Below are 245,603 nucleotides of genomic sequence, written 5' to 3' on the forward strand. Positions count from 1 at the left end.
AAAATGCATTGGATAATCCAGAACATTGGATAAGCGAGTGTTGGATAAGTGAGACTCTACTGTACCGCCTATTGTGAGCAATAACACTGCCCTCTCAAAAGCTCTTTGTGGTATGCCTTTGCTTGCCAAAAGACAGCTTTCCAATCTTAAATGGTTACTTACCTACAAGAGAACACAACACACTCATAGGGAGATGGGTCCAAGACCCTAACACAAATCCTGTAGCCAACTCTGCCCATACAAATCACAGGGCTTAAACACGTCACTCACAATCTTAGAGGTACATCCTGCAATGTGATATATGCCATGCTGTGTCAGCTCTCTACAATGGACAAACAGGCTGTGTCAGAGGATACATATAGACATAAATCAGACATTTGAATGGGAATATACAATAACTAGTTGCAAAACACTTCTATCCTCCTGGGCCTTTTCCTCTCTGACCTCAGAACAGCTGTCCTTGAACAAAAAAAAACTACAAAGGAAGATTGGAAATAGAAACAGGGGAATTGGAATATATCCATAAAATCCTATCCATCAACAGGGGATTGAACAGAGACAAAAGTTTCCTGGCACACTATACTTATTATAAAACTAGTTAACAACCCAGCCTCATGAGGACTTTCTTGGATAGATTATTTTACCTCCTTTCTGGTTCCAGCTAATATCACACTACATTTCAATTCTCCTACCATTCATATGGTTATCCACTCATTTTGGTTTTAGGCAATACCTTTCTGTTTTTCTCTCCCAACAGACATTACTAAAACCAAACTTGTCATCTCATTACCATGACCACATGGTTTGCATTTCTCTGACCATACACATATGTAGTTGCCTATAAAGAATGTTCCTTGGCATTTCTCTATATCTAAAAAAATAGATCTAGGGTGCATCTATGCTGTAAAATTAATGCTGTTGATCCCACTTTCACTGGGATAGCTCAATGCTGTGGAAATCTGGGATTGTAGTTTGATGAGGCACCAGCATGCTTTGGCAGAGAATATCAAAGACCTTGTAAAACTATAACTTCTGTGATTCCATAGCCTTGAGACAGGACCGTTAAAGTGGCGTCAAACTGCATTAATTTTACAGTGTCAATGCACCCCTAACTTATGCTATCACCTTCATTTGCTCAGTTTGCCTCTTAAGGTGCTACAAGAACCCTTTGCATGTTAATATCTATTTCTGAGAAACTGTATTATAATTCCTTGGTATTTACTCACATTTTGATGCAAATTTAGCCACACTATAGCAATAGGCTTAAACTTTGCCAGCACTTCCTTGAATGAAGATTTTTCTTGAAAATCTCCACTTTCTGTCTTGTGCTGAGAACAAATGAGAACAATACTTATTTGTTCTCAGCACAAGAATCTTAAGTTATGCTACCAGCATTGCTCATTGAGAGAAACTCAAGAAAATGTGCTTCATATATAACTGATAGGAGAATGTTTTGTACCCAAGATGAAAAGTCTGCAGATTTGTTATTTGACTCCAGATTCCCTTCTTCAGCCACACTAATACAACTCCAGGGGAGCATCATAAGGATGTTTCAGAGCCAATGTGGTTGCAAAGTAAACTCAAGGAGAAAGTGAAAAAATAAAGGTTATATATAAAGCAATGGCAGAAGTGACATATCACTGAGAATTCATATAGATATGTAACACAAACCTCACAGGTATAATGTAAGGAAAACTAAAGCAAAAAATATGCTGAGATTGGCTAGGCGAGTGAGGAACATTTTTTTTTCAAAAAGCAAGAAACTAATGAAGGAAATGGTAGGACTGCTTCTCATCAAGGATAGTGAAATGCCAAGAAATCACAGTGAAAAAGCAGAACTGCTCAATATCTATTTTGCTTTGGTTTTTCGCCAACAAGAGGACTGTGAGATTCCATGTATCAGCAGAGACCTTGGTACAAGGAATCTGGGTTTCAAGTCAAGATTGATAAGGAGTTCATCAGAAATCACCTAGTTTTAAATCCACAGGGCCAGATTAACTGCATCTCAAAGTATTGACAGAATTTGTTGACATGATCACAGAACCAAAGTTTTTTCTTAAATCTTGGGAAAGAGGTGAGGTGCCAGAAGAATTGAGATTAACCAACACTGTACCTCTCTTCTCAAATGGCAAAAAGAGACAATATAAGAAACTGCAGGCCAGTCAGTCTGATGTCAATACAAGGAAAAGTACTGGATCAGATTTTTCAGGAGTCCATCTGCACGTATCTTGATGACAATGCATTGATTAGTAGGAACCAATATGGGCTTGTCAATAAAAATTATTTCAAATGTACCTTTAATCTTTTTTTTCTAACCAAGTCACTAGTTTAGTAGATAGGGAAATAATGTGGATGTCATTTATCTGGATTTCGGTAAAGCATTTGGCAAGGTTCTCCATGATATTTTGATTAGCAAACTGACTACATGTGGAATAAATGGAAACATCAACAAATGAATTCATATTTGGTTGGGAAACCATGCCCAGAGAGTTGTCATCAGTGGCTGTGCTTCAAATTGGAACATCCTACATGTAATACCACATGGTTGTGTCCTTGGATTGATACTCTCCAATATTTTTTATCAATGATTTAATTGGTGGGTTGGAAGGAATCCTTATCAAATTTTCAAATGCTAAAAATCTGGGAGAGGTAACTCAATACATTGGAAAATAGAAATAGAATTCAATGGGACCTTGATAAACTACATGATGATTGAAAATAATAAAATGAAATTCAACAGAGATAAATGCATAATTCTACATTTAGGCCACAATAAACAATGAACAAGTATAGATTAGGAGATACTTTGTTCAACAGGACTACATGTGAAATGTACCTTGAGACAATTATTGTTTAATTTAAGTTGAACAGGAGCCAGCAGAAGGAATAATAATAATAATAATAATAATAATAATAATAATAATAATAATAATAATAATAATAATTTTATTCTTATACCCCGCCCCATCTCCCCGAAGGGACTCAGGGCGGCTTACATGGGGCCAAGCCCGAACAGAACAATAATAACAAAACAATAAAGCCAATCAATCAGACAATAAAAGCAAGTCATAAAAAAGGAACCCCATACAAGATAAAATGTTAAAATCATGGATTGGATTCAAAGAATCTAGGCCAAAGTGCTAAAAGTGCAAATATATCATATCATCAGGGGAGCAAATGTTGTCTTAGTCTGCAGAACATCTTTGTTCAGTATGGTCTTCCAGGTCAATGGAAGTAATGGTCCAGCATCATCTTGAATGCTACATTCAGTTCTGAATGCTGCATTTCAAAACCGATATAGACAAGTTGGAGCAAGTTCAGAGAAGGGCAATGAGGATGATAAGAGGTATGAAGAACAAGTCACACAAGGAGAGATTGAAGGATCCAAGCATGTTAAGCCTGGTGAAGAGAAGATTTAAGAATGACATGATTGTACTCTTTAACTATCTCAAGGGCTGCCACAAAGACAATGACAAATAGTTGTTCTTTGCTGCCTTGGAAGAAAGAATGAGATCTAATGGTTTTAAGTTAAGACCAGGTTTCGACTAAACATTAGAAGGAACATCTGGACAATGTAAGCGTCTTGGCAATAGAATCAATTGCCTTGGGGACTCTTTCTCTGGATGTCTTCAAAAAGGGGCTGGACAGCTTCCTGGTGGGGACGCTCTAACGCAATGGTTCTCAATCTGTGGGTCCCCAGGTGTTTTGGCCTACAACTCCCAGAAATCCCAGCCAGTTAACCAGCTGTTAGGATTTCTGGGACTTGAAGGGCAAATATCTGGGGTCCCACAGGTTGAGAACCACTGCTCTAATTGGAGATCCTACACTGAGCAAAGATTAGACTTGATAACAAATAGTATCCTTTCCAACTCTGTGATTTTATGATTTTTTCCCCATTTTTAATCTATCACCGTAGAGCATATATTCTTGAACACTATGTATTTGACATGGACAATTTCTTCCTCTTTCATTTATGAAGCCTTACTATGCATTTTCAATAGGTGTAGCTGGATTTAAATTTCAGTTATGTTTAAGAAATCTATCCCTGTTCTTTCTGTGTTATTTCTGTATCTGGTACCAAAATTTCTGTTAAAGAAGTCATGGTCAGGAACACAACTGGAAGAGCAGAAATATGGTAGTTCTAGAATACAGATATTTGGGGCTCAGAATTTTTTAAAAATGTATTACAACTCCCAGTGGCTATTCTGGTTTGGGAGTTGTACTTCAACTGAAGCTCGGTTTTCTCTTAGCTCCACTGATACCCTTTGGTTGCTTGGATTTCCTGTATGGTTTCCTATTATAGGGCGCAGGTAGATATGATCTCTGACATATTGTCTCCAAATACCAGGAGCTACAGGGAACTTGTTGGAGAAGGCTGACTCAGGTTGCAGGCATTTCAGCGAAACTCCACATACCTGTTTGGGAAGCTGATGTCAGGGCACAATGGGGACAGAATCTCCTAGTAAGTCCTGGCTCCCAGGTAAAGACATCACCCAAAAGACTTGAATGCAAGGGTTGCCAAATTAAGTAGCATTCCAGGCCTTGAGGTTTCAGGGATGTGCTAGTTATCTCATTCTGCGTGACACATTAAGCATCAACCACAGTTTCTCAGGATATACCATTGAAATCAAAGAGAGGCAAACCAAGTCTTACAAGGGAATCAAATATGCATGCACACACACCTTTCAAGGTAGTGCTTGTGCTCTCAGGACCAGACAAGACAATGTGGGCCTTAAGATATGGGAACCCCATAATACATTGTTTCTGTCATTAATATGATCACAAAATGTAGTGGAATTTCTCTCTCTACTTTCCTTTCCAATCAAAACACACTATGATTGAAAGTTAGGAAGAAATGCCTGTTATATCATTACAGCATGGTGGGAGAGTATGGCTGTACCTCGTAATATAACATCCTGGTATTTTTCCTACTGCAGAAGTTGGAATGGGATGAGATGGCTGGGTTGCATTCTTTTTTGGAGATGCATGGTCTCTGCCTCTCATTAAACTGTCTCACAAAACTTCAAGACTCAAACTCATTTTGGAATAAATCAGAGAACCTTCACTTTCCATTTGACAGATCTCCCAAACCACTAGAATCTTTCCATTTCAACACAGGCTTCTGGCTTCTTCCAAATCCAGTGCACACCACTAGTACTCATTCCTGCACCACTATAAGAAGAGGATGCTTAGTTTCTCCAGTCATTCCTGTGTTTAGTGATATAGTAGAGCCTCGCTTATCCAACGTTCTGGATTATCCAACACATTTTTGTAGTCAATGTTTTCAATGCATTGTGATATTTTGGTGCTAAATTCGTAAATACAGTAATTACTACATAGCATTAATGTGCAATGAACTAGTTTTTCTGTCAAATTTATTGTATAACATGATGTTTTGGTGCTTAATTTGTAAAATCATAACCTATTTTGATGTTTAATAGGCTTTTTCTTAATCTCTCCTTATTATCCAACATATTCGCTTATCCAATGTTCTGCTGGCCCGTTTATGTTGGATAAGTGAGACTCTACTGTATATAGAAGCCACTGACTACACGGGGAATTCTGTCTTATTTGTCAGAGTCAAGACTGCAATGGTGAAAATTATTTGTTTTTTATCCTTACTGTAAGAATTGCTGAAGTTTTGGGTTCTGTTTGTTTTAGTAACTTGATAACACTTTTCGTTGTTTTTCTGTCCTTTTAAGGAAGACACTGAAAGCAAAGAGAAAATCTTTCCCCAAATATTGCAGCTGTCTGAAGCAACAAACATGAAGGGAGAAAAGGCTACCCATCCACCACACAGGAAAAGTAACAACATTGCTGTTAGTGCAAAATAAATGTCTCCCATTCCCTTAATGGAGGTGGATGGGACCCAGGAACTTTGAGCTCAGATCTTCCAGGCTTTTTGGTTATCAGTGGGATCATCTGCAATACCCTTTAGACTCCCCTGTTTAGTCTGAAGTTACCTCAATTTTCCTAGTACAGTAGTTGGACAGAAATTGATTTTCCAAGCAACAATGTATTGCCATTAATTATTTGTGTTATACCCAAAGCATTTTAATGTGGCTTGGACTTGAGGCCCCTTCCACACAGCTGAATAAAATCCCACATTATCTGCTTTGAACTGGAATATATGGCAGTGTGGACTCAGAAAACCCAGTTCAAAGCAGATACTATAGGATTGTCAGCCCTGATATTCTGGGTTATATGGCTGTGTGGAAGGGTCCTGAATCTGCAATGAAGACCTACTTTTGCTGATTTGATTATTCACTGATGTGATTAAAATGTTTTTTTTTCTAAGAATGTCTAAGTCCTCCACTGGAAGCTGCCCGTAGAGACATGCTAGAAGACCTAGAAATTTCTAGAGAGGATGTGTTGTCGAAGGCTTTCATGACCGGAATCACAGGGTTGTTATGTGTTTTTCGGGCTGTATGGCCATGTTCCAAAAGTATTCTCTCCTGATATTTCACCCATATCTATGGCAGGCATCCTCAGAGGTTGTGAGGTATACATCTCTGAGGATGCCTGCCATAGATGTGGGCGAAATGTCAGGAGAGAATACTTCTGGAACATGGCCATACAGCCCAAAAAACACACAACAACCCTCTAGGGGGGATATTTCTTTAGATATTTTTAGGTCCTCCAGTGAAATTCTCTGGCCAACTTCAAACTGGCAGATCTAGAGAGTTCTATAGTCGGTTCTGTCAGTAAAAAAAAAGGACCACTGCATTTTGCTAATTTTTGTTTTTTCATTTTACAGGGCCTTGTACACCTTGATCCTAGTGAATGTGGAGGGCTGACTGTAGTAGGGTAGTTTTCAAATGTCTTAGCACCTGAGACAAGTATATTGGTAAGGTATCCACTGTATAAAAAGTGGAAGACGTTTGTGCAGGTCTTGATTTGTCCTGCAACATACACAGGAATTTTTTTAAGAATTTTGAAATAGTACCTAGAGAGAAAGAAAATTCCCAAAAGAAAATATACATTTATGTGTGTGTGATTGATCTTGACAGTAGATGGCAGTGCTGGTCAGCATTAATTTTGTTCATTGCTGTTATGCAGCAGTGGGTCCTGAACAGAAACAAATTGCATGCCAGTGGATGTGGTTGGGGACTGGCTATGTAATTTTAAAAACCCTGTAGCTGGGTTCACCCAGGGAAAGCATTTATTCGTTCCAGGAAAAACTCCAAATTTAGATGATAGTTGTGAAACATGTGCAAAAATACTATTGCACTAAAATACCTTTGCCTGAATCCTATTGTTAGTTATAATTAGAATAGATTTGTAGAATCATTGAAATTTGCCTATGTCTTGCCTTCGTCTAGCAAACACTCGGCAATAGTATCGTTATATGGTATTTGAGCATTCAAAACACTCTTTGCCCCTTCTACACTGCCATATGAAATCCAGATTAACTGCTTTGAATTGAGTTGTATGGCAGTGTAGATTCATATAATGCAGTTCAAAGTAGATAATGTGGATTATCGGCTTTGATCATATGGAATATATGGCAGTGTAGAAGGGGCCTTAGTAACTTTTATCATAGCAACCTGAGTCCATAATATGCCAATTTCACTGATTTTTAGGAGAAGGAATGAACTGATATTTGAAGCAGGAACCTTCTGCTTCCACATTCACATGTTTGGGCTTCACAGACTACCATCTCCTTTTAAAGATCATAACCGAAAATCAGGACTCAACATGTTTGACATAGATATGGCGACATTTTTCATTTCAGATAGATTAAAGTGTAGTGTTATTCCATAGAGATACCAAGATGCTTGTTTATAATGTTTATAAAGATATTGTCCTTCCAACTCTGTTGTGTGTCTGCGAAACATGGACCACCTACAAACATCACTCTCAGCTTCTGGAACTATTCCATTAGCTTTGACTTTGTAAAATCCTGCACTTCTTTTGGGAAGACAGGCAGACAAATGTCAGTGTTCTGGAAGAAGCAAAGACCACCAGCATTGAAGTAATGATCTTCTGCCATCAACTTCCCTGGACTGGTCACATTGTCCGAATGCCCGATCACTGTCTCCCAAAACAGTTAAGGAATGTTGGCGGACAGCAACAGAGATTTTAAGATGGGTTTAATGCTAACCTTAAAAAGTGTGGCATACACACAGAAAACTGGGAAGCCCTGGCTCTTGAGAGTTCTAACTGGAGGTCAGCTGTTGCCAACAGTGCTGTGGAATTCGAAGAGGCACGAATGGAGGGCAAAAGGAAGAAACGTGTCAAGTTGAAGGTGCAACAAGCCAACCCTTCTTGGGACCACCTTCCATCTGGAATCAATGTTCTCATTGCGAAAGACTATGCATACCCAGAATAGTCTCTACAGTCACTTGCAGACTCACCACCAAGACTCTACACTTGGAAGACAGTAATACTCGTCAACAAGTGATAGTCTATGATGAAAGTGTTATTGGAGTTTTTGTACTGCAACATGTTATTTTAGGGCCATTTCTGTTAAAGTATGAGGGAGGAAAACTTGGACAGCTCATTTATTGGACTTAAATTCCAATATCTCCTCAGGCCAGTATGGCTATAATACTGAAAGTCCAAGAAATTGTTTTTTCAAAGTTGGGTGGGAAGACAGATCAAACCTGCAGCCCAAAACTTCATAAAACAGTTTCACGAGAAGGCGGTTAAGGCTACCCATATGTGAGTCAGATAATATTTTGCATCTACCCATACATGTTTCTTTCAGTTGTAACCACGTCATGCACCGATTGTGCAATACATTCCATTTATTTTACATACAAGGCTGAATAATAACCATTAGTCGATGGGTGTTATAACACAAAGAAAGCCAAACCATGGCTTTTAAGCCACCTGTAATGGCTGGAAAGTACAAGGATATTACCACACGTAGCTGATGGTGCATGTTTGAGGCTCCCCTGCCACAAACGGAAGTGCTTACCCTCGCATGATGTTATTGTGGAGTCATTCCAAAATAGTCAATAATTCATGTTGAAGAAGTATTTTCAAAAAACAGAGAATTCATGTTTTTATGCAGCTGAAAGTGCTTTGAATCTGTGTTCAAAAGTATTCCCAGGTGTTGCAGTGATCCAAAAGAGCACAGTGAATCTGGGGACTGTATTGTGTTATTGTGGACATGTTGTGTGTGTGTGTGTATGTGGGTTGGGGGGGGGGGGTTAATTTGAACTACTTCACTTCCCCAGGGTCATAGTGGTGATCAGATCGACAGGACTTCTGACTGCAAAGCCATAACTTTCCTATATCACCCCATTTGCTTCCTTTAAAAAACAAAACAAAATTAATTCGTGGAATTGCATAGTTTCACACTGTTAGTTCCAGGCATTTATAGGGATTTCGCTTCTTAACTAGGCCATTTCAAACTGTTTACTAACTATCCTTTGTCATGTTGCAGGTGTTTCAGCCGTTTGTTGGAAGTAAACTGCTGTAAACTGCAGCCTGAGCTGTTTTGGCAATGAGAAGGAGATCCAGAATAGTCCCCACACTCCTTGCAAACTACACAAAGTATAAAAAGTCTAGTAATGCATCTTTACTTTTTATTTATATTTAAAGTGTTTAAAGGGACAGTGTTTGTGAACTTGTGGAAGTAATTAATTGCAAAGACCCAGTCTCACAATGTTGTGAACTCATGAGTTGTGCAATTCATCTGTGATTGGGGGGCATGGATGAAGAGGGGCAATTCATGGATTGGAAGGAAACAAATGATAATGGTTGCAGTAAAAGAAAAGTGCTTGCAAGTTTCTTCAAGCACTTGAAGAACTGATTGGCCCAATAAGAAATGTGGTTATCCCAGCATGCTCTAGCTCAGACCTAAACAGGTTTGCAGTGCCAGACTTCTTAAAAGCCCAAATATAGTGCTGTGTGTGCTTTAGGACCACTTACCTGTCTTCTCTTTCCCCCGGAGAGAATGTAGTGGTTACTACAGCAAAATCTACAATATTATAGATCAGAACAAAAGAATAAATTTGGATAGGGAGTGAGGTAGAGTTTCTTATGCAACAGAGCAGCTGTTTTTTTTTTTGTTATGGTTAGAAATTATAACCTTTTAACAAGAAACCACAAAATAATGAAGGTTTCCTCACCCATTGCATGGTTTATCAAGGGAAACACTGACACCATTGTTGATACTCAGAACCTGTGGGCATATCGGCACTACAAAACAGAAGATAAACAGCAGCTGAGGTACAGCTGAAATGAAACTCCCCTGGTTCAGGGAAGCTTTGCTAATGACGTGGCGCTTTGAAAAAGATGGGGAAAATCCCAGACATGAGCTGTTCGAGTAGCTACCCTGCAAAATATCTTATGAGAGTGTAGTTAAGGAAATCTAATACATGTCAGCACACTGGAAGTTCTAAAATACATAACTGTACTATTTATTACCAGACTGCACTCTTCAGTTAGGAATGGCTGTTTCTATTGTCTGAAGAGCATCTCAAAATATTTGACCTTCCAAATACCAAAATTCTTGAGACCCTTTCGAATCAGAGATGAATTATATCATACACTTATTGTTACTAATGTTGAGGTAGTCATGAGGTTTTAAAATATAACCAAGCTAGAGGAATGTTGACTAGGCAAGCAGAGAGGAAAACAATCAAGTCAGTAAGGTGTACGTGACTATATGGTCTGGGATCAAATCCATTCTTGATTAAAGCTTCCTAGTGATTGAGTCCAGTCATTATGCCTCAGTCTAATCTATTTCACAAGATTTCTGAATAAACATGCTAACAATCTCCCTTTTCAAGTCTACAGTTTAAATCAGGTCCTCCATATGTTGCTAGACTGTAGCTTTCAGAATTCCTCAACATTGGGTGTTGTACCTAGGGCTGCTGGAAGTGGCAGATATTTTATTTGTTTGTTTATTTACTGCATTTTTACCCCACTCTATCTCTACTCCAAAGGGGAATCAGAGCGGCTTCCAGTTTGGCAATAATTCAATGCCACATATCAACATACAGATAGGTCAAAGCTGGGTGGGGATTGTGAGATACACTCAGTGCTGCTATTAGGATAGGTATTTCCCAGTGCTGTAACTTCTAGTGTCATCCTCATGGGTTCTTTTCCATCCAGAGCCCAGAATTCCAGGGATACCTGTCTATCATTGTGAGGACATGGCCAGCAAGCATCCTGATGGACCTGCCTGGCTCTGCATTGCCCAAAGGTGCCAAATCCAGCTAGGAAATTTCAAAAAAGTTTATAGATAGCCATTTAAGTGTCACTCCTGATAGTTTCACCCAGCATGATCTGCACTCCCCTCCAAAGTCTAGTGATGCCACTTGATCCACGAAGTGAGTTTAAGTATGTGAAGATCCACACAGTTCCCACCTAGCTTTGAACTATCTGTATGTAATCTGGAAATCTGGTGTCATCTATTTATCTTATGGGGAATTCTTAAGATTTTGTCTTTCCTGGACAGAATCAAGTATCATTAGCAAGGCAATGACAAGGCTTGAACCTAATGGACTAAAAATCCTCTTTATTCAAGAATTACTTGGATATTTTATATATGTATCTGATTTGTTTGGTATGAAAATTTAGTTAAAATATATTAAACTGCTTTTCTTTTTTGTGATGTAGGAACCTATTCCTATGCCTTCCATGTTTGTATTTTTTTGTTGTTGTTGCTAAAGACAACCCTAACAACCTACACGAACTTGTAATTATATTTGTAACTTTGTTGTAGGAAATTAAGGGTGCATCTATACTATAGAATAAACACAGTTTGATGACCACTTTTACTACCATAGCTCAATGCTATGTAAGCAAATAATTTATTGTTTGGTGAGATGTATCCTCAGACATATATAACTGTTTAATCAACTTTGATTTCTAATTTTCGTTTCTTAAGCTTCTAATGAAAGGATAAAGTCCAAGATACAAATAACATCCATAGTGTTTGAAAAGACAGATGAGACATCAATTTTAATAAGATGGAACAAGGCTTAAAGTTCAGATGAAATCCATACAAGTAGAACTTGTAGTTCAACCATACAGTTTATTATTTGCTCAAGGCAAGTAATAAATCTTTCTGAACAAGTTTCTTACTAGCTCACATGGCAAGCCTGTGAACATATGAGACATTTTCTTGTATTTAATGTGTGCATTCCTCATTGGAAGTAATTTGCAGAAAAATATATTTTAAGCCACACATATGTGTATTGGTAGGTCTGTTAGATATTTTAAGCTAGTCATTAGTTTATACAGTGTGATTTGATCATTTACTTAGAGATAAATTCTCCTGTACTGAGAAATATTTATTTAAAAGTAAATGTGTGCAGATTTGCAGTCTCAGCATAACAGCCTTATTATCCTATGTTAGTACAGTAGAATCTTGCTTATCCAACCTTCGCTCGTCTAACATTCTGTATTATCCAGTGCAGTCTGCCTTTTTGTAGTCAATGTTTTCTTTCTTTTTTTATTGTCTTTATTAGTGCTTTTCTACAATTGTAATACACAAACATAGTGGCAATGAGACAGACAAGACTACATATTATATGGCAACCAAACAGAACTGGTGCTGACCCAAGTGACATAAAAGAGGAGAGGGGAAGGAAAAGGGAAAATAATATTATTATTAAAAAAAAGAAAAAAGAAAAAAGAGATTATCTATCTATCTATCTATCTATCTATCTATCTATCTATCTAGTATATAAGTAAATACATAAAATAAGAACAGATTGCATAAGATATCCTATGAATGGATGCACACACACACACACATATATATATATTCTGGGATTATGTTACTATTATGTTTCTATATATATGTGTGTGTGTGTGTGTGTGTGTGTGTGTATCACATTGTAAACAGTAACACAAACACAACCCCAAATCCCTTATGTGACTTCCATCAAATGCCCCACATCTTTACATATTAAAGCTTCCTTGAGTTATCGTATAGTGATAGCCCAGTTACCTTATTCTCTCCCCCCCCCCCCCACCATTAAAATATTTATATAATTCTCCAGGGATTTAGATCAATATCTTGACATTCTCTTTTTTTTAAGTAACTCTTAATTTGTTCCCAATTTGTTTGCTTTTTTCGTCTGCCATTATTATTTGCTAGTAAGTATGTCAGTGTGTCCATATTCATTATCTCAAGTATTTTTTTTTGTACCAGCTGTTTATCTGCGGGGTTTCGTTGTCTTTCCAAAGCTTGGCGTACACCATCCTTGCAGCCGTGACTAAATAATTGAAAAGAATTTCCTTGTTTCTATCTTCCTTAATATTGAGCAATCCTAATAGATAATATTTGGGTTCCATCTTTATGTTAATTTGTAGCATCTTTTGTATCATATTACGAATCTTGGTCAGGACCAGTCTATGTTTTCAATACATTGCGATATTTTGGTGCTAAATTCGTAAATATAGTAATTACTACATAACGTTATCATGTACTGAACTGCTTTTTCTGTCAATTTGTTGTAAAACTTGATGTTTTGGTGCTTAATTTTAAAATCTTAACATAATTTGATGTTTAATAGGCGTTTCTTTAATCCCTCCTTACTATCCAACATTTTTGCTTATCCAACGTGCTGCTGGCCCGTTTATGTTAGATAAGCGAGACTCTACTGTATATCTAACTCAGGTTGCACATTGTACATTTCTGTATGTTGGGGTTCACATCAATTTCACAATACGACCCTTGTGTTGAATGGCAACTGAACCAGGACACCAAACGTGCAAGCAAAATGTACAGTGCACCTCCACTTGCCAATGGTAATATATACTCATGTGCAATGACACCATATGTGCAACTATGTTTTTGTAACCTTGAACTACATACAAACATTCTCTTAGTAACATAAGCATGTCAAGCAAATTATTCACCATTGCCAATTGATATATTGCATGACTCCTGTATCCACAGGAGATATTTTCCTGGATTCCATTGTGTGGATACACAATAGTGATCTCTATTGAAATGAAGAACTTCTGGCTTGAGAATACCATAGAGTCACAGGAGACCTGAGAAAATGTTTAGAGATGACATATTTTGTGAGATGTGGATAAATGACACTGCGGATATCAGTCCTGTTGAAACAGGGATTGTACTATATTCTTCTGACAGAATAGTGACAAGAAGACAGCAGAGCCAGGAAATGGATAGCTACCATAAACTTCTTCCTGCCTATTAGAGTGAATGGGAGGAGCAACCCATCAGTACAGGATGTTTCCCCTCCGCTGCTGGAAAAACAGAGTTGTGGCTGTGCATTTGCACATTGCACAATGGCACCCGTCATTGAAATGTGTTGTGCAATGTTGCTATTATTTTTGAGGGCTGCATAGTGCTAACACACCATATCTCCACACACAGATATTTAGTCTATGCGGAGGGAGATGTTGGGCTGCAGCCCATATCTGATATAAAAAGAAACTTCTGCTATTTAATACACCAACATGATTCTTGAGAAGGAAACAACAATAGTTTCAACTGCAGAGAACAAAGCCACACTGGTAACCTCTTTTCTAGCAGTAACATATCCATCATAGAGTAGTGCCCATGACACACTGTTACTCAAGAATTCAGCCACTTCACTCATGACAGTGGGGGAAACCTGTTGAGTGGCTGTCTTACCGAACATATAACAAACATACAGCATCCCAGCTGTCTTACTCTACATACAACTACAAGCCAGATATCTCAGCATCTTCCACTGAAGGTAGGCAGCTAAAATCCAATTAATCTTGAGCCCTGGAAATATATTCACACAAGTTAAAATACTGCTAATAAACTGCTTAAGTGAAAGAGAAGGGAGGACAGAAAATATAGCATATTACCAAGAGAAGTGAGGAGGATGCCTGCATATAGAATAATTAGGCTTCTCTGGAATAAGGCTCCAAGGCAGATTACAGGATCAAAATCCATCCATGGAATGAGAAGCAAGCTTCAACCAGTGTTCAAAGTGAAGGAAACATGACAAATAAAAACAGCTCTCAAAAAAGTCATAGAATTCAGGCATGCAAAACAGGTGGGTCAAGTCTGAAATCCACCAGAATGATAGAAGTACTAAAACTAACCTATAAATGCCTTGCAAAGAATGTTGTATCAGATACCAGAGAAGAATGCAAGACGACTACAGCAGCCCCCTGATCATCATGGGACAGTTATCCTAATAACCTAGTCTCCATTGGACTTGGGTCCGTTTTTGTTGTTCTCTTCTGGACACATTTCAGATTGTCATTCTCCACAAACTGGAGGCAATACTCCAGGGTGAGATCTGACCAAAGCAAGAATATAATATATTCTTGAGATATCGACACTGTATTTGATATTAATCACAGAATAGCACTAAACCTTTTAGTAATCACAGCACACTCTGATTCATACGTATGTACAGGTTCTCTAAACCTGCAGGACTGTTGTTGCCAAGGATCATTCGTCTTATATTTTTTCTATCTTAATACAACCCTTTAACTTCTTAACACTGGTTAAGATCTTCATTTTGCATAGATAATCTAGCATCCTTTTCCTGTCACTTAAGGTATAAGCTTGGTCACCCAAATTGCTGTCCCCTGACAATGAGATGAGTTATCAAGATCCCAAAAAGCTGGAGTTGTAACAGAATGTGGGTTTCTAATAATAGCCCAAGCCAAAGACCTGTGGAAGTAAACAAGATCTAGAATGGGCAGAAGGAATCTCTGCCTACTTGTACTAAAAACAGCTGAGACAATGAAAGCAGTAATGAAGTTGCATCATAAATGGGGCAGGTCCCAAAAGGCTTGAAGGTGATTTTATCAAGTTTTCCACTCCAGCAAAATTTTTGACATTGAATTTTGAATTACAGCACCACTTACGTAATTTATCCTAACATTTTGTGGGCAGAAAGGATACATCTTTACAGATACCCAGGTCACATTGCAAAGACACAGGGACCTGTTAAAATATTAAGATTGGCAGTCCTGTAGAGCAAGATCCATGTTTTCTCATGTCCAAAGTATGACATTCTCTGTTTGGTTATCTTAACTTCCAGGGAGAGCCCAGGCATGAATTGCTCTAGAATCCATCAATTTGTTCTTTCAGGACTCCAGGATATAGCTCTAGCACCATCTCTCAAATTAGTTTATTATCTTCCTATCAGCCTTTTTCTGTATGTGGAGTCCCAAAGATATTTCACAGTCGGCAATCTCATTCCTACTCATTTATCATTGTTATCATTATTATGCCCTTCCATGTCTGCTTTGAGTGTCATGAGACAGAGCTGTCAAATCTCAATATGTTATCTTCAACTGCAGGTTATGCCTTATTGTGACACTAGAGCCAAAATGTTAAGCAGTGTGCTTTTGATTCTCCATTGTGCTCAATGGGAATCTTGTCATATGATACCTATTCTGTGTAACTTTATAATGAAATGGATCACAAACAGGCTTTGAGGAAGCTTACAATTCAGACTAAGCCAGTTTCCCAACCTTCCAATCACCACCATTTTTGGCCTTGTGCTTTTGCCGATATACCAATATTATGGTCAAATAGGCAATTTGACCATAATGGGCTACCCTAAATTTTAGTGCTGCATCAAACAGGCCTGTAATGTCTAACAAAAACCAGTTTATGAATTAATTCTTAAATTAAATCCTAGTGTGTCAAAAACGTACAAAATTAACACATATCAGATTTTGAAGTAATTTATTGGAAATAATTCTTGGATTACAAACAAGCGATTCCCATTTACAGAATGTACTGACAGCTCATGGTAAAAACATAGCCTTCCAGTCATTTATCATACAGCCCTGCAAAATTACAGAGTCATATACCTAGCTAACCTTTCACTCAGCCCTTTAAATAGTTTATTTGTGGTCCAATTACCTGTTTATAAGGCATTTCCTGAAAGAGCGCCAAATTTCACCACATTCTTGCTATGCTATTTAACAAGATGTTGTTAGAAGTGGCAAAGACATTTCATTTTTGAGTCTACTACCCTGTGAAAATGTAACCCACTTTCCTTTACACCTTTCTGCTGAAGACTTCTCTGAAATTAACATGCTGTAGAGTAACAAAAATGGCTCGAGTCACAGCAATATAAAAATTTGGATTCAGCAGTATATTTAACCTATTAATGTGTTCAGCACAAGCAGGGCGCTATTCAGGCTGCATGCATGTTAGTGCTCTCTGGATGAGTTACTGTGAACACTGCAATATTATGGAACAAATCACCAAATGATTTTTCTGCACTTTTACCATATTAACTGGAATTGCTCCTATTGCCCATACTGCCCCAAAGGAATTATGGTATAAAATCACTGACACTCAAAGTACAATACAACAACTAAGCATTTTCTGTGAAATTTCTGGCACATTAAGACTGAAGAATTCTGCTCCTTTATATAATCTATAAAGCCATTGGTCTTAAATTACATTGTTTACAATCTCCCAGGAAGCATTGAATGAAATCTTTTATCAGAATCATTTAAGAGTTAAGTTGCCACATGCTATGATAAAACTAAGCTACACATACAGAAGATGTTCTTTTTAGATAAACAAAAGCCACAGCACACATGTTAACTGCCTTGCATGAGTGTGCTTCCAACTAGCCATACAGTCACTATCTGATAAGCTTAACTTCTTAATTTTAAATAAAACCACTTCCATTTATACAGAAGATGAACAAAGATCAGTGTTTACATATGATGTGGTCACTAAGTATCTACACTGCTTACACTTAATATCTCAACAGAAAGCATGAGTTTGATTCACAGAATAAGTAGGTCCACGATTGTAAGTTAACAATAATTCTTTATTGCTTTATACATGTGGTGCTTTCTCAAGGCACTGTGGCATGGACTAGAAAACTTGGAATGATTTGTGAAGGAACCTGGAATGACATATGGTCAACATGGAAAGTTCTTCAGAAGCAAGATGACAGCAAATTTAAATTCCGAGTTATCAAACATCAGGAATGAGAGTTCATAGTTCACAGGAGAAATGAAGCTATCTTGTATAAAGATTTGATCCTTCACATTCCCATCCTGATACTCTGAATAATCTGGAAGATAGCTACAAAGAGAAAAACATTGAGATGTTGGTGAACAACAGAATTTGTCAAAAGTTAGAGAATTGTAGGCATTTTCATTAAGACAAGAGTCAATACAACGTATTTCAAAAAGCCCATGAACAAGTTTCAATTAATATTAGAAAACTGCATTGATATACTATATATGGATGTACTTTCATGTTTTCTTGTTCTATGTAAACATTATCGTAACATTATGAAGTAGTGAATTCTACCATATGGCAAGGCGTTTCATCTTCCTGGTTGAAAGCAACTCATTCTAGCTATCAGTGTGATGCTAGCTACGTCACTTTTGACTCCATCTGATATATATTTACTTAGAAGGGGAACATAAACAAGACTGCTATTCTAAAAAGCTAGCAAGGTTCCCAAAGATGAAGGCTTTATTTCTTTCCTTACCATGGAATATGGACATACTATGTATAGCTCACTTACAATCTATTATTTTAAAAATAATTGTTTCTGATCTTATCACGAATGTCAGCTGCTAAAATAAACTTTATCATAAGATATCAAGTTTTTTTCTTTAACATAATTTTGTTAGGCCTTTTATTTTAAACATGTGTGTAAAACCAAAGAGTGAAATAATAAAACCCAATATTACTACAGTATACTGTTATTAATCCCTATGGATATACAAAGCTGAAGTTGCTATGGTTAAAGAGATCAGCTAAGCACATGACACTCTTAATGACAGTGTTTAGAGCACTTGATTTGCATAAGCCTTTTTCAAAGGCATCTGATTGCAGGAAGACTACCTCGTAGGTGATTTGGCTATTTAAACAGGCAAGCCTCAAATCATAATGAGCACAAATATGAACATATTTATTAGGAAGTGAATTCCACTGAGCTGAGACATCTTCCAATGATAGAAAATTCTACAATCCTTACATGAAAGTCTCCGTCATAAACGTATTCCTGTCGACCTACATAAGGTCAATGATAGGGAAGGTGATTACAAGGAGAACCTGGACAGATGAAGATGTATAAAGGGCAAATTTCTTAAAACAGGGTTGAGTAACAAAGCAGTCATTGCTGTTGCAACTCACACTGAAGCTGTAAGTCCATGTCACTAAATAAGATCCTGGGATACATTTGCTCACCTGCCACTTTCTCCCTAGAATACTCTCTGTCAAGCCTCCTGAATCATAGAGTTGGAAGAGACTCCATGGGCCACCCAGTCCAACCCGCTGCCAAGAAGCAGGAAAATCACATTCGAAGCACCTCTTAAAAATGGCAATCCAGCCTCTGCATAAAAGCCTCCAAAGAAGGAGCCTCCACCTTACTCTGGAGCAGAGTTCTGCAGATGAACAGTTCTTCCTAATGCTCTTTTCCTGTAGTTTGAAGCCATTGCTTCGTGTCCTAGTCTCCAGGGCAGCAGAAAACAAGCTTGCTCCCTCCTCTCACATATTTATACTTGGCCATCCTGTCTCCTCTCAGTTTTCTCTTCTGAGGCAAAACATGCCCAACTCTTTAAGCTGCTCCTCACAGGGCTTGTTCTCCATACCCTTGATTATTTTAGTCACCCTCCTCTGGACACATTCCAGCTTGTCAACATCTCCCCACAATTGTGGTGCCCAGAACTGGACAGAGTGTGATACTAGGTGTGGTCTGACCAAGGCAGAATAGAGGAGTAGCATGACCTCCCTGGATCTAGACACTGGACTCCTATTTATGCAGGCCACAATTCCATTAGCTTTTTTTTGCTGCCACCTCACATTGTTGGTTTATGTTTAACTTGTTGTCCACGAAGACTCCAAGATCTTTTTCACACGTACTGCTATCGAGCCAGGCGTCCTCCATTCTGTATCTTTGCATTTAATTTTTTCTGCCCAAGTGGAGTATCTTGCATTTGTTTTGGCCAATCATCTTTCGAATCCAGTGGTCCTCAACCTGGGGTCCCCAGATGTTTTTGCCCACAACTTCCAGAAATCCCAACAAGTTTACCAGCTGTTAGGATTTCTGGGGCTTGAAGGTCAAAAACATCTGGGGACCCCAAGTTGAGAACTACTGCTCTAATCTGCTGAGATCGTTTTGGATTATGCTCCTGTCTTCTGGAGTATTAGCTATCCCTCCCAATTTGGTGTCGTCTGCAAACTTGATGATCATGCCTTGTAGTCCTTCATCAGTGATAGAGATGGGCTTTGGCTCATCTCTCCAATCTGTTATGATTGTTTAGAATTCTGCTCCTGTCTTCTCCCTTCACACGCAGTTTCTTTTGAACACTTATCAAATACAGTATTAGAATTCCTTGAGGAAAAGGTTCCTCCTATGCAGCCCTTGAACTCTGTTCCAATCTATAACGCAAGCATGGGCAAACTTGGGCCATCTGGGTGTTTTGGATTCCAACTCCCACAATTCCTAGCAGCCTGAGGCCCTTAGCTGAGCTACTTAAGGGGAAAAGGAAAGGGCCTCAGGCTGTTAGGAATTGTGGGAGTTTGAAAGCCTTGTCACACACGTTCACTGGCCTGACCCTGCTGGTGACCCACTTACCGGATCCGCAGACCACGAAGATGAAGAGCGCCAGCAGCCAGGGCCCTACCGAGGCCTTCTCCTCTGGGGCGTTTCTCTGTGGGAAGAAGAGCAAGAGGGATCAGGAGAAAGAAGAAGAGGATTAAAGGAGGTTTGGGCCAACTGGAGGCCTCCAGGTGTTTTGGACTTCAACTCCCATCATTCCTCACAGCCTCAGGCCCTTTCCTTTTCCCCCTCAGCCGCTTAAGGGGGAAAAGGAAGGGGCCTGAGGCTGTGAGGAATGATGGGAGTTGAAGTCCAAAACACCTGGAGGCCTCCAGTTGGCACAGGCCTGCTTGAGGTGGCTTCTCCCCTCCTGCAGGCCTTGCTTAGGACAGTCTCCCTCCTTACCGAGGTCTTAGCCACGTTCCCGCGCTGCGTGATGTTCTTGCTGTGCTTCTCGTTGGCCATCCGGATGCGCTGCTTGGCCACCATCTTCGCGGCTGTTTCCCTGCTGCTCCCTCCGAGCGGGACTCGCCTCCAGCCAAGGCGCCGCGTAAGCAGCAACTGCCCCTCTCACGCAGGCCACGCCCTTCCGGAAGCGCGTCAAAGGAAGGTCTCTTTCCTAACCTTCCCCTTTTCCTATTTCCTCGCCTTTCCCCAACTGCGCTCGGCCCGACCGTTGTCCAATCAGCGTTCGTTGTCCAATCAGCGGTAGCCCCTCCCCTCGGGTTGGTACACGTCACCACGCTCTTGAGTTGGCGGCAGAGGAAAGAGAGAAACGTGTCCAGCCCCTCCTCCCCGCGCGACCCGGAAGAGAACGGCTCGGGTCGGGCTCAAGATGGCGCCTCCCACGCCACTCCTGGCAGGTGGGTCCAAGGCTAACGCATAGGCTTCCTTTTCACTCCTCTTTTTTCCACACAGCTGAATAAAATCCCACAGTATCTGCTTTGAACTGGGTTATATTTCAGTGTGGACTCAGATAACCCAGTTCAAAGCAGATATTGTGGAATGTTCTGCCTTGATGGTTTGGGTCAGGGGTCCCCAAACTAAGGCCCGGGGGCCGGATGCGGCCCATCAAAACCATTTATCCGGCCCCCATGGCACAAGAGCATAAGGGGGTTGGGCTAAATGACCCAAGGGGTCTCTTCTTCTCTTACAACCCTTACTATTATTATTATTAACATTAAGGCTGGGTGGCCATCTGTCAGGGGTGCTTTGCTTGTGCTTTTGGTGCACAGAGGCAGAAGGGAGTTGGACTCAATGGCCCAAGAGGTCTCTTCCAACCCTCTTTATTATTATTATTATTAACATTGAGGCTGGGTGGCCATCTGTCAGTGGTGCTTTGCTTGTGCTTTCGGTGCACAAAGGCAGAAGCGGATTGGACTCAATGGCCCAAGAGGTTTCTTCCAACACTCTTTTTTATTATTATTGCTGTTATTATTATTATTAATTGCTCGGTGGCCAACTATAGTCCGGCCTTCCAACGGTCCGAAGGATTGTGAACTGGCCCCCTGTTTAAAAAGTTTGGGGACCCCTGTTCTGGGTTATATGGCTGTGTGTTTTCTACGTGTATCCCTGTGTATTCTTGATCGTATAATTTTGTCTTCACTCCAGGACTCTTCAGGCAGTTCTTTCTAGCTTCGTGTTAATAAATTGGTAAACCTCATCCAGACAACGTGATACTTCAATGGCCCACATTAGAACCCCACATTATCTGCTTTGAGCTGGAATATATGGCAGTGTGGACTGAGGGCCTTTCCGCACAGCCATGTAACCCAGAAAACCCCACAATACCTGCTTTGAACTGGGTTATCTGAGCCCACACTGCCTCCAGTGGCCTAGAGGATAAAAGCCTTGTGACTCGAAGGTTGGGTTGCTCACCTGAAGGCTGCCAGGTTCGAATTCCACCCAGGGAGAGCGCAGATGAGCTCCCTCTATCAGCTCCAGCCCCATGCAGGGACATGAGAGAAGCCTCCCACAAGGATGGTAAAACATCAAAACATCCGGGCGTCCCCTGGGCAACGTCCTTGCAGACGGCCAATTCTCTCACTCCAGGAGCAACTCTGGTTGCTCCTGACACGAAAAAACCCCCTGCCATTTATTTATTTACTTGCTATATTTATACCCCGCCCTTCTCACCCCAAAGGGGACTCAATTATATGTACATACAGTATATTATATTATTAGCATAGCACAATATTAGTATTAGGTAAAGGTAAAGGTTTCCCCTGACGTTAAGTCCAGTCGTGTTCGACTCTGGGGGTTGGTGCTCATCTCCATTTCTAAGCTGAAGAGCCAGCGTTGTCCGTAGACACCTCCAAGGTCATGTGGCCGGCATGACTGCATGGAGCGCCATTACCTTCCTGCTGGAGCGGTACCTATTGATCTACTCACATTGGCATGTTTTCAAACTGCTAGGTTGGCAGGAACTGGAGCTAACAGCGGGCGCTCATTCCGCTCCCGGGATTTGATCCTGGGACCTTTTGGTCCACTAGTTCAGCAGCTCAGCACTTTAACACACTGTGCCACCAGGGCCCCCCAATATTAGGGTGTATATATTAGTATATTAATATATTGTACTAAACGACTATACTGTAATATTATTAGTAATATTACATGTAATATATAATAATTATTATTACAAGTATTATATAGTATATACATATCATATATTATTGTATATTATATTGTATATAATATATTATATACAATATATATTATATTATATTATTAGCATAGGATGTTACTGGAGGGAAGACCCCCAACTGATGGCACAGGAGACAAAATGGAACTGTCTTCCGGGCTCCCCCTCTTTGCTCTGACCCCAGAGCATCAGTTGATGATTGGGAGGGAGGGAGGGGGGGGGGCTCCAGCTGATGGCACAGGAGACAAGATGGATATATATCTAAGAAAAGCACGACTCTGTTACGTCAGGTCCACTGGCTGCCAATTAGCTACCGAGCACAATTCAGAATTCTGGCTTTAGCCTACAAAGCTCTAAATGGTTCTGGCCCAGCTTACTTGTCCAAACGTTTCTCCCGCTGTGACCCACCACGTAATTTAAGATCCTCAGGGGAAGCCCTGTTTTGGTCCTGCCAGCCTCACAGGTGCGGCTGGCAGGAACGAGAAGCAGGGCCTTTTCAGTGGTGGCCCCCCGCCTATGGAACACCCTCCCAAATGAAATCAGGCAGGTTCCCTCTCTCCTTTCCTTCCATAAAAGAGTTAAAACTTGGCTTTGGGACCAGGCTTTCTGACAATAGAGGCAGCATCAATTACAACATGTTTTAGGATATAAGTGACAGACCTGGCTTGAACTCGAAATGCTCCTAAATTTATATTTATATGTGTATCTATGAATGTTTTAATGTAATCTAATTTTTAAATTGAGTTGAAGTGTTATTGTAATTGTTTATATATGCGTTTTACATTGTAAGCCGCCCTGAGTCCCCTTATTGGGTGAGAAGGGCGGGGTAGAAATACTGCTCTGTCTCTCTCTCTCTCTATATATATATATATACAGTAGAGTCTTACTTTCCAACACTCACTTATCCAACGTTCTGGATTATCCACCGCATTTTTGTAGTCAAATGTTTTCAATACATCATGATATTTTGGTGCTAAATTCGTAAATACAGTAATTACTACGTAGCATTACTGCGTATTGAACTACTTTTTCTGTCAAATTTGTTATATAACATGATGTTTTGGTGCTTAATTTGTAAAATCATAACCTAATTTGATGTTTAATAGGCTTTTCCTCAATGCCTCCTTATTATCCAACATATTCGCTTATCCAACATTCTGCCGGCCCGTTTATGTTGGATAAGTGAGACTCTACTGTGTGTATATATATATATATATATATATCTCAGTTGGGATATATATATATAGTATATCCCAATTCAAAGCAGATAATGTGGGGTTTATTCAGCTGTATGGAAGGGGCCTCAGATAACCCAGTTCAAAGCAGATTATTATTACTTACTGTATTTATACACTGCTTTTTTCAACCTGTGCGGGACTCAAAGCAGTTTGCAACAGAATAATGGCAAAATTCAATGCTGTACATACATGTACGTATGTACCTATGGAAGCAAGAGCTGAACCATAAGGAAGGCGGAGCGAAGAAAAATAGACCCTTTTGAACTGTGGTGTTGGAGGAAAATTCTGAGATTGCCTTGGATTGCAAGAAGATAAAACCAGTCCATACTCCAGGAAATAATGCCCAACTGCTTACTGGAGGGAATCATAGAATCGTAGAGTTGGAAGAGAGCTCACGGGCCATCCAGTCCAACCCCCTGCAAGAAGCAGGAAAATCTAATTCAAAGCACCCCAGACAGATGGCCATCCAGCCTCTGTTTAAAAGCCTCCAATGATGGAGCCTCCTCCACACTCTGAGGCAGAGAGTTCCACTTGTATTAGAGGCAAAAATGAAGTACTTTGGCCACATAATGAAAAGACAGGAAAGCTTGGAGAGGAGAATAATGCTGGGGGAAATGGAAGGAAAAAGGAAGAGGGGCAGACAAGGGCAAGATGGATGGATGGTATCCTTGAAATGACTGGCTTGACCAACAGCTGACAGGGAGCTGTGGCATGGGCTGGTCCATGAGGTCACAAAGAGTCGGAAGCGACTGAATGCATAAACATCACACATACGTGTAAAACCAAATCATATAATCATAAAACTGTAAACATAACTATGCTGGCATAAAAACAATAAGACTATTAAACATGAGATAAAAACAACATTTAGACATTAAGAAAAAATTAAACACCTAATATGAACATTCAAATCATGGGCTGTTCTAATTGTTAATTGCATATATTCCCTACTTATTTCTTGCACTGCACTACTTTACTGGCCAAAAGCTTATTTCCACAGCTATGTCTTTGTCATCTTTTTGAAGGCCAGGAGGGAGGGTGCTTTTCTAATCTCATTGGGAGGGAGTTCCAGAGCCAAGGAGCCACCACTGAGAAGGCCCTGTCTCTCATCCCCACCCACCGCACTTGCAAGGGAGGTGGGACTGAGAGCAGGGCCTCCCCAGAAGATCTTGACTTTCGTGATGGTTCATAGAAGGAGATGTTATGGGATTTTTTCCCTTGATATTCTGGGCTATATGGCTGTGTCGAATGGTCCTTTGTTTCATGCACAACATGATTAAAAATAGTGTGTATAAAAATATCTTCAGTCCATGCTGAAATAGAAACTTTTGTGGTACAAACCTACATACATACATTGATTTGTATACACAATATATAGAAATATAGGTAGAAGTATATAGATAAACTTTATTTGGACAATTGATATTTCAGTGTACATAGCCTATGATTCATGCACAACATGATTAAAAATATTGCATATAAATTCATCTTCATGCCCAAATAGAAGCCTTTGTGGTACAAACCTACATACATACATACATACATACATACATATTTTGATTTTTACATACAGTATATAGAAATATAAATATAGATAGAAGTATATAGATACATTTAATCTTCTATCTATGTAGGAGTTTTTGTGGTACAAACCAACAAACAAATGAACAGACACACTTGGACTTTTATATCTATAGGTAGATCAATGTATCTTCAGCTCATGTGTTTAAAGCATATATGAAACAGCATAATTTTGTGCTTAGACTTGGGTCCCATCTCCAATATCTATCATGATGTATATGCAAATATTCCACAGTCTGAAGAAATCCAAGGCTACTCAGTCTCTATAGGGAGGGCATTCTAAAAGTGTTTGGGGAAGCGCCATGGACTTGCAATTATGGTTAGTACCCTTTGTATCTGTTGGGTTGATTTGTTCACACACAACGGCTTCTGCATTAATAAGATTTTTCTTGTAAGGTGGTACAAGGAATTAGGCAGAGTGGGAGAACTGTCTCTTGAGCAGAAGCAGTGGCATTGTTTTCGTACAGGATGTTCTGTCCTCAGTCTTCCCACGTCAAGTGGGAAGACACTATTGTCTGAAACCTTGGAGAGATGTATTCAATTGTAAAGTACACAACAGTAAGCCAAATAGAATAATAGGTTGTTGGTATAATTACGGCTGTGTCTCAGGAGGAAGCCATACTGTGTTTATAGAGGAGTTAATTCCAACTAAGTTTTCATGAGATGATTACTTTACAGTACAGTTCTATGTTCATGAGCTCTGCAGCCAGTCATTGTGCTCAGTCCGGCTTGTATTCAGTGTGTGTGAGGACGCACCTACACTGTAGAATGAATGCAGTTTGATATCATTTTAATTGCCATGACTCAATGCTATGAAATCATGACAGTTGTAGCACCAATGCCTTTTGGCAAAGAAGGTTAAAGGTTAACACTATAACTCCCAGGACTGAGCGGAGGCAGTTAAAGTGGTGTCAAACTGCATTTGTTTTATAGGGTAGATGCATCCTAAGCGTTTGTTCCATTCAGAACTATATTCCACTGAGTTGTATAGGATATATTGTCCACTTGATAAAGTTGCATTCCTACACTCTTTCACAGAACTGGTTGAACTACACAGGGAAGCCTTTCAAAATTTCAAAGGGGAAAACATTCCTCATAGGTGCCACCACACTAAATGCTCTACTCAGAAGAATTGCTTAGTGGATCCCAGGAGTATATTTTATTAGTAAAATGACACTCTAGATGACCTCAAGGACCATCTATAATAGAGAAGATAGTGATATTTGAGAAACTAACAAGAAATAGGTAACCAGTGCAATTCTCTCAGCAGATGTTTTAATGTACCTCTTGTAGACTGTGATGACTCATGGGCCATGTAGTCCCGTTCCTAGCACTGTTGTGACAGATGAAGAGGAAAACTTAGGTTTCCCACCGTTTCAGCCAGAATTGGAGCTTTTTCAGCCAGAATTGGAGCCCTTGCACCTGCAGGAGATTTGCCTTCCAGAAGTCTGCCAAACAAGCCTTGAGCCGAAATCTCCCCCATTTTCTCGCCGTGATTATTATAAACAACAGAAAGGCGCTCAGGAGGCGTCTCGCAGGAGCGCTAGGATTGCTGCCAGGCATTCAGCTGATTAAGCCTGCTTCCCATGGGAAACTTTAGGGAGTCATGCATCTGGACACAGAGAATGGCTTTCGGTTCTGGTTCCCCAGAGAATTGTTCTTTGGCGGGAAAACGAGACCCTATTTAGGTGTTTTGCCCACGTAGGAATCTTGCGGAGTCAATTCGTCAGCTTCGGGAGTAGGTTGTGTGTGGACTACGCTACTCCCGCGTTCAAGTCCTTTGCTCCCGTTTCCAGCCTTGCCTTGCTTCCCAGGACCTTGCCTTGCTTTCCGGACCTCGCCACGAATTTACCACGGATCCTGTTCTTGCTCCTCGTTTCTTGTTGCCTTGAATTAAGCCTAGTGTTCCAAGAATCAAGTTTACTTCCTAGCCTTGCTTAAGTTTCATGGACTAAAGGACCTTGTCATCTCCCCTCACTTTGCTTGGCAAAGTGAGTGTTTCGGTTACTGGATTACAACTTTGGACCTTAATATTTCATATTGGACATTGTTTCTTTGGACTAATTTTGACCTTTCCTGAAAGGTCTACTTCTGGACTATTTTCTACACTTGTTTTTATTAACTTTATATATTTCCACAATAAAGATATTAGATAGATTCTGGCCTCTGTGTATGGTTATTGGTGCTCTGCAGCCTGGGTCTTGACATAGACGTTCCCACTCAGAAGTCAATCTGAAGCCTCTCCACAAGCTAGTTACTAGATCAGTCTTAAGGCAGTCCATGTAGAGCACATTGTGTTGAGGTTCCACATTATCTTTGTCCAAGAACAGCTGCATCTTCTATACTACAAACTGAAGCTGATAAAAGCAGTTCAAGCCATTGATGTTACTTGGACCGCTAGTGACAAAAATGGATTCAGGAGTACCTCCAAGCTGCAAGCTTGATCCTCAAAGGGAGCACAATCCCATCCAGAACAGATAGATTTCCTGCCTGCTGGGCATGGAAACTGCTCACCCATACAGACTCTGGTTTGCCAAGATTTAGCCTCAATTTAGCGGCCCTCATCTAGGCCTTTACTGCAGCCGTGCTTTGATCCTGAAATTGCACAGCCAAGCCCAATCCAGATATAAAATTCGTATCTGTTATCAGCATGCTGAAGAGACTTTGTTCCACATCTTCTGTGACTGCTTCCACTGGCTTCTTCACTGTGGTTTTTAGGCCTTGTAACTGTAAATGTCAGTTTGAATGAATGGGAAAGCTTTTTGATTACATTGCTTTGATCAGAAACTTTTTGATTAGATTGCTTAAGTGTTAAAGGCTGTATTTTCCACCAAAAGGTTTATTCATAACTTGACTAATGGCATTTTATCATAACCAGGTCTTAATGACTATCAAAATTAAAATAAATTTCATTAGAAATTAAATTAATAAATGCTATTTTTTTCAGTGCGAGGATCTGAAGGACTCTATATGGTCAATGGGCCTCCACAGTTTACAGAGAATACATCATTTCAAAGGTATTGCAGCATTCCAATTGACTTTTAAATTCAGTGAATTACAGGAATAAAAATGGTCTCAACAGGGCTCATATTCTATAGACATGGATGTGTCTTTTTGGCTGTTAGATGAAATACTCCTGTTTTAAACCATATGGAATTGATGGAAATAAAGCTTCAGGTTTAGTTTGTCTTACTATAATATGTCTTGCTTGATAGTTAGCTTCTGTGATCTTTAATGGCATTATAATTTGTTCCACATGTGTTTTTCAATGTAAATGATCAATATATTATATTGATGTTTTTGTTCTTCTTTCTTCAGTATATTTGAATTGCAATCAAAAATCGTCCTCATTTTTTTCAGGGAGTCTGGAAAAAACAGCAAGGTTTTTGCCTTCAGCAAGGATGGATCCCTTTTTGCTTGGTGCAACGGAGAACAGTCAGTATAACACACACACACACACACACACAAAATTTGATAGTTTTGAATATAAGTAAAAAGAAAGGAAAAGTGAAAGAGAATGAAGAAAAAAAGAAGTGTGTGTGCATGCATAGGATATCAATATGTGCTAGGCACATACTCTTACAATCTTACAGTTTATCCAAACAATACATTTCCATGGGGTTGATGTCTATGAAAAACACAAGTTCTGTTTTTCAAAGAACATCTGTTAAATTTGAGGCACATATTATAATATGTATTATACATATAAATCTTTGGTGAACTCTAGATGTTTTTTGCTAGCCAATTATTCATTCAGCCAGTCAAGCAAGAGAATACTTTGTGCTTCCTTTATCAAATTAGTTATTGTTATTTTGCAAACAAAGAAATACATTTTTCCATATGATTTCCAGGGGGATGTACCCATTTTTTTTTGCTTGAAAGACAGATTTGGCATAGTTTTCACACTTGGAATCTTTTCCCAGCATAACACAGCACTCAGCAATACTTTTCTGGCAGAAACAATATCCATTTGACTTCAGTATCAGTGTTCATAGCTGAGAATTTTCTGATACTGCGTAAACATATTTGGTCAGATAATTTCACTCTTTTTAAAATGGGACTTGCATATAGGCAAATAGGAATACAGATACATCTCTTTGAATGCGATTTTCCTGCTTTTTGGCAGGGGGTTGGATTGGATGGCCCATGTTGTCTCTTCCAGTTCTATGATTCTTTCAATCTTACGTGTTCATTGTCAGAGGATATATTTGGATGGTTAGTTTTGCATCTGTTGAGATCCCCATCTTGTACACAGGAGAGTTTAGCTTCATTGAAATAATTGTATATAACTACAGGTAGTACTGCAACTTTTAAGGCTAAATGATGTAATGTTTTTAACTATTTTAACTCTGCTGTGTTTAATTCTATTTCTAGTTTATATGTTTTTAGTTTTAAATTGTACATTTTTAATTTTTAACATTGTTAGTCACTTTGAGTCTTCATTCAAGTGAGAAGAAGTGGAATAAACATATAAATAAATAATGATCAAATACATTTTACCTTGAGATTCCTGTTTTGTCTTAGTGCCTTAAAATGGATGTTATTTTGATTGTTTGCTTTTTGTTTTGAGGGGAGCTATTTGATTGATGCAATCAGTCTTTAACATCTTGGTTTGATCAGTATATCCTAAATGAAACTGTGACTGGTTTATTGTGAAAACTTCTCTCAATCACATATTAATCATTTATAGAAATTCAGAGCAGAATAGGATGCATGGGAGGTAAAGTGGCATATGAAAAAATCTTTAAATTAAAGTTAGCATAGATTTGGTTGAAATGGGACTTCTGTATGCCACCACTGCAAGCAATTGTAGTGAGATACATGAACTTTAGTGTTTGAGGGCTTAGAGCTCAATGACTGGCTCCTGTAACTATGTTTTTGAAATAGTATGTTTGTGAAATACTGAATATCATGGGAAATTCAGTTTTCTTCTTGGTGGTTCAAAATAAAGAAGGTGAACATAGCTATTAATTAACCATTCTAATCAAGTTTTGTTGAAGTGACCTCTTTTGGTTCCAGAGTAAACATTGTGAATGTCACCAACCACAATGTGCTACAATCCTTTGATCTGCCAAAGACTGTTTGCCTTGAATTCTCGCCAAAGAGCAATGTCCTAGTAACGTGGCAGCCCTATACAAGTAAGTATTTCAGATGTCTACTCTACCTTCACTGAAAACATGGATACAGCTCTAAAACAGGACTCAGTATTAGGGACAGGCAACACACAGCTTCTATGCAGCCCTTGAACCCTGTTCCAACCTCTAACGCAGGCATGGGCAAACTTCAGCGCCCCAGGTATTTCCCCTACCTCCTCTGCAATTTGTTAGGACTGTTCATGTAGGAGAACGTACTGTTACCTTTATATGTCAGTGAGCCACCATTTGAACTGCAGCAGCATGGGATGGGAGTATCCTCCAAAGCAGAAGTCCGGCATTGGCCCTAGAAGATTTTTGAAAGCTGCATATCCCTGCTGCAAGACTCCCCCCCCCCCAATAAATTCAGTTTACCTATTGCTAACCTAAAGGACAGCTCCCCAACATGAAAATGAAGAAAGTTTTATTCAGAGGTATGAAAGCAATTTATGTGCATTAGTTTTCCCCCTTTGTTTTTTCATGTGTCTCGCTGATGTGCCCCTTAGTTCTGATTTAAATTCTCAACATGGGGACATGTGCTATGTACAAGGAAGACCACAATACAGATGGAATGATTAAATCAAGGAAGTATTTACCCCAAATCTCTTTGGAAGGCCTTCATTCATAGATCATCATATGTTATAGAGCAGGACTTCTTCAATTTTTCCAACACATGACCCCTTTCCATCTAAGAAATTTGTTTGTGACTCTGGGTATATAAGTATATAAAATAATATAGGTATAAAAATCTAAAATTTATAGTAGTAAATCAGCATATTCAAGGCTTGCTAAACAGGCTTCATTTTTTCAGCATTTTACTTCAAGGTGAGAAACCTGTTAACTCTAGATTTAAAAAAAAATGAAAATAGTTGTTTATATCTGAATATATGGAATAATGGAAGCTAATTGCAATAAGTAGCTTATTTGTGTATTCACTTGTACATTTATTAAGAGGTTGAACAAAATATCTCAATGTAGTTAATAAAGAGTATATAAAAAGTACAGGACAGTAAAAGAGGCAAGACTCTGGAGACAATTGCTGCAATGTCTGTATGTTTGTTGTAGCTGCAAAAGATGGTGCTGCAGGGATACCCAACTTACAGCTTTTTGATGTGAAAACTGGAGAGTGTTTGAAGTCTTTCATCCAGAAAAAGATGCAGAACTGGTAAGTGGCTTTTAAATGAATGTATGTGTTTTTCCTAAAATGTGATTTGAAAATCTGGAACTTTTATATTCAGTTGTATATAAGCATGCACTATTTATCACATGGTAAATTCATTTTTGCTTTAATAATTGTATATTGTTATTGAACCAGAGCAAATGCCCTGTAGTGTATAAAACAGACACTAATAAATGTTTGAAAATACAATCTTCAATATCATTTTAATCACTCCATTTTTAGATCAGGTACCTTAATGTTTTTGAATATGTTTCTTAAGATTATGCTATGGTGTTGTTTTTCTGAGTTTGTAATATTACCGTTCTTTTTCTCTCACCCATCACCTTTTCTCTAAAAATTAGGTGTCCCTGCTGGTCAGATGATGAAAGTATATGTGCCAGGGGTGTTAACAATGAACTGCACTTCTTTGAAAACAACGACTTCAGTATGCAAGTCCCTTTCTCTCCTCTAAATAAGGTTTCCTGTCTGACCCCCTTTTAATAAACTATCTTGCATTTTAAGCTGCTCACATCTGTGGAACTATAGTATTTTACAACACATGCGGAAACTTTGTTCAGTAATACGAAACATGGGTTGGGCTTAGATCCACATGCAGTCATTGATACAATGGGACTTGAGGAAGCAAGTTCTGTGGATTGTTTTCCCACCTGCAGCACTTGGATGCAGGACGCATTTGTATCAAAATGAGAAGTGGACATAAGTCTGCTTCTAGCTGGACAAACAGAAGTTTATTATGATTAAAAACAATGATTCTTACAATAATGACAGAGAGGTAGATAAACAAATTGCTCCAATATCTCAGCTAAATGTATATGGAAGAGGATAATGGATAGGCTGAAAAACATTAAAGAGCACAACCTTATAAACATTTGGACAGGCTTTTACTATGTTTAATAGAACTTTTCCAGTAACTACCATAGTTTGTATAGGATGGTAGAGCTTTTACTTTCACCTGTATGTGTATGAAAAATGTTGCATGAATCTTGTGTTTGCTCCCGGTAATATAGGCAGACTTGGCCCAACGAACTGGGATTGTCACTGTATATCTTTTAAGCAGTCATTAAGAAGTGGCTGGCAAAGGTATACAACTGCTAGCATAGGCATTTGTTAGTCCTTTCGTATTTACTCAAGGCTGTATTGGATCATGCCCAACAATGTACAATATGTTTTGTTGAATTGAAAAAATATCTTGTAGCATTTTTTGAATTGAATACCATTGTGATTTTTCAGGTACAATTGTGAACAAGCTTCATTTACAGAAAGTCACTGATTTTGTGTTGTCACCCGGCAATCAGCCATCCAAGGTGCATCCTTTTAATATTTTTTTCATGTTTCCATATTGTAATCTTTTTAATATAATCACTTTACTTCTGTCTACATAATCCTTTTGAGAACTGTATTCTGAAATGGGCAAAATGTTATTAATACAGGTTGCTGTGTATGTTCCTGGAAGCAAGGGGGCCCCATCATTCGTAAGACTCTACGAATACCCTAAATTTGAAGGCCCACAATCCATGTTGGCCAACAAGAGTTTCTTTAAAGCTGATAAGGCAACAATGCTATGGAATAGTAAAGGTACATCAATTTTCACATTTTCTCTTTATATTTCTAAAACTGTGGATATAAGAATTCTCTGTGATTAGCTGAATTGTTAATGTAAAAACTATGACCCACATCTTTGCGTAAACCCTTTCAGAGTAGTAGGCCACAGGATTTAACACCAAGCTGATAGCAAGAAAAGCAAAAAAGAATGATAAGGTAAAACATAATAATTAAAAATAGTATAACTTTAGAAATGTCCTAACTGTTACAGGCCAACATAAATAGTGAGTTTTGGAAACCTGGTTGAAGGCTTATAATGACGGCGTCTGAGGGACATCGGTTTTCAGTAAAGATTCATGAAAATGGAGAAGGCATTAGAAATAATAGCTTCTTTGTTCACAGCTTAAATATTTTTGTTGTTGTATATATGCAAGTCTTTTTTGACTTATGGCAACCTTAAGGAAGACTGTATCATGGGTTTATTGACAAGATTTGTACAGATGCAGCTTGCTTTTGCCTTTCTCTAAGGCTGAAAGAATGTGACATGCCCAAGGTCACCTAGTGGGTTTCCATAGCCTAGTTGAACCAAAGTTGTCCAGTGCTCAAACCACTACACCACGCTGGGTTTTGAGAGGGATTTTGAATGAGTACAGTGGCGTTTATTTCTGATCTACTGTGCATAGGATTAGATTTCCAGGGAAGGGGAGTGTCAAAAATTTGCATATCTCCCATTTTAGTGGGGCTTGCAGAAAGAAGTTTAGATATATCATGCCTTCTCTTCTTCTCTGTTTCTAGAAACATTGGCCTGATATTTTCAGAATGCACTCCAAAATGTTACAACTAATAAATGAATATAGCTCACCATAGAAGTAATTTCTTTTCTAGGGGTGCAGTCTGTCTGAACATCTTGCCAATATATAATGACACCTTTTATAATCCTGTAATAAACATAGAAAGCACAGGTAGAGTCCATCCAAGATTATTCGCAGGTAGTATCCATGCAGGGTGATTCGTTGCCTCCTTTCTTTGTTGCTTTAAAGTAATCTCAGGCTTTACATTGGAATTCCTAGTGCTCCAAGCAAGTTTGTAGAAGATGCAGCAGCAGAGCAACCACATGCTATTCATCTTTTGGGTGTATACATATCTATGTTGCTCATATAGCCTGGGCTGTGGCGCAGGCTGATAAAGCAGTCAGCTGCAACAAATCACTCTGACCAAGAGGTCATGAGTTCGAGGCCAGCTCGGAGCTGCGTTTGTCTCTGTCTTTGTTCTATGTTAAGGCATTGAATGTTTGCCTTATATGTGTGATGTGATCTGCCCTGAGTCCCCTTTGGGGTGAGAAGGGCGGAATATAAATACTGTAAATAAATAAATAAATAAATAAAATATGTCCAAATTAACAAATCATCATGTGACAGCTGATTTAATAGTATGGCAGATACATTTGCATTGTAACGTAATGCTTTAAACCAAGTTGTTGTGGTCATCATAGATGTTTGTTGTACTGCAATTCCTAACACCTCTTATTTACTGTACTGGCTTGGGCTGATGAGTGTTGCAGTACAACAGCAAATAAAGAACTATTCATTTCCTACTCTTCTTTTGTGGGAGATAAGACTGTGAACCAATTGGTAAAGCCATGAAAGAATAAAGATACTAATTCTTCAGTTTTTAAAATGACTAACGAAGAAGTATATAAAACAGAAAGATCCTGCTGAATCACAGTGGTCCATATAGTCTATCTACTTGGTTCCCATAGCGATTAGTTCTGGGCCTCTGAACCTTGAACAGATTGTAGGCAAGAAGCCTTAGGATGGGGAAATTGTGGCCTTACCAATGTTGTTGGGCTTCAATTTCCATCAGCCTTATTCAGTCTGATTTTTCTGGCTATATGCTGTGCCTGAACCCAAGTGTTTGCATATAGTAATGAATTGCAGTTTCTTTTTGTAGAAGCTTAACTGCAGCTACTATTGGTTTCTTTTTTTAAATGTTTGTGTTTCTTTTGAACATCTGAGTAGCCACTGCAGTGCTTGTGGTAGCTAGTACTGAAGTTGATAAAACAGGAGCATCCTATTATGGAGAACAAACCCTGCACTACATTGCAACAAATGGGGAAAGTGCTGTTGTACAACTGCGTAAGTATTTTTCATAGTTAAACTAGAATTTTGATAAGATGCAGAAAAGAAATCCTTTTTAAGATATGCTAAATATTATTATTATTTGTGAACAAACATCAATCTGTTATGTTCCCAAACTGGATTGATTAAATTTCTGTGGAGTTCTGGCTGACAATTTGATTAATTGAAGTGAACTTGAACCAAATGCTGACATCGTGGAGAAGACATGCAGGAAGGACTATCTAATCCAAATAAGGATCGCCTTCCTCAAATCTTAAAGTGGGAAAAGAAACTGGTTGAAATTAGGGTTGTTTTATCAGTTTTTAAAATGTCTCCCTCCCCCAAATTGTTTAATTCCTTTTTATGGATTTGTTTTACTAAATGTCACTAAATTGTATACATTGCAGAACTTGAATTCATTAGCCATCTCGAATATACAATAGCTTCTATGTGAAATGTAATTGAGAAAAGGCTTGTAAGACAAAATGTCTGGCCAGGCTGTAAGATTTTCAGGTGTCCTGAATGTGTGTGTGTGTTTTTTTTAAGTTGCCTCAGTAAATGTGACCACATTTTTCTTCTAATGACACTTTGTCATGTTAATGAATTAGCTAGATGAAAAAAGACACACATCTCCTTTAGTTATTTTTCAAGGAAATGTTCCAGCCACTTAACAGGCCAGTGTTTTCCTTTTTATGCCTTAATTTGCTGGCAAGCTGGTGTTGCTGAATATCGGCCTGCGAGATGTGATTAATTTCTGTTGTGGCAAAATATTTACATTTATGTAGGCTTGCACCACTTGTGCCCTCGTGCAACCCATCAGGTATACACTGTGATCTCAGATTTTCAACATTCAGTCCACAAATGCATGTTGTTGTTTGGGATGGGAGTGAACTTGATAGCGAAAAATAAGTAGCAACACCAGGAGCTTATTAAATCCTTGCCAAGCAGCCATATGTAGCTAGAGGACAAGATTCATCTGAGTCTATAATTGGTCTAAAATGTTTTGTTAAGAAGTACCTCTTACTATAAATCAGTGTTGCTTGTGATTGTGCTGCAGAATCATATCTCATGTTCATTATCTCCAGAAAAATGTAGATAATAATTTTATTAATGATTTGTTTTCTTTTCTTCTAGCGAAAAATGGTCCTATTTATGATGTAGCCTGGAATCCCAATGCCACAGAGTTCTGTGTTGTTTATGGTTTTATGCCTGCCAAAGCTACTATCTTCAATTTGAAATGTGATTCTGTTTTTGACTTTGGGACTGGCCCACACAATGCTGCTTACTACAGCCCCCAAGGGCATATCTTAGTATTAGCTGGATTTGGGAATCTTAATGGACAACTGGATGTGTGGGATGTTAAAAACTACAAATTGATTGCCAAGCCACAGGCCCCCGATTCAACTTATTTTGCATGGTGCCCTGATGGGGAACACATTGTAACTGCAACATGTGCCCCCAGGCTTCGAGTTGGGAATGGGTACAAGATCTGGCATTACTCTGGTTCTGTACTATATAAATATGAAGTTGAGCAAAACACAGAACTTTGGCAAGTTGCCTGGCAACCCTTTTTGAATGGAGTATTTCCAGCAAAGCCAATAAAATATCATGCTGTTCCGAGCAAAGTATCGAATGATGAACCAAAGCCAGGCCAAGCTTATAGGCCTCCTGCTCTGAGAAACAAGCCAGTAACTAGTTCTAAACTTGTAAGTAACAAGTTATTTCTATTGTAAAATGTGTTGCTACAAAATATGTTCTTTGTTCTGGACATGGTGACATAGTAATTCTAAATTCAACTCTCTGTTGTTCTATATAAGCACAGGATAAGCACTAGCATAGAGCCCCTTAACAATGGGGCTCTATGAGTGCAACCCTATCTCTTAGATGGGATCCCATTCTCCCCTAAACAAATAACAAGTACACTTTTGTGTAAAAAAAAAAAAAAAATTAAATATACACATAATGGCTGGAGTCCTGTTGGTTATTCTCAGTTAGAGTAGATTTATTGAATAAGTTGTTCAGTATTAATTCAGTAGGTAAATAAATTTCATTTATTCAAGATGTCTACTATAACTTGAGTAATAATAGGATTGAGGCCAATACAGACAGTCCCCAAGTTACAAACACCAGACTGACAAGTGACTCACAGTTAAGAACGAGTGTGAGACAATAGGAAGAGAAAGAAATCTACCCTTAAGAAGGGAAATTTACCCCTGAAAGAGCTATCATGGAGAAAAGGTGTCAACTTAAGAACAAACCTACAGAACCTATCTTGTTCGTAACTTGGGGACTGCCTGTATAGGCGATGTATATATCGCATCAGTTTGCAAATATGTTTTCCCCTGTTACAGCAAGGTGTGTGCATATATATAAATGACTACAAAGCAGGAAAGAATGGGAACAGAGACAAATGTTTTTACATGTCCAGATGTGGATATATTGGATCGACCCACTGAAATAAATGACATTTAGTTTTGTATGACCTCCTTTAAGTACTCCTAATAGCTATGGGTCTGTTCTAAATACATCCTTGCCTGAATTCAACCTTAGATTTCTTTCAACCAGATGGAATGATTGCATGTGGTATTAGAAATGAAGCAGATGGAAAATATGTTATTGCACATTTTAGTGGATAAAGATACTCAACTTATACTTCCAGTCCTAATCCTTTAACATAGAATTTGTATTTCAATACAGTCAGTCCTTATTATCCATAGATTATGTATCCAAGAATTCAACCAGCCATAGTTTGAAAAAAAAATCTAAAGTCCAAAGGGCAAACTTGATTTTACCATTTTATGTTAGGGATACAATTTTACAATGCAATTCTATATACCTTATAGGACTTAACAGATTTTGGTATTCACAGGGGTTTTCCTGGAAACAAATCCCTGGATACCAAGGGCCCACTGTAATACATCCAAAGTTGACATGTTAACATGACCTTACTTCTATGGAAATGGCACCTCTAACTTGCAATTTGTACCAGTTTTTTGGATAAGCTAAGCTAGAAACCCTAATACAAAAACCTGCTGACACTGTAGGAGAGTTTGTTAACACATCTCAAATATAAAGTTTTTCTACTTTCTACATAACATTGTGGGTAGACTATTCCATGATTAAGTAAGTTGCTTATTGCACTGTGGAGAATTATATGCTTGCAAGAGATCCCATTTGCACAAGCAGATTCTGGTAATGAACTCTCTTTCCCATGCAGATTAACCATTAATTCCTTGGGGCTTATTTCTAAACAGCTGTGAACCTACTTATACACAGTAACTAAAAGTATTATACAGGATCAGTGCTGTTCACTGTGAAATTGCCAAAGGATGCGTAAAATGTTTAATAAGGCACTGACAGAATCAGCTGCACTTTGAGAGACTTAAAAAAACCCTAGATCTTAAAACTTCTCAAAGGCAAGTTGTTTGGACCATGCCTCTAAATCTGGATATGTACAGAGATCATCGTATTTCCTCCTAAGACTGGTTTTATGGAGTAAAATCCAACTATGTACAAGCTGACTCGTTATCTGCAGTGAGGTCTTCCTTTTCCTCTCGTCTCCATATTTCTTCATATTTTCCTACAAAATGGGTCTTGATGTTCTGTAGCCTCTCTGAATTTTTCTTCCTTACTTCCATAATAAATGCCAATGTTTTCCCGTTTTGGGGTTCATACAAGAGATGAGATATTAGTCCAGGGAGGTAGTCACCCAATTATGGATTGGAGATAACCAGTATTACAGCTGTACTATTACAGGCTATTTGGCCGACCGCATCCCCTTGTACGAACCTGCCTGGGCCCTGAGATCTTCAGGAGAGGCCTTTCTCTCGGCCCCACCTCCATCTCAAGCTCAATTAGTGGGAACGAGAGAGGGGGCCTTCTCAGTGGTTTCCCCTCAACTCTGGAACTCCCTGCTCAGGGAAGCCAGAATGGCCCCTTCCCTATTGTACTTTAGGTTAAAACCTTTTTATTCAGGCAGGCTTTTTACAAAGAAGTTTTTTTTAAGATTGTCAGTGGCTGCTGTGATATTATATGCTTTTAATGATGTTTGATACTGTCTTAATACTTGTATATTTGTATATTTTAAGGTGTATTGCAATACTTTTAGTTGTGAGCCTCCGTATGGAGTCTCCGTATGAGTCTCCGTATGGAGAGAAAAAGCAGGATATAAACAAACATAATAATACTACTGTTGTTTTGTAGAACCATTTATATTTCAATTTCCTTTTGTGTTCCTTTTGCCCCTGCATTAGTACCAGATCTGTGAGGCCAACTTTTCGTGTTTTTGTTTGGCTTTGCTTTAAGAGAATAACATTTGAGACTGCTTCATTTAAAGGAATATTTACTTCTCACATACTGTTAGTAATTTGTTCTCACTAACTGATTAAACACAGTTAATGAGATTCATTAAGAAAGATGACTAATGCAGTTCAGTCTGCCCAGTTGTTTCAGGTATCAGAATTAGTTGTGTGGACAGGAAATGTTAAAAAATTACTTGGTTATTGTGCTAAAGATGAGTGTCTACGAAGCAAGTAGAATACCAAATACTTTATTTCTATAAAATAATTTAAATGTTGTACTGTATGGGAGGGAAGCCTTTTTATGGTTTTTTTTAAAACATACTTCAAAATTTATTACACCAGTGTGGTGTAGTGATTTGAGTGTTGGACTAGGACTTTGAGACAACAGGGTTTGAATCCTCACTCAACCAGGCCAACCGTCTTGGGACACTCTCTTAACCTCAGAGAAAGGTGATAGCAAACTCTATTGAACCAATCTTGCCAATAACATGTCATGATATGGTCACAATAGGTAAGAAATGATTTGAAGGCAAACAGTAATGACGTTAGCATTATGGCTAAGGATTGTATGCTTTAAATTAATTTTAATAGCTGAGATATAAAAGTAATTTTAGAAAAAATACAGTAGTCAATATGGAATAGTCAACTCCTGAGAAATAAAGTGTTTCCCACCCGCCCCAATGCCTTTATTGGTATGGGGTGTTTATATTTATGCCATTTTTATACAGATGGGCTTTTTTGTAGTCAATGCAATTAAACTTGATAGTTGACAGTATCACAGTCAATGGGAATAATACATTAATAATCCCATGTGATAAATATACACATGTGTACTATACCAGTTTCACATAATTTTGATATGGAAGTCTAAGTAGTTTAATTTGTTACATGCTCCTAAGGTGAGGAAAGAAAACAAGCCCTCTTACATTCGTTTCTAGAAGTGAATATGCAGGTTTTTCAGGAAATCTTCAGATATTAATATATTCTTGATATTAAGTATTAATATGCTCTTCAAGTTGTTTTTTTTAACATCTGGTATTTGCTTTTTCTTTCTCCACCCACACTTCCTCTTAGCATGAGGATGAACCACCACAGAACATGAGGTCACAGTCAAAAAGTGATGATAAGCCGTTATCTAAAACAGCACTCAAAAATCAAAGGAAGCACGAGGCAAAGAAAGTTGCTAAACAGGTATGGCTAAAGTTTTAATTCTCTTGCGCATGATGTTTTGTTCACATTTTGTGAACTTGTTTACTATATGCTACTGTGCTTTTCTGCGTGGAACATAATATGTCGTCTTATTAATAATCAGAATTAAGAGGATCTAAAGAAGTATTGTTTTAAAAAGATTGCATTATTAACAAAAATGCTCAACAGATAATCCCAAATCTATTTTTCTACTTGATTATATATTTGTTGTTCAAAGGAGGCCAGGGCCGAAGGGAACCAGGAAAGTGCTCCAGCCCCAGCCATGCAGACTGTATTGCACAATATACCACCCGCTGTAACATCGGGAGATCCTGAAGTGGATAAGAAGATAAAGAATCTGAGGAAGGTGGGGGAAATCCTTGCACTGAAGAAATTTACATAAAAAATTTTCCAGCCACAAAACTGTAATTCTTGCCATCATCTTGTTGATGACAGATGAGGGATTTCAGATTTGTTCTCTTAATTTTACTTTTTTTAATAATACCTTCCCTGTATTGTGAAGCTAATAAGGGAGCATTAGGAAGGTAATACATCTCTAGTCAGTTGAACTCTTCCAGCTTCTTCCCACAAATATGGTGGCTGTGAGTGAATAGTGTCCCAAGAAGCTTTGGCAGCCTTCTGTCTGCCCTTAAGAGTTTGTTGACAAGTATAGTGTCACCATTAAGAGTTCCTAAAGAAGTTTCACATGACCAGAATCTAGGAACACTATTTCCTTTGACTACAACTTAATGAATCGCTGAGAGGCTGAAAGACTACTTTTGACTTTTTTACTAATTTATTTTTTTTAAAATCAGAAAGGAGAAGCAGAGGATGTTTGAACAGAACAGGAATGTATACATGTGATTATCTCATACCTGTTGGTCTTTTCCCAGTCAGAATACACTCAGCTGCTTTTCTTCCCATAGAAAAGAAAGACAGGGTGTGACAACAACTCGAAGGCATTTTTGTTTGGGAAACCAAACTTAGCAGTGAAATAGTCTAATCTCTAGTCCTCTAAGTCAGGCTAAGTTTCATTTGTACAGTTGCCCTTTTCAGATGAAACCTGTTCTCATCTCTCATGTATATATGTGTATCTTGTTAGAAGCTTCTCTAATTGTACAAAATTATCTGTGTCTGTCAGGTACTGACCATGGAGCCATGTATGTAACAGTTATATACCTGCTGTTGCTATCATGGAATGTCTGCTGTCACTCTCCCACTTCAGGAAAGAAGGTAGTCATCAGGGGATCCAATAGTCTAATGCAGAGCTCCAGGTTCCTAGCCCTGCTCGAATGGCATGGCTTGCCTGATTGTAGATCTAAGCTTGAGTTTCAGATTTTTTTTTTTTTAGTATGCTGACTCTACATTTTTTCTAAACGTAAAGTAAGTCATAAGAGTTGTAGTGGTTTGAGTGTTGGGCTAGGTTTCTAGATTATGTTAAAAATACTGCTCAGCCTTGGAAACCCATCTCAGTGAAAGGCGATGTCAAACCTCTTCTAAATAAAGCCCCCCCCCCCCACACACACACACACACACCTACCTGTATTAGGATCTCAATAAGTCAGAATTGACTTGAAGGCACATATTAAGTTCAGGATGAGTGTAGGGGCATCATTGTACTCAAGGAGTCCTTAGAGAGCTGTAAAAATCATTAGATACACTGTTTTTCTCTTTCCTCCTCACCCATATACTGTTTTATAAATTCTGATGTCTTCCCATTTATCTTAAACATGCTTTTTTGTCTGCAGAAGCTAAAAGCAATTGAACAGCTGAAAGATCAAGCTGCTACAGGCAAACAACTAGAGAAAAACCAGGTATTCTTATCGTATTTCTGTATGTTATTAATACATATGACTTCTAAAGCATAGAAACTACTGTTTTGTTACTGAAACAGTTTGCCAGAATATGACACCTTTTCCCTTTTGATTAAAAGTTCAAAAACTATTTCACTATAGAGCTCTTCAAATGATGGTATTCTTCTGAATGCAAGAAAAAGCCTGCTAGAACTGACCAAACTCAATTTTGTCTAGAAGCTGGTAGTCTTTTGCTCCAGTGGGATGTATGTAACAAAGAGTGGCTGGTCAGATACAAAGTTTGTAACAGTTACTATTTTGGACTACGACTTCCAGAATTCCCTGGCTAACATGACCCCTAATCAGGGCTGCATGCTGATAGTGGGTAGGACTTGGGATTCCATGTTCTCAAATAAACACATCATTACCTGTCACTACAACCTCTGCCAATGAATCTCATAAATGTACTTATTGACGGGATGGGGGGGGGGAGTCCTCGCTTTGATCTGCTGTGTCTCTATGACCCATCAATTCCATTGGGTGTCCCCAGTGCCAGTATTACTTGAGAGGAAGCTGAATGTTCTCTAACCACTTTCTCTAAAATATGCCTAATTTTATAAACATCTATTGTTGTCTGTCCTTGCTGTCTGTTAAAGTTGTTCTTTCACTGCTAGTTGTAGCAAAGCTTCTCATGTTAAAGTAAGGGAATTGGTTGGAGGAAAATCAAGATAAAACTGGTAAAATTTTAAGTCTATACAGTTCGGTTAGAGTGTACTGTATTCACATACATGACTTATTTTTCCATTGTGCATCTTACATAAAATCATATGTTCCCCTTTGTTTATGTTCCAGCTGGAGAAGATTCAAAAAGAGGCTGCCCTTTTAAAGGAGCTTGAAAATCTGGAACTGGGACTCTAGAACTACAGAAGAATTGCAGTTTTGTTCTACAGAATCACTGAATAGTAAATGACTTCAGAATGTTCATTTTTAAATGCATACAGCACAGATGCTTTTTATTATTTCCCCTTAATATCTAAATAATTGCAGAATTTAACAAGAAATGTAATTTAGAACCAGGCAAACCATTTACTGTGTTTCAAAACACATTGATGAATTCCTAATAAAGTACAAGGGGTCTTCTTACTTTTTTGGACAAGAACTCTTGTTTCATCTGTAGATAAGAACCTTATGCAACAATAAGATGCAGATTGTAATAAAAGAGAATTTGTCGTTAATTAAAGACTTTGGTTTTCTTTTAAGGTCTTAAGATCTTATACATTTCTAAAACACCACCAAAATAAGCCTGTTAAACATCTGTTTTAGCTAGCTTCCTTTTTAAAAAAATAGGTTTAGGCTAAATTTTCCTAGAAATGAATGGGTTTTTATTATCTTGCTATGAACAAGAATTAAAGAAAATAAGAAAATGAATTACATGTAAAGGAAAAGGAATGAACCTGATTATTCTGCAAGTGTTCTCACCAGTTCCTTTGTAAAGATAGAGGAAATAATTATGCATGTATCATACCTTATATGATCTTGGAAGCTAAACAGGGTCAGCCTTGGTTAGTACTTGGATGAGAGACTACTAAGGAATATCAAGTGCTATAGGCTATATTTCAGAGGGAGGCAATGGCAAGTAACCACTGTATATTCCTTACCTAAGAAAAACCTATGATATTTATGGGACTACAATGAGGAGGAGACTTAAAGTCACATGCACAAATGGTTCAGGCATACAGAACATATGGCTCTCTAGATCAGAGATGTCAAACTCATTTTCATCGAGGACCACGTCAGCCTTACAGTTGCCTTTTAAGGGCCATTGAATCCATGGTCAGAGAATCAGGATACAGAGGAACAACTATATTTTTTTACATAGTGATTGGTGCTCTTTAGCTTTTACCTAGTTTGGGTCCCCAGATGTGATTGAATGACAACTTCCATCACTGCCATGAGGACTGGGGATAATGGGAATTGCAACTCAAAAGCACTTGTTGCTCAGAAGTTGGGGAAAGGTTAACAGAAAATTTCAAGTCAGATGTAATATCCAGAAGCATTGTGTAGAAATCCAAACCCCACTCTCCTGACTAAAAATAGCAAACCACAGCCTTCCAGATGTTACTGTATCACAACTCCCATCAACTCTACTCATGATGTCTAATAATGAATTCAGGAGTTGTAATTCAGCATCTGGAGGGCTACATAAAATTACATGGCAAGCCAGATTCAGACTGTGAGCCTTAAGTTTGACCCTTTCACTCTAAATATTGTCAGCTTGCAATTCTTATTCTACCTGGACTGGCTACAGCTGCTGCAGGCTGCAACCAGACAACTTATAGAGAGCCTTATCTTCCTGCCTTGTGCTGTGGTTTATGGTATACTATGTGATATAATTTACTATTGATATCTCAATAAAATCTTATGGACTGAGTCTTATTGCACTACTTCAGAAAACTTTGTGAGTTGTGACTGCTTTCTTTCATTGCCTAGACCAGTGCTTCCCAACTTTGGTCTCCCAGATGTTTTGGAATTCAGCTCCCAGAATGCCCGACTGTTGGCCAAGATGTCTGAGGTCTCTGGGAACTGAAATCCCAAACACCTGAGGACCAAAGGTTGGAACCACTGGTCTGGACCCATCAAAAGATGATGTATTAACACACTTTTATTCCTGTCTCTCCAGCAGCATCACAGCTACCCTATGTTTTTACCAGGCCTCTTCAGCCTGCACCCGCAAATTGTTGGTTTTTTTTTTTAATGAAACCAAAATTGGGTGCAAAACAGTAGTTCAGGGAAGGCATAACTAATAGAATTAAGGAACAGGGTGTCTTGAAGCACTTGACTCAGACTAAGAATATTTTTGCTTCCAGTACCTTGTAAAAAATCTACCTCAGAGTTTATTCCAAATGAATAATGAGCTAGCTACCTTTAAATAAAGGTAGCTAGCTCATTAAACATTGCTGCTATTTAAATAGTGGGAAATTAGAAGGCCTTAGAGATCTACAAATCTCCCAGAAATCCACCAGTAGATCTTGACATACTTCCCCTCCAATAAACAACTTAGGGCATCTTTTAAAAAATGGAATATATGTGTTTGTTTGATATTTGGCTTAGCGAAAACAATACTTTAAAAATATAAAATACTTTCTCAATAAATTCAACACCTGCCTTCTTTAATCAAAACTGAAGATGGCAAAAAGCATTGTTTAGAAATAATGTTAGGAGCATTCTCATTCTGTGCCTAATAAAAGTGCAGCTGGAAAAAAATTTCAAGGTAGTTGAGATATTTTATTTATTTTATTTTATCCCGCATTTCTCCTGATATAGAGACTCAAGGTTTGAGATATAGACTTGACCTATGATCTATCCACACAGGGCTGAAAACTCAGATGAAAGTGGGATAAAAGAGGGAGTGGCTACAAAATGCACACCCATAATGTGCACTTGATTGTGGTACAGCATAGAAACATGATTTTTAAAAGTTTGAATAAAATCCAATACCAGGCAAAAATGTGCTGCTATGGAGCACTGTATACCCCAGCACTCCCAAAAAAATGAGAATTCCTTGAGGTACGCTGATGTAGACTGCTCCAGCACTTATCCTCATTCTAAGATCCCAAAACAGCTGTTGGAGGGATGTAAAAAGATTGAGTCATGGACACACAGGTGACTAAATGGAAGCACAAGAGGAAAGCAATTCTGATGAAAACTTTCTCCAACTATTCCTTTGTTCTTATTTCCTGTGTATTACTGAAAGGAAACAGAGTTTGAAATTGCACAGTGAACAGCAGCATGTCCCAGGCAAGTGACTCCAAAAGGAAAAAGGGTTCAAGAGGGCAAACCTGGTACCAGGAGTGAGGATGAGGAGATGGTGACGGAAAATCTGCTTGTGTGCACTTTGTTATATCCACATTGGAGAAATGCTTATGAGATGCAACACATGTCAGAGTATCATTAGGGAGGGAAATGAAAGGAAAAGGAATTGTCCCACCGTAGCTTTTGCATTTCTTTTCCATTCACATTAACCAGACCTTTGTAGGTGCTGTGGGATCAGGACTAGTGGGTCCATCAGGTACTGGGATTTTTAAACCCACTTGGCTTCTCTGGATTAAGAGGCTGTCTGGAAGGGCCCCTAGGCTCTTGGATAGATTTATGAATTCATTGACTGCCCTCTACTGGAAGAGCTATGCAATCCATTATTTATTTCAATACAGATATTTCAAATGTTTAAGTAGGAATTGTTCCATGACATTTACAGTTCAGTGCAAGAGGTGATTACAAATTGCTGCTTACGCCCTAGCACATTCTTTAGTAGCATACTGCCTTGGCATTTGCCTCTCTTGAAATTGCTTCACTTTACTGCCCTTTCCCAATCCTCATACACTTTTACAGAAACATAGTTTGGGGGATGGTTCAACCATCCCCATGCCAGCATATTCCATAATGTTAGATGTCTACTCATGTTTCTGGAAAAGCAAATCAGAATAGGGGCCTTGGCTCTTACTAATTTTTCTCAGTAAATCCGGGTTTTGTGGGCAGGGGGTGGGGACAATATTGAACTGTTGTAAGCATATTGGTCCATCAGTTTGTATTAAAAATGTGCTTGGGGTTGGCTTCCACTTTACCTCTTGTCTGCCTTCAGTGACAGGGCTTGAATGCAGCATGTTACCTGTGATATGTACTTTGGGGGCCATAAAGAGGACTACAGATGTATGTTCGCTGTCTCACATGTACGTTTGTTGCAATTTGACTTTTAACTGCCATGGGTCATTGTTATGGAATTAGGGATTTGTATATTTGATGAAGTACTGGCAGTAAAGACCTCATAAAACTACAACTTCCAGGATTCCATAGTATTGAGCCATGGCAGTTAATATGGAGTGAAATTAAATTAATTCTACAGTGTAGGTGCTCCCTTTCTCTTTTTCATACAAATGAGGATAGGAAGTCTCTTTTATTCCTTAGCCCAACCAAGACAACATATAAAATCTTGTTTTATTTTATTATTGTTTTATTAACTAGGGAAACATTTCCCTAGCATGTTGTGTTAGCTTCCTGCATTGTCCAACTTCAAGGATGATCCAATTTTCCACTGCTTTCCCTCTAATCTTGTATGCCTAGTCTCATCTTCCAAGGCAGGCTCTGGATTCTATAATTATATTTTCACCCAAGATTTTAGAATACTTGCATATACATAATATCTTAGAAATTGAACCCATGTCTGAACATGAAATGTATGTAGGTTTCGTATACACCTTATACATACAGCCTGAACGTAATTTTATCCACAATATTTTAAATTATCTTATGGCATGAAACAATGTTTGTGTACATCGAGCCATCAGAAAGCAAAGGTGTTACTATATCATCTACCCAGGTGGACAATTTTAGAGTATTTCAGATTTCAGTATTTTGGAAAAGGGATACTCAAACTGAATTACTCCTATTTTTTTAAATGAATATATACTAGAAAGAGTGACTAGTCCAAAGACACCTAGTGAGTGTCATAGCTGCAAAGGGATAAGAATCCAGATTGCCTCAGGGCCCTTCCACACAGCCATATAACTTAAAATATAAAGGCAGATAATCCACAATATCTTCTTTGGAGTATCTGAGCCCACACTGCCATATAATCCAGTTTAATGTGGATTTTATACAGCTGTATGGAAGAGGCCTCGGTCTCTGTATAAATTTACTCCTGTTGTTCCTGCTGATCTGGAATAAATTTGTTAAACAGCAGAAGTTATCCAACATTGAGAAAGACCTTGCTCCTGTACTTCTGCTGTTTAACAAATTTATTCCAGATCTGATCAAAAGAGGCTTGACTGAAACATACAATATGTGCCACAAGAGGGTGCTGTAATTTATTGCAAATAAATTATTGTGTATTAAATTGGAGGTTGAGACTTGAGTTTTAAAAGAAAAATATATATTTATAATCTTATAACCCAAATAAGAGGGAAAATTAGGTGGAATTGGGAATTAGGGTAGCTGCAGGATGTAAGACAGATACGCAAGGGAAAGTGTTTGGCTTAGACCAATTTAATTACTACATTCCTAGGGAAATTAGGTTAGAGCTCAATGTTGAAAATAAGATTACTATAGATAAATCCAGGCAGCAGGACTGGCTGACAAAGTTGAATTAAATTTAGAAAGAATTTTCCAAAGTTTGAAAGAAGAAATAAATACAGAAAAACTGAGCAAGAATTATTTTTCAAAGATAAGACATGGAGCCAAAGGGGATCTTTTAAAAAGGGTGAGCAATGAGGCTAATTTTCTCCCTAAGAAAAAAAAGGAATTTGGAGCAGTTTTAGTTGCATCAATAGTAAACTGGATCACTTTAGAATTATGCAAAATGCAACAGCAATATTGTCTATATACAGTTATATATAGTCATAAAGGACATGAGGAATAATACTGAAATTCAGATGATGCATCTTATGCCCAGATAACTCCAAAAGGTGCAATCCAGTGTTCATGAAGAATTGGTTAGTTTCAGGAATCTTGCATATGGGAGTTGTGCTCTTGTAAAGGTTAATATGGTGCCTCCCTCCAAGCCATAATTTCAAACCATGTGGGTAAAAGGAATGAATGGACGCCAAATGCCATTCATATTCTTGCAGTATGCCTTGCTTTTCAATAAAGTGCTTAGGACATCATTTGAAGTGACTGTAGATGAAGAATTCAATGTATCCATACAGTTGGGGCGAGATATGTTGGGAGTCAGCATTCTGGCTTGGGTGGGCATGTTGAGATACTGTGGTAAATTAGATTAGCTCTGCATTCTTAGTAGCTATGAATGCAAGGAATTTAGGAGATCTTCCACTTGCACAAATGCCCCAAATATTAAGTGTTGACCATGAAATGTACCAGTTTCTCCACAGTAACTAGAACAGTTTGAATAATAATAATAATAATAATAATAATAATAATAATAATAATAATAATAAAACTTTATTTATACCCCGCCACCATCTCCCCAACGGGGACTCGGGGCGGCTTACATGGGGTCATGCCCAAAACAATTCAATGTAAACAGCATATAAAAGAACAGCACAACACAATACAATAAGCAATACAGTAAATAATATCCATTACAAAATAAAACAAAAAGACAATAAAAACAAGGGCAGACCACATGAACATTAAGTTAAAACTCGGGGTGAGAAAGACATAAAAATAAAAACCACAGCGAACAGGGTCATAAGGGAGTGGGGTATTCAGGAGGATAGATATTAGAGGGAGCAACGGAAAAGAAATATAAAATGGTTACTCTCCAAAAGCACAGCGAAAGAGCCATGTTTTCAAGTCTTTCTTGAAGGCTGCTAGTGTGGGGGCTTGCCTAATCTCAGCGGGCAGAGAATTCCACAATCGGGGGGCCACAGCAGAAAAGGCCCTCTCCCTTGTTCCCACAAGGCGGGTCTGGGATATCGGGAGTGGGGACAGGAAAGCTTCCCCTGATGAACGAAGGGATCGTGTAGGCTTGTGATAGGAGATACGGCCACGAAGGTAGGTGGGTCCCAAACTGTTTAGGGCTTTATATGTGATGGTATACACCTTGAATTGGGACCGGAAAATAAAAGGCAGCCAGTGGAGCTCCTTGAACAGGGGAGTAGATCTCTCCCTGTAACTCGCCCCCGTAATTAACCTGGCAGCCGAGCGCTGGACCAATTGTAGTTTCTGGGCCGTCTTCAAGGGAAGCCCCACGTAGAGCGCATTACAGTAGTCCAGTCTAGAGGTAACTAAGGCATGCACCACCGTGGTCAAGTCAGACTTCACGAGGTATGGTCGCAGTTGGCGCACAAGCTTGAGTTGTGCGAAGGCCCTCCCGGCCACCACCGACACCTGCGCCTCAAGCGTCAGCGCTGAGTCCAGGAGGACCCCCAAACTGCGGACCTGTGATTTCAGGGGGAGTGCAACCCCGTCCAGCACAGGCTGCCACCCAATACCCCGATCCGACACACAACTGACCAGGAGGGCCTCTGTCTTGTCAGGATTGATCCTCAGTTTGTTCCTCCTCATCCAGTCCGCCACAGCGGCCAGGCACTGATTCAGCATCCGAGGGGCTTCCTTGGATTCAGATGGAAACGAGTAGTGGATTTGCGTGTCATCTGCGTAGAGATGGCAACGCCCTCCAAAACTCCGGATGACCTCTCCCAGCGGTTTCATGTAGATGTTGAATAGCATGGGGGATAGAATAGACCCTTGCGAGACCCCACAGGTCAATGGCCAGGGGTCCGAGCAGGTGTCCCCCAGCTTCACCATCTGGGAACGACCCTCCAGGAAGGACTGGAGCCACAGCAGAACAGTGCCACCGAGCCCCATCCCAGAGAGCCTCCCCAGAAGGATACCATGGTCGATGGTATCGAAAGCCGCTGAGATGTCCAAGAGAACCAGCAGGGTCACACTCCCCCTGTCCAGCTCCCTGCGGAGGTCATCCACCAAGGTGACCAAAGCCGTCTCGGTGCCGTACCCAGGCCTGAAACCAGACTGCGAGCGGTCCAGAAAATCAGTGTCATCGAGGAACCCCTGGAGCTGCGTGGCAACCACCCGCTCCAGAACCTTGCCCAAAAAATGGGAGGTTGGAAATTGGTCTGTAGTTGTTACATACAGATGGGTCTAAAGAGGTCTTTTTTAGTAATGGTTTTACTACCGCCTGCTTAAAGCAGGATGGAACTGACCCCTGACCCAAGGAGGCATTTATAATAGCCACAAACCAATCCAACAACCCATCTTTGGCCAGCTTAACCAGCCAAGAAGGACAAGGATCCAGAGCGCAAGCGGTCGCCCTCACAGACCCAAGAATTCCCTCCACATCATCAGGAAGAACAAGCCGGAAAGAATCCCACAAGATCGGACAGACAGGTACCTCGGTTACCTCCGCTGGAACTACAGTTAAGCTGGAGTCCAACTCACGGCGTATCTGAGCAACTTTGCCTGCAAAATGGTGCGCGAAATCGCTGCACCGAGTTGCCAAGTCATCAGGAAGCCCCTGGGTCTCAGGAGGCCGCAGGAGCTCCCCAACAACTTGGAACAACTCCGATGGCCTGTTGGCTGCAGACGCTATGCGGGCAGTCGTGAAAGCTTTCCTGGCTGCTCGCAGAGCCACGGAGTAAGCCTTAATAGCGGCTTTAGCCCATGCTTGGTCAGACACATCCTGAGATTTCCTCCAGATGCACTCTAGTCCCCTCCTCGCACGCTTCATCACAGCCAGCTCCTCAGTGAACCAAGGAGTCGACGTGACTCTACGCAGCGAGAGGGGATGTTCGGGAGCGATCGTGTCAAGTGCCCTTGTCAGCTCACTATTATAGCGATCATTGACAGGATCACCAGTCTCCAGAACAGGAAGATCCCCAAGAGACCTCAGGAGTCCATCCGGATCCATCAGCCTCCTGGGGCGGACCATCTTAGTGGGTCCACCACCCCTGCGGAGGTTAGAAGACACGGCGAAACTTAAACAGATCTGATGATGGTCAGACCATGACAATGGAAGGATGTTTTCCTCTTCCACTCTGACTGTCCCACCGTCCACAATAAAGACAAGGTCCAGCGTGTGTCCTGCCTGATGTGTGGGCCCAGATATAACTTGAGTCAGCCCCATGGTCGTCATGGCAACCATGAAATCCTGAGCTGCACCTGTCAATGTGGTCTCGGCATGGATGTTAAAGTCTCCCAAAACTATGAGTTGTTGGGAGACCAGGGCCGAATTGGAGACCACTTCTGCTAGCTCAGACAGAGAGACTGCTGGGTCGCGGGGTGGACGGTACACCAGCAGAATCCCCAAGCTGTATTGGGCTCCCACCTTCAAGAAGACACACTCAAACCTCGAGGATTGCGGAACAGCGCATCTGATCAGGACGATGGACTGCCGAAAGATCACCGCGACTCCTCCTCCCCGCCCCCCAGCCCTGGCCTGCTGATGCACCCCGAAACCTGGTGGACACAGCTGGGTGAGATTCACTCCACCCAGCTCGTCCAACCACGTCTCGGTGATGCATGCCAGATCCGCCCCCTCATCCAGGATCAAATCCTGAATGACAGCTGTCTTACCGTTGACGGATCTGGCGTTCAAAAGCAGAACCTTAAGACCGAGGGGTCTGTCCTGGAGACTACCACACCTATTCCTCTCCAGGGTCGCAAGAACTCTGTTGCGCTTCTCCCTGGGCAGCAATTGACCGATCTTCCTCCTCCCCCACACCACCTCGATGGTGCCCCACCCATGTGAACCCTCTTCCCCCTGGTGGATTGGCTGATTGAGGTTGCCTTCTGAAGGGATTAGTCAGCTGTCCAAGGATGGAGAGCCTCCAAATGTATTTGTTTGTCTAGGGAAAGAGCCCCTCTCCACTGGTAGGAGAGAGAAGGAGTCATCTGACAGTATCTCTTATTCAAAATGCCTGAAAATTTGTGTTCTAGGTTTTATTTTTAAAATTTCAAAATACAGCAGAGTCTCACTTATCCAACATAAACGAGCCGGCAGAACGTTGGATAAGCGAAAATGTTGGATAATAAGGAGGGATTAAGGAAAAGCCTACTAAACATCAAATTACATTATGATTTTACAAATTAAGCACCAAGACATCATGTTTTACAACAAATGGACAGAAAAGGCAGTTCAATACACAGTAATTACTGTGTAGTAATTACTGTATTTAGGAATTTACCACCAAAACTTCACAATATATTAAAAAATTGACTACAAAACCATTGACTACTAAAAGGCAAACTGTGTTGGATAATACAGAACATTGGATAAGCGAATATTGGATAAGCGAGACTCTACTGTACATCTGCATGTATGTATATAATGAGGTAACTTGGAGATGGGACCCAAATTTAAATGCAAAATTCATTGATGTTTCACACACCTCTTATATACATATCATAATGATAATTTTATACAGCATTTTAAATAATTTTGTTCATGAAGCGAAGTGTTGTACAGTGTTCCCTTACTTATCGCAGGGGTTACGTTCCAGGACCACCCGCAATAAGTAAAAATCTGCAAAGTAGGGGTACTATATTTTAATATGTATACATTATTTTAGTAGTTATACACTATTTTAAGTCTTTATCCACCAATCGTGTGATGATAAATCTCCTCCTCCTTCCGTTGCCGCTTGGACTCCTTTTCTCTCCCTTTGGCTTCTCCTTCCTCCCTTCCTTAGGCTGTAAATTGTAATTTCTTATGATTTATAATGGTCTTTTAGAGTTTATTGAAAAACCGTGAGACAGCGAATCCGCGAAAAGTGAACCGCGAAGTAGTGAGGGAACACTGTACACTGAACTATCAGAGAGCAAAGGTGTCACTACCTTGGCCTTCACATGTGGATATTTTTGGAGTATTCTGGATTTCAGAATTCTGGATAAAGGATGCTCAACCTTTACCATACCACAAAAATTCATGAATAAATCTGCCTTACCTTTTATATCCTTCACATGCACCAGATGTTTGTCTCAATGATTTTTTTCCAGGTTCATCCTTGAATGTTTGGGAAAGTGCATTGTTAGAAGTTTGCATTCCAATTACATGTATTGCATCATGACTGTGTCTTTTCCTCATGTTTTTAAAAACAGGATATGCACTTCAACACAAGAGAAATGTAAACATGAATGCCAGGTCCATACCAAAACTACACTACCTGAGCCTAGGTTCTTGCTTTTACCTTTTTCCACTTGGAAAACTTCTACATGGAGAGGATGCATGGATACTTACAGCATGCTCTTTCGTTAGTTTTATTTCTATGTACAATGACATTACTGTATCTAAAGGATGGAGGGACTCTGGGGTGTGGTTTTTGTTGAAGTGATGCCTCTGAGACTAATTATGGGGTTGCATTATCTGTAATGTCCATATTCTTCTGGGCTCAATTCTACAGGTAAAAATATGGGCTGATTTATTACTACAGTTGAAATCCACACCTTGGGACACTTGTGCACTCTAGACTACTAGACTGCCACTTTGAACCCCATCCTGGGAGGAAAGTGGGATAGAACTAAGTTTTCCGGGCTGTACGGCCATGTACCAGAAGCATTATCTCCTGACGTTTCGCCCACACCTATGGCTGCTTTCTGGCTGAGGGAAGACTTTGTTGGGAGGTGTTAGCCTGGCTTTGAATCTGCAAAGCCATTAGATGCCAATCAAGGTGATCAATTGCAACATTCACACTTGCCTCAAACAGACAAGAGTTCTTTCTCCCACCCTGGACCTTCCACAGATATATAAACCCCACTTGCCTAGTTTCCCACAGATTTCCCTACCTCTGTGGATGCCTGCCATGGATGTGGATGGAACATCAGGAGATAATGCTTCTGCAACATGGCCATACAGGCCAGAAAACTCACAGAAACCCAATTATTCAGGCCATGAAACCCTTCGGCAACACATTAAAATAATAAAAAATAGTAATATCATGACATTGCATCAATAATGAGGGTTGCCCATTTTTATGGCTCTTTCTTTCCTTCCTGTTTCCCTCTTACACCATCTCCTTCTTTTCTCTTTCCTTACTCTCATCCCTCATTCCTTTCCCCCTTTCATTTCTCTTCTGTCCTTCCTTCCTTCCTTTCCTCCTTTTTCTTTCTCACCGCTTCTCTCCCCCCCCTCCCCCCTCTACATATACATGATATCGACATAACTAGCACGTTTGGCCCAGTTTCCTCTAGATCTTATCCATGATTTTATCAGTATGTGTTGTATGTGATTTTTATGACTTGTTTTATTGTTGTTTGACTTGTTTTATTGCTTGTTTTTATATTGTTGATGACCGGTCTTGGCTCCATGTAAGCCGCCCCGAGTCCCTTCGGGGAGATGGGGCGGGGTATAAAAATATTATTATTATTATTATTATTATTATTATTATTATTATTATTATTATTATGTCATCTTTCTTTCCCAGTGACATCACAGAAGGCCACTTCACCTAACAACAGCCTTTGTGGTACTATTGGATTATGGCCTGTTAGAATCATAACCTATTGGGTAGCAGAGTTTCAGAGATGTTCGTTTAGTTTATTGGGTAATGAAAGATCACTAGGCACATCTTTTTTCTATTTGTCGCTCTCAGCAAAGATTCAATTAGACTTCTTTAAAATAACATGTTTGTTTTACTCATAACTTTATGTATTTAAATACATAAAGTTATGTACATAAAGTTACATACATAAAGTTAAGTACATTTCTTGTCAGGTTAAACTTTAAAACGTTTCTGTTTGTATCTTTAACTTATAGTTTTTAACTGTCTCTTCAAAACTATATTGCTGTATACAGTTCTCTTTCATAACAGTCTACTTCCAAGGGACTCAAGCCTCAACTGTCTTCTAACCCTTAACACTGGCTTCTGTACTCAGACTCAAGGATCAACTGTCATTCCTCAACTGTAGTCCTTTTAAAACTGCATTCTATACAGTCACATGGTCTGCAGTCCCTCCCACTGCTTTAAGTACATAGAGCTAAGAAAACTGCAAACCAAATAAACACTAAGCTAAACTATCTAAGTTATAGGTAAGTACATAAAACTATAATGTGACTATAAGGTAAGTACTTTACTATGAGGTATACTATCTAAGCTATAGGTAAGTACAAGGCTATGAGGTAAACTGTAAGGTAAGTACGTGGCTATGATGAACTCTATCTGTAATGGTAAGTATGAGGCTATGAGGTAAATACTATCTATAATGACTGTATGGTAAGTACTATCTATGATGGTAAGTACACAAAGCTATGGTGGTAAGTACAAGGTGAACTATAAGCTTTGCTATCTTTGAGGTAAATACATAAGCTGTAAGGTAAGTACGTGATTTATGTTGCCTGTTTGAATTTGCCAGGTCAAAGAACTCAGACCAATTCTAAGACCTATCTCTAAGGTTTTTCTCTGGAAAGCCAAAGGAGGGGGAAAAGCCTTAGAAGCAAGCTCACAGGCTGAACCATTTCACCCAAACCTACAGGGGAGTCCCAAGCTCCACCCCCAAAACAGGAGCCAATGGAACATTTCTCCCAAGAACAGAAACCAGGAAATAAGCAAGGGATAGGAAAGCCAAGTAGGACAGCACATGTATTATCCAACCAAATCTGCCTTTTAGTAGTCAATGATTTGTAGTCAATGTTTTGGTGCTTAATTCATACATGCAGTAATTAATTACTACATAACGTTACTGTGTACTGAACTGCTTTTTCTGTCAATTTGTTGTAAAACATGATGTTTTGGTGCTTAATTTGTAAAATCATAATGTAATTTGACGTTTAATAGGCTTTTCAAGGCTTTAGCACAGCTTGTAAATCATCAGCAGCAATAAGATCTACAAACCAAAAGGTTGCCAGTTCGAAGCCTGGGTTGGAGTGAGCGCCCGACTGTCAGCTCACTGTTTACCTAAGTACTGTAGTTCAAAAACAGCCTAGATCTGTAAGTAGAGAAATTAGGTACTGCTAAAAAAAAAGGGGGAGGTATTTTATGACAACAAAAAAGAAAAAGATCAGAAAATGCCCGGCGACCAAAAGAAAGGAGGAAGTCCTGATGGCTCTTCGTCATAGAGGATGAGGCGACAACACCCCCCATGGATGAATATGAGCACAACCTCCAAGGCACCGAAGCTGGACTTTGACACAACATACCTCCTTTCTGTCTGTTCTGTCCTGTCTGTCCAAATGGCATTGAATGTTTGCCGTGTATGCGTATTGTGATCCGCCCTGAGTCCCCTCGGGGAGGTAGTGTGGAATATAAATAAAGTATTATTATTCCTTAATCCCTCCTTATTATCCAACATTTTCACTTATCCAACATTCTGCCAGTCCGTTTATGTTGGATAAGCGAGAATCTACCGTAGCAATGAAAACAGTTTTATGGTTGGGGGGTCACATCATGAGGAACTGTATTAAGGGGTCGCAGCATTAGGAAGGTTGAGAGCCACTGGTTTAGACCAATGAAATAATTTATCTTTGTATACCAACAAGAATGTGTTTTTAACTTTCTGTAAAAGTGATAAAAACCCTTGCAACTCAATTTGGGGCTGCGGCGAAACCTTTTCATGCATCACTGTATGCATTTTGTCACCATAGCTGGCCTGTAATAAAACAACTTCTGCAGTTGAGATTCAACTTGTGGTGTTCCTTCCTTCACATCACCCTCTCGAGCTAAAGGGGACTCCTGACTTCGTGCAGAGTGCTGGTGAGCCATTGCCCTGACAGTGGGACTTGCAGTCCAAAACAACTGGAGGGCCCAACTGGAGGGCCTCTCTGAGTACAGAGACATCTTCTTTCCAGTCAGTACTCAGTAAACTCTCTCACATACAGAAACCAGTTCAAACCGGTTCTCCAGCAGCAGGACAGCAACAGTTCGCATGGACCGATTCCCAGGTCCATGCAAACTCAACCAATTGGCTTCAGCCTCCGGTGGCTGAGTGTGTTAAAGCGCTGAGCTGCTGAACTTGCGGACCGAAAGGTCACAGGTTCAAACCTGGGGAGCGGAGTGAGCGCCTGCTGTTAGCTCCAGCTTCTGCCAATCTAGCAGTTCGAAAACATGCAAATGTGAGTAGATCAATGTACCGCTCCGGCGGGAAGGTAATGGCGTTCCATGCAGTCATGCCGGCCACATGACCTTGGAGGTGTCTACGGACAACGCTGGCTCTTCGGCTTAGAAATGGAGATGAGCACCACCCCCCCGAGTTGGATACGACTGGACTTAACGTCAGGGGAAACCTTTACCTTTTTTATTGATTTTTCCAAATAACACATATATAGTGGCCCATGCAAAAGCTGGGTTGCAGTTAAACATCAAGAAAACCAAGATCATGGCAACCACACCTATTGATAACTGGCAAATAGAGGGAGAAAACGGAAGCGACTGAACGAATAAACGACAACAAGTGGCCCATGCCTGCTCAATAATAACTTAATAATAACTTTATTTTTATACCCCGCCCCATCTCCCCGAAGGGACTCGGGGCGGCTTACATGGGGCCAGGCCCGATAAAACAAACAAAACAGTAACAAAGCAATAAAACAATTATCCCAGTAAAAAACATCAACATCAATAAAAACAATCATTAAAATCAACAAGCAGGATACAGTGTTAAAAACAGGAGACTAATTCGTAGATCCCAGGCGAAATGCAGAGTGATACGAAATGGGAAAAGGAAATTTCACAGTTGGACAATAAAGTGCGGTATAAAATGGCAAGACAACAATGGGACTGTTATGGAATGGACAGATAGATCAATCCAGCAACAACTAAACATCGAAGGTCTTTTGAAACAGCCAGGTTTTTAAGCTCTTCCGGAAGGAGAGGAGGGTAGGGGCCTGCCTGATCTCTCTAGGTAGAGTTCCAAAGCCGGGGGGCCACGACGGAGAAGGCCCTCTCTCTCGTCCCCACCAACCGCGACTGTGAGGGTGGTGGGAGCGAGAGAAGGGCCTCCCCCGACGAGCGAAGAGAACGTGTGGGTTCATAGAGGGAGATGCGGTCTCTAAGGTAGGTGGGTCCCAAACCGTTTAGGGCTTTGTAGGGCCTGCACCTTGAATTGGGTGTGCTTAGCCTCAAGGCTGTGCTAAGGCTCTAGCAGCTGCAGCCAAAATGTGGTTGCTATACCAACTTCAATGCTATCTCCTGTGTGTGTGTTAATGGAAGCCCTTTCATCCAAACCCTTTCTAGATCGGCAATTTTGTTTTGTACTGCCACCACAACTCCAATGAGCCATGGCAGGGAAAGCCGTGACCATCCAAGGGCTCTGTAATCCTACAGCAAAGTTGAAAGGAGGCGAACAGCATGAGGAAGCGACACTTCTGCCCTGCCGCGCATGCGCAACTGCCTTCTCTCAACTCGCTCGCTCGCGCGCCCAACGGTCCGCTGACGACGAGAGAGGCGTTTCACTCCCCGCCCCGCCCCGCCCCCCTTCCCCTAGTTTTCACCATAACGACGGTTGGAACCAGCTTCTCTCTCTCTCTCTCTTTCTCCCTTTGACGACTGCGCAGGCGCAGAAGCCGCCCGGCTCGCGTGACCTCCTTGCCTGGTGGTAGGCGGAGGCGGGGCGCGTGAGCGGAAGTTTCCATCTTTGGCTCCGGCGCTGCTTTTGGGGTCCGCAGGAGAAAAGGAGGAGGATGAGGCCGGCGCTGCTCTTCTTGCTGGCGGTGGGCTTGAGCGGGGCCTGGGCCCAACCGGGCGGACTCCCGCCGGGGAAGAAGCTACGCATGGCCTACGCGACGGGCCCGCTGCTCAAGTTCCAGATCTGGTGAGGAGGCCTCAGGGAGCGGGAGGGAAATCCAGGCAGGCCTGGAAGGACGCGGGGGGACACAGAGAAATTGGTAGCATGGTGGGTGGGTGTTTTGAGGGGAAATCCTGAGGTGAGGAAGGAGAAAAGGGCCTACGCTTGATATTGTCAAGAACAGGCCTGAACCTTGGGGAAAAAGGACTAAATCAGATCGGTTAGAAATACTCTTAAGCCAGGCATGGGCAAACTTGGGCCCTCTGAGCGTTTTGGACTTCAACTCCCACAATTCCTCACAGCCTCAGGCCCTTTCCTTTTCGGCTGAGGTGGGAAATTTTATTTATTTACGTATTTAAAACATTTATATTTCACCTTTCTCGCCCCAAAGGGGACTCAGGGCAGAGCACAACATATATAGGGCAAGTACTACATGCCCAGACATAAAATAATTATAAAAATAACTGATTTTAATGTTTGTGTATATCTGCTTTAAAATCAGCAATTTAAACCAACTCAGGACACCATAGGTTTCCTATTATTGCCTCATTGCACTGCCCCAAAGGCTTGGTCCCAGGTCTTTACCATCTTTCCAAAGAACAGGAGGGAGAGGGCTGATCTAATCTCACAAGGGAAGGAGTTTCATAGCCGGGGGGCAATCACTGAGAAGGCCCTGTCTCTCGTCCCTGCCAATCGCGCCTGTAACAGTGGTGGGACCGAAAGCAGGGCCTCCCCGGAAAGATCTTAGTCTTCACGGTGGTTTGTAAAAGGAAATGCATTCAGACAGGTAAAATCCAAAACAGAATTGAAGTCCAAAACACCTGGAGGGCCAAAATTTGCCCATGCGTGTGCAATACTATAGAACATTCATCTTTGCTCATGCCTGCTCTAAACAGTGCTGGAGGGGCTGTCAAGAAACTGGTACATACATATACATGTGGCGGTCCTGTAAATGTTCAAAAATTCTGGGAAAAGGTATTTCAAGAAGTAAGGGGAATCACCAAATCGGTAAGAAATACTCTAAGCCAGGCTTGGGTAAACTTCTGCCCTTCTGGTGTTTTGGACTTCAACTCCCACAATTCCTAACAGCCTCAGGCCCTTTTCTGAGATAACAGGAACACCTGAAAAAGCACTGCTGTCATTTATTGATAATATTAAAATATCAAAAGAGCTAAATGAATTAATTGCCAGCAAGATTGTTAATAGCCAAAAAAATGGAGAGAAGGGGAGGCATGCCAATTGGAAGAATGGCATAGTGAGATTTGGGATATTGCAATAAACGATAAATTGAGATGTAATAGTAAGATTAAAAGAGGGTTATTGAAAAAGGATGATTTTGGGAAGACATGGGGAAAATTGATAGAATTTGTATATATGGAAGGGGAACAAATCCTTGTATACAGCAAACAATGGGATTTCGGAAATAACTACACCTCTGATAACTACAACTCCCCTGATCTCACAGCATGGAGCCCTGGCAGTTAGAGTGGTGTCAGAACCTGCATTAATTCTACGGTGTAGATGTGCTCCTGGCCTTATGGGATACTCAGTACAAATTGAAAAATGAAACGACTGTTCCAGCAATTGATTTACATTTGCATTCCAGCGTGGTATAGTGGTGTAAGCAGTGGATATTCGGTTCCTGCAGTTTGACAACACCTTACATACTATGGCTCAATGCTGTGGAATCATGGGAGTTGTAGTTTGTTGAGACCGCAGCCTTCTTAGTGAGAAGACTGAATGGTATTGTTCCATCATCTGGGCGGAGGCCAAAAGGGGACCAGCCAGAGAAGGCTAGTCCATTTTAGGGGGGGGGGGGGGGGTTGAAGGAGTTAAATCATTTCCCCCTGCTTTCCTGTTATTCCCCCCACCCATATCGCCATTGACAAAACAACCATCATATATGATATGGCAAAAGAGGGGGCAACCTGCCATAAAACCTGCAATACACACATACGCATGTTGCCATCTGCAGATATGGAAATAACCAGCAAAAATGGGGTAAATTGTTTTTCTCCTTCAACACACACCCCTCCCCTCGGCCCATAAAATGGACTATCCTTCTCTGTCTAGGCTCCCTTTTGGAGTCCACTCAGATAATGGAACAGTACCAACAAATTATTATTTTTACTCAACTCTCATCAAACCATGAGGAGAAGCAGGAAAAAAAATATATTTATTATTTGCTATCTTCCTCTCTTTATGATTCAAGATTCAAGCACTGTTAAATGACATAGATAAAACAACATACTGTATGTTAACAACATAGAGGGGGGAAAGATTGAAGCACCAATACTAATACAATGTAAAGTTAAGATTCATTATTTAAAATAAACTGGGCTGCTTGCCAGATGACATTGGTCTTTAATCCTGTTTTAAATTCTCACAGCTCATCTAGCTCTCAGATCTCTTCCAGCACATTATTCCGTAGCCTACTCCCATGAATCCCCAGCATTAAACCATGGTAGTTAAAGTGGTTCCAAACTGCATCAATTCTACCCCTTGAGGATGGGATTATAACCTGGATGGTGCATTTCTCAAGACACAGATTTGTTTGATGAAGATGTTTTCAAAGTATCACAAAAAGTAGTTGAGGTCAGATAATTTGGGGGAGGCAGGAAATAGTTATGAGGGGTAGTGAAAATGCATAGGAAATGATGTTTACTACAGTAGAGTCTCACTTATCCAACATAAACGGGTCGGCAGAACGTTGGATAAGCGAATATGTTGGAAAATAAGGAAGGATTAAGGAAAAGTCTATTAGACATCAAATTAGGTCATGATTTTACAAATTAAGCACCAAAACATCGTGTTTAACAACAAATTTGAGGGGAAAAGTAGTTCAATATGCAGTAATGCTATGTAGTAATTACTGTATTTACTAATTTAGCATCAAAATATCATGATGTATTGAAAATATTGACTACAAAAATGCATTGGATAATCCAGAACATTGGATAAGTGAGACTCTACTGTACTTCATATCCACATACACCCTGTGCGCGCACACATTTATTGGGATTCTGAAATTCTCCTGAATTGTCCACATATTACCAAGAGGATTATTCATTTGGTAGTAACCACACATCCCCATAACATGCAGCCCAAACAGTGTATAGGCAGTCCCCAAATTACAAGCATCTGACTTACAAATGACTCATCGTTAAGAACGGAGGTGAGACAACAGGAAGTGAGAAAAAGTTACTCCTAGGAAGGGACATTGACTCCTGAAAGAGTTATCATGGGGAAAAGGTGGCTTCATTGAAGCTTTCTCACCAATCCTTGTTTCCACAACAAGTCAGATTTTTCAAAATCCAATGATCACAGGGACAGAAAGTGAGGTGAAATCTTTTGCACTGGGCCACAGACAGCAAAACAAGCCCCAATGGGGTGTTAACCCATTTGGATGAAGTTACACTTTAAAAAGTACCTGTTATGACTTACATACAAATTCAACTTAAGAACGAACCTACAGAACCTATCTTGTTTGTAACTTGGGGACTGCTTGTATTTCTTAATAAACATACTTAAGAGTGCATTGTAATTCAGCTATTAATTTGGACTTCTCGAGGTGCATCTATGCTGTAGAGTTTATGCAGTTTGATAGCAGTTTAATTGCAATGGCTCAATGATGTGGAACCATGGGATTTGTAGTTTTACAAAGTCTTTAGCTTTGTCTGCCAAAAAGTTCTGGGGCTTCACCAGACTACAAATTCCAGGATTCTATAGCATTGATCCATGGCAGTTAAAGTGGTGTCAAATGGCATTAATCTTTCAGTGTAGATGCACCCCAAGTCACAGTCTGTAGTTCCTGAAGGGCTTTAGTGTGACATTTCCAAGGTCCCAGGTTACTTGTAAGAATTAAACATTACTGTTTGAATTATCTTGCTTCATTTTGAAGTTATTATTTATAAAGTAATACACTTGTTTTTTAATGATTTTACTCTGATTATGAATCTCAGAGTTTGAATGTAAAATGGGAACATTGAGTTTAAATTTCCAGTGCTTGCTTCTAGAAGTAATTATTTAATGGAGTAGATTTGCATTTCAAAGTTGAAGCATACTTGTTAATAGTTATACATCTAGTTCAAAGTTCAGCTTCTTCCCTACTCTTAATTGCATAAACCTTCCACAGTTTCTTTGTAAAATCACTAGATGTTGCTTGTATCCTTAAAATCAACAGTGTTTCCACCTGTTTGTTACTATTTTTAACAGGCAATGTTTCTCTTCAATACTGGTGTTAACATCAGCATAGCAACATGCCACAGTTGGGACCAAAGGGAAAGAAAAGCAGAGATCATTTCATGTTGGTTTTCAATGCTCACTGTTTTATTAAGATTTGTGAGCTGCAGTAGCTGTTAAGATCTGAGCAATGATTTTGTACAGGAACTCTTCACTTGAACAATTTTTATAAATAAACCTGTGGATTATTTTTTAAAATCTTAGCTTACAGTTCTTTTAAATTATTTCTTAGTGAAATCTTATGGTTAAAGAGTACAGCTGTGAGGCAAAACAAAATGTAGAAATAAAGTTCACATGAGAAATCACACTAGGGCGCAATTACAAGGAATCCAAGCCAGCAGCTCTAATACTGTTTTTATATGTTTTAATTTTTTAGTTTTAAATGTAGATGTTTACCAATTGTATGTTTTAAGGCATGGAATTGTTGCCAATATGTGAGGCACTGAGTCCCCCTTAGGGTTGAGAAGGGTGTGGTACAAATATGATAAAGAAATAAATACTGGAAGTTTTTGTTGACATTATGTGTATCATTTCCCTCATCAGAGTGCTTTGGCACTCTCATGCAAATTTTCTATATTGACATCAAAATAAAATGTATTTTCTTATCCTGGTGTGTCACTTTGTCCTAATGAACGTTGTTACTATATTCCATAGACAAAACTAGCTGCTTCCTTTTGCTTGGGTTTTAGAAGAAAGTTGGCTACTAGAGCAGAGTGTTAGCAGGTTTTACTGGCTGACTGTTGTTGCTACTTGTTATTGCAACATACTTATGTTTCCTAAGATACTTGCATAATAAACCTGCGCAAGAGCAGTCATTTATTGTTTATACATTCATCGGTTTTCATGGATCTGAAATATACTTGGAAGGGGAACATATAAGCAGATGGGTTTGCTCATATTGCAGGTTGGTTACAATTGAGAATGAAAATTAAAGAGATAATCAAATAAAAATGGATATTTATCTATTCCAGTTTAAAATTAGCTTAGATGTTCCTTTATATGTTGCTTTTCCACACCAAAAATTGTACTGGAAGGTGTATCACATTCTTCTGTGAACATGTGTATATTTACATGCACATGAATGCAAACACCGGATTTTGAAAAGAGCTTTGAATGGAGAGTGCGAGAGAGAGCTAAGAGAGATGTAAGGCGAGTTGTGATGACAAATGAAAGTTTTTACATAGATGAGAATGGTAGGCTTAAAGCAGTAGATACAAATTCCCTAAAATTTTATATTTTATTATGAATAATTAAACTCAGTATTTGTGGTAAAACTTTAAATGTGATAAAATATTTCTCTTCAGTGTTTCCTGAGGATACAGGCGGGTGTTTGAGGAGTACATGCGGGTTATTAGCCAGCGGTACCCAGACATCCGCATTGAAGGGGAAAACTACCTTCCTCAACCTATTTATAGGTGAGTTACTTATGTTTTAAAATAGACTAAATATTGGAGTGTGGTGGAGTCTCATTCTGTGGAGGTTTGTAAGCAGAGGCTGGGTGGCCATCTGTCAGGGTGCTTTGCTTGAACATTTCTGCATGGCAAGAATTTGGGCTGGATGGCCCTTGTTCTTTCTTTCTACTCTATGATTATATCTCCAGTAGTTTGAAAGGATCAGATTCTAAAACATGAAGAATAATCTTACTTGGCTCTAGTGACCGCAGTTGAATTTCATTGGTACATCAGTTCATGTGTCTTGGTACATCACTTCCAATCATATTTGCAAGTAATGATATAATAATTTTGCCAATGATAGAATATTTCTAAAAAATAATTTTGCTGTAGAAAGGATGATGATGCAAAATCCCACAAAGTGGCATTTTGTTGATTTGTAACCAATGTAAGAAACAGTGTCCTTGATAATTCTTAAATTCCATCTACCCATCAGTACTTGTAAATTTTAAATGTACTCCAGTTAGTTTTTGTTGATGAGGTGAAAACCAGTGATGTGCAGTGAAGTGTGACATAATTTTTGATTTACTGATAAAGTTTTCTCTCCCCAAAGATGTCATGTTTAGTGATTGATTTGTCTTTTCTTCTACCAGGCATATAGCATCTTTCCTGTCAGTCTTCAAACTAGTGTTAATAGGCTTCATTATTGTTGGCAAGGATCCTTTTGCTTTCTTTGGCATGCAAGCTCCAAGCATCTGGCAGTGGGGCCAAGAAAATAAGGTACGTCTTCCTCTTAAATGTGTATTCATTAAAATATCACAGGGATGGGCAGCTGATACTTGTGGAGGGTACACATCCCACACTTGCACTCAAAGCATTTTCTGACATCTGTTGAAGGTTCTGAGGGCGATTCTATTATGTTTTATCCCTCCAAGCTGTTTTAGACCCAGAAGAGGCCTGTTTATCCAGGAAATTTACCCGAACTCAACCTGAATTTATTTTCTTGTCAGTTAAATGTCTCTTCTGTGCCTGAAACCACCAGGATTTTTTGGTGAGGAATCACAAAAAAATATCAAATAGTGTTTTAGTTGAGAACATTGAAATGATGGTTTTAAAAATGGGCAAGGCCCTGAAGACCACATGCAGTGTATGCCCCACACTTTGCCAACTTCCATTTTTCATGATTTCTGGTTTATCTTGGATCAGCTATTGGTCTGGCTCCTGGCTTCCAATTTCTTCTGCTTGGAGCAGCAACTGAACAAACCCCAATCTATTGTGTGAATTTAGCAGACTTGTTTGATGGAGAGAAAAGTCAAAATTTTGACATCTATATCTATCTATATCTATATCCATAATAAAAGTGAAAACCCTTATGTGTGTATGTGGCACGGGTGTCTGTTCACACAGACAGCCTCCGGCCTCCATAAACAGGCTACATTTCCCAGTACTGAGGAGCCAGCAAGTCACTCTTTTCCATTGTCATTGAGGTTACAGCGAGCTCCATGAACATGTAGCCCAAACCCTGCCAATGTCCTCCCCAAACACTACGGCCCACCACCCAAGGAATGCTTTCATTTGGGGACCATTTCATCCTAGATTTTGCATTGTCCTCCACCACAGGCAGACACCCCAGGGTTCTCCATTGGTGTGAAATTTGCATGACCCCGCCTACTGCCCTTCCTTTTCAAATCTGTCTGCAGAACAAACACAGCACAACTACACTTCCTGGAGGAGCTTGGGGAATTGACTCCACATGGTGGAAGTTGTAGTTCACCCTGCATCAAGTCAGAGCACTGTGACTCCTACTGGGGAATGTAGAGGAGTTGTAGTTCACCTACACCCAGAATGCTATGAACCCAAACAATGATGGCTCTGGGCCAAACTTGCCATGCATACCTGATATGCCCAGATTTGAATACTGGTGGGTTTTGAGGGGAATTGGCCTGGACATTTGGGAGTAGTCGGTACTGGGATTTATAGTTCACCTGCAATGAATGAGTACTCCGAACCCCTCTGATGATGGACCAGGACCAAACTTGGCACACAGAGCCCCCATAACCTAAAGAGCTTATTGGATAAGTTTGGGGGGAAGGGAGTTATAGTTCACCTGCATCCAGAAAAACAGTGACCCCCACCGACAATGGACTGGGACCAAACTTCGCACAGAGAAGCCTCATGACCAACTGAACATACTACAGGGATTTGTGGGAATGGGCCTTGATTTTGGGAGCTGTAGTTCACCTGCATCCAAAGAGCACTGAACCCAGCCAACGACGGATCTGGATCAAACTTGGCGCACAGACTCATAGCCTGCTGTGGATACTGACAGATGTTTCAGGACAATTGCCCCTGGAATCTGGGAGTTGCAGCAGTTCACCCCCATCCAGAGAACACTGCAGCCAGGCGATGACCAGCCAACGGCAGATCTGGACCACACTTGGTACACAGACCCAAAATGGCCAACTTTGAATACCGGTAGGGTTTGGGGAGGATTGACCCATGATTCTGGGAATTGTAGTTCACCCACTCCAAACTGAGAATACCTAACAAACAAAGACAAATAATGCCTTTATCAAATAACCTGGGCATTGCCGGGTTCCCAAGCTAGTATTAAATAAAACTCAGCATTCACTTAACATATTTGGTTCTCTAATGAAAGTGAAAATAGTAATTATTTATTCCAGTGTTTCTCAGACTGTGCTCCTCCAGATGTTTTGGACTTCATCTGGAGGGGCAGAGTTTGATAAACCCTGATTTATTATATTTTGTAAGACCCTGGCTTGTGTTTTTACTGGACTAAATGCATGTTCTTACAGTGAGAAAAAGGAAAATGACTACAGAAGACTTCTCCCTTGCTTTAATTGCAAACATAATCATAAAAACCAAAAGAGCTTAGCTGGGAATGAAAAATAAAATGTTTATTTGTTAAGAAACAGTTGTATATGATCTGCAAATCAGAATTTGGGGCATGAGCACACCTAGTCTTTTAACTGCCACCTCAAAGCATGGCTTCTCCATTTTTGACTGATGGGAGCAGAATGCAGCAGCCTTGCTTTATAGTTGAAGTATGATTGTTTTTAAGAAAGTCTCTCCTCTTTGCTGTAAACATTGTGATAGCATTGTTAGTAAATGAAGAAAAAATTCTGATCGCACGTGTTTCTTATACAAGCTAAATTCTTTTGTTGCTTGCAAGCATTCTTTGAAGTATTTCAAATGAATGTTTCTAATTTAAGAGATATAAGAAAATTTGATTATTTTCTGATTAAACATCCATAAATAGGGAGAATGCCAAATACTGCTGCTGTTTAAGCAATTGTTTATACATGAAAACTAAGAAATGTGTTACATGATTTCAATATAATAACATAGAATAATTATTTTAACTTTTAGGTCTATGCTTGTATGATGGTGTTCTTCCTTAGCAACATGATTGAGAACCAGTGTATGTCAACAGGTGCATTTGAAATAACTTTTAATGGTGAGTTGTAAAAAGCATTTGTATCATCCAAATTTTAAATGGATTTCTACTTGTCATTAGGTTTCTGTGAAATTACTGGTTGCATTTGGAGACAAAGGGTGCATCCACACAGGGCCCAAATGTGGGCCCTCTCGGACCTTTACCTGAGACGTTGAAATGATGCCTCAGGTAAAAGCAAATTAATTTTGAATAAAGCAGGAAAACCATGCTTTGTCCCCAATTAATTAGGTACTGGATTAGCCTTGGGTCTTCCTAAACACCCGGGTCTAATCCAGTATGGACCCTGTTTGGACTGCCCCCTCAGTAGTCCTGGAACTACTGAAGGGGTAGTCTGCACAGCCTTTGTAGATTTTCTGGGCTGAATCAGCCCAGAAAACGCCAAGGGCACCAACCCCCTCCCCAGAACCCCCCTAAAAAACTCCCCAAAAGAGAAAACAACTTACAGGCCACCATTACACTGCTACCGGAGGTCTCCTGGCGCGCAGAAATAATGTGCCAGGAGAAGGGGGGTAAGGTACAAAAATGACACACCAGGAGAGGGCTGGCAGCAGGGAAATGGCGGCTGGGTAACTTATTTTTTCTTTTTGGGCGATTTGGGGAGGGGGTATCTCTCTGTCCTTCTGGAAGGTTCCGAGAGGGCATCTAGATACCCCCCACCAAAAGCACGGGTTTTTCAAGCTGGTTTGGGGACAGACATTCGCCCCAACTCAGATTTTTAAGCCTGGGGCGGAGCAGACTTTTCCCATGTGGAACCAGCTTAAGACCAAAATAGAAAGTCTTTGTGAACTATAGTCCTTCTGTCAGCATTAAAAGATGGAAACAGAATGAGCCCTAAATTTTCTCAAATATTACAGAACATGTGGTGAGCAAAATGATAGCTATATGATGCAAAATGATATGCTTTCATTTTATGTTTTAAAGGGTCATTCTTGTATTATTATCTTGTTTGATAACAAGGCAATAAGATCTTGGAACATGAATTGTTCACAGAAGCCCTGTGCACAGAGTCATCTTTCAAAAATTACGTGAATTTATTAGAAATACTATCTGATAGTTTCTATTTGAGTTAATAGTTGTATATATTATTTTTGCTCTCCCAAAAGAGGACACAAAGTAGTTTAAAAAATAAATAAAAATGTATAGCATTGTGAAGCGCTTTTTACTCACAGAGGGCTTGGTGAGTATATGACCATAACTAGTTGTTCCAAGATTTGTTTTGGGTTTTTTTTCTTTGCAAATATTGCATCAATGTGCCAATTACACATTTTACTTTTTCTTTCAAACCTCTTACTAGATGTTCCTGTGTGGTCAAAACTGGAGTCTGGACACCTTCCTTCCATGCAACAGCTTGTTCAAATCCTTGATAATGAAATGAAACTCAACGTTCATATGGAGCAAATGCCACATCATAGATCATAGCCCCATCTATCAGTACTGAAAACGTCTTGTAAGTTTACATTGAAGATTGCTCAGTTACTCATTTGATTTTTTAAAAAAATATATAGTAAATGCATCATACAGGTGTACAGCATTAAAGAACTAAGCTTCCACCTGGAAATTTTGGAAGCTGTAATTCATTAGATTTAGATGTTAAGTTTCCGAGATATCAACCAACCTGCTTAAGTAGCATTTAAAAGTAAAGTAGCATTTAAAAGTATGCAAATTCATTAATATTGCAGCATATATTTCCAGATCTGTGTGTGACCTTGTCTGTTGGACAACAATTGAAATAGAATAGTTTTGGACAGTTTTCTTTGATCTTATTTTGTGGAGCTACTTGATAAATTTGTCTTCCTGTGTTTTCAGACATTAAGAGACAGTTTTGAAAGGCAACATGAACGAAATAATGAAGGTCTGTACTGAAGACAGCATGCTGTTGGTGCAGACTGGATACTTCTCCTCGCCTTCATGTTGTTGTTCCTGAAAATCTTAATGCAAGACCACTTTTCAGTACTGGTATGTTTCCAAATACTGCACATTCAAGAAGTGCAATAATACTGTATAGATTTTTTTTACAAAAAAATTAATTCAGCCAGTTCAGCACTAGACAATATAGTTATTATCTGATTACAACTCTTTGTTTGAGATTGAATCCCGCTAAGTTAGTTGCCTTCACATCCCACTGAAAATCAGTGAGCCTTACATGCATCTAACTGAGTCTGGCTCTCATCCTTTATATTCGTGTTGAAGAAGATGATTGAATAAGTGAATATACATATTTTTTCCTGGAAAAAAGATGTCTGATCTGCTTTATGTGGAATTCATGTTCTATTTGTGGAGCTCTAGGAGTGCTTTTAAACTAATTTGGATGGTAATTGTTGGCTGTCAAACATTGCTCATTTGGTTATGTAAGTTTTGTATATTTTCAGAGTATATTGCTGAGTGAATGGTGCATTGTATACTAAATTATATAAACAAAATTATATGCAGAGTTAACTACCTTCAACATCCTGACTTCAAAGAAGACCAAGCGCTGTTCAGATTTCCTCTGCAGCTTGAAGTCTTATTTTCTGGGCCAGTCTGAACGATCAAGTATCTTGGCTTTTATGCTGTCCTGAATATGAACTAAGCGGACTAATTTAAATAAAGAAATTTCATTTACTGAGTGTGAAGAAGCCTGACTTTATGAATTTGTCTGCCTGATTTAACTTCTTGAAAAAAAAACTATTTGTAAATGCTGTGCCATTTTTCTGCTTCCAATCCTGCATTCCCATCATTCTTGAACTGTTCTAAACCCTTACAATGTACATTTCATTTGGGAAGTGTCCAATATGCAATCCATTATGCTGCCTAAGACAATGCTTTTAGTCTGGGTCTGCAGGTAACTATAATTTTGCACCTTCATTACACAGAAGGTAAACAAAAGAGTGTGCTTATTGGGATGGAAGGAAGAATAAAGGCCTACATAAAATGAAAAGAACCATAAAATCAGCAGTTTCCACATTTAAGCAGTGTGAAAACTATTGGGCTGAACAGAATGCTGTCCCTTTTGATATAGCAGATATACCCAAACATTAAAGATACAGGAGCCAACGTTGTCCATTTCCTGCAAAGTAATCTTTGTTACCTCCGTCATACATTTACAGATCTCCCAACTCTTTGGAGTGAATTCTTGGGAGCTCCAATAGAGGTGTGTGTTTGGTGCTTTGCTATTAATTACTCTAAAACTGTTGTGAAAGTTACATTTAATGTGCATTAAGTTTTGATTTTTAAAAGTGTTGAAGAGTGGTTCAAATTCTCACCACAGAGAAGAGTTGATGGGAGACAGGTTGTTTTGGTGCTGTCTCAAGCAATAGTAGCTGTGTTCTCAAACATCTCAAATGATTTAAACTCTCTTCCCTAAAACAATTGACTGTCTGATGCACTGGCACAAGATTAGGCAAAATGTGGCCATTAGGCATGTGGTCAAATATTTTATAGGTTTATAGTCCAGTTGTTTGACATGCTAATGCAGGCTGCTGGGGATGCACACACTAGGATGCAAATTGATCTCCTCTTTTGCCCAGCATAATGTTATGTTCCCATAGAGATTACTGTGAGCCAGAGCCAGAGGACCACCAGCAATACCAAAATCTTCCTTCAAATGTGGTAGAGATTTTGGTTTCCTTGCAGAATTCCCAAGAGCCTTTCTCAGTCTGTAAAACACAATACTTATTTTGTGGGAGCCCTGCTTAGCCATGGGCTGTAAATGACACTTCCATAGGTAATATCATTTTAATCACCTTTTAAAACATTTCTTAATGTAACAGGTGTGTTATATTGTAATTTGTGTTTGTGTTCTTGAAATAGGAGGCAAGGCCATTTGTTATGGAAACACGCTTGCCTGTTTTGTACACCTAGTTGCCAGCATTTATTCTTATTATCATAGTGTACATTGGATCCCTCCATTTTTTTCTCTGGCAGAATTAGAAGGAATTGTCACTTTTTGGTGAGCTGTTCACAATTAAAAATTAGAAGCAGGGGAAATGCTCTGGAAAAAGTAAAAGATAAATATTAAGGAAAATGACCTGTTGAGAACTTTTTACACTTTCTTGCTCTTCAGTAAGCTTTTAGGTGTTTTTGGTAAAGGCAGTGAAATATTTACTTTGATGGAGGATATTGTAGAACAGTACAGGATGCCTTGTTATCTGTCTGGAAGAGGTCAGTTTCAAATATTAACAGTATTCTGCCAGCTCTAGAAGGATATTCTGTTACATTGATGTAGTTGCAGATAGAGGGTTACATAGTTATTACTATGAAAACTATCAGCTCTAATTGGGTGTGGACAGACATAATCCAAACCATACTAGATATGTAATAGTTTACATTTTTTTAAAAAATGTAGAAACATCTGGCATTTTCAAATGCCAAATAAAGTTGAGCCTTCATTTTCTCACCTTCATTTCCTAGCTTCCAAATACTTTAGATCAGTGGTTCTCAACCTGAGGTACTCAGGTGGTTTTTGGCCTTCAACTCCCAGAGATCCTAACAGCTGGTAAACTGGCTGGGATTTCTGGGAGCTGTAGGCCAAAAACATCTGGGGACCCCAGGTTGAGAACCACTACTTTAGATAACATTCCCTAATTTCATCTCACTGCTTTTTCTAAAAAAAATAAATAAAAAGGCATCTGGAACCTCTTGAGCAATTACTAACAAAAAGCATTACCAAGTTCTTCAGAATGGCTCTATACATCTTATACTGTAGTATCATTTCTGTGGTCAAAAATAGCTAACCTTTTCAAGGCATAGGCAAAGCCTCCTAAAACATGCCAACTGGTACTGTGGAAATTGCTTAGAAACTGTTGAAAGGTACAAACTCCTTTAAAACACTGTTTGCAGAGCTATTATTGAAACCCTAGTGATGTCTATCTTGGGATGGTCAACATACAATCAGAATCTGCAATAAATGTGAACTTAATGAATAGACTGTTTGGACAGAAGATAAATTGGCATCGTATTACAGCAAGGCTGAGTTAAAGCAGTTCTATGTGGTTAGCTAAATATAGCAGTAAAACACACTTGTGGCTGTGAGCAGTAAATGTCTCCCTTTTAAAGTTATTTTATATGTATTTATCATTCCTCAGAACACTTTGTCCAAAGACGGTGAATGTAGTTTTAACTGATTCTAGTACTAGATACAGACTGGTTTTCTGTTAAGCACCCAGTTTTCTCTATCTGTTTTTCTCTATTTTTCTCTGCTTACAAGAGTCACAAAAATGGAATATTTTTCAGGTGATGTGGATTTCCCCCAAACAAATTCAGCCAAACCTTTACACCTTGCTCTGGCACAACTTCAGAGAATTTAATTGAATCCTGCCACTTTAGATAATTTAACTGTGCATTGAGAAAAATGGATCTCTTTGTGACACTTTGAACTGTTTTCCTACCTTCTTCCTTTAATAGCTATCATGGTAATTATTGAGCGGCACTGAAAAAAACTTCAAGTATTTTTAACTAGTGTATATGCACAGGTATTGTTGGAACCACTGTCCCCCAGCTCTGAGAGGGCTTACAGCAAAATGTCTTCATGACAATACTCTCGCAATGGTGGGCAGGTTCTCAGTGTGGATCCTCCCTCACACCTCCCCCTCGTACACGTCACTTTTCTTTCCCAGCGACATCACAGAGGGCCACTTCACCTAGTAACAGCCTTTGTGGTACAAGCAGGCAGGCAGACAAACGTACTTTGACATTTATATAGATAGATGTACCTGTACATTTGGGGCAGTTTGAATCTTATATCTCCTGCCCAAACCCCAACTATATCAGTCCTCTACATCTTCCCTACTTCTGCTGTAAATGTGATGATGCCAATAACCAGGAATAAGTCTAATCTCAGTAACAGCTGAAATCACCTTTTCCTACCTCAGCTTCCACCATTGTCTCAGGTAAAGAAGATTTATGCAAATTGGTTCATCACCCTATTACACTGTCATGTTTATACAACACATGTCTGGACTCGTTTCCTAACTAGTAATTAAGGAATTAAGACCATCACTATTCAGAATGGTGCTCTGTAGCCTAGTCCACAAAGCCATTGTATACCTGATGGATAAAAACATGGAATCATGATGGATGGCAATGGGTCCTATTTGAAAATGTTTCACTTGTATGAAGTAGCTTTTCATTCATGAACATTGGTGTGACAATGGAGACTGTAAGGAAACCATCAAACTAAGATTTCATGGTTGCAGAGAAAGTAACGTAGGTGCATGATCTGGAGTTGTTCAAAAGTCATTGTTTCAATAGTGAAAAAACACTGGATGAGATAGTAAGCTGGGTAGGAACCAAGTGAACTGCTTTAGTTACTATATTGCTTTCATCTCCACGACTCATGAGACAAAGTACATAAGCCATAAGTTTTAAGCATATGGTTATTTATATACACACACCCACAACATGAATTCTTGTGTATCTAGAAAAATACAATAGAAATACCATATTAGTTTCTCAAATCTGTGTAAATCTGCATTTATTTAAGTTAAGGTAATTGACTGACATAAAAATGGGTTTTTATAGGGGAATAGTAGATGTATCGGTAAAGTCGTACCCTTTTTAAAAGATAAATTACAACTATACTGTAAATCTTTACATGTTTTACACCAGCATTTGATCTGAAAACAAGTATAAATTCAGTTGTTATCCCAACTAGAGCTGACCAACAAAATTAATGGGAATTTGGTAAATCAGTATTCAGCATAAATCCCAATGAAGTAGTGTTTCTAATAAACAAAACGTTTGGATTAACAATTGGATATAGTTCATTTTCTGTTAAACTAATATTGGTCATAATACTGTTCCATTTAATATAGCTGCCCTCTTCAAGAAAAAAACCCTGAAGAACAGATAACAATTGATTTTTAAAAGTGTTCATAGGTATCCTGCTGTATGAGGATTAAAATGGTACATTCACATCATTTTCTCATACCATATAACAAATCTTCAAAGCCAACAAGGATAATAAAGCTTCAACTCTGTTGAGCTTTTTTGTTTACATGCTGAGCCATATGTTTGACATCCATCAGCCACTTAACTGGGGAAAAGCCTATTTTTATTATAACTGAAATATGTTTTCCTCCCAGGATCAAATAATCAGTGGCCTCATTGACATGTTTTATATTTTAATACCCTCCTGACATTGGATCATTTTCCTGCATGCACAAAGCAAATGATCTTACTGCATGCTCATTCGAGATGCCTAATGGAGTGGGGTGGGATAACATTACATCTGCTTTGTTTGCTAGTCCATCCTTATCTTTCTGCGTCAAAGACAGGTTCAGAAATTGATTAAACAAGCTTTTCTTCCTAGCTGTTTCCTCCTTTCATCCTGGCAAATGAAATCATTTTGCTGGAAGCTTTCAGCTGACAGGACGTGGGTCCTCTGTGCATCCTCAAACACATCTCTCTGAGAGGAAGAACCAGTATTGACTTAAGAGAAAACAAGAAGCTGGTAGCTGCAACAGCATTACCAATTCCTCTCTGGACAATTTCCCATCAACTTGAAGAGAATCATCTTGAGAGCAGAGCAAGAATTCTAGCTACTAGGTTTTTATTTTTGCTGTGACTTCAGCAACTTGGTAACAGAAGTACAAATTTGCTTCCAACTTGATGTTGCTTCTTGTGGATTAAATATATATTGCATGTGCAGGAAACACCTTAAACCCAATGTTCTTCTCAGCTTGCTAAAGAAGATGCCCTCTATTGCATATGCAGTGCTACACGTTGCGTTAAGTATCTGCATCCCATCTACCAACCTACTTGTCATCATCGTCATCTGTCAGCTGAAGAAGAAGCGTCCAAGCAGAAACTATGTCTTCATACTTAATTTAGCAGCTGCTGATCTGCTGGTTGGTGTCATGTGCATTGGGGATGCTTTGGATGATGCAACAGATGCACTATTTGACACACGTCTTTCTCTTTGTCTCTTGCGGATCTGCATGAGCATTACTCCTTGCATTGGCTCCATCCTAACCTTGCTGTTGGTTTCTCTGGACAGATACTTAGCTGTGAGGTTGCCCCTCCATTACCATACTCTGATGAACAAGAAACGTATAATCTTCTCTCTTGTTGTCTTATGGACTGTTGCCTTCTTGGTGGGACACCTGCCACTGATTTCCCCACAACTGCAGCAGAGCAATTATACAGGGGGTCAGTGTGGTCTTCTGTCTGCTGCTCAGAATGAATACTTATACATAATCTGTTTTGGTATTTTTGTTCCTGCCTTGCTGACCTTGGTCTGTTTGCATATCGCAGTGGGTAGGATAGCATATTTACAGCACAAGCAGATCCAGCGTGCGTACTTGCGTGCAGATACCTTTATTGCTCATCTTCGCCATTTCAAAGCACTGAGGACTGTCCTTATCATGATCATCTGTTTCATCGTTTTCTGGGGCCCTTATTACCTGACTGCCATCGTGAAAGCTATTTGTACATCTTGCACCGTGGCCCCAGTGTTGAAGAACGTTTTGTTCCTTCTTGGAGAAACAAACTCTCTGATCAATCCTTTTGTTTATTCACTGTACAGTAAGGATATAAGAACTCAGCTCGCCAGGCTGATGAACTGTGAAGGGAAAGGACAGATAAAGCCCTACAGGTCTTTTGGCCAGGTAGTGGCCCATTTCAACATCAAAAACCATAGTGATTCAACCTCTGGGAGATCCATGAGACAAGATTCATCTGAGGATCAAGCCTCTGACTCGGCTCCTGGCAAGAGTTCTGCAGACTGCAGAACAGTGTTCTCGATTTCCTGAACCCAGGCAAAATGAGCAAGACTCAGCCTTGAATAAGTGGATAGTTCCTGTATTTTGATAATCGGTGAATAGATAAAATTGTGACCCAATATTTGGATGTATATTTTATCTCCTGCCTTACTGGCTGGTCAGCCATTGATGCAAAGAACACAAAGATGGATTCAGTAAGATTTAAATAGTAAAGGTATAATGAATAGCTTAAAACTGGAAAAACAGTTATTGTCTTACAACAGCTGTACTTTTTGGAAACTGTCGATAAACAGCCAAAAGCAGAATATTTTCTTACATATGACTTGGACACAGTGTAAAGCGGTAAAGTCTGTCTTCAGTTTCTTCGATAAAGTCCTCTTTTTCTTCAGCAAGCAATTGAATCAGGTATGTCTTTGGTAGGTCCCTTTTCTTAAAACAAGGGTGGAGACCAGGTGCTTTGTTCTACAAGGCCCATCAGCACTGCCCACCATAACCTATGGTAAGAAATTGTGGGAATTGTAGTCTAAAATATCTGAAGATCAACAGTTCCTCATTCCTGTGTTGAGAAAGACAGATTAAAGCTAGCTTTTTCTCAGGTTAAGAGTAAGAGCTTTCTGATGCTCAAAAGCCTGCATATGTTCAGAAAGGTGGTCCTGACACAAACTTGCTTTGTGAGGAAAATCTCAGTTGTAAACTATATGCCTTGGATGGCTCTCCATTAATGAGGAATGATTAATATTAGTGGGTGATTTTATAAACCATTACTTGCTGCCAAAAAACAATTTTCAAAAGTATAGCTGGTTGTAGTGTAGTGCCACTTGCTTACTCTTCCCTGCATCAGATTAGTTTTGTCAAGTAACTTGCCGGCTCCTAGATGTGTACTATCTGCATGTGGTAGTTAGCAGGAACATCAGATACTGCAGGAAACCGGTGAGTGGTCTCACTGAATAAACGTAAGCCAAACTAATAAACTCACCTTCAACCAATCATCAGCTATATGGGGATATTACTTAGATATATGTTCTTATTTTTTAAGTACAGACATCATTTTTAAAGAGGAAAAAACTAGGAGATGTACTGGCTAAAGTAATGCTATAACATTCCTTCAGGTTATTTTTATGCCCTGTCCATCTTAAATGAGTCGTGACTACACACTGAAGCTCTTTCCTCATTCCCGTATTTGGCTCCTTCATTTATTGGCTTTAAGATGTTTTGCTGAAACACTTTGACTTCTGAGGGCATTCCGAGTATGTTCTTGATATTTCAGGAAGATACCAGATAGTTTATCATGTTTTGTGTCCAAGATACACAAAATGCTTACTAAATATTTCAATCTGATCTTCTGTTCATACAGAATCCAACATAGTTATAGATACTCCTTACAACAATGAAGCTAGTATCTTCATATAATTTGATGATGATCACGCTGGTGAATTTATTATTTCTGCAATTAAATTGTCCAGAGCTGTGCTTATTTCACAGTCTTTGCAGAGATTTGTTAATCTTGCAGCCCATTTCAAAATGTATGAAGGGAGTTGGACTTTTGGCCCCCAGTCATTGGTTGGAAAATCTAAGCATCCATGCAGTTTTGCAAAGATACGGAGAATTTTTATTCTGCTGGCAAATAGTAGCAAATCATCTTCAGATACATACTTTGGCCACGGATGATGACCAGGAAGTAGCTTAAAGGAAACAAAAAGAAATGGACAATGTTTTAAGGCTTATGTGCTTCCAACTAATAGATATTCAATAACTTGTTTAAAAATAAAACCAGAATAGCAACACATTTTTAAAAACAATGTTTTTGATGTGGAAACAGCTGATCTTCCAATCATTTCCTGGTGATTTTTAAGTTATCTTAAATTCAAAAACAAGTCAAATTGATCTACAGCCATAACCATCAGTTACTAAAGATACCTTGAACAAATAGCATATAATTAATAACAATCATATTCCTAACAGTTGATGGTCATATCATTTTACATCAGCACCTGTCATTCAGTCTCTTGCTAAATTCCTAAAATTTAGAATCAACAAAACAGATTATCGGTCACTTAGCTATATTGATCATTTAACCAAAAGCATCACCTTCAAATGGAAGGCATAGCAATCAATGAAGACACAAATTTACCCAGAGCAGCTGCAGAAATACTTGTTTTTTAAATATATATATATTTAAATATATGTATGTATGTATGTATGTATGTATGTATGTATGTATGGCTGAGCACCTTTAGGTATTTTCAACCTGAATGTTTTACATTTAATAAATGCTTCACTTCTTTTTCTTCTGTTTCTTGATGACACTTGTTTTTCTATACATTTATATTCTTTAGAAAATCAACTCACGTGAAATGGGATGCAGGAGAAAATAAAATACTATGAACTGCTAAAAATTACAAATGAATTGGTCTTAGAACCAATCAACTCTGAACTCTAGAATTTATGACTAAAATGAAGCTTTTGTACTCTGGACATATGAGTCAATGTCACTCAGTAGAAAAGATAATGATCAGTGAAGTGGAAAGCGGGAGGAGGAAAAAGAGGGAAGCCATGGCTTGGAGTTTGCAAGAACTGAACAGGGTCCTTGATGAGTGGGGCTCTTGGAGGGATCTCATTCATAATAATTACCGTAAGTCAAAGCCAATTTGACTGTTAATAGTAAATATTCTGTAGAATCGAAATGAACAGCTTCTAGTGATGTAGGGTTAATTTTTTGTCCTCTGACAGATGGGACAAGATGCCCCATATGTGTCTTTCTCTTTGAAATATTTTCCATTCTCCCACAAAGTAATCCTTCATTTCTTGCCCAATTATGCATAATTATACACTCTACATTTCCCCCATTGTGTTGTCAAAGGCTTTCAAGGTCGGAATCACAGGGTTCTTGTGTGTTTTCCGGGCTGTATGGCCATGTTCAAGAGTACTTCTGGAACATGGCCATACAGCCCGGAAAACACACAACAACCCTGATTCCCTCCATTCCCTACAAAATAAAGTACCTCTATTTTTGTTCCGATGCTGATTTTTGCTTGCTTCCCCATTGCAAGAAAAGAAATGGCTAATTTATCTTGCATTAGTATTCTCACACCAACATTCAGGTTCAAGGCAAGAAAAATTGGTTTAAACAATGCTCTAGGACTCTTCTTCTGCAAGTTATTTGGCCAGATCCAGGCTTTCACTTTGCTGCCATCTTGGTCTGAATAATGGCCTCCACGAATTGTTATATTAATCCTAAAAGTGGAAAACAATCATTTCAGGAAAGCTTTAGATAGGAAACAGGAACAACTACAGCCACAGATTTACCTATGTCCAAGAATGGAAAAATGTGTAACACATTTGGGAGCTAGAGGTCAGAAACATCCGCCTGTCACTTATATGTGTGTATATGTTTCGATATTCCTTTACATCATCATAAATCGACCTCTATCTACCAGAAATAGAATTGTGCAGTTGTGTAACATCTGTATCCAGCAGAGTGCTGCTGTTGTTACTATGTAGCAGAGTGCCCAATATGCAATGGGTGTTTGCCAGTGCCTCATTATGCACCTTTACAATTCCATAAAGGTGTTCAATTAGCTATATAGCTAGGCACAAAGCTACATAATGATAATATAGGATTTCAGAGGTCCTTTTCTGGGCATTGCTGGAACTGGTATTCCTACTTTTCCAGCTTTCATAGCCCCCTCCTAAAATGTACCTAACGGCTCCAAAGCCACCTTGCATGGCCATTTTATACATTGCAACGAGGATCTGAGAAGCATCTGGCAATTCCCCCCATAAGCAGAAGTGCTGATCCCCCACTGATCTCAATGCTGATATCTTCATCTTGTGTATGGCTATAGCTATGGCTGGCTATGGCCATGGGGGCAGAGGCATGTGTTGGCAGATGCTTCTCCAAGGCAGCTGCAGGGCTTTAAAGTAATTAAGGAGATGGCATTTACACTACTCTGTGGCGATGCTGAATTGATGCCAGGTTTAAGCTATCAGTAACCTATAGAATTTGGATTTCCCCATAATGCTCATTTCCCTCCTGCTTAAGACCACTTGCTTATGCAGTCATCCCATATAAATGTTAAGATCACTGTCTGCTTAGCTGAATAATGTTTAATTGCTTCCATAAGTGTAACTGTGTTAGTCTGCAGCAGCAAAAATAGATATGCAAATCTTCATAAACGTTGTTCTCACAGGTGGGAATGAATTTCTATTCTTCTTCTTTCTGAAAGGATGTGTTCAAAAACTGCACAATTTTCCAAGACTCTTTGCTCCTTGGGACTTATTTAGTGCAAAGCAGCACATGTGGACTTTTTATGTCCAAACCCAGCATTTTCTGCGTAGAAATCATGTTTCCTGTGCAAAAATCCCAAATCTGTTTTTTCTGCAGAATACATTCCAAACTGTAAAGACTGTTTTTTTTTTTTTTTTTTTTTTTGGTCTGGTATTTTCCTCATACTTTCTACAACTCTGCCTGAGAGTAAGTCACTTCAAATTGTATTATTTATAATGAAATTACTTCTGAAGTATCAAAAGTAAAGATACAAATCTCATCAAAATCCAACAAAGGGTATAATGTTCAAGGAGTAAGTAACAAACATAAAGCAAAGCATGTGGATACAACTAAGCCCATATTAGTCCTGGAGCTGCATAAAGTATTGAGTCCAATCCCAATCATAGTAGAGAAATTCAGCTTCCAAAATAACTACTTCTATATTAAAAGGGATTCTTCATTTGACTCACAACACCAAGAATGGGAACACAACAATGTCTCCTGGGTTGTTCCCCTTGTTTCGTTATAACTTCTTCGGGTGTTATGCCTGTCTTTATCTTATTATGCTTGATTACACTAGATAATATGGGCTTGGTTGTATCCACATGCTTCGCTTTATGTCTGTTACTTACTCCTTGAACATGATACCCCTTGTTGGATTTTGATATAAGATTTATACCTTTATTTTTGATACTTTGGAAGTAATTTCATTATAAATAATACAGTTTGAAGTGACTTACTCTCAGAGTTGTAGAACGTATATCCTTGTTACATTTCTTGCAAGTAATGTAAGAGTGTATACGCACATACATTGTTGTTTTATGTTGTTATAGATATCTGTGCATTACTCACTGGTATTCTCCTCCTCAGCACATTAAATGACACAACTTACATAGTTTAGGAGAATACAATACAGCGAACTCCAGGCTGAATTTTCCCCACATTAACTTTAAATCAACTTACCACACATTTCCATTTGGATGATAGCAAGTCCCTCTACCACTTGAATCAAATACTGCTTGAATTTCTGCATTCTCAGACTTGTCTTCTTGAACTATACAAATGGAGGGTGCATTCTCCTTCTTTGGTATAAGCATTATTGCCAGATTTCCAGATGGATAGCTGCTTGCTGATAAGGCTTTTCTGACCCTTTGACTTGCTTAAGAATTCTATCATATTATCAGGGCATGCAGATAGTTTTGATGAATTTGTTATTTATGTTTGCACACTCTTAGTATCTCAAATACGTATCTTAATTATCTCAAAAAACATTTTTTTTGGATTTTGATTTGTTTTCAGATTTTGGAACATCTATATTTGCATATACACAGCAAATGAAGGATTGGGGGGGGGGGGATTTGCACATAATGTCCTGACCTTAATGCACTGAAAGAGATGCCCCGGTTACCACCCTGCTGATAATTTAAATTTGGTTGTAGAATGGAGAAAAGCCTTCCCTGTTGTGGGACTTACTACATGAAGTGATCTCCCATTGAAACTAGAGTGATTCCAAGTATTAGGTATTTCTATCAACTAAAAATATATTTGTTCCTCCAGGGATTTTCCCAATAATTTCCCTATTGGGAGAGTCAGTTCTTTTAATATTATTACTTACTTTATTGAATTAATCATTTTATGATTCCTTTATGGTACAGTAGAACCTCGGTAGTCCGAGTTAAACAGGCGGACCTCAGCTCAGTCAACTCGGATCACTCGGATTACCAGGTTCCTTGCTTTCCCTTTGGCGGCCGCTTGGAGCCAGGGAAGCGACACCCCCCCTCTCTACCTTCCTTCAGGAAGCAACTGAAGACTTGGATGTTTCAGCAGGCCTTCGGAGATAGTCATTAATTAATCAGCCCCAGTGGGTTTTTAATAATTTATCCTGTTTTTATTACAGTCTTACCATTTATGTGTTTTAAATGAAATTTTTATCCTCTATTGTTGTTTATATTGATATATTGTATTATTGTTTTATCTTTTTATATTGTGATTGTATTGTGTTGCTTATATTTTGTTTTTATGTTGTTTGGGCCACTGCCCCATGTAAGCCGCCCCGAGTCCCCGTGGGGAGATGGTGGTGGGATATAAATAAAGTTTTATTATTATTATTATTCCCTGGCTCCAAGTGGCCACCAAAAGGAGGAAGCCTCTTCATTTAGCGGGCGCTTCCCTCCAAGCACCCACCAAATGAAGAGGCTTGCTCTCCCTTTGGTGGCCGCTTGGAGCCAGGGAAGCGGCACACTTCCCACTTCCCTGGGTCCAAGCGCCCACTGAACGGAGAGGAAACCTCTCCGTTCGACGGGCGTTTGGGCCAGCCATTGAGCGAGGGAAGGGGAGGGCCGCTAAAGCCCTCCCCGTTCACCCACCCACCCGCCTGTGCCTCGGCTCCTTCGTCACGCCAGGGGCCGGCAACACCGGTGCCCGGCGTGGTGAAGGAGCCAGCCGTGTGTGTTGCTAGGTAGATAGCAAGCTACCTAGCAACATGCACACGGCGCTCGCCCCGTTCACCCACTCGGATTGCACGGAGGCTCGGACGAGCGGGCTTTTACTATATTTAGTTACTGGTTTCTCTGTATCTATTTTACTACTCTGAGACGTTTTCAGAATAAACAGTACGATAAAATGTTCTTAAATATGCAGAAAAATTGCTTATAAAAATACAGTACAACCCACGTATCTAAGATCCAATGCTATGCTTACCGCACCTTCTATCTCAGAAGTGTTTGTAGGTCCTTTAAAGCCATTATGTGTTTTGCTTTTCACCCAAGTATACTCAAATATAGAGTTCACTATTATCCAATTTTTTGGCATCGGGGTGTGCGCGTCTCTTGGAACATATCTCTTGTGGAATACTATACAGCAAACACCAGGCACAGTGAAGACAAAGATTTAAGAGACTAAAACCTGGACAAAGGAAGATTTCCTTGACATTTTAAAGATTATTTGGTTGCCTTAGTGCCAAGTCTGCTACTGCAGTCCTTTGCACTCAACCTTGTAGATGAGCACAAAAGGATACAAGATTTGAGCTGAGCCATTTGGAAACATTGTAAGAAACTTCACGCCATTTTTGTAGTATTGTTGTAAGAATTGGTTTTTCACTAACTGCACATGAAAGAAAAAAAAGGTTAAAACCAGAGATCAAAACAAATTATAATAAATTAAATAGATCAATAGAAAATAGATCAAGGTGTTAAATTATATTAAGTGAATAGGGTAAAACTAAACAATAATCGATTCCATTTGAAAATTTGATCATTGGTGCTACCTTTTTCAAATCTTCTACCTCTATAAACTCTGTAATCCTGTAGCCTTGTGGCTGGGAAATCTTAAATTTTGGACTACAACTCTCAAAATCCACTGGAAAGCCATTCTGGGAGTCATAAGACAAACCTTTGCCTTGATGAATCCAGCTTCTATACATACTTACATTGTATTACAATTCATCCTCTTTAAATGGTATGAACAGTGTGGTACTACAATTGGTGGTGGTGGGACTGCACACATAGATGCTGTGGCTTTGGATGATCATATCGATTCGGACACAAGATGTTATATCACTTCTATATAATTACACGTAGATTTAATGTGTAAGGGGTCCCTGGTGGCACAGTGTGTTAAAGTGCTGAGCTGCTGAACTTGCGGAACAAAAGGTCCCAGGTTCAAATCCTGGGAGCGGAATGAGTGCCCACTGTTAGCCCCAGCTCCTGCCAACCTAGCAGTTTGAAAACATGCAAATGTGAGTAGATCAATAGGTATTGTTCCGGCGGGAAGGTAACGGCGCTCCATGCAGTCATGCCGGTCACATGACCTTGGAGGTGTCTATGGACAACGCCGGCTCTTCGGCTTAGAAATGGAGATGAGCACCAACCCCCAGAGTTGGTCACGACTGGACTTAACATCAGGGGAAACCTTTACCTTACCTTAATGTGTAATTTTAAAAGTCAGACCAGATCTTGAACTATGGTGTTCAAGAAACCAATCTTTTCTTGGAATAGTAATTCTGCCAGATATTCTTAAGAGATGTAAGAACCTAGGTCTGTAGGAAAGAGCTTCATCCTGGAAGCAGAGAGTCCAGAGAAAGAGAAGTCCCAATATAGGAAATATCCAGGTGCTTACCTTTCCACCAGCCAAGGTAAAATCACAGTAAGAGATACTATAGCTGACATCTTGGCTCTCTCTTTTAGCAGAATATTGGATAGGCCTCCGTGTCCAGGCTGACTCTTGGGACAGGGTGAAGGAAATTGTTTTAAGTAGTTTATTGTCTAAGGAAACAAAAGTGTTAAGCATGTTATTAAAGCAAAGCTGTTCAAGTTAGCAAATAACTGAACTCAGATTTTTAAAGGCATATACTAAACATTCAGATCTGTTAGAGAAACTGAGGAGAGCCACTGAAATCTCAGAATTATAGAATCACACATTTGGAAAGGAACCCAAGGGCCTGTTGTGCCCCAGCCATGGGACACCCATTCACCCAGACACCATGCAGGGACGAGAGAATCCACTAAGTAAAGTTTATTAAGAAAAACATTAAAGATAAGAAAAAGCACAATAAAGAAGTACAATCCAAAAGACAAATCCAGAAACTCCACAGTTGCTGAGTATAGGTGACATTCAGTTCCATGAATCAAATCATAGGAATGCAAAAACTTGGAACTGTACTTGGAGGCGATACAAGGAAACAAGGGAAAATCCATATACTTGATCAAAATGATATCCAGAACTTGAGAACAAAATAAAGCATAATCCAGACCAAAAACCATGAAAACCTGAGCAGGAATTATATTCCAGAAGCTTGAAATTTAATCAAGAAAACATGAACAAAACACACAATTCAAAACTTGAACACTTGGAGCAAGTCTATAGAACTTGGGAGTTGTATCCACTTGAAAGGCAACGTTGTTCTTACAAACAGCTGTATGCTTGAAGTCCACTTAAAAGCCTCAATTCCCTCCCATGACATCACTCCTCATATACCTGTTTTTTTCGCTGCTTATCTCAAAGCCACTGGGAAAAGTGAGTCTGTCTTTGACATTCTCCCAGCGCAGCTATAGCCCCTCCGACCTAGTAACAGACTTACACTCCCCCCCACATTCCTCTCAGGAGCAAACTCTTAACAGATTCTCATGGGAACAGATTTCCTTTTCTCTGACATCCTGAAAACTCCCAGGAGATTCATTAACACATCTCTCCCTGCCACTTCCATCCCCCAAAGCCCCCACCAGAGACCCCTAAAATCCCCTTCCTCATCCTCTGAAGCATTCGATTCTTCACAAACCACAACAGGACCATTCAGTTCAATCCCTTGCCTGTGCAAGAATTTAATCCTAAAGCAATCTTACGTGGTGTCCATCCAAGCTCTGTTCCAAAATCTCAAAATGAGGAGAATCCATCATCTTCTGAAGTATTCTATTCTACTGTTGAACAGCTCTTACAATCAGGATGTTTTTCCTAATGTTTGATCATAATTCTCAGCTCTTGTAATTTGAACCCTCTGGAGAAGTAGAAGACAAGTTGGTTCTTTCTTCTACATGACAGACCTCCAGATAGTTATTAATGATTATTGTATCACATTTTGGCCATCTCTTTCAACTATTTGCAGGGTTTGGTTTCTAGACCATTCACCATCTGGATCAGTGATTCTCAACCTGGGGGTCCCCAGGTGTTTTGGCCTATAACTCCCAGAAATCCAGCCAGTTTACCAGCTGTTAGGATTTCTGAAGAAGAATTGAAGACCAAAACATCTGGGGGGGGGGCACAGTTTGAAAACCACTGATCTGGATGAACACATTCCAGCTTTGTAATCCTCTTCTTAAACTGCAGTACCTAGAACTGGACACAGAACTGCACATGAGGAGGATAACAGTGGTATTATATCTGATTGGGACCTAATTAGCCACTATGTACATATGTCCCATTGATTTTAATGGATTCACTTGAGCTAGGATAAATGCTGGATTTAACTTATCAGGTTGTTTCATTGTAACATTAGAGGGGAGAAATTACAAGAAGTGACATTATTTTACCAAAGGTTGTGCAAGTACTAGTAGAGCAACTAGCAATTTGAGCAAGTATAGGGCAGGGAATCGGCCAAATGCCAAAATGCTAAAAATGTGAGGAAAAATAAGAATGGCTTTAAGGTCATCTGTGCCTTTGAAAAATTGGTCCCCTGCACAGAATCCTAGAATTGGAAGAGACGTCATGGGCCCCCTTGCCAAGAAGCAGGCAAATCGCATTCAAAGCACCCCCGATAGATGGCCATCCAGCCTCTGCTTAAAGGCCTCCAAGGAGCCTCCACCACAATCCGGGGCAGAGAGTTCCACTGCTGCAATGTACTTAGATGATGATTTGCTGTCTCCAGACATTTGCAAAAGCAACTCATTAATTTTTTTTGCCAGAAAAGGGGGGCAACTCAGAAGCAGCTCTTTGTGTGTGCCTCTATGAGTCCCCAGGGTCACATTTTACCCATTCCGTTCATACTATAACAAAGTGGTAATGAGTTGTGAGCAGATTTGAGCAATGGCTTGCACAACAGTTTGTGCAAGCAGAACTAAAATAATGGCTTAATTTATGTATTAATTAAAATGTTTATACCCCAACATATATCACAGGACTCAAGGTAGTGTGCAAACAAAATGGAATCGCTTGGTGCTTGCTGAATGGCGCAGCTTTCATCTATCTGAATTTCTCTGATTCTTTGGTACAACTTTTCAGAGTGAATTCCACTATAAGATGAAACCTTACTGTTACAAAGTTCATAACAAATACATTCATTATAGGAAAACACAGCAATAGCATAATGCCTTAAATCCATGTCCAAAATTATGCCACCTCCTCCAATGGGTTAGCAAGTCTTTTAGAACAATTTATAATACAAAATTTAAAACTACAAAAATGAGGTCAAAACCAAGTGCCCAACTTGTAGCAGAATTCACCAACAATGTTACCAGATAAAAGGCAAGCTCAAAATTCCACTGTAAGTTCAAAGGACTGGATACATTGTCAATTCGGTATCCCAATTAAAAAATTAAAAGGACAGTAATGAAGACGAACACTCATATAGCTGCAACATAATAACTGGATAAAAACCACGGCAAAATTACAATGCAAATCATATGGGTTGGGCACATTCTCAGACCAAATGCCAAATAAATAAATGAAAATGAACCAACAATAATAAAGTTTTAAATGAAGTTAAATCTCAACAATAAATGATTGCAAGCCGTGTACATGGGACTGATGAACTCAGAGCAGATCAAAATATAAAATTGAAAAGCAGGTTAAGAAAATTCAAAATAAATGCCTTAATTATTACAAAATACAGCAGAATTTCATTTCAGAAATTACAATGCAAACTCTGCTGGACAAATTTTTGGTTTAGTATTTTTATACTGCATTATTACAGTTTTTAAAGAATATCCAAATTATCACAGAACACAGCAGCAATATATTGGAATTATTCATTGGGAAAATAGCTGGACACTTAATGTGATGGAACAGTTTTCAAAGCCATTCAGTACACAGAATTAAAAATTACAACTAGGACTGCATTAAAAATTATTCTACATTTTCAATCTGTCACTCAGTTTGACACACCGTAACTGTTTTAAAAATGCTCAGAGGAAAAAAAATCAAATCATTTTTTGCAGTTAATTCAGCAAAGTTCCAAAAATGGAATTAACAAGTTAGAACAGGAAAGGACAGCACATGGTGTTTCCAAAGCTATTAGGTCTTCCTTTTATTGCCCGTCTGGTCCCTAGTCTAATATTAAATCATGATAAATGCCATGTTTCACCAAAAATGCTTAAAATGTGATATATCACCATGCTAATGTATGTCAACAATAAGGAAGCACGGTCAGTCCTTCACATTAATTGGGGCTAGCAGCACAGGACCTCCATCCATTTTTTTTTCATGTCAGGAGCGACTTGAGAAACTGCAAGTCGCTTCTGGTGTGAGAGAATTGGCTGTCTGCAAGGACGATGCCCAGGGAATGCCCTGATTTTTTTTTGGATGTTTTTACCATCCATGTGGGAGGCTTCTCTCATGTCCCCGCATGGAGCTGAAGCTGATAGAGCTCATCCATACTCTTCGCGGGCCCATCAAAACAAAAAACCTCAAATAAGGAAATGGCTATTTTTTAAATCTGAAATAACACCAATAATAATGTGTAGGCCATCCAGCACAACTCTATAGTTAACTTCCCCTGGAAGCTGAACATAGAATCACATTGGAGAACTTAAAGAGATTCCTAGAAAAAAACATTATAATTACATCCGTGAACAATCAAATCTGCAAAAGTCAAAACCACTAACTGGAGGGACTGTAATGCATTTCATCTAATGAAAACGAGGCTGTGATCTCTCATTATGAAACTCTACTATATATTTCTGGGATACTTGTGTATTTTGCAATTCTTTTTGGGTGTGATGGGGGTCACCATTTCTTAGATTTGTGCATTTGTATCTGGCCAGTAGAGGGTGTTTCTGGTTCAGTGTTTACATAGCATCATTCTAAGGTGTCCTTTATAAATCTTGTCCAACATTTCTGGATTCATAACTTGCTGATAAGATTATTCTCTCTCCTTTCAGGATCAGTGTATTTTCATAATTAGGTCAATATTTCCCAGAAGCTTTAATGCAGGAGTGTCAAACTTATTTTCCTGGAGGGCCACATCAGCCTCATGGTTGCCTTCTAAGGGTAGTTGAATTTGTGCAGTAAATGCATTTACCTGATCACTACCTTTTGGTGCAAAATAAGTAGTTCTGAGGAATCTAATAAGGAGTTCGGAGGAATCGAATCTTATCAGATTTCTAAACAATAATTGATTCATTCAATTCCTTACTTAACTCTGGAGACCTTTCTCCAATGTCCCAAACAGACACAGAAGCCGCTTCTGTCATGAGACTCCACCCCCCCCAGACACGCCCCCAAATGTCAAATCATACTGTGGCTGATGGGATGCATACTGATAATCCTGATCACACACAAAAACAGCATTTCAGTGATGGAAAACTCAATCATATTTCAAATACTACGATTAGAATCCCGTCTGGAAATACTCCGATTCTGCAACATTCAGCAGATAGATTTTGACAGATTACTGATGGGATGGGGAAAACATCATGTGATGGGACCTGTTGGAAATTATTCTCAAACAGTCTCAGAAACAGAATATTTCCTAATGTGATTGGGTCCCAGGTTGATTACCTCTTATCCAAAATTCTAGAACCCAGAATCCTCCAAAATCTGAAATTATGAACATTGGTGATTGCAATAGTGACACTTTTGCTGTTTGATAGTTCAATGCATGCTGTTTCATGCAAAACAAAACAAAAATCAGTTGTATTAAGTTTCCTTCAGGCTATGAATGAATTTCATGTCTAGGCCTGGGGCATATCTCCAAAACATCTCACTATGTATGTATGTATATGCAAATGCAGGCATTCCAAAATCTGAAATCCAAAACACTTCTGGTCTTTAGCATTTCAGATACAAAGTCAACCTGTACAGCAACAGCATGAAACAAAGGTTAGGGGCTTTTGGAGGATGGGCTTAAGTGGTTAGACATCTGTCTCTACCAGTGTCAGACTCCCGTTGATATAATGGTGATATTTCTGCCAATGGATTCTTTATTTGTGCATAGTTTTGCTGAGCCAGTGTTAGTGCTCATCAATAGGCATCCATCCAATGTCAGTGCTGACCCAGCAACTTCAGGCAAGTCTGCTTGAAATGTGTTTCCTTACAATCATCAACATGTGCCTTCTAAGGTAATAGCATTTTTTCACGTTATTGAATGCTTTGTCTAAGTTTTTGCTCCAATTCCACTTGTTGCCTTTCTCTTTCAAATCTTTTCAGTGATCTCAGAGAAGCTTTGGGTTGTGGGTGGGTTCAGTCCTTTGATGACTGACATATATTCCTCAGTTTGCACGTTGTCCCTAACAGTGTAGCCATAGTATCCTCTAATTTTTTGCCCATTTGACTAGCAAGAATGTGTAAAGCAATTGTTCATATGGCATTTCATGCCAAGAAGTCCTTGGGCAAAACAGAGCTTCTTTCATTTGTTCTGAGTGCCTGTGTGTTGCAGGTGTGCACAATTTGCACTTTTGCCAGAGTTCTGGGTTGTTTTATATGCAGAGGGGCAATTGTCAGAAGCTAGGGCGTGACAATATCTCTCCCCACAAAAAATCCTACATCCCCTTTTTAAAAATTGCTTCTAAATACCCCCTTACAGGATGTGTTTTTGTGATTATTTTAGGTTCAAGAGAGGTCCTTTTTAACACCAGGAAGCGACTTGTAAATATTACATCCCACAGCATTTTTGCTTCTATACTGTACAAGATCTACTATTTGGTTCTGGTTTTTAGTTGTGCTTGGAAATGATTTGTGTACCCTGGCCATTTTGATGGCACTGTATAATGTATTAAACACTCTTCCATTAATAATGTTTACTGTATCTCTTTGGAGTTTGATCCCACGGGGAAATGTGGCTTTTAGTCTATCATCTGCATCTATGAGGCTGTCTTAATTGCAGTCGTGTTACCCATGCACCAGTGGATTCTGCCAAGTCTTGGCTCCTCCGATAGACACATTTCCTCTTAATGGGAAGTGTTTTTCTTAGGCCTCAATGCATTCTCCTTCAAATATAATGCTTGTTCTTTGCATCTTTTTTCCCCAGGCTGGGTAGATTTACCACTGGAGGTCCATCTTCTGTACATGTCCCTGATGTTTTGTCGTATGCATATTTGAAAATCTGGCTCTGGTCTGCGATTTCTTTCCATCCAATCTAACTTTCTGTAGCATCTCTATTCTCAAAGTCCATGGTTACAATATTTGTAGTACTGGTTTTTACAGACCCCATGATTGAGTACACATTGAGAGCACATAATGTTCCCAGATTGGACAAACCTCTGTCATTGCCTGAGGCAGGAGCAATAAACTTCCCCCAATTGCAACTTTGCAACTAAATACAGCAAAATGAGTGGGGAAGTACAACAGAGATTTCTCCCACCCACCTTCTGAAATTCACAAATTTGTCCATCCAGGAAAAGAGGTATGCGTGTTTACATCTTTAAAGCCTGGGGCTGACTGACTATATTTAATCATGTTAGTGCTGAATTAAAGAAGCAAACTCCTTTTTAATTTGAAAACTTTGCCATAATTCACACCAACATAACAAGCAGGTGCAACATATGGCAAGCAGGTGGCTCTCACTATGCGGAATTGTCTTCCCTTTGATATCAAACGAGCACCGGCAATTCCTCAAATTGAAGACTTGCCTATTTTCATAAGCCTTCCAGGATTAGTTCAGTTTTTAACATCTGTTTTATGGTTAATATAAAAGTGGCAAGCTTACAGGTGAACATTAGGAAAACAAAAACAATGATCACTGATGATTCAGATAAATTTGAAGTGGGTGATAAAAGACATCACAATAGTAGTTAAATGCTTTCAATACCATGCCTCAGTCATAATTCAAAAGGGAAAGTGCATACAAGAGATCGCAAGAAGATGAAGGCTTAGAAAGGCTTTTATGAAGGAACTGGGTAAGATTACAAAGAGTAAAAACATGTAAAGACATATCGAGACATACCAAAGACATGAACATCCTTGCCATAGTATTTCTGATTTCCAGATATGGCTGTGAAAGCTGTACAGAGAAGAAAGCTGACAGGAAGAGAATCAACTTATTTGAAATGTGGTGTTGGAAGAGAGTTCTGGTAGATACTACAGATAGCCATTCAGAAACATGATTTTGACAGCAAAACAAGCCAAAACGTTTAAATTGAAGATACCATACTTTGTATCACAAGATGAAAAAACTCATTAGAAAAGGTGACAATGCTTAGTAAGGTTGAAGGCAGTAGGAAAAAAGGAAGATCACATTACAGGTAAATAGACTTAATCAAGCAAGACACAGGTCTGAGTTTACCAGATCTAAGCCAGACTATTAATAAGTGTCTTGGAAATCTCATTACCAAAATCTCAGTGAGTCAAAGCCAACTTGATGACAACCAAGATCAATGAATCTTTGTTTTATGCATTACATTGGATTGCATGCTTGATTATTGTTGCATACTACAGTACTTTGAAAAGGGCAGATCTAAGTGGCTAATAAAGACTTATTAACAAATACATTATATATAGAGGGTTCTTTATGCTAGCTATATTTATTGCATTTCCCTAGCGCAAATGGAACTTTCCTCCTATCAATTCAAATTTGAACTACCTGTCACACATCTCCAAATTTCCCCCAAACAGAAAGAATGTAAAGGTTTTTTTAAAATAAAAAAATGAACAAGGAGAAAGCAAAATTGACTATTTTTCTCAGAACCATTTCTGAATCCTTAACGCTCTATAGTTGGGAACATCACAGCAGCTTCCCTGTTGCATGAAAAAAAACATTATGTGCAGATAATGAGACCTTGGAAGGAGAACCAACGTGCACATAATAGTGGATTATTTTCCGCTGCACCAAAATACTTACATTCTTCCATAATACCACAGCATAGCAGCGTGACTCCAAATTTAGCTGAAGATATCTGTGATAAGGCATAATTCTAGGACAGAGGTGAACAAGCACAACTTATTTTGGCTTGTATGGCTGGCTTCAGTGTGGAATTTTTGGCAAGCAATCAGGAAAGAATGCTCCCACAAGTAACCATATGTCTGTTTTCAGTTATATTTCTGTGTTCTTTGAGCCAATTCTCAGCCAGAATGAGAGTTTGAAAGGATGGGGATGTTTTGAAGGAAAACACTGCTTCAAGTGGTGTTTGGAAAAACTAAGAGTATCAGGGAGGCTTAAGCTTCTGTAATATGGAAGCTAGAATCCTGTGTATGTCTCATGGCTTTCACTTGCCCTGACCCTGTTCCAGCACAAGAGTGAGTGGGACAGTTTTCTGTTTTTATTATTTAAGAACCATTCCTGTATTAAAAAGTACTGTTTGCTGAAAATACAAATTACATCCAACTCACGTTCAAGGCCATGTACTGGAGCGATGCCTTTATCTTGCTCATTTGCCAAGAGGGCCAACTGTTTTGCCATTTGTCTCTCTTTCAGCCTGCAAAATCAAAACACAGATGGCATATTTGCCTCATGCAGAATCTGAGTTTTAGATAATCTTGGAGGCTCAACATAACTAGCAATTAATCCATTTTTGTAGAAAAGCTTGGTTTGAAACACTCATTGCACCACTAACATATATTTTTCTAACAACAGCATAGCTGTCAGATTATTGTTATCAGTCCATGTGTATCATTTAGACCAGGGGTCCCCAAACTAAGGCCCCGGGGCCGGATGCGGCCCTCCAAGGTCATTTACCTGGCCCCCACCCTCAGTTTTATAATGTAATATTTTTATATCAGTTTTAATTATGTAATATATTGTATATACATATAATATTGATAATAATATTATGTTATACAATATAATACTAATAGTAATACCATATAATAATATTAATTATATGTTATATATTACATATTATATAATAGTATAGTGGTATAGTTCAATATAGTAATATATAATGCTAATATTGTGTTATGCTAATAATATAATATATTGTATGTACATACAGCTGCTCTGAGTCCCCTTCGGGGTGAGAAGGGTGGGATATAAATGTAGTAAATAAATGCAGTAAATAAATAATTAATTTTAGACTTAGGCTCGCCCAAAGTCTGAAATGACTTGAAGGCACACAACAACAACAATCCTAATTAACTTGACTATCTCATTGGCCAGTAGCAAGCCCACACTTTCCATTGAAATCCTGATAGGTTTATGTTGGTTAAAAGTGTTTTCATTTTTATATATTGTACTGTTTTTTCATTGTTGTTGTTGCACTACAAATAAGACATGTGCAGTATGCATAGGAATTTGTTTTGTTTTTTTCAAATGATAATTCGGCCCCTCAACAGTCTGAAGGATTGTAGAGCGGCCCTCTGCTTCAAAAGTTTGGGGACCCCTGATTTAGACATACATTTAACAGGAATTTACAGTTAAATTTTGCAGACCCTTTCCAAAAAGGGGGAAAAAGGAGTTCCCCAGAAGTATCAAGATTTTCCTTTCTTTTTGTTTTGATTCCTATTCATAGTTTGGAATCCAAACCTTTTCTTGAAATATCCAGGTTTTCCCAGCTTTACTCCTCTGCTTCTAATAATGTGTACATCTAGACTCAGAAACTGACTTCTTTTAATTATTATGCAGGGGTTATAGTCAAAATGTAAAAGTGTTTTAGCAATATTATGCAATTTAAGGATCAGGATCACAATCTTTCATTGCTAGCACTCTACTTTCTCTTGTATGAATCTGGGCCCTGAACAAATTTGCTGTATGTATTGGTAGTGACAACCTTAATGATTTCTAGATCACTTGAAAAGTGATTTTGGAAGTTAAGAGAGACTAGCCCTGGTCAATGCATGGAGAGGAGACTGCCAATGAATGCCAGGTCCCATGAGCCATATTTCAGAGGAAGGAACTTTCAAAGCTACCACTTGAGTATTTGTTGTCCAAGAAAACTCATGAAATTCATGGGGTTGCCAAAAGTCAAACAGTGTTTTGAACACACACACAGAAACATATCTATTGTGGGTATATTTCATTTCAGGCCATGTTGAGCCCTCTGGGAATATTTTGGAATAGCAAAAATGTTAAGTGCACCACCAAGATAAAACTGATTTGTGCAGAACAAAACCTGGGACCTTTTTTTCTCATTTGGAGAGGATGTCAGATGAGGCAAAGATATTCAGAGGTTGTGGTATTTGTTGCAGTACTTCTTGACTTTTTAAAAAAAATCCAAACAATATTTCTGTTATTTCAGGCTATTTTCTGGCAATTCCTGACTCCAGTTGCAGTATTTTATTCCTGTCCTCAAGTAAAAGACTTTTTAATCCTGAAATATCTTGGAACAAAACCACCCTACTTCTTTTTTTAAAAAAGAGATCTTATACTGCATTGAGAGGCTTTTTGCATTATAACTCTTAAGAGTTTTTTTTTAAAATGAGAAAATGTGTCCTTCACAGAATCATCTCAGCAAATCTTTGGAAAAGCCCTAGCACAGACTGGAAAAATCACTACAAAAAGCCCCCAAAATAATGGAACAAATAGTGTGGTGATGGAAACAACTGGCAATATCCCAGGAGCTATATCATGAGAACTCTGATTTCTTTAGCTCAATTTGAAAGAGCTCCCAAAAGATGTGAGCTTTTGAATTAAAAGGAATGTGTGGAACCTTAATGGCTTTTATAATTTTACAGAATGAATGTCTACTATCTTCTTTCCTCCTGCACTGCCTTGTGAATGCAATTGTCCTGCTTCCTGGCAAGGGGTTGGACTAGATGGCCCTTGAGGTCTCTTCCAACTCTATGATTCTTTGATTCTATATGTGTTCCACCACAATCTTTAGAGCAGTGATCCCCAACCTTTTGGCCTCCAGGTGTTTTGGACTTCAGCTCCCACAATTCCTAACAGCTGGTAAGATGGCTGGGATTTCCAGGAGTTGAAGTCCAAAACACCTGGAGGCCCAAAGATTGGAAACCACTGCTCTAGAGGTTTATGGGTCCCTCCTAAGCTATGTGTGGTAGGATGTGGAGTGGAAAAGTGAAAGGAACATTCTGTCTTATTTTAAAAACAAGACACTGTTTTAGCCATGGTGTCATCTGCCATGGTCAAGACCTTCCAGAATGGCTATTTAAGGGTCTCAGATCTGGAAACATTTCTTCTATGAACTATATCTTGAATGAACTCATCTTAGGATCCAAGACAATGTAATATGTTGTGTGTTGCATTAAAATTTTTATTTTGCACCTTTCTGCCCAGAAACAGACATATGTTCTCAATAATGATTAAACGAGCATCTATCAACCACTTTACATACCTTTGCAGGGCTCTTTCCCTGGCTAGCCGTCTCTCAGATTCACTGCCACGTTCCTGATTGGGAGATATGTCTATTCGCTGGTATTCAGGCTTTGCGTACTGCTTCTTCATACTGACAATGAACTCATGAAGCTCTCTACACTCCTGGCAACAGAAAAGCTGGAAAGCAAGGTCCTGCTGTTACCTGGTGGTCGTGATCTAGTCTTTGCTTTGTGGAGAGACACCATGGAAAGGAAATATTTTTGGAATACTTTCCTTTTCCTGCTACTTACATATGCACGTTTTGCTATTTCTTCTAAACTTTCAAAGGAAGGATAGTGTTTCAGTGGGTTTCCACAAAACTCACAAGTTGATTGAAAGTCCTTTTCAACCTGCAGAGAGAAAATAGCACAATGTTTTGAAAATCTGAGGGTCATACTAGATATTAAGGGGAATTATGTAGTTCATGCAATTAATCCATTTCCCCTTCCACTGATAAATTTTCTCAGAAATATATGTCTCAGTCATCAGAGTTCCAGTGATAAATCATGAAACGAAACATGCAGGATATACAAATACTGAAAAACATGCTACCAGCACTCAGAAGAGCATCTCTGAAAAGTATGACAAACATAGACAAACATTCAAATTTCAGTGATGATTATCAAGCAAGAAAGATTGGAATTCTAACATGCTTCTGTGTATGGGCATCATTCAAGAAGGAGACAGAGAATCTCTGAGTTAAAATATAAGAAAATGAAGTCAGGCAATTCATTGTGCAGCATTCACTTTTATCCAGAACCTCAAAATAGGTTGATTAGAAAAACAGATGGAAAATCTGGAATCTGCTTTAAGGACTGTGGATTTTTCCTTCTGTTACCCATGGGAAACTAGATTAGCTTCTTCCTTTTCACCAGCAAATCACAGGCATTTACTTGATTAACTAACTATTTAGCAAGATCTTGGATGGGATATCTGTATTGTATAATATTATTATTGTCATGTTTTTAAATCAGGCTACATTTTAGATTAGCTGTTTGAGCATGGTTGTTTTTTAAACTTTTTAGTAGTTGTTTTTTTTAGATGTACCTTCTTTGAATCCATGCTGTGAGCTGCCTTAAATCCCGTGTTTGGAGAAAAGCAGGATACACTGGTATATTAATTAAATGCATAACGTATATGCCATAATGTTGGTATATTATAATAATAATAATTTTATTTGTATCCTGCCTCACCCCCCGAGGAGACTCAGAGTGGCTTACAGCGCAAGAACAGTGCAAACCATAAACAATGTTTAAGATAAACAACAAAATTACTTAAGTCAGCAAAAGCAACACAAAAGAATACAAAAACAAAACAACATATTGACACAACAACATCATTCATAAATGAAAATAACAGCATCATCATTCATAAATGAAAATAAACAGTGGTGATGTTATATCAAACAATTAAACATCCCAGCCAATGGTCGGGTTAAAAGTGAATGCCCAATTTAAACTTAGCCCCACTTAAGTTCTCCGGCCATTAGATATTGCATTTAAACAGCCAGGTTTTCAATTCCTTCTGAAAAGTTGAGAGCATGGAAGCGGAAAGCCTTCTCAGTGCATGTGGCATGAATTAATTTGACCTGACAAAGGCCAGTTTTTTCTGATGGTATTCCCATTATATGAAATTGGTGGGAAACCTACTCACTGGGAAAAATTCAGCAGCAGAAGCAGAGTCAAGGCATTCATGGAGAACCACAGCACGCCATAGGTTGCGTGTTCTTTCTTACTGTTTTCAGAGAGTGGTTTTTAGATAAGGAATATTCAACCATACAATTTCCCCATTTCTTCATGCTTTCAGAAGCAGTAGGATTTCAGAAAAACCATGCCCCATTTTTGCTTCTACTAGCAAACCTACTGGTTGGTTCTCATGGCCATACTAAACATGAAATATAGCTGCAGGATTTTTTTTCCTGGCAGCTCCATCATTCCTCTATGGGAATTATCCATGGGAGTCTTGAACTCTTGAGAAAGTTGCCTGTCAGCAGAAGATCAGTGGCTGGTAAATTCTTTCCCTGTCATTTATAAGTATCCTCAAAGTTGCTTTTCAACCTGTTTTGGCAAAGACATGGGCCACCCACACTGTATCTTTTCAGCAAATAACATGAATGGATCCATTTAGATAGTGGTTCTCAACCTGGGTCCCAAGATGTTTTTAGCCTACCACTCCCAGAAATCCCAGCCAGTTTATCAGCTGTTAGGATTTCTGGGAGTTGAAGGCCAAAAACATCTGGGGACCCCAGGTTGAAAACCACTGATTTAAATATATTGAAGATGCTCTAATTTTCTCCTAAAGATTCTCTTTGCTCAAAGAGAATTAGGACATTTGGTTCAAAGTTTAATAAGGAAAGCCCAATGGCAGGCTGTAACAGATAAGAAGATTCTGCTTTTGCCAATTAAAAGAAGTAAAAGTAAACAACATTTAGGATGCTGAAAGCCTCCAGTGTATTTTTAAAGCAAGGTATTGGTAAAAGATGTGTTATTAAGACTCAACACCATCAGCTATCCTAAAATGGTCAGCTGATGGAAATGCAACCAGCAGGATCAGGAGAATGGGGAAGTTGTATGTTTGCAAGTTTTTTTTTACTACAGTACTTCATCTCCCATCAACATCAGTCAATGTGATCTGTGGTGAGGCAAATTGTAGTGTAACGACACCTGAAAGTAACTGTGTTTACATCTTTGATTTTGATGGAGATGTCTTACCCCAATGATATATCCAAAGTTCCACAAGAAAGAGAGAGCTCATTTACAGTTCTTTGCTAAACCGTAAACCATGAAGGTAAATAAGAAAAGAATGACCAAAAGGGTTGTTGTATGTTTTCCAGGCTGTATGGCCATGTTCTAGAAGTATTCTCTCCTGACGTTTCACCCACATCTATGGCAGGCATCCTCAGAGGTTGTGAGGTATACCTCAAAACCTCTGAGGATGCCTGCCATAGATGTGGGCGAAACATCAGGAGAGAATACTTCTAGAACATGGACATACAGCCCAGAAAACATACAACAACCCTGTGATCCCGGCCATGAAAGCCTTCAATAACACAATGACCAAAAGATTGTTGGAGGCCTATGAAACAGAAGAGAGGTATCCCCATATATTATTCTATGCACACACTTCTCTGAGTATTATACGCACATCACTGCTGTATGGAAAGAGCCATCACCTCTATATAAACATCTTCTCTTGAGGTTTCTGGTCTGTAGGCTAGGATTGTTGGTGGCCCAACACTGGACAGGGTACGCAGTGACTCTTGAAAAAGCTTTAAGAAGTTTTCTTTAAACTACAAACAAAACAAAAAAGAGACAATTCAATTGAAAGCTCAAACCGCTTATATACAATCTCCTGATGAAATTAATCAATAATAAGATTTATAAGAAAAGAAATTTAAGAAAAGTTATGTTGGATTAGGCCAACGGCCTATTATATCTAGTATTGTGTTTACATGCTGGCCAAACAATTGTCCATTGGAAATTCACCAGCAGGACACGAGAGCAATTTCTACTGGTTCTGGAGGAAAATATGACCTGTAGCCAGTGATCACAATGACTGTCTTTAGCTTCAATTACACACTAAAGTTTGAAGTGAAGAGATGGACACAGATCAGATAGGGCATATATTCCAAGCGAAATGTGTAGATAATTACAGGTGAGTGAGTCGTACCTCTGTATCGCACAAAATGTCTAAGCTGCTGAGATCTTGGGACAGGACTGTATAGATATCTAGACATCAACAAAGAGAATTAATTAGGAAACAATTGCTGTGTACTTGCTTTTTAGATCTGAATTTTAGGACACATCTACTTTGTTCTTATTTAGAACCATAGGTTTTGAAACACCCTGTGCATTTAATACCTCGCCTTTCTCCCAACATGGCATTCAAGTCTAGCTGTACCAAAGGGCAGGGTCTTCATTCCAAGATAGGCATGAAATTATTGAAAGTTCAAGTGCCCTTTCATACTTCAGAATCATGGCACTGTATTGCATTTTAATTGCTATGGCAACATCCAATAATTTCTGGGATTTGCAGTTTGTTGCCATAATAGATAAAGTGCAATCATGGTGCTCTAACTGTGTAATGTGGAAGGGACCAATCCAGCATGAACTCTCCTCTTTGTGGACAACTGGCGGACAACTCATTTCTGCAGCATTATCCTTTTTCTATGATCAAGATGCCTCAGGAATTATAGAATATGTTAGATATCTTCCTCTGAGAGGATAAAATCCACACTTAGGAAGAAATCCAGCCATCACATCCCCATGGTTGGTTGGCTCATGTAAAACTAGGGAAGGCAGCATGTCCCCAATTCTGTGCCAGGACAACCTAAACAGCCTACTCCAATGAAGAAGCAGATCTTCCCCAGCCCTTAAAGCTGGCATAGCTTAGTTCTTTCCTGCTTGTTTTCAATGGGAAAGTATTTGTGTGCATTCCTCCCCCTGCCCCTAAATGAGCAGGGAATGAAATGAAACTGCCAATGCTGTTCCTGCCTCACTTTTGCCTTGCCATCATCAGCCTCCTAGGGATTTGTATGGGATGGTTCATCTGTCTTCAGGTCTCACCACACTGTTAGCTCCCCATGATAGAAGGCTAAAATGCCATGTTTCTGATAGGCATAGACTTGCTTTTAAGAACTTTGATCAACAGAAAGCTGCTGATTATCATCATGTTTATTTAAATTTATTTAAATTAAAAGCATTGCACTACAATTTAAAATATACAAATTTTAAAACAGTATTAAACATCCTAAGCATTAAAACAATTTGGATTAAATCCATAAAAAACATATAAAACCACAGCACACACCCCCAACATAATCTTAAAAAGCTTCGTCTTTAAAAGCCTTTCTTAATAAAAAGGTTTTAGGCCGCTGAATGAAGGACACCATGGAGGGGGCCATTCTGGCTTCCCTGGGCTGATTGTTCCAGGGTCGAGAGGCAGGGTCGTTCCAGGGTCGTTCCCACCAACCGAGCTTGAGATGAAGCTGGGACTGAGAGAAGGGCTTCTCCTGAAGATCTCAAGACCCAGGCAGGTTCATACAAGGGTTCAGGTCCAGGCCACATAGCCTGGACCTGAACGATCTAGGCCTTTGAGATAATAACCAGCACTTTGAATTGTGCCTGGAAACAGATTAGCAGCCAGTGGAGCTGCTCCCTGTAGCCAATCCCAGTTGGTAACCTGGCTACAGCTCTTTGGACCAGCTGAAGTTTCCACACACTCTTCAAAGGCAATCCATGTAGAAAGCATTACAGTAATTCAGATGGGATGTAACTAAGGCATGTACTACAGTTGCCAGATCTGGCTTCTCAAAGAATGGGCGCAGTTGGCGCACAAATTTTAATTGTGCAAAGGCCCTCCTGGTCACCGCCAACATGTGGGCCTCCAGGTTCAATGCTGAGTCCAGGAGAACACCCAAAGTGCGAACCTGTGTCTTCAGCGGGAGTGCAACCCCATCCAACACAGGTTAAATCCCTGTTCCCTGTTCCACCTTCCAACTGACCAGGAGTGCCTCTGTCATGTCTGAATTAAGTTTCAATTTGTTTGCCCTCATCTAGCCCATTACTGATGACAGGCACTGGTTTAGGATCAAGACAGCTTCCTTGGCTTTAGGTGGAAAGGAGTAGTAGAGTTGGGTGTTATCTGCATATAGGTGGCACCATTCCAAATGACCACTCCCAGCGGTTTCAGCAACATGCAAAAGAGAAAATCATGTGTCTACTGCCCTCCAGAAGGAAGGGATGGGAACTGCAAAACACTGTTAGGTGCTCTAGGGACCTTAGCCAGCATATGCAGTGCTGAAGGATGCTGGAAGCTGCGGTTTAACACATTTCTCGCTTCTGTGTTATACAGAGGAAATCAGGTTGAGAATAGTTGAAGTGGTTTGTAATAAAGTCATTGGTTTTCCCAGAATACACATGTCTTTTGTTCCCTGTTGTCTCAGATCAATTCTGAAACAATAAAGCCCCTTGTAAAACTCGTTGCCAGAGGCAACTGTGGTACTGAACAGACTATGAGCAATTTCTCTCTTTCAATCTGCCCATTGCTCGTCTAAGAAGAAAGTCTGTCTCTGACTTAAGCACATCATATGTCTCACAGTTCTTGTTTCATAGATCTCTATGGCATCAATGTAAACAGGATTAAGATTTTCATTTTATAGATTAGGAATAAACACAGTGGTAAAGCCATATTCTTAAGACTTCTCTGGGAGTCTATTGCTGAATCCAGTCATTCTATTTGACAGAATTCTTAGCAGCATTCTGTGGGTTCACAAAAGCCCAGAAATAAAAGATGAAGAAGAAATTCATATTTCAGGGATCCATTTACCATTCTCACGAGGAAATTTTCTTTTTTTCTTTGGAGCTGAAAAAGAAGCAAAAGAAGCATTTAACTTGCCTGAAATATGAAGTTCATTTTGCTGAGAAGAATAAACATATGTGGAAGAGAGCATGAAAATAAGCAACAGAAGGTGAGCAGAATGTTCTTAAGAGACTTTGTAAAATAAAAAAGCAGCAGAGCAGAATGCAACTGCAATGTGCAAATGAAGTGTGCACCACCACAATGTACACATATAGTCATTTCATAGTGTCACATTCAGTGTCACAACATCAAGAAGCCTAGGTCTATCTCATACTACAATTACAGCACTTTAATTCCCATGGCTCTGCCCTTGAGAATCTTGGGATGTGTAGTTTGGTAAGGCAGTATCCCTATTGGCATAGAATTCTAAATACCTCTCAAAATCACAAATGTTATTAATCCAGAAAATGGCACTACAATTGTTACCAAGTAGTATTAAAGCGTTATAACTTTATAGTATGAAAGTTGACTTACACAAAGTAGGACAACATCCTTAGGATTTGACAGCACTAATGTAAAAGAATATAGTAGACAGCACTAATACAGAGATAGCCAACCCATAACAAGATGTTTTCTGAAAATGTGTGCTATCTGGGAAATGAACTATTATTGACGTGACAAATGAAGAGAGTTGGAGGCTGCGTTTTTACCTAGAATAAAGGGAAATTTTGTGGGATTGTATACTTCCAAAGTGTGCCTCTTTGCCATTGGAATACAAAATCTAGAGAAGAGACTTTTTTCATCCCAAAGCTCAATCATTTTGTCCCTGAGAACTCTCTTGTACTGTGTCAGTGACTCTACTCATCCAGGTGTTTTCAACTTCTGGAAGCCTCAGCTGATTTGGCCAATGATCAAGGATTCTGGGAGTGGAAGTCCAAAATAGACCAGAGTTTGTTCTATATCAGTGGTTCTCAACCTGTGGGTCCCCAGATGTTTTGACCTTCAGCTCCCAGAAATCCTAACAGTAAATTGACTGGGATTTCTGGGAGTTGTAGGCCAAAACGCATGGGGACCCACAGGTTGAGAACCACTGTTCTATATGATAGAATCTCAAAATAGCTTTAATGAGGCTTTTTCATTGATGATAAGACTAACTGTTGTGCTTTACTTTCAGAAATGAATGTTTCACATAGCCTAGTCCTAACAAAGTCATTCTTCAGAATGTTATATTGGGTATTTATGAGTCATCACAAAATAGGGAACTTCATACAACTGGTCAGGAAAACGATTCCCCTGTTCTAGAACAGAGTTTTTCATCTTATTGAGCTCTGGAAGATGATGCCTTTAGTTCAACATATCTGGAAGGTACTATATTGGGAGTAATTTATTCCATCTTGGAAACACCATGAAGAGCCTGCAAGAAAGTGGCAGCCTGTGGTTCCTCGGTAAGAGAAGGAAAACACTTATCTAGTGTAAAAAAACAACCATTAGATTTCTTTGAAACACTTCAGCTATTCTCATTATTATTTATGTTGTCAGTTACTTTTTACATTAGCTAACATTGCATGGCTTTCACTTTTGAACTGCACACATTTATTTTGGAACTGTATATTTTTTTTTCCTGGAAAGGCACATTGTGTCCTTGTTGCAATTTAAAAACAAACAAAACAGTCCCATTACAACCCAAACAAATTTAGCGTGATTTACTCTGCCAAAGTAGACAATTTTTACTTCAGTTTGGTTACCACTGATTATAACTATCGTGGGGATATTTCCATGACCATCTATTAGAATTCCAACTTACTGGTGATATTTGACAATCTTGAAGAAGCCACAATGGAATTTGATAAAGGAGCCAACTTCTTTAGCACAAACAGAAGAGATTTTGGGTATTCCTTAAGTGAGGCCAGAAGAAATATGGAGCCAAACAAAACATTTACACTATAATTTAAAGCATGTGCCTTTCTGCTTGTCAAGATATATAAATCCGTAAGCTTAATTACAGAATCACAAAACATGCTGTACTATCTAATGGGATGATACTCAAGATTGTAGTAAGGGTTTAAATCTAGCATCTCTAAATAAACACTTAAAATTAATTTTTTTGCTCAAATTTGACATTCACACTTAACATCCTGGACATTTTTATGCAAGTTTCAGTCTGATCAATAAACTAGCTTTGGTAGGGGAGGGATTGTTGGCTTTGAACCATTTTAGACCTTGATGATAAAAGGAACCTTAAGCATTGCTGTCGAGCTTCTGTTTTGTCACCTTGTAAATACATATATTTCATAAAATACACAAGTGTACAGTATTACGTCAAATCTCTTATACCAATCCAAGGACATTTCCTAATGCTTCACAAAGGCAGTCCTATGTACTGCTACAAGAATAAAATACTCACCTGTCTCTGTATGCTGTCAAGTATTCCTTACAGAAGATTTGCTATATTCCTCTAAAAATAACACTTTCTGCCACGTACATTTTTAAAAGTGGTCAGAAGCTGAATTTAGATACTCCTCCAAGTCTTGGCCCTTGCACCTAAATTCTGCTGATGTATTACTAACTGTATTTTTCAGTAGGGAAAACCTTTCAATTAATGTGTCATACAACCATAAAAAAATGGCTGTAAATGAAAAGGCCTTGTGTCAAAAAAGCACAAAATTCCCTGCAGAAACTGTTCTAAAGGTAGGTGCCAAAACCAAAAAGGTTCTTCTCTGATCAGTATTAGTCCGACATCTATCAATAAACTGGACTTTGTTTTAAGATTTTTGTAAACCACTTTCTGAGTCCTTTGCTGGAGAAAAGCAGGTTTGAAAAAAGGTCAAGATCTTTCTCTGCCAGCAGGCTGGGGAGGTTGTGGGTGGGATTTGGGTGTGTGTGTTTTAAAATGCATTTTAATTGTATTTATTATATTTTTACTGTATTTTAACCTAACACACACAGTACTATTTAATTGTTTTTTAGTTTAAGTATTCACTTTAAATTGATCAAAGTGTGTGATTGTTAGATGTCTTGAGTCCCCTCAAGGCGGGGTATAAATAAATGAAATAAATAATACATATTATAAATTAAATATATAGATATTATGTTGGGTAAGTCAGAGATGAGCCTTAACATTTGGACAGTTTCATTAGACAGTTTTATTTAGATGGTTTATTTAAAGTTTGAATCTTATAACTATAGAGTTGGAAAAGGCCACATGGGCCAATCAATCCAACCTATTGCCATGTAGAAATAGCCAATCAAAGCTTTCCCAACAGATGGGCATCCAGTGTCTGTTTTAAAATCCTCCAGAGACGAAGACTCTTGTCACTCTCAAAGGCATCGTATACCACTCTTGAAAAAGTTTTTCCTAATGTTTAGATGGAATCTCTAAACCCAAAATGGAATTCCATTCTACTGGCAGGGAAGCTATCAGCTATCATTATGCCATTACGTTATTACAGTATGCAATAACGGCCCAGGTAGGCAAATAATTTGTGCTGGCACAAGGCAGCTTCATATGTTCTGTAACATGGAAGCGTTCTTTTTGTGATTAAAAAAAATGCTCCGTACAATACAGTTGTTATTCTACTTACTGGTAACACTTTCCCTGAAGGCGTGTTCATACAGCCAGCTTGCCTCTGTCTGCACTGCAACAGACACTTCCAAGTGTTCCTGATGTGTATCAGCAGCAATAGGATACAATGCCCCCCTTTCAATAGATAGAACATACATTGTAATAAACAAGCTATTATTAATTATTAATTATTGCTGTGAGCTAAATAATTACTTTATCTTCCATACCAAACTCTAAAATCTTTTTATCATTTTGATGACTATAAGTGATCTCTCTTTCTCATTGTTGTAAGCAGTGGAAAAGAAAACTACTAGAAGAAATGTATTAATGAGCATGACAGTAAAAATTCCACTGTTATCACTGGGAGCACTAACTCCCTTTGTTTTGGAAACACCCACTCATTTGTTATGTCTACCATAGAAAAGAGAACTGATAAATGTGCATCTTTAAAAAAAATTACAGGGAAGAAGGAAAATCACACAAAAGCTTGAGGATATTATGAAAGTGTTTAAATATGGATTGTTTTGCCCTTCAGTCTCAAAAATTTACCTCCCATCCCTGCAAGTCCCAGTCTTCTTCATTCAGGTATTTTCCAGCTGTTTTGGATTACAAGCACTATCTAAATCGTATTATTTGAGAATTATGGGGTTGGTCATCTCAGGTAAAGGAAGGTTGCTTTACATCCAATGGCAAGATATATAACAGACTATAACATCATTTCTCCCTTGCATAGGGGCTTTTGATATTGTTAGATTTGAACAAACTGGAAAATAATACATGTCAATGACTCACCCACTTAAATAGGAAATGGCAGGGTGCTCTCTTCTAATGCTGCCCAATATTGATGGGTGAGCCTTGGGTCCTGCTGAGCATAAACCAAAGGAAGCCTTCAACAACACATAGAATCACAGAATCATTGAGTTGGAAGAGATCTCATGGGCCATCCACTCCAACCTCCAAACCAAAGTAGTTATACATACAGTTGGACTATTTGCAGTTACAGCAGAAGGGCAAAATTGCCCAGCCTTTTTTTCATTTCCTGAGCAAGGCTATTTTTTTATTATTGTTTACTTGTCTAATTTGGAAAAAAAAACCCAAAACAAATCATATTGAGGCCTCTTTATTCCAACTCTTAATTTAATTTCCTAGTGTAATCAAATCCTAAAATGCTACCTTCAGTTGTTCCCGTTTTGCTCGATTCAACAGACTTCCTTTATGCAGCTAAAGTAAAACATTTCCTCTACAATGCAAAGATCTTCTTGCTTCTCGCAACTTGTTTTTTTTTTTTAACCACCAGCTCCATGTAACAACCTTCTTAATCCATAATAGATTTGCTTAAGACAGTGGTTCTCAACCAGATGTTTTGGCTTTCAACTCCCAGAAATCCTAACAGCTGGTGAACTGGCTGGGATTTCTGGGAGTTGGAGGCCAAAACACCTGGGGACTCACAGGCTCAAGAGTACGTTAAAATGCAGTACCTGTGCTTTTTGATGGGGTCTCAGTGGTTTGACGGGGAAATAATGCCGTCATTCCTGCAGAAGAGATAACATCTGATCCAGTCTCTGGGCTGCTATCCGTTATCTCCTCTTGGCTCTCTTTGTACGACCTTAGCCGACAGAATGAAAATGCATTACTCTTTGAAAACAAGGGCAAGAAATTTCACATCAACGAAGTGCAGTCTGTTATAATTTAATTCTAACATTCCAACAGTAGAAGTTTTGGAACTTTTCTCTCTTTTTCGATACCATCTGAAAATAAGCTGGTTTTCCATCCCTTTGGAACAGGTTTCAGGGCATAGTGGGCTAAAGTAGAAAGAAAGGACTCCCTCTCTCACAGTCTCTATCATCAGCCTAAATTCACTGGGAAGGGCTCGGCTTGATTCTCATATTCCACCACTATTGATCCAGAGTTTGGTCCTGCCCTAGGACACCATCTGTGTATAGACCTACTTATATACAGTACCTATAGAGCCCCTGGTGATGCAGCGGGTTAAACCACTGAGCTGCTGAACTTGTTGACCGAAAGGTCGGCGGATTGAATCTGGGAGAAGGGTGAGCTCCCACTGTTAGCCCCAGCTTCTGTCAACCTAGCAGTTTGAAAAGAACTTCCTCACAGTGAGAGCTGTTCGACAGTGGAACTCTCTCCCCGGGGCCGTGGTGGAGGCTCCTTCCTTGGAGGCTTTTAAGCAGAGGCTGGATGGCCATCTGTCGGGGGTGCTTTGAATGCGATTTCCTGCTTCTTAGCAGGGGGTTGGACTAGACGGCCCATGTGGTCTCTTCCAACTCTACTATTCTATGATTCTATGATTCTATGATTCTAAAACATGCAAATGTGAGTAGATCAATAGGTACAGCTCTGGCAGAAAGGTAACGGCGCTTCATGCAGTCATGTCAGATACATGACCTTGGAGGCATCTACGAACAATGCTGGCTCTTTGGCTTAGAAATGGAGATGAGCACCCCCCCCCCCCCCCCCGGACACGACTGGACTTAATGTCAGGGAAAAACCTTTACCTTTACTATGAAACCTGTAATACTTATATACAACTTTAAACCTTTAAAGGAATGCCAGTATGGTATAATGGTTTGAGCATTTGATAATGACTCTGGAAACCAGAATTCAAATCCTCATTTTGGGATGAAAACCCATTGGGTGATCCTGGGAAAGACACACCCTCAGCCTCAGAAAACCTTTTGGTGGCCTTAAGTTGGAAGTAACCTGAAGGCACACAACAATGACAACAGTAACACCAACCCAAGAATTAGTCAACTTAGTTGCAACTAATCAGAATGTAATACGGCAAATCCCATTATGAATGATCATGGGCAGGGTAAGGATTGTTTGATATTGTTGTTCTTACTTAGCTGAAGATATAGAAGTTATACTTTCAACTGCTTCTGATTCATCTTCCAAACCTGTTTATAGAAACACCATTAACACCCAAAAAGCATGGTATTTGCATGCTTAAATAAACACAAAGCTTGCATCCTGTTCTCTTCCAAGGGAACACAGACTATTTTTAATACAGACATCCATTACATAATTTACACTATAAAAAGAAACAAAGAAAACGACCACTTTTTCTCATGCTGAAAATAGCATAAGGGTGAGACATTTTTTTCTTAAAATAATGAAAGGAATCCAAGAAAAATGTTTCCTATCTTCCATAAAACATACCCAGCTCATTTTACAGTTGTATCTGTTCACTGTATCTTTCAAGACTTGTACTGACAGCGTTTCCTAATCTTATACCTTCTAGAAGTGATGGACTACAATATCTATGAATCCCAGCTGGCATGGTAACTGGGCATGAATACAAGGTTGAAAAAGGTTGCAATAAAGCAGGGATGGGCAAAGTGTGATCTGCAGACCACACAGATCTACAAGCACTGTATTTGGAGTCCACAGAGGTCTAAACCTTTTTGCTCCAGAATACCCCATAGAGGAAGGGGCAAAGCGGACATTTTGACCAAATGTGGAGCCTCTCAGGGAGCCCTCCATATCAAACAAATCTTTTTCAAAAATGTCCAACTTTTTTTTGTTCCAAAATGCCATTTAATGGCATTTCCACCATATGTTGCTCCCCTCCCCCAGCCAATTTAGGCCCAAGAGAAGCATTTTTAAAAACATGATCCAAGAATGCCCAAAAACATGGTGAAAATGCCCTCTATATCTCTTAGAAGGCTTTTGTGGGAATGATTCCCTCCTCAAAGAAGCTGATGTGGTGGTTGTGATGGCCTACAGTTTTCCCAGGCCTTGGAGGTGGGGAGAATGCACCCCTTTACCCCATCCAAAGTTTCCCTGCAATAAAGCAATATATTTCAGCATCGAGGGCATTTTTAAAGAGAGGACCATTTAGGCTTCAATGTCAGGTGGAGAAGACCTTTTTAAAGCTGACTTCAATTGTATCTCAAATGTGCCTCTTGTAGGAAATAATATAGGCAGAGCACTGATGGGCTGTGTAGGCAACAGTCTCTAATGGGTAACCAGCTGTTGCAAGAAATGCCTTGTTCTAAACACTTGGGGTATGATAAGTGCTGAAAAGTTTTTATCTGATCTGTGGACAGATTGCTAGAACAGACATTTACTCCATAAAACAGATGCTGAATTAGAAGTACTGTTGCATTAGTACTGTCTTAAGTACTTATTTCTGCACCTGTGTTATATCTGTTCCACCAGTGAAGCAATTCAAAGAAAGGTAAAACATTCTAGAAACCAAGTGGGACAGAAAAAAAATACCATTATTTTGGGCTGGGTGTGTAGTAATAGCAAGAAACCAAGCAAAATGTTACTGGTCTAAGAATGACTATTATAATATATAACTCTTTTATAAGAGATTAGTCTGAAATCATTGCTTTCCTTCCCTTGAATAATCCAGATATTCACTTTTCTTCCTCCATTCAAATATAGCAGACAGACAGTACCTGTGATCATGGCTAGCTCTGCCAGTACCATTTCATCACTGCTCTCATGCTGCAGATCTGCCATGCTATCTTCGGATGCCCTGTGTTGAAAATAAATTACATTTAGCCAGTGAAGAAAGGATATTGCTTTTAAAGCACTGAGCATAAATTAAGACAGCTGCCTAGCTTCATAAGATATTTAGTATTCTTTTCAGAAGTTTGATGTGAAAGAGAGTAATTATGCACGTGCTTTCTTGTTTTAGCCATATCTTTTCCTCCTGAATTTCAGATTTTCAAGGGTGGTTATCAGCTGCATTGGGAGGGAGAGCTTTTAGAATGGGTTCTAATGGATTTTGTGGATCTAAAGCAGTGGTTCTAAACCTGTGTGTGTGGAGCAATTGGTTAAACCCTTTTGCTGGCAGGACTGCTGACCGACAGATTGGTGGTTTGAATCCGGGGAGAGTGGGTGAGCTCCCTCTGTCAGCTCCAGCTCCCTATGTGGGGACATGAGAGAAGCCTCCACAAGGATGGTAAAACATCAAACATCCAGGCATCCCCTGGGCAACATCCTTGCAAGCGGCCAATTCTCTCACACAAGAAGTGACTTGCAGTTTTTTAAGTCACTCCTGACACAGACACACACACACACAAACCTGTGAGTCCTCAGATGATTTGGCCTTCAATTCGCAGAAATCCTAACAGCTGGTAGACTGGCTGTCAACTAAGACCCTGCTTTGCACTTTGTCCACTCCCTGCCCCTATGATACTCCGATGCACAAGTTTTACCTATCCCTTATAATTGACCATGTCCTATTTACTGGTATTTGAATCCTTGATGGAGTATATTGATTTAGATTTGTAATTTTATGTCTGTTTTTAATATAATTGTTTTGGTTCTGTCTTATGAGGTTGTCTATTATGCTTACTATGTTTAACTTTGTTGGATGGTGTTTTTTGACAATTGAATGTTTGTTATGTTCATGTTGGAAACCGCCCTGAGTCCTCTCGAGGAGATGGAGTGATATAAATAATAATAATAATAATAATAATAATAATAATAATAATAATAAATGTAATAATTATTATTATTTCTGAGAGTTGTAAGTCAAAACACTTGGGAACCCACAAGTTGAGAACCATTGATCTAAAGGGAGTTGACAAACTGGCAGAATTGGTACTTTATTTTTCCCATCCTTTGTTAACTGTAGTGGCATAAAGGCTTGGTTACCAGACAAAGCAAGATACAGGGCTTATGATCCTTAAAGGTTATTTGCATGACCCATCAGGTCACTGTGATAGGAAGAAGGCTACACTCTCCTCTTCCCCCCTAGCAATCAAGAAGTTACTGTAGTGTTACTCATGAAGCTCTGCAACAGAAATGCTAAACAGGAGCAATGGGAGATGATGGGGGCAAAGATACATCCTATTCCCTCCTCCAATCCATAGTGAGACCCAAACAACTTCTCTCCATCCCATCTAATGCTGATACTTAAACAGAAAATGAAGACTAGAAATGGAGGATGTAGAAAACAAGAGTCTGGAGATGTTTACTCGTTTGAACTGAAACTTCCATGCCCCAAAGCCTTCTATGGACTTCTAGTTTAACCAATTTTTACCCCATGTTACACAAAGTAAGGAAATGCAGTGTGTTTTTACCCCATGTTACACAAAGTAAGGAAAAACAGTACTGGCTTCAATCTGAACCAGCCCACTTTCCACTTAGGTTGGCATCGCCATTCTCTTTTATATTTCCCTTTGATAATATATAGTCTCATTCTCTTTTAAAAGCTATTATCATACCATAGACAATAAATATGTTATGTTTTGCGCTGCAAGGAAAGTATAGTCTTGCATATGTACTGAATTTGTTGCTAATTCATTTTATTGGATGTCTAGACATGCTTTAAGAGGGCATTCTCCCTCTCTTTTGCCAATACACTGTAACACTGTGACAAACCACAACTGAAAAATAAAAACCAAGTCATTATAGACTCAATATAACTTACCTGGTTGGATCATTGGTTGCTGGGGGTGATTGTCCTTTTCCAATGTCTTCATTGTCTGTTGGATGCAAACAGATGGAGATAACTTGACTTTCAAAATGTTCCTTTAAAATCTTATGATCTGGAAGCATAACCTTGAAAACTTTGCAGAAAAGTGTCCCTATTCCAGCTCAAGGCAAATGTGTTTAAGACTGCAATTGAATTCACCTGCTTCCAAATTGCCCTGCATAGACTCAGCTGTTCTGTTTTGGAAAGAATCCACCATGATATTCAGTTGGATTTGAGCTAATAAATCCCATTGAATTGCAATCAGAAATAATGAAAATAAGGAAGGGTGGTATATCTACTACAGAACATGCACATTCCTTAGGAAGAACTTCAAAGAGGCCAGCATATGATTCCACATCCGTAAGATAAGCCTTCACATTATCTTTTTCCAAATTCTTTTATGCTTTGATAGCTCTTACATCTGTTGGCCATATTAAGCTTCTATGGATACTACAGTTGCATAAGAAAACTACCTCACATATTATTTTTTTGCTTTTTCTGTTCCAACTTATGGTGACCCTAAGGCAAACCTTTTCGTGGCTAAGATTTCTTCAGAGGGGTTTGCCTTCCTCTGAAGCTGAGAGAGTGTGCCTTGACCAAAGTCACTAAAAGGGTTTCCATGGCCCAGCATGGATTTGAACTCTGGTCTCCAGAGTCATAGGATGCATCTATACTATAGAGTTAATACAGTTTACACAAGTTTAATTGCCATGGTTTAATTGCATGAAATGACTGGATTTGTAGTTTAGTGAAGCATCAGGACTCTTTTGGCAAAGAAGGTGAAAGACCTTGTAAAATTAAAACTCCCACGATTCCATAGCAGTGAAGCATGGCAGTTCAAGTGGTATCAAACTGCATTGATTCTACAGTGTAGATCAGGCATGGGCAAACCGACCCTCCAGGTGCTTTGGATTACAACTCCCACAATTCCTAACAGCCTGCCGGCTGTTAGGAATTGTGGGAGTTGTAGTCCAAAGCACCTGGAGGGCTGAAGTTTGCCCATGCCTTGTGTAGATGCACCAATAGTCCAGCATTAAAACCACTGCATCAGGTTGGTTCACAGTGATATCAGTGACTTTAAGGACTCCGTAGAAACTGTCTTGAATTTAAATTTATGGCTATGAGCCAGGCATGGGCAAACTTGGGCCATCCAAGTGTTTTGGACTTCAACTCCTACAATTCCTAACAGTTGGTAGGCCCAAGTTTTCCCATGCTTCCTATAAGTCATACAAATGCACATTTAACCTCCAAGGGATACTTGTTGGTTGGCTAGCAACAGCCTAACCAAGCTAGCTCTTGCTAAAATGGAACCAGGAGGATACGATTCATTGGCAGAATCCATCGTGCTGACTTCTTTTTCTCCTTCAGTTCTGAAAACACACAATGCAATGTCAATCTCTGTGTTGGGGATTTGACACTCACACTTTTTTATATTATTGGGGCACACAAAGAGAGCCTAAAGTTGCAAAAAGCTCTTTATCTTATGGGGAACTCACCTCTAAATGTTATTAAGTCATAATTTACATTTGAACACTGAACGCTTGTTGTAGACCAAGTAGCTAGTTGTCAGATAGAATTGGGCTGTGGCGCAAGCTGGTGAGCAGCCAGCTGAGACCAATCACTCTGACCAAGAGGTCATGAGTTCGAGGCCAGCTCGGAGCCTGCGTTTGTCTTTGTCTTTGTTCTATGTCAAGACATTGAATGTTTGCCTTATATGTGTAATGTGATCCGCCCTGAGTCCCCTTTGGGGTGAGAACGGCGGAATATAAATACTGTAAATAAATAAATAAATAAAGTTGAAAATGGAGGTGATTGCCCCTTAAAATATATGGCAGAATGGCTGTATTTCATCAATTCCAAGAAACACTTTTCCATCAAATAAACATATCTAAAAATGGGGTATGTCTTAAATTCATGGGTGCACCTAAGGTATATTTTTTGTTCTTGATGGTACTTAAAGTAGTGTGTGTCTTACAATTGATGGCGTCTTAGAATAGAAGAAATATGGTAATATATCATGGATCTTTCCATGATAGGGATGCTTCAGCTAATAATTTCCTATACTGATGGAAATTACATGATCTTTTGGATTATTTTAAAGTCTATTCCATTTTGGGCCCCATACATGAACTTTCTGTTTAGACCTGGATCCCATCTACAAGATCTCTCATTAAGTACATATATACTAGCATATATACACTGTCATATACAATCCAGATTTGCTTTGAACTGAATGATATGGCAGTATAGACTCTTATAATCCAGTTCAAAGCAGACAATCTAGATTTTTTATAAGGCAGTGAGGATCCCCTGGTGGTGCAAATGGTTAAACCCTTGTGCCTGTTGAACTGCTGACCAAAAGTTCTGCAGTTCGAATCCAGGGATCGGGGTGAGCTCCCATCTGTCAGCTCTAGCTTCCCATGCAGGGACATGAGAGAAGCCTCCCTCAGGATGATAAAACATCAGGGTGTCCCCTGGTCAACGTCCTTGCAGACGGGCAATTCTCTCACACCAGAAGGAACTTGCGGTTTCTCAAATCGCTCCTGACACGAAAAAAATATGGTAGTGTAGATGGAGCCTTAGAAATATAAATTGAGCATTCCTTATTCCAAAATATTCCAAAATCTAAAATCATGGTTGGCTGAGATAGTGACACCATTGCTTTTCTCAGAGTTCAATGTAAACAAACTTTGTTTCATGCACAAAAGTATTACAAATATCATCTAAATTTACTTTCAGAACATGTTAATAAGGAGTATACAAAACAGAAACATGAACTTTCTGTTTAGACCTGGGTCCCATCTCCGAGATCCCTCATTATGTATGTAATATACTGGTGTTCCAAAATATTTTTTTTAAAAACTCCAAAATCCAAAACACTTCTGAATCTAAGCATTTTGGATCATAGAAACTGAATTTCCTCTTATTGTGCATACTCCTGCTGTATGCGTAAGAAGAAGAAATTCAGCTTCTATGGTCCCTTCCACACAGCTGTATAAAATCCACATTGAACTGGATTATATGCCAGTGTGGACTCCTCAGATAACCCAGTTCAAAGCAGATATTGTGGATTACCTGCCTTGATATTCTGGGTTATATGGCCTTAGTTTGTTTACCTTTGGAGATAAAGCAGACTGACAGCTCTTACTCCCAGAGGTCCAGATCCCATTCACAAATTATTGTTTAATTGGACAACTTTTGCGGAATGTTTGGTCTCTCTCATCCTTCCTTTCTTCCACTAAAGCTGCATCTACACTGTTGTTTTAATGCAGTTTGACCCCACTTCAACTTCTATGCCTCAATGCTATGGAATCACAGTTGTAGTTTTGCTTGATCTTTATAGCCTTCTCTGCCAACGAGTGCTGGTGCCTTACATAGCAATGAGCCACTGCAGTTAAAGTGGTGCCAAACTGCATTAATTCTACAGTGTAGATGCAGCCTGGTACCCTTTCATCTTTGAAACCCATTCTTCCCACGGTGGTGCATTGACTTTCGACCGACACCTGAATCCTCTTCGCCTCCATCGCCTCTCTTATCGCGGTTCCCGGCAGCGCCTCCTCCTTCCATCCTGCTCAAAAATGCTCCTTGCAAAAAGGGCCGCGGCCCCTTTAAGAGGAACCAAAAGGACCGCTTTCAGAGGACCAGCGTTCGAAGCCCAGTTGTGACGCGCGCGCGCGCGGTGTTTTGCATCCCGTTTCCATGGAGACGCTGCCCGCGAGGGCTTCTACCTGGGTTGCAAAGATGCTGACGCTTTTGCAAAAGCCCCGCCTCCTGCTGGTGGCGCATGCTCGTGCCTCGTGGCTGTTTTTAGGATCTCTCTGCTGATTTTTCCTTGACCTCTACTAGGATAAAAAAAACGTTTTTTCCCCTGCTGTGATTCTTTTCAGGCGAGACGCTTAAAGGGGCATCTACTCTGTAGAATGAATGCAGTTTGGTACCACCTTGACTGCCTTGGCCTCATGCTATGGAATCATGAGTGTTGCAATTTTTGTATGGTTTTGCAAAAAGTCTCTGCCCAAGAGTGACCAAACTATAACTCCCATGATCCCATAGCATTCAGCCACTGCAGTCAAAGTGGTGTCAAACTGCATTAATTCTACAGTGTAGATACATCCCATTTTGGAAACCTATTGGATCACACTCTCAGCATCAGAGGGGAGCTCATCTGAACAAATTATGTCAAGAAAAGCCCACAATAGGTCAATATTAGGGTTGCCATCAGTTGCAAATGACTTGAACACCCATCACAATCTCATCATGGCCGCTATACAAATATTCAACCCAATGCAGCGTTAGCCATCTTTCCAAAATGACACAAGATGTATGTTTAAAAGACACATATTGTAAATAAAGACAGAGAGTGGGTTGTTCTGAGTTTTCCAGGCTGTATGGCCATGTTCTAGAAGCATTCTCTCCTGATATTTCGCCCACATCTATGGCAGGCATCCTCAGAGGTTGTGAGGTCTATTAGAAACGAGGCAAGTGGGGTTTATATATCTGTGGAATGTTCGGGCTGGGGGAAGAACTCTTGTCTGTTTGAGACAGGTGTGAGTGTTTCAATTGCCCACCTAGATTAGCACTGAAAAGCCTCTCAGCTTCATGGTCTGGCTGCCTACTGCTTGGGGGGGGATCCTTTGTTGGGAGGTGTTAGCTAGCCCTGACTGATTCATGTCTGAAATTTCTCTGTTTTCTGAGTGGATCAAGAAGCATGAAAGATATTGCAGACTAACTCAGCCAGAGAAGTCAGCCTTAGCAGAGCAATTGATGGACCAACCTGGACACAGCATATTATTTGAGAACACAGCAATGCTAGACCACTCTAACAACCACCATGTCAGACCACACAGAGAGGCCATAGAAATCCTCTAGCATGTAGACAATTGCAACAGAAAGGAGGAAACCATAACAATGAACAAAATCTGGCTACCAGTATTAAATACTCTACATTTAGGACAGTAAATAAAGAACAACACTCTGAAAACAGAAGAATTACAGACATGAATCAATCAGGAGCTGCTAACACCTCCGAACAAAGAATTGCCCCAGGCAGGAAACAGCAAGGCCTTGAAGCTGAAAGGCTTTTCAATGCCAATCAAGGCAGTCAATTGAAACATTCACATCGGCTTCCAACAGACAAGAGTTCTTTCTTCCATCCTGGACCATCCACAGATATGTAAACCTCGCTGGACTAGTTTCCAACAGATCTCACAACCTCTGAGGATGCCTGCCATAGAAGCAGGTGAAACGTCAGGCCCAGAAACTTCACAGTAACCCAGGGATTCCAGCCATGAAAGCCTCTGACAAAAGAAAAAAAAGCTTTTACAATCATCTCAAATCAGACTGTGGTGTAAAAGTGCATCCTGATAATCGTATGAGGCTCCGAAAGTTTTTTTTTTTTTTTGTGGCCAAGATGCCAAAAGGGTGAATTTCTGGGAGATTCGATTCACCTTTTAGGTAAGGCATGATTCAGCCTTGCATTCTTTAAAAATCAAGACATAACAATTTTTTTCTGAACCAGAAATGTAATCCAGGACACTTCCATTGCTGTTCTTTGAGATAGATACATACATGGGTAAGATATTTTATTTTGACGATGTGTGTGCCTTCCTGCTTTCCCCACTCTTGACATTTACCCACTTCTCTGTTATGTGCAGGATTTACTTCTCAATGGATCTGTATAGGATTGTGCAATATGAATACATTTTCCTTATGATAGTCCATCTTCCATGTGTCGTGAATACTATTCAGCTCAGACACTACTTTTAAATCTTGTCACTTCACACATCCAACCCACCAAGCATAAGAAGTAATGGCAAAGAAGGAGAAAAGGAGTCCTCGTGGGTAAGTTAAACATGAGTCACCAATGGGATTTTGGCCTGCATCAATAGGAGTCTAGATCCAGGGAAGTCACGCTACCCCTCTATTCTGCCTTGGTCAGACCACACCTGGAATCACACTGTGTCCAATTCTGGGCACCACAATTGAAGGGAGATGTTGACGAGTTGGAAAGTGTCCAGAGGAGGACGACTAAAATGATCAAGGGTCTGGAGAACAAGCTTAAAGAGCTGGGCATGTTTAGCCTGCAGAAGAGAAGGTTGAGAGATGACATGATGGCCATGTATAAATATGTGAGGGGAAGTCATAGGGAGGAGGGAGCAAGCTTGTTTTCTGCTGCCCTGGAGACTAAGACGCGGGACAATGGCTTCAAATTACAGGAAAAGAGATTCCACCTGAACATTAGGAAGAACTTCTTAACTGTGAGAGCTGTGTTCAGTAGTGGAACTCTCTGCCCCAGAGTGTAGTGGAGGCTCCTTCTTTGGAGGCTTTTAAGCAGAGGCTGGATGGCCATCTATTGGGAGTGCTTTGAACGCTTTTCCTGCTTCTTGGCAGAAAGGGGTTGGACTGGATGGCCCATGACATCTCTTCCAACTCTAGGATTCTATGATTCAGGAAGGAAGGGGAAAGAATTCAGAAAGTGTGGCATAATGGTTTAAATCTTGGACTGTGGCTTTGAACCCACTGGGTGACTTTATCCAAGTCACACTCTCTCAGCCTCTGAGGAAGACAAAGGCAAATCCCCATTGAATAAATCTTGACCAGAAAACTCTGTGATAGGGTTGCTTTAGGGTCATCCTAAGCCTAAAATGACCTGAAGCTACACAATAACAACAATCTTTGCTATCTCATCAGCCAAAGCAGGCCCACACTTCCCACTGAAATACTGGTAGGTTTATGCTGGTTAAAATTGTTCTTCATTTTAAAAATTGTATTTTATTTTTCATTTTTTTGCACTACAAATAGGATATGTGCAGTTTGCGTAAGAATTTGTTCATGTTTTTTTCCCAAACTATAGTCCGGCTTGCCAACAGTCTGAGAGACTGTGAACCATCCCTCTGCTAAAAACTTTGAGGACCCCTTGTTTTAATTTTTCAATGAGAAAATCAATTTTGTGAACTTAGAATATATGGTTAAGCAATATCTCTGCTTCCTCAATTTTTGTTCTGGTCTGAACACACTGCTGAGGAAATGATGGTATTATTTTCTTGTCTTAGCTATTGCTCAGCTGTTTCCTAGGGTGGAACTCTGCAAGAGATTTATGGTCAAAAAGTGATGTTTATACACCCCTCCATATTTATCTCTTTGGCCCTTCCAACTGAGAAATAAAAACACCATCCTTGGAAGTGACAGCGAAAAGCAGCTGTAGGCATTGCTGTGCTGGCATATTTGGCTTCCAATATCCGAGTGAGCTCACTTTTGGAATGTACAATAGCTATTCTAGGGGCATAGTGTCACAATTTGAAAGGGCCTGAGCCAGCTTTGGAGCTCTAGGAATCCAAATCTTTGCGTGTTCACGGTCCAGTAAATCTATACCAAGGAAATCTGTCTCATGCACACTCAGCCACACGCATATCCTCACAGCACATGCCCTAAAAAGTCTCTTTTTCAACTCCCCAGGTATCAACACTGCCATTTAATCTCTGCTATTTGCATGGTGTGAACAATCCGAAGCAGTTCACAACTGAGAAATGGCTCTTCAATCTGGAAGTCCAGTCTGCTGCTTGTCAAATAATATGGTAACAGCTTTACCAAATGCTCCATGAGAAGCCACACATGCATTTCATTAAAGGGTTTGATCTCATATGAAGAAACCAGAGTTTTAAAATGTTATTTTGGGGGGGGGGGGTCTATATCTCCTTGAATCCCCTTGGCCACGTTGGTAGAAGAAATCAAGGAATTTTAATTCAAACGTATTAACTTCTGTGAGCTCTGGGTGAAACCAACATAATTCCAGCATTGCCTGCTGAACTGTTTAAAGTTGCAGAACAACTGCCAAGCTAGCAGCTATGGGTGCATCTACACTGTTGAATTAATGCAGTTAGACCCCACTTAACCGGCCATGGCTCAGTGCTATGGATTCCTGGGATTTGTAGTTTGGTGAAGCAACAGCACTCTTTGGTGAACCTACAGCCTCCATGCTGCCATAACACTGAGTCATGACATTTGGTGGTGTCAATCTGCATTAATTGTACAATGTAGATCAGTGGTTCTCAATGTGTGGGTCCCCAGATTGGCCTTTTGGCCTTCAACTCCCAGGAATCCTAACAGCTGGTAAACTGGCTGGGATTTCTGGGAGTTGTAGGCCAAAACACCTGGGAACACACAGGTTGAGAACCACTCCTTATTAGACTATGTCTTGTTTTTACAAATGGATTACATCCAGATGAATTGCTCCAAAACTTTCTACCTTGCTAACAATTGGTCAGAATCTCACTCAGCAGACAGGGCTCTCAGCTTTTACAGGTACTGCTTTATTCCAGAAAATACCTCCAAAAATTGTGATTGTTGATAGTCAGTTTCAGAGTTGTTTAGAACTTAAACAAACAAATATAGGAACGAACTGATCAGAGCAGAGATAATGCTCCCTGGATGTCCTGGACTATAACACCTGTTGAGATCCAGTAATTTAGTATGGCCAGTGGTAAAGGATGATGGGATGTGTGCTCCAAAGCATTTGGGAATTGTCATGTTGTTTCCCCCCAGGTCAGATGGTTCAATATTCAATCTGACAATCTGTTATGTAATGGGACATTTTAAATTCCTGGATTATGTTAGGAAGTACATATAACATATGTATAGGTACTTTGTACTTTGCACCTTGTAAATTGTAATACAAATGTTAAGTGTGATTTGTTCTTGTTGTTAATAATACAACTGTATTGTTGTTAATCATACAAGGATAAGAGGCTCTTTCGTTGTATGTCAGAGCATTAGACTAGCATAACCATCTCAAGAGGATATGTTTCAAGTTAATCCATTTAAGGTGTTAATCTAATTTTTACATTAGGTATCAAGTACCTGATTCTATTGTCGTAATGGATTACTAAGGATTGTATTTCCTTGACTTGTATTTCTGTGTTATCAGAAACTGAGGTAGCGCTAAATAAAAACAGAGAATAACCACCCCTTTACTGCTTGGCAAGTTATAGCACAAAGAGTGTGTTACAAATTATATTCAGAGATATACAATGAGCTCAGTAAAATGAACTGAAAACAATAATGTTGCAGCAGTAGTGAAGCTAAACAGTAAACTATCAGATCAGTAATGTAGTTGTGGTCTTACAGGGAATATCTTGTAAGAGTAGTATGTATAATAATTGTATGTATTTAATAGTATTAATCTGAAAAAGTGGAAAACCAAGTTATTGAATGTATCTTGGCTATAAGAGCAGTACAGAGTTTGGGGTTTCAGCAAAAAGTTTTGCAGAAGATAGCTTTTGTAGGAAATTATTTGGCTCCATTAACATTATACAGCTGGCCCTCCACAACCATGGGCTTAACTGTTGTGGATTAGATTATTCATGGATTATTTGATGCCATTCCCACTACTGCCCTATGTCATTTCACTAAGGATTTATGAGTCTAGTCTTGGGCTGTCGTTCTCTCTGCAAACCTTGTGAGAGTACATCTACACTGTGGAATTAATGCAGTTTGTCACCTCTTTAACCACCATGGCTCAATGCTATGGGATCATAGGGCTTGTAGTTTCTTGAGACCCAGAAGGCTGAAGAACATGCAAAATGAGAACTCCCATAGCACTGAGCCATGGCTGTTAAAAGTGCTGTCAAATGGCATTAATTCTACAATGTAGATGTACCCTGAGCAAGATAGCAAACACAAAGATGAAGCTTATATATCCTTAGCAAAATAAGCCTAATTGCAGCAGCAATGGCGAAATGAAGCCTCTTGGCTATCCACTTCTGCTTTGTGAAGGAAAGTGGGTTGACTCCACAAATGGTACTATATTTTTTGTGTTGAATACTGGTTTTTTTTGGTTGGGGGTGGAATTAAGACATTTGTGCCCCCCCCCCTTTTGTGGGGTCCCCTGGTGAATGTGGAAGCCTAACTGTAGTTGATGTAGATGGACAGCTGACAAGACTAAAACTATAGATGCATATATAGAAAATGGTATGTGAGACCTAGGAAAAGTAGGAAGACAAAGAATTAAAAACATGTCACCTGTCACAGGAAACAAGTGAAGGACAGCAGGACAGATTCTTCTTTTCACAAGGCACATTATCTCCAATGTTGAAGTTGCAAAGTTCTGTTTTAGAAGGGATTTTAAGGTGTACTACTAGGAGAAATAAAATAAAATATAAGAAAACAGACTTCTTCGGAACAAGCGCTGCAGCCTGATATGGAGAACTAAGCTTTTAGAGGTTTCTATGCCTAGAAAGATGACAGCTGGAGAAATCTTCCATTTGTGTGCCAGTTGTGTGAGGTCCATTAACAGCAGAAAACAAAGTTTTTCTTCCAATGCAAAAATGCTACATGAGGAAAAACAAACAATTATTCTGCACAATTCTGGCTAGCTGAGAAACAATGGATTGGCTATAGTCACCTCTTGAGTTCACTTCATGCACAAGTTTTCAACCAAACGCCTCCGACTTGTATTTCACTCTTTTGACCACACTGCTATAGCAGCTCTCTGAAGCTATTTAAGGAAACCCAATCACTGTTGCAAGAAGAGAGGGGGGAAAAGATAATGGTTAGTCTCAGATGGGATGCTGAACAATGGGGCATGGCTTAGATCAAGTACTATCGAGAGCAGCTTTAGAACTCTGAGGATAAAGCAGACATTTGACATGAAATCTGGTGCCAGTGTAACTGATGCATCTTTCCCTAATCTGCATATGAGGACTGGGGATATCCACGTTCAAGCCAGCACAGAGTCCTGAAATTCAGACAGCAAGTGGTCCATTAATCTGACAAACTTCACAGATTTGTAATGAGGATTAAACTGTGGAAGGCCAGAAGTCACTGGGGGCTTCCTTTCACTCACTGGAGGAAAGGCATGATATAATTGAATAAATGAATAAATGCATATGAAAAACAAATAAAAGTGGAGCATGTCTGGAATTCTAAAAACTGAAATGCTCCAGAATCATCCACATTGGTGGCTGAGAATGACATCCTTGCTTTCTGATTGTTCAACGCACAAAAACTTCCATCTCATGCACATAATTTTATATTTGGGGTATACTAATCATCTTCAGGCTATGTGAATAAGATATACAGTAGAGTCTCACTTATCCAACATAAATGGGCTGGCAGAACGTTGGATAAGTGAATATGTTGGATAATAAGGAGAGATTAAGGAGAAGCCTATTAAACACCAAATTAGGTTATGATTGTACAAATTAAGCACCAAAACATCACGTTATACAACAAATTTGACAGAAAAAGTAGTTCAATACGCAGTAATGTTATGTTGTAATTACTGTATTTACGAATTTAGCACCAAAATGTCACGATGTATTGAGAACATTGACTACAAAAATGCGTTGGATAATCCAGAACGTTGGATAAGCGAGACTCTACTGTATATGCAACATAAATGAATTTTGTGTTTGGAATTGGGCCCCAATCCCAAGATCTGTCATTATGTATGCCAAAATCTGAATACAGTAGAGTCTCACTTATCCAAGCTTCTGGATTATCCAAGCCATTCTAGACCAGGCATCCTCAAACTGCAACCTTCCAGCTGTTCTGGCCTCCAACTTCCAGTATTTTTTGTTATAGTGTCAGAGCTCCAAGGCTGAATTAGATTCCTCTCAACTCTTCTTCAGCGCACACATCCTATCAGATTCGGGGCACACATAAAACTGTAAGAGTTTGCTTTACACCTAAGCTATATTTGGATTGCGTATATGTCTACGTGTGCTGATGCTCATCTGTGACTGACAACTTCAATTGTTTTTTTCGAGTGAGTTGGAAAGCCAATGCACAGTTATTTTTGCAAAATATTTATTTTAAAAAACTAAAGTAAATATGGCAACAAACATCAACAAACCCCAACTTAAATAGCAGAAGACAAGACAACCACCGTATCTCTTTTCTGTGTGTAATTAAAGTTGGTCTTTACAAGGTTAGTATCAAGTATGGTCAGTATGTCTTCCCAAAGAGGAAGCCACATGTAAACAACCTGGATATATTTATAGAGGGGGCCTGCTTTTAGCTGCTCAAAAGCATCTTTGTTTTTGCCACCCCATAACGAAGCAGCTCTCTCACAATCTGTTGAGCCTCTTCAGCTCTTGCTGAAAGGGATGGATGGCAAAGGGGGTCAGACATCTTTGTAGATCTTTTGCTGTAACAGAATGAACGTAACAGTTAACAAAAAAGGAGAGACAACTTATTAGCAGAAGCACAGAAGCAGGTGCAACCAATTCACAAATGTACCTTCTCACCTAAATACCAAGCTGTGACAGTGTGTAACTGTTAAGTCTCTGAAGTCCTGTGCGTGATGGTACGACTTCAAAGTCTTATTATATAGTAACACAAATCTAACCACAACCCTATCACCATTATTTTCCTCTTCTTTCCTTTTTTGTACACACCATGGAAACATTTTCTTTGGACCACAGTTCCCAGAATACCTGCAGACACAATAGGTGAGGGGATTTGGGGAATTGCAGTCCAAAAAGGCAATTCTTTCAAGCTATGGTTTTGGTACTAGGCCAGTTAAGTAGCTTATTGAGAACCACTTGCACCTCAGAAGTGGTTTAATGTGGCTTCATCTACAAACACAGTAGAACAAGTTCTGAAGTGATAGAAATGGCACACAATGCTAAAGGACAGAGGTAAAACGTCATTTTTTTAAAGCTCCTTTGAATAAAAATAAATAAATAAGCCCACCTCTGGGGAGGTGCTGAGCTAGAACTGCTCTCTCTCATGTTCCATGTGTCCATTTACCATGAATTACTAGGGGGCCGGGCAAAAGGATTGCCTCTTCGACATATGGTCTCTCCTATTGCAGTCTTACAGAGCCAAGTCAACCCAATTGAAACCCAAGACTCAACTGCTTTATTCTTCATGTGTAAATGCCCTCTTTAGCATGAGAGAGCTATCTCACATGTTTACCAGACCCCTTCTCTGCCAATTTCATAGACCTATGGAAACTTTGCCTTTTAAGAAGAGAATAATTTCCCTCTCCAGCAAACATCCAATGATATTTCCTGGAAAATGTAACTCCTTGCTTCCTTTCAAATTAATAGGACAAAAACATCTTAGATTAATTTCCTATTAACAGTGTTTTTGAAACACCAGATAAGGGAATAGGGAATTCCAAGATAGTAGGTTAAGAACGAACCACTTATGAAGACATGATTCTTATTTAGATGCTCCCCCTTATGCAATTAACCATCACACTGGGGTACTGTCTTTCAGGGGTCTTTGTGTATGGGACAGGAGCCCCTCTCCACTGACTTCCAGCCAACGATATGAATGGGGGCCCACAATGGCACATCTACGTGTGCGTGACTTTGGTCTCCTCTCATATGATTGTTAATCGCATTAGTGGGAACAGCCATATAAGGGCTATAGCTGAATTCCATTATAAAAAAAAGTCAGAAAAACAAACAAAAACAAACAAAAAGCAGACAACTGCGGGGTCGCACAAAGGTACACAGAAAGATCATGGACAACACGTAGAAATAGTCACATTGATTCCAAGATTCCCATTGTCTGCAAAAAGGTGTGCTATGGCAGTGTCAAAAACAAGACAGTCACTGTTCAAGATGGCGGATGCTACACCATCATGGATGGAGCGCGGGGTAGCCTCCCAAGTCAGCCTCCTCCGGTTGCCGTTCAGTTCGAGTCTGTACGCAAAGTTCTCCGCCTGTTTGCGGGTGCCAATGAGCAAGACGATGGCAAAGAACTGCTGATGGCCTTCATACTTCTCCTGTTTCTCTAACACCAGCATGAAGTGATGGCCAAAGCAAGACTGCATCATCACCCAGTCGACGGCCCCCGGCAAGTTAATATCTGTGGCAAGAAAGACAATATCTTCTCCTTGGAGGGTGGTAATGCTCTTGTGGGCGTGCATGAGATGTGACATGACGGTTTCCAACGAGCCCTGCCATTTGCATGATGCACCAGGACATGGGCACGAATAAGGGCGGAATTCGCAAATGTCTTCATGTTCCGGCTTCTCTGTATGATGGAGAGTCAAAGAACAGCCTGTGGTTGCATACTGAAAGGAGACAAAAAGACAATAGGATTATAAATAACAATGCTGTTGGCTTGCTTTGTGTCTAGTTCTTCAAAACAGAAACGTCACGAAGCTACCTTACATCAGCTCAGATTATCTTACTGTAAAGGCTAATGCTGTCTAAGCTACCTAGTAACAGATCTCTAGTGCTTCGGGCAAAATATTTTCTGATCACCTAAAACTCAGCCATTTAACTCAAAATGTCAAGGATTGTATATGGGTTATTTTCTATCCAAAACAAGAACGATACCTCTGACTGTCCTCCACAACATTAAACAATGACATCAACGTTCAGAGAGACAAGAGGTTGCCTTTCACTGACGATCTAGTTCGGTATTGTTTGCATTGAGCTGACAACTACTCCCCAGGGTTTCAGAAAGCGGTTTTCCCCAGCCTTACCAAGAGACACTGGGGATTGAACATGGAGCCTTTGCATGCAAAGCACACACTCTTCTGCTTCAAGATATCTCCATGGAGGAAAAAAATAGGGCTCCCTGCTGTTAGGGTGTCTGCTCAAGTCTGATCATCAGCTCTTTCCAGATGCAACACTTCTGGTAGCCAAAGTTAAACTGCATGTATGGCAAAATCCTTTAGATATCACGGCAGTGACATCCAAGTCAGTTTTCGTATTTTCATCTTCTGACATCACTGTAATTTTTGAAAGGGTCCAGTACTACTTGTTAAGGGTGAACTGTGCCAGTCCTATCATACAATGTTTACCTGAGTAGGCTCAACAGTTCAGTAGCACTGCCTGAGGTCTTTCAACATTAGATGGCACACACATACACTCCTCATATGGTTTCTGTAACATCCAAAGAGAGAACTATAGTGACTACAAGTGGGGTTTTGGGTTCTCCTACAGCTGTCCCCATTTTCCCTTTTACAGTATATAAAAAGAATATATGCATGACAGGGAGTTGGACTGAATGATGCTTGTGGCCTCTTCCAATGCTACGATACACATTTTCCCATTATGATATAGTGATGTTCCTGCACTGCCTTCCCCCCTTCTTGTCATAAGAATGTGACACTCCTATTTTCTCTCTTAGCAATTATGACTTTATCGCTTCTATTTCTGGTATTCCACAGAGCTGCCAAACATCTGGCTTTAAGTGGAGTAATCAGAAAAGCACTCTTTTTAGGATAAGAAAGGAAGGAAAGGGATGTAAGTTATTTCGCACATAAGATAAGTTAGCTATCTTACAGAAAAGCTACCACTCGTCTGAAGCAAGGAGTATTAATCTTTTTTTTTTCATGAAACTTGGCATCTGGTATAGCAGTGGAGATTATTAGGGTGAATAGTTTGAAATGCAACTAATTTTATATGATATAGTAGGAGCCTGCAGTGGCCTAGGGGATAAAAGCCTTGTGGCTTGAAGGTTGGGTTGCTGACCTGAAGGCTGCCAGGTTCGAATCCCACCTGGGGAGAGCGCGGATGAGCTTCTGCTATCAGCTCCAGCTCCATGCGGGAACATGAGAGAAGCCTCCCACAAGGATGGTCAAAACATCAAAACATCCGGGCATCCCCTGGGCAACGTCCTTGCAGACGGCCAATTCTTTCACTCCAGAAGCAACTCCGGTTGCTCCTGACACGAAAAATGATATAGTAGCCCCCAAGGGCCTTCTCTTCTGTGGCACCCTTAGAGCAGTGGTTCTCAAACTTCCCAATGCTGTGATCCCTTAATACAGTTCCTCATGTTGTGGTGACCTCCAACCATAAAATTATTTTTGTTGATACTTCATAACTGTAATTTTGCTACTGTTATGGATCGTAAAGTAAATATCTGATATGCAGAATGCATTTTCATTCACTGTACCAAACTTGGCACAAATACCCAATACACCCAAATTTGAATACTGGTGGGGTTGTGGAGGGATTGATTTTTGTCATTTGGGAGTTGTAGTTGCTGGGATATATAGTTAACTTACAATCAAAGAGCACTCAGAACCCAACCCACAATGGATCCGCACCAAACTTGGCACACTACCTACATGGCCAGCATGCTGGTGGAGTTGGGGAGGGGCTGTTTTTGAATCCTGGGAGTTGTAGTTTACCAGCACTCAGAAAGCACTCTGTACAAAATTGGTGATGGAACGAGTAAACTTGCCACACATATCCAACATGCCAAACTTTGAATACTGGCGGGGATTTGAGGGGACTGACCTCAAAGGTTGGGAGTTTTAGTTCACCCACCTCGACAGAGTGGTGTGCACCCAACAGATGAATCTGGACCAAACTTGGCACACATACCCAATATGACCAACTTTGAATACTGGTGGGATTTGGGGGGGACTACCCCAACACGATGGTAATTGTAGTTCTTCCTGCATCCAGAGAATCCTGTGACCCCCACCAATGATGGATCTGAACCAAACTTGGCACACAGATCCAACATGGCCAACTGTGAATACTGGTGGGATTTGTAGTTCACCCACATCCTTATGCATTTTCTAATGGGAGCATTAATAAAAAACAAAAGGAAAATGACTTTTTCCTAATAAATAGTGTTACAAATTACCTACGCTACTTCTGCTCCTCCTCCTCCTCCTGATGCTGCTGGGACACTCTCAGTCCCCCTGTCTTGAAGGGACTCATTGGCGTGAGCTGTCTTCCACCCTCACATGCTCTTCCTTGTATGCGCACCATGCAGCCATGTGCCGAGCATACCTGTTCTCCTCTGTCTGCCTGGAGTCTCAGAAACAGCCCTCCTCTTGACTTAGAGGTCAGCTGAGAGGCTGTCCAATCACAGCTGGATGAGGGCTTTTGGTGGGAGGATTCCAAAAAGGAAGAGGAGGACAGGCAGAGAGATCTTCAGCCTTCTCTGCCAAAGGGGTTCCTAAGACCATCAGAAATATGTGTTTTCTTATAGTCTTTAGTGACCCCTCTGACACCCCACTCGCGACCTCTCCAGGGGTCCCAAACCCTAAGTTAAGAACATTGCCTTCGAGACCCAACTGGTGCTAATGTTGCTGTTATTCCAGTGTCCAACAAATCATGGTTGTTTACTCAAGTCTTTTGAGCCTATTGGTTTTAAACACATAATTTTAAACATTGAAACTGTTTTAACCAGTTTTAATCCGTCCTATTTTTAACTTGCTAACTTGTTTTAGCCTTTTATTGTTTATGTTATTTTAAACTGGTCAGTTAAATTCATTCTTATGCTGCCCTGAATTCTTTAGATAGAGGGTCAGGTATAAATATTTCAGTCAATAAAATAAATAATAAATAAGTACGATCACCTTCCCCTAGTGAAGTGCAAGCCCAAAGCTATGAACTCTTGTTCAGCAAAGCTTTGCAAATGTGGCCATAATCATTATGAGCACATTAAAAGAGGCAATAACTTTTCTGCCCACATATACCAATGGTACTCATTTGTGGTCCCAAATGAAACAAAGTCCATTCACTAGCATCTTGGGAGTCACTTCCTACCATGTGATAATGCTAGTTGTTATCTAACACATTAGTATAATCATTATCATTTTAAGATGGTGAAACTATTTTTCCTTTCCTATTGCTTGTGGAAAGCACGTGGCAGCTAGAATCATAGAACAATAGAGCTGGAAGAGACCACATAGGCCATGTAGTCCAACCCCTAGTCATGCAGGAAAGGTGCAATCCAAGCTAAAGGTTTAAGAGGTCTGACTGGCTATTTCTCATCCAATTACCAAGTAGAACTCACTTTGAGCCTTTAACTAAATTTATCAGAAAAATAGGGCTAAGCTGAGAAAAACAGAAAGTTTGTGGGGAAAACTATTGAGCAAATGCAGTCAAACCACTCTTTTCAACAACAACAACAACAACTATAATAATAATAACAATAAAGCAGACAAAGAATCATTTCAAGAAAACCGCACTACAAACTAGAGCTGACAGCTGGCACGACAAAGCATTGCATGGAAAGTTCCTTGACAAAATTGAAGGAAAAGCTGATAAGGAGAAGACCTGGCTCTGGCTCACAAATGGGACACTGAAGAAGGAGACAGAAGGCCTGATCCTTGCAGCCCAGGAGCAAGCCATCAGAACAAATGCAATTAAGGCCAAGATCGAAAAATCAGCTGATGACCCAAAATGCAGACTGTGCAAGGAAACCAACAAAACCATTGATCATATCCTCAGCTGCTGTAAGAAAATTGCACAGACAGACTACAAACAGAGGCACAACTATGTGGCCCAAATGATCCATTGGAACTTATGCCTCAAGTACCACCTCCCAGCAGTAAAGAACTGGTGGGATCACAAACCTGCAAAAGTATTGGAAAACGAGCACGCAAAGATTCTATGGGACTTCCGAATCCAGACTGACAAAGTTCTGGAACACAACACACCAGACATCACAGTTGTGGAAAAGAAAAAGGTTTGGATCATTGATGTTGCCATCCCAGGTGACAGTCGCATTGATGAAAAACAACAGGAAAAACTCAGCCGCTATCAGGACCTCAAGATTGAACTTCAAAGACTCTGGCAGAAACCAGTACAGGTGGTCCTGGTGGTGATGGGCACACTGGGTGCCGTGCCAAAAGATCTCAGCCGGCATTTGGAAACAACAGACATTGACAAAATTACGATTTGCCAACTGCAAAAGGCCACCCTACTGGGATCTGCGCGCATCATCCGAAAATACATCACACAGTCCTAAACGCTTAGGAAGTGTTTGACTTGTGATTTTCTGATATGAAATCCAGCATGTCTATCTTTTTTGCTGTGTCATAATAAATAATAATATAATAGCTGTATTTTAATATCCTGCCTCCATCTCCCCGCAGGGACTCGGGGTGGCTAACACAGGGCCAAGCCCGAATACAAACAAAGTAAAAAAGATAGAAACAGTATCTTCGACTAAATAAAATACATTAAAATCAGATAATACAATACAATAACAATACAATAACAGTAAGAACCAATCTAAAACATGGAATAATGACATAAAAATGTCACCATTTAGGAGAATGGAGTAAAATGGGAAGGCGAAAGTGCAGTGATATGTTTTGTGATGCCATTTGGGGGGCGAAGAAGACAAAGTGCTCAAACATTCTCAACACTGGAGTGAGATAGGACGTCAAGTTAAATCCAGGAGAGAGTAGAATAAAGTGTGATGTATAATGAATTCGTTTAGGTGGAGTTTTTTTTGATCTTGGGGACTAGATTATTCACAAGCGCACTGGAAGAGCCAAGTTTTTAGTTCCTTTTAAAAAGATGTTAGGATGGGTGCTTGCCTAATCTCCCTAGGAAGGGAGTTAGGCAATAGCAAATTTTGTGAAAGCTTGAAGGCATCATATATATCTGGCCCACAAGCCCTTCCCTTTCTGACACGAAACAGAAAGAGCAGGGATTCTGTTTTAACTCCATTTTCTTTCTGTTCTCATGAAGGGAAGGGAAGGGAATGTAGCTTTCAGCTGTATCCATAGAGAAGGGGGATGAGAAAGAAAAACAGACGATGTCAGATGGAAATCTCACCTGTTGATTTGGCCAGGAACTTAGTGTCATCACTGAGTATGGCCACACCTCTACTACAAGTTCAGGTTGTCACCTCTACTTTTTGTAATTCAGTCCAAAGGACTAATTGGACACTCCATACATCCGTGAAACTATCTATCACCACCATCACTAAAATATTACCCATGTCTTTCCTATACCTCTGTTTGTATAGTTACACCAAAGAAACAAGCCTAAGTGACAGCAAGAAGAAAAAAATGGCACTGATGACAAGGCAAAAAAGAAAAAAGAGTCTGCATAGAAAGCTCTTAGCTCTGACCCATATCTATGGAGCCAAAACCCAATTGGAAGGGTGACTTGAACAATCACCTGTCCTGTGACAGGCAACTACTGAAGCCACAACTGACTCCCAAGAAGCCAGGTATTTGAGAAACAATTCATGGTCAGCCATCCTCTCTACCATCTTCTGTCACAAGCGTAGAGCGAGTAACATCCATGCATACGGATAGTTATGCAAATCATCACTGAGTGTGATGCCTCATGGGCCCTGTAGTCCTGTTCCTAGTATTATTGTGGCAGATGAAGATGAAAACATGGGGTTTTCGCCGGTTCAACAAGAGCCGGAGTCTCTTCACCTGCCGGATGTTGATGTTTGCCCTCAAGAATTCAGTAAAACAGGCCTTGGACAGAACTCCCCTCCGTTTCCCAGGAAAGAATTTTATTCTAAGGACAGAGGAGTCAGAGAAGCCCAACGGAGGAGTTTACGGATCGCTGCCAAACAACAGACTGATTAGGCCTGCTTCCCTTGGGAAAATCTAAGGAGTCTTGCATCTGGACAAAGTTGGGTTTCGTTTCTTGTTCTCTAGGGAAAGAGATTTGTTGGCGGGAAACGAGACCCAATATAGGTGGTTGACACGGGAGATTCTTTGCGGAGTCAATTGATCAGCTTCAGGAGAGAGATCGTGTGTGGACTTCGTAACCCCAGTTCCTTGCTTCCCGGATCAAGCTTCCAAGCCTTGCCTTGCCTTGCTGTGTAACCATGGACCCTGCTCCACGCTTCACGTTTTGCCTTGTTCCTAGTCACGGACCTAGCCAAGAACCAAGTTTATTTCCAGCCTTGCTATCAAGCTTCATTGGACTTCCAAGACTCTGACGTTTCCGTGGATTAAAACTTTGAACTCTAATATCATTTATTGGACAATACATTTTTGGACTATATTTGACCTCTTTTGAAAGGTCTGCTTCTGAACTATATACTTCACTTGTTTTTATTGCTTTTATATATTTCCTTAATAAAGATATTAGATAGAGATTGGCCTCCGCGTAAGGTTATTGGTGCCCAGCAGCCAGGGTTCTGACACTGAGGCACTGAATATTACTATCATGACTGAGTAAAACATGAAAACATTTCCTACATTTAAAAAGTTAGCAAATCTAGGAGCTAAAATTAGGCATGGGATTAAATAAACCACTGCTGCTAAAGCTGGCAGGCACATGTCCTGTTTTTCCTTCTTTCAATTACATCTATGGTAGAATTTTCCACATCTGGAAGTCACAATGTTCTGCTTTTCCTTACCCTGCCCTAAGCTTGTTTCCTAAAGAATGCGTCTAAAAAAGCCCCAAATCAAGAGACCAGAATAAACTTAGGAAAAGAATTTTGTTGATTCCCAATGTTTCCTTTGCAGCCCTAAATCTCATCTAGCATTACATTGAATGGCTAGTCCAAGCAGTGGAGACCTGTCGAATCACTGAAATATGTTAACATTTCTAAAAAAATCCCACTGAATTAATGGGCCCAGATTAGCAGCAACTAAATTGTGCAGGTTGAGTATCCCTTATCCAAGGTCCTTGAGACTTGAAGTGTTTTGGATTTTGGAATACCTGTACTTGCATTAATATACATAATAAGATATTGTGGAGCTGGGCCCCAACTCTAAACATGACACAAAGTTTGCGTACATTGAACAGCCAGAAAGTCAAAGTGTCACTATCTCAGCCACACATGATTAAAGTTTTGAAGTAATTCCGAATTTTGGAATTGCAGCTAAGGGATGCTAAACCTGTATTTAGCCTTTCGAGTACAGTTCAAAAACTAAGGGTGCAATAGAGATAAAGGAACCGGTTTCAATTTGGATAATAATTTTTGGGATAATTTACTCCAGAAAAATAAGAAATTAATAACGATTCTATATAATAAACTAATAGAATGGCATACAGAATCAGAAATAATCAAGGATTCAATGATAAAGTGGTCAAGAAATATAGGCAGATCTATAACTATGGCTGAATGGGAAAATATTTGGAATAAAAAAATAAAATACTGTTACTCAACTGATCTGAAAGAAAACGGGCTAAAAACCATCCACAGATGGTATTTAACCCCCAAAAAACTGGGATTAATGTATGAAAATAGAGACAATAAATGTTGGCGCTGCAAAGAACAAATAGGGTCATATTTCCATATGTGGTGGAATTGTAAAAATATTAAAAGCTACTGGAAATCAATCCATTTAGAATGTAAGAAGATTTTAAAAATCGATTTGGAATATAAACCTGAATACTACCTGTTAGGGTTACTTGAAATGCAAAACCAAGATAAATTAGACCCTTCTAAGGAAAAAGAAAATAAGATAAAGATTTTTACATATGCAGTAACAGCTGCAAGATTAGTCATAGCTAAAAACTGGAAAAACCCCGAGAGCCCCACAGTAACAATGTGGTTGGAAAAATTATTAGACATAAAAAATATGGACAAATTAACTTATTTGATAAAAGAAATACAGGAAAAGCAATGAAACAAACGGACTGGTCGGACTTGGAAGATTACCTGCAGGAAGAACTGAAAGGAAAATGAAATATAAGAATACGAAAGGAAGAAAGAAGAGTGGAAGTCCATCTCCCCCAACCCCCCTCCCATTTTAGATAGGGATCCAACCCGGGAGCTGATTTCCGACTCCCTTCCCCGTTCCTTTCCCTAGGGTTTCCCTGTTTCCCTACCTTTCCAGAACCATACCCCTGTCCCACTCGAAACATCCCTCACATCCCCAAACCCACGATAGGGCTATTCCCTTATTCCCCCATCCCTCCCATTCCCATCTATCCTGATTTTTCCTACCCCATCCTTCCCTTTAGATAGATAAATGTAATATTGGAAGAAATCTCAATAAAGATTATATTTAAAAAAAAACAAACTAAGGGTGCATCCACATGATCTAAGGTCTTCGCTAAACTACACAATCCTAGATTTTGCATTAGAATGCCATGATAGCTATATTGGGATTTAATTGCTCTAGATGTGGTATATTTTAGGGTGAATCAATATTGTAGAATTAATGTAATTTGACATCAATTTAATGGACATGGCTCAATGCTACGGAATAACGGGGTTGTAATTTGGCAAGGCATCAGTACTTTTTGGTGGAGAAGTCTAAAGACCATGTCAAAAAACAATGACAATGATTCCATAGCACTGAGTCAGGGCAATTAAAATTTATTATTTTTGCAGTGTAGATGCATTCTCAGTTAGAACCATCTATTCCAGGGTCCCCAAACTAAGGCCCGGGGGCCGGATGCGGCCCTCCAAGGTCATTTACCTGGCCCCCACCCTCAGTTTTATAATATTATATTTTTATATCATTTTAATAATATAATATATTGTATATACATATAATATTGATAATAATACCATACAATAATATTAATTATATGTTATATATTACATATAATATTACAGTATAGTGGTATAGTTCAATATAGTAATATATAATGCTAATATTGTGCTATCTAATAATATAATATATTGTATGTACATACAGCTAATCTGCGTCCCCTTCAGGGTGAGATATAAATGTAATAAATAAATGTAGTAAATGAATAAATAAATAATTTTAGACTTAGGCTTGCCCAAAGTCTGAAATGATTTGAAGGCACACAACGACGACAACAATCCTAATTCACTTGACTATCTCATTTGCCAGAAGCAGGCCCACACTTCCCATTGAAATCCTGATAGGTTTATGCTGGTTACAATTGTTTTCATTTTTAAATATTGTATTGTTCTTTCATTGTTTTTGTTGTTTTGCACTACAAATAAGACATGTGCAGTGTGCATAGGAATTTGTTCTTTTTTCCCCCCAAATGATAATTTGGCCCCTCCACAGTCTTAAGGATTGCTTTAAAAGTTTGAGGACCCCTGATCTATTCTGACAGCAATTCCCGAAGTGTTCTTCACAGAAACTTTTCAACACAGGAGATGGCCAAGACAAAATGTGGGGACTTTTTGCAGGCAAAAGCAGGGACATCACCACAGAATTATTGCTTATCAAAAGCCTAACTGCTTGTCACAGAGGAGGAGAATGTAATGTAAAACATTTGGTTTGGGCAGCAGGACTCATGTCATCCAAGTCCCGAATTCACATAATCCAATTTTTGGATCTGGTCCAGCTTTACAATTAAACCACGACACCCTACTAATAAGGAAGCAATGCTGATTGATGTACGACTGTATGATACTTGTAATTGTTTTGTCATTCAGTAAGTGGCAGTTTAAAGACTCCCATTTGTTTTATGGCAAGCACTTAAGACAGCAATTCCAGTGGTAGCCTGATTCTGTTTCTCAGGAGAAGGTGACTGCCAAGATTTAGCTGCCTGAGCAATTCCACAACAGCCATGCACTTTGCACAAACACTCCAGAACTTAATTAATTTTTAACAACAATTCAGAAATGGTCACAAGGTCCAATGCACAGCATCCAGTAACCTACATACGTTGCATTCCACCCACATTTGGATTTTAAAATCAATTTTGTTGAAAGCGTTACCATAGCCATTGATTTCAGCTGTGTATTTGTAAAGATTATGACAGGGACTGTGGTGCAGTGGTTTGAGTCTGGATTAGGTGGCTGAGAGACCAGGGTTCAAATCCTACTTGGCCATGGATGCTCATCTTGGACAAGTCACACTCTCCCAGCCTCAGAGAAAGGCAAGGGCAATTTTTCTCTGAACAAATTCTGCCACAAAAGGTTCAAATCACCATAAATCAGAAATGACTTGAAGGCACACAACAACAATTTCTAAAAGGAAAGCACTGAATTGTTTTCGGCATGTTGTTAAAGAAGGAAATCTTGATTTGTATTTCTGTTAGGACAAGCAAAAGAATCATGTAACCTGAAGACTGGAATCAACCAGTTTCCCTTTCCCAAATCCCACACCATAATTTTAAAAAAGAAAATCTCTGCAATATTTTGGCTAGGGAACAAAACAACCAAAGGATTATTGCAAATCCACTGGAAAGCCCCTTTCTTTATGTTTTGAGGTCATCAACAATAAAACAGCAAGAAGTTTCCCATAGAGCTTCTTGAAGGCAATTGGGGATAATACGAAATTAATTTTGGTTGATCAGAATGGTACCTATGGCAGTGAAGCCCGCTGGAGTCCTCAATTAAACAGTGCAGCTTTCTGGACCTCTGGCCATACCCTCTACTGGTTTGAGAAGTTAATAGCACTAACAGGCTTAAATGTAACCATAATTTTTGCATACTTGTGCAAAAACGTAATATGATTTTTGCAAATGCAGCATGTAAATAGCCATCCTGTAAGTATTCAGTGTGCAGACGGCAAATGCCGTAACACATGTAGCCAAAACAATTACACCATTTTCAGATGAAGATATGGCATCCAGCTCCTTTTAGCTAAGCCAGCTTGGAGCTGCCATAGTCAGCCATTAATCTAACAACAATATAAAGGTATTTCCCACGATTTACATCCCCTACTCAGTTACATATACATAACTATTCTGCTTTGGTCAGATGTCACTTGGAATAGATGGCCATATGTTGGGTGTGCTTTGATTGTGTGTTCCTGCATGGCAGGGAGTTGGACCGGATGACCCTTGTGGTCTCTTCCAATTTGTATGACTCTATGAACTACATCAAATTCTTGCCCAAATCTCACAAACTTACTAGACAGTAGCTCCACGAGCAATCAAGGTCGGTTAATATGGCAGTCTGCGTCCAGAAGGAGGTATGCCCCTCCCTGCAAGCCAGGCAGCGATAAGGAATTGCAATAAGGTCTTGCTTATCACTGTTGCAGCCTTGCTTGCTGGCAAAGCTGTGCGTACGTGTCATCTTCCTATGCTCCTATCTCCTGTTGAAAAGACCTCCATCTATTGATAAAGCTGCTACCTGATAAAATAGCTTGTGAGGGCATTTATGTTCATGGCATTAGTGCTATAATTGTGGCTATGCAGTGTTAATATGGAGCCATAACTCTACATTACAAATCCATAACTGCAATACAGAACGACAGCTTCTGATGCTGGTCTAACTTGTAGGTTTCTGCACTATGATCCTGGATGTGAAGTGGTTCATGCACTTGGATGCACACAGAATTGCTGCTGTTATTCCCGTGCCAAATTATTTATGTCCAGTTCCTTTTAGCCTAGAAGAGTTACCTTTCTGCTCTGCACAGAGACACTGCAAAGTAACTGAACAAAGCATTTCCTGCTGTTCTTTGCTAAGCTGCACTGATAATTGTGCAATGCTTAACAATCAACTGTTTTGCTTATACAGGTAAGGACAGATTGCAGAAGTTAACATAACATCTACCCCCAGTGACATCCGGCAGGCTCCTTCCCTTCTAGGGTTCAGAAAAAAACTAAAGACATGGCTATGTGCTCAAGTGTTCAATGAATGAATTTTCTAGCTTGGCATGGTTGGTTTTTAAGATTCTGGATTAACAAGGTCTAGTGAATGAAAGGACATTACCTTGGTGCATGGTAATATTTTATTATTGTATATTGGTTTTTATGATGTTTTAAATGTTTTTAGCTTTTAATGCCTTTTGGATTGTATTGTTGATGTGATGGCACTGTGTTGCCAATTTGTAAGCTGCCCTGAGTCCCCCAGGGGAGAAGGGCGGGGTAGAAATATCGGAAATAAATAAATAATAAATAAATACCTCTACATTAAAAGAAAGGTAAAGAGCATTTTTTTTTCCTGCTTGCTCATTTGCAATATCATCTCAGGAAGAGGTAAAACTCCTGGTTGTTGGTTGTCGCAACATAAAGCTACATTCCAGCTCTGAACAAAGGTGAGCAAATGGGACTTTTCCTATAAACCATGACAAAGCCACAGGAAGGATTGGCAAATTAGTCAATTTGAAAAACAGATCACATAACTCTTGTGCAGCAGTAGCAGCAACTCTGCTAAGCTAAAGCATTGTGTGCTACCTCCAAGAGCCCCAAACTGTGCAGCTCCAAAACTTCACAAAAACCTGACAACAGTAGTGGTGAGATTGTTTGTACATAAAATTGCAGATATAGGAAGAACAGAAGACAGAAAAGATAAAACAGGTGACAGAAGACTTGTGAAAGCTACTCAAATGTAGGCAATCCTTTTACAGTTAAAATTACTATTTAGAGTTAAGATTAGGCTTGTGCATAGATTCGGAGTGGTTGGTTCCCTTTGGCCACTCCGGCTTGTTCGGCTTGGCTGGATGGCCGTAACGGTAAGGGCTCAGCTGTCATGTTTTTTCGTCCGTTACGGGACCATGTGGTAACCAATCATGGCTCCTCCTCCCCTATTTGGCACCACCGGCCGCAGAGAAGCTGCCACGTGCTGCTCGCATGGGGTTTCCCTGTGAGCCCGGCCAATCAGAATAGAAGAACGTCATGACACAAGCTAAGGAAAGGGTCCAAGGAAGGATGTTTCCTTAATCTCGTTCTTCAAACCCAGGCTCTCTTGAAAGGAAAGGATCCCAGGAACGGAAAGGAGAGCCCCATAAGTTCCCCATTCCTGCCAGTGGGCTGGATCTTCCCAAATCTTTTGGGTGTGGACCAGAAATGGCTATTCGGCACCCGCTCGTTTTTGGCAGGCACACGAAAACTGATCTGTGGGTCGCCTGGAATTTGGGAAGCAGAAATTGATTGAGGTTCAGCCAAAATTCACAAGCCTAGTTAGAATTACTAAGTACCACTAGAGACAGGAGCCTTTCTGTTGGGACTTACACATTCAACACTACCAAACCCCCCCCTCCCCAAAAAAAAACCCAAAAAACCCAGATACTATTTTTATACATGGTGACTGCAGTAAGGATTTTTTTATTAGTTTTTATTGATTTTGCAACTAAAATAAATTACAGTGAAAGTGTGAGAACAATGAGTTCTAGGAAAGAAGGAGAAAGAAATGCAATAAAGAAGGGAAGAGAAAAAAAAAAGGTAGAAACATATAATATAACATATAAACAAAAACACAGAACAAGAGCAAGTGTTGTGATAAAATCCAACGGAGTGACTTCCATCTCTTACACAGCTACTTTAAGAAGTTTGTATTTATACCTCTTTTTCCTTTCTTTTTCCTTCCTTCTTTCTGTTTGGTGACCACGTCTTCATATTTCTTTCTGTTAGCATACAAGCCTTTTATATAATTTATTTAAGTAATATAAGTTATATTAACACCTTCATTTGCATTTCTACCAAGTACTTTTTAATCGGCTCCCAATTTGTTTGCTTTTTTGGGATACTATAATTGTTTTTTAGTAAGTATGTTAATTTGTCCATATTCATTATTTCCATGACCTTAATTAACCAACAATCTAGTTCCGGAATTTCTTTCTTTTTCCAATATTTGGCATATATAATTCTGGCCGCTGTAGTGAGATAATTGAAAAGCATTTCTTTATTTTTATTATTTTCAATGTTGAGCATTCCCAGGAGAAAGTATTTTGGATATAAGTCTATTTTAATTTGCAATATCTTTTGTATTGCCTGGTGGATTTCTTTCCAATATTTCTTTGCTTTTTTGCAAGTCCACCAACAATGGAAAAACGTTCCTATTTGATCTTCACATTTCCAACATTTGTTTGAGGGTTTTTTAATAATATTTTGATATTTTTTGGGGGGTCAAATACCAATGGTAAAACATTTTAATCCAATTTTCTTTCAATTCTGTTGCGTATGTTATTTTTAATCTGGAGTTCCAGGCCTTTTCCCACTCTTCTAAATAGATTTTTTAACCTAAATTTTTGGCCCATTTGATCATACTGTCTTTTACTGGTACCGTTTCTGTCTCCCATTTGATTAATTTTGCGTATATTATAGATATTTGTTTTCTTTCTAATTTCATCACTTTGTCCCAGAATCCTTCTGTTTCTTCGAAACCCAATTTGCATTTGACTGCAGTAAGGATTTTTTTATGCTAAATATTGAAAATAAGAAAATATCCTACCCAAAATGTTGGATGTGGCAGAGATGGACAAACTTGATTAGGCTTATACAATAGCTAGATCCTTCCAAATTTGAACAAGAAAGGCAGCCTTTTAAAATCACTATTTAAAAGAAGAAAATAAAATTAAAATATTGGGGTTTTATATTATTAAGCGAAAACTAGTAGTACAGGGATCCAGGAATAACAAGAAAAGAAATACATTAGGAAGATTTATGACCAAAAGCATATATATATATTATTTTGAAGAAGACATCAGAGACAGGGCAGGAAGCATTGGTAAGGGCTTTCTATTTTTCATTTCTCAGCTTTTCTTCTTTGTTTTAAAACACTGGATACCTGCTTTTCTATTTTTCTGTTTTACATTAGAAAAGAAATGTTCTCCTTTGTTTTTTGTCTTTTCTTTTTTAATATCATAGCAACCTTTTCTGTATTAGATACCAATGGAAGAAGACTAAGATATAAGATGTTAAAAATGCTCCTGTTCTTGTACTTTCTCTATTCTTCATATCTTTGCAATAAAAATTATATGGAAAAAAGATTACTACTGTCACAATTGTATTTATGTAGGCTAGACACCTAAGTTTCTAGGCCTCATAACTGCAATAAAAATGACTATTTAGACATTTATGCAATATGTGTGAAACCTGCTAAAAATCCCTCCTGCTGCATCTCTCTGTGCTTCCAGTACCGTTTCTTCTCATCCAGCCTCTGCCTTTCATCTCCTGTCATTATAAGTGGACCGGAGCCCCCAATAGCACAATGGGTTAAACCCTTGTGCTGGCAGGAATGCTGACTGAAAGGTCGGTGGTTCAAATCTGGGGAGCAGGGTGAGCTCCTGTCTGTCAGCTCCAGCTTCCCATGCAGGGACATGAGAGAAGCCTCTCACAGGATGGTAACACATCTGGGCATCCCCTGGGCAACGTCCTTGCAGATGCCAATTCTCTCACACCAGAAGCGAATTGCATATCAGACTGCATGTTGACATGAAAAAATATATATAAGTGGACCAAGACTATATATGGACAGCATGCAGTCCCTGCCCATTTAACAGTACCACCTAGTTACCCTGTCCTCTCTTTACTGCAAATTGGTTTGTTTATCAGGAATCAACTGCAGACTTTTGGAGCCTCCAGCAGCAATTTTGTATACAAAAAGTACAGTCCCCCTCTGCTTTCATTAAAAGTTTCCCCAAGGAGTTTCTATAACAATGCAAATGGACATCTAGTTTTGTGTGTGTGTGTCACTGACCCCTGGACTTTGCCATCCCCACTTTATTTCAACTGGAGGAAAAATGAGAGAATCCAAATAGTGCAATTTACTTTTAAAAAAGAAAATGGACTCATAAATAATGTATTGGAAACACGTTTCACCTTTCCTCAGAATGCATTTCTTTTGGTGCAGGGCAGACCAAGCCTGGATTACAAGCCTTACCAAACACTGTATATCAATGGTTTAAGAGATTCTCTCATAGCCTTGGGAAAGAGCTGTAACATTTGTGTCTTTCGTTCTGAAACTGCTTGCCTGAAAAGGCTGAGACACAGATTGTAGAGAATTTGGCAGGTGCTGCCAAAAATATGTGCAGTTTAGATGGAGGCAGAAGGATGTAGTTGGCAAGGGCTCCCTGTGGTTCTGCAGACAGGAAGCCCCTGTATCCCAACATGACACCGTAAACAACATAATGACTGGAGAGACCTGTTTTGATGTCGTTCTCATCAGCCTGCAAACCACAGTAGTGATTATTACAGTGACTCATCTGCCTAGAAAGAAGGATCTAGAGAGGAAAGTCTAGACAGCTATTCCCTTCGAGCAACAGCTTTGGGAATGAAATATTTGAGGCTAGATACCAAGAACTTTGTCAGCTGATGGTCATTTAGGGTGTAGAAGAGACTGGCATGACCCAGTAAGACTCTCCACATCCCCAAGTGTCTTGGGTGAAAGGGGAAATGCCAGCTATTTCATTTATTTATTCACCAGTTGCATTTTTATCCCATCCTTCCTTCAATAAACTCAAGACCACATGAATGGCCATCTTCCCACAACTTTATCCTCTCAACAATCCTGTGAGGCAGACCACACTACTCTCTGATCCAAGGTCACCCAGTGAGTTTCAAACTGACTGAGACTTGAATCTGGATATCCTTTGTTATAGCCCAAAACTCTGACTTAAACCACCAGCTCTTCTAGAATGATCTTAAATTATGCAAAAATAGTTGGGTCTACAAAGTCTAATAACATAACTTCCTACATAAAAACTAAGAAATGTCTATGGACTACAGTTCACTCATCAGATGCATGAAAAACTATATAGTGTTACGAGTATACAAAGCGTTTGTGTGTGTGAGGCTATAAAGAATAAACTCACACTGGAAAAACAGGCCTAAATTCTGTTGTAAGCCTTGACTACAATAATCTCACTCAATAACTGAATTTAGCTATATGTTGACTCAGCTTTCAAAAATTTGTTAAATAGGTCTACTCTGGCTGGGACTGACCAATAGGATGCCAACCATAAACCAACAGTGACAATTACATGCATGTCATGCTAGTAATTTCTGCATTTCATTTCTCTAAGAAACAACTGTGTACAACAACAGTGCTCTTCCCATCACATATAGTGTACATATAGTTAAGACTCTAGAGAAGGGGTCCCCAAACTGAGGCCCGGGGGCCGGATGCGGCCCTCCAAGGCCATTTACCTGGCCCCTGCCCTCAGTTTTAGACTTAGGCTCGCCCAAAGTCTGAAATGATTTGAAAGCACAACAACAATCCTACTTGATTATCTCACTGGCCAGAAGCAGGCCCACACTTCCCACTGAAATCCTGGTAAGTTTACAGTATGTTGGTTAAAATTATTTTTATTTTTAAATATTGTATTGTTTTTTCCTTTACCAATATTGTAAATGAAATATTGTAAATGAATGATATGGTAATAATATAATATATTGTGTATACATATAATATTGATAATAAATATTATAATGTAATACAATATAATATTTATTTATTTATTACAGTATTTCTACCCCGCCCTTCTTACCCAATAGGGGACTCAGGGCAGCTAATAATAATAATACAATATAATAATATTGTATAATATAATAATATTATATTATATATTATATATCAAATGTAATATTACTAATAATATTACGGTATAATGGTATAGTAAAATATAGTAATATATAATGCTAATATTGTGCTATGCTAATCATATAATATATTGTATGTACATACAACTTGTAAGCCTCTCTGAGTCCCCTTCAGGGTGAGAGAGAGGGTGGGGTATAAATGTAGCAAATAAATATACAAATAAATGATTGTTGTGGGTTGGTTTTTTTTGCACTACAAATAAGACATGTGCAGTGAGCATAGGAATTTGTTCGTGTTTTTTTTTTCAAATGATAATTCGGCCCCTCAACAATCTGAGGGACCATGAATCGGCCCTCCACTTAAAAAGTTTGAGGACCCCTGCTCTAGAGAATAACTTAAGACATGGTTATGTGACCAAGCATTTGAGCAATCATAGCAGTGCAATAATAATTAATAATTTATGTTTTAATGTTTAATTTTAATTGTAATTGTATTTTTGGAATTTGTATGTTAGGCATCAAATTGCTGCCAGTTGAGAGGCCGCCCTGAGTTCCCTTTGGGGTGAGAAGAGCGGGATATAAGAATGGGAAATAAATAAATAAATACATACTCCACATGAAATGAGTGGACATAGGAAAGTTTATCTTCTGTATTTCTTTGGGAAGAATAACTGCTAAAAAAATCACTATAGAACTACCAGAGCAGTGGCAGGCAGACTTCAGGTTTGCAAGCTCTTTGCTTTTTAAAAAAATGGGGATCCAGTGATCCTTAAAAAAAGCCTGATACAAATGAAATACAGTCAGAACGAGATAATTTTTACCCTGGAAAATTATGCCAACTACTACAACTTAAACAAAGCTCAAAGAAAAGAAGAAAGGAAGGAAAGAGAAACCAACCTTTCTCAAGTTCAACTTCAGTTTCAATCAGGGTGTTGCTGACAGCATTTGTCAATAGGCTGCAAATCATCATGAGATCTACCTCCAGTACATCATTGTATTTAAATGTAGCCTGTGAGCATGACAAAGAAGAATGATAAAATCAAGATTTTCCCTTCCAAGGCTTGCCCATTTGTACCAATATTCCCTGGGTACTGTGTGATGTCGAAGGTTTCATGTCTACCTTGGAAGAATGATGGACTCTCCTTATCAAGAGGCATTGAAACAGAAACTAGACAACCATATTGGAGCTTCAATATCGTTGCAGTGGAAAGGGGGTTCCATGAAATGTGGTGTAATACTTACTAGATTTTGACCTGGATCCAGAATATCCAGGTTCAAATCTCCATTGTGCTCAAAATTCACAGGGTGTCCATGGCTTCCTCCCTTTCATCCTGATCCCTCCAGTACCCTCCCAGACACTGTGAGCTATTTTGAGGAACCCCTTTCAATCCAGCAATGGTTTTGACTTGATCCCAAATCTCAACAGAAATGAAACATGTGGAAAACTGTCTGTTTATTATACACAAAAAAAAAATCTAGATTCCTACTTTTAACATTCTTACTATCCAAGCTATACAAGTAGGAATCCCTGAAATCTGAAGGTGGGAAGCTCTAAATCCTATTAACATTTTTGACCTACCCAACCTCTCAGCAATTTGCAATTATTCCAAGCTACTCTATGTGATGCATCACTGGTTCTCCTTCCAACCCCCAAATCGCCATTAATTGCAGCCTCAGCAGCTGTAGGTCAGCACATGCTGTGCTGGGCACACAACTAATTGCTTGCCTATATTATTACATTTGCGTTTGTGAAATATTGTTCCCTTACACTGCAAATAGACATAAGTTCCAAAATGCAGAAGTTGTTTTTTAAACAATTAACTCATTCTTACTAAGACTGAGCATATGCTAAGACTGTGCCATGCAAGCAGAAAATCTAGATTTAGATGCCATAATATTATCCTAATCAAAAAGAAGAATATTATTGGTATTTTGGATGCTGCTATATTCCTCTTCCTCCTCCTTTATTCCTTTCACTATTTCAAGTGTCTCTTCAAAGTTAAGGAATAGAAGCTAGTAAGTACAAACAATAATCCAAATGAGGCTAGAGATTGAAAATGAGCCACGAGTAGAACCAAACACAAACAGATGTGAACATATGGAGCAAGTCTGCAATATATCTAGATGACACATTCCTTAGTGAGGATATGTTTTTCAAAACATCATGTACACAAACCACCTTCTGATTAAAAAGATTACATGCATTTTTCTAGGAGAAAATATTTCAGATAGGGCAACCAAAATAAAAGTACAGTAGAGTCTCACTTATCCAAGCCTCGCTTATCCAAGTTTCTGGATTATCCAAGCCATTTTTGTAGTCAATGTTTTCAATATATCGTGATATTTTGGTGCTAAATTCGTAAATACAGTAATTAGAACATAACATTACTGCGCATTGAACTGCTTTTTCTGTCAAATTTGTTGTAAAACATGATGTTTTAGTGCTTAATTTGTAAAATCATAACCTAACTTGATGTTTAATAGGCTTTTCCTTAATTCATCCTTATTATCCAAGATATTTGCTTATCCAAGCTTCTGCCAGACCGTTTAGCTTGGATAAGTGAGACTCTACTGTACTCTAAACACATTGACCAGGTCAATATACCATTCCTGATACTTTGCACTATACTTGGAGGACTGGGAATACGCTGTAGATGTGGTTGCTTCCTCTTCAAACTTTCTCTTTGCCAGCAAGTTTTCTAGGTACATTCCCCATCACTTGTCAATATGTCCAAATCAAGCATAATGGAGTTAAGGGTGAAGAGTAGTGGCTCAAAGAAGGATATCAACCTGTAGTTCAGAGATAATTCCTAGTAAGCACAAAATAAAACCTGCCCACATCTGAACCTCACAGCAGTTTTTAGAAGAGAACAATGCAAGAAGCGTTTCCCCTGTTCTTCCAAGTCATGTCTGAAGGACCTGACAGCCAAGATAAGCCAAAAGGGCTTCCTGCTAAAAATAATTTTGGAGAGAACACCACATAACTATTTATTTTAGCATGCTTTGATCCATCGAATTTGCTTTAAACGTTTCAACTGCTTTTAAACTGCTGCAGTTAAGTGGGTATTATTTCTAAATGGGTTATTTTTTTCCTTAGGCTTTTAAGTAGTTTCTCCAAGGTTTAAAAAGAGGAACTCTGTTGAGAAACATCAGAGTTCAGTGACAACCTGGCATTTTCTCTGGTTTGTTTTGGATGCAGCAAGAAAAAGGGGACCAAATGAGAGTTTGGATCCTGCTTGGTTTGTTTCTTTTGACTTTACTCTGTATGTATGCATTGGTTTCTTTATTTCATTATAAAGTTTGTGTTTTTCTTAGATTTACTGGCTTATTTTTATCCTATTTGAACTTGTTTATTTTTTGTAAAACATTCTTTAATTTTTTTCAAATATTTTGGTGAGTTGTTATTTTGTTTTGTGGAACGCAACACATAAATAAACCTTCTTTGCTATCTCATATTGATCGTGTTCAGATGTCCAGCTATCCGAAGCAGTATATAAGTTATCAAGCTAAACCAAGCAGTATATAACACTTGGCTAAGGAAGCCCTGGAAGGCAGCATGAGTTTCAAGGACTGCTGCCAAATTGCCTCCTCTCCCAACAAAAGATTTCACACAAATTGGTTACATTTGACAGGGAGGAAATAGTGATCCCTAACAGGAGTGAAGGGGCAAGAGTGGAGATGCAGTGTTCTGCTTCTTCCAAGCCAGAAACACAACAGACCATCATACTTTAATGATTTCCACATGTTAGACCACAGTTTGGTATAAGAGGAAGCCACATATATTCTCTGGTTTATGGAATTCTGTCATTCGTGGCACTGCTACAAAGATGGAGTTCATACAATTTGATTTCCTATTTTATATTAATCATAGTTGACACAGCCAACCAAACCTAATTAACGGGAGCTAATTTTAATTATGGTTTGTGGAAATAAGCCAGCTACATTTGTAAAATCATAACCTAATTTGATGTTTAATAGGCTTTTCCTTAATCCCTCCTTTTTACCCAACATATTCGCTTATCCAACGTTCTGCCAGCCCGTTTACGTTGGATAAGTGAGACTCTACTGTATGTGCATAGGAATTTATTCATGTTTTTTTCCCTTCAAACTATAGTCTGGTCCCTCCATCAGTCTGAGGGATCATGAACTGGTCTTCTGTTTTTAAAAATTAGATCTTCCAAAGGCTTAGTCCAGTGGTTTTCAACCTGGGGTCCCCAGATGTTTTTGGCCTACAATTTCCAGAAATCCAGCCAGTTTACCAGCTGTTAGGATTTCTGGAAGTTGAAGGCCAAAAACATCTGGGGACTCCAGACTGAGATCCACTGGACTAGAAAAAGTTGACCATAGGGTCATATTGGAAGACCTAGAGATTCCCACAGATAACATTTTACATTAAATCTGTGAGCACCCTATTTCTCAAAGTCAAGCCAAAATTATAGACGGATGACTATACAACCTATGTATTATGAAGCTGACTTGCTTCATTCAGGTGACACATTGAACTGTATTTAATGTAAACTGGAAGTTGAAGCACCTGATCTCCCCCTAACCATACTAGAGGGAGGAGCTAATGAAACTGGAACAAAAAGTATCTGTACTCAAAACATTTTATTTCATGCCCTTTCTAGACAGAATTTTCAGTTAAAGCTAACAATAGATTAAAACAATCTGCACCTGGAAAACAAAGCTGAAATCAGACAAGCTGTGCAAGCTGTTTTAAACAGTAAGTAAAGGTAGAACACAGAAAGTTCAGAGAGGAAGGCATAGATAAACATGAGCAGTGTTGCTTCAGGATGAAGGCCAAAGAAAAAGAGTCAGTACAGAACAATCAGGTGTCTAAGGGAGGTTTCAAGTGCAAAAGACATAATGCAAGGATAATGAAACTGAAAGATCAAATAGGACAGCAGCACTGGACCAAGTAAATAGATTGGTTTGGTGATTGCAGGGACTGCAAAAGGCAGGTATTAGGCCTCCCAATGTCTGCATATGACTTTGCTGCAGAAAAATGAGCACTTATTGCCAATTAGGAGTTAGAATCATGGTGTTATTGGTTATAAAGAAATTGAACGGAGACCAGGAGCAAACTCCTCTCCTTCACAGGCCACATCCTCCCTCCATAAGCCCAACCACAATTGGCCCTCTTCTTTGGGAGAGGCTGCAGAGGAAAACAGATGTATCTGGAGTAGGACAGGTTCTGAGTTTCTTTTAAGGGACGGGAAGGGATATTTTAGTTTAGTTTTTTTTTTTTTTTAAAAAAAGGAAAATCACACAAAACTGAGGGGGGGTGCTTTGGAATCTGGTGATTCAGAACCTGTTTCTCCCAGAGCAGTGTTTCCTAAACTTTGGTCCTCCAAGTGTTTTGCACTTCAACTCCCATAAACCCTAGTCAACTTACTAGCTGTTAAGAATTGTGGGAGCTGAAGTCCAAAATATCTGGAGGGCCAAAGCTTGGGAAACACTGTTGTAGATATTGTCTTTTCTCATTTAGAGCAATATATATATCACTGTATGTGTGTGAGGAGGTGGGTGCTCTGCTTACAAGATCATAGTTTAATGAACCTTGTTTAGTTGTTTAGATGTAGCATGGAAGGAGACCTGCATTGTTGTGCCACCTAGGATGCGAAATGGCCTCCTTGTTGAAATTAGGAGGGTTTTCACTGTTGGTTTTTTTCACCATCGACTGAATTCACTGGCCAACATACATTTTGGTGCCTCAGATGTTAGACCTGTTTCTGGGTATACTCAATTTGCGGATTCCAAAAATGGCACCCATTTTCCCCTGTCAGTTCTAGATTTTGAGATACAGAACATATGCCATATACCACTCTTCACTTTGCTTGCCAACAAAAAAATTAGGATATTTAAATGTAATATTTAATATATTTTAAGCATGAAGGAAACATGAAATTTAATTATTTCTTGGATGAAAGCGTCACAACACTAAAGTTTTTTAGATGAAATTGATTATATGGATCCATCCCAATCTAGTTTCAGGCCTGGCCACGGGACAGTGACGACATTGATTGCCTTGGTGGATGATTTATGAAGAGAGCTAGACAGGGGGAGTGTGGCCCTGCTAATTCTCCTGGACCTCTCAGCAGCTTTCTATACTATTGATCATGGTATCCTTCTGGGTTGTCTCTCCAGGATGGGATTGGGAGACACTGTTTTGCAGTGGCTCTGGTCCTTCCTGGAGGGCCGTACTCAGATGTTGAAGCTGGGGGACTCCTGTTCCGACTCCCTGGCCAGTGGCCTGTGGTGTTGAATTCTGTCCCCCATGTTGTTTAACATTTACATGAAACCACTGGGAGAGATCATCTGGAGTTTTGGAGCTCATTGTCAAATTTGCGCCGATGACACCCAACTCTATTTCTCCAGTAATGGACTGGATGAGGGCTAAGAAGGCAAATCCAGACAAAACAGAGGTACTCCAATTAGTTGGAAGGCAGATCAGAGTGTGGGATTACAACCTGTGCTGAATGGGGTTACACTCCCCCTAAAGTCACAGCAGTCTGGGGGTGATCCTGGATTCATCACTGACACTGAACCTCAGGTCTTGGCGATGGCCAGGAGCACCTTTGCACAATTAAAACTTGTGCATCAGCTGTGTCCATACCTTGAGATGCCAGATCTGGCCATGGTAGTCCATGCCTTGGTTACTTCTGATTTGGACTACTGCAACGCTCTCTACATGGGGCTGCTTTTGAAGATAGTTTGAAAGCTGCAACTAGTTCAGAGATCAGCAGTCAGGTTACTAATTGGAGCACTGTACAGAGAGAGATCCACTCACATGTTACAGCAACTCCACTGCCTACCGGTCCGCTTCTGGACTAAATACGAAATGCTGATTATTACCTATAAGGCCCTAAACAGTTCAGTCCCAGACTATTTGAAAAATCACATATCTGCAAAAAAAACCTGAACAGGCACTGAGGTCCATGGAGGAGGTTCTTCTCTCAGTCCCACCCACGTCTCAAGCGTGGCTGGTGGGAACGAGAGAGGGGGCCTTCTCTGTGTTTGCCCCCCGCCTCTGGAACTCCCTCCAGAAAGAACTAAAAACAGCCCCTTTTCCTCTTCTTCTTTAAGAAGCTGTTAAAAACTCATCTATGTATTCTAGCGTATATTCTGACTCAGATAATGGAAATCTATCTCAGCCCTGCTGGCTTACAGCAAACTGCATTATACTCTTATTGTTTTAATTGTTCATTATTATTAGATTTATTAGTTAAACATGTCCCAACTTGTTTTATTTGCATATCTAAATTTCAATTTAGTTATTTTCAGTGTTTTGTAAGTATACTTCGATGTTGTTCATTTTATTATTTATGATTTGATCAGTTTTGTTATGTTTGTTGGCACTGAATATTTGCCTATTTTTTTGTTGTAAACCACCCTGAGCCCCTTCGGGGAGATAGGGTGGTAATAAAAATAAAGTTTTATTATTATTCTTACCAAAAGCACAGATTTAAGATACAAACTTGTATAAATTTTATAAATTCAACCCTATGTAAGAAACTACGGCTGATGCGGTCAATCAGATACAATTTTCTGAATCAGTACCCCAAAAAGCTCCAGGAACAGACCTAAAAACCAAGACACAAATCTTTTTTGATTCGGCTGTGCCTAGCCATTTTCTGCTCATTTTCCTGATAATGTTATCAGTTTCCATGATACGTAATGACCAGTCCTTAATGGATTGCATTGTTGTTACTCCTTTCAAAATTTAAGCTATTGACCTTAGTGTATTTTATGATTTGCATTTTTAAAATGAAAAACAGTACAAAGATGTTAAATAAATTAAATATGACAGTGCACCTAGGACACTGGAGAAACACAAAGGAAGTGCAGGCAAGTCAAGGCAAATGTGCGTCAGGTATAAAAAACAATGCAAGCTGATTATATCTGGTCCTTGAATTTCCACATTTGCAGGGAGACAAAACAACCAGATTGCATCCAATTTATACACCACACACGTCCAGCATTTGTGTAGTAGAGAACCAGCTTCCCCTCCATCACGCTGATACCATCACTTTTGATATGGGCACTCCACCCAGCCAAGTGATTCATATCGTCCTCCCACATGAAAGCCAGATGTATAAAAAACTCAGCTGCAAGAAATACAGTCTCATCAGTGGGTAGGACCAGAAGGAAGATGAGTCTCTAGATACCTGTGGGCCTGAGAGGATTCCTGTCTTCTGCTCCAAGTGTGTTGTGTGTGAGTGAGCTGAAATTCAGTTAGATGAACCACAGCACTAGAGGCTACTGAATAGTAGAAATTGATGAGCAAGGCCTATATCTCCCAAAAAAGAGGTAGGAGAAGAAGAGAGCAGGGTTTATTCTTATATTATTGCACATCTAGAGGCCTCTCTTGCAAACCCTAGAATTCAGTGAAGTTGGTACGAGACTGCAGCCTTGAAGGACCTCCACTCTCCATTTTAATAGCTATTATTCCTTTCCTCACTGACCATCATTCATACCATCAATTCTTGGAACAGAAACATGTTGGTACTGACACCGTGAACAGCCCGAAGCCATTAAAATCGGTGCCTCTGTCATCAATTTCAGTGGTGCCTGTTTGTTTACATTTTGGAGGGAAGGAAAATCTATGCAGCAATTTCCCCATCTAACTGCCAAGCAAATCTGTTGCTTGTTTTGGATTAGCAGCATTTGCCCATAATTGCAAACCACATTATTCCCATATCACTCTAGTGACAGCATAGTGACAAACGCAGTCCTTGCTCTCAAATTCTAACACAAAGCTGCAAGGTTAACATCAGTTCACAGGTATCTGATTGATTATAATATTCCTTCTCCCCAGATTTAAAATTTCCCCACCCAGTTGATGAAATTCTTGGGAGGTTATTTAGCATTAAGGCAACATCAGGTTAAGAAGCAGCATTTTTACATAAATAGTCTGAAATAGAAAGGAGGAAAGATGTCCAGGCTAATTGTGATTGTTCATTATAGGGCTGAACTGGGCAACTCCCTTGACCACCCAAAAACTATTATGGAAAAAAATCCACCCAATGCCTCTAAGGAGACATGGGGTAAATGGGCCACATTTCAACACCTTTTCCAAGCTGTTTGGAGTCCAAGAAGGATATTTATTCAACAATAAGTGATTTGAAAATCAACTTCTGGATAACTTTTGGTCCAAAAATAAGACTTTTCTTAGACATGAACTGAAACAGCACTGTCTTAAGTTCTCCAAGGGCACATCTATACTTTAGAATTAATGCAGTTAAACACCACTTTAACTACTACGGCTCAATACTATGGAATGATGGGGGTTGTGGTTTGATAAACTGTTTTTGCCAAAGAATGTGCCTCACCAAACTCCAGCTCCATGAGTCCATAGCATGGAACCATGGCAGTTAAAGTGGTGTAAACTGCATAAATTCTACAGTGAGATGCAACCCAATCATGTTTCCCCATTCTGACAGATATGCTTGAACTACATGACCCCATGCTCTCTCTCAAGGTGGTCATATTGGTTTGCTGATCTCATGAAATGTTAATTAATTTATATTTAGTAATGCAGATCAGTTTAAAGGCCAGATAGTTAATCAACATAAGACTGGGATGAACTTCTTGTGTCTTGATGTTGTCTGTCAATTTATGGCTATTCTCATGTATTTCTTGGGTTTTATTTGGCAAGGAATACTGAGAGGTGGTTTTGCCAGTTCCTGCCTCTGAAATGTAGCCTAAAGCAACTATTATTCATTGGTAGTCTCCCATCCATGTACTAAACCAAGGCTGTCCCTGCTTAGTTTCTAAGATCTGACAGCATCTGGTGCCTTTCAGACATTTAAGTATATAATCATAATGCTCTATGTGGGGATGTCCTGGAAAAGTGCCGGGAAGCTTCAGTTGGTCCAAAGAGCAGCTAACTGTGGCTGGCTATAGAGAGCATACAACTCCTCTGTTGCAACAGCTCCACTAGCTGCCAGCGTATTTCTGGGCACAATACAAAGTGCTGACTCCAGTCCAGGTTATCTGAAGGACTGTATCTCTTTCTATGAACAGAAGACATTCACGATGGACTGGGGAGGGCCTTCTCTCTGTCCCATTCAAGTGGGAACATGGGAGAGGGCCTTTTCAGTGGCTGCTCCCACACTGTGGAACTTTCTCTCTCTCTCTCTCTCAAGAGAGAGAGAGAGAGAGAGAGAAAGTTCCACAGTAGGGCCCCATTCTTGCTGGACTTCTGCAAGCAGGTCAAGACCTTCTGCCAGCAGGCATTTGGGGAAGGATAAAGGGCATGCTGCTGGAGAAGTCTGGGTGGGATTCTTGGGGAGAGGGGGGTTGTGAGTTTTAAAGGCTGTTTTAAATGTGTTTATTATATTTTAATCTGTTTTTAACCTTAATCTACACTATACTATTTAACTGTTATTCATATTTTGTATTGCGCTTTTTAAACTATGACCAAAGTGTGAGATTGTTAACCACCTTGAGTTCCCACAGGGAGAAAGACGGGGTATAAGTGTCCGATGTGTGATCTAATACAACAGCCAGCAGACTGTCTGCTGTGGACTCATCTTGTTGTGTTTCAAATAATAATGATAATAACCCTAACCCACACTGAAGTTCTGAAACACACACACCAGACATCACAGTTGTGGAAAAGAAAAAGGTTTGGATTATTGATGTCGCCATACCAGGTGACAGTCGAATTGATGAAAAACAACCGGAAAAACTCAGCCCCTATCAGGACCTCAAGGACCTTTGAATTTCAAAGACTCTGGCAGAAACCAGTACAGGTGGTCCCAGTGGTGATCGGCACATTGGGTGCTGTGCCAAAAGATCTCAGCCGGCATTTGGAAACAATAGACATTGACAAAATTACGATCTGTCAACTGCAAAAGGCCACGCTACTGGGATCTGCACGCATCTCCGAAAATACATCACAGAGTCCTAAACGCTTGGGAAGTGTTCGACTTGTGATTTTGTGATACGAAATCCAGCATATCTATCTTGTTTGCTGTGTCATACTATGTCATTATATCAATAATAATAATAATAATAATTGGAAGTATCCTTCCCATGGTCATTCTTGAACATGAAAAAAATAACCCAAGTGATAGCCTCTTCCATGATGACTTCAAGAGATCTGCTTCAAATTTTATAAGTGTATTGTTTTTTTTAAGGCAACAAAACAAACATGTATTCATTAGAGGCCACAACTGCCTGCAGATAAGTTGGCCCTAAATTCTACGATTAGTCCCAACTACAGTTGACTCACTGAATGAATTTGCATCTTCACTATGTAAGTTTTACTGATTCACTGTGTATATCCTATAGTCTCTAGACTAAAAATGGGAGTTGGGATTTTCAGGACACAGTGAGCAATTAAAAAAACTGGGTTGCCTCTACATAGAGTAAGAAATTGGTCCATTGTAAGAAAAAAAGAGATGTATTGGATGGGAATGCTGAATACATCGTAAAACAAGACATCGTCTCACATGAAATCAGGCAACTGCAGAATATATTCTAACCAATATTACCAACAATGGCTCTTGAAGATTTTAAGATGGCTCCTTTCTTGAGCCACACCTGGAGATGTTGGGGATCGAGCCTATGATTTAGGCCCCTTCTACACTGCCATATAATCCAGATTATCAAAACCAATAATCAAGATTATCTGTTTTGAACTGTATTACATGAGTCTATATTGCCATATAATCCAGTTCAAAGCAGATAATCTGGATTTTATATGACAGCTTAAAAGGGACCTTGCTATTGCATACAAAGCATGAAATTTCAAATACAACTGCACCACATTCAGTTGCTGATCTTTGGTCTTTGGAACATCACTGTCACTTCAACTATAATGTGCGACAGCTGTGAAAAAAGCAGAATCAGGCACATTCTTGAGACATGTAGAAGGAAGGAAGAACGTACAGTGTGTGCATACATATATTGTTATTACATGCTGCTTGGCTGCTTTGTGGAGTATTTTGGAATTCCAGTTAAAGGATGCTCAACCTATACTTTCAGAAATTGATCTAAAAGGAATCATTAGATGCATTTTGATTTTTTTTCTTTTCATACTTAAAACCATTTTTTCATTGATCTTAATCTTTTCATCCCCAAAAAGGTATGTTTATGAAGATTAAATCAGTGTATTATTTTTTAAAATAATATAACAACAACTATGAGTTGCTTCCTAAACCCTACAGAGATAAACATAATTGATTACTCTTAAAGTACATTTTCCAGGCATTTAGCATGTGTATGCAGTTAAGACACAATTGTTTGTTTCTACCTTCTTCTTTTTTTAAAAAAAATGTGCACCATATGGAAGCCACTGGTGAGCTGAGCATGCAACTGTTTACAGCAGCAGGAAAAAAAATACACACAGCAAATTTTCCTCACCAAAAAAACAGAGAGCGTGGCAGCCCTGTCCTTAATTGAGTTCTTTTTTTCTGTGAGGAGGAGGAAATCTTTCATTTCTGATCAGAGGAAACGGCTGTAATTCATGGTGTTGCCACATTCAAATGCTGAAACAAATACAGTCAGCAAGACAAATGGGGAAAATGACAGGAGGCTTAAAAAAAAAGAACAATGCAAACAATATTGTTTTTGTAGGGACAGAGACAAAAATGGAAAATGCAAGCTAGATGAGAGAAATATAGTTTTGATGAAAAACACAGAATGCATAGGAAGCAAAAAGAATACAGATTGCTCCCTTTGAGATTTAGAATACTGTAATGTTATTTCTAACCATGGGTAAAGGTAAAGGTAAAGGTTTTCCTCTGACATAAAGTCTAGTCATGTCCGACTCTGGAAGTTAGTGCTTATCTCCATTTCTAAGCTGAAGAGCCAGCGTTGTCTGTGGACACCTCCAAGGGCATGTGACTGGCATGACTGCATGGAAAACCATCACCTTCCTGCCAAAGCGGTACCTATTGATCTACTTACATTTGCATGTTTTCGAACTGATAGGTTGGCAGAAGCTGGGGCTAACAGCGGGGGCTCCCCCGCTCCCCGGATTTGAACCGTCGACCTTTTGGTCAGCAAGTTCAGCAGCTCAGTGATTTAATCTGCTGTGCCACCAGGGGCTCCATTCCAACCATACAGAAGGAAAAAAAAACCTATCAAGATTATACAGCAGGACATGTCTCTTGTTATATATTAATCTGGATAATTGGATCTAAGTCCCATGGGCAGCCATATGAGAGGGTGCCGTCCAGCTATCTTTTGGGGGCACCCTTTGATATCCTTGATGCTCCCCAATTTTTTGTTGAAAACTGTGATTCTTGACCAAAACCACATTTTAAAGAATAAATGCCCTTTGTAGATTTATCCCTTGCTGTTTCAGGATACTTTCCTCAAAATAAATACCTTCTCCCCTCCCCTAAAAAAAAAAGGGGGGGTTGAGCAAAAGTGATATATTATTTCTTAATAATCTAAGGGAAAAAAAGACTACATAAATCTGTACAGTTGGGATGGGGATCATGCTGGACTCCAAAGGCCTCAGACTGCATGACCTAGCAGCCACAGTCATGAAAACCAATAGTGAGGAGTGCAGGGAATTTCAGTTGTACAATAGCCTGGGGACAGTGCAATTCTCAATCCTGCTCAGGAGCAAAGGTGGAAAACGAGGCGAATGAATCTATTCCTCTTGAGGTTTCCCAAATGTCCATGCCCCTTTGCCATTACTTTGTGGTAGCCAAGATATCCCACGTCTCTACTAATGCTTAGTAACTGGTAGTAAGAACTCTGCACTCAACCATACTGGCATTTTTGGTTTTGCTAACCACTGTGCCTGAGAACTACTCTGCATCCAGGATGCACATACATTGTACAGTTAACAAACTTTAATTGCCATGACTTAATGCTATGGAATTCCAGGAGTTGTAGTATTACAAAGTCTCTAGCCTTCTCTGCCAATGAGTGCCGGTGCTTTAGCAAACTAGAAGTCCCATGATTCCACAGCAGTTAAAGTGATGTCAAATGGTTATTAATTCTACAGTGTAAATGCACCCAGAAAGAGGCTTCACGTGATGAGCCTGCTCCATCTAGCACTGGGTCCCTAATTTGACATTATGTTCCAGCCCTCCCATCTGATAGTCTACCACTCTTGGCAAACATAGCCCCTTGGACTGCTATTCCTCCCCTGAAGTATGTAGGCCTGGGGACTCTTCTACAATGACAGCATTGTGATTCTACTTTAACACTTTGTGTGTAAGAGAATGAGAGTGTGCACAATGGAGAAGAATTCAAAACTTTTCTTGGAGGTCATCTTTCCAGGATGCTTTGATTGTGCTTTTCTTACATAGCAGGGGGTTGGACTAGATGGCCATGTGGTCTCTTCCAACTCCGCTATTCTATGATTCAAATTGTAATGCTTGAAAACTAAAACTTGACCTGAGCAGGGCTGTAGGGCAACTTGGGGGTCTCTCATTCATAAGGTGGCTATAAGTTGATGGTAGAGGACACTAACAACAGCCATTTAAAACTGTTTTTCTGATTGCATGTGCTTTTGGGCTGATGTTGAAATCAAGGATGATAAAGTGCAGCCATGGGACTATATGTGGCCTTCCAAGGCTGTTTATGTGGCCGTCAAGCACTACAGTTGATCCTCTTTCTGAAATTGCATTTTGAGTGGATGGGTAACATATCAACAAAGTGTTGGTGCAATCTGCAGGGTGGGTGTGTAAATGTTGGATTCACATAGTTCCTCATCCTGATCCAGTCAGTCTTTTACAGGTCTATTTTCAGTGAGCATAAGGAGAGCAGCTCTCTCTCACACATCTTCCATTCTACTCTTTTTCAAAACTGCATCTGCCAAATCTGGTGAGTTGATTGATGGCATTAGTGGATCAATGAGACAACGCTCTATTTACCTAAGTATGTATGTATGTATGTATATATATATATACTTTGCTTTCCCTCTCCAGAGGCCTTCTGTTGGAAAATTTAATGTGAGCCACAGGCTGCCTCCGAGCCTCGCTTTTTATCAACGTGACCTTAAGATCTGCCTCAATGTCACTTTAGAATGGTTTAGAGCGCATATGGATCAGCTTAAACAGGCGTCTTGGGAGAGAAACAGACAAGAAACCAACACCAGTATATCTCCTTTAGAGGGATATGGGTCTCCAGATCAGCCATGACAAAAAACACAGCGGAAACAACTCTCCCTGCTGCAGGCGCTGCTTCTGTTTTTATCTTCCGATGCTGTCTGTTTTTCGTCAGCAGAAGCAGCAACAATCAGGAAAAGGGGGGGATAGGCTGCTTTCTTTCCGTGCATAGATTATACCCCATTCTCTGAGTCCATACACATGCCAAACATAGGGCAAACGTATGAACATTTACACACTTAAGCTACATCCCATACCTATGATGTAGGATGCTATAGGGGAACACTATAATGTGCATAACATGAACAATGTGCTACAAGGAACTTTGTGGTTTAAACAGGATCTGAAAGCATGAGAGTGACGAAAAGGAACCATGCTGCATGAAACCCTGCCCTTCTTTCTCACATGTAGACTGATGCCACAGTTCCCATACTGAGCAGTGTAGATTAACAAAGAGCAGACATATGCTGTGTATCGTAACTCTGATAAGACGCTACTGAATCATACAGTGTGGGATATGTGTTTGCATTTACAGGGCTGGGGAACCTGTACCTCTGCAGATGCCAGATTCCAACTCCTATCAAGCATCAGCACAATGTCTAATGGCCAGGGATGATGTGAGCTATAGTCCAAGATAATCTGGATGGCCACCTTTCTTTGAACAAAAAAGATAAAGAGTCTCTGATCTAAAATACCTCAATTTATAGCTGTTTATGTTATTTCAGTTATTCTTTTTAAATTGTGATGACCCTTAGGTCCTTCATCAGTAACCACCAGTTTGATTCTATATTTTGATATATTTCAGCCTTTTCCCCTCCCCCAGGCCAAACACCTATACAATGCCATGTAAGAAAGACACATGGTAGTCATGGACAGGCAGAAAACTGCAAACCTGCTTTGATTGCATAGGCCAACCAGGAATCCAGTGGAAGGCAACTTTAAGCAGAAAGGACGTTACATTCCTCTGACCGACCGTTCCCAAACTATGTTCAGCAGAACCCTGGGTTCTACAAAAGCATCATAGAGGTTAAAAGGTAAAGGTTTTCCCCTGACTTTAAGTCATGTCCAACTCTGGGGGGGAAGGGTGCTCATCTCCATTTCTAAGCCAAAGAGTCGGCATTGTCCATAGACATCTCCAAGGTCATATGGCTGGCATGGCTGCATAGAACTCCGTTACCTTCCCGCTGAAACAGTACCTATTGATCTACTCAGATTTTCATGTTTTCGAACTGCTAGGTTGGCAGAAACTGGGGCTAACAGCTGGAGCTCACCCCGCTCCCCAGATTGAAACTGCTGACCTTTCGGTCAGCAAGTTCAGCAGCTCAGCAGTTTAACCTACCCTCAAGTTACTGTACCACTAGTAAATAAGACCAAACACAACCTCTGAGGATGCCTGCCATAGATGTGTGCAAAACGTCAGGACAGAATACTTCTGGAACATGGCCATACAGCCCTGAAAACATACAACAACCAAACAGTGTATGTATTTTTTTCTTCAAAAGCTCAAAGTGGCCACCATACATTTAGCTCAATGATCCTTGCAATACTCTTATAAAATATGGCATTGCAATCCCATTTCACAGACTGAAAGAACTGAGACTGAAAAATACTGAGGATGAAAATTTTTTGACTAAAGTGGAGTTTAAACCAAGACCTTGCCTGGCCTAGACTAGGTTTTGAATAGGTAACAATAGAAACTCAGAGAACTGTAGCAACAAGTTTGTTTTAAGTTAATATTTCAGCAAAAGAGTCACATATGCAAGGAAGGATCTGCATTCTTGGGAATGTGGCGACACTGCCTACTACCACTTGAGCAATTTCACCAATTTCAGAGGTGGTACATGGTGATATCTGTGAGCTGACTGAAATGAATATAAGAATATGAGCACAGTTCTGCTAGCTCAGACCAATGACCTACTTCTGGCCAACCAGTTGTCTATGGAAAGCCTATGGTAAGCTTTCCATCTCACTTTCCTAGAAGTTGATACGCTTTTTCTGATGGCGGATGCTATTTAAAAGCCTCCACTCTTGATAGCCCATCCTTCATGAAGTCATGCAATCCCATTTAAAAGCTATTCCTACATCTTGTGGCAGAGAATCTAACAGCTTAGCCACATGCTGTGTGAAAAAGGACACATTTAGGTCAGGATCTGTCCACCCTTGCTTATTTTCGGAATAGACGGAGCACTCCCTAAAACGAAACAGCCCTTTGACACAAGTAGCATTAAACACAACACACACAAAATAAACTGACAGCACCCCCAAGGAGGTGTTCATAGAATTGGAAGGGACCACAAGGGTCATCCAGTCCAGCTCCATTCTGCCATGCAGGAAAATACAATCAAAGCACTCCCAACAGATGGCCATCTATCCTTTAATTTAAAATCTCTGGAGAAGACTCTACCACACTCTGAGGCAGCATATTCCACTGGCAAACAGCTCTGGCCATCAGGAAGTCCTGGTCTCCAGAGCAGCAGAAAACAAGCCTGCCCCCTCCTCAATGTGACAGCATTTCAAATATTTAAACATGGTTCTCATGTCCCTTCTTGGCCTTCTTTTCTCCAAGCTAAACATATGCAGCTTCCCAAGCCATTCCTCATAAGGCTTGGTTTCCAGGCCTTTGATCTGTTTGGTTGCCCTCCTCTGGACACGTTCCAGCTAGTCAATATCCCTCTTGAATTGTGATGCCCAGAACTGGACACAGTGTTATTCCAGGTGAGGTCTGATCAATGCAGAATAGATTGGGCCTAGGACTTCTCTAGATTTGGACATTTTTTTAAGCTGCCACATCACCGTGTTGACTTGTGTTCAGCTTGTGGTCTGTTAAGTCTTCTAAATCCCTTTCACATGGACTGTTTTCAAGCCAGGTGCCACCCATCCAATATGTGTACAATTCATTTTCATTGCCTAAGTGTAGCATGCTATATTTCTTCCTGTTGAAATAAATTTTGTTAAGTTTTGGCCCAGCTCTCTAGTCCGACCCTGTCCTCTGGGTTATACAAGGGTGCGTCAAAAAGTTTTGCCTCCTGTGTCATACAAACGTTATGAATGAACATATAACAGCAGAAGTTGCTACAGATCATAGCCTGTATAGGCTGATTCTCAACCTGTGGGTCCCCAGATTTGTCCTACAACTCCCAGAAACCCCAGCCAGTTTACCAGCTATTAGGATTTCTGGGAGTTGAAGATCAAAACATCTGGGGACCCACAAGTTGAGAACCACTGATCTACACAAAACTACCGTTCAACGTAGTCACCATCAATTTGTACACATTTCTGCCATCGTTTCATCCTGGCATCAAAACCACTTTGGAAATGCTGGGTCTTGATTGTGACCCATGATTTTTAATGTCATTCAAGTCATTGAGTCTGAAACCACATAGGCTGTAAGGTGGGTGTCACACTAGTGACAGTGGTTCTTCATGTCCCAAAAAATTCAAGTCTACTAAATCAGCACAGAAGGTTATGACAACTATGTTTTGGGACACACGGGGTGTTATTCTTGTTGATTTTCCGCAACATGGTGCCACAATCAACAGTGAAACCTATTTAACCACACTTAAGAAACTTAAGGAGGCAATAAGAATATACCACTAAAAGATGCTTGTTCCATCAAGCTTCATTGCGATAATGCACACCCACACACATGTTTCACAACCCAGGAGATTGCAAAAATGCGCTGGTCAGTGGTGCCTCACCCACCCTACAGCCCTGATTTGGCCCCTTCTGACTTTAACCTGTTTGAACCTCTGAAAGACAACCTATATGGTTTCAGATTCAATGACTTGAATGATGTTAAAACAGCTTTAAAATCATGGGTCACGAAGCAAGATCCTGAATTTTCCAAAATGGTTTTGATGCCTGGGTTAAACGATGGCGCAAATGTGTACAAATTGATGGTGACTATACTGAACTGTAGTTTTGCATAGATTATAGTTCAGGCTATGATCTGTAGAAACTTTATTCATAATGTTTTTATGACACAGGAAGCAAAACCTTGTGACCCAACCACATACACTATCCCTCCCAATTCAGTGTCATTTGCATAGCTGATAAGCATGCTTTGTATTCTGTTACCAAAGGTGTTGATACAGATGGTGAACAGCAGGACAGAACCCTTTGGCCTGGTCACTTCTTTCCAGGATGAAGAGGAACCAATGGTGAGCAGCCTTTACGTTTGGTCGCTCAACCAATCTCCAATCCACCTGACAGTAGCATGGTCCAGCCCACTTTTTTCTTGCCAATACAGGCAGTCCCTAATTGCAAACAAGAGAGCTTCTATGTGTTTTCGTAGGCTTTCATGGTCAGAACCACTGGGTTGTTGTGAGTTTTCCACACTGTATGGCCATGTCCCAGAAGCATTCTCTCCTGACATTAAGCTCACATCTTATGGCAGGCATCTTCAGAGGTTGTGAGGTCTGCTGGAAACTAGGCAAGCGAGGTTTATATATCTGTAGAATGTCCAGAGTGGGGGAAAGAACTCTTGTCTGCTTGAGGCACATGCAAATGTTGCAATTGATCACCTTGATTAGCATCTAATGGCCTTTCAGCTTCAAGGTCTGGCTGCTACCTGCCTGGGGGAATCTTTTGTTGGGAGGTGTTAGCTGGCCCTGATGGATTCATGTCTGGAATTCCTCTGTTTTTTCAAGGTGTTCTTTATTTACTGTCCTGATTTTAGAATTTTTTAAAAATACCGGTAGCCAGATTTTGTTCACTTTCATGGTTTCCTCCTCTCTGTTGCAATTGTCCACATGCTTGTGGATTTCAGTCAGGACCAACCAACACCTCCCAACAAAGGATTCCCCCAGGCAGAAAGCAGGCAGACCTTGAAGCTGTAAGGCTATTCAATGCTAATCAAGGTGGTCAATTGCACCATTCCTCCAACAGAGAAGAGTTCTTTCTCCCACCCTGGACACTATTCCAAAGATATATAAACCCCACTTGCTTAGTTTCCAACAAATCTCACAACCTCTGAGGATGCTTGACATAGATCTCAGAGAGAATCAGGAGAGAATGCTTCCAGAACATGGCCAGACAGCCTGGAAAACTCACAGCAAGCCATTGGTGATAAAGCTTCAGTGCTTTTCCCCACGATACTAACTCTTTCAGAGGTGAGGGGTAGATTTCTCTTTAACTTTCTGTTATTCACATCCTGTTCTTAACTTTGAGTCATTCAGAAGTCTAATGTCTGCACCTCAGGGAGCACCTATGCATCCTTCTTGAATTGTGGTGAAACAGTATTCCAAGTGAGGAAGTAACAGAGCAGGGGGATGGGGATAACTTCTTAGATCTAGAGAGCCTATAGATCAGGTATGGGCAAACTCACACCATCCTTATGACGGGAGGAGGATGAGACATGTGGTAGCTGAGAGCACTCCAGAGGACTCTCTGCTGCTGCATGCCTTTCTCCACCAATCCCCCACCCTTTCGGCATAATAATAACATAATAACAACACTTGATCTATATCAGGGGTCCCCAAACTTTTTAAGCCGAGGGCCGGTCCACAATCCTTCAGACTGTTGAGGGGCCGGATTATCATTTAAAAAAAAAATCCAATGCACACTGCACATGTCTTATTTGTAGTGCAAAAACAACAACAACAACAACAACAAAAGAACAATACAATATTTAAAAATAAAAATAATTTTAACCAACATACATTTATCAGGATTTCAATGTCTAAAATGTATTTATTTATTATTTATTTACTGCATTTATTTACTACATTTGTATCACACCCTTCTCACCCCAAAGGGGACACAGAGTGGCTTATAAATTATATGTACATACAATATATTATATTATTAGCATAGCACAATATTAGCATTATATATTACTTTATTGAACTATACCACTATACTGTAATATTATTAGTAATATTATATGTAATATAGAATATATAATTAATATTATTATATGGTATTATTAGTGTTATATTGTATTACATTATAATATTATTATCAATAATATATATATATATATATACACACACACACACACACACACACATACATACACACACACACAATATATTATATTATAAAACTGAGGGCGGGGGCCAGGTAAATAACCTCGGAGGGCCGCATCCGGCCCCCGGGCCTTAGTTTGGGGACCCCTGATCTATATTATGCCCTGTCTCCCTGAGGGGACTCAGGGCGGATCACAGTACACATATATGGCAAACATTCAATGCTGTTCGGAGACAGGAGAAAACAGAATAAGACCAACAGAAGGAGGTATGTCATCTTGAAGTCCAGTTTTTTGTGCCTTGGAGGTTGAGGCTGTGCTCAGATTGAGTCACAGGGGCTGCTGTTGCTTCATCCTCTATGACAAAGAGTCCAGGACTTCCTCCTTCCACCTTCCTTTTTGGTCACTGCATTTCTGGTCTTGTTGTTTATGGTGTTGTAAAATACCTCCCACACAATTTGCAGTATCTAATTTCTCTACTGCTTAAGTAAGCGGTGAGCTGGGCTTGACGGTCGAGTGCTCACCCCGACCGGGCTTTCAACTGCCCAACTTTTGGTTAGCAGATCTTATTACTGCTGGTGATTTACAGCCCAGCCCACTACGTCCTTATGCCAAGGGGAGGAGGAAAATAAGGAGGGCCTGAAGTGGGCACCCAGGGGGCTGCATCAGACCCCATGAAGCCTGGGAAAAGTTGGGCTCTCTGTCCAGGTGTTTTGGACTCCAACGCCCACCATTCCTAACAGTCTCAGGCCTCTTCAGGCTTAAGCGGCTGAGGGGGGAAAGGAAGGGGCCTGAGGCTGTTAGGAATGGTGGGCGTTGGAGTCCAAAACATCTGGAACAAGGGCTGAAGTTGGCCCAGGTCTGCTACAGCTGCAGCATTGGACTCAGGCTCAGTGGGAAGGTGTATGTGGTGGTGAGCGCAGGCTCTGGCGATGCTTGCTTACCTTGCAGGGGAAGAGGACGGCCGAGGCCACCTTCTCCATGGCCAGGTTGCGGATGCTGGGGGTGAGCGACCCCCGGCACGTGGGGCAGCAGCTCAGCTTCTGCCGGCATTGGTTGCAGACCAGGTGCCCGGCCTGGCACTGCAGGATGGGCGGCAGCACGTAGTCGAAGCAGACGGGGCACTCGAAGAGCGAGGTCAGCTCGTGGTGCTGCGGGGACGAGGACGAGGACGAGACCGGGCCCCCGCCGCCGCCTTCTCCGCCTCCTCCTCCTCCTCCTCCGGGGCTGGGGAGCCCGGCAGCGCTGCTGGGCACGGCGGAGGAGCCGCCTCCGGCCGCAGAGATGGCGGCAGCGTTGCTGCTCGCGGGAGGAGCCGCAGCCGCCGCTGTCGCTGCTGCCGCTGCCGGGGATGGAGCGTGTGCTTGCTGCTGCTGCTGCTTGCCGCAGGTCTTGCTAGCGCTGGGTCCGGCGGAGGACGGGCGGCTCATGTCGTCCGGAGCCAACCATCGAAGGGCGCGGAAGAAGCGGGGAAGGGAGCCAAGGCGCCCACTACGCGTGGCTTCTCTGCCCACTTCTCGGCTTCTCTCCCCACCCCGGATCCTGGATCTGACGTCAGGGAGGAGGGAAGGAAGGAAGGAAGGAAGGCAAGAAGGGGCGGCGTCGACGCCACCGAGAGAGGTTCTGTCTCCAGGAGGAACCGCAACACGCAGCCTCGATCTCCTGCTCCCCGTTGGTCCTTTGCGCCAGAGGCAAAGCGATCCCCTATTGTCGGGTGGCGCAGCGGAGTCCCGACAAGGCTTCCTTGAGCGCTACCTGGTGGCCATCTACCTGCCTGCCTGCCTGCCTGTCCAGAGGCTTCCCAAACAGCTTTTTTCCCCCCGTGTCAGGAGCAACCTGAGTTGCTTCTGGAGTGAGAGAATTGGCCGTCTGCAAGGACGTTACCCAGGGGACGCCCGGATGTTTTTGATGTTTTACCATCCTTGTGGGAGGCTTTTCTCATGTCCCCGCACAGAGCTGGAGCTGATAGAGGGAGCTCATCCGCGCTCGCCCTGGGTGGGATTTGAACCTGCCCGCCTTCAGGTCATCAACCCAACCTTCAAGTCACAAGGCTTTTATCCCCTAGGCCAACGGAGGCTCCATCCCAAACAGCTGAAGTGTTACTACGACACAGGCATGGGCAAACTTCAGCCCTCCAGGTGTTTTGGGCTTCCACAATCCCACTGCTACAGAAAATCCAGCCGATTGAAATGTCAGCATTTCGAGCCTGGGTCGGGGTGAGCACCCGCCCATCAGTCCCAGCTCACCATGCAGTGGTGCAGTGGGTTAAACCAGTGGTTCTCAACCTGTGGGTCCCCAGGTGTTTTGTCTACAACCCCCAGACAGTTTACCAGCTGTTAGGATTTCTAAGAGTTGAAGGCCAAAACATCTGGGGACCCACAGGTTGAGAGCCACTGGGTTAAACCCTTGTGCCAGCTGGACTGCTGACCTGAAGGTTGGGTTGCTGACCTAGTGCCTCATCATACTACAGAATGAATTCGCTTTAAATCCAGCTTCTGCCTCCTGCAGAATTCTGGGGTTTGTAGATTGGTGAAGCCTAGGACCTGTCTGACTGTGCTGTTTAAATCCACTTTGAATCCATTTTAGGAAAGGGGCTTTAAAGTGGATCCAAGCTGCAGTGTGATGAGGTCCCCAAAAGTTGCTAGTTCAAATCCACAAGACGGTGTGAGCTCCTGTTTGTCAGCTTTAACTTGCGGGGACATGAGAGAAGCCTCCCAGCGGGATGGTAACACATCCAGGCGTCCCCTGGGCAACGTCTCTGTAGACAGCCAGTTCTCTCAAACCAGAAGCAACTTACAGTTTGTTCTCAAGTCGCTTCTGACATGATATAAAAACCCTGCCCACTACTGACAGTGGTTCTCCATGTCCCAAAAAATTCAAGTCTGCTAGATTAGGATCAGGTAAAACAACAGGAAGTGAGATAAATCTACCCATTGGAAAAGGTGTCTCAACTGAAGCTTTCTCGCCAATCCTGGTTTCCACAACAAGCCAAATCTTTCAAAATCCAATGACCACAGGGACAGAAAGAGGTGAAATCTTTTTAACAAAGGCACTGACAGCAAAGCAAACACCACAGGGGTGTTAACCCTTCCCTACACCATCTAGAGCTGAAATATATATATTTACACTTAAAAAATGTACCGGTACCAACTTACATATAAATTCAATTTAAGAACAAACCTATAGAACCTATCTTGTTCATGACTGCCTGTATATACAATGATGTAGTAAAATGATATTTCTTATAGCAAATGACAAAATCAATGTTTGCTTTTTGGGGGGGGGGAGTGTTTGGGTATTTTCAAGCTGTATAGTGATGTAGAAGGCTGAGAGGGGAGATGATGGCCATGTTAAAATATTTGAAAGCATGTCACATAGAGGAGAGGGCAATCTTGTTTTGGATTCAAGCTTCAGGAAAAGAGATCCTACCTAACATTTGGATGTACTTCCTGACGGTAAGAACTGTTCGGCAGTGGAATATGCTGCTACCTCAGAGCGTGGTGGAGTCTCCTTCTCTGGGGGTTTATAAACAGTGGCTGGATGGACAACTCTCAGGGGTACCATGATTGTGTATTCCTGCATAATGGTGTTGGACTAGATGTCTCTTTTGGTGTCTTCAAACTCAACGGTTTTCCAATTAAACCACTAACACAACTTCGAACTATCATCTTTAGATATACTGGCAAAGAGCTGTCATTAAACAACAATTGGGAACCGAGACTTGGAAATATCTGCTGATGTAGGGCACACATTCTCTGACCTCTTAATGTGGGATGAAAGTGGCAAAGGAGAAAGAAATTCGAACAAGCACCTGATCACACATCGAGCTCAGGAACCAGGTTGAGACCTGGGCAATGCTTATATGAATTGGAGTGGTCATTTCTGACCCATTTCCAAGACCCATGGTCAGAGCCGGCCCTAGATAATTTTCAAGTGTAAGCGAACAGAATTTTGGTGCCCCCTCCCGAATTTTGCCATCCCCCCCCCGAATTTTGCCACCCCCCAAAAAAACCGAATAGCTCAAAAATAAAAGTATAGCAGAGTCTCACTTATCCAACGTTCTGGATTATCCAACACATTTTTGTAGTCAATGTTTTCAATATATCGTGATATTTTGGTGCTAAATTCGTAAATACAGTAATTACTACATAGCATTACTGCGTATTGAACTACTTTTTTCTGTCAAATTTGTTGTATAACATGATGTTTTGGTGCTTAATTTGTAAAATCATAACCTAAATTGACTTTTAATAGGCTTTTCCTTAATCCCTCCTTATTATCCAAGATATTCGCTTATCCAAGCTTCTGCCGGCCTGTTTATGTTGGATAAGTGAGACTCTACTGTATTGCTACATTCACACTTGCCTCAAACAGACAAGAACTCTTTCTCCCACCCTGGACATTATTCCACAGATAAATAAACCCCACTTGCCTTTCTTCCTGAATCCTACAGACCAGAAGTAGGGAACTTTATTTTTTGATTTTATTTTATTTTTACATTTTCCCCCTTTTTATTTTTTCTCTTTTTCTTTTGTCTTTTGGCATTGCCATGTTTCTTTTATCATATATATGTAAAACCTGAATAAATATTTTAAAAGAAAAAGAAGAAGAAGTGGTTTGATAAAGCTATATGAAGTTATCTGAACCAACTCTGTACCCACAAATTCAACCATCAATAGCTTGAAAATATTTTTTCAATCCAAAAGGACATCATTTCACTAACCCACTGGAGACATGATAGTTACCTTTATGCAGGATGACTTGAAAGAAAAAAAGAGGAGAGACTTGAGAGAGAAAAAAGGACCTGTCCTAACAGATGACTATCCAGCCTCTGCTTTAAAAAAGCACCAGATAGGCAGATAAGCAGACTCCCAGGCAAGGAGATACAATTAAAACCCTCCCGACAGATGGCCATCCAGCCTCTGCTTTAAAAAAACACCAGATAAGCAAACTTCCCCAGATTCCCAAGCAAGGAGATACAATTAGAACCCTCCCAATAGATGGCCATCCAGCCTCTGCTTTAAAAAAGCACCAGATAAGCAGATAAGCAGACTCCCAGGCAAGGAGATACAATTAGACCCCTCCCAATAGATGGCCATCCAGCCTCTGCTTTAAAAAAGCACCAGATAAACAGATAAGAATACTCCCAGGCAAGGAGATACAATCAGAATCCTCCCAATAGATGGCCATCCAGCCTCTGCTTTAAAAAAAGCACCAGATAAGCAGATAAGCATACTCCCAGGCAAGGAGATACAATTAGACCCCTCCCAATAGATGGCCATCCAGCCTCTGCTTTAAAAAAAGCACCAGATAAGCAGATAAGCATACTCCCAGGCAAGGAGATACAATTAGAACCCTCCCAATAGATGGCCATCCAGCCTCTGCTTTAAAAAAAGCACCAGATAAGCAGATAAGCATACTCCCAGGCAAGGAGATACAATTAGAACCCTCCCAATAGATGGCCATCCAGCCTCTGCTTTAAAAAAAGCACCAGATAAGCAGATAAGCATACTCCCAGGCAAGGAGATACAATTAGAACCCTCCCAATAGATGGCCATCCAGCCTCTGCTTTAAAAAAAGCACCAGATAAGCAGATAAGCATACTCCCAGGCAAGGAGATACAATTAGACCCCTCCCAATAGATGGCCATCCAGCCTCTGCTTTAAAAAAAGCACCAGATAAGCAGATAAGCATACTCCCAGGCAAGGAGATACAATTAGACCCCTCCCAATAGATGGCCATCCAGCCTCTGCTTTAAAAAAAGCACCAGATAAGCAGATAAGCATACTCCCAGGCAAGGAGATACAATTAGAACCCTCCCAATAGATGGCCATCCAGCCTCTGCTTTAAAAAAAGCACCAGATAAGCAGATAAGCATACTCCCAGGCAAGGAGATACAATTAGAACCCTCCCAATAGATGGCCATCCAGCCTCTGCTTTAAAAAAAGCACCAGATAAGCAGATAAGCATACTCCCAGGCAAGGAGATACAATTAGACCCCTCCCAATAGATGGCCATCCAGCCTCTGCTTTAAAAAAAGCACCAGATAAGCAGATAAGCATACTCCCAGGCAAGGAGATACAATTAGAACCCTCCCAATAGATGGCCATCCAGCCTCTGCTTTAAAAAAGCACCAGATAAACAGATAAGAATACTCCCAGGCAAGGAGATACAATTAGAATCCTCCCAATAGATGGCCATCTAGCCTCTGCTTTAAAAAAGCACCAGATAAGTAGATAAGCAGACTCCCAGGCAAGGAGATACAATTCCCTATAGATGGCCATCCAACTTCTTTCTCCCACTCTGGACCTTCTACAGATATATAAACCCCACTTACTGAGCTTCCAACAGACCTCAAAACCTCTGAGGATGCCTGCCACAGGCCCCTGAGGGCGAGCGAAGGGCCTGGAGGCCAGGAGAAGGCCCCGTTGGGTGGATCCAGGCCTCGGAGGCCGGGAGAAGGCCCAGGAGGGCGGATCCAGGCCTCAGAGTTTGGAGAGAGAGAGAGGGGGGGGGAGAGGAGAGAGAAGGGAAGAAAAAGCCATGCCTGCCGCTGCCGAACATGGAAGGCTTCAACTGAGGCCTATCGCATTAGCCGTCGACGGAGCCAGTGGTCCCCGCGGGGGGGGGGGGGGGGCGCTCAATGGCGCCCCTGGGGACCTGCGCCCCAAGCGGGGGCTTCATTGGCCTCCATATTGAACCGGCACTGCCCATGGTGTCATGCCTGTAGAAAATTCAGGGTCTTTTTTTTTTTTTTTGGATGATGCACGTTACGGATCCTATTTCAGAGTAGCCCCTGATTTTGCTTATCCTGGTTTAAGGTATCTAATTTCCATTCCTATGTGCGTTTGCGCTATGTGTCATTTAAACTGTGTTTTTGAGCTGCCTTCTCTCCACAATAAGTGGTCAGCGTAGATGTACCCCTTACCTATGGGTTTGCTGAGTCAAAGGAGAATTTTGACTGTATTTCTGTTAAGATGTGGGTCCACATTTCAGATCTGGATATTATTTCCTTAATTGAAACCTTCAGGGAGCATTTCTCTGACTGTCTACTTCTGGGTTGTTTTGATGTAAGTGATAAGAAGTTGACTGTTGCCCTTGTTGTCATTAAGGCAGTTGATAAGAAAGCACTCAGTGCTTTCCAGGTCACAAAATTTGCTCAGAAGGCTAAGTGAAAACTCTCTATACTTGCCACCTCAGTTTGAGAAAGAGAACAGTTTGTTTGTCTCCATTAGCAATAAAACCCTTTGCTTCTGTTGAGTGTTTTGTTAAGAAAAGATGAGGAAACAAATGGAGAGGACCGTATTTTCCATTAGATCTGAGCCTTTAGGCCAGATGTTTCACTGATTGAGGCAGAACAGTAAATACTAGCACAAGAACACCTTCTTCCATTGCACTCAAGACTGACGAAGTCCTTTCGGCATTTGAGGCAGAACATCTCTTAACTCAGGATTGCATTTAACCACCTTGGTTTTTGTAGCTGATATTTTTGGAGAGTGAAGTAGTGCAGAAAAGTTGTGGGGAACTTTAACATAAAGAATTTTCCAGTAGCAATATCAGAGTATCCAACAAGAAAGAAAAATCACATACATTATACAGATGCCAACACTGACTTGCTATTTTTTTTAAGCTGTAGTGGGGTAAATCACTAAAAGCGAATACAGTAAGTGAAGAAATATGAACAGTTCTTTGTAGGAGAAGGAGTTGTGTTACGCTGCATTAACACTGTAGAATTAATGCAGTTTTACATCACTTTAACTGCAATGACTCAATGTTATGGAATCCTAGGAGTTGTAGTTTATCAAGGCATCAGAACATTTGGGGGATTGAGGGTGGAAGGCTAAAGACCTTGTAAAACTACATCTCTCAGAGCATTGAAAAGTGGTGCTGCCTTAATGACAGCAAGGACAACAGTCTACTTCTTATCACGTACATCAAAACATTAATTCTATAGTGCAGATGTCAACCTAGTGTGTCATGCATGTTTTACATTGACTACTGTTTGTTAATTATCACTATTAATATAGTGCATTTCAAGTGTGAGTAGGGGAGAGAATCTGGGGCATTTTCAAAGCAGCTGGAAAAGCAGGATGACAGAGGATTAATTGGAAATGTCCCTGACAAGTTGGAACAGAATATAATATAAATACCAGAAAATAAAGACAGACTCTGTGAACTGCAGCCCACAAAACTTATGCAGGTAAAGCTTTATTTTATAAAGCTGCTCTTTCACTACACCCTTCTGAAGAAGACAACTTGAATGCTTTAAGGAAAAATTCAATAATGTCTCTTTCATACCTAGAAATTGAAGAGGAACAGTATGTTGGTCTGCTGAATATTGTATTATTTATGAATCACCATCTAATAAAACTGCAGGAAAACATTTCTAGTAATAAGCAAAATTTATGCTTCATTCAGCTGTGACTAGTAATGTGTCTTGCAAGTCTCATTTTTCAGTTTTCAGGGACCGACAACAAGATTGAGCTACTTCCTCCTGGATGATGTTTACACCAACACAGTTCACATAAAACAACAAAAATGCTGGTCAATCACAAAGAATTGCTATATCCAGAAGCTACATTATTAGGCCATTACATTGAACGATAGATCCTGCAACTTGACTCTTCATCTGGACAGGACAAGGCTGTCTTGGAACAGCATCATTAAGTATCTGCAGTATCAACAGATAAATAAATACATAAATGTGTGACAAGAAATATGGACTATGCTGCTTCAACTTCAGTTCTTCAATCTGCAGTTCACTGCTTTACTCAACAAGACTTTATAGGATGGTATAATTCAGCTTTGATACTTGTCATGAGCCATTTTTTTCAACAAATCACCTGGTCTTTGATTACATAGATTTTGATAGACATGATGAGAACATCCATGTTAATAAATTCATTTTGAATTAAGCATTGATTACAAAAGGGAAGGGAATCAGTTGTGGCTGTACTTCTTCCATGCAGGAACAATCTGACATGCCGTTGTGTATCTGAAAGTCTGATTGTGCAAATATAATAGCTGAGATCCTGCCAGTTTTTGCACGTTGGTCTTATCCTTTTATGAAAGTGATGATGTGTTACACAACTACTAAGGGGGCTGTTAATGTAAATTTAAATATTTTAAAGCTCAGATTGAATGTTGGAGGAGTAAAACTAGAGGAGCCATGTGTCCTTTACAGAACATGGTCCTCTATTGAAGGCCATCTGCACCGTGGAATTAACACAGTTTGACAGCACTTTAAACTGCCATGGCTCAATGCTATGGAATCATGGGATCTGTAGTTTGGTGAGAGACCACCACTATTTGGCAGAGAAGACTAAATATTTTGCAAAATATGAATTCCCATGATTCTATATCAATGAGCCACAGCTCTTCAAGTGGTGTCAAACTGCATTAATTCTATAGTTCAGATGCATCCGAAGAGTGGAGGATTGCTAGGTGAAATAAGGGACAGGCTCCTGTATCTTTAGCAGCTGTGTGGAAGGTTTCTGTATCATTCATATTTCTGCAGCTTTTAAATGGTTTGCTTCTCATGCAAGCGACACCTACTGAAATTTCTTCTATTATTTATTTATTTATTTATTTATTTACTGTATTTATATTCCACCCTTCTCACCCCAAAGGGGACTCAGGGCAGATCACATTACACATATAAGGCAAACATTCAATGCCTTGACATAGAACAAAGACAAAGACAAACATAGGCTCCAAGCTGGCCTCGAACTCATGACCTCTTGGTCAGAGTGATTGGTCTCAGCTGGCTGCAGCTAGCTGCTCACCAGCTTGCGCCACAGCCCGGGCCACTTCTACCACTTCTATTAAAGCCACAGGAGTCTTACAGTTTATTTATTTATTTTGTCAGAAGTTAATTGAAGATACAGTTATAATGTATTTTAAAAAGCAATAACACACACACACACACAATTAAAAACTTGGCATCATACTAGATTTCCTTTGACCAGAAGCTGGCCACTTGGAGTGCCTCTGGTGTCGCTGTAAGAAAGTCCTCTCTTGTGCATGTGGCGGGGCTCAGGCTGCATTGTAGCAGGTGGTCTGTGGCTTGCTCTCCTTCAGATTCGCATGTTGTGGACTCTACTTTGTAGCCCCATTTCTTAAGGTTAGCTCTGCATCTCATGATGCCAGAGCGCAGTCTGTTCAGCGCCTTCCAAGTCGCCCATTCTTCTGTGTGCCCAGGAGGGAGTTTCTCATCCGATATCAGCCATGGATTGGGGTTCCGGGTTTTAGCCTGCCACTTTTGGACTCTCAATTGCTGAGGTATTCCTGCGAGTATCTCTACAGATCTTAGGAAGCTATTCCTTGATTTAAGATGTTGGCATACTGGCTGATAGCCAAACAGAGGATGGGCTGGAGATGTCACTGCCTTGGTCCTTTCATTCCTGGCTGCTAAACCAGCTAAATACCAGCTAAACAGTGGTGTAGGGTGTAGGCATCCTCTGATAATGTGGCATGTCTCATTAAGAGCCACATCCACTGTTTTAACATGGTGAGATGTATCCCATACTGGGCATGCATATTCATCAGCAGAGTAGCAAAAGTGCAAGGGCAGATGTCTTCACTGTGTCTGGTTGTGACCCCCAGGTTGTGCCAGTCAGCTTTCGTATGATATTATTTCTAGCACCCACTTTTTGCTTGATATTCAAGTAGTGCTTCTTGTAGGTCAGAGCACAGTCCAGAGTAAATCTCAAGTATTTTGGTGTGCTGCAACGCACCAGAAGCAACTTGCAGTATGTCTTGCAGGTAACATTAGAGAAGAATTTTCTGTTTGAATGTCTGTCCAGTTCAGGTCCACTCATAAGTAGGCATGGCTGTACTGTAATAGAAGTTTCCATCATTGTAAACTTCAAAGCCCCATTGTTTATTAAAAATGATACCCTATCAACTTTTATCTTGCATCTCAATAGACATAATTTATTTGGAAAGGTCTACAGCTGTGCCAGATTTCACACTGAACCAATAAGCATTGCCATAGGCACACGCCACACTGTGCTGAAATTTGACACATTCATATTTCACTCCATTTTTTTTAGAAACAGGCATATCCTATTTCTGTCAAATGTTGGTTTTCCAATTTGTTGAATAAAGCAACTCTCCCTTGGATTGCTTTCAGACTTCTTGGTCAAAAGTTATGAAAATGTTACTGCCCTGTTCAAGCCCATGCCAATAACTGTTGGCAACATGCTCAATTTCATTCTGTAATTAGAAACAAATTTATAATTTATTACTGTTACATAAAGAGAAACATAATCTCTCATGACACAGTGACCACAGTCTACACTCTGCGCACTCATATTTTCATTTTATTTTTCAGGCCAGGTCCAGATGGGAAGGATACAGTCCCTAGGATCAGCAATGGGATCCTTATTGCTTAAGGGATCCTCCTAAAGGTTTATTTCTTGCAATGTGCTGTGAAACAAACTAGTATCCAATAAATTCCCTTCTTTGCTGCAAATCTATAAATAGAAATTACTATATTATTCATATCTGATGTAAACTGTTGCCCTCTTGTCTTCTTCACCACCAACCTGAGCCTATTGGATAAGTAGTGCACAGTACCACAAACACCCAAATGGAGCATGTGATAATAGAGACACAAGAGTCACTCAAGTGAATGCAGTCTCAACATTTTCCCGACTTAGTGCAAAAAATCAAAGTCTGCAAGACTTACTGAAAAATAGATATGTTCAGAATTTCATTACCACTTTTGTTCCCTCTATATCTGCATCCAGACAGGATCAGGCCTGACCCAAAAGATAATGGTACTTACGGTAAGGTAGCAAGTGATAGTTCTTATCCAATGAAACCAAGGTTTGTAATAACAAGTTAACATAAAGTTCCTCAAGCACTTTTACTCGTCCCTTGCAGAAAACATCTAGTTATAACAAATTAACTAACAATTTTCTGAAATTTCATATCAAACTTTCCAAATATAGAAAACTACCTCCAAACTGTTTTATTTTTGTCCCGACTAACAATCAAGCTGGTGCACTTCAAAGGTTAGGTACTTGTCATGCTATTTATATGCCACTTGCATATGTGTATAGCCAAAGAAGAGGCAGAAGGGAATGTACAGAGAAACATAGCTTACTAATCATGTAACAAAAGTGTTGAAAAAGATCGTATTTTTTAAAGAAATCAGAGCTTGAAAAGTTCCCCTCCAGATTCCAACTATAAAGATATCCAAAATGGCATGGCTGAAGATTCTGGGAGTTGTAGGCTGAAAAGGATTTTTCTAACCTCTGCTGGACAAAACATTATGAATATTGAGCACATTTGCTCAATGGGTTTGATGTTCAGGTGTGCTGATTCTTATTGATAAGGACTAACCTGCTAACCAAGCACGACAGATGCAAACATCCAATTGCAAGTCCTGAAATAAATAGCAACCAATAATCATTTTCGATCAGCTTATATTTATCATGTGTAATTTCCCGAATACCTTTGTTTTTGGGAAATCAAGCCCAGCATGTCAAATAACAGCAGCACAATTGTTTTGGAGTGGAAAACATTTGGAAGGACGCTTGCTTTTATGATCAGTGTGTGATGGGAGACATGTGCCTTCATCTGCAGCTGCTAGTATTACATGTGATGTTGGGTAGCTGTACAGTTGTTATTGCTGAAACTGCCAGTTTATTTTATGCATTTTTTGAAAAATCAGGTGAACCCCATCTGCTGGCCCAGGTTAAATTTTATTCTGTGCACCTGTAACCCTCTTAGGGAATATATTTGTAGGAAAAGCAGGATCTTCATCCTCCTGTGTGATTTGTAGCTCAACTGTACCTTGCCCTGCCCATGCAAATAAGTCAACCTGCAGCAAAAATATTTTTTAATGGATTATTTTTTAAACAGGTGAACCAGAATTGTTAATGGTTGGTCATTGACTTGTCCTTGCCTCCTGAAAGATAAATCATCAGTTTTTAGCGCCATCTTGTGGATTATTTGTATAACACTTGGTGATAACACTGGGCAGTAATGGCATATTAGTTATTACATAAGTTGCTTGAATCATCTGGAAATATTGCTCTGAAGGTAAATTCCTGCAGTGCACCTTATTTTTAGATGTGATGGTGCAGATTTCATTGATTTGTGGTTGTGAATGTAGGAAGACAGGGTTACCGGTCTCTAGACTGTATCTGCTTGAATATTGTGTTGTCAAACATGTTCCAGAAGCATTATCTCCTGACATTTCTCCCACATCTATCCCAGGCATCCATACTGAATATTGTTCCAGTTCCAATTTCTCTGTCTGTCTGTCTGTCTTTGGAAATATTTTAGAGATAGGTACACACTGACATGATTTTAGTGATACTTTTTTTTGCAGTGATGTTGTATTTATCATCCCAATAAGCTATTTAATTTTTTTATTTCAAGAAGGTGATGATAAAGTTGCCTGACTTCCCCAGCAAATATAAAACATGTTGATTGATACTTGTAAATTCCCAGTTTCTTATCAGCAAATTGTACAATTTAGGTTCATGTGACCTTTTCAAGTAGTAGGTCATAGTCCTTTCAATTGATGTGAGCAAGCACTTCACTGTTCAATTAACCCTCCAATAATATTGATTATTCATATATTTTTATTTTTGCATGAGCTTTTGTGGATATGAATCCAGTTCATTAGATGCAGGATAGAGTGATAATAAATGCTCAGGTTGTGAGATTGCAATGGAATGTAATAGAGTCCAGAACTATGTAAATCATGACCCTTGCACCAGGGCTGCATGATGTGATACAGGTCTTTCAGATCTTTATAGTGATCAGCTGATGAGCGAAAGAAATACATCTGCTTACCAAAAGTCAGTTTCTCAGACTGCAAAACTTTGAGAGAATATCCCTTTTATTATATATGCAGTAGTAAGGACTCTTGTTTCAATATATGGAATGTGCTATGAAACCATTGTCTTTATTATATCTCTGCTAATATAAACAATAGATTTGATAGTCTGTTCCCATATTATTTTCAAAAGAAATTATAATCTGAAATTTATCTCCATGAAGGAGAAGATTTTCAGCTAGTGATTCTTACAAAGTATTTGTTCCAATGTGTTCAGGAAAAATCAACAATATTTTATATTGTTGGAACATGGCCATACAGCCTGGAAAACGTGCAACAACCCAATATTTAAATTTTATATAATTTCTAAGGATTCTCCTGACCTAGTACTGACTGAAACTTCAGGCCTTCCCAACACTTTAATACCAAACCCTGATACATATCATGGCTATAAAATAAAATGTATTGATAGTGGACGATGTAGCAGATTAGCATTTCAGGTGGACATTAACTCTTGGAGGAAGAAGCTGAATGAAATATTTGTCTCAACTATTTGAATTAACTTTGATCTGCTGAATCTCATGATCATCCAAAAGTCATATATGTATATTGGCTTTATTATATGGTAATTTATTTTCAACTGTTTAATTTGGAGATAAAGGCTATAACTTTGTTGCAGAATACATAAACTGATTTAAATATCTGAATATAAAAGATCACTATAGTACTATAGTATCTGCATACAGCAGAACAGAATATTGGCTCTTCCCAACTTGACTGGGAAATATCACAATTCAAGAAGAGACAGAGCTGTTCAAATGCAAATTATATAATAAGAGTACCCTTTAATCACTAAATTGAACCATTGACAGATGCCCATCTATTCCTAGCCTAACCTGGATGATTGTAGTGATTAATATAAAATAACTCTTAATGATGATGGCAGGACTGAATTGAACCTTGCTTTTGGATCCACAGAGGTCCTAGTCCCACCTGTGTTTGAGCTAACAGATCATAGAAATCAACCCATTATTTATCGGTTTATGTATTTTGCGACATATCTATAAGAATCTCTGCTATCTACTTGCTTTGTTGCTCAAAATAATATTAATTTCAATGACAAATCAGACCAGACAGAAAAGCATTGTGAATATATGAAAAGGGCAAGGTCATGATTTTGTTCTGACGCTTCCAATATTCAGCATGCCTACTTGACATTTAACTCTATTCCACACATTTGATATCAAGGCATAAATATGTAACACTTCCTTTTTCCAGACTGATGGTGCTCAGCCATCAAACAGGAACATGGTCAAAGCACATGTCGTGAGAAACTAGTGATGTCCCATATATTCCCATGAACACATTTAGATGTTTAGTAAGAGGTTTGAGCATTGGACTACGATCCTAAAGCCCAGGGTTAAATTCCCCACTTGGTCATAGAAACCCACTGGATGATCATGGGCAAGTCACATACTCTCATTTCCAGAAAACTTTGTAAATGGTACCCATAAGTAGGAAACGACTTGAAGGTATAAAACAAGAACAAATGCAAACTATAAAATACTTGTACTCAATCATTTCACAGGAAGCATCATTCCAAGATGTAACTTCACAATTGGCAGAAACAGCTGTAATTCTTGGTAATATTCACATATTTATGTGTTGTGAGTTGTCTTTTGCTTATCATAAGCACAAAGTTACACTCACTTTATAATGTAAATGAAATTAAAGGTAGCAGTTTTATTACGCTGTTCAGAACTTCCTCCTGATCAGATCCCCACTGTTCCTTTTCCTTCCCTCCTTTAGGTTTCAGGGTTCATGTGAAAGGAGGTGATGGATTCAAGTCTGCATCCATGTCCATAGTCACCTTTGTTAGAAGAACGGGACGGTCCCATTCCAGTTGATGGCAGCACCCTCCCACTTAGTTCGGATGGCCATCTCCACTGAAGGGAATCTTTTGTCTGCATCACTGACCTCGTCACAGTGGTTTCCTTCCCAGTGATGAGAGTGAGTGTCTGAAAGGGGAAAACAAACACATTCATATAAAGCCAGCCCAAAAGGGGAGGGTCTTCTGTAGTGGCTCATATACAATCGAAGCTAACGTACAGTTGGATCCAGATTTAGCCATACTGAAAATAGATATGGGGAAACCAATGTCACTTAAATTAGTCACCATTTCAATGGGTCTGTTCTAAGTATGGCTTACTATGGATCTAACCCATTATTTTACTTACTCTTCTCAATCTCTTTTTTCTCTGTGGTCTATATTTCTCTCTGGGACAAAACTGGCCCTGAATCAAGGCAAATAGCAGCTTCCTTTCTGGGGCAAATAGCAGCAGGAGGTGGGCAGAGTATGGCGGGGATTGTGCAAGATGAAAGGGTGAAATTCCGCCTCCTCCTTTCTACAATCTCAGTACAGCTTAGGACTCGCAATTTTAAAAGCAAACATTGGAGATATGGGAATGCAGTCATGGATTTCTCATCTCAGAGAGTCTGAACCAGAGACTGAGTTATATATAGAGAGGGAGAAGCTTTATTAGATCCAGTTGGAGCTTGATATATATGTAGTGGACTATCTGTTGCTTTCCTTTTGCCTTGTATTTTCATATTTGTTGCATTATCTTTTTATATCACCCTCTTAAGGAGCCCCGGTGGAGAAGTGCGTTAAAGCACTGAGCTGGAGACCGAAAGGTTCCAGGTTCAAATCCCGGGAGCTGCATCAGCGGCCGCTGTTAGCTCCAGCTCCTGCCAACCTAGCAGTTTGAAAACATGCCAATGTGAGTAGATCAATAGGTACCGCTCCGGCGGGAAGGTAACGGCGCTCCATGCAGTCATGCCGGCCACATGACCTTGGAGGTGTCTACGGGCAACGCCGGCTCTTTGGCTTAGAAATGGAGATGAGCACCAACCCCCAGAGTCAGACATGACTGGACTTAATGTCAGGGGAAACCTTTACCTTTTACCTTACCAAAATACCTAAGGGCCCCATTCGTATGTTATCTTCTTCCCAGCTATGTAAGATTGGTTGGAAGAGGAGAAATATTGACTGCCACCAACCTATTGAATAAGCATCCAGAGTTCACTCAGAATTTGAAAGTAGTGCAGCAAGAGTTGAATAATAACACAGTATTAATTGAGGTTTCAAGAAGGTTAAAAAGTAACCGTGTGATTGATAAATAGAAACAAAATTCAGGGTTGAGTAATGGCTTCAATGGCTCACCAAGAAGCCATGAACAAGCTTTTGAGTTCCCGCTTTATAATTAAAACTTTAGAATAATAGAATTAGAAAGGGACTCATGGGCCATTGAGTCCAATCCCCTTTCAATATAGGGTCTTCAGTTAAAGCTTCCTTAGTAGATAGGCATTCAGTGTCTTTTTGGAGACTTCAAAGAAGGAGACTCCGCCACTTTTCTAGGCAATCAGTTCCTTTGCCAAAAACTCTCACTGTCAAAAAGTTTTTTCTAATGTTCAACCATAATCTGCGGTAGCTTCACATCATCACACTTGGTCCTACCCTGCCTCCTCCTCTCTTAAAATATTTGAAGAATGCAGTCATGTCATCCCTGAGGATTCTTTGCCCAGTTAAAAACCATTTTTGAAACAGAAAGTGAACAGAAATGACTCCCATTCATTCTGTTTTAAAGACTACTGAAACATAGCAAAGGGTGTTTGTGGCATTTCCAGTTTTTGTGTGAGAGATACCAAACAATGGCCTTCCAAGGCTCCTCAGCACTCCACCATTGCCAATCCCATATATGGTCACTTCTGACTTCACAGTTTTATGTCTACTCACTCACACATCTTAAGATAGAAAATTTGCTATGTTTTTGGATGATTTTGTGGTTTTGATTCCCCATATTTTGGGCCCCACATACCTACATTTTCCAAAAGTATGCACACAATGTTTTTCCCCCTTTACATTCACTGGCACTTAAGCATCAACACAGATAGATAGGGTGAGAGATGTTAATGGATTATATGGTCTAAAATGATAGAGCAATCCCTATCCCCACCACAGCCCCACTGACAACACTTTCAGCATATTCTCTGGGGATATACTGCTCTTTTAGAAATGTTATTGTCCCTAATCACTGGAGCATTATATCCTGTCCACTCTCAGAGCTGTGTTCTTGGGCTTTTTGTGTGTGAGAGACATCTCATAATGGAGTCATTTCATAGGGAAAACACTTTTATTGTGGCATTCATCACTTCTAGATATTATTAATACAATGAGAATCGGTTTGAAATTCAGAAGAATAATACATATCAACACAAGTTTCCCCTCTGTTTGGCTTGAGGGCATGTGGGAAAATGCGCAAAAGTGGGTTTAGGCATTATTTTGTGGAAAAAAGCTTCAATAGACATTTGATACTAGAGAGAGGGAGATACTAATTCATTTAAAAGTCCTCTTCCAGCAAATGTAAGTGCCTACCTATTGTCAAATGCACCGTTCTCTTCTTTGAGGGATGCCCATTATAAAAATATAAGTCGAAGAGATGTTCCATTTTCCAGTCAGACAAGAGTAATCTGTTAGTGCTGAAAAGAACACTGTACGATCCATTGATGTTACACAGCCATATAGGCAATTTGGGGGTCTTCAACATACTTCCAACCTAGGATAGAGCAGTAAAACAAGATTTTTCATTCTTTAAATGTGCTTTTGAAACCAAGCTTTTTAAAAAACCCTCAACTTCAGAAAACAGTTTTCAGTTTGCCATTAAATAGAAATAAGAGTCTGAAGATAACTGTGAAAATAAATGGCATTATCTCTTATGATGTTATGAGGATATATACTTATCTTATGGTGTAGTCATTAAGAGAGGAATCACATTTCCAGTTGGCTGAGGAGTCATGGGATGCTTTGACTACAGGTCTCTTTCCACAGGTGGAGAAGAAGGTACACAGGCAAAAAACCTTCCTTGCACAAACTTTCCTTGTACCATTATGAGGTTATGGAGGGGAAGCTCAGGTCAATTTGGGAGCATAAAGGAGGAGGCTATGAATGCAAAAGGTCCAAAATCCTCATTGTATTGGCAATCTTATCTCCCAAACTCTGAAACAATAAAAGCTCAGGAACTAGAATAGTTCATTTCCTTCGAGCTCTTCCAACAATTTCTTATAGGATTTGGCCTCCTGAACCCTGATCCTTGCTTCCCTCCTCTGAATATGTTCCAGTTTCTTAACATGATCCTTAGAAGCAGACCTCATACTCCAGATGGATTATGACCAGCATGGAATAGATTCATAACCTCCAACTGTCCCAATTTGGCAGGGACCATCCAGATGAATGTGATTTCCTGCTTCTTAGTGGGGGGTTGGACTGGATGGCCCATGAGGTCTCTTCCAACTCTGCTATTCTATGATTCTATGAATCCTCCCTCATCCTCCTTTTTCAGCTAATTCAGGCTCCTTCTTACACACTCTCTCTTTGTCCTTAGCCTACTTTTGCTGCTATAAACAGAGTTCAAGGTATAAAGGTAGTTTGTACTCCATTAACTGAGCAAAAGAGAGAGAGGGGCAGACAAACAAAAGTAAACAATTAGCCTTTCCTGGCTTGTGAGTTTTCCCTCATTAATAATCTTTGCCATCTTGACTCTCTCTGATGTTGCTTGGCCACACATGTCCCAGTTTTCATCAGTGAAATGTTGGAAGGCATGTAGACTGCCACTTCAGTCTTTTTAAAGCACTTTTCTAAACACATGTAGGGCTAAAATTTGGGTCCGGAGTCTAAGCCTTGCTCCACCATTGCCCCAAACATATGGAAGTCAGTTGGATGTTCATATACTGAGTGGACACCTGAAGGAGGATCTGTGACTGCATCAGCTGAACATAATTACAAAATTCCTATGAATAGAAACTCTGTCAAAGTTGATTTCCCACCCATGAGAATTTTGTAAAGGTGTTCACCCAAAAATGGCTATAGCAGAGCCCTCTTTAGAATTTGGTGATTAATACATGTGTGTTTGGGGTCACTGAGGAATAAGGCTTACACACATGGCTGCAACAGAAATTTAACCCCACGGTATATGATGCTCAGGAGAATGCCCTTACAGTGCTCATGATCTGGACACAGTACTTCTGTTAGGACAACTTGAAATTGTATTTCTTAAAAGATAACCCAAACAAAAATGGTATTTTCACAGAGTATATCCAATCCTCAATGTACAGACACCTTTAACGCTTTCATCCAGGAATCTCCACTATCTGTCTCCATAATAATTGTAAAGCAAGTTCTCTATGTGGCGCTCCCAACTTTCCAGTTTTGTTTTAACTGTAGCTTCTCATTATCTCTGACCACAGAGCCATGACTATCCTTGGCTTGTTTCCCAAGCAGTCTATCCTAAAGAGAAGCTGAGATGAGGGATGGTAGATAAAAAGACTAGAAATAAGGAAAGCAAATGCCGATTTGTCTGGTCATCTATAGAGAAATTCATGGCTAAAGCCACGAAGCACAATTAACACAATCTATTGCAGAGTGTTGCACACCTAAGCAATATATTCTCTAATTACACAATTTTCTTTGACCACAAAAAAAAAGGTTGAAGATTGCAAGGCCTTTCCTTGTAAATTGATGTCTCGGTTGTGCCCTATCCATGACCAGATTTTATTCTTTCATTCATAATGAATAAGATCATAGCTTAGAAAGGTCATTTAACCACATCTCCTAAATTCATCCACTCAGCAGAAGCAGCAGTTCAGAGATTCTGCAAATTATCGTTCAATAAAGTAGCTTTTCCAAGCACAAGGCAAGATCAAACCAAATGTCGATCTTACCTGTAGAAGTCTGTAATGTTCCACCTCTTCCTTGCTCCAGTGTAAGTAGCCCACGTCACTACGGGAGGAGACTCCATGTAGTACCTTTTGCATGTTGCCTTCACTGTCCAGCCTTTGGGAGCCATTGAACACGTGCGGACTAGCTCTGCCTGTTAAAATTATGTTCAGAAGTGCCTGAAGAGTGAAAAGGATCTAAATTACAGCTTCAGGTAACAGAATTAATACTGTATCCATCAAATGTTACAAAAGGCCAAAACAAGTATGATGCAATTTCAGTGGTTACTGTTTTACTTCAAAGTACCTGTAAAAAGGAATATGCTTCAGTTTCCAACATAGGAAGAGCACAGCTCCATTTCTGGACTCTAAACTGCCCCTGAAGCTGCTGTTGGATCAGAAAAAGGCACTAGGAATACTTGGATCCTGTCCACTTCCCTAAATCTAACAACATCTCAAAGGAAATTTAGATAAGATTTAAAAAAAATTCAATAAAGGAGTGTTTCAATGCTTTTCCCCTATAGTCATTGTTTCAATAAAAGTGAAAACTCTCTACGGCGGCTTGAAAGGGGTGAAATAACAGGACAGAAGAACTGAACATGGATTGTCTATGGTATGCCTTTTGGAAGTTACTTTTTAATGTCATCTTTAAGAGCAGTTGAGTTGCCTCAAGAGCCACATCAAAGAAATGTTTATATAGTTTACAACAAGAAGGGCTACCATGTTGCTCTATGAAAACGAATTAAATACCAAGGGGGACTAATATCATTATTACAACTACAGTAGAGTCTCACTAATCCAAGCCTCGCTTATCCAAGCCTCTGGATAATCCAAGCCATTTTTGTAGTCAATGTTTCCAATATATCGTGATATTTTGGTGCTAAATTCGTAAATACAGTAATTACAACATAACATTACTGCGTATTGAACTACTTTTTCTGTCAAATTTGTTGTATAACATGAAGTTTTGGTGCTTAATTTGTAAAATCATAACCTAATTTGATGTTTAATAGGCTTTTCCTTGATCAGTCCTTATAATCCAAGATATTCGCTTATCCAAGCTTCTGCCGGCCCGTTTAGCTTGGATTAGTGAGACTCTACTGTAGCTACAATCCCACAGTTAGTGTGCCAACTTTTGAGTTCTCTAGGACTATTCCTCAGGCTAGTTGGCAAAAAGAAGGAGATGGGATTTTTGGATTCCTAAGTCTCGTCTTACCTCTCCAGTTTCATCATCTAGTCACTGTGAACTGTAATGGGCCTTTAACATGACTACATATTAATATCATGCAATTGTGGCATTGTCCATAATACATTAGGTTGACAGCAAAAATATTTAGCAAGTTAGAAACACTTGACAGATGACTAAACATAGAACCCTACTTTGATGTAATACACAGTAAAGTATAATACGTTTCTCAGCCATAGTAGGTTGCTAACTAGATATTACTAAATTACATAACTACTCTTTTCCCCCTTCAGACTATGTGGTTACATATTAAAAATGTATGTGTCAATATTTAGCGTTAAAACCAACCATTAAGCATTGAAACCAACCATGATAAAATACTTCGGCTATCATAATCCTGTCTTCTTCCTGTTTTTACTTTGCCAGAGTGTGCAAAGTGCTTCAGATTATAAAGGGAGACCTGTGTAAAGTGTTTGCATGCTGCACATCACTGAAAACTGATGGCTTCTTTAAGGGTTTTCCTATTATAATGACTGATTAATAACTGAGTAAAAGCTAAACACAGACTAAAACAGATATCACACACACAAGCCTACTTGTCGACAGATGAAGTTTCCAAGCCGGCACTGCAACAAATGAGTTGTAGTGAAGTCTAGATCTTTCTGAAGCCTATCCAAAGAAATCTCAATAAATTAAAATGGCAGTTAAATATTAATATATTACCCATCCCCCTTATATCATTATCATCACCATCATCCCTGAGAGGGAGAGAATGTAGAACATCCTATCCACATATATCTTCATGGTTCCCTACAGTTGAGCTGAACTACATGTCCTATCAACTCAACCGCCAATCAATATCTTACATTTAAATTAAGTAAATTATCAACTCTAAACTAAATAATTAAATTATTCCATCTAAAGTTATGCTATTACATTATATATTTGGTCAATATGAGTACTGTATCTTAACTGTTATTTTAAAAGAAACCAACAGAGCGGCAATTTGGCAAAAGGCAGGAGCTTATTTTGTCCTGAGAGAAACTAAAACAAGCACCAATCCCCTCTGGCACAGGTCTGCCTTTGGCTTTATCAAGGGGTTGGGTGGAAAAAGAGTAGTGCTTTTGCTTCTCTGTGGATTGGATCCACATTTCCAAAGCCCCTCCTGTTCCTGGTCACCTTCCCCACATAGTGCATGGCCCCCATTTTCCATAGTTCCCTTCTCAACCATCCAGCATTGTATTTACCTTTCAAACGTTCTTGAGAAAAGTAAACTATAAAGAAATAAGATCACTCCATGGCTTCCTTCCCATTTCATCTGGAAAAGAAGGGATGAATGTTACTTGGGGTCATGTTGGCATTCATAGTTTTCCCCTATCCTGTCTATCTCACTGTAGCTGAAGTGAAGGTATTGTACTGAATGCAAGATAGATTAATTAGCTCAAAATTGGACCCGAACAAAATATAGATCTAATTTATAATATTGTTGAAGAACAGTCAGGACGAAATGGGAAGTTTTATTGGAAACGGTGATACAGGGGAGTGCCTATGAGGATGTATTGCTTTTCTAAAATTTTTCCCCTTAATGTAATTTCCCTTCAACCTCTGACTTAAGAGTATTGCTTTGAATTAGACAATGAAAAATGATCAAGTGTGACTCTTTTACATTTGCTGTAAAATTCCTTTAGTATTTTTACTACTCCTATTCTCCAGATACCTAATTGTACAGTAGAGTCTTACTTATCCAACACTCGCTTATCCAACGTTCTGGATTATCCAACACATTTTTCAATACATCATGATATTTTGGTACTAAATTCGTAAATACAGTAATTACTACATAGCATTACCATGTATTGAACTACTTTTTCTGTTAAATTTGTTGTATAACATGATGTTTTGGTGCTTAATTTGTAAAATCATAACCTAATTTGATGTTTAATAGTCTTTCCCTTAATCCTTCCTTATTATTCAACATATTCGCTTATCCAACATTCTGCCGGCCAGTTTATGTTGGATAAGTGAGACTCTACTGTATTGCTAAATGTTAGCACAAGATTGAAGTTACTGTAATGTTTGAAATCTGAAGAGCAGATTTCATTCTGGGGGATGAATTCTTACTTGAGGTGGGTATTTCCCTCATTTTGCCTTCTGTAGTAAGACCTAATGATACATTGGTTTATTTACCATGAAAAGCAACAGAAATGTGTAAGGGATGATATATCCTCTAGATCCAGCAAGGTGTAGTAATTTGCACATTGAATGACATCTCTGGAGACCAGGGTTTGAATCCCTGCTCAGTCGTAAAAGCCTACTGGGTGAACCTGGGGAGGTTACATATCCTCAGCCACAGAAAACTATAATAGGTTGACCTTAGGGTTTCCTTTCAGAAATGACTTATGGCACACAACAACAGCGACAACAACAAGTATTTTCCACTTACACAGTGTATATGATCATAGAGAAACTGCTGGGTTGTGTCTTTCTCAAAGAAGTCAAATAGTTGGACCTGCAAATTAAGATTAAGGATTCTATGAGCATCAAATGCTTCTCCCACCCACACACTGCTTGGATCTGATAATCCATAATCTTATTTTACTTTCTAAGTAGCATACTAGTTAGAAAAAGGGATAGACACTGATGCCAGGTGGGGAATGGAGGAAGAACTTTGCCAGATCAGACCAGCATCCTGTTTACTGCAGTAATTAACCAGGTCTGTCCAAGGGAGGCCCACTGAAAGGAGAGGAGGAAAATACTCCACCCTAATTTTACACCCACCATCTGGAATTCACTGAATTATTGACCCTGGGCAGCATCCACTTGATACAACTAGCAGTCTCTGACAATCCTTGATAACCCTGCACAATATTGTTGATGCGCCAGACCCCCTTTAGAGAAAATTGACATTTGTGGCCATTGACATGTCTTGTAGTGGTGAATTTGTGGCATGCAGCTCTGCAAATATTTCTAAGATTCTTATATTTTGTTCCTTCAAGAATCAAACCAGATATTCCCTCCCTTCCAACACTTTCATGTATGTGACTTCTTTACTCACACTTTCAGTAAAGTGATCGAGTTCGAAGTCTTTGCTTGGAGTAAAATAGGTGTCACTAGTAACAAGGCAGACAGTGGCTTTCTGATATTCTCCTGCTGTCCACAGAATATCTGCCAAAGCTGCTGAAAGAGCCTTTTCTTGATCCTTTTGGCTGATTTCACATAAACTGCAAAGGCAGATAGAAAGGTTGTGATGGAAAGCACACCAACACATCAAGAAGCCAATAAATACATACTTGGTTTACATCTTTGGAATGCTATGGCTTGATGACATGACTACACTTTGGAAAGATTACTGTTTTAGATTATAGCTTCCTGAAACCCATGAGTGGTGATTCTAGGCAAAAACTACTATGGTAAACACATTAAATCAATGGGCTCACTTTGTCTTCAACTTTGGTTTAACACTATGTGTTTTGTGGAATAAGCCTTAGTGCACATACTTTCCCAAGATGGCCAGGAAAAGCAGCTCAGAAACCTTTTTTTTCGCTTCTGTTTATTTGCATTTTGCTATGCTGTCTGGAGTGAAAAACAGGGGTTAACACAACTGTGGATTATTGAAAACATGACAATTTTAATCATTGTTCACCAAAGTGATTTACAGGAACTAACAATGATGCTAATCACTATTCCAAGGTCATGTGTAGCAAACCATACAGTTCAACATTTCACTGATAAAAAATAGATACATATGACCAAGCAACATCAGTATGATCACCACAGCAAAAATTATTAATGAGGAAGATCACACAAACTAGGCAGTGGTTCTCAACCTGTGGGTCCCCAGGTGTTTTGGCCTACAACTCTCAGAAATCCCAGCCAGTTTACCAGCTGTTAAACTGGCTGCCGATAAGTTTCCGGGCCTAATTCAAGGTGCAGGTTATACCTACAAAGCCCTAAATTTATTTATTTATTTATTTATTTATTTATATTCCGCCCTTCTCACCCTGAAGGGGACTCAGGGCGGATCACATTATATACGGTACATATAGGGCAAACATTCAATGCCCATATACACATAGAACAGAGACAGAGACAGACGTAGAGGCAATTGTTCTGGACCTGGCTATCTTCGTGATCACATCTTCTCCTTTGCGAAATGGTTCAGAACCTGGCTATCTTCGCGATCGCATCTTCCCCTATGAACCCGCACGGGCTCTAAGATCCGTGGGGAAAGCCATTTTCTCGCTTCCACCACCGTCTCAAGCACGTTTGGTGGGGACAAGGGAGAGGACCTTTTCTGTGGTGGCTCTGGAACTCTCTTTCCAGGGAGATTAGACTGGCACCCACCCTGTCCACTTTCTGTAAAAACCTAATAAGTGGATGTTCCATAAAGGAAATTTGACCCCTACCATAACTACTATCAGTCCTCGCACTTTATCCCTGTCCTTCATCCTATAGGTTTAGCATTAAAATGACATTGCTCTTTCTGTTCTAATTTATTATTGTCCTTCATTTTGTCTACCAGTCCTATTCTGGAAGTATATTGCACAAGTTCCTTCCCCCTGAATTTCAGTACTCATTACAGTGCAGATTATTGGTTGTTGATGCTGCTGTTTTTATGTTGTTGTCTTTTGTAATTTATTTATTGAGTTATGTTTTAATCTATGGTTGGTCCCCAGGTTGGTCCCTGAGTCCCTTCGGGGAGATGGAGGCAGGATATAAAAATAAATTTATTATTATATTATTAAGACCAAAACATCTGGGGACCCGCAGGTTGAGAACCACTGAACTAGAGGCTGCAGCAGGTTTGATGTTTCCTGGACCAATTGAGAAAGGAAGTGGGAGGATGAGAGTGAAACAAGGGCATTTTAAAAGCAGTTAAAACAATAGGAAGACAGATAATTAATCAGGAGTAGGAGGCTGGATAGTTGTAGATTCTGGGAAAGCCATTGAACTCCATATTGATTCCAGGAAAAGAGTGAAATCAGTCAATTTGTAAGGTCAAAGCTTGCTTGAGCTCATTTCAGCTTGTGCACTCTAAGCAATGTGTTAGTGTGATCACGGTGTCCTATGTAACTAAATTGGATTATTGGATTCTATATTAACTAGACAGTAAATGTTAACAAAAAGAATAACAATAACAAAACCAGCATGGACTACATTTTGGAACATTTCCTTCTACCTCAGAAATATTTTCTTACCTTTGAAGTTGTACATTTTCCTCTTGGTTTCGAACAAATAATAAGTATTTAATGATGTTCACCTGAACAGCCATCTGAACTGCTGCTGCTCCTCCCTGAAACAAAGAACTTGTGAATTGCCCTGTGTAAATGTGGCTTCATCATGCTGCCGTCTAACTGAAGCGTGAAGGGTGATCCCCTCCAACACATACAAAGTACTAGGAATTGTGGAAAACAAATGCATCTAAAGCTGCAGGTTCTGCTTAAGTGAAAAACAGGCAACTTTTTGGCTTTTTTAAAAGGAAGTTTGTCAAGAGTGCCAAACTTGTGATGAACAGAACTTATAGCAGTTGGGACTGGAGATACCTTACCTTAAGAACAATATTATTATCATTATCATCATCTTAATTCCCTTTCCCCTATTTTAGGAAGGTATCTGGGAAATGAATGAAGTTATAGCACAAAACTTCTATTTTCTTGATTAAACAGAAAGGAGAATTATATGTTTTGTTCCAACGTATCTCAGAATGAAAAAGAAACCCATTTAAGGAATGTAATAAAATATTGCAGCTGATGCTGGGAATTGATGGAAAATAATCTACAGTGACAGAAACACTGCTTGTTTATTTTTTTAAAAAAAACTACAGCAACAAATACCAGAATCTCCCAATACATTTACTTCATTGGAGGAGCCCAGACTTTACCTTATCTGTCACTAAAGCATAGGCCAAGTCTGTATGTGGATCATGGAATCTGAAATACGATCGTTTCCAGTCATAGCTGAAGACTTGAAATGTGCTTCCAAATAACATTCTTCGTAGAGCCTTCAAATGGGAAGAATAGTACATATTTTTATTTTGTTTTAAAAAGTAGCGTAATGTTACATTCTCACTCGTTACACTGAGAGGTCTGACCACATTTCAGAGGTTCTATCATTTATCTAGGATTCAGTCTCTACATGGGTCACTGGGGGGCTGTAGCATTTTTGGGGGAGTATATTGCATTTATCTACCAATCAGTGCCAGATTTACCATTGTGCTTAGGTGTGCTTATTATGCACAGGGCCCGTTGGCCAGGGAGGGGGGGGGGGTCATCTTTCTGCCCAAAAAATGTTTTATGATGGATTTTGCTTATGTGGTGCAAATCCAAATTTGAAGGCATTTTTGGGAGAGATTCCAGACATAATGATAGCCTCGATAATACATGGGAGTGTGCCACAAAGCAGGCAGTGTAGGTCTACCGGGCTGACCTCCTTCAGGGCCCAAGTAAGGGGCCTCATAATTTAACCTCATTTGTCCTAAATCCGGCACTGCTACTAATCCACTCCTAAGCACAAGAGCATTAATATACCAACAGATACTGCTTCCCTCATATATACACAGTTGGCATATCAGCCAAAGCTGGTATCTGGGCTGACATTTGGAGAGATGGATCGAGGAGCACTCCCAAGCTGTGAACAGTCTTTCAGGGGAAGTGTAAACCCATCCAAAACTGGTTGACACACCTTTACCATATCTTTTCTCTTCCTATATTATTCTAGCCTGCAACCATTTATCTTTCTCTCTCTCTCTATCCTCCATTAGACCATACATTTGATTTTGAATGATTATTGCAAGTAAAGCAAGTTTTCCAAGTTATGAGAAGAAGTCTGAGATCATTTCTTTGGTTGTTTGATCTTATGTGTGTGTGGAGGCATGAGACTGACTGAAGTTCAGATTTTGCCAAGTTCATTCCCTTGCTTCTGAGATTTCCAAATAATGGATGCTCAACCTGCAACACTAATGGCAATTTTAGATCAGCAAAACAAAACGAAAAATAAATAAATAATTGCACTTTTAATGTCATTGCTGTATTCAAAACCAGAGCCTATCATAATTACATTTCATGTCAGGAAATGTCATCATTGGTCTTCCATGTCATGTCTTTTAATTGTTACTCCAGAAAGCAATATTTCCTACGTCCACCACTTTTCCAGAGCTTGGGGAGACTTGTGAAGCATCTAATGACTGCAACTAGGATAGTAATCTTTTTAATGGTTTAATTCTGACCTGGCATTCAGTTATCTTTCTATACCACGTCTATGTTACTTTCCAAAGCATGGGAAATCTATCCTTTTTGGCAGATTTTGGGAACAGCAATTCAAAACATAACATAACGGCGCTCCATGCAGTCATGCCGGCCACATGACCTTGGAGGTGTCTACGGACAATGCCGGCTCTTTGGCTTAAAAATGGAGATGAGTACCAACCCCGAGAGTTGGTCATGACTGGATTTAACGTCAAGGGAACACCTTTACCTTACCTAATTCAAAACATAGCTTTTCCTAGGATCTGATTCTGTCTATAACTTTAAAATAAATATTTGCTAAAGTTATAAGGAGCTTAAAAATAGCAATACATTAGAACTAAGCAAGTTAAAATGTCACATTGTATCAATAGTGCTTTTGCACTATAAGAAATGTAACATTAGTTTTGTGCATTGAAGCATCATGTGCATCCTTGAAAAGCATTCAGAAGTGCAAATTCATTCCTCCCTATATTCCTTTTCACTTCCTTATAACAAGCGCAGCAAACTGGAGCCTAGATTCCAATAGTGCTCCTGGATAAGATTTCTGTGTCTCTTTAATTCTGGCAAGATTAAATTTCAGCTCATACTTAATTGACAAGGTCTGCTTACCGCAGCCATTTCCAGTGTGATGGGCTGCCCGCCGAGGTTCGATGAGACAATGAGAGCTTTGGGGATTGAATAAAGAATATTGGATGGAAACCGGCTGTGTGTTAGGGCAGTAGTAGTTTGAGATGCTCCAGCTGCATCTTCTTTCTCATCGTCCAGTTTGTGGTCTTGGCACTTCTATTAAAAAAAAAAAGACAGGGGAACAAACAGAAACCAAGCAGTACAGCAATATTACTGATCTTGTTCCTAACGTGCTTCCCCCTTTCTCAGTAATTTTTATATATTGTATATTACATGTTCTCCTAAGCAAAGAAACTGTAGCAAAACTACAATATGTTTTGTCTGTTATCTGCAAGGAGATAAATGGTTTTTAAAATATTGTTTCAAAATTTGTGCAGGAACAGAAGTCCTTCTTTTCTTCCACAACAGTTAATTGTTATAACAATATCAGGCATTTAGAGGGAAGGAATGCTAGGAGTTTTGCTGAGAGCATAGTTTAGCCACTGAGAATTCGATAGCTTTTGCAGTACAGCCATTTCTCTTAGGAGCAAATCCAATGAAAATGTGGCCCAGGGAAATATCTGAGCTGCCAAGGTGACTTCAGAGTCAAACATCTTTTTCATTTACTGTTCTGTTTAGTGTATTGTGGCATAAAATGGATTGACTGATTGATTTTATATAAGACAATTAATAAGCAAAGAAAACCCTCCCAACTCACATGCCTGATAAAAAAGTGCAGGTTTCTTTTCTGTGGCAGAAAAGACAAACACTTTTTTTTTTACTTACTAGCTGGCTCTTCTTTATTTCCTCTTGCAATATTTCTATGTAACTCAACTTGGAACCAACCCATCTTTTGACTTCTTGCAGCTTTGGTCCAGGATCCATAGCTCACCAATAGAATGAAAGCTGTTGCCGGGAAAGTTACCTGGCGACAGGTGAGACTCGAAAAGTAGAGCTGCCTTGGCTCGGTCTCCCAGATTATCATTGCACAGCAGCTCTTGTTCAGGTTTAGAAATTAAATGGCTCTTGTCAAGGCTACAGAACTAAAAAAAAGAGACTGGAAATAAAGATATATATCCTAGCCTAGCCTATATACAGAATCTATAAATATTCCCCTTTCCTTCCATATGTTATAGTTATTTTCCCTTCTGTGTCGTATGTTCTAGATCAGGCATGAGCAAACTTCAGCCCTCCAGGTGTTTTGGACTTCAGCTCCCACAATTCCTAACAGCCTCTAGGATCTAGATTGATTAGGAGATATCCATTGCAACTCTACATGTGATTAGTAAATAAAATTATGCAAATCTCCAGCAATTGGGCAATAATTGTATATGTTGGATGTGTCATTGGTATACATGGATGCAGCAAGATGGAGAAGAAGTCCTAATGTAATGTGTGGGACATTGTTTTGCCACAGTTTCTGAGATAGTTTTATAGCATTTCCTTATCTGTCAATAGTGGTTCCATTTACTTTTTCCAATGTACTGCCTGGAAATTAAAATAATAATAATTTAATCACTACTCATTCAGAACACATTGTTATCTTAGTCCAGCAACAGAAGTCCAACGTAATCATAATTCAATACTTAAAACAATATGTTCAAAGGATTTTTAGCATACTTTTTGTAATACAAACTACCATACATAGAAGGAAGGATAAATTATTCTAAACTCTCCCTTACATACTTTGAGATAATCTTGCCATTATTTTAGTGATTTCTGCCTCTGTGTTTTTAATAGCAGTTTACGAGGCAAAGTATGGATGCTCTTATGTTGTTGAAATGCAACTCGAAGCATCCCTTGACATTGCCTATATTGGCTAGAGTTGCCCTCATTGATTCATAGATATCTGCATGTGGCTATTTGTCTCTGATTACTTTAGGGCAAGCCATTGCCAAGAATATCGGCTATGGCCAATTTATATGGCAATTCTAAACAGAGAGATAGGGTTCGGGGATTCTCCACATCTTTAAACATGACAAATACAATCTTGCCCAAATGATAAGATCATGTTTAATGGCCATAAGAGATAAGACTTTACTTCCTCCAGGGACCTTTTACCTGGAAGGAAAAGAGCTTTTTATTAAAATAGGCCTTTGGTTTTCAACTGGGTCTGGCTAAAGGGCCTTTTAATGGGATTGACTCTTAAGTTTTTTAAACCTCATGCACATATATTGCTTTGATTGTAATAAAATAAAATGGTAAATCCGACAAATAATTAATCATGTCTGAAATCTTACTAGCAGATACTGATGTTACTGCGTGTCTTAAAGATGTTTCTAATTTATGGATACCCTGTCCTGTAGTTTCTAAATTTTATAGACAAAACCCAGGATATGTATGGCCAGGCAACACTAGAGTGTTTTCAACTTGGCAAAAATTATTAAAGTTGAAGAAGACACTAAGCAGGAGAAGCTGCAGCAGTTTGCTTTGGCTGAATATACAGAGAAGGATAAGCTTGTGCCTTCTCCATTCCTCTCACCTCACTGGGTTATTTTTTGTGATATAAATTTTTATTATGTTATGTGAAAATAGCATATAATATACAAAATAAAAATATTGTCCCCCCCTCTGTCCACCTCACTCTGTTATTCAGTGCAAATTACTTTTGCACTTTGAACCCAGGTTGCAGCAATTAAAACAAGTTTATGGTTTAGCAGCCAGATCCTCTATTGTTGGAGGCATAAAGCAGATGTTGCATGTACACTTCATCATCATCAAACTTTATTAAGACCTCATTTGCATTTACATTTACACCTGCCAATCATGCTGTGGTTGCATGCTAGATTGTTGATTTTTCACTATGCAGGGGGTCAGAGTCGATGACCTTCTAAGATATTTTTCAACATTTTTGATTCTATAATTCTTGGGTTACAAAAACTGTGTGCACATGAAATGAAGATTTCCCTCACAGAAAGCAGAGCATATCTTTTTTGGTCTACATCTCCCAAATTCTACCAACTGCTGAAAGATTCTAGGAGTTAGAATCTAAAGAAATAACCCTGTTAAAGAAACATCTTTTCTAAGCTCTGGAAGGCACAGAAGGGCTCTTCCATATTACTTTAAGGAAATCTACATTCTTCATGGAGTTTTCAGATTTTGCTGGTTCTAGTCACCTCCGTTTGGACTCATTCCATTATTTGGGCCGGGCCAGCACAGCGAGTTAAACCACCCACTATAGAAGATCCTGCTTACTGGAAGGTTGGCAGTTCAAGCCCAGGTTGGGGTGAGCTCCCACTATCAGCCCAGCTTCTGCTCATCTAGCAGTTTGAAAACAAAAATGTAAGTAGATAAATAAGTACTGCTTTGGTGGGGAGGTAAGAGATGCCCTGAAAAACATGCCGGCAAAAATCCGACCAAAAAAGGTGTCCAATGGATTTCCTCAGAACTATCTCTGTCAATTGTATAACGGCATTGAATGTTAGCCATATATGTACCTGTAATCTGCTCTGAGTCCCCTCAGGGAGATAGAGCGGAATATAAATTTATTATTATTATTATTATTATTATTATTATTATTATTATTATTATTATTATTTTGGAGAGGGACTATTTGAAGCAATTTATCTGATTGGCAAAAGGGCTCCTGCAAAGCTTTCTTTTTTAAAAAAATATATGGTGTGTGTTTGCTAATATGGTCTGGTAGTTTGAAAGACAACCCTGCAAAGACAAAATCTATCCTTTTAAAATATTTTTCGGTACTGTTCTATTATCCGGGCAGGGGCCAAAAGGGGGCATAGACAGAGAAGGATAGTCCATTTTATTGGGGGAGGGGGAGTTGAGAAAAGAAAACAATTTTCCCCATTTTTGCTGGTTACCCCCCCCCCCCTTCCCATGTCATATATGAGGCTTGTTTCTACAGCAGCATGAATAGGGATAATAACAGGAAAATAGGGGAATTGGTTGAACTCCTTAAACCCTCCCTCCCCTCGTAAAATGAACTATTTTTTCTCTGTCTAGTCCAGCCCCCCTTTTGGCCTTGGCCTGGATAATGGAACTATACTCTCTTATAGTATTATAGTTTCACAGATGCCTTGATGTATAATAATTCTACAAGAATAAAAGGAGGAAAAAAAGAGTTTTTTAAAAATTTTCCAACATGTCATGGGATTAAAAAGAAACTTACTCAAAGATTGAAATAAAAAGTTACAGCTTATGCGAGTAATGTCTGGGACAAGTAAAATATGGCTTAGAGTTGTGTGTATATATCACACACACACACACACGCACACACACACACACACACACACACACACACACACACACACACATACGGAATTTAAAAACAAAAAACTTATCCTACAACTTTCCACCAGATTTTCTCCATCTGGAGGAGCTCTATGTGGCGATGAGAAGCATTTTGTGTAGTAACATCTCTGAAAAGAGGTGAGCCTAATTTCACGAATTACATGTTGTAGTGGCATTGTACCAACCAGAAAGCCCATTTAGAAGTTTCATGGAAAGATATCTAAATTTCTTTATTTTATACTGTTCATGGATTTGAAAACTGACAAAGAAAAGTTGGATTTTTACATTTATTTCTAAAAATTATTGTTTGCCCTGTATTGTCAGATACCTTTATATGAAAATGCCTCTGAAATACTGTACACTGTACACTGAAAAACTGAATGGTTAAAAGGATATGTGAGAAGTGTGAACAGATCTTCAGCTATGCTTATCTTTAGAGTTTGCTTACTGTCTTAGAGAAACAGCCCTGTAAAAAGCAATTACTTTTGACAACTGACAGGATCACAACATGTAAAATATATATGGAAAAGTTACCTGAGGGGTAGGATGACTGATTTCCAACCTGAATGAAAAGGGGGAAAAATACACAGCTGAGGCAGCTAAGAACTCCAGTTTAACAAAGGAATAGCTTATAAGACAAGCGACAGAAATAGAAAACCAAACAGTGCATCATCACTATGGTATATAATGATCAGAGCATAACATGAACTTCCCAATTCTATGCATGTAATTTTTACTAAATTCCTATGGGAATTTCCATAGGACTCTAGACTGTCAAATGATCTAGTATTTAGGATACATACAAAGCATAAATAAGGAAGACCTTACCCATGAAAACTAAATATCTTCCTCCACTTGTCTAGATCTGATATTTTGCTGGTTATCTCTTCGAGTTCCATGTGTTTCAGGCTCTGTGGATCATCCAATGTTTCCTTGTCCATTTGTATACTGCAGAACACAGCGTTAAGTAAACATTCAAAGTCAAGTCTCCAGTATATAGAAGTCTACTCTCCTGCTCATTCTCTTTATATAAGCATCTAGATAAAGTGTTCTGAACTTGGGTTTGAATAGCAGGAAGCTCAGTTCTTTTTCTATCTCCACTCTGCGCCTACTGTAAACTCAAGACTGTCACATTACAATTAAACTTTCATTAGAGCTGGACGTAGCCCCATGTTTTTCTGTCTATTGTATATTCAGCATAAATGTTTAATTTAAAGACACAGATTTATATTAAAAGAGCCTGCAATTACATATCTGTTTCAGGGAAATCGGAATTATTTAATAATTGATGGCATGGGCCTCCATATCGTGTAAGAAGGGTGACAGGTTGCTTTTATACAACATGACAGGGGTTGGCATCCCAAAGGGTTAATGCTGGAGTCTGTTCAAGTTGATAGCAGAATGATGAATGGAATGGAATGAGATCCATATCTTGTCCTTAAATGAATAGCAATTGGACTAATACACTTCCTGAAGATCTCCTTTCTACAAAACACGATATACTTTGTAAAGGTTAGGTAGTGTTCAGTTTAGGAAAGAAGAAACTTAAACCATAGCCAGGTACTTGATCTTTGATGGGCATGTGCTTATATGGCAGCTGGAATGCACATGCTATTGGGTATACTGGTGGTCATTGGGCTTTGGATTTCTCAGGTCTGTATTGTTTTTACTGTGACCCCAAGATTCATCAACAGAGCTGAATGTGAAAGTCATGGGCCTAAATCTATTTGCTAGTTCTCCTTGGAGTTGACATGTGCAAGTTGATTCTGATTTATGGGGACCTTATCATATGGTTTTCTTGGCAATATTTATTCAGAGGAGGCTTTCCATTTCCTTGCCCTTAAGCTGAGAGGTGCCCGATATCATTTTGTAGGTGTCCTTGGCTAAATGTGGATTCAAATTCTGATTTTCCAGAATCCTAGTTCAACCACTATACCATGTCATTTACTGAATCAATAGAACTTCTGTATTGATTCCTGTAGATATTTGTCATAAATTCAGACAAAATAATAATAATATAATAATAAAACTTTATTTATACCCCGCCACCATCTCCCCAATGGGGACTCGGGGCGGCTTACATGGGGCCATGCCCGGGAAAAATACAATATAACACAATATAAAAACAACATATCATAATACAATTACAACAATACAATAAAGAATCATATACAGTGCTATTGCATCAAAATCATCTCTCATTTTCTCAAGGAGATGGGATAAGAAGCAGTTAATCTAGCCTATGTCTGCTATCCAGAAGGTGGATGTAACACAGAGTGAAGGATGAGCCTGGAAATAGGACTTTGTCATGGGCCAAGACTCAAACTCTGATGAAGATGATTTTCCAGCTCAACCTGTGGAATGGCAACTTCAAGATACACGGAGCCAAGATTCACCTGAAATTGATCAGACAAAGACAGCACTAGAGCAGGCATGGGCAAACTTAGGCCTGGGGGCCAGATGCGCTTCCTAGGTGCTTACCTCAGGCTCCTCCTCATTTCCCCTGTCCATTTGGCATAAAGCCATGGTGGCCCGCCAAATCTTTATGCAGAAAGGAGTGCTCTCAGTCACCATGTGTTTCACCCTCCTCCTGGCATAAGGACGGTGTGAGCAGCTCTGTCCTTATGCAAGGAGGATGGCTTGAAGAAGGCATGCAGTGGCTGAGAGCTCCCCAGAGCGCTCTGTGACATGGCCTGTCTCATCCTCCTCCCTGCATAATGCCAAGAGGACAGCCTGAAGATTGAGGGAGGAGTATTGGGGAAGAGTATTGGGGCAGCTGGTTGCCACATGTCTCGTTTTTCTTCCAGCATAAGGTTGGGGTGAGCAGTACCATCCTTATGCCAGGATGATAACCTGAGAATGATCCGCGCCCCCCCCCCCCCCACCTCGCTGTCTCCCAGGCCCTCCTCTTCCCGGGTCCATCCCACCCAGCATGTGTCTGGTTACCTTCTTTCCTGGCCTGGACCAGCCCTCCCAGCCAGGCCCAAATGCGGCCCCAAGCCAACAAATTTGCCCATGCCTGTACTAGAACAACTGGAAATTGGAGATGTACCTTCCAAGCCCAATGGTGGAGAAGAGGGCTTTTGACTTCTGACCTGCACATCTTCATTTTTGCATGTAAATCCTACCAGAAAAGTTAGCTTTTCAATTTATTGGCCCTGTCTTAACTGTCATTATCTGCAAATTCCTTCCTACATAGCAACTTTGTGTGTGTGTCAAAACCTGAGTGAGGATAGACTGGGAGGCAAGGAGAAAGCTAACTTAGTAACTATACAGACCCCGCTGGAGAGTCTTTGCAAATTACACCTACAAATCAAATAAGCCTTGGAAATAGTAGCAAGCTACTATTCTCCTAACTAAACTGCACATTTACATGCAAGTCATTCCTCTTGTGCAGCCCCTTGGAGAATCTGCACCCTTGTCTGCTGTCTGGAGATAACCCACAGAAATTGGAGCTCAGTCCCAGACCTTGAGATCTGGTAACCCTTGTAATCAATGTTCAATGCAACGTGTTTAATGACATTATCAAATTCTTCCCCTTTGTAATACCATCAGCACCTGCCTCCTGTGACATTACAAGGCGTCATCCCTAGATCTTAGGTTTTCGCCTTGGAAAAGTCATGATCTGGCGAGCCTACTGCTCAACACTTTCAAATAAACACAGCTACATGGATATTCTCCTCTGACCTTACTCTGGCATTCCTAAAAGACCCTTACTGTAATTATATGGTACTGAATGAACCATGGAAGACAGTCTATAACAGACACACAAACTGCAAGGAATAAGAGAGAAATGGCCATAAGTGAATGAAAGTAAAGCCATATCTGGAAATCATGCTGTATTGTGAAATGTCTTTAGGGGAAAATTGCTACCTGTTAATGAAGTTAAGATTAAGGTAAAGGTAAAGATTTTCCCCTGACATTAAGTCCAGTCGTGTCCGACTCTGGGGGTTGGTGCTCATCTCCATTTCAAAGTTGAAGAGCCGGTGTTGTCCATAGACACCTCCAAGGTCATGTGTCCGGCATGACTGCATGGAGCGCTGTTACCTTCCCACTATTGATTTGCTCACATTTGCATTTTTTCGAACTGTTGGCAGAAGCTGGGGCTAATAGTGGGCGCTCACTCCGCTCCCTGGATTTGAACCTGCGACCTTTCAGTCTGCAAGTTCAGCAGCTCAGCGCTTTAACACGCTGCACCATCTGGGAGTTCTGAAGTTAAGATTACTACAGCCTTAAAAGCCAGCAGAAACCCGAGAAAATAGTTACATGTTAAAAGGTGGGAATTTAAGGTAAATAATTTATCAAAAGAAGAATCCATCCCAGATCACCCTGTAGCAAGATTGCTGCATAAAACCATTTCTGCTTTCCCCTTGCAGCACACAATTTTGGTAGTTTTTCAGGCACATTTAAGATGTGTCTACACTGGAGAATTAATGCAGTTTGACACCACTTTAACTGCCATGGCACAATGCTACAGAACCATAGGAGTTGAACTTCTATGATACACCAGAATTCTAGAGCAGAGAAGGCTAAAGACCTTATAAAATTACAACTCTCATAATTCCATAGCATTGAGCCAAGCTACATTAATTCTACAGTCTAGATGCACCTTCAGTGTGAAACTATACATTATCTCAAGAACTTCAGCTTTCCAAACCACTGCCTGACAGGATTATGTAAACATTGTGTCATAAAGAGGGATTAACAGATCCTATAAAGAAAGATTAACAGATGTGAGGGTCAGTCTTTCAGCTTCTGCCATCCTTTGTGATAATTCCCTAGAAACGGTAGGCTTACGTGCAGTTTCAGAGCTTGCCAAGGGAATTTCTTTTTTTAAAAAGTGACCTATTAAGAATAGCAGAAGGAAATTGGTCCAGTGGGAGGGGTTATGAATGGCTTCCTAGCTACTGATTTTCCTTTGCACTTATCCCATCTCTGCATGTATTTGATCAACAATATAAAACAACTTCAAAATGCATTAAAGAGCTTTTATTTATTAATTTGCCTGTAATTGCCCTTGAAATAGAGGCTTACAGTATTCTTTGCAGGGAAAGCACATTTAAAAAACAGTTGCTATGATTAGCAATGACATAGACTGTGAACTGCTGTGGACTATAATGAGATTTCTTGAGAACTGGAGTCATTAAAAGCACAGCTGGGATTTGGAAGTTGAGAGGGTGACATGCAAAGGAGAGGGGTCTGGACAGTGAAAGAGGGCAGGCTGCTTTTTGAACAAGCTGTAAAAGGAGCCGAAAATAGACTTTATTGAAGTGAATTCAGTCTAAAGTGGAGATTTAGCTCTGTCACACCCTGAGATAATGTATTTTAAATTTTTTGTGGCAGTGATGCATTTCTTCTTTCAATTAATAAATTGGCGTATGTGAAGCTAAGGCAAACAGAGGTTGTTTGCAGCAAGTAATACTTTTTATTTAGTGTTTCAGCTGCAGTTGCAATGACCAAATGCCAAAAAAGGCAGCTCATTTACTTTTAGGAATTAGGTGGTCTCTCTTCTGAACTCTCAATGGCAAGCAGCACAGGCTATTTGGCGTAACTATTAAAGATAAACAGAAGGCTTTGTCTCTTCTCCTCCATGTCGTCCTCTTATGGTGTGGATGGAATACTGAATTGAAATTCTTATTAGAAGCATATAAAAATATCACTTAATAGCAGAGTACAGTATATTTCCAGAGGATTTTAATTTGACTAGAATATATGAAAAATTTAATTAATTTCAGGTCTGACCAGAAACTAATTTATATAAACTTGCATCTAAAAAAAAATTAGAAAGAAGGGCAGGATATGGAACCCTTCAAGAAAAATGGAGAAAGCAAAGGATATAGCTTCTCAACTGACTGATCCACAGATATTGGAGAGTATTTGATTGCTCAGCTAACATGCAAAATATAGATGGTAAAAGAAACCCCAGAAAATTCAAGAAGTGTCCTGGGAAGAACAGGAAACAAGCTACATTCCTCATTGGGGACCCATTCTCTAGCATTGGCCCCCTAACCAGTAAAGTCCTTGGGTCAATTGCCTCAATTGAACCACTGATAACCTGACCCTTCTTCTATGGTCTCTTTCAGCCTTAATGGCAGCCAATCTAACTAGCCAAAAGACCGAATTGATAGGCTAACTTTAGCCAGGAATTCCTTCTCTGTTGAGGAAAAGGGCCTGATGGTTTTTCATAGACCCATCCTTTGAAGGAACAAAAAAATTGTTTCTTTTGCTTTGGGTAATCAGTACTAAATTCCACACATATCCAGACTATTGTTGACAGACCTTCTATAGATGACCTTGGTGTTTATTCTAGACATCCACTTGCTCTTCCAAACTTGTAGCCACCCATTTTTATTCTCAAATGTCACTTGAAGAATTGGTGGTCAATGGACCAGTGACAATTTGAGAGCCTTTGGCTGCTGGTCCATGATGAGTTTCCAGAAAATAGAGAAATAATTGTATGGGATCTTTTTTCTGCTAAACTGTTGAAGGAATAGCTGATACTTAAGTGTTCTGAAGATTGTACAAGATGACAGCCCTGAGCTATAATGCCTAGTGTGTTCTATGCTGGTTAACCTACCAGTCTTGTTACTAGTATTTGCCAACGAAATAACAGAGGAAACTATCTTCTAAGACATGCTAGAAACTGAACTTGGAACTATTTGTATGCATAGCAATTGTCAGGGTATTGTGTATTGTGAAATGTTAAAATCAATCTGGATTCAGCAATTATGGAGTTAATGAGAGTCTGCTATGATTGATGTATCACAGGACCAATGGGGTCAAGTGTGTTTTGACCAGGACTTACTATCTTGTTCCTGTGGAATGTAGTGGGAGTTTTCCTGTGTAGAGCGGAGAACAGCGATGAGCAGCGTGTGTGTGCATGAGTCTTTCGGAAAGGACTCATGGAGGGGAAAGGACTGAATTTGCTCTATCTGTAAATAGATCATGTAAATAAAGTTGTTTGCCGTTGGACTACCAACTGAACCCTCATCTGCTGGAGTGAGTTTGTCTAGTGCTGTTTTTCCACACGGGGAAACAGTCTGGAGAGAAGGAGGAAGACCGGGATGGTGAATTTTTTGGATTTCACTCTGCTACCCATCATCCCCGCTGACAGCAATGTCATCTGTCAGTGTGTTATAGTTCTTCAATGTCCTGATGCTCCCTTAGTATAAATATTGCTTTCTGCTTCATACCCTTTCCCATGAATTAGCAACATGGTGCAGGGGTTTGAGCACTGGACTCTGGAGACCAGGATTTAAATACCCTCTCAGCCATAAAACTCACTGAATGACCTCGAGCAAGTCACACACTCTCAACTTGAGGGGAAACATATTCTGTACAAATCTTATCAAGACCCCCCCCCCCCCACACACACATACACCAAGCTGGTTCACTTTAGCGTCACCATAATTTGAGATGAATTGAAGGCACACAACAGCCTCCTGTTAGAAAGGTTTCTATGTTCAGTTTACTATGTGCTCCAAGCGTAAGCTATCCATACTTTCTATATTGTCTGGTTGTCTTTCTAATTGTTCTCACTTATCATCCCTTTAATTTTCCTTTTCCTTCTTACCACTCCACATCAAAGAAAGCCATCAGATTTTCCTTTCTTTATGCAGGTAAAAGTTGGATTTGTAGTTTGATGTCTAGCTGCCTGTGAAGTTAGCACCTCCCTGGCGTTTCTGTGGAAATGTCAACACTTCTCTGCCTGCCAGGGATATAATGTGTAATGTGGCAATAGGTAAACAACATTGTTTAAAATATGTACTACCAATTTACATACCTTCCTGAATAATTTGCATCACAGGTTGTACATTGAAGTTCACTTCGGCTTTATTGTGCAATAAACTTTCATTAACTACAACACATAACTGAGGAAGTTAGCTGTTGTCTAAATATCCTGAAGTTATCAGATTATGTCTGATCTCAGAAGTTAAGGAGGGTTAGCCCTGGTTAGAATGAGGACAGAATACTGCTAGAGAACTGGGTGCTGCAGGCTAGATTTCAGAGAAGGGCAATGGCAAATCACATATGAATATTCCTTGTCTAAGAAAACTCTACAAATTTATGGGATCACCATTGTATATAATGGGTCTTGTGTATCTATGGAGCATTGTATCTATGGTGTGTGTGTGTGTGTGTGTGTGTGTGTTCTAGAGCCTAGATACGAAAGAGCCACTGTATATACCATTTAATAACATTTTAGTTGTATCTCTTTCAATGTTTTTAGCAATATATCATTTACATGTATTTCTTTTGCTCATGAATCCCAGCTTTGTTGGAAATATGAGGCCTAGACAGACAAACAGCCAGTCTTCATAATATGCACAAACTCCAGTACTTGTCACTAATATGATTTGACAAAATTTACAACAGTAGCTAATGTCTTGCTTCATCTTGGATCTCATCAGCCTATGACTAAAAATCTCAGATAAGAAGGCTGAATTGGAAACCAACTGACTGGTGCAAATCTGGACTGGGGCACTTTCAGGACCCTGGACAGTAGTGCCGTTGCCGGCCCAGAAATTCCTAGCTTGACATTAGGACCATGGCTAGTAACCATGCAGCTAAAGTTGCCCCAAGAAACTACCTCAGCATTAGCCCAGAGGGATTCCCAAATGGTCCTCCAGTTATTTTGGATTTCAATTCCTAGAAGCTCAGTGTTTAGTAGTTAGGAATTCTGAATTACAAGTCACCTGGAGGACTAAAATTCAGGAACCACTGGTATAGAGCAACAGATAGGTCCATCTCTAGGTTAATGTGTGTGTATGTGGGGGGCATTGCATTTTATTTTCTTAAAGTGTTAACATCTTTTCCTCCAGTCACTTGCATCTTCCTGGCTACAAGAGCATATGGAGTGGACATCTGGTTTGGAATTGCTGTATCAGAGAACATTTCACATTACACAACTACAACAACACAATACCATTTTAACTGCCATGACTAATCTTACAGAACGCTGAAGCTTGTTCAGCTTCTCTGGTTGTGAATACTGATTACTCCTTCCTAAATTGCAAGTCTCAGGGTTCCATAATAGGGGGGCATGTCTATTAAGTGATAGCTCAGAGAACCTAGCTATTCTCTGTAATTTCAGTACAGGCCAACAGTGGATATATTCTGTGTCACAGGCATCTATGTATGCTCAGCTAGAGCAGAAAATGTGGAATAAAGTAGTACAAAAAGCAAAAGTGCAAAGCAAAATAAATATAGGTGGCAGTATATAGCAATGAAGAAGGCATAGCATTAGAGATTGTGATTAAATGGCAAAGACAACAATGGCTTGGATAAACAAGCTAAATACTTTTATTACAGGAACTCAATTTGAAGTTAGGAGAATTACTTCATTATAGAGAAGAGGTGATTAAAAAGAGAAGAGATGGGAGATGATAGCTAGGAGTATAAGTTTATATAGCAAAAGGAGGAGGACTCTATGGGCCTCTCAGAGTATCTCAACTTATTATTATGGCATCCTTAACGCTTCAGCTCTAACCCAGTGGTTCTTAACCTGTGGGTCCCCAGATGTTTTGGCCTTCAACTCTCAGAAATCATAACAGCTGGTAAACTGGCTGGGATTTCTGGGAGTTGTAGGTCAAAACACCTGGGGAACCACAGGTTGAGAACCACTGATCTAATCATTGCTGTACTTCTAGGAGTCAAAACTACTGTAATAAATAATCAAGGATGCAGGAAAACAGCAGAACCATGAATTGTATGTTGTTCAAGCAAAGCTTAGGTAGCACAAGAAGGCTTTTAAAGCAATTTCTACCCTGAAATATCAACTGGCTGATTCACATGCATTGCATTAAGTCCAAAGCTGGAAGATACATCACAAGTTATTACCTGCAATTCAGTAGCTGACCACATGAGAGAGCTGTGTGTAGACAGACACAGTTACTATGAACAGTATATTTTCAGTTCTCAGAGGCTAGCTATATTGACAAGGACAGAAAACTCCAACCTGTGTACACTTTACCTACTGAACCTCAATCCACAGTCAGCAGCTTATAAAATTCAGATTTTTTAACAGTAACCAAACAATAGTTTTGGATACATAAGAAAGAATATGGTAACTATGATGGTAACTAATTATTCCTGGGGTTACTATTTTTCTTTTACAAGTAATATGCATTTTTCTGTCTTCCAAGAGTACATGTACACTCAAAACTGACACCAGTGCTTATCTATTATGTCAAACAAGGGGATTTTACATTTTGTTGTCTATCAGGAATTGCAAATATTCCAGCCTTGTTAATAAATCCACAGAGGTTATCAGCCTCATCACTCTTCAGTTGTTAGCCTGTTATTTACTTGTAAGAGAAGTTGACAAAAGCAGATCTCTCTTTCTGGGCAAAAGACAGGCTGTTGGAATAATCTCTAGCCTAGGTTTCAGTGTATGGCACAGTGGGAGCAAAATACCCTTCTCTAGATCAAGCAGAGGGCCTAGGCAGAGCACCCCATCTGTCATCCAGCGACACACAGCCTACTCAGTTGCATATAATCCCTTGTGGCTCAAGGCAGATACCTGAATGATTAAATAGAAAAGATTAGAATAATAATCTGGGGAGAGTGCTGTGTGGTCTCTGTAAGAGATCCCAATCCCACCCACATAATTGGAATGCTCTGAGGCAATGCGTATCAAATTAGTCTAAGACTTTGGTGCAGATACAGCCTTTGAAAGGCAGCATAAGATCTGCACAGCCAGCCCACAGGAGCTTGTTTCCAATATTTATCCTACTCCGTTTCTTTGAACAGTGGCATTCCAAGTGCAATGTGAGAAAAAAAATGATTTGATTAATTCTTTTTGTTGTTTTTATGTAGGTAGTATTTAATGTATATACAGTAGAAGAGACAATCATGGTTGCAGACCATTCTATTATCTGCTTTCACAGCAAAGTGTTGGATGACCAGGAATCTGCCCTTATATGTTCAGAGGCAGCAAGAAGTATTCTTTCCGAGACAGGGAGAATCCTAGTAGCCAGGCACCATATATGAGGTATGTGGTGTCTCAGTCTTCCCCATTTCCTAAGTGTTATCAGGCAGGCAAGTCTGGAAGAGATGGGCTGGGGTGGGGTGTGGGTGTGGGGAAGAGATGGAAGTTCCCAATATTAGATCAGATCAATATGTGCCTCTAGAGGGAGCAAGTGGATCATCAAGGAGACTCCACTTGTCATCCCTTGCTTCCTTATGATACATTATTAAATTTCACCAATTGATTTGCTGGTAGAAGAAGGTGAGGAGCATTCTCTTTTCAAGTACAGTACACTGTTATTTGACCCTCCCCCTCTCCCTACATATCTTAGACTGTTAAAAGTGCACTTATACTATAAACTTAATGCAGTTTGACACCACTTTCACTGCCATGGTTCAGTGCTATGGGGTGATGAGGCACCATCAGTCTTTGGCAGAGGAAGTTCAAGACATAATAATAATAATAATAATAACCCTACAACGTCCATTGATTCCATAGTATTGAGCCATGGCATTGAAAGTGGTATCAGACTGCATTAATTCTATGGTGTAGATGCACCCTCTGTTCATTGATCTCAAGGGGACAGTACTATAAAAAGCAGTATGAAATGAATTGCCAAAACTCCTCAGTAAACAACAGTGTGCGTAAATGTAAAGTTGTGTTTGAAAAACATTAAATCTTACAAATGTCCAACACAATTTTAAATATAGATTAAGACATCTGAATTACCTGACTGAGGTGTCCAGCCCACTCTATAAAGCTTGATGTATCTCCAGATTATATGTGAAAAAAATTATAACTACATTACCAATTCAAATCAGTGAGTGTTGAATTGTCAGATCTTAATTTGAATTTGAGGCCCAGATCAGAATGGATTAGATCTGGGTTGATATAGTTTGATGTGATCCAAATTGCGAAAATGAGATAGCTGTGTACTGTTCTACTTTGTAAAAACGGAAGACGTGAGATCAATAGGTAAGGAAATAATGAGAGAAATGGCAGGGATGCAGTAGGGGAAATAATTTCTCACTCATTTGTATCAAATGTAACAAATGAATAAATGATTTGGACATTTCTACACAGATATTCTCTTCTTTCACTTTGCCCATGCTTCTGACAGACAATCAACAGAGGTGCTCTGTTAGAAAGAGTAGAATTTATTTAATGTTTGAAGCATCCATTTGCACATCAAGAGAATCAGAACCCTGCTTCTAAAATCAAAGCTTATAAATGTGAATACCAAAATTAAAAACAAAGAAAGCAAAACAGGCCAAAAATGTTCGGTTACTCCATTTCGGCAGAGTTGACATTAAGCATACATAACAATAAGTGGCATCTTTGGTAGTGTTGATGATTGGTTTGGAAGTAATTCAACATGAGGAACCAACTTTATGTAAATCCGTGGTTCCCAACCTGTGGTCCGTGGACCACCAGTGGTTTGCAAGAACTAAAATATGATCCATGGTCTCACTGTTACTACTAAGGATAATAGCAGCCCAACCAAAAATATTTTTTTCTGTGTTTTTGTTTTTAGGCCTGTTCCTGGGGTTATTTGGGGTGCTGATTCAGAAAATTGCATTGGATAGACAACATCAGCTCTAGATTATTACATATAGTTTTCTGTGGGCAAGCTGATGGCAACTATTGGATGGCATATGTTCTGTATCTGAAACTACAGCTGATGTGGTCTATCCAATGCAATTTTCTGAATCGGCACCCCAAATTAACCAAATTGAATCTAAAGCTGACCAAAAACCAAGTAACCCTTTTGGTACTAATGTTAGAGAGTGGTCCCTGGTCAAAAAAAGGTTGGGAACCACTGATGTAAATAAACAGTATGAGGAGGTATCTGATGTTTTTACTCTGAAACTGGAATTACTTTGGGAACAGAAGTTGTCCCATGAGTCCTGGTCTTCTTCCTTCTGTTGATGGAGTAACTACAGGATGTCACTCAAGCTGTTAAATGTATGTAATTTAGTGTCTTCTCCTGAATGTAGCCTTATTTCAATTTTCTAGGAGGATGATGACATCTACTTCTTGTTTTGATATACACAAAATATTTTTTTTAAAGGGAAACAATTCCAATACTGTATATCACTATCTCTATACATAAAGGTATGCGCCGACATGTTATCAAAAAAACTATATTTCCATTTTAAAAATTAACATTTTGTTCTATTATTTCCTTACACTACTTCGATCATATTGCTTTCTTCTAGGTCTCTAATCATTTTAAACAAACAGTTAAGTAGTTGTGACATAATATTAAAACATGGTTTGCCATGATGTATTATGATTGATAGATAAACAAACATTTTCATGTTTGTTTTCATGTCTAAAAAGATATACTCCAATACACCACAGTATGCCCATTACACCAGAGAAGGACCTAATCATCAAGATATGAAGCTGGTTTGGAAACAACAGTTTGAGCAAACTGATTTGCCATTGCATCTAAATTGACAGATCATGGTTCAATATATAGTGTGCCTCTAGACTCTGTTGTGTAGGATAACATCAAGAGATTTTAAATAAAGATGTGAAAAAAGATGGTTTGCCTGCATGTCTGAACTAATAAACTTAGTTTGGATTCTAAAATACACATAATGCAACCCATTCTTTGACATTATGTCAACAATCATGTATTTTCTTAGTGAAAAAAAAGCACATACTAACGTAATTTAAGGATTGAATGTAATCCTCACACAAACATTATTTAATTAATTTATTTTGTGTGTGCTGGTATCTCTCTTTTGGAGTTTTTGGACTATATTGCCCTTGAAGCCCATTTAGGTTTGGTGGTGCCCAGTTGAACCAATTGCAGGAAATATAATTCAAAACCCATCTAATACATTAGATCGACTGCTCCATTTGCTGTCTCTGAATCTTTCGACTTTGAAAAAGGAAATGCAAATCCAGCGAGGCGTATCAGCAAAATGTTCAGAAAGTGTACTAATGAGCACACCAGGATGATCCAGAATGAATTTGCAAATTGCTCACTGTGAGTTTTAAAAATAAACCCCCCTTCTTTATAATTAGCTATTTTTTCGGAGAGGTGATGAATTTTCACTTCTGATGAGAAGAGGATCATGATGAGACAACCACAAGAAACTGAAAAAGAATCAGAAAATACATCATTACCATTTGCTTGTTTCTAACAAAGTTTTATAATCCACATAGGGTGTCTATTTTTTGCTGCATCCCACTGTTTACACACTAATCCTTCCCTGCTGGGTTTCTATTCTTTATGTTTGATGACAATTGGTCCAAATGTCAGATCTTGTGTTGACTATCTATCCTTTTCACCAAATGGGACAACAGCTAGTGGCTGAGTTCAGAGTTTGTAAGTGGTGGGCCAGGCTTTAGCATAACAGGTTAACCACCAGTTGCAGTAAATCTTACCAGTCAAAAGGTTGGCAGTTCAAAACCTGGGTCAGGGTGTGCTCCTGACCTTTAGCCCAGCTTTCGCCTACCTAGTGATTCGAAAGCAAAAATGTGAGTAAATTAATAGGTATCACTTTTAAAAAGCGGGGAGGTATTTTAAAGGAACCCAGAAAAAATGACAGCAATTCATCAAAAGGAGGAAGTTTACAAACAAAGCTCTTTGGCAGGGAGATGCCCACCAAATCTCCAAATAAGTTATTATTTCTGTTCCTGGTATGTTGACAAATAGGAGGATGGTAAGACGCTTATATACAAAAAAATTGTACTAGAGGACTTACATGAAATGAAGCTCCACAGGTAGAGTCCTAAAGGACCGTGCAGTGTTTCATACGGTTTGCCAAAGGCATTGTACATGAAGAACCCTGTTCCAATGAGGGCAAATACTAATAACGCCAAGCAGAAGAGGATGACACTAACGTGGATGCTTGCAGGGATAATTTTGAACAAATCTGGAAAAACTAAAAAAGGAGAACAGGAAAAAAGAACAATTGAGAACTTTGTGCAAAGAGAATACAATAATAGAGTAGCCATGACTGTATATAAGAATATAAAAGACATAGCAAACAATATCTTTATTAGAGGATTCAGGTGACTTTCATGTTCATGGTATGGTGAATTCACTCTGTTTTAGTCCAAACTTTAAAGGATCTTTCCAAGGTATTGAATCCTTTCCAGAACTGGTTCTGTGGATACCTTGGACTGCATTTAAAGTTTAGGATATAAGTTAGAATTGATTTGATGTCCCATTGAGATACAGTAGAGTCTCACTTATCCAACGTTCTGGATTATCCAATGCATTTTTGTAGTCAATGTTTTCATCATCGTGATATTTTGGTGCTAAATTCATAAATACAGTAATTACTACGTAGCATTACTGTGTATTGAATTACTTTTTCTGTCAAATTTGTTGTATAACATGATGTTTTGAGCTTAATTTGTAAAATCATAACCTAATTTGATGTTTAATAGGCTTTTCCTTGATCCCTCTTTATTATCCAACATATTCCCTTATCCAACGTTCTGCCGGCCCATTTATGTTGGTTAAGTGAGACTCTACTGTACAAGGCATCAGCTACACTTGATTAGGCCTAACTACACTTGGGTCTATATAGATTGCCAAGAATACCCAATATAGGGGGTTGCCCTATATTGGAAATGACTTGAACAACAAAAAAGTTCCAAATAGTATGAATTTTTTTCAGATTATGCAAAACTCTTTCTGACTAGGCAGAAAACAAAATGGGTGTGTGTGTGTGCATGACATCCCAAAGATTCATGAAGCTTGGTGAATGATAGACGAGTGTATGAGTATCAGATTAGGAAAGGCTGTTATCTTTGAAAAGCAAGGCAGTGATTTCATGCACTTAATTCAAACTGAGAGCTGAAAGAAAATTGTAAGATAGAGTACACATGGGAGCAGAACAGAATTGTGTGAAAATAGTAATACTGACCTAATAGCAGGGTATATTATACAAAATCACATTCAGATACCTATGAATTTGCCAAGGAGTAAAATACTGCTTGCTCAATACAACATTCAGAGGGTGGCTAATATGAAAGGGCTTCTTTAGTGGTAGCCCCAACTTTTGGACTATTCCACCCAGGGAACCCTATATTGAAGCCTTTTCAATGCCAGGCCAAAATATTTATTTTCTTTCACAATTTCTTAAGACCTAAATCTTAATCTTCTTGGTTTGGTTTTAGCTTCTGTTCCTGGTGACTCTTTTTACTCATCTAATTCATAGTGTATTTTATGATTTTATGCCAGTATGTTTCTTGTACATTTTATCCATGTTAGTTTTTAAAAACTGTTTGTGGGTTTTATAGTCATTTGACATCTTTTTAAAGAATTGTTGTCTGTACCATGTTTAAAGAAATTCTATCTATGCAGCAGGAAGGAATAAATCAAACCATCAATCACCACTCATATGAACCTTGTAACCAAGACTTTGTTTTGAATTGTTAGGGTTTGAGAAAAATTAAATGTGGATTTAAAGCCTCTTCAAAACCGAACCAGGGCTGAAAGCCAATTCACATCACAAAGTTACATCACCTTGAGTTGTTGTGAGTTTTCTGGGTTTTATAGCCATGTTCTAGAAGCATTCTCTCCTGACGTTTCACCCACATCTATGGCAGGCATCCTCAGAGGTTGAAGAGTTTGTTAAAAACTAAGTAAGTGAGGTGAATCTATCTATGGAATGTCCAGGGTGGGGGAAAGAACTCTTGTCTGCTTGAGTTACGTGTGAATGTTGCAATTTGCTACCTTGATTAGCATTTTAATGGCCCGCAGTTTCAAGGCCTGACTGGTAGCTGCCTGGGGGAATTCTGGGGGAATTGTCAAGCAGATAAGAGTTCTTTCCCCCACCCTGGACATCCCACAAATATATAAACCTCACTTACTTCGTTTCCAACAGTCTCCTCAACCTCTGAGGATGCCTGCTATAGATGTGGGTGAAATGTCAGGAGAGAATGCTTCTGGAACATGGACATACAACCTGGAAAACTCACAGCAACCCAGTGATTCCGGCCATGAAAGCTTTCGCTTACATCACCTTAATTGCTATGGCTACATCTTTGTAATCCTAGAGTTTGTTCTTTGGTGTACCACTAGAACTAACTGGCTGAGAATTCCAAATACATTTAGAACAGGGCTGAAGGTATTACAATAATAAGGGATTAAGAACCACAAAGAAGATCCATTGGCTAGCATTTAGTGCTCTACTGAAGCATGGGCTGAACAGATGCACAATTAGCAGCCCTACAGATACCACTTTTGGACATGAACCACTAGGTGGCATGAATGGCCCCTGTCTGTGTACACACCCTGGTTCACAGTTGTCCTCACACAAGCTTGGAGAAGTTATATGGGGGAAAATAAAACCCATTAATGATATGCAACATACCAATATAGTGAGCCTTTCAGTTCCACAGGTTTTATATTTGCAAATTCAACTGATGGCAATTTATTAAATGGTGGTCATACTTTAGTGTGTCCATATCACCACCATTTAATAATAGGGGGAGGGTGATCATACACAATTAGTCATATCCATATGTGGGACTTAAAACCGAATCTCCACAGACATGTTGGCTCCAGTGTACATAAAATGAAACAAACCACAAATTATCCCTTTTCTGAAGCGAAGATCCTTACCAGGATTTGATCATGAGCTCATCTTATGTAAATGCTATCAGATCCAAAGGTTAGTAGGTCCAAGTCTTGAAACAAGTGACATGTATCTGGACCAGGTGTGGTGACAGACAGCAGAGGAATGGAAGCACAAATAACTTTCCCTGTCAACAACTTCCCCAATCTAAATCAGATTGGGAGTGATATACCACAAAGCATGACAAATATTGTTTCTCTAGGGTTACTCCCTTGATGAGAGAGAAGGCAACATTTTAATGACCCTCGTCCATACGGGAGAACATTTTCACTTCCAAATTATCAGTTAAATATAGGGTGTGTGTGTGTTTTTCAAGGTTTTATTGTTTCGTGAGAGTGAAGTATGCCTCCTGTTCAGTTGTAAATCTATTAATTATATGAGCATAGTAATTAAATAAACCAGAATATATTTAAATAGAGTAGCCTGTGATTTAGGCTTACAAACCAAATGGCGATTTTCAAATAAGTCTGCACAGTTTGTGATAGCAGATGTTTTAGAATACAGCGAATCTGCTCCCAGTCCACAGGGGTATGATTAAACCAGTATAAATGACTCCTGATAACTGCTTGGCCGTGGTTAGAACATGCTGGGAAAAAGCTATGTGGGCACTTCAAATAAATTTATCTACCATGTAAAATGTCAATTACCAGTAAGGGTGCTTGAAGCATAGCTGCAGTCAGTCAGCAAGGTCAGACCCTTCCCAAGACTTAATGCAGAATGTCTTCATTTGGCCATCATTGCTTTTATACCCAATTTTATTGAATTATGTGATCTATTTTGACCTTTCTCTTCAGATGCACAACAACCAAATAGGAACGTTGAAGAATACACATACCATAAATCACTTATATTTAATGTTGTTATTAATTCTATATTTAGTATAGTATTGCATTAGATTTTATTTGATTTATTCTATCTTGTTTCTTTTTTCCTGATCATTGGCCAAAATAAACAAATACAAATATACACATATTAAATTGAATTATGAGAGCCAGAATGGTGTATTGGATTGAGCATGGGACAACGATGGAGACGAGGGTTCAAATCCTTGCCTGGCCTTGGCCATCACACTATCTCTACTTCAGAGAAAGGCAAGGGCAAACTATGGAAATGACTTGAAGACACTGAATTATATATGGAAATTTTTCTTTTCTGATTAGATTGGCTGGCTGGACAAGATAGTTCATTGCCAAAGGCTTTATGTGTAGAATTTTAAATGAAATGCAATGTAGATAGTTAAACATTTTTGTAAATAATTGATCGTGGTGTTAAACATTTTAATAGTTTTGTGCCTTCAAGTTGTTCTCAACTTATGGAAACCCCAAGGAGAACCTATTTCTTGACATTTGTCTAAAATACAAACAAACAAATTATAAAGGAGATCGACCCCATTCCAACATGGTAGCAGCATCCATGCATAAATATCAAAGGCCTGGTTACATCCAGTTTACCTGACAGCATGTCCATTCACATAAACTATCCAGATATTTCTGAGCAGTGAGAAGTAGGATCAGGCTCAGTGAGACAAGGACACCTTGGTTACCTGCTGTGATAAATTTGCTAGACACTGCGAGGAGAAAGACAATTGTAGGCATTCAAAATTTGACTCCACAGTATACACAGCATTTGGAGAGGTCTTCATTGTTCTATTCTATCCAGCACCAGATTTTTTTTTTCATGTCAGGAACGACTTGAGAAACTGCAAGTCACTTCTGGTGTGAGAGAATTGGCTGTCGGCAAGAACATTGCCCAGGGCACGCCCAGATGTTTTATCATCCTGTGGGAGGCTTCTCTCATGTCCTGACATGGGAAGCTGGAGTTGACAGACAGGAGCTCACCCCGCTTCACAGATTAGAACCACTGAGCAGATAGGAAGCTTAAAACAGTCTATCCCAATAAACATAACCTTGACATCTGCCCAACTTGCTGAAAAGATGTAGAAGGAGAAGAACAATTAGGTGGGTCCATGAGGTGGAAAAATGTTTCAATACTCAAGGAGAAGGTACCTGCCCCCCGAAAGAGCCTTTTTGAGGACCTCTCCGGACACAGACCTATGTGAGGTTTAGAACCCCATCACTAATAACCCTTTTCTGGGCAAATTGGCTAATATGTGGTAACTGGGTTCCAATGTTCTTGGAGGACCAGTTAACTGGATCCACTTCAGTCTGGTTTCGGGCAAGATTTGATATTGAAGCAATGTTTGCTGCCTTCACTGATTATTTGTTCCAGGCAAGATATATAGTGGCTCACTGGCTTATTGACATAGAATCCATCAGCCTTCCCCACTTTCTGCAACATCTTGAGAAAGCAACATCACCCGTGTAATAGACAGCAGTAATGTGAGCAGTATGGTCCTGTAGGGTCCTATACCCCTTACATTTTACAAATGAAGACTGAGACACAAGGAGACATCAGAGTGTAGTCAAAATGGCAAAAGTGCTAAAAGAGGAAGTACACATGGGTTAGGAGAGGCCGTGGCAGTTTGCATTTGCCTGAGCTTACTGGGAGGAGGTAAGGTAGAAAATGGATAGAGGAAAGAGAGACTGGCAGAATTTAAAGCACACATGTCAAACACAAAGCCTGCAGGCTGAATCTAACCTGCTATGGCAACATAGTTACATTTATAGGTAAAGATAAAGGTTTCCCCTGACGTTAAGTCCAGTTATGTCTGACTCTGGGGGTTGGTGCTCATCTCCATTTCTAAGCTGAAGAGCCAGTGTTGTCCGTAGACACCTCCAAGGTCATGTGGCCGGCATGACTGCATGGAGCGCCAGAGCAGTACCTATTGATCTACTCACATTTGCATGTTTTCAAACTGCTAGGTTGGCAGAAGCTGGAGCAACAGTGGGGTCTCGCTCCACTCCCGGGATTTGAACTTGCAAGTTCAGCAGCTCAGTGCTCAGTGCTTTAACACACTTTGCCACCGGGGCTCCCACAGTTACATTTATACAATCTTACAATTACAACCGGCCCTTGTGGTCCTTGGTGAAAATGAGTTTGACACCCCTAGTTGAATGGGTGATGAAAAAGTGGGACAAGAGATGAAGAAATATATAAAAAAAAAGTGGGACAAAATTGTCAAATTTGGATACTTGGAGGGTATGGGATCTCAGCCTATATCTAACGACAGTGAACGAAAATGATAGCAAAGATACTCTTAGAAGGACAGGCAATGTCTAGCAAAGTGTTCAAAGCTAGTGGAATGTCTCAGATATCTAGCAATTGTCATGAGGACACCAGTGACCTACATAAATAACTTTCCCTTCTTGTTAAACTAAACTACAGATTACACACATATGCCAGGAAATTAGTTCCAATGAACTCAGCAGGAAAATTATATGAGTGGAAAAGGGGGCTCACTAGAGTATATAAGGGATTGCATGATAAGGCTGCAATTGTATACATTTGCTTGTGAATAAATCCTTTTGGACTCAGCAATTTTTAGTTTTAATTTAACACGTAAAATTACGTGGCAGGTTGCAATCCTGAACTGGGGTACCACGAAGTACCATGAACGTAATGGTACTGAAATTAGTAAACTTGCATTGGAATGCACTTGTCCTGAGAAAAGATGTGCATATTTCATGCAGGTGCAAAATCTAAATTTCTTGGTGCAATATTTCAGTTTTTAAAAACTGTACAAGCACCTTTGTGCTGTTTAGCATCCAGTCAGCCCTCCCACACATAACCATGCGATTTTCCTCGATAGTTGCATTCAGAACTTTTACATAACATTAAAGTTTTATAGGTGTCTCTCAGGGAAAAAAAATCCTGCAGCAACGTTACCCTGGAAGCAAAAGCTGCCTTTCATTATAACGAATGGAAACTGTGTGCCAGTGGCCTTTAGAAAATGAACTGCTGACCCAGAAACTGACAAGAGCCAGAGTAAATGAAGCAGAAGGCCTTCCTGAGCCTGAATGGGTTTTACAGGCAGAGCAAATTCATTTTACAATTAAATGAGATATAGTGGCCAGTAGGGAGAACACTTAATGGGAGCAAACACAGGACAGAAACAAGGCAGATGATTTAGCTCTTTCTTGCCATACTGTGCCACAGTGCAATGAAATGCAAACATATGTACTGTGTGAAAACACTACCATTTCCGGGCACATTTTTAGTGACTCACGGAAAGAATGAGAGAGAAAGAGAGAGAATGCAACATGATGTGAGCTTCCCTGCAGAAGTAATAAATTACTACTGTTCCCCGATAATTATATATTTTTGGAGGCAGCTGAATTTAAACCATTGAATTTTATATAAAGTTAAGAAAGCGTGTGCTCATCCTGTTAACAATGAAAAATAAGCAGACCTCTTTCCTAAGTAAATGCAATTGACATTTCAGACTGACACTACTTTTCTCTGACTCCAAAAGCAGAACTAGGGGCAAGTTATCCTTTTGGAGTATAACAAAATACAAGAATAGTAGTCTATCATTTTTTTTGTGTCAGTAGTGACTTGAGAAACTGTAAGTCGCTTTTGGTGTGAGAGAATTGGCCGTCTGCAAGGACGTTGCCCAGGGGACGCCTGGATGTTTTTGATGTTTTTACCATCCTTGTGGGAAGCTTCACTCATGTCCCTGCATGGGGAGCTGGAGCTGACAGAGGGAGCTTATCTGCGCTCTTCCCAGATTTGAACCGGCAGCCTTCAGGTCAGCAACCCAACCTCAAGTCAGCAGTCCTGTTGGTACAAGGGTTTAACCCATTGCGCCACCAGGGGCTCCTGTCTATCAATTAAAATTAATTAACTATTTTCTATACATCTAGAATTGATTGGCTGAAGCAAATGAACTATTTAACTTTGTTTAATAATAGGGCTGCCCTATTATTTATTGTCAAAGTTCTGAGATGGGAATGAGCAGTTTCTAGGATTTCCTCTGTTGCTGTTGCAATTAGTAGGTGGGAATTAAGAAATAATGTGTTTCAGATTTTAGCTAACAAAAATTCTAACCCTAACAGTGCACAATGTAAGAACATCTAATAAAACAGGTTATAACATACTGTATTGTCCGGCATATAAGATGACTGGGCATATAAGATGACCCCTGACTTTTGAGAAGTTTTTCCTGGGTTAAAAACCCATCTTATATGCCAGAAAATACAGTAACCTTAAACTGTTCAGCTTTTGCAGGGACAACCCTAATTTTGCATTTTCTTTCTCTTTCTCCCTCTCTCATTCTAAAGGCAAAGACCTTGCTGTAATGAGGAAGCAAAGAATCCAAGTTGTGGTTGAACTATGTAAGGCCATCTTGAAGTGAAGGAACATGTCTATTCCGGCAGAGGATAGTTTCTCTCCGGAGATAGATGAAAAGAATGTGGTTTTCAAGCTTTCTTTGGAAGAAATTACTGAAGTGATAAAATTAGACAATCCTTATTTCCAACTGAAGGCTGCTCAAACAGTCAGTAAACTGCTGCCTAGGCCGCAAAATCCACCCACCAACTCAGTCATTGAGTCTGGGATAATTCCAAAGCTGATGGACTTCCTGTATCACCACGATACTCCTGCCTTGCAGCTCCAGACTGCTTGGGTGCTCACAAACATAGCTTTAGGGATGTCTGACCAGATCAGGGCTGTTGTGGAGGTCAACAGCATTCTGGGCTTGGTGGTCCTGTTGTCTTCTCCCCATCTATACATCTGTGAGCAGGCAGTGTGGGCACTTGGGAACATAGCGGATGATGATTCCATGTATAGAGACACTCTCATCATCTTCAATGTGATCCCCCTCCTTCTGACTCTGGTGGCACCTACAACGCCCATTGGGTTCCTGAGGAACTTCAGATGGACCTTGTCCAAACTCTGCTGAAACAAAAACCCTTTCCCCACCCCCTGTCTGCTGTGAAGCAGATCCTCCCCTCCTTGATCTACCTCCTGCAGCATGAAGACAAAGAAATCCTCTAAAATACCTACCGGGCTATTTCCTACTTAACAGATGGCTCCAATGATCACATCCAGGTTGTGATGCAGGCTGGGATCTTGCCACGCCTGATTCAGCTCATGACTGACTCTGAGATGCCTTTCTGCAGTCTTGCCCTGCATGCCATGGGCAACATTACCACCGGGACAGATGAGCAGATCCAGATGGCCATTGATGCCAGCATGTTGTCAGTTCTCCCACACCTCATACATCACCCCAAGTTGACCATTCAGAAGAAGGCAGCCTACACGTCCAGCAACATTGCAGTTGGGTCAGGCAGACAACTCCAGCAGATCATTACTTGCAGGTCTTTACCTCCCTTGGTGGAGCCCTTCCCAGCAGACCCAGAGAAAAGCAGACTACTGCAGTTTTTCCTGACTTGTGTGCTCTTACTTAACTTTTTTGGCATCTTGACCACACTCTTGCTTGCCTGGCTGCAGTGTTGAATTTACTGGTGTGCTTAAGCACAGATCTCCATTGGCTGGTGTGTATGTGGGGGATATTTCTGCCAAAAAAAGTTACACTGGATTTTGCTTATGGGGTGCAATTCTAAATTTGAAGGTGTTCAGTTATTGAGCGATTCTAGACATAATGACAGACTTGATAGTTTATGGAAGTGTGCCACAAATCAGGCAGTGTAGATTTACCTCCTTCAGGGCCCAAGTAAGAGGCCTCATAACTTAACTAGCAGAAAGCCTCATTTGTCCTAAATATGGCACTACATGGACGTATACACTATTATTTGTGAAATGGTGGAGGCTATGTTATAGATGTTCCCTATAGTGCAGTGGTTCTCAACCTGTGGGTCCCCAGGTGTTTTGACCTACAACTCCCAGAAATTCCAGCAAGCCTTAGGATTTCGGAGAGTTGAGGGCCACAACATCTGGGGACCGACAGGTTAAGAACCACTGCTATAGTGTATAAGCCATGGGTGGAGAATGTGCACCCCTCAACACAATTTGGAGGCTCCCTATAATCCTGACAATCCCTCCAAAGCCCCCAGAGCTCCCTAACTTTGTAACTGTTAGTCTAATAACTTCTTGGGGTGGCAGCCCCCCCCCCCCCCAAATATCCCTTGATACTTAAACATTCCCCTCACCTCCAACACCCTGAAGTCAAAACTGTAAGTAGAGTTCTGGTCACTTCTAAGCATTATTTCTAGGGTGAAGTAAGCCCAGTAAAGATCTTCAGGGATGGAAACTGGCTGATGCACCATCATACATGTCCACTCCTCTTGTGGGTTGATTTGATATCAAAATCTTTGAAGCAAAGAGAGGCACGGTGGGAAGTCAGGAAACAGAACGTTTCAACCAGAATCTACACACATTTTGGATTCTCTGTGAATGGAACATCTGAGGATACAAAGTATCCACACATAAGCTGTAAATATAAAACAGAATGTTGCTCTACCTAAATAGAAAACGAATATAAGCAACAAGGCACTGATGTTATGAGCCAGTTAAAAAGCCATAAGACAAAGAGAATATAGCAGAAGGTTAATTATGATGAAAACTTGTTCATTCACTGCTAAGTGGGCCATTTGTCTGTCTACAGTATGCTTTTACTTCAGTCTTGGAGTTCATCACACAAAGCAGGCAATTCACAATTACAGAAGGATAACAGCAGGACTTAACACATGGAATTCCTCTCTTGTGTCATGGGTTGGGTGGAGAGACCACTGGAAGGCCTTTCTTTTACAAAAGGAAGTCATTAATGGATCGTTTGTGTTTGTAAAAGAAACACTTTCCCACTAGGAGAGCCCAAAGGGGGAGGGGTGAAATGTGCTCAATCCTAGCCAAAGACACTGTTGTCCAGTTGTAATTGCAATTTGCCCACTTCTTGTGGTAAACACACCTTTGTCTTGCTTGTCCATTCTCCTCTGTTCCTGAAGATGCCTGAAGCCTATTCATTTGGACAGACATCACAAAATCAGATCCTTTTTTTTTTTCATAAGAGCACGAATCTGCTCAGTTCTTGGTTTGCTGCTGCAAGGACTTTTATCTCCTCCAAGAACCTGCAAAATTTCATGATTCCCAACTGATATGCCACAACAACACTTGGTTGTGTAGTATCTGGAGTGCCATCATGTTCAATATGACTTCTTTACTTTGAAGAGTTAGAAAGGAAAATTTGGGCAAGATAGTTTTCCTATAATATTTTTTGCATCAAAATGTCTGAGAAAGAAAACAATAATGTTCCTTCAAAAGGACACCTCACTGATTTTTAAAGAAAATAGTGGAGACAAGCCAACATAAAACCACAGTTTATCAAACTGACATATTTCCAGTAAGCATGTTTGGGATCAACCATTATTTAGAGCGAGAATAGAAGTACTGCAACATTTTGTGTGGTATAAGTCACTCCAGTCCCATCTTCACTGCCATTATAGTGCAGAGTGAACTGTCAATCTGCATCATATGAGTCTACACTGAGCATATCATGCAGTTCAAATTGCATGATATAGCAGTGTAGATGGGGGCATCTGCTTCACCCTGACCTTCCTCACAGGAGAGTGATATATATCATCCTGATCTCCTTCAAGGCAGGGCATAATATACTGATTATTTATTTAGATAATAATTAAGAACATCAGATTAATAATAATTATATTAATAATCATCACTGTTATTATTATCTTCATCAATTAGGATTGCATGCACACTAGTTCCTAGTCCTAGTGCAGCAGCTCATGAAAATAACTGGCTAGGCATTCTACTAACTTCATAACCTGTTATATAATTTCTAAATAAGCAAAAACAAAGTTTAGCAACTGTTTTAACTTTAGTCTGCCCTTTCAAAACTTCATAGCAACCTGTCATTTGAGAAGTAGAAGATCAACACACCATGACACAAAGGGGAAGTAATAAAGAGGACTTTTCAAGATGTCTTGCAAACTGCTGATAGCAGCTGTAGAATTTAATTAGATTACGCAATCCTTAGTAATAACGTAAATGAATTTGGTCTACTACCTCTGCATATATATATATCCATATCTACAGTTCAGAAAATGTGCCAGAAATGACTCATGGAAGTGGCACTTTTTTCTGAGATGGTTTTCTCCCTCCCCCCTTTCCCCTTTTTGCTAATAAAATAAATGTTAGGTGGCATATTATAAGTTACTCTGCAGCTAACCTTTTATTTACTGCTGTATAGTACTTTGCATGCATCAAGTGTGCCACTGACTATTTTAACAATAATTGCTCCTGGGAAAAAAACCCCCAAAAAACAGATACATGGAAAAAATGTCATTTCATACACTTTTCTATCCAGTACTGATAGCTAGTGAAACACAGTAGCACAACAAACCCATTGCTTACTAAAAGAAGGCATTGTTTTGTATTTCCTTATATATAAGTAAATCTACAGAACTGCAATGGGCCTTACCTCTGTTCAACGTATACCTGCAGAAGTCTAAGCTACATAATGTAGACTTTTTGCCAGAAATGCAATAGGTTTATGTCTAAACAAACACAAATTGGATTGTGCTATTAATTTGGCATGTTCTGTATTTTCAGATAATATCCCTGTTTCTATTTTATGCTCTTTCCCACTTTAGAAAAAATAGATGATAAAAAGCACAAACTTGAAAAAAGAGTTAAAAAATTATAAAGCTTTAATCCTGTGCAAACTTACTTGAAAGTAGGCCCTATTAAATGCATGCGTGAGAATAGGGTGCAATTCCATTCCTTCAACTTACAAGGCACAATGATAGCATTAAATAAATGTTGGTAGATGCATCATATAAGACATACTATGGCAATATAATTTTATAATTTGCATTTGTGAATGCTTTGGAAGAAAAAGGAGAATGCTTATTCACTTTTTTGGTCACATCGCGATAACATGCACGAAAGCATTAAATAATTCAGATGCCATTGTTACTTACATGCAAACCGAAAAGGTCTCCCTCCGAGCCCGCATTGTCTGACTCTCTCCCCATAGAAAAGTCCATACTGAATTTCACCAATGAACTTATCTAGTTCCTGCCCAGTGGCATTGACAAGCAGTGCTCCAGTTTTGCAGAGAATCTTTCCTCTGATCCACAGCTGAGTTCCGATGGCTGCTGCGATGCCCAGAGCGCAAGCAAAACAGAGCACACCAGCGATGCAGAAAACAACTTTCTTCTGTGGGGTTGGCATATATAAACCCTTGACAGTGCACCAACAGCATGGAAATATAGTCTCAAAGAAAAGCTTGAGCAGAGTGTTTTTCAGAGCATCTCCTCTCTGTGTTACTTGAGAACAACGGTCTAAGATAACAGATGGACCCCTCTGTGTAATTTGATGATTGCCTTCCCTTTTTTCACAGCCTTTTGCCTGATTGGGTGAGCAGGAAATTCCAGAAAGAGACTTGGCTCCTGGATTAAATGTGCAAACGTGTGAAGAAATGATGCAAGCTTCAGTTTTGAAGGGTGTTCATAGCTAGATGGCTATTCTACATCATGTAGAATTGTTAATGCAAAATGACACTGTATTTATTAGGAAGTAGATTATTGTGCCCTTCTCACAATTTTTATTATTAAAATGTGGCAGACACAACTCTTCTGTATTATCAACAGAGGCCATTAGAATGGAGGGCAGACAAGACAATAACTACACTTCTACTCACAAGAAATCGGTGGTACAGTGGTTTGAGTGTTGGATGGGATTTAATGCAGGGCTTCTTAAACTTTTCCAACTAGCAATCCCCTTTTGCCAGAAAATTTTTTACTCAATGGATATAAAATAGGTATAGAAATCAAACATGTACTAATAGTAAATCATAAAGAAATTTATTTTAAAACAATTCTTTGATATATTGTCGAAGGCTTTTATGACCGGAATCACTGGGTTGCTGTGTGCATTTCGGCCATACAGCCGAAAAACTCACAGCAACCCAATCCTTTGATATATAGATCATTTTAGTAAAGGAAAAGGTTTTCCCCTGACATTAAATTTAGTCGTGTCTGACTCTGGGGGTTGGTGCTCATCCATTTCTAAGCCAAAGAGCCTGCATTGTCGGTAGACACTTCCAATGTCACACCGGCATAACTGCTAGGTTGGCAGAAGCTGGGGTTAACAGCAGGGGCTCACCCCACTCCCTGGATTCGAATCGCTAACTTTTTCATCAGTAAGTTCAGCAGCTCAGCAGTTTAATCCGTTGTGCCACCGGGGGCTCCTACATACCATTTTACCATTGATTAAAGATGAAAGAAAATTGGCATAGTAATGAGATGTATGTGTTTATTTATTTCTGCATAAAGAATCAAATCTTGGCTGAATATTTGATACTGCAGGACATAAGGCATCTTCAACATTTTTCATAACATGCTGGGATGCTTGGTTTGCAGTCTCAAGTGGCAGTTGAAGCATTTGCTTACAGATGTATGTAAAGGTCTATAAAAAGCCACTAGGTGGCAAGTTATACAATTGTTTGCAACTCTCAGATTCAGTTAGGGGACCCCAAATGGGGTTTCAACCCACTGTTTAAGAAGCTATGCTATAACAGACCAAGGTTTAAACTTGTAGGTGACACTGGACAACTCATCCTTTCTCAACCTAAGGAGAAGGCAATAGCAAACCTTCACTGATTAAATCATGCTGGGTAAACCTTAGCATATGACAACAGCACAAGGCATTTCAAGGCATTTAAATTGCACCAACATTTCATTTCAACTCCTTGAACTCAATGCTCCTTTATGGAAGTAAGACAAATATATACATTTTTTAAAAAAAAAAACTGCAGAACAATGATGCTAGCAAGAGAAAACATGGCAGAAGGAAGAAAACAAAGGTCAAGAATTGTGCACTATACAAAAGGTTATTTTTCCAAGCTCTGCTATCCTATTTATGAGATTTCACAGAGAGCAACCCAGGGTGCACCTACACTATAAATGTAATGCAGTTTGACACCACTTTAACTCCTATGAGTCAATGCTATGGAATTCTGGAATGTGTAGTTTCACGAAGCACCCACGTGCTTTGCCAGAGCTAAAGACCTACAACTCCAATGATTTCATAGCCATGAGAAATGATAGTTAAAATGGTGTCAAACTGCATTACTTCTACAATGTAGATGTACTCCTAGTTAATTAGAAGCTTTCTAAGGGTTACATCTAAGTTATTTTACCTTTAGATTATGAAGTAATTTTGTACCTAGTTATGTATGATAGTACACGTAACATCTACTAATATATTTTTAAACTAGATTGATCCAATCATTTCATAAATGATGCATAGCTCATATGTTTTGTAACTGAGCATTGGAACCTGCATGCAAATATAATTTTATGACTTTGCCCTTCAAATTTGTTCTATCAGTCAAGAATGGCAAGTCAAGGTAAGATAGTGCAGGGAACAGAAACATGTGAGGTTTCCTAGGTGACAGTTTTGTCTCTCAGAAACATGAAGTGAACTGAGAAAATGATGTTTATGTATGTGTAAGTGAACACATATATCTACTTAGGTTTAAGTGGAGGGCAAACCAAGCGGACAAGGTAGAAACGGAAGATAATAGGATTATTTAACCGGTGATTCTGTTGAAACATCTGCTGTCCGCATCCACGTGGCTGCAACTTTGTATAAGCACAGCAGGCAACCCAGCCAAACCTTGAATGTACTAATTAAAAAACTAAATTAATATTTAAACAATCTGTCAGGCGGGGATGTTTTATGGCACTCTAAACCCCAAAGCTACCATTTTAAAAACAGTAATTTCCCTCTTAAATCATGTTACAGCATTGCAGCTCATTCTAAATCTGACAAGAAATACGAACATATAATACTACTTTCCTGTATTGTTCAGAATTAAAATCCATGGCAAGACCAGACTTTATCTGTAACATGCTCTCTTTCATTATGAACTGAAAGTTTTTTTTTTAATAAAAAAGAAAGTATACAATTTGCAATTGTTCACTGTACACTATGTATACTGTATTTCATAGTAGAAAAAAGTCATAACTGCTGCTGCTACAGTAACATAACATTTACCGTATATACTCGAGTATAAGCCGACCCGAATATAAGCCGAGGCACACAATTTTACCACAAAAAACTGGGACAACGTATTAACTCGAGTATATGCTGAGGGTGGGAAATGCAGCAGCTACTGATAAAATGTAAAATGTTTTAAAAAATTGCCACTTTTTTCTGGACACCAAGTAAGATATTTGAAATTCTCTGTATACCCACAGGCTTAACAATCAAGGACATTCATACTGAGATTTTAACAAGCCGCCTAGGTGCCTGAAGTGATCTGCTAAATAGGGACCAAGAGCAGGCAGGAGAGACTCTAAGACAGTGGTTCTCAACCTGTGAGTCCCCAGATGTTTTGGCCTTCAACTCCCAGAAATCCTAACAGCTGGTAAACTGGCTGGGGTTTCTGGGAGTTGTAGGACAAAACACCTGGAGACCCTGAGGGTCCTTCCACACAGCCATATAACCCAGAATATCAAGGCAGATAATCCACAGTATCTGCTTTGAACTGGGATATAGGGCAGTGTGGACTCAGATAACCCCGTTCAAAGCAGATATTGTGGGTTATTTGCCTTGAGAAGAGGGAAGCGCATGGCAAAAAAAGGAGGAGGGTGCTGCCGGCATACGCGCAATTGCCATCGCCATGGATTATTTACACCAGCGCCATAGTGCAGGCATGGGCAAATTTGGGTCCTCCAGGGTTCTTGGACTTCAACTCCCACAACTACTTCCAGGTTAGACCAGGCACGGGCAAACGTGGACCCTCTATGGGTTTTGGACTACAACTCCCATAACTTTCTCTTGAGTATAAGCCGAAGGGGACTTTTTCAGCCTTAAAAAGGGTCTGAAAAACTCAGCTTATATTCAAGTATATACGGTATATACAATTTAAATATATTAAGGGCAGATATATATTTATTTATTTATTTATTTATTTATTTATTTATTTATTTACAGCATTTATATTCTGCCCTTCTCACCCTCGAACCGAGACAGAGACAGACAGACAGACAGACGCAGAGGCAATTTAACCTTCTCCTGAGGGGATGTTCAACTCCAGCCACAGGGGGGAGCAGCTGCTTCATCCTCCACTCTGACGGCACTTCCTCACTTCCTCATTCCAACGTTGTAAATTAGTTAAATCTGCCTCCTCACTTTATAAGTGGTACCTTATTTCCTACTTGATAGATGCAACTATCTTTCGGGTTGCTAGGTCAGCAATGAGCAGGGGCTATATTTTATTTTTAATTGACGGGTGCTCACCCCGCCACGGGCTGGCCTCGAACTCATGACCTCATGGTCAGAGTGATTTATTGCAGCAGCTGCTTACCAGCCTGCGCCACAGCCCGGCAAAGTGACCAAAGCAGTGTGAAAATAGCAAAGGTGATGTAATATATTATCTTTCATTATGAAATGAATGCCATTGATTAATTTTTGAAGGAAAACATACCATTTACAATCTATATACAAAGCATATACTTTGCATACATATCAGCATTCTAAATTCTATATTTCCCTGGCCAATAATTATGGTTTTTGTCCCATCAGTAGGAGAAATACATTGTGGGAGGACTTGGCTGAGGGCCTTTACTGCTGTGGATTCTCAGTAATGGATGCTCCATCTACACTGCCATACCATGAAGTTTGAAATTGCATGATAAGGTCAGTGTAAATTTATATCCTGTCATGTGGAGCATAGCTGGGCAGTAGGGCTCACTCCCATCTCCAAGGCAGCTGAAGAAGTTCCTTTCTGGGCTCCATGTGAACCCAGTCTTGAATCCAATACACTTAACCAGTCCTGCATTTTGGATCCATGTAGAAGGGCCTTGAGACGGTGCGTCTACAACATTGTAGAATTAATGCAGCTTGATATTCTTTATCTGCTATGGCTGTATGCTACAAAATCATGGGAGTTGTAGTCTTCTCTGCCAAAGGGTTCTGGTGCCTCAACTAATTACAAAACTCCAGGATTCCATAGCAATGAGCCAAGGAGTTAAAGTGAAGTCAAACTGCATTAATTTTGCAGAATAGATGCACCCACAGATTGCTCTGGCGCTGAACTGATGTCATCATTATAAGTTTTTTCTTACTCATCCCTTAACTCTGGTTCCTTGCGATTTCCACTCACCATTTCTGTTCTTGACCTTTGGAGTTATGAATGTCAGAAGATACCATCAATTGCCTGAGAGTATTCTGTTTCCTTATTTTGCTGTTATTGTTTTTTTAAAGTTAGTATTCTAAATTGTAAACTACCTTAAAATTCCTTGGTGGAGAGATAGCAAAAGAAGGTATCAAATATATAAATAAATAATACACAGATGAGACCAAAATCCATTAAGATATCTGAAAATGCATGTAGTCTTCTGCTACAGAACTATTTTAACATTGTTATAGGTCTTTGTTAAAACATTGTTATAGATCTTTGGAGCCCCCAGTGGCACAGTGGATTAACCCTTGTGCCGGCAGAACTGGTGACCTGAGGTTGGGTTGCTGACCTGAAGGTTGCTGGTTTGAATCCAACTCAGGGAGAGCGCGGATGAGCTCCCTCTATCAGCTCCAGCTCCATGCGAGGACATGGAAGAAGCCTCCCACAAGGATGGTAAAAACATCAAAACATCCAGGCATTCCTTGGGCAACATCCTTGTAGACAGCCAATTCTTTCACACCAGAAGCAGTTTCTCAAGTTGCTCCTTACACACACACACACACACACACCACACAAAGGTCTTTAATGTATGACTTCTGACATACATTTCACAAGCATGGCAAGTTTGTTGTTTCTTCTGTCACCATATTATTGGAGTTTGAGATAAGTAAATCTTATTTCCAAAGCTCAGCCAGGAGAAACTGATAAAGGGTAAATTGCAGCAAGGATACATTTACTTCCTAAGAAAGAGGATTATATTGTCTTCCTAGGCCATTTTGTTTCTAGAAATATCCTAGTACAGAATTATCTTAGGAATTCAAAGTGCTGGGTACTTACTGACCCAGAACTGCAAATGTATTCCCCAGAGATTGTGTTTTCCTTACTGTAGCTCAGAGTTTGATTTGCATAAAGACTGCATGGCTATTGCTCTGCCACATGCTATGTAAATCTCGGTGCATCCATTGGCTGATTGATGCTACTAGTTGATCCCTAGGATTTATGGAAGGGAAGCAGGGCGTAGATTGAGGAATGTGCCTCAGCATAATATGTAAGTCAATAATATTACTTTTTTATTCTGGTGGTGGCAGAACAGCATTACGGCATTTTATCAACATTAAAAATAAATATGTAAATGTCAGAGTCCTACAAACAAGTCTGCACCTATGTGTTTGTACAAACTTAATCCCTCCCACAAAACTCTGATCCAACAAAGGAAAAAAAATGTCTGCATATGACATTCCCATGTTTTTTTAAAAAAAATATTTTTCTAACTGTACAAGTGGGCAGACATCCCAGAATAACTAATTTAAAAAGCACATTTTGCTGCTTACTTACACCCTGCATCAGTGACAGTTCCTCCATATGATTCAATAGTTCCTTTCTACTATAGAGTGAAATTAAGTCGTTTTCAATTTGTGATTTAAAAAAAAACCTGTCATATGTGACTTGTCCAGGAATACTGTGACAATCAAATCTACAGAATGGTCATATTTCTATAATAGTTGTTTACACAATCCTGTTGCTTCATCAAGCATGTACAGCAAAAACGGGTGCCTCTGAAATATTGTTTTCCCCAGCTAGGTTCATAAAATACTCAAATGCATTTAAAGCATATGCAAAACCTTTGGCATGCTTCTGCTTTTACAGATTTCCATTCCACTGGTTTCTTCCCAAAGCATAACATGTGCCACATTTTTCACTCATTTTTCTAACTGCACATTGTTTTCCAACTAGAAAGTTTTTTCCTTTTGTTTCTGCATGCTTGCTATGCTCCATGCAGTTTCCAGGGATTGTCACTGAATTCTATATAGAATATGTATACAGCTTTTGTTGTTTTAAAATTATGCTGTGCACATATTAGAGGATAGCTGGAGATTTTTCAGCTAGGGCACAAGACATAGATGCAATACTCCAGTTTTCTCACACAAGTAGATCATTACTGATAGAAATAAAATTGTAGTTCATCTGTCTAGCAGGATGTGATATTTGCAGACAATGCTTTTACACAAAGTTTAGACATCAGGTTAAAAGTGTTATTGTAAAAAGTGAATCTTTTAAAATCAGATAATAGCTGTGAAAAAAAATGCTTGAATTCACTCATTTTTCTAACTGCACATTGTTTTCCAACTAGAAAGTTTTTTCCTTTTGTTTCTGCATGCTTGCTATGCTCCATACAGTTTCCAGGGATTGTCACTGAATTCTATATAGAATATGTATACAGCTTTTGTTGTTTTAAAATTATGCTGTGCACATATTAGAGGATAGCTGGAGATTTTTCAGCTAGGGCACAAGACATAGATGCAATACTCCAGTTTTCTCACACAAGTAGATCATTACTGATAGAAATAAAATTGTAGTTCATCTGTCTAGCAGGATGTGATATTTGCAGACAATGCTTTTACACAAAGTTTAGACATCAGGTTAAAAGTGTTATTGTAAAAAGTGAATCTTTTAAAATCAGATAATAGCTGTGAAAAAAAAATGCTTGAATTCTATTTGGATGAGTGTAATTTGATGTATGGGAGACTGTTTTTGAGGAATGCTTGAAAACTTCAGCTGGTTCAAAAAGCTCTGTCCAGATTATTATGTCAACTGGGACTGGCAGTATTCAAATGAATGCAAAACCCTAACCTGTAAACATCTAGGTTATTTGGCACACACAATAATAGACTCTTAGTGTTGGAAGGAACTACAAGGACCATATAGGCCCCTTTTTACACTGCCAGTGCAGACTCATATAATCCAGTTCAAAGCAGATAATTTGGATTATCTGCTTTGATAATCAAGATTATATGACAATGTAGAAGGGGCCATAGTTTAACCCCTTGCCTTTCAGTAATGTGTAAAAGAAACCCCTCTCAACAGATACCCCAAAACACTGTCCTCTACCCACTGATTCGGGATCTTATCACATTAGAATGAGGATTCGTCATGCACTGTAGCAAATCCATGGGATCTGGATGTGAATGAGGATGTGAGTTGAGGATTTACATTAGAATGTGTATTCACCACATATCGTGGCAAATCCATGGGGGTCAGGGTGGGGAGCATGGAGAACCAGTCACTCCACGCCTCGCATTGCCTGACTCACCTCTGGCCCTATCTCACAGGGGGAAGTGTTGCTGCCCGGCTTTTCCCCATTGTTTCAAAGGCAACATGGGGAGCATTCCATGTTGCTGTGGTGGCAGCATGTGCAGCTTTCTCTCCTCTTTCACCACAAAGCCCAAACAGAAGTTGATGTATGTTGTGTAATGGGCTCCGTGGTGAAAGGGGAGACAAAGCAGCACACGACGAATAAATCAGCCCATTTGATGATGTCGCCAATCTATTTCATTGTCAAACAGCTCTTACTGTAAAGAAATTCTTCATTATATTTAAGGAGAATCTCCTTTCTTGAAATTAGAATCCATTGGCTCATGTTCCATTTTCTGGAGCCCCAGAAAACAGCTTTGCTCCTACCTCTACTTGATCTTCCTGTCTTGCAACAAGAAAAAATTTAAAAGTTTATATCCATTGCACATATAGCTAGGAATTCTCAATATAGCAACCAACAGTTTGGTAAGATTTTAAAAATATTTTAAAATGTTATACCAATGGGGAGGTAAAACTAACTTCCAAATCAATAATTAGTATTTTCAGAACCAGAGAGCAGGCAACTGTGCTTACTAGAAGCCGAAGTGTTTGCAGTATAGGAAATCCATGCCATTCATCTGCTAGCACTCTTATTAAATATCGTTTGGGGCACAAGAAACCTGACTTCACAAGCTTATCTACAATTTCTGAACCATATGACTTAGAATGTGTGGACATGATCTCTGCATTCACTTCAGTGAAGAAGACCCTTTTATGTGTGCAAGTCTATCAAATCAGAAAATAGCACCCTTGCTTAATGGATGAACGGATACCTAATCCCTGGGGGTAATTCATCAGAGTGAAGTGAATTGCTTTTAGAGTGGGTGGTTTGCAAAGGGGCTGTCTTAGCATAGTGCTCTATAAATATATATTAGTCAAACACTGTTCCTGTAGTATCATGCCTTGGCAATGATGCCTTACATAAACTCTCATGTGTGTGTGTGTGTAGAAATTGACAAAACAATTCCTCAAATGAAGTTGCATTGGACCAATTTAATACTGTATTTGAAAATCAAGCAAAATTCTTTTAGTCCCCCTCTCTCAAAGAAAGGGCCAAGGATCAACAAGTATGAGGCAGCTGAAGGCTTGACATACAGCTCAGGGACCATTTTCTTGAGACTCATCAGATTTTGTGCTTTACTCATATGCGTATCCCAGTAGCTCATTAGTTCATTGCCACTACTCCCACCCCCACTAATCTTCATTTAGAAGATAACAGCATTTAGCAAATGCCATTTGTATGCTGAATGGTTAAGGGCAATGTTGACACATTTCTTCATAAGACTGCTATAATTTATATCAGCAACATTTAGAATGGAAATAGTTAAACATTATTTTTTTTACTCTGGTAATTTCAGTTCAGTCATCATGGTGTAGTGGAATTGGAATTTGATGCATTGTAATTTAACTCTGGAAACCAGGGTTCTCTTAGCATCAGAGGAAGGCACAGTTAACCCTCCTCTGAACAAATTGTGCTACAAAAATCCAGTGATAACTTTGCTTGGGTCACAATAAGTTGGAAATGACTTAAAAACACAAAACAATTTTAATAGGACTATTTTGATACTTACATGCTAATTTTAAGTGGATTTTGAATGCCATTTGAATTGCATTTATATTCTAGAAAACAATTACATAATTCAGAACCCACAAAAATATTCTAGCTACACTATTCCAAAAGATGATGGTAACGCTGAACAGTTAACATTATGACTAGATGCCTCCTATATCTTTGTTACATTGACTGAAAGGCTACAGAATTTATTGCAGCCATGTTACGTTGGCAAAACTCAAAATACACAAGTGCAACAATCCACCAATTTAAAGGATTAATTGCATGCCTCTCCTTGAGTTTGGACCAGTTTATTTTTCAGATGGCAACTCTGTAATTGCCCGTCTAGCAAGCTGGACAGTTCAATTGGTGCAATGGTTGAAGTTTAGTTCTGATGGATACAGATATGGTTTCTTTCATTTTTCTTCACAATCACTTTGTCAATCTTCTTTTGTTAACATCACTTTTTGTGCTACTTGAATAAGTGAATAAAAAGGCGTAGTATCAGGTTGTTAACTGTTCTGAAGCTGGAAGAGGGAAATGGGTTCACATATGGAAGATTTTTTAATTGTTATCCGTAATTTATAATTTATTTATTATTTTATCTAATTTCCATGTCCCCATGTGGAGAATAGATCACACATGGACACAAAGAGGCACCTATGGTGCAATGATTTGAGCATTGGACTATGATTGTGACATAATTAACAAGTCCTTGATCACAAGAGTGTAGACATGAAGCCAATGTTTGGCTAGATTTGCCCATTAAGTTATTAAAGTTACATGCTAGAAATACTACAGGAATCATATTTCTTACATAGAAATGTAATTCTTAGAACAGTGGTTCTCAACATGGGGTCTCCAGATGTTTTTGGCCTACAGCTTCCAGAAATCCCAGCCATTTTACCAGCTGTTAGGATTTCTGGGAGTTGAAGGCCAAAAACATCTGGGGTCCCCAGGTTGAGAACCACTGTCCTAGAAGATAATAGAGATAGACAACAGTTACAGAAATATTAAGGCAAAGATGCTGTAACTATCTCCTGCCATGAAATGCAATCAATTTGATTCTTTTGAGCTACTGATTACAACTTACACCAGTGCATGCTTTCTATTCATAGCAAAATAGGCCCATGACCTTCACTCACAACAATGGTTTGGATCATAAGATAAGGTAACTTGAGCACATTTATAGAAACGAAATTTCTTATATCACCTTTTTTCGTATGAGCAGTAAGGATCCTATCTAATGCTAAGGAATTTTTAAAGCTGATATTCCAATTACAAAAAACCTCAAGCAAAACAAAAAGAGAAAGAGCACAGCATGTTTCATTTCTTGTCTACATTTTCTTAATCAATAGCGTTTTTCTTCACAGAACTCAAATTTAAATATTCACTAAAGAGTGAAACTTTTATTGATTAAAGAAAATGCGTAATCAGTCCAGATACCCCTGAATGTTTCATGGAAATCGATAGCCCTATGTGCTATAGAATGTAATGCCAGATGCAACAATTCATTTCAGAATTTGCCTTAGATCAACAACAATTAACAGATATCACAGTGGTTCATGCACCAGTGTAAATCCTTAACTCAGTGACATTTACATTGTGTAAGTAGCATTCTTGCAGCCTCATCAAATCCGTGCTGCAGAAAGTGGTACCTTTTCAAAACCTCTCCTGTTTCAGGGGTGTAGTTTTGGGGAGAGGCAAAAATAGGGCATTACCCACTATGAATTCTGTTCCATTCAAACAAAATTTTGTTTCAGTTACCAAATTGTTACCATTGCCGTAACACATTGATATTAGCATCCAGAACTATATATTTACTATATTTTCTTGACTTTGCTTTCCCCTTTACGTTAGATACCTAAACCATATATCCAAAATGCTGAACTGACGTTTTAAATTACGGCAATGGTTCTTTCTAATGTTCAACTGAAATCCACCTGCTGGAGTGTCTCCATAGGATCCCGCCCAATATTTCACATGATCACATTTACTTCCTCAGCTGTGAACCACAACATAAAATCAGGGCCGATCCAACAATGAGGCAAATTAAGCGGTCGCTTCGGGCGCAAAACACACGGGGGCGTAGTCGAGACTGCTTTTTCTGTTGATTTCTTGTAAAACATGATGTTTTGGTGCTTAATTTGTAAAATCTTAATGTAATTTGATGTTTAATAGGCATTTCCTTAATCCCTCCTTATTATCCAACATTTTTACTTATCCAACACTTTTATTTTTCAGTAATTGGTTTGGGGGGGGGGTGCCAAAATTCTGTTCGCCTACACTTGAAAAATACCTAGGGCCGGCTCTGCGTAATATTAGAGTAGGGATCGACGAAGAGCATTACTGGAGCTGAGTGCTATCCCCAGTTCTGTTTTATAGCCCTTAGCATTTTCCTACAGACAACCTAGACACCTTTCCCTGTGAATTGCTTCTCCTGGAATCCTACAGGGAAGACAATTAAAAACTTAAATAGGTTAGAGTCCTCTTGTTAAAAATAACCAGAAGCAGATTTCTGCAGGTTGAGAGACCTCAGAGGAGGCTGGGTCAGAGGATTGCCACAGTTACCCATGCTTGTTCTATAGCATGGAGGAAACCCATTCTTCCCTTCATTTCCTGAACTACATACAGATCTACTCAGTTAAAAAAGTAGATATGTTCTTGGCCATTGCATCTTTAACAGAAATTGAGTAGCAGCGCAGCAATAGCATGGGAACAATCAAGATGAGTTCCTGCACTAAAAAAAGAAGAGCAATTCCACATACAGATGTTTAAATTCAAAAACAATATGCACATGTAAATGGCAGCTATGTGGGCCAAGCGCTGACTAAGTAAACAATAACTTTTTTATCTTCTGGAGACCACTTGAAAGTGTCTTCTAAAATATATGCAGTAGAGACGTTTTTCTATGCTGAAGGTAGCTGCTGAGACAGGATTATCTGTTGTCTCCATTTCTCTCTGCTCTTAATAAATTCTCAGGAGGAAATTCTGGAGGCAGTTACTGTTTACCATGCCAGTTATAGACAGGCACACTCAGCTACAGTGGGTTCAGTGAGTGTGCATCTACACTGTGGAATTAATGTAATTTGACATCACTGTAACTGCCATGGCACATTGCTATGGAACCATGGGAGCTATAGTTTTACAAGGTCTTTAGGCTTTTTTTGCTGAAGAGTGTTGGTGACTCGTCAAATTACAACTCCTATGATTAGCACTCAACCACGGCATTTAAAGTTTTGACAAACTGCATTTATTCTGCAGTGTAGATACATCCTTTGGGAAGAATCCCATTTTTTTTCTTAGCTCAGCCACTGCTACAACTCAACATTGAAAATATGTATTTCTACAGCCCTCCACCATATTTCCATTGTCAGTGTTGCTAATGAACTTCCAGCTAGACAGAGGACAAGGGGGAAAGGGCATTAGCTAGCGTAAAAAGATTGTAAAAAGGAGCTTTATTAACTGAACTATGCTGTATATTCAAAGGAGGGTGGAGTAGACTTCCTGTTACACTAGACTCTCTGCCCCTCCTACACTGCCAAATAAAATTCAGATTATCTGCTTTGAACTGGATTATATTAGTCTACACTGCCATATAATCCAGTTCAAAGCAGATAATCTGGATTTTGTATGGCTGTGTAGACGGGGCCTCTGTTAACTGTAACTCAAGACAGTAACTTTCAAGCAAAACCACTGAAGAAATAATGCTTTAAATAAAAAGTAAAACTGTGTTACATTAAGTCTGTATTTATTTGCTTTTAATTGCTGTATTTCAATATTATAATGAAGTCAATACAGAGTTTATGGTATGGAATAGTATGAGGATACAGTATTAGTTAGGTTTATTTTAATAGTACGTAACTCTCAAGCAACCAGAAACGTATCAGCATCTATAAATCCACATGGATTCCGGTTAATTGAGAATTTACTGTGCATGCGTGCACACACACACACATCACCACCATCATCATATCATTATCAGAGTTTGGGTGAAACGTTAACAGTCACACTCCCTTGTATACTTTGGGGAAATGAGTCCTGGACCTGTTATCCATCTAAAGAGATGCACACTCATCTCACAGTTGTTCCTTTGGACTGACATGGATTTCCAGGTGGTGAAAATATATTATTGGTTTGAAACAAACACACATCAAACAGTTTCCCCAGTATAGGCACTTCATTAAGCTCAGTCATTTATGTGGGCTTAGTTCTTCTATAATTTAACAATACTATTGCACTTAAGAGCAGGCAGGTCTTTTAAACACTCTCTGGGAGCAATTTATAGATGAAATGAAAATCTATCTCTAGGCCATGTTAGCAACTCTGGGTATAAAGCTGGGTGAGCTAGTTCTTTTTGAGTGTGACAGCATGGCTATGATCCTGTGTATCAGAGTGTTTGTAGAACATTGTGTACTGTTTCCCTTCTCAACTGGGATATAAAATTCTCACAACATTATCCCACAAGGACCATCTCATGGGGAGGATGTTGCTGCTGCCAATGGAATTACGTCTCTGACAGAAGATTATATTGATAGTGATGACAATAATAAAACAGTGGGCCCTCAGTACCTGCTCAGGCTTGGTTCTAGGACCCCCCCCCCCATGGATACCAACATCTGTGGATGCTCAAGTCCCATTATATATAGCAGTGCAGTAAAAAAGCATCCCTTATATAAAATAGCAAACACTGTAGAATTAATGCACTTTATGATTACAGTACTTTATCTGCCATGGCTAAATGCAATAGACTCATGGGTTGGTGAGGAACCAGCACACTTTGGCAACCCCCCCCCCCAAAAAACCCCAGACCCTAAAGTCCTTGTAAAACTATAACTCCTATGTTTCCATAGCATGGGCCATGGCAGTTTAAGTGGTGTCAAATTGCATTAATTCCACAGTGTAGATGCAGCCTTTGAGAGACCCCGATGATCTGTGAAATGGTGAGAGATAATATCAGGGCACGTCTACACATCAATGTAATGCTCAAAAGTGTGACAAAATCAAAGTTTGCATTTTGGATTTTTTCCCTCCAAATATTTCCAAGCTATGATTGGTCGAATCTTCGGATGCAGAATTTGAGAGATGACAATAATATGAAGAACAATTAAGGTAACAATGATCATATTAATACAGCAGACTTTCAAGTTTCTGGAACTCTCAAACAAGTGGCAAAAACTGAAGAAATTATACTGCACTTTAAATAAAAATTAATACAAAATCAATTTTTAGTGGAAATGTTACATCAAGTGGGTCTTTATGTGTTATGTTTAGGTAAAGGTAAAGGTTTTGTCCTGACATTAGGGTCTAGTTGTGTCCGATTCTGGAGGTTGGTGCTCATCTCCATATCTAAGCCAAAGAGCCAGTGTTGTCTGTAGACACCTACAAAGTCATGTGACTAGCATGACTGTATGAGGTGTTGTTACCTTCCCGCCAGAGCTGTACCTATTGATCTACTTACATTTTCATGATTTTGAATTGCTAGGTTGGCAGAAGCTGGGGCTAACAGGGGGAACTAACCTCACTCCCTGGATTCGAACCACCAACCTTTTGGTCAGCAAGTTTAGCAGCTCAGTGGTTTAACCTGCTGAACTATCAGGGGCTCCATGTTATGTTTACTTAGATTAATATTTAGTTATTTTTTCAGTTAGTTTTCTAATTTTATATTGAGATTGTTTTATCCTCTGTTTTGATTAGTTGTTTGTTTTTGGTATTGAATGTTTGCCACTTTATTCCTTTTGCTGGAAACTCCCTCGGGGAGATAGGGGAGGTTATAAAGTATGATTATGATTAGGAGCCCCCAGTGGCGCAGTGAATTAAATCGCTGAGCTGCTGAACTTGCTGACCAAAAGGTCGGTGGTTTGAATCTGGAGAAAGGGGTGAGAAGGGGCTGTTAGCCCCAGCTTTTGCCATCCTAGCAGTTCGAAAACATGCAAATGTGAGTACATCAATATGACCCTGGATAATGCTGGCTCTTCGGCTTAGAAATGGAGATGAGCACCAACTTCCAGAGTCGGAAACGACTAGACTTCATGTCAGGGCAAAACCTTTACTTATGATTATTTGTTTTTAATTACTGCATTACAGTATTAATATCAAGTCAACCCAGAGTTTATGATATAGCATCATATGAGTTAGGCTGATTTTTAATACCATGTTTTCCCGGAAATAAGTGTCTTATATTAATTTTTGCTCACAAAGATGCTCTACGTCTTATTTTCAGGGGATGTCTTATTTTTCCATGAAGAAGAATTCACATTTATTGTTGAACAAAAAAACGAACATTTATTATATACTGTACAGTAGTTGTCATCACAAACCAGCATAACCAGACAAACTGTGAATCCTATCAAGAATTTCTTGTTACTACCAATATTTCCATGTACAACACTTTATGGTACGTACATTTACCGATCCTGCATGCTCTGGTGTTCTGTTCGGCAGGCATGCTTCCAAACAAAAACTTTGCTATTTATTTATTTATTTCAATTGTTTATACCCCACCCTTCTCACCCGAGGGGACTCAGGGCGGCTTACAAGTGGCAACTGATGCCGTTACACTGATATACAATAAACTAAAACGATTAAAACAGTTAAAACAGTCATAAAATAGTCATAAAATACAATATACAAGTTTAAAACAATGCAAAGTGCTTATGCCATTCATCCACCAGACCTTATACAAGAGCCGTAATTCAGACCATGTCGAAGCCAACACATGCTTATTCTTCAAATGCCTGCGTATATAGCCAGGTCTTCAGTTTTTTTCTGAACCCCAAAAGGGATGGGGCCTGCCGAATGTCACTGGGTAGGGAGTTCCACAGCTAGGTCTTACTTTCGGGGGAGGCCTTATATTTAGCAGTTCAGCAAAACCTCTACTAGGTCTTATTTTCTGGGGATGTCTTATTTTAGCAACCATTACTGTTTTTAATTCTATCGAGTCAACCGAGAGTGTATGATATAGCATCATATGAGTTAGGCT

General features: G+C 39.6%; 8 protein-coding genes and 1 pseudogene across 12 annotated transcripts; 4 read left to right on the forward strand and 5 right to left on the reverse strand.

Moving 5' to 3' along the window:
- Positions 1–16,610: 16,610 nt before the first annotated feature.
- On the reverse strand, positions 16,611–21,103 carry serp1 (stress associated endoplasmic reticulum protein 1). The gene is made up of 3 exons (XM_003218186.4): positions 20,874–21,103; positions 20,505–20,580; positions 16,611–17,995 (listed from the first exon to the last, which is right to left on the reverse strand). The coding sequence occupies exons 1-3, from the start codon at positions 20,955–20,957 to the stop codon at positions 17,955–17,957; spliced, it is 201 nt and encodes a 66-aa protein (XP_003218234.2). The 5' UTR covers positions 20,958–21,103; the 3' UTR covers positions 16,611–17,954.
- Positions 21,104–21,183: 80 nt separating this feature from the next.
- On the forward strand, positions 21,184–45,612 carry eif2a (eukaryotic translation initiation factor 2A). The gene is made up of 14 exons (XM_003218185.4): positions 21,184–21,331; positions 28,876–28,945; positions 29,289–29,363; positions 30,948–31,066; positions 32,126–32,225; positions 32,582–32,664; positions 33,471–33,544; positions 33,671–33,815; positions 35,801–35,917; positions 37,034–37,605; positions 41,275–41,391; positions 41,627–41,755; positions 43,137–43,202; positions 44,034–45,612. Exons 1-14 carry the CDS (start codon positions 21,304–21,306, stop codon positions 44,097–44,099), a joined length of 1,761 nt encoding a protein of 586 aa, XP_003218233.2. The 5' UTR covers positions 21,184–21,303; the 3' UTR covers positions 44,100–45,612.
- A 14,486-nt stretch (positions 45,613–60,098) lies between these two features.
- On the forward strand, positions 60,099–72,085 carry selenot (selenoprotein T). The gene is made up of 6 exons (XM_062976676.1): positions 60,099–60,395; positions 65,915–66,025; positions 66,655–66,781; positions 69,392–69,479; positions 70,774–70,926; positions 71,286–72,085. Exons 1-5 carry the CDS (start codon positions 60,265–60,267, stop codon positions 70,896–70,898), a joined length of 582 nt encoding a protein of 193 aa, XP_062832746.1. The 5' UTR covers positions 60,099–60,264; the 3' UTR covers positions 70,899–70,926; positions 71,286–72,085.
- Positions 72,086–77,149: 5,064 nt separating this feature from the next.
- LOC103278186 (glucose-dependent insulinotropic receptor-like) lies at positions 77,150–78,208 on the forward strand. Its single transcript, XM_016991930.2, has one exon. It carries the CDS (start codon positions 77,150–77,152, stop codon positions 78,206–78,208), a length of 1,059 nt encoding a protein of 352 aa, XP_016847419.1.
- A 33-nt stretch (positions 78,209–78,241) lies between these two features.
- On the reverse strand, positions 78,242–118,372 carry erich6 (glutamate rich 6). 5 transcript variants are annotated; one of them, XM_008106181.3, is made up of 18 exons: positions 118,157–118,372; positions 114,609–114,663; positions 112,624–112,703; positions 111,060–111,114; positions 109,678–109,805; positions 108,992–109,064; positions 108,219–108,334; positions 104,665–104,700; positions 102,007–102,065; positions 101,510–101,626; positions 98,589–98,687; positions 98,318–98,475; positions 95,418–95,503; positions 86,562–86,707; positions 85,462–85,547; positions 83,409–83,567; positions 81,181–81,412; positions 78,242–79,860 (listed from the first exon to the last, which is right to left on the reverse strand). In XM_008106181.3, exons 1-18 carry the CDS (start codon positions 118,218–118,220, stop codon positions 79,600–79,602), a joined length of 2,010 nt encoding a protein of 669 aa, XP_008104388.2. In that variant the 5' UTR covers positions 118,221–118,372; the 3' UTR covers positions 78,242–79,599. The 5 variants fall into 5 exon arrangements, with proteins under 5 accessions (XP_008104388.2, XP_062832743.1, XP_062832744.1 ...); XM_062976673.1 differs by lacking the exon at positions 118,157–118,372 and adding an exon at positions 117,770–118,011; XM_062976674.1 differs by lacking the exons at positions 111,060–111,114; positions 118,157–118,372 and adding an exon at positions 117,770–118,009.
- An 8,069-nt stretch (positions 118,373–126,441) lies between these two features.
- siah2 (siah E3 ubiquitin protein ligase 2) lies at positions 126,442–169,221 on the reverse strand. Its single transcript, XM_062976675.1, has 2 exons — positions 168,439–169,221; positions 126,442–128,682 (listed from the first exon to the last, which is right to left on the reverse strand). Exons 1-2 carry the CDS (start codon positions 168,922–168,924, stop codon positions 128,125–128,127), a joined length of 1,044 nt encoding a protein of 347 aa, XP_062832745.1. The 5' UTR covers positions 168,925–169,221; the 3' UTR covers positions 126,442–128,124.
- Positions 169,222–182,846: 13,625 nt separating this feature from the next.
- On the reverse strand, positions 182,847–203,079 carry mindy4b (MINDY family member 4B). Its single transcript, XM_062976988.1, has 12 exons — positions 202,176–203,079; positions 201,882–201,909; positions 197,103–197,276; positions 195,131–195,250; positions 194,448–194,542; positions 192,305–192,470; positions 191,693–191,758; positions 190,497–190,567; positions 189,846–189,918; positions 188,070–188,243; positions 185,728–185,908; positions 182,847–183,310 (listed from the first exon to the last, which is right to left on the reverse strand). Exons 1-12 carry the CDS (start codon positions 202,286–202,288, stop codon positions 183,168–183,170), a joined length of 1,404 nt encoding a protein of 467 aa, XP_062833058.1. The 5' UTR covers positions 202,289–203,079; the 3' UTR covers positions 182,847–183,167.
- Positions 203,080–213,453: 10,374 nt separating this feature from the next.
- On the reverse strand, positions 213,454–229,278 carry clrn1 (clarin 1). Its single transcript, XM_062976677.1, has 3 exons — positions 228,725–229,278; positions 216,039–216,218; positions 213,454–215,427 (listed from the first exon to the last, which is right to left on the reverse strand). The coding sequence occupies exons 1-3, from the start codon at positions 228,975–228,977 to the stop codon at positions 215,162–215,164; spliced, it is 699 nt and encodes a 232-aa protein (XP_062832747.1). The 5' UTR covers positions 228,978–229,278; the 3' UTR covers positions 213,454–215,161.
- LOC100553500 (importin subunit alpha-5-like) lies at positions 221,942–225,284 on the forward strand (annotated as a pseudogene).
- Positions 229,279–245,603: the final 16,325 nt, after the last annotated feature.

The sequence above is a fragment of the Anolis carolinensis genome, chromosome 3 (assembly GCF_035594765.1).
Source record: "Anolis carolinensis isolate JA03-04 chromosome 3, rAnoCar3.1.pri, whole genome shotgun sequence".
Classification (NCBI taxonomy): Eukaryota; Metazoa; Chordata; class Lepidosauria; order Squamata; family Dactyloidae; genus Anolis; species Anolis carolinensis.

Coding starts and splice junctions, on each gene's coding strand:
- serp1 (XM_003218186.4), bottom strand. CDS start 20,957: ATGGTGGCCAAGCAGCGCATCCGGATGGCCAACGAGAAGCACAGCAAG. Junction 20,581..20,873: donor GGAACGTGGCTAAGACCTCG/GTAAGGAGGGAG, acceptor TTCTTCCCACAG/AGAAACGCCCCAGAGGAGAA. Junction 17,996..20,504: donor CTTCGTGGTCTGCGGATCCG/GTAAGTGGGTCA, acceptor TTCTCTTTGTAG/CTATCTTCCAGATTATTCAG.
- eif2a (XM_003218185.4), top strand. CDS start 21,304: ATGGCGCCTCCCACGCCACTCCTGGCAG. Junction 33,545..33,670: donor CCGGCAATCAGCCATCCAAG/GTGCATCCTTTT, acceptor TTATTAATACAG/GTTGCTGTGTATGTTCCTGG. Junction 35,918..37,033: donor AAGTGCTGTTGTACAACTGC/GTAAGTATTTTT, acceptor CTTTTCTTCTAG/CGAAAAATGGTCCTATTTAT.
- LOC103278186 (XM_016991930.2), top strand. CDS start 77,150: ATGCCCTCTATTGCATATGCAGTGCTACACGTTGCGTTAAGTATCTGC.
- erich6 (XM_008106178.3), bottom strand. CDS start 114,736: ATGCTTCCAGATCATAAGATTTTAAAGGAACATTTTGAAAGTCAAGTT. Junction 102,066..104,664: donor AAAATTTCCTCGTGAGAATG/GTAAATGGATCC, acceptor GTTGATGTCTAG/ATATCTATACAGTCCTGTCC. Junction 83,568..85,461: donor AATGGCTCAGCTCAAATCTT/GTATCCTTTTGT, acceptor ATCAGCAAGCAG/CTATCCATCTGGAAATCTGG.
- siah2 (XM_062976675.1), bottom strand. CDS start 168,924: ATGAGCCGCCCGTCCTCCGCCGGACCCAGCGCTAGCAAGACCTGCGGC. Junction 128,683..168,438: donor CCGTCCTCTTCCCCTGCAAG/GTAAGCAAGCAT, acceptor GTCTCCTTTCAG/TATGCAACCACAGGCTGTTC.
- mindy4b (XM_062976988.1), bottom strand. CDS start 202,288: ATGGACAAGGAAACATTGGATGATCCACAGAGCCTGAAACACATGGAA. Junction 201,910..202,175: donor AAGATATTTAGTTTTCATGG/GTAAGGTCTTCC, acceptor CTTTTCATTCAG/GTTGGAAATCAGTCATCCTA. Junction 190,568..191,692: donor TCTATGATCATATACACTGT/GTAAGTGGAAAA, acceptor CTTCTTTTCCAG/ATGAAATGGGAAGGAAGCCA.
- clrn1 (XM_062976677.1), bottom strand. CDS start 228,977: ATGCCAACCCCACAGAAGAAAGTTGTTTTCTGCATCGCTGGTGTGCTC. Junction 216,219..228,724: donor GAGACCTTTTCGGTTTGCAT/GTAAGTAACAAT, acceptor CTCCTTTTTTAG/TTTTTCCAGATTTGTTCAAA. Junction 215,428..216,038: donor CCTGTGGAGCTTCATTTCAT/GTAAGTCCTCTA, acceptor ATTCTTTTTCAG/TTTCTTGTGGTTGTCTCATC.